Source organism: Carassius carassius, chromosome 33, assembly GCF_963082965.1.
Source record: "Carassius carassius chromosome 33, fCarCar2.1, whole genome shotgun sequence".
Lineage (NCBI taxonomy): Eukaryota > Metazoa > Chordata > Actinopteri > Cypriniformes > Cyprinidae > Carassius > Carassius carassius.
In genome coordinates this window covers 28,148,721-28,437,078 of record NC_081787.1, presented here as the reverse complement: position 1 = coordinate 28,437,078, position 288,358 = coordinate 28,148,721, and the positions used below count along the sequence as shown (strand labels likewise).

The window sequence follows — 288,358 nt, the reverse complement described above, 5'->3', positions numbered from 1 at the left end:
ATGGATGACACACCAGGGTTTACATTCATCATGCAAGCCATGCCAGAGTTCCCGGTCATCATGATTGTTGTGTTTTGAGACCACAAGGCTTTCCCTGGGCATTTGAGGCTGACTTCTATTTTGGCGGATCTACAGTTGACGTCAGCGAGAGCAGCTGGCGTACCAGGTCCATCAGCAGTGGAGGTTAAAGAGGTGGTTCCTCTGTCTGCAGTGCTTCCAGTCATGGCAGTGGCTATGTTGTGCATCTGGGTAGTACACTGTACTCTTACTCCAGAGCCAAGGCCAGTTCAAGAATTTGTTTCGGAGCCAAGGCCTGTTCAGGTTTCTGTTTCTGAGCCAAATCTAGTCTGAGAATCCATTCTGGAATAAAACTCAGTTTACTTCTCCAGTACGAAGCAAAGTCCATTCCAAGAATCTGTACATGCGTTAAGTCCAATTCAAGTCTCTGGTCCTGAACTTAGTCCAGTTCAAGAATCCATTCTGGAGCCAGGTCCAGTTCAAGTCTCTTGTCCTAAGCCAAGTCTACTTCAAGAATACATTTCCGAGCCTAGTTCAGTCCAAGACTTTGTTTCTGAACCAGGTCCGGTCGCTGAACCCAATCCAGACCGAGTTCCTCTCTGGCTGCCAATCCAGCCGGATTCACTGAAGCCACCATGTGCTCCACTAGCTCTGCCCAGACTGCCATCTGTTTTATCTGTGCCATTTTCTGGTCAAGCAGTTCCCTCAGCTTTATTTTTGGCCTCAATCTGGTGTCTGGCTGGGGGGGTGTTGGGACTATGTCACGCCCGGTTGCCTGCACTACTGTGAGGCTTTGAAGGGTGATCCTGTGTCTCTGCCTGTTCCGGTTATGGACTGTGTTTTCATTAGTGTCTACCTGGTTCAGTGGTGATCCATTTCTCCTGTGTTTTTATGTATATTAAGCCCTTGTCTGCTATTGTCAGTGTGAGTGGTTGATAAGTGTTACCTTCTGTGTTTCTGCTGATACTTTCTTGGTTCCTTCTTGTTTTGGGGATGTATATCTTTGTGGATTTTTCATTTAAAAGGATCTTAATTTTTCGACTCCTCCTTAGTTAACTTAATTAAAAGGCATATCTAGATAAAGCCTGAAAGACTTTTCACAATTTAAATTTAACAATTACATATTTATGACGCATGTATGTATATGTGTGTGTGTGTGTGTGTGTATGTGTATATATATATATCTATATCTATCTATCTCTCAATCTCTCTCTCTCAAGTCTTAAAAGTTTAATTTTAGTAGAAGAAGCACTTGGCTGTAAACATTCTATAGAAAAATATTACCGGACTTATTTTGACATGTTGCCGTTAATACCTTTTTTACAGGTCGGTGTATGTGATATGACGGTAGTTTTACTCTAATCAAATAGTCAATGCTCATGAAGTGACTCTCGGAGCAGTTCTGGAGATGTTCATGCGTTTCTGTCCTCAGTGAGACAACAGACACTGAAATCATTGTGAGCGTCAGGCAGCGTCTTTTTATTTTGCAAGCCTTCTTGCTGTTGGCTGAGTAGAAGCCAAATGTCAATTTCATTTGATCTAAGCAATGCAGTTGGATTAAAGATAATTTAATTACGTAAAAAGAGCATTAGACTATGTGGAAAAAGCTGCTGTGAGATAGACAGTGAATTATTTATTTACATAATTTATACACGTCAAATGCTTGTAAAGTCATGTAGCCTTCCTAAAAATCCTAAAAATTCAGCTTTGCCTCACAGAAATGAATGATAATTTAAAGTATAATAAATTTAAAAACAATCATTTTAAATTGTAATAATATATCACAATATTACTTTTTTTTCTGTATTTTTGATCAAATAAATGCAGGCTTTATGAGCAGAAGAAACTTCTTTCAAAAACATTAAAAATAGTAATGTTTCCAAACTTTTGGTCTGTACTGTATTTTTTCACAGGAGAGCAACACTACAAAAACATGGTCTTTTACAATATGATGCACTGTTGTACATTAAACTGCCCAACATTATATAATGTATGTAATGCATTAAAACTTCATAATCATCGGGAAGGAGGAGGCGGGAACCGGCGGACAATCAAATAAGACTTTAATAATCAAAATAAACACAAAACACAAACAATACCAAAACACAAACTAAAATCCAGGCATGGTCCTCTCTCGTCCGTCACTGTTGTCGCTCCTGTTTTATATCCTTCCATCTCCTCCGTGGGACTCGAGACTGGGGGTTCGATCAGGTGTCACTCATCACTCATTTGACCTGCGGGAACCTGGGGGTAGGACAGATGAGGTGAGAGAAAAGGAGATGGAAGGAGGAGCGACGGAGACGAGAGGGGAGAGAGGAGGAAAAAAAAAAATTTGTTCCGGTTCCCAGACGCACTGCCGCTCGGCCCTCCACCAGCTGGGTGATCTCCTCTGCGGTGCCTGGCGGTGGCACTGGACGGCCCTCGGTGGACAGCACGACACTCCTCCGCCGCCCGGTGGACGGCGATGGCTCCTCTGATTTTGGGCAGCCGGCAGGAGTCCCCCGTTCCCTGCTCCTCCGGATTCCTTCACAGAGGCAACAGGCTCCGGCCCCCTGGCGAACGGCGCCAATTCCTACGCTCCCTCACGGACGGCAGCCGCCCCTCCACATCACGGGCGGCCGGCAGCGAGCTCGCCCGTCCCCGGCAACTAACTCCAGCCCATCGCCTCGAGCGTCCATGGCGGCACACTTCCTCGCCTGCTCGATGGCACCGCGGATTCACCACAGCGGCGAGGGATCTTCAGCAGTGCGTCCCTCCTTCTCCCGGGCTTCGGCACCAATGTAATGCATTAAAACTTCATAATCATCGGGAAGAAGGAGGCGGGATCCGGCGGACAATCAAATAAGACTTTAATAATCAGAATAAACACAAAACAGCACGGCAGCCCCTCGCGGCCGACTGCTGCGCACAAACAAAACCAAAACACAAACACAAACTAAAATTCAGGCCTGGTCCTCTCTCGTCCGTCACTGTCGTTGCTCCTGTTTTATATCCTTCCATCTCCTCCTTGGGACTCGAGACCGGTGGGTCGAGGAGGTGTCATTCATTTCCAATCACTCCACTGGCCTCGCCCCGTTCCCTTGGCTCTCGGCCCACCCCACTCGTCACAATGTATTTTAAATGTAACAACCTTCAACATATACAGAAGTAAAATGCAAATTGCAAAGTAGTGCAGCAGTAATTTTAATGCCAGATCATCATATCATACCTTTAGTAAATTACTTTCATTAACTACAGTACTAATAGTGTATTGATGAAAAACTACATGCATTTAAAACCTTAAGTAAAAGTATTATCTTGCATACTGTAATGTACTTAAGTTATGAAGAGTAAAAATAAAGTAAATCAATATTTCTTCCACCAATTACTTTATAGCTCTACACAATTAGTCCTTTCATCATTACCTTAAATCAGACCAGAGCCCTGTACTGCAGGATAAATCTAAACCTCCCAGTGCTGAACAGTGGAAATATGACTCAAACACTCTGGAGACCAGGGCCTGCATTCACAAAACATTTTATCTTACCACTAAGAGTTCTCCTAAGTAGTAGTAAAAGTTATTAGCTAAGAGTTTTATCTTAAAACCTATTCACAAAGCTGCTTAGACAAACTTTTACTAAGGAATAGAGTGAAGTCTTAAGCTAAGAGTAAGGGTGGAGTTGACCTTGTTGCTATGGATGATGCCAGCATGCTAATATACTATGAACACAGTGATTGGCTTATACTCTCTGTCAGAGATTTAGGCTGCCTTCACGTGCTATCGGAAGTTGTGATTATGAGCTTGTCATATTCAAATGCTTTAATGTGTGACTTAATGTTGACTATCATGAACATTCACCACCTTACACATGCTGTTTGCTGACAGTTCTGGAATTTTGGTCACATCCATGCTTATTTCACTGCTTATAAAACATATAATATGCTTTGACTGATCATATCTAGCCTATAAATACACTACTTTAGCAACAAGAAAAAGGGATGTAGTTGTTGTGCAAACAGCATTGACAGCAGCAATGGTTTTCCCCTCTACCATGTTTAAAGATTATGATCCCCTCAACTTGGAAGCTCTGTTATCTAAATTATTTCCAAAATTTCCCAGTGGTAATTACGACTTGAGAGGTGTTCCAGTCTAATTTTTGATTAGGAAACTCATATTTATGATAATTCTGCTAGCATGTGAAGGCAGCATTATTCATATAAATATTGAAGAGCGCAATATTATGTTGCCACATTCAAATAAAGATTTTAAAATGCAGGCTATGTGTCACTAATTAAACAAGTATATGTTCAGCTAATTGCCAGCCTTTTACATGTGTGCTTCTCATAATTAGTGAATATGCATATAAACAGCTTTAGAGAGTAGAATAATCATGGCTGATAGCAAGCCATGCAAACATAAAAGAAAACCAAACTGGACGCAAAAAGAGCTGTTACTTCTTGCCCAACTGGTTAATGAAAACAAGGATATAATCAAAGGAAAAATTGAGGTTGGGAAAACCTCTAAAACCAAAGGTGATACCTTTTTAAAAGTTCATTATCGTCAAATATTTCTAAAATGTTTATATGCTGAGGCAAATTGCCAGCAATAGCCATTTTCGGATAGTTTGTGGCTTGGTCTTAGTGAATTAGGACTCCTCTTCACTACTCCTAATGTTTCACAGATTTAGGAGCTAGTTTTAGTGTTAAAATTTGTTTGTGAAGCACTCTTGGAGCAGAAATGTAGGAGTCCTACATTTATAAGATTTTCTTTGCCTCAAGATGTTTTGTGAATTCAGGCCCAAATGATGTCCCACTGGCAGAGGCTGTACCAGGCTCTCTATTGTGGCAGCCCGTCCAGGTCCAACAGCACCATCAGGGTCTCCCTGCTCAGCTGGATGAAATATATTTTTTTCCAATCTGTTTTATGTATTAATTAAATTCTTATGTTTTTCTGATGTTGAATTGAAATTATTTTGTAATTAGTTGTAAAAAAAAAAAAACACTTTCAGTGCTTTAGAAAAATTTCTGTCAATTTCCAGAACTACTACTTGTCTTTTATTTACAAGTTTCAATTTATAATACAAAAATAAAAGAATGCACAACAATTACTTTGCTTCATTTACAAATAACTTAAATCACAAATTTAATGTACATAATAACTTCATTTCATTTTTAAGTTTCCCAGCAGCCACATTTTCTCCAGAATTGTCCTAAAAGTAGAGAAAAGGGAAAAACTTAAGACAGGGCTGCAATCTTAATGTTAGAAAATATGACACAGCAGGATATGCATATAAAATACTCCAAAAATCATTTCTGGATCATCAAGTTTGCCTAAAACATTTGTGGACATATCTTGCATAACAGCACTACAATATAATAAAAATATAATAAAATAAAAATGCAAGTAAAAGGCTTATCTACTAAAGTATCTACTTGTCTTATTGTTGTAGGCTTTGTATGGGTGAGGGCTAATTGTTGTCTACACAAATGGTCCTAGTGGAAAATAACAAAAGGGCAAAAGCTTACCTCCAAAGTGACAGAGTTTTTGTCCCCAGTCAAGGAATTATCATATTCAGCCTTTAATTTAATAATTACAAGAACTTATGTCTCGATCAGACAACCTAACAAATTAATCTATGTAGTGCTAAAATTGTTAGTTTAACTTGACATTTTTAAGATCTCTGACTTTTCTCTGACTTTTAACATTTATTTTGCTAGCTATTTGAGTAAATGAAAACATAATACTTACATTTATAAGTGTATTTGTCGGCCGCCACAGAACCATCACCAACTACTTTGTTTGAATAAAAGTCCCAATCGCCTTTGGCCCACTGTGAATTCTGGGATAGGACAGGCTGCGAAGGATCCATCTTTTGTATCCTTCATTTTCTGGAGAAACAAAGGGTGCATTTGAAGTCGCGTTCAAATTATGGCAGTGTGCGTTGCGAAGCGGTGATGCAATCGGCCTTGGAATACAGCTTTTCGGAGAATGCATTGTGAATTGGAATGGTCATCGTCACGCCACCGTAATGCAATCGGCCTTCAAGTGAGGCCTTCGTAAGATGTAGCCCATGAATTGGGTAAAGGTAGAGGAGGTGCTTAATTAGTCAGGATGATGGGAAAAATGGTGCGAGGGTTATTAGTTCCTAGATAGGAGATTTTGGGAAATGGAGTCCAAGTGAAAAAGGTAATAGAGCCCTCTGATGGTGAGTGGGAAGAACAACAGGGACCAGATTTATGACAAGGGGGAGGTGGTTGGGGTTCAAAGGAACGGCTTCCAAACATTCCTAAACATTTGCTAAGTAGGGAGGCAGACCAGGGAGGGGGTTGGAGGTCCAGGTTCATGGAGTGGAAGAACTGGAGCTGGTGAAGCAGGAACCCAGGGTGGAGCCAGCAGAGAGGAAGACCTGAAGATCCCCATGGTGGAGAAGAAGACCTCCACAACAGTGTAGACCACTATGGCATAGCAGACAGGGCAAAAGACCACCAAGGTGGAGCAGATCAACAGAGCAGACAGGACCAAAGAGACGGGACCAAAGGGCCCCAGGGTGGAGCCCTGCAGACCATCACGGCTGATCAGGTGAAACTAAAACACACAGCACAGAGAGTTTGCATTGGCCTCATAGGCTGTATCAGGACAGGCAGACAGTTCAAAGATGACCTCTGTGGTTGCTACATAGCAGGCAGAGAGTTCTGAGACAGCATCTCCGGCCCTGACAGTGCAGGCTGAGGGTAAAGGACAGCCTCGTTGGCCCTAACAGGACTGGCAAGGTATTTAGGGATGGCATTCTTGGCTGTGATAGGGCAGACAGAGAGCTCAGAGATGACCTCCATGGCTGTGACAGGGCAAGCAAGGGATTCAGGAATGGCCTCTTTGGCTGTGACAAGACAGACAGAGAGTTGAACTCAGGGATTATCTCAAGGCTGGCAGAAACTTTCATAAACAACCTCTATGGTTGCACCGAAGCAGACAGGCAGTTCCAGAATTACCTCTGTGGTCGAGACAGAACAGTCAAGGAACTCACAGGCTGGCATCAGCACAGGACTGAGCTCTAAGGCTTGAGTGAGCTCTGAAGCTGATTCATGGACTGGAGCAGACTCATGGACTGGAATGGGCTCTGAAGTTGACTCATGGACTGTAGCAGACCCTGCTGCTTCAGGAGTGTGTATGTTTCGGACACACACAATGGCGACCACCATTATTAGAAGGGCTGTGGAAGGTAAAAGAACCTCTCAGTGGATCCGCCACACTGGACACCAGTCTTGACTGCCTGGGTACTGCCTTAAATGCTTCAAGTGCAATGTTCATGACAGCTGCCGTGGCATCCATGATGGGTGAGTCAGTGAGGCAGTCCAAGACCAATGCACCAGAAACAAGGATAAACGCTGAGAAATGTTAGCTAATGCAGAACAAGACTTAGCATTGAGCATGGTTGAAGGAGCTGCCTAAGTAGTCTGGGTGATGGGAAAAGTTGATGGAGCCCTCTGATGACGAGTGGGAAGAACAACAGGGACCAAATAGTTTCAAAATAAACTACCGGAGTACCTTTTAGAAATTTTCTGCCAGAACTTCTGATACATTTGGTTATCATTTTAATGACCAGTTACATCTAGATAAACAATATAAGGAGATTTAAATTGTTAATTGTCTTTCTATTAGGTCTGCTTGCTAGATCCTTTGGACCTCTTTATCCTCAGCAATCTTAATTTGAGTGCCTATGAAAAGTACTTCAATTATATTGGGGACATACAGTATGTGCAATATGTTTTACACCAGAAACAACAGAGGTGGGCAAAAAGGGGAGGCTTTTGTTTGTTAGATTGCAACTGATGTAACAGCATATTGAGCAGGTATGTTGCAGCATGGCCTGTTTGTTGCATGTGCCGGCTTTATCAGGTTTTGTAATTACATTTCTTCTCCGCAGGGTACCCCACCCTAACTAAAACCAGATGAGGTGTATCATGTCATACTTGGAGGAGAACGAATCGAACATGACAAAAGTGGGTGGGTATTTTATATTTCTGATACAAAGAAGCGGGAACACATTTCTAAAGAGATATTCTCATGAAACTAGGTCTGCAGCTGTTGAGCAGATTGAAAAAGCGTTATTTTGGTAATGGGGTAAGAGGCAGAGAGGAGTCCAAACTGCTTTAGGAGCCATTTAATGCTTTTATGGTATGTAGGAGGGAGTAGACACAACTGTACTGATACAGACAGCATAACTTGACAGAAGACGGCAAATTTCTTTTTTTTTTCTTTTTTTTTCTTTTTTTTTCATGAAAACAACACATTACATCACACGTTACACAACTTGTAACTCAACGCTTCAACATAATCCAACACTAACCATCACTATTACCATTGCTCCCAGTTAGGGTTACCATTTGGGCTTAGGGAGTTTATAGACCTAGGTCACCAAACAACTACCTAGCAACCACACCTAGCAACCACCGACTCTGTTTAAACATTTTAAGAATCAGAACATAAGTTAGAACACACTTCTGATGGCTTTATGGGCCTCATGAATTTGCTTCTGACCACAATTTCCACATTTTAACAGCCTGGCATACGGCCACATTTATTACATTTGCGTTTACTTCAAAGTTCATTTGAATTCCTGAGCCTGCAGTACTCACATTGGATCAGTCATGCATTAGAGTCATGTGCAATACTAAAACAGACCATAAACTTAAAGGCTTTCGTTATGTTATATATTTTTGGGTGTTTTCTGTTCAGCTTAAGCTTAATAATGTCTTTGATGGACATCAAGGCTGTAGTTTTAAGGCCAGCTGTATTTAAAGGACCACTGTGTGTTACAGTGTGTACTTTTGCCTTAACGTGTTTTCACTGTTAGCACTTCTTTCAGTTGTTTGGGAGACTCTCAGTGAATGTGTCCTTAAAGGATCAATTCACTCATACATTAAAATAGTCAAAACATCTACAGTAGATAGTAAAACATTATTAATTATGATTATGCTTCCATGGCACCTCTGCTGAAAGAAGAAAAAAAAACAGAAACACTTTATTTCGATAGTCCACTTTAGACATTCTAATGTCAGTAAGTAACTTTGCAACTAAGTCAACTAGCAGTTAGTAAAGTATTAGTACACTGTCTGCTTAATATCTTCTATCACTTTCTTTGCCAACTTATTCAACTAACCCTAAACCTACAGTCTACTCTGAGAGTTAGTAGACATGTAGTTGCAAATAATGAGATTTAGTTGAAATGTAGTTGACATATTTGACATGTAGTTACAAAGTTACTTATAGTTAGTAGAATGTCTAAAGTGGACTATCAAAATAAAGTGTAACAAGTGGAATGAAAGTGGAAAATAACTATGGAAGTAAAGCTCTGAAAATACAAGTGTCATAAAAGTTATTTTAAAGAAGTCCATAAGATTTGTATTCCATGCCTTTTGAACTCACAGAGGTTGTAAACCAGAATTAATGTTGTATTCACTGAATGTTGTCACTCATCCTCTAGCCTTAATCGACATTGGGAGTAGAAAAAGTGCATGTGCAAGAATATCCATCAAACAAAATATATATCAACCCAACTTTTGCAATTGTCCCAAGGCAACAGAACACCTGCTGAGTGTGCCATCTTGTTCTGAATGCTCACTGCTCACTGATGTTTCTCTTAAAGCTGTGTTCCAGAGAAGCCTCATCGTTGACCTACAGGCAGAATTGGTATGGAATTGGTATGTGTGGTCCCCTTAAAAGGACTCCCCACAACCATTATTAACAGCAATTATTATATGATGCAATCACACTTGTAGCAATATTTGTTAAATCAGGACCACTTCCGTCAAGTATATTTATGACAATTATAATTGCATACAGTTAGTGTTGGCGGTATGGTTATGTTCTGGGCAACACTCCACACGACTGCTTGGACAGAGTGGGGAGAGCAGCAAGACAAACCCCCCTGGGGTACAGAACAGAACCATTATAAGCATACAATTCACAATTACATGAGTTGTAAACAAAATGTGATAGAGACTGCTTCCAATGAAGAGACTGTAAAGAAAGAACAAAGTTAGATCGGATTACAGGTTCAGTTGGTGGAGTTGGGGTTGGAGGAGGGAGTTAATTGCAAGCAGCGATGTGATGGAAGAGACACTGAAGAATGGGAATTTAAATAGACCGCAGGTGATAGGTGTCAAGACTGGATTGGTACACGTCAGGAACAGCTGACTGTCAGCTGATGCAAGCGTGACTAACGTGGCCTGATTGAACTAACGCGATGCTCAATTTCTGTTTGTTGATTCAGGGTTAGCATCATCTAGGAAGGAGCTCAATTGAGCAGACGGAACTTTTTTAAAAAAAAATTGACATAAATGGAAGATTTGAATTATGCCTATAATTTGCCAGTTCACTGGGATCTAGTTTTGGTTTCTTAATAAAAGGCTTAATAACCACCAGCTGAAATGGTTTTGGGACGTGACCTAAACATAACGACGAGTTAATAATATTGAGAAGCCGTTCTTCGGCTACAGGTAAAAACTCTTTCAGTAATTTCGTGGGCACAGGATCTAAAAAACATGTTGTTGGTTTAGATGCAGTGATAAGTTTATTTAGCACTTCCTGTCCTATAGTTGTAAAGCACTGCAGTTTATCTTTGGGTGCGATGGATGAAACTGAAGTGTTAGACGCTGTAGAATCTACATTCGCTATTGTATTTCTAATGTTATCTATTTTATCAGTGAAGAAATTCATAAAGTCATTACTATTAAATGTTGATGGAATATTTGAATCAGGTATCGTATGGTTATTTGTTAATTTAGCCATTGTGCTAAATAAAAACCTTGGATTGTGTTGGTTATTTTCAATGAGTTTATGGATATGCTTGGCCCTAGCAGTTTTTAGAGCCTGACTATAGCTGGACATACTGTTTTTCCACGCAATTCTAAAAACTTCCAAGTAAGTTTTTCTCCATTTGCAATCAAGACTACGAGTTTCTTTCTTGAGAGAGTGAGTATTACTGTAATACCACGGCACAATACGATTTTCTCTAACCTTTTTCAATTTGATGGGGGCAACAGCTTCTAATGTATTAGAGAAAATAGTGCCCATGTTGCCAGTCATTTCGTCTAGTTCATCTGTATTTTTGGTTACAAATAGCAGTTGAGATAGATCAGGCAGGTTATTTGCTAATCTGTCTTTGGTAACTGGAACAATAGTTCTGCCCAGACGGTAACGCTGAGCCATACAGTTAATATCAGTGATACGCAGCATGCACGATACAAGGAAATGGTCTGTAACATCATCACTTTGAGGTACGATATCTATATCAGTAAGATCGATTCCATGCGATATAATTAAATCTAGTGTATGATTAGAACAATGAGTGGGCCCGAAGACTTTTTGCTTAACTCCAAAAGAGTTTATTAAGTCAGTGATCGCAAGTCCTATTGCATCATTTGTATTATCAACGTGAATATTAAAATCTCCCATGATTAGCGCTTTATCAACTGTAACTGTACTGTAAATATGCAAATTCTTTTAGGAATTCTGTATACGGCCCTGGTGGTCTATACACAGTAGCCAGAGCAAGAGACACAATAGATTTATTTTGCATATCTGACAGTGTAACATTAAGCAGAAGTATTTCGAATGAGTTAAACCTGTATCCTGTTTTCTGGGTAACATTGAGAATATCACTATATATTGTTGCAACACCTCCGCCACGACCAGTCTGACGGGGGTCATGCTTATAACAGTAGTTTGGTGGAGTAGCTCATTTAGACCAATATAATCATTTGGTTTGTTGGCCCTTTCAAGATTCTATGAAGAATAAATGAGGTCACATTCCAGTTAGAGCTTCCTGCTAATTATCTTATCTCTCCGTCTCTTCATGTTTCGCTACTCAAACTGGTCCACCCGGATGCTGACCCCAACCATGAGGAACCACCACCACTGCTCGACATTGATGGATCGCCAGCTAATAAGGACAATATCTACTATCTACAGGCCCCCCAACCACCAAAGCCTGTGGGCCCAGCTCGTCCAACTCCTCCTGTGAGATCTCTCTGGCCTATGCCACAACACCAGGGCCCAAACACTCCATCTGCTGTAGGTAAACCAAAAACAACTAATAACAGCTCTCAGTGATGTGGGTCGGATCCAGCTATAATAGCAGCAACATTCACAAATGTTTACAGAACAAGTGGGAACCTGTATGCCTGTAACTTTAATTCTGTTTCACCGCTTGATAGAAAGTCTAAGACCATCAAACTGAGAATGCTTTAAAGACACAAAGCACTGCGATCAAGTTAGCATTTTTAAACACTTGCTCACTTTTGAATATCTAGGGATTGTGTTGAAAGGTGCTCCATGCATTCTGTTTATCATTATTTACAGGCCTCCAAAATACTCTCCAGCCTTTGTTGAAGAGTTTACAGAACTGTTATCACTGACTTCTTTTGCTATTTTGCTATTGCAGGGGATTTTAATATTCACATAGATAATGCAGAAAACAAAACTACAAAATAAATGTTTTAAACACTTTTGACCTGATTCAGCATGTGCATAAACCTACACACAATAAGGGACAGACGCTAGATTAAATCATCATAAGTAAAGGGCTAAACATTTCATCCATTGTTATTAAGGACGTAGCACTATCTGATCACTTCTGTATTTTCTTTAATATATTGATCTCTGCTACCACTGAATCTAGATCTGTCTCTGTCAGAAGGAGATGCATTAACGAGAACACAGTGTGCTGTTTATGGAGGCTATATCTTTAACACCAAACATTTCTGCAGACTCTGTTGATCTTCTCCTTGATTCCTTTAACTCAGAAGTTAAGAATGCTATTAATGATATTGCTCCTGAAATAGTCAGTAAGAAGACTGGCAGAGAGAAATCAGCTTTGAGAAAATCAACAACAGTACAAGAGTGTGAAAATACAATGCAGAAAAGCTGAGTGGATGAAGCGGAAGACGAAACTTGAAATTCACTATAGCATCTATAAAGACAGCCTTCATGCTTTTAAGGTGAAACGATCCACAGCTAGACAGAGTTTCTTCTCAAACCTTATAAACAGTAACTTAAACAACAATTGCACTCTTTTTGCTACTGTTGAGAGACTGACAAACCCCCTAAGTCAAATTTACAGTGGAATGCTTTCCGACAGTAAAAGCAAATGAGTTTGCTTCCTTCTTTTCTGAGAAGATCAGTAATATCAGGAACGCGATTAGCACATCCTCAGGTTATGCTGAGGTCAGACAGATTCGGCCGCAATATTACAAAGAAGATACTATGTCTATTTTTGAAGCAATTGATAGAAAAATTTTGGAAGAAATAGTGCAGCACCTAAAATCATCAACCTGCTATCTTGACACACTTCCCACATCTTTTTTTCAAAAGTGTGCTAAAATGTTTAGAAGCAGATCTCTTATGGCGCATTTCCACCGAGTGGTACGGTACGGTACGGTACGGTACGGGTCGGTACGGGTCGGGTCTGTTAACCATGATTTGGCTAGCGTTTCCACCGCCAACAGTACCCTTACTTGATAGGCGTGGTGTATGACGGAAAGTAGCTTGACGTCATTCGATCGCGCGGGAAGAGGAAATGGCGCCTCGTGTGTTGTGTCTTTCCCCTTGCGGCACGCGCAAATGACGATTCTCAGTCAACCAATCAACGTTCTGCAGTGAGTCTAGCTCCACCCTTTAGTACCGTTCCACTGTGCTAGGTACCCCAACGGAAGGGTACCCAAAAAGTGGTACGGTACGGTTCGGCTTTTTGGTACCATTCTCAACTTTTGGCAGTGGAAACGCAAATAAAAGGGTACCGACCCGACCCGTACCGTACCACTCGGTGGAAACGCGCCATTAGAAGGGGCGAATGCCTCATTTCTTTCTAGGACTTTTCCAAACTCGCTGAAAACTGCAGTTGTTAAACCCCTTATGAAAAAGAGCAATCTTGATAACACCTTTTTGAACGATTATAGACCAATATCAACCCTTCATTTTATAGGCAAAATTATAGAAAATATAATTTTTAATCACCTGAACAAATACTTAAACTCAAAAGGATACCTGGACATTTTTCAATCTGGTTTCCGACCGCATCACAGCACAGAGACAACGCTCATTAAAATAATAAATTATATTCTCTTAAATTCTGACTCTGGCAAAATATCAGTGTTGGTATTACTAGATATCAGTGCTGCGTTTGACACAGTCGATCATAACATACTTCTACAGAGACTGGAAAACTGGGTCGGGCTTTCTGGGATGGTACTCAAATGGTTCAGGTCATACTTAGAAGGGAGAGGTTATTATGTGAGTATAGGAGAGCATAAGTCTAAGTGGACATCCAAGACATGCGGAGTCCCACAAGGCTCAATTCTTGCACCGCTCTTGTTTAGCCTGTATATGCTCCCACTAATTCAAATAATGACAAAGAACCAAATTGCCTATCACAGCTATGCTGATGATACCCAGATTTATCTAGCCTTGTCTCCGAATGACTACAGCCCCTTTAGCCGCATTTCCACTGATGGGCCAAAAGTGTTCTAGTGTGTGCCAGGGCCAGTCGCGTTTCCACTGTCACTTCCGGGGCTTGATCGTGCCTCGTCGGTGCTTCCTCAGGGCCAATGGTCAGGGTTTTTTGGCCCGACGAAAATCTTGCACCAAAGTGGGCCAGCTGGGGCTAGAGGAGTGGTTATGAACAAAGGCAGAGTTTCTCCGCATCTGGAGAGTGTCAGCACTGCGGATCAATTCATAAGCTAACAGCTATAACACCAGCATTAAAAACTTTAATAAGTTGCTCAATAAGCTCAAATAAGTTGAGCTTAAAACTCATTGTCAGTCAGCAGCAAGTGTTTGAAATAACTTGATCAGATGTGAATTATAATCATCATATAAGACAGAAATATATATAAGAGATGCAAAAGACTATACATGCTAAGCATTAATCTTACCATAGTAAACATGTTAAATGAGACCACTTGAAGAAATCATATGTCAGCTTCTTATTCCCTATCAGAATAGTGTATTTATTTAGTAACTGCCTTTACTAAGGAAAAATACAAAAACTCTTACACATATACAGATATGCATTCAGCCCCCCACCCCCATACCTCGCCTTCGCTGCTTTGTTCCGCCAGTCTGGCAAGCGGGTCTGTGACCAGCGCTGTAATAGCTGCAGGACCGGATGGCTGTTTGCCTGCGCTGGATTACCTCGACCCCCCCAATTTCCGTCCCAAGTTGCAAGTCGTGTGTTTATGGTGTATTGATTATGTGCTTTTGTGCTGAGGTGTTTTTCCGGGTTTTTTTCTGGGTGTTGGTTTTTTTCTCTTCTCTTTCCTAATGTTTTGCTGTTATCTCTTCCCCTGTCTACTGTATTTCGTTGCCTTGTGCCCACATGTGCAATGACCACAAAGTTGAATTTAATCTAATCTAATCTATTCTAACATATTTTATCTGTCATAAATCTCGTCCCAAGAGTTTAGCTCATTAGCTCATATGTCATAAAAATATAATAATGTTTTTTGTCCGGGAGCTTTTATAAAAATATAGAGATGATCATTCTTTCTAAATGTGATGTATATAGGCTACTGTGACTACAAATAAACAGAAACAGACTGTTTATTTCTGTGACTAATTTTCAGGCCTAATAAATTAATTAATTACAATCAATATATCACTTATTATAGTAAAACATAGATGCTTTTGGATTTAAATATTTAACAAAGCATGTAAACAAATGGCCGCTTTTATTGTGTTCGTTTTGTTAAACAAGGAAAAAACTGAAGTCATTGCATTTGGAAACAAAGTTGAAGTTCTCAAGGTGAATGCATTCCTTGACTCTAGGGTTCAAACAACTAAAAATCAATTAGGAATCTTGGTGTGATTCTTTAAACAGACCTTAGTTTCAGTAGTCATGCCAAAGCAGTAACTAAATCAGCATACTATCATCTTAAAAACATTGCATTGCACTTTTAAATCTAGACTCGAAACTCATCTGTTTAGCTGTGCATTTATTGTTTATTTAATGAATGAGCGATGTCCGAACTGATTGCACTGTATTTTATGAATTGCACTGTATGCTATGCAACCCGAATGATTGCACTGTCTTAAATTCATTTTAAATAATTTTGTAATAATTTTCAAAGTTTTTAAATTCCTTGTTTTTATTTTTGTGATAATTTCTTTTTATGATTATTTTACTTTATTTTATGTAAAGCACTTTGAATTACCATTGTGTACGAAATGTGCTATATAAATAAACTTGCCTTGCCTTGCAATCAACAATTTTGTGCATTAAACAATCAGAGGCAAATAATTTCTCACATGTATTTCACATCAGGTTTAAATATTCCATCTTAGAAATTTATTACACAGACAAGATTGGGGGAGGCAGTAAGTTTGATTTTATTTATTTATTTACAAAATAGCGATTTCAAATAATTACATTATGCAGTTTAAAATATTATGTACAAAAAAAAATCTATTACATATTAATAGCACTTCTAATAAGAAGACTCAAAACTGATTTTGATGTTTGCATGTTGTTAGCCTAACAATACAATATCCTGACAAAATATGCATAGCACACACAAATAGTGGATTAAATACTTTTATAGACACTTAAATTAATTCTTATAATCAGTTTCTTCCTACTTTGCTTGTCATCTTGGGTTCTTTCTTCACTGAGCTTGGCACAATTCTGTCTTAGAACTATGAGTGGATGATACTGTACTTGCAATTCTGCTTTAGCCTATAGATTGAAATGGGGGGGGGGAATCTAAAATCCAATTTTCTAAAGAAAATTGGGCCTCAGAGATACATCACAATCTAAAGTATTTGTTTTGAATCAAATGAAGACAGAGGCCCTCCAGAACTGGAGATGGCCATCCCTGGACTAGAGCAAATTACTACAGTAGACAGCTAAGAGCCTTTGGCACAAATTTGCGCCACAAAATAATTTGGCAACACAACAAGAAAGGAGGCATAATATATAGGGAGGAAAGCACACAAGTAACAGGTAAACAATTACCAAAATATAGACTGGATGAGACTAAACAAGGGAACGTGGTACAAGGAAACAAGGAGTCAGGGCAAGATAAGCACATGGATGACTCAATGAAAGACAAAGCCATGTGCTTTGAATGAAGTAATCTTAATAAGAGAATCCATGCAATCAGCAAAAAATGGACTTCCAGTGTCCAGCTGATTTACCATGATGGAATGTCCATATTTCTAGCATTGAGCAGCTTTTATTGTTTTTACTACTGGTCACAAAGACACCCCATACTGTGCATATTTATTAACTCATGTTTTTTCAGTTGCATTAATTTGCATAAATTCACACGTAACCAAATGGAATGATGTAAGTGACTCATTTGAAATGAATGGGAAGTAACTCTGCAAACTACATAAACAGCACTCCTAATGTGAAGACTCAATAGTTTGATGTTATCATGTTATTAAGCTAACAACACAATACAATCTCAGAAGGTTTTGTATAAGTTTGTTTGTTTCCCTTCACAAACCTAGCATGTAAATAGAGCCTTAGATATACCTGCAACCTTCCTCTCATTTTATTCAAAACAAAAGGGTCAAAAGATGATTTAGTTTCACCAGATGAACGTGTGCTACCAGGGAAGAATCAGCTTATGCAAAATACACATTTATCTCATTAGAGCAGCGCTCGGCATTTCACAACATTAAATTTAGAGTAATTGTGGCTCTTTCACTTAGTCACTTAAGGTTTATTACTGTAAGGGAACAAAGGCTGTTGGCTGATTCATAAACATGCCACATTTTGCCCTGTGTTTCACCCATTAACACTACAAAAAGCAGATTATGATTTTGCGGTACCATTCTGTTAAATAGTTTCATATTACGCACCAAACAGCCATAGCAATTGGGGGAAATTGTCTCAGCACTTTGGATCCTATTTGATGTCCCCCAAAACCAATCTGTTTTCATTCCTTGCTTTGATTTGTTGGTTTCTATGGCCACAATTCATTAGAAACACTTTTCTTGTCAAAGCATTTACTGGTCTATCAATGCGGACCAGACCCTGCCTGGGAATAAATCAGCTGTCGGAGCCGAGCTGATGGAAAGAGAGTGTTGCTGCAATTAAACACAGTTCGGATGGGCCCCCAACATATGCGGCGGCGACATCAAGCAACACGGGTTGGATGTACACCTCTGGAGATCAACTCATAGGATGGGGCACACAGGTCCACCCCTGTATCACTGCTTCAGAAGGCTGTCAACTTTGGCACATCACTGCGCGGGACCACTGTATTCTCCAAATTGCAGTCAAGCTTCAGAAATAAAGAGCCCCTGAGACCTATTTGCTACAGCAGGCGAACCTAGCTTCAGCAGTGCGTCACCCACAACACATTTACACTTTCATGGTTGCCTTTTTTTTCTTCTTTGAACCAACACTTTGACCTTTGGAGAATTTTCCCAATTGTTCCCTTCTTTGTGTTTCTTTTTTGCTTTGTCCCCTTTTTCCCTTCTATGATGATTGTCCCTTTCTTGTTTTGTTTTACTGTTTTGTTCTCTTGATTTCTATGGTGACTGCAAGCTTCCCAGGAATAATGAAAGCCTAGGGATTAAGTAGCGTGAATGGTGATAGACTTTTCATAAACAGATAGGAAACTCCTGGAAAAAATGGGATAGGTTCATATGATGGGCTTCACAGATGTGACATTAAGTCAGGAGAATCTTGGTCATTCAATGAAACTGGAGAAAATGATTGGGAAAAAAGCTTAATTCGGGGTAAGTCAGCATTTATTGTAGCATTCATTTCTGCCATTTTATGTCTGTCCCACATCATTGGATGATTTATGTAAACAATTAATGAACTGTTAGGTAGCTGCGTCCTGATCTACTGTACTAACTGGCTGTTGGTTTGTGCCCAGCAAGGAGTGATCTGTTAAATTCTTTGGTGATGTGCTTAACTTTAGGTTTCTTCAAGGATGGAATCTGTAATAAACAGTGTTAATCACTTTTTTGTCTATTAGTATCCAGGTCTTAAAACTTGTACAAGTAACTATGTTGCATCCAGAAGCATCATATTCATCAAAAAGAACATTTATTTTTCAGACTCCACTCAAGCCTTGGTCACGCAGTATTTCTGAATCCAACAAGAGGCATGTTTACGTCAAAGAAGGTGGAGAAAAAAAACTTACCTTAGGCCATACCTGTTCATTTTCCATTTTCGCTTTAAGTATTTCAGAGCATTATCTCACAGGTTATGTACTGAGGGTTCAATTAAAGGAGTCATATGATACAATTTCTTTCTTTAGTGTGTCATGTATAAGATCTGCAGAGATACAAAGCTCAAAGTCTCCCAAAAAAGGATTTATTCTGTCTAAAAGAGAGGGCTGATCCAGACCGGGCTAAAATGCCTTATTCAAACATGCCCCAACATGTCTACTTCACGATGTGGAAACATTTGCGTAATGCCGTCCAAATGTTCACGCAAAGAAAGAAGGCATGGTTTCAGTAACCGCAGTTAAGGCCCAGGTATTATTCAAACAAAGTTTTTTTTCGTTGTTCGTTTGGGGGCAAAAAGAAGTTTGAAAAGGCTGAGTGATGGTATACTGTTTACGAACATTCAGACACCCCCACTCTGCTGGAGGCAGGGTGTAGATTGATGTAAACATGACTCGCGACTGTTCTGTTTGGTTTGTATCTCGTATGTCCTAAACACACCAAACAGAACTGAACAGAGATGACAACACTGAATTCAATGAGGAACTGCCTTTAACTATCATTTTGCATTATTGACACACTGTTTTCCTAATGAATGTTGTTCAGTTGCTTTGATGCAATGTATTTTATTTAAAGTGCTATATAAATAAAGGTGACTTGACTTGACCAAATATGGTGTAACATTTATTTGAAACACATGTATTTGGTACTTGCTACCTTTTATCTTTACTCTTTCCTTTCATTCTTGTCATGACTTTGGAAAACTTGTCTCGGATGTTTCTCTACGTCACTTTTTGCATAACTCCGGGTCGTTGACACCAAGCTTTGTTGCTATTTCTTTCTAGGAATTAATGCTTTCTCTAAATCTTTAAAGTCTCCTCGCGAGCGATCTTACAGGTGCGGATATGTCTGTGCAGCTCAGCTATTCGACACTCCAGTGTATTCATGTTGCTAGTGACTAGGAGATGATATTCTCTCTTGACCTCCCTTGAATGAGAAACGAACCAGGAAAAAAAAAAACGCACGTCAAAGAAGGTGGAGTTTCAGAACACACCCACTGATTGTGTAACTGCCACAGACCAATAGAAACTCAAAGGTGTTTAGGAGCCGAAACAAACTCCCCCAGAAAGTTTACTTTGGTCAGCTGTTTCGAACTGCCAAAACGAACTTTGTTTTGGCCTGATTTTGTTCGAAATGACGTCATATCGTTTCTTTCTTCGATTTCGTTTGAAGTATATCGAGGCCTTTAGTGTTGAAGCTGCCATGTCAAGGAGATGCGTGTGTGTAACTAGATGAAAGCAAAACCACTTTATTTGGCCTTCCGAAAGAAGATGCGATGAGGAATCATTGGATAAGATTTAATAGAACAGCACATCCCAGATGTTCGAATTTGTGCAAAGCTTTTTATGGACAACAGTTTTGTGAACCTAGGAGAGTAGTTTACAAGGCTGACTGTGCAAAGGTTACTTAAAAAAAGGGGTCAATTCCGACTTTGCTATCACAAGCTGGTGCTTATTCTGAATCAGCCACTGTAAGTATGATAATAGTTTAAGTATTTACTATTTACTGTTCAAATGTAGAGTTTTGTGCCGTGTAGAGTATCGCGTTGTATGTGTGTGTGTGTGTGTGTGTGTGTGTGTGCGCGTGAGAGAGAGACAGAGTCATATCACAGTTCGGCCAATCACAATGCACTGGGTGAGCTGGCCAATCAGAGCAGACTGTGCTTGTCAGAAGGAGGGGCCTTGTAGAAAATGAAGCGTTTGAAAGAGGTGGAGCACAGAAGAACTACAATAATGTACAGTATTTGAAAAATAATGTGTTTTTTAACATTAAATCATGTCTGCATATTCTGTTACACCAAATACACCAAATAATGATCTTTAAATTAGCATCATATGACCCCTTTAACATAGCACTGTTGACACAGCTCATCCCAGACTAACTGAAAATATGTGCTTGTGGCGATGTTTCTGCAACACCAATATTTTATACCCTATTGCACGTTTCGTGGCAGTTTTAAGGTGAAACTTTAATATAACTTTAATATTTTAACTTCCTTGTAAGTTGTCTGGGTTTTACTGCCTCTAGTGTTAATTTCAACTGGAAACTGCTGTGATTCAAACATCTAGGTACAGTATTTTTGAGTCTTGCAGAAACATATGTAGTGGCACATATTTCCAGTGAGCCTGCATACACACAGCTACTGTCAAGAAACAATTAACTTTTGGATTTCTCACACCAGCCCTGCATTGCCAACACGCAGACAGAAAGTTGACTTAACCTAATGTGTGCTACTAGTACATTTGTGAAATCAGCAGGGCAGCTGGGTATTCATAAATATATGGCTCAAGGGTGGGAACAATGGGTCAGCATTAGCAGCCGTAGGCTTCTCTGCCACAGTATGCTGGAAGGCTGTGCTTGCTGTGGCTCTCAGCTAATAATGCACTGAACACAACTACACTCTCATGTGCTCCTTCACTGTGTCTGGAAAGATTTTCCATTTTTACACACAGTTCTTGCTTCTGTATATCCACTCAGTAATGTATACTGCAGGTGTGTGGGATGAGAAGGCATCGGTCCAGAGGAACTGAGTGATGTTATACTGATATACAACCTTTAATGACTGCTGCAGATTTGTGTATGATTAAAACACTTTAAAAGGGCTATATTCTACACCAGTGGTTGGAAGCCTTTTTGACATGAATTGTTACTCTTTGCACCACCTCTCTTAATGATGTGATGTTAAATGCCACCATCATTGTATTTTGTGCGTGGTGGAAGTTTAAAGGTCCTGTATGCTGGGTTGGAAATAATTTGAATTTCATTTATAAAAACTTGTCTCTCTTCAGATATCCTAGTTTTAGAACAGGGGCTTTCAAACCTGTCCCAGAGACCCCAGGGATGAGCACCAAGATAACATTATTACTAGGGGAATATCTTACAACTGTTTGTTTTATGAAGAGTCGCTGAGATGCTGGAGCATATCCCAAAAGGAAACAGCCCTGCGATGGTCTGGCCGTCCACTCAGGATAACACACAGCTCATTTCACTGGATTTCTGTGGGGTTTTGATCAGGGACTGCTGTCCATGGAAAACCTTCATTCTGTGGTCACTGAATCATGTTGTTGTTGATTTGAGGTGGGCTTTGGATCATTGTCATGCTGGAAGATCTATAGCCTAATTTAGGCTTTCTGACAAGGTCGGATTTATTCAGGTTTTAGGTTTTGATTCATTAGTACTTTAGTACTTTGATGGAGTTTATAATACCATGTATTCTAACTAGTTTTCTAGAGCAGTGGTTTTCAATTGCAGTCCTCGTGACCCACACCACTGCACATTTTGTATGTATCTCTTATCACTTTTTTTTTGTTCTAATCGACCGTAAGTGCTCTGTGAAGTGGAAATTCACATGATGTTCCCTATGATTACAGTTTGAAGGGAGTGTATATGTTCCATTCAAAGTGCATTAAAGTGTGCAAGACAAGCTGTTATTTATTTATAGAGGTATATTATGTCACATTTCACACTTATCTACTTACTTTCATCTGTGTCTGAGGAAGCTGCAGGCAGTGGCATAGCACAAATTAATGAATAATCCAAAGTGAAGTAATCTTAAAAGGGTTTCCTGTGCTCAGAGAGTAGAGAGTAGTGAACTCTAAGTAGGGACCCTGTCAATCGGAACACAGTTCATGCATTGATCGAGCTCCCGTCTAACTAGCTGGTTATGTGAATTAGGTTATAATGAGAGTATGACAACCAGAAAAAGAATGTTTTAATCTTCATTGGGATTTGGGTTGAATGCTTAGGGACATTTTGCTCCGTTTTGTTTGGGTTTAGGAAATGGAATAAAATAAATTCCATTGCCCATCCTCTCAGGAGAGCTGGAATCAGTGTTGCAATCAGGCATATCGTTCTGCCATTTTTATAGTAGTAAAATAGTGGACAGTATTGAAAACCATGCTTGGTCATAGTCTGGCTCAGAGTTCACATAAACCACATCAAATAAACAACAGTGACTAGGCAACTATGTAGTAGGAAAATGTAGATTGGCTTACTTTTTTTTTTTACAGTAGACCAACGTTTCTGCTTTATATTCAGCTCAGCTACCACGATTGCTAGATACCTTTGTCCATATTAGCAAAGCCACTATAAGGCAAGCCTGCAACCTTTATCCCAAAAAATGTAACGCTAATGGTAACACATCAGGTTTGCCAGTATGTGGGAAATGAGACCAGAGGCTTGTTTACGCTGAATAAACAGCTTTTTAGAGGAAACAGCTTATCATTTAAAGAGTAACTAAACCCTAAACCAACTTTTTTTAGTTAATGATCTATAAGAATGGGGCTTTATTAGTGCTGTTCATTGATTCGAGTAACTTTTTTGACATTTGAGTATAAAGTGTTTTAATTCTACAATATATGGTGTAAAAACGTGTGAGTGCTGCCCTCTTCAGGTTGAACGGTGGCTACTGCAGTTGATTTTTCCTATTGGATGTTGCGGTGGCAAGTGACCTAAGCGGTGGCAGGTGACGTAAGCGGTTTCCAGCTCACCACGCCCCTTGGTACGAGCTACCACGCCCTTGGCAGTATAAAACCATCAAAATCACTGTAGTGAGTCAGGAGCTGGAATTGCGAGTATTGGTAACGACCAGGATAGACTAATATAGCATCTATTATATAGTTATTTAGATCTTCAAGTTAGCGTAGATTTATCTGTATTTAGTACAGTGGTCAGGATGGTACGGAGGTGTGTTGCTGGTTGCGACAGCACTGCTGGACTGCATAGTTTTCCAGCAGACTTTAAAATTAAGCGCCAGTGGTTGCATGCATTTGGCCTGGAAGACTGCTAGTTCCCGCCTAGAGCTCGAGTGTGCAAACTGCGTTTTACACGGGATTGCTTCTCCAACGCAATGGAGGTGGAAATGGGCTTCTCCACACAGCTCGCGCTGAAAAGCGACGCGGTGCGGGAGGTAAGACCGCAGTTTGAGCCAGCGGCTCGAATTGATATGAACAGACACCTCGACACCCTCCACTTCAGGTAAAAGTGGGGGAGAAAAGTCCTCTACTTCAAATGATTGCTCTGTTGCAAAGCTACTTGCTTCCCTACAGTCACTCTCCATTTTAGCGTCTCTGACAGCAGCTGTCAATCAATCCTTCACTGCGAGTCTCAGGATCACGCCGCACTCGCTCAGCCCCGCCCTAGGTTCGTCCCCTCTATCTCCGCTGTGATCTGCCCACTTTTCAGCAATTTTCAAATATTGTCAGTGGGTGGAGTCAGCCTCTGAGCAGGGGTTTAGTTACACTTTAATGAATCGACAGCCTATCAGCTAATCTTCAATATGTTTTACACTAAACAATACTTTTGGATTGAACTTTTTACACCAAAAAAAATGCTGTTTTATAAGAGTAGTCACTGACATTGATACAGCTTATGGCACTTCTCATTCATTCCTATGGTGTACATAAACAGCGATTGAGTCTTGCACAACTCTGACTGAAATTAAGTGACGTCAAGGCTGTAATGTGATTGGTTATTTAGGCACACGTGATCCAAGTTGACAGTTACACTTTCTCCAACAGTAAGTAATAAAGACCCTCTCATCTCCCAATAGTAAGACCATCTCTGATATTAGGGTTTCCCAACATGTAACAAGTTACTTCTATGAGTATATTTTGTACTTTCTGCATGAGAGCGCCCTCTGGCTTCAATTTGAATGAAACACACACTGCAGGAGAGTGTTTAGCACTCCGTAATGTTCACATCCCCTAATTTTGGATACAAATAAAACGTCAGGTGATGGAAAGGCTAGAGGGTCTAATTGCATTTAAATCTATATTTATTAACACTTGCCTTTGAAAAACTTTATTTAAAACATTTTATTAAGAGTGCAGGGGGACACATCCCCCTCATATTCTACGCCCGAGGGCACACACTATCATTATATAGCAAACAAGAATCAAGAAACAGTACAATTTCTTTTTATAGGTCTGTATTGTATAACATGGTATATAAATAAAGGTGACTTGACCGAGTCAGGGATTAGAATGAGTTCTGTTTGCTTTTGACGAGATGTGACACTCACATCCAGTGAAGGGAAGTGTCAGCCGTTAAGCTGCTAAATGGCAGTGGCAGGGCCCTAGGGTGTGATAAAGTATAACTGTTTATTGATGTCTTGCTGTGGAGGTGGTCATTTGCAAATGTTTTTGCCCTTGTGACATCACAAATCCCACAATATCCAAACAAGCCATTTTTGGAGCTTGATTACATAGAGGCTTTGTTTACAACATTTTAGCAAGAAGTTTTAATGGCTCAAAGACCTCTTATGTGTGAAAAGATCAAGGCAAATTGGATTTTCATGTCATGACTACTTTAAGGTAGCTAGCATGCAGCTTTGATAATTTGCAAAATATGGCCTGTATTAACTGTCATAATAACTGTAATGGCCTGTATAACTGTACTAATATGGTCATTTGAGTATTTCTGATGTACATCAGACTGGTTCATTTACCTTAAACTGCCCTGAAGAGTCTCATCGTAACAGGTTTTTGAACCCAGAGGCCTGATGTTCTTGAGTTGAATCCTTCTCTTGCTTTGCCCAAGGCATTGTTAACACACTCTCTTAGTGACTTGAAGAATATTTTCCCAACCTCAGTTGTATCAGCTGTCAAACGAAAGCAAAAGAGATAAAACATTGAGAGAACACCTCCAAGTGGCTCACTGACAGACGATATTAGGCCTGACTTGGAAAGCTAAGGAGACAGTATAAACACTGAGTAAGCAAAGAAGCCAGAACATAACAAGCTGTATCCTAGTGGAAGCAGTAAACCGAGGCTGACACACACTCTCCCAGCATGCCTTTTATTTCTCTCTCCCTCAGAACATCCACTGTGATACAAATAACTCTTGGCTGGTGGCTTCTTGGTAAGAATAAAAAAAAGAAAAACACTTTTCTCTTTTTTTAATAGTTGTTAAAAGACATGTGCACTTAAACCTTATGAATGCATTTGGTGTAAAACATATCAGCAACATTGTAAGTGGACCTCAGGGAACATTATGATATGACAAAACATAACTTTGTGCTACGGGCATGAATGATACCTCAAACTGTGCAGAATGCATTACATTACTGATGAGCACTGAATCATGGAGCAAATTTGTGTTATTCAAGGCATGTTTCAAAAGTTTGAAGCATTTTTTCATTTGTATAAAAATGTCTAAATCATTCTTTCAAGGGAAGTACTGATAGCACGATTGCTACAAGAATAGCTCAGAAAAAAAAAACCTACATGCTTTAGCTATTCAGTATTTTCCAAATGATCAAAGAGTCTTGGAAATTGGTTGAATTTCAGTACTCATGCAAGACGAAAAAGACCGCTTTCATGTCAGACATGCATCACATAAATAAAATCACGTTTCTATGTCAACCAAACAATGGAGGCCCATATCTTTTTCAACCATCAGCCCGAATATTGGCTTATAAAATAGACCAAAGAATAATACAACTTTGTCCCACATATAAAAATAATCATTTAATAATGTCACAATGTAAAAATAATCTTGGATCTCATCAACTACAAGACACACAGTTACATAAACACACTAAGCATTCTTTTCAGATCAAGTCCACAGTACAAGTAAGGCTAATATTGATCTTTTTGCAAGCAAATGCCATTGAAATCTATTCCTGATGGCATTATTGGATCATATTTTGGAAAACCATTAGCATTAACAGGTGTTTCCAACACATGAATCCCTTGCCAAGAAAACCCAACTGATCATTGTTCAGGATCTGATTTGATTGTGCTGTTAAAATAGCAACATGTGCAGAAGATCGTAACATGGGGAGGGTGTGGAGCCTTTTGAAAAGGTTGAGTTCAGTGATCATAAAAGGTCTTCATCTAGCGGCTTTGCATGAAACCTGATAAGAGCAAAATGCCATATAAAAATTAGAGTGGAAATAGGGGAAATCCTGATGATGATGTAATTTATTTTTGTCAGAACTCTTGTTTTTCTAGACATCATTTGATCTTATGATTCTTTTACTTATGAGTTATTACTCATAGAGAACCTTGCGTCTTTCTTGCATCAGTTGATCTATGTGCAACTTCCCAATCGCAATGTTATCGAGGGATTTTACTGTTTCCTGGGAAATTGAAGACACTATAAAACAAGCTTGTAGACACGCTGACAATGGTTGAGGTAAAAGAAAGCAAATGGCTGTGGTCATCACATCCCTTTATGTGCTGGGTGGAGGACTGAAGGTCAGCTCAGGTGAGACAGTGACAACATAAGTTGGCAAAGAAACAAAAGGATGTACAAATGAGCTAAGTTCTCATATAAATGTCACAATAGAGCAAGAATAGAATGGAAGACATGATTAAATTTGACAATCTGTGCCCCTCGATAAACATCTTAGAGAATCTGATCACCATGCAGCTCTTTTCACACAGTTAGTAACCACATGCCAGAGTTTGCAGAATAGAGAATGAGATTTTAATGCTGAAATGGAAAGGAAGATTATTTGTTGACTTTGACTATCATATGACTATGGAAATACAGGAATATAGCACAAAGGATGTATGGACTTCTACTATGTGTGATCACTCTGTTTTTGTGTGGAAAAGAGTTGCATGATGATTCTTCAAAAGTTCTCCTTTTATTTTCCATGAAAAAAATTACAGATGTTCATTATTGGTTAAACAATGTTTCAAGTAATTTACATATTTAAATAAATTAACATACTTGCGATTATGGTTTATTCTCATCCTACAAAAAGCAAAGAACATTATTTTATAATAATAATAATAATTCATTACATTTATATAGCGCTTTTCTAGGCACTCAAAGCGCTTAACATAGTCTGGGGGTATCTCCTCATCCACCACCAGTGTGCAGCATCCACCTGGATGATGCGACGGCAGCCATAGTGCGCCAGAACGCCCACCACACACCACACACCACACACCAGCTTACTGGTGGAGAGGAGACAGAGTGATGAAGCCAATCAGCAGATATGGGGATTGTTAGGAGGCCATGATGGTCAGAGGCCAATGGGCAAATTTAGACAGGATGCCGAGGTCACACCTCTACTCTTTTCGAAAGACATCCTGGGATTTTTAATGACCACAGAGAGTCAGGACCTCGGTTTAACGTCTCATCCGAAGGACGGTGCTTGTTGACAGTATAGTGTCCCCATCACTACACTGGGGCGCTAGGACCCACACAGACCACAGGGTGAGCACCCCCTGCTGGCCTCACTAGCCAGCCTAGCCTAGTTTTCTCAGGAGGTCTCCCATCCAGGTACTGACCAGGCTCAGCCCTGCTTAGCTTCAGTGGGAAACCAGTCTTGGGCTCCAGGGTGATATGGCTGCCGATGTCAAGAAAAAAGTCAAGAAAAAAGCACTATGATCCCGAAATATTGCTGAAATGAAATGAAGGAAAATTAAAGGAAATTAAATGGGAATTTATAAGTTATGTGTCAGCTTTTTCAAATGAGTCTCTTAAAATTCCTTTATAGAAATATATATAAACAGAAATGAAATAACAGCAAGAGCATAAAGCTATACAAAACATGAATATCATAGCTCAAGTAATTTGTGTCATGGTTCTGCCTTCATGTCCTGGTTTTTCTCTAGTCTTGTGGCAGGATCATGACAGGCCCGTGTTTTGTGTACAAGCACATGGCCTTGTCTTTGGGCCATGTGCTTGTGCTGTCTCGTTTCCCTTGTTACCCTAGTTTTGTCATCATTGTTTCACCTGTTCCACCTGTTGTGTTCATTAGCAGCCTCCCTTTATAACCTCGTGTTTCTCTGTCCCTTTGTCGGTTCATTGCCAAATGTTGCCAAACGTTGTTTAATATTGTCAAACTTCGTCTAATATTGTCAAGTACTATCAAGCTTTGTCACAGTCCTTCGTTAATTAGATATTGCTGTGAGTATTTTGTCTAGAGTTCTGTTCTGCGTTTAATGTTAATTGTTTTGTTGTTTTAGTCATCGTCAAGTCTTAGTCAAGTCCTAGTCAAGGCTTTTGCCTTTTTGTCTTGTTTTGCCCCCTCGTGGGTTTTGTTTTCCTATTTTTGTACAATAAACTGTGTTGCTGTGACTACTGTCTGCATTTGGGTTCATCCTCCACCACCCTCATAACAGAATGAACCGACCAAAAAGGAACCCAGCAGACAGTATGTCCTCCCTGCTCCGGCGACAATCACAGATACGTGAACAATGCTGGTTGACGTCCCCCACCGACAGAGAGAGGGTCAACCTTCCAGTCCCGTCCCAGGGTGAGTGGATCCTGAAGAATTATGCCCAACTCTGGGATCGTTTCTCTCGGGAGAAGCCGCAGAGTCCCACCGTGTTGTCGCCACCAGCCAAGCTGCCCGTGATCCTGGAGGGTCGGGTCCTGGCTGGTGTTTCTCTAGGGGACCAGGCTCACTCCACTTCGTCCGAGGTCCCATCCACTCCTGTGGATCTTCGTGGCAAACGAGGAAGACGGACTTCGTGGGATTCTCTGCCGGAGTCATCCTCGGCTGAGTCCGCGCCGTCTGAGACTGCCCGTCCAACGCAAGTCACAGATCCCGCTGAGCTTCACCAACCGGCCACAAGTCCGGCTCTGTCTTCCACACCGCGACCTAAGAGGAAGAGGAGGAGAAAGGGAGCCTCTCGCCCTTCATCTCTGCCGGTCCCAGAGCCCGCTACTGCAAGCGCTGTCCTAAGCGCTGTCCCAGAGCCCGCTACTGCAAGTGCTCTCCCAGGTGCTGTCCCAGAGCCCGCTACTGTAAGCGCTGTCCCAGGTGCTGTCCCAGAGCCCGCTATCGTGAGTACCGCCGAGAGAGTCGCGGCCGATTCAGCTGCTGAAGCTGTCTTGCGGGCTGTTTCCGCGCATCAAGAGATGCCTGTCCTCGTCGCTGCTGACACTTTGGCGGAATACCTAAAGCGTCTTGTCCAGATTCTCGAGGCCCCTGGCAAGTCTGTCATGTCATGTACCGAGTCCACTGATTCTACGAGCGCCGTGAGCGCCATACCCCAGTCCGCTGCCGTGAGCGCCGAACCCCAGTCAGCTGCCGTGAGCGCCGAACCCCAGTCAGCTGCCGTGAGCGCCGAACCCCAGTCTGCTGCCGTGAGCGCCGAACCCCAGTCAGCTGCCGTGAGCGCCGAACCCCAGTCAGCTGCCGTGAGCGCCGAACCCCTGTCAGCTGCCGTGAGCGCCGAACCCCAGTCAGCTGCCGGGAGCGCCGTACCCCAGTCAGCTGCCGGGAGCGCCGTACCCCAGTCAGCTGCCGGGAGCGCAGTACCCCAGTCAGCTGCCGTGAGCGCCATACCCCAGTCAGCTGCGGACGGTGATCTCCCCGATTCAGAGATGGGGAGCGCTGATACTGAGCCGTCGTTGGGGGGCTCTATTCTTGCTTCTGCTCCAATATCAACCGCAGTATCCCCTGTCTTGTCTCCTGTTGTGTTGCCTCCTGTCTCCCCTGTCAAGCTGCCTACTGTTTCCCCCAAGTCATCCCCTCATGTGTCTCCAGCCAAGTTCCCCCGGAGTCCCAGTCCTCAGTCCTGTCCCGGAGACCCAAGACCCCCAGTCCTCCCATCCACCCTGGACTGCCCTCTAAGGACTTTGTGCTTCCCCCACCTCCTCTGCCTTGTTTATTGTTTTTGATTTTGCATCCTAACCCTGTGATGGTTTTTTCATGTTTGCCTTTAGTGTTATTTGTCATGTCTTGTTGGTTTGTGTCTTTTTCCCAGTCAGTCGTGTCCCGTGTTTGATGTTCCCTTGAGGAGCGTCTGGAAGCCGCTCCTTAAGGGAGGGGTTCTGTCATCATTCTGCCTTCATGTCCTGATTTTTTCTCTAGTCTTGTGGCAGGATCATGACAGGCCCGTGTTTTGTGTACAAGCACATGGCCTTGTCTTTGGGCCATGTGCTTGTGTTGTCTCGTTTCCTTGCCCCGCCCCCCCTTGTTACCCTAGTTTTGTCATCATTGATTTACCTGTTCCACCTGTTGTGTTCATTAGTAGCCTCCCTTTATAACCTCGTGTGTTTTTTCTGTCCCTTTGTCGGTTCATTGTCAAACATTGCCAACTGTTGTCAAATATTGTCTAACTTTGCGTGTCAAATTTGTGAGATCTGTCTGTGAGTAAGTGTATTGAAAGTCTTGTCTAAGTAGTAGTGTGATCCTGTTTTTGTTATAGTGTAGTTAGTCAAGTGTTCGTCTAGTTTATCTCTCGTCAGTCTTGCCCTTGTTTTGCCCCCTCGTGGGTTTTGTTTTCCTGTTTTTGTATAATAAACGGTGTTGCTGTGACTACTGTCTGCATTTGGGTTCATCTACCTCCCATCACCATAACAATTTGATCTTTGAGAGAGATGTTGATATCTCTTTTTTTGATAGCAGACACATAGTGTGAGACATTTTTGTTCTAAAATTCTAGAAAGAAACCTTCTGGGAGACTTAACAAAAATTAGATTCAAACTGCATTTGATCTCAATGCAGGATGCCACCAAGGAGAAACAATAGTCATTAAAGAAATGTTCTTTTCTTATTGGATCTGTTGTATGATTATGATATTCAGTTCCCTTTCAGTCGGTCACGTTCGACGTTACGAATGGGATCTCGCCCGAGAGCCCAATCACCTTCGAGTGGTTCAAAACGAGCCAATGGTACACAAAGTACCTTGGTCTACGGGATTTGCATCGCGAGCGGGTATATAAGGAGCAACGCGAGCAACTCGCATTCAAGCTTTCGCTTCAGAGCTGAGCACATCGCTTGCTGCTATCACCGGAGTGCTACAAGCCAGAGCTGGTGTTGGTGTGACGGCGCGATTCAGCGGTTCGTCTGGGTTTCCTGCGACAGCTCCCGCATTCCCCTGAGCACTTCAACACCTCTGAAAGAGAAAATATCTTTCACAAAAGAGATATGGGCCAATTTGCGTCTTTTTAAAGAAGTAATTTCGCCCGTGTGTTTTTGGGTGCGGTCGATACATCGCTCCTCGTGACGGTCACGATCGCTGTGTCACGTGTCTGGGCTTCCAGCACGCTGAGACTGCATTCATGAATGGCTCATGTTCTCATTGCGGGGACATGACCATCTCGGCATTGAGATCGAGACTCGATAACCTTAAAAGGAATAGAGTCCCCTCTGCCACACCCCGTTCTAGCTCTTCTTCTCGTAAGAGGGCTACTACGGCTGGTGGCCAGGGTGATCTGAGGGTTACTGTTTGGGCTTCCCCAACGAGCCAACCTTCCTCGGGCCACTCCCCCCTCACATACGCCGCAGCCGGTTGAGTTTCCGGATGAGTTTGCTGGACCCTCTCAGGCTCCTGACATCTCATTCGGGGCTCGCAAAGAGGACCGTATGTCGATCGCCGCATCACAAGGTGGGCTTGAGTCCTCGGGAGATGAGGGTTCGGCTGCGTTGCCTCCCTCGGGAGTGCCAGCGTTGTCTGAGTCCGATCCCGAGCTGACGGCCATGCTTTCCCGGGCAGCGGAGAGCATCAGGCTTGAGTGGAATTCTCCGCCCTGTCCCGAGCACTCAAGGCTGGATGATTGGTTCCTGGGGACTGCTTATGCGGATCGCCAGCACCCTACTCTGGTTCCTTTCTTCCCAGAAGTGCACCAGGAAGTAACCAGTTCATGGAAGGCACCTTTAACTGCCCAAAACCGTTCTGGTACTTCCTCCAACTTCACTGCCCTCGATGGCGGGGCGGCCAAGGGGTTTGCTGTGATTCCCCCGGTGGAGCGTTCTGTTGCGATGCAACTATGTCCACAGAGCGCCTCCGCTTGGCGTGGTGGTCCCAAGCTGCCCTACAAGGCCTGTAAGTTCTCATCCTCGCTTGTGGCCAAGGCTTACAGAGCTGCGGGCCAGGCCGCTTCTGCCCTGCATGCCATGGCCTCACTTCAGGTCTATCAGGCCAAGCTGCTCCGGCAGCTGCACGAGGGCAGTGCTGACCCAGGTGTTTTGCAGGAGGCGCACACTGCTACCGACCTCGCTCTCCGGGCGACGAAGGTCACTGCGCGCTCCTTGGGTCAGGTGATGTCCACTTTGGTGGTCCAGGAGCGCCACCTATGGCTGAACCTGGCAGACATGAGGGAGTCTGATCGGGCTCAGCTCCTCAACTCCCCGGTCTCCCAGGATGGCCTCTTCGGCGACGTGGTAGAGAGCTTTGCCCAGCAGTTCTCTGCCGCCCAGAAGCAGTCTGAGGCCATCAGACACATCCTGCCCCGGCGGCCCGCTGCTGCCTCCACCCTGCCACCGGCGCAGCCGCCTCAGCCTGCTCGTCGCCGAGGGCGCCCCCCTGCGGCCTCCTCCACTCCCATTTGGCCACAGCAGCAGCCTTCACCCTGGCAGGAGGGCAGCGCAACCTGTCTCTGCCCCTAAGCCTGCCAAACACCAGGCCAAGCGGCGTTCCTGAAATTGGCGAACCGGAGTTGGAGACGTCAGCTCGTCAGGAGATGGTAGCAGGACCACTCCTTCCCCCGGAGGAGGGCTGGGGGGGAATCCTTTGTTCTCGTTTTTATTTTGTTCCGCCACTGGCCCTGCGGCCGGTGGTACCCAAACCTTCACTAAAAGAGCTGTTTCCTCTAACTCCAGGTCCCAAGAGGCCACGAACGACTGTGGGCGCAGTGCTTCCTCGCTGCTCTCATTCTCCTCTCCCCCTGCCAGTTTCCATGCAAAGCCGGCTCGAGAATGGTTCGCCTTCTCATGCCCTCTTTGCTACTTGGAGTCAGATGAGTGCCCGCACTCCGACCCCGCTAAGGGATGCTATGCCTTCCATGCCGGAGCTGTTTGCTCCACCATGCCGCCGCCGCGATAGAGCCGGTCCCTCCAGCCGACATGAAGTCCGGCTTTTACAGCCCTTACTTCATAGTACCCAAGAAGACAGGTGGGTTACGGCCAATCCTGGACTTGCGTGCTTTGAACCGAGCTCTGCACAGACTCCCATTCAAGATGCTAACGCCCAAGCGCATTTTCGAATGCATTCGTCCGATGGATTGGTTTGCAGCGATCGACCTGAAGGACACGTACTTTCATGTCTCCATTCTTCCTCGACACAGACCATTTCTTCGTTTTGCTTTTGAGGGGCAGGCATATCAGTATAAGGTTCTCCCATTCGGGTTGGCCCTGTTTCCCCGCGACTTTACGAAGGTCACGGAGGGAGCCCTGGCTCCTCTCAGGGAACAAGGTGTCAGTATCTTCAACTACCTCGACGACTGGCTGATCCTAGCTCACTCTCGAGAGCTGTTGTGCGAGCACAGGGATCTGGTGCACAGACACCTCGCCCGACTGGGTCTTCAGGTCAACTGGGAAAAGAGCAAGCTCTCCCCTGTGCAGAGGATCTCTTTTCTCATTATGGAAATAGACTCGGTCGCCATGTTCGCGCGGCTTACGAACGAGCGCGCGCAGTCAATGCTGAATTGCCGGAGACAATTCAAGGGCAAGAGAGCGGTTCCACTAAAACTGTTTCAGAGGCTCCTGGGGCATATGGCGTCCGCAGCGGCAGTCTTACCACTCGGGTTACTCCATATGAGACCGCTTCAGCACTGGCTTCACGACCGAGTCCCGAGATGGGCATGGCAACAGGATACGCTCCGAGTGACCATCACTCCGGCCTGCCACCGAAACTTCACCCCGTGTTTGGACCCCTCGTTTCTACAGGCCGGCGTGCCCCTAGAACTGGTGTCCAGACATGTTGTCCTGTGCAAGTATGCGTTTCCCCCAGTGAGCCTTCTTGCAGGGAGGACGAGGAGCCGGTCATCATGGTTGCCCCTTTTTGGCCCGGCCGGACCTGGTTCCCCAAACTTGTACTCCTCACGACAGCCCCTCCCTGGCCAATTCCTCTGAGGAAGGACCATCTTTCTCAGAGAAGGGGCACCCTCTGGCACCCACGTCCCGATCTGTGGAACCTACATGTGTGGGTTCTGGATGGGTCACGGAAGGTTTAGGTACCTTGACACCACAGGTGGTAGCTACCATCACTTCAGCTAGAGCCATGTCCACCAGACACGCCTATGCTTTGAAGTGGAACCTCTTCATCACTTGGTGTTCTTCACGGCGTGAGGACCCCTGGAAATGTCCGATTGGGTCAGTGCTTTCCTTTCTTCAGGAGGGGTTGGAACGAAGGCTGTCTCCTTCCACCCTCAAGGTCTATGTGCCCGCCATTTCGGCTCACCATGACCCTGTTGAAGGTAAGTCTCTTGGGAGACACGATCTGATCATCAGGTTCCTGAGAGGAGCAAGGAGGCTCAATCCGCCTCGCCTTCAGCAAGTCCCCTCTTGGGACCTCGCAGTGGTTCTATCAGCACTGCAGAGAGCTCCCTTCGAACCCTTGCTCTCAGTAGAGCTAAAGTTTTTATCTTTGAAAACTGCGCTCCTGACGGCTTTGGCTTCAGTGAAGAGGGTCGGGGACCTGCAGGCATTTTCAGTTGACGAAGCGTGCCTGGAATTCGGGCTGGCTAACTCTCACGTTATCTTGAGACCCCGGCCTGGGTATGTGCCCAAAGTTCCCACCACTCCTTTTAGGGATCAGGTGGTGAACTTGCAAGCGCTGCCCCTGGAAGAGGCAGACCCAGCCCTGGCGCTGCTCTGTCCAGTACGTGCGCTCTGCACCTACGTGGACAGAACTCGGTGCCTTAGGACCTCAGACCAGCTCTTTGTCTGTTACGGAGGCCAGCAGAAGGGAAAGGCTGTCTCCAAGCAGAGGTTATCCCACTGGATAGTGGATGCTATTGTCCTGGCTTATCAGGCTCAAGACCTGCCATGCCCCCAAGGGGTGGGAGCTCACTCAACTAGGAGCGAAGCTTCCTCCTGGGCGCTGGCGTATGGCGCCTCGCTAACAGACTTCTGTAGAGCTGAGGGCTGGGCGACACCTAACACATTTGCAAGATTTTATAATCTCCGTGTAGAGCCCGTGTCCTCCCGGGTACTCGCCCCTTCGGGCCAGTAAGGACCTGCTCGGTGTCAATCCGCTTGCTGCGCTATTCCACTCCGCGGACTGGATGTGTGCGCTATTCCCCTCAGGTGAGTTCCTCAGTCAGAACCCTGGGTTCCTCCAGCACTGCTGATGTCCAACACTTGCGTACATGCCCTTTGGTCAGCCCTGTGTGGGACTAGGTGCCTCCATGTGTTGTGATTCCCCTTTTCTGGGTATTCCACGTGTGTATGTCCACAGTAAGTCTCTCCGCAGCATGTGTCTTTCCCTTGGCAAGCCCCTTGCCAGCTCTGTCGTTGAAACTTCCACCCTGCGGGCTGGGTACCTCAGAGTCCTTATGTATCACCACCTTGGTAGATACCTGCCTTCTGTAAGTCCTCCCACGGGCAGGCAGCCTGTTAGCATACGTCCAGCTGGAATATGCTGCCCAGTGTATTCTGTGTAAGCTATAGGCCTGTTTGGTACCACTCGAAGGTGATTGGGCTCTCGGGCGAGATCCCATTCGTAACGTCTCTGTTCCCTCCTTCAGGGAACGAGGGTTACATACGTAACCAAAATGTTCAGCTTTCTTCCAATAGTACCTGTGCAAAATAAAAGGTGACAATATTGCCAGAAATTAAGCGTCCCCAACTAAACAAGCCAAAGGTGACATTGGTAAAGATCCATTGCAGGGGATCGGTCTCTGATCTGAATACAGAATAGATCCATATGGCTATGGTGACCTCGAAATAAGAATGAAAGAGACTAATATTAGCATAGATGCCATTCTTCTAAAGATGAAGCAAGTAGATTGGGTGTTATGGGAAGTGTTCCCGGTTCCAGTTGACCTCATTAATGCAGCCTAAAAATCCTTTAACAGATTTTAATTTATTTATTTATTCTTTATTTGACAGGGACAATGGACAATAAAGTATTACCCCAGAATAAGCTACAGAGCTAAATTTCATTTGCTGTCCCTGGGCAGAAGTACACAAAATTATCATTAACATACAAATTAAACACGGTAGAATACAAGAAGTATAAAAACATATTCAAAAGTCATTACCTTGTATAATCAATGATCACAACCTGCCTTTAAAAATCTTTTCAAATGTAATTTAAACTGCACAAATTTTGTATACTGTCTAATATCAGTTGGTAAACTATTCCAATTGTTAACAGCTTTTACAGAAAAAGCTGATCATCCAAAACCAGTTTTTCTAAAATGCGCTTCACAGTCACCTCTTAACGAGGCTCTTGTCTGTCATTGCACAATGAAACAAACATCTTTAAAGGTGGAGGTGCAAGATCGTTCACAATTTTATACATTAAACTACAATCGTGAAATATTACAAAGAGATTATGTATATACAAAGAGATTATGTTTTTTAATATTAAGACAATGATGATGTCTGTCAGGTTTCTAATCAAACACTTTTATAGAACGTTTGTATAAACTATGTAAAGGTCTAAGAGTAGATTTTCCTGCTTGTGACCATGAAGTAATACAGTAAGAGAAATGAGAAAAGATTAAAGAGAGCAGAAAGATTCTTGCAGCTTCTGCTGAAAGTTGACTCCATATAAATGTAAAATTTCTAAGTTGGGGTGTAACTGTACATTGTAACTGTACACTGTAATATTTTTTTAACATGTTTTTTAAATGTTAAGTGAGTGTCTAAAATAACTCCAAGGTATTTAAAATCCAATACAGTTTGTAATCTTTCACCATTTACTAATATATCTGGTATAACCTCCTCCATCTTTCTAATCTTAAAATACATACAAGCAGTTTTCTGGACGTTTAACAATAAACAACACTGATTTAACCAGTCTGAGATTTTGGTCATAACAGCAGATAGTTTTTGTGATACTGTTCATTTGTTTTAGCATGTACATAAATCACAGTATCGTCTGCATACATTTGAATAAATGCATCAGAACAAACATCTGGAAGATCATTCAGGTACAAACTAAAAAGTAGAGGTCCTAGTATGGACCCCTGAGGTACCTGTTAAACAGTGTCTTGTTGAAGTTATACATGTTTTAATCCAGGTGCATTGTTTCCTTGATGTAAGATAAGACAATCCATTTCATTGTTTGCACAGAAAAATTAAAATGTGTTAATTTAGATAATAAAATAATATGGTTTAAAGTGTCAAATGCTTTTTGGAAATCGGGAAAAACACCGCACCCACAACCCCACCCTTATCTAACTTTAATCGCACTTGCTAAGTGAAATAACATACAGCAAGTTTCCGTAGAGTGCTGTTTGCGAAACCCAAATATGCAAATTGCATAGGGCACGATAAATTATTTTGTTTGTCTAAAAAATTTACAATTTGTTCAGTTACTACTTTTTCTGTTATTTTAGATACAGCTGACAAAATTGGGATTGGCCTATAATTTGATAAATTTAGTGGATCACCTGCTTTGAAGACTGGGGTAACTATCCCAGTTTTCCAGCAGTACGGAAAAATGTATTTCTTTATTGATAAGTTCACAAGAAGTGTGATGGGTACTAAAAAATGTTCACCGTTATTTTTTTTAAACTACAATTTAAACCATCTATATCTTTAGCGTATGAGTTTTTCAAGGTTTTTATAACATTCTGAATCTTATTCTCTGATACTTTTGTTAAATAAAAAGAAGTTTCAGCTGAGTTAACAGAGTTAGGTTCTCTATATCTGATACCAAATTTATCAGTCAATCTTTGAACTGAGTCAACAAAATGATTATTAAAAGTATCTATAATTTCATCTGGTTTATTAAGTATTTACTAAGTATTCTAACCTTCATGATTTAATTCTGGACATTTAGTTCATGATTTAGATTCTTTCTTTATCAATTGATTAATAGTTTGCCACACCTTTTTGCCATTTCCTTTAGCCTCATTTAAAATATTGATAAAATATTGTGCCTTAGCCTGCAGTAATGTCTTAACCACCTTATTTCTTAAGCTATTAAACATAAGTTGATCCTGTCGTAAACCAGATTTTATTGCTTTTTTTTATAACATTATCACGCCTTTTCATGAGCATCCGAAATCCATGGTAGGTTGTTCTTTCTATGCCTATTTCTAACAAATTTTGTATATTTGTTTTTTATATTTCTGATCTCTTCTATAAACTTTTTATGCCCTGTTTCCAAATCTTGAGTAGATAAAAGGGGTACCCAGTCAATCTGTCCAAGCTCTTCTTCGAACGCACTCATATCCTTTTTTGGTATTCTAAAAGAACAATTCTGTTCATTCTGTGTGGTTTCATGATAAACAAATATATTTTTATTTAACTTCCTAGATATGAGAGTTAAATTATGATCTGATAATCCAGTTAAAAAGTTAAAAGTCTTAGTACTTCTATCTGGTTTATTAGTAAAGATAAGATCTATTAAAGTTCGTGAAGAAGCTGTAATACGTGTGGGGCTCTTAATCATTTGTAATTATTCATAATATTTAGTTATCTTCTTAAATTTCTTTGCTCATTATAAAAATGCAATAGTGTATTATGTGTATGCCAGTTAAAGAGATGGGTCTTTATCTAGATTTAAACTGCAAGAGTGTTTCTGCCTCCTGAACAATGTTAGGTAGGTTATTCTAGAGTTTAGTCGCTAAATAGGAAAAGGATCTGCCGCCCGCAGTTGATTTTGATATTCTAGGTATTATCAAATGGCCAGAGTTTTGAGAATACAGCGGATGTAGAGGATTATAATGCAATATGAGTTAGCTCGAATGCTGAGGAGCTAAACCATTCAGGGCTTTATAAGTAATGAGCAAGATTTTAAAATGCATTCGTTGTTCAATAGGGGGTCAGTACAGAGTTGACAGAACAGGGCTAATATGGTCATACTTCCTGGTTCTAGTAAGAACTCTTGCTGATGCATTTTGGACTAGCTGTAGTTTGTTTATTAAGCGTGCAGAACAACCACTCAATAAAGCATTACAATATTCTAACCTTGAGGTCATAAATGCATGAATTAACGTTTCTACATCTGACATTGAGAGCATAGGTCGTAATTTAGAAATATCTAGTATCCCCCACAGTCTAATAGGGGATGAAGTGTTTGTGGAGGGTTCATGTAAAGCCCAGACCTGCAAAATCTATTGAGCGCTCACTAGGAAATAGCTCTCAACATCTGCTCTGTCTTTCATGCCTTATCTGCCATTCTAGCCAACAGACAGCGCCGCAGACATGATGCACCTCACGCTTCACTCAACACTGTTTCTAAACATGAACCTTCAGTCTGAATTTCTGTGATCCTGCACGCCAGTACGAATCTTAATCACCCTTGAGCAAAACTGCAGACTCATTGTGATGTTAATAGACATGTGGACCCATTCCAAACAATAACCACTTATGCAAAAACTCATCTTAGGTTGCTGAGATAGTATGTCAAGTACTTTGTTGTAGTCTGAATATACATCAGGTTGGAAATTACTGAATGAAGTTCAGCCTGTGTTAACAATATTTTAAAGCAACATATTTTTATTTAGAAATGACAACTTGCAAATGTGTAAAACAAACCTTCACAGGTTGAAGCCTAACATACAGAAAATCCTGGTTAGTCATGGCTAACTCTGTGGCACAGTGACTGTACCATGGTAAATGGGTTTGTTTATTATAATAATAATTTTTTGATTGCCAAGCAGTATAGCAGCTTGGTGCATTGCTATAGAATGTGCATCACAGATGTGATTCTCAATTCTCAATCTGAATTTAGAACTGTTCTTTTTATAATGTGTGATGTAGATGTACATTTTATAATGACAAAGAATTTGTCTTAACCTAATGACACAAGGTTAATGTGGAACATGATGCAAATGACCTAATTATGGCAATATGTCATGGGAAAGCAGAGCTCAAAGTCACCCTAGCATAGTGGCAATATTAGCAAATAATGCTCTTTACATTTTTTTTTTTTTTTTTTAACATGAGAAACATCCACATTAACTTGATGTGATCACTAAAATCACAATGTGAATTACTTCAAATGAGTGGCATTATAAAATATACAGTTTGCCTCAGATCATATGCAGCTTCTAAATGCAACAAACTCAAGGTCTGAGAAGTGAGGAAGTAAATTAATGACTAAACCTGGGAATGAAAACAAAGTCGTATATGCGATTCTGACCAGAACAGCGAGACAGAGAGCAGACATGAGCTTAAGGCATGGAAAGGTTACAGTTAATGGCTATAAAGCTCACATGATTGCTTTTTCTGTTCAGCTTGTTTTAATAAAAGTGACATCAGGCCACTCCAGAAAGGTTGACCTGAAAAAAATAACACCATGCAGGCTTTAAGACATGAGAAGTTAGTTTTTCCCACAGTGGAGTAGAGGTTTTCAAAAGAGTGATGATGTTCACATCCATAGATCTGGCCAGTGGTTTCTAACAAATCCTTTTGTGAAAAGAGAGAACAAAATTAACCATATTTATAAAGTCATTCAGGAGATACTGTTTCAGCTGGAAGAGTGCAACAGAAATCTTTCAAAGCTTGATAACGAAGATACTTCATGAGCTGAATGAAGTGGTTCAGCAAAAAGATAATCATATTGGACAAAGTGATTATGGATTCAGCAGATCTGGAGGTTGAAAGCAAGAACAAAATCTGCCTTTCAGGCTAGAAAAATTCAGAGCCATCTCATGGTGCATTATAATGCTGTTAGTCAAAGCCAGTATAATACACTATCCCTGAAAATATGTAGAAATCAAAGTTTATAGCAATGGTTAAGGTGAAGTGGCTAATTTCATTAGCACTATAGACGCTCCACTAAGTAGCTTTACAACATGTCAAGTGATAGTTCCATGTCAACTAGCCCCCATCAGAGTATTGTCACAGGTTGTGTTGCGAATCAAGGCAAAGGACACAGCAGGTAAAGTCCAAAACTATCTCAATTACTATCTACTCAGTTCAATAACGGACCTCAAACAGATAAACAAAGGAAAACACAACATAGTACAAGTGCATTTCAAAAAATTAGAATATCATGGAAAAGTTCTTAATTTTTTGTAATTTAATTCCGAAAGCAAACTTTCTTATTCTAGATTCATTGCACACGAATTGAAATATTTCAGTTTTTTTATTATTATTTTTTTTTATTCTGATGGTTATGACTTACAGCTTAGGAAAATTTAAAACTCAGTATTTCAAAACAATTTGAATATTTTCTCAAAGATCGATCCAAAAAATATTTACAAAACAGAAATGTTCAAGATCTCCAAAGCAGGTTTTATTATGCACTCAATACTTAGTTGGGGCTCCTTTTGCACTAATTACTGCTCCAATGCAGCGTGGCATGGAGACTATCAGCCTGTGGCACTGCTGAGGTGTTATTGAAGCCCAGGTTGCTTTGATAGCGGCCTTCATCTCCTCTGTATTTTCACAATACCCCATAGATTCTCTGTGAGGTTCAGGTCAGGTGAGCTGGCTGGCCAATCAAGCACTGTAATATCATGGTCAGAAAACCACTTTGAAGTGGTTTTGGCACTGTGGGCAGGTGCTAAAGTCCTTATGCAAAATGAAATCAGCATCTCCATAAAGCTCGTCAGCAGATGGAAGCATAAAGTGCTCCAAAATCTCCTGGTAGATGGCTGCATTGACTTTGGACTTGAAAAAACACAATGGACCAACACCAGCAGACATCACAGCTCCCCAAATCATCTCTGACTTCAGAAACTTCGCACTGGACTTAGGATTCTGTGCCTCTCCAGTCTTCCTCCAAACCTTGATTTCCAAATTAAAAGCCAAATTTACTTCAATATGAGGTAATGCACACTTTTTTCCTTCCAGTCAATTTTCTATTAATATATTTTGATACAGCACTCTGTGAACAGCCAGCCCTTTCAGCAGTGAGCTTCTGTAGCCTACCCTCCTTGTGGAGGGTCCTGATGATAGTCTTCTGGACAACGGTCAAGTCAGTAGTCTTTCCCCCAATTGTGGTTGAATGTTCTAAACTAGCCCAAGAGGAACCCAGTATTTATATTGAAAATTAAACTAATTAAGCTCAAAATGAAATATTCAATTAGTGAATTTGTCATTTTCAAAGCTTTAAGACGTAACCATCACCATTAAAACAAATAACTCTTGAAATATTTCAGTTTGTCTGTAATTAATGTAGAAAAAGAATGTCTGTTTTTTTTTATAAAAACTAAATACAAAAATGAAAGACCCTTTCCATGATGTTTTGAGATTCACTTGTATAATGGTGACCAAACTAAAAGTGACTGAATGGGCACACAGGAACAAAAACAAAAAGACGGTAAAACACAAACAACAAGGTGTCCATGAAAACTAAAAGGGTGATATACCTTTCATAAGGCACGTCCTCACGCTAGACACCAACCAGAGGAGTGGGAGGGTGGGCACCCTGGAGGATAGTTAGGTGCAGCAACACAGGACAGGAAGGCTCCAGGGTGGTGGTGGTCTTTCAGGAGGCCATGGAGGATGTGCCTTCATTGCCTTGTCCAGGTTTCCCTACTCAACCAAAAAAAGTCGCAGAGAGAGAGAGAGAGAAAAAAAGGGGTGGGTTGTACAATGGCCTATTAGCTATTTTTATTTGTCTTGTCAAAATACTAAGTTCGTTTGACATTTTTCTGTTAACACATTAGTAAAAGTGTCACAGAGAAAAATAAAATACGACATCTGTCTTAAAATTATAGGCTAAGCAAAATCTAAATAAAACAGAGTTGAACTTATTTCAAGGACAGTGCATTCACACTTTGCTGTTTGCTCTATCCTTATTCTGCTCCGTCACTCATCGACAACCTGCCTGTTCTGTCTGAGGGCCGTATATGTACAGCCTGCTCCGAGCATCATTATGCACAGGCTGTGCACAGATCCTGCAAATAAAATACATGATGCAGAGTCCAAGAAAGTCCAAGTGCAGTCTGTACCAGTGGTCAATAAGAATAAAGTGCAGATATGCTGTTCTGGATGGAAGTCGGGAATGGGATATTGTTAGACCACCCTCTCCCATTCAAGCTGGCAAGGACAAACATATATTCAGGAGACATAGGAAAGCTGGACAGAACCATCTGAGATTCAGGAGACTTAGGAGGGCTGGGCTCCCGGTTGAGCTCTGTGGCATGAGCAGGCTCCTGGTTGAGCTCTGAAGAGGTGGACACAGAGGAAGGGAGGCAGACTTTAGCGACAGTTGTTAATGCTGGGTCCGCCACTTTTATGCCCAGGTCAATGCTGTTCAAAACCTCCTTTCTGGCTCAGGGAAACACGGATGGGTAGGAGTGGGTGGAACTATTAGTGAGGGGTGAGCATGATTTCACCAAGTACAACATGTTCCTGGATCAACATCCTTGTTGATCCTGGAACAACATTCCAATCAACCAATCAGATTTGAGATATAACTCTTCAGGAAATATCAGTTTTATGCTTACAATCAGGATTAAGTGCTTCTACACCATTGTTAATCAGCTATCATTTCCCACTGATTTAAGGAAAGAAATATGGGTAGGATTAAGTTTAAGAGTAGGGATTGGGTATTTATAATGTTGATCCAGGATCATCAAAAGATGTTGATCCAGGAACATGTCTTATTTGGTAAAATCACAGCGACCATGGAAGAGGTATGTGGAGGTTGCTGGTTTATGGTGAGCGAGAGCACCCACATGCTTCCGGAAAGGAATCGAACGACAATCTTCATTAACTAAATCTACAGAGAAATAAAAGTTGTTAAATCCAGGACGTAATTAAAAAAAAAATTGAAATTGTTAACCATTATGATCGCTCCAGTTCACCAGATGGAAAACACTCAGAAACTCCTCCACATATAGCTCCAAAGGCCTTCCACCCTGCTGGATGTTAAATAGCTTGTCCTCAGGCCAGTTCATTTTACGTGGTTCGGTCATCTGTCAGGGATTGTGTTGGGAAGCAAGGCAAACGACACAACAGGTAAAGTCCAAAACTCTGTTTAATAACAGACCTCAAACTCAGACAGATAAACAAGGGAAAACAACACATACTATAACGGTGATGGAACCGAGAGTGACTGAAAGGGAGCAACTTAAATACATCGACAGATGAGGATCATTAACTGAACACAGGTGATGGAGGTAAACTAATCAAGCTAAACAAGACCAGGAACATAACCAAATAAGGGCACACAGGAACTAAAACAAAACAGAAGAAAATCAGAAACAAGGTGTCGATGAACCAATCAGGGAAGTCGTGGCCTAATGGTTAGAGAGTCGGACTCCCAATCGAAAGGTTGTGAGTTCGAGTCCCGGGCCGGCAGGAATTGTGGGTGGGGGGAGTGCATGTACAGTGCTCTCTCTACCTTCAATACCACGACTTAGGTGCCCTTGAGCAAGGCATCGAACCCCCAACTGCTCCCCGGGCGCCGCAGCATAAATGGCTGCCCACTGCTCCGGGTGTGTGCTCACAGTGTGTGTGTGTGTGTTCACTGCTCTGTGTGTGTGCATTTCGGATGGGTTAAATGCAGAGCACAAATTCTGAGTATGAGTCACCATACTTGGCTGAATGTCACTTCACATGAAGACTAAAAGGGTAACAAGTATTAGTAGACCATCTGCTTAATATCTACTACAACTTTATTTTGATGCTCCACCAACAGACATTCAACTGATTATAAGGAAGTTTGCAACTACAAGTCAACTTATTCTACTAACCATACACCTTATCCTAAACTAACAATCTGCTAATAATACAGCTTTAAAATAAGCATAAAAACACAACAAACAAACCTTCAAATAATATAATGCATTTTAACTTTGGTTATTGTTATAAATATAAATGTACATTACAAAAACCTTTATAATGGATTATAAACAAAATACTTTAAGAGTTACTTAAGTTACTTATAGTTATATAGAATGTGTAAAAAGCACTATTGAAATAAAGTGTAACCCTAATTTCTTCACCAAATTGAATTGTAATTGAATGACTGACTGTAATGACTGCACCTCCATCCGCTATCTTCAGTAAAACACCTGATCCCTCTTCAAATTCTCACCAATGGATGAATTATGAAACAAACTGAGAATTGTTTAAAGGTTCCAAAGTTCTCTATAAATTATTATACATTCTCGTCTAAAAATCAGGTATAGAGTCAGTCACTCATCACTACTAAGACATTTTACGTGCCGTCATTTGACGTGAGCAGTGAGATCAGAGCACAGCCGTCTGTTTCACACCACTCCAGACTACTGACAGATGTGTAGACAAGGTATGCACAAACACAACGCAGAGCGTCATGCACATGTGTGGGCTCGGGAACATTTTGAGAAATATTTTGGCTTAGGAAGTTCTAGACTTCTGACAGACCACAAACCACAAACTCCTGGTGTCACTCATCCATAGAGAAGACCTGGAGAATATTCCTATCAGATGTTAGATGCTGTTGATTAGGCTGATGTGATTTAGTGGAATGACACAGAACAGCGTTTTCTAACTCTGAATCCATTAATAACATGGATGCAGATTCAAAGAAAAACTCTTGCATCAACAGTCTACAGTTGAAGCAACCATGATAGCACTGGATCCATTAGAGAGGAGTGATGTTAGCTCAAGGTGAACAGTTCAGATGGACACCTGCTATGGGCATTCAAGGAAATTTCCCCCTGCAAATCTGCACCAGACCATTCGCAGATGATACAGCTGGGAAAAGTGAGCTCATTCGTGGATCTGCAGAAACACAGTTGTTTCCCAGAGCACTGAGGACAATCCAGCTCACACCAGTTAGTCACTCTTTATTCTTGTAAGTTTGTGATACACTTCAGAAAGAAGAAAATAAGAAAGAGAGCCATAGCATAAAAAAAAAATGTTATTTAGAGAACAGGGGTGGTGTGGTGGTGTGGCTCATGCTCGGTGCTGGAAACCAGAATGGATGCCCTTGATCTGTATTATAGTGTTCTTAACATCATTTCAGTGTACTAAATGACTAATTATTGTAGAGCATAGTATAGTTGTACAATAAGTAAAACTAAGAGTTTAATCTTCTCTGTGATGCACATGTATATTAAATATATGCTTTCATATAAATATTAAAGGGTCAATAAAAACAAATATGCATATGCATTGAAAACATACAAAAGAAATTGAAAATATGATAAAGAAATACATTTTATCTGTTTTTTTTTGTATTCATTTTGATTTCACATGATTTTAAAAAACATTTATACTATTTTCAACAAGTTGAAATTTAATCGGTACAATTTACAAAAAAAAAAAACATTTTTAGGGAGTCACAGCACTTGACATTTTATAACTTAAACTAGCCTTGACTCATTCATTACTTAAGGTCAAACTATCTCATATTAAAATACTGATTTTACATAGATTTTACATAGTATTAAAGTTACATTATATGTAAGGAGAATAAACATATTTATTATCACTTTATTTTAAGGACCAATTCTCACTATTAACTAGTTGCTTACTAGCATGCATATTACTAGCTTATTGGCTGTTTATTAGTACTTATAAAGCACATATTAATTCCTTATTCTGCATGAGCATATTTTATAACCCTTAATCCTACCCCATACCTAAACTTAACAACTACCTTACTAGTTATTAATAAGCAGCAAATTAGGAGTTTATTGAGGAAAAAGTGGTAGTTAATTAATTGTGAGAATTGGTCCTTAAGCTAAAGCGTGTGTCATTGATTCTAAACCAGGCTTTTATATATGAGAAAAAGAAAGAAAGGTTGATATAAATGACTGTACCAAGCACACTGTCAGAGCCACTTACAGCACAGTGCTCCTGGAGAGCAGCGCTTAGCTGAGAAGAGCTGCCATGCTTGGCTGATGGTCTGTGGTGACCGTCTGCAGTGCACTAAATCTGCTACTCTTTCAGTGGAGTCAGGAACATCATTAATAACATCAGTGTGAAACTCTCGAGCTGACAAGAGCACACTCCTACTAAAAATACATGTGTGGCCATGATAAACATTCCTCCTTTTCATCCATCAAGTCAGCCAGCTTTGACAAGCAAGAGTTAGAGCTGGCTGTCGGCGTTCTCGCAGGGGTGGCTGGCAGCTCCCATTGTGTACTTTGTAACGGAGGCCTATTAATTTATAGCACCTTTCTGAAACAGCTGTGAAGCCGCAGCTATGAGCTTGCAGGAGTGGATGATTTTCAGCACTTTTGGCAGAGCTGATGAACTTACGAAGGGTGAAGGGCATTAGAGAATCCTGCTTTGTGTTTATTTATGTGTCATGAGAGTCTTTGACAAATTGTTGCGTACCAAATATGCCAGCAAATCTCGACACTGAGGGTTTCCACGTACCCTGTATCGACCTGGAGTGAATTAAATAGGTGAACTTTACTTGGTCCCCATTCCAACATCTTCAAAACCTCAGGTCTGGGTTTCTCAGAACAGAATGAAATGGAATGAACAGATGGAAGAAGAAAAAAAAAAACTGGTAACAGGTGGAAAAATGACAACGGCTTCACAAAAAAAGGGTGGAGGGGGTTAGTTCAATTGAACATGACTCATATAATAGACAACAACATTTAAAAACTGCTGGTAAGGCCACATGAAAGCTTGCTTCTGGCATACTGATGAGCGCTCCTTACACACACGGAAAGAGATATTAATAGACAACAGACTGGAATATGCTGCATTCATGCAATAATAAACCAGACAAAAAGCAAATGGAATATTAATTATAGAATACATCATTGCTTGGCAAATTATGGAGAATTAACCTTTCATCATAGTTGATTAATGACTGCATGTTCTTGGGTTTAAAAATAGACTAACTCAACAGTCAACAGACATCATATGATGTTTCAACAGTCAACAACGGAAAGAAAGCATATTTTTTTGATGTGGAGATCTCTACATATTTCATTTTACACGCAATCTGACAAAATGAAATCGCAAATACGTAACACTAGCGCATGTTTGAACTTGTAATAACACTGGATAGTGCTGAAGAGAAATCAGTGCCTGCAGAAAGTCTCTACCACAATAGTAATAAAAATAAGAATGCAACTGCTTACATAGTGAACTATTTTCCAAATGCGATTGACAAACTTCATTACATGTTTATTTAGATCTCAGGTTTTATAAACTGGCAGTGGAGGAGGCTGACTATTTACCAAGAAACAGCTTTTCTGACTTTCTAAGCTTTCTTTTAAGATATATCATCAAGGTAAAAGCGAGAATAATACTCGCCGTAGCTCTGAGGATATTGTTGTGTTTGCTTTCTCCAGTTCTGAACACAGCAACAGTGCATTTTTAAGTTTCATTCAGAACACGTGTAATGCACATATAAACGAATCTCTGAATTGGACTGCAATTTCATATACTGTTCACAGAAGATTGACAAAAATTTGTGGTAACACTTTAGAATACTGTTTCTTACTTACTGCATAACTAATAAGGGATTATTGAAGAACTAACAGGTGATTATTCATTAACACTTTATTCACTACTGTTAACTACTAAGGAAGATATGTTAATTAATCAGTATGTAATACAATTTTATGATTGTGTTAAGTAACAGTCAATAACTAATGTATCTTTCATACCTCCTGAAGAACTACTATTAATTATCTACTAGTTAGGGTTCAAGAAAAAAATAATTCCTTATTAGTTATGCAGTAAGTAAGAAACAGTATTATAAAGTGTTACCCAAATTTGTAAATATACCTTGCGAGATCAGTGTGTGATTTTTGCATTTTGTGAGAACAGACTGCATTTAACGTGTGTCTGAGAAAATTCAGCGACATTCCTTGCAGATCCCTGGTTCATCTTATCTCTTATTGCATCTTCATCTGAATTTTATAAAAATCACCTCAAACATGGGAATGAAATTTTCTCCAGGATTCTGTAAATCACTTTGGCATTTAAACAAAGGCCATTCTCTGTTATTTCCAAATCATCCGTAGTGAGGGGAGGCCGTGGCTGATCATGTTACCCTCAGTTACTGGATGGACAGAGCCAAAAGAGAATCCTGTCTATCCTCGGCTGGGATAGTCCTTCATAATTGTGTAGTGTTTCATAGCAGGAGTGTGAGGGAGAACTCTTACGTAACTCATTGCCCTTGATGACCCCAGTGAAAATCATATGCCATTTATCATAGCAGGTGTCATTTACTATTTTGCCTGTTTGGTTTAGGTAAAATCTGATTCACTGGTCATCTTTAGTGCAGACTCACTGTGTTGAAAGTGACAATCTAGTTGGCGGTCATGAAGACTGGTGCATATTATTGATTATTCTATCATTTTACATGATGTTAAGGGGAAGGTAGACATTGACTATACAACCACAGTATCACTGTCTTATCCTTTTAAGTCCTGTCTGCTTTTGGGTCAAGTTAAGTCAATTAATCTGTATAGCGCTTTTCACATTACACACCGTTTCCAAATTAGCTATACAGAGTTTATGTTTCTTTTCTTCTTCTTCTTCACGTTATTCACAGTATTTACTGTGCGTGTGTGAAAATACACCAATGCTGGTCTTTCTTAAGGCTGTGAGTCATAATGTGAGTTATTGGCCTTTTAAACGAAAATGTAAAATAAGTTAATAAGTAAATGTAATGAATTCAATCTTCGCAATCATCGGGAAGAAGGAGGCGGGAACCGGCGGACAATCAAAATGAAAATTTGATAATTCAAAAATAAACACAAAACAGCGCACCAGCCCCTCACGGACGACTGGTGCGCTCAAATAAAAACCAAAACACAACTAAAAGCCCAGACCTGGTCCTCTCTCATCCTTCACTGTCATCGCTCCAGTTTTATATCCTTCCATCTCCTCCATGGGCCTCGAGACCGGCGGGTCGAACAGGTGTAGTTCATCTCCTTTCACTCCACCGGCCTCGCTCCCATGTCCCTCGGCCCCGCCCCACTCGTCACATACCCCCATCGCCCCTCGCAGGCCGGGGGGTACTCCTGAGACTGCGCTCTACTCCCCCCCTCCCTCCGGGGGGAACCGCTCATGGAGACCTGCGGGAACCTGGGGGTAGGACAGACGAGGCGAGAGAAAAGGAGATGGAAGGAGGAGCGACAGAGACGAGAGAGGAAAAAAAAAAATTCCGGTTCCCAGACGCACTGCTGCTCGGCCCTCCACCAGCTGGGTGATCTCCTCCGCGGTGCCTGGCGGTGGCACTGGACGGCCCTCGGCAGACGGCACGACACTCCTCCGCCGCCCGGTGGACGGCGACGGCTCCTCTGGTTTTGGGCAGCCGGCAGGTGTCCCCCGTTCCGGCGGATGACAGCAGGCTCCGGCCACCTGGCGAACGGCGCCGACTCCTCCGCTCCCTATCCTTCCATCTCCTCCGTGGGCCTCGTGACCGGCGGGTCGAACAGGTGTAGCTCATCTCCAATCACTCCACCGGCCTCGCTCCCACGTCCCTCGACCCCGCCCCACTCGTCACAGTAAATAAAAAAAATAAAATAAAAAACTGTGTGTGGGGGTCAGCCCACACACAGTGAGGTATTGAGGTTATATTGAGGTTGTATTTTACTGGGTTGCAAAAACTGCAGAAAGCTGAAATAAATGCAGGTATTTATTTCAGTAAATGCAGGTATCATTATTAAACGGAGCATGCAAATTGGTTAATATTATTATAGCAAACGTATTTGCTTAATTTTGAAGCTTCCTTTCCACTGCATACTAAACACTTAACATATGTATTAAATAGTGTGACAGTTTCCTGAATCTCTAATATCCTGTCTATAATGTACAGTATATTAAGTCATAGCACTGTGGCATTATCTTTTCATTATCTCTCATCTTTGAAAAACTACTTTCTAAAATGGCCTGCTGCTTATATACTCTCAGAAAGTCATGCAATTTTGTGGACATTCACACAACCACTAGTCATTACTCAGGTGGATATAATTACACAGAAAACTGAGAGGCCACACAACATTTGACCAAGTCATTTCAGGGTTTTCTCAACATTTCATCATTGTATCAACTACTAAACACATTCATTTTAATTATCACTATGTTGGGTTATTTAACCATGTATTACTATGTCTTTGGAAGGCTTTTGTCATTCAAACACATTAAACTGCACGCATTCAATTAACGCATTTGCATGTTCACGGTTGTCTGATATTGGTTAATGATCACATGACATGCAGGCAAATAAATATCATATTACATTTTCTAGAAAGTTTTATTTTGACTGATGTTATTTTAGATTTTCATTAAACTCACAAACCCCAGCTTGGGAAAACTTCAGTGGTGTAGTCTACATGATATGCAGATATATCCCTTCAAAGTCCTTTTAAGAAAAGCAATGTCACTCGGCGGCCATCTTTGAAGTGCAGCTCTTATCTCTTTAAATGGGGAAACATCAAATTCTCCATAAGGGTTCACTAAGCTTACAATTAAATTTCATATTTGAAAGCACCAAAGAAATCTGACAACAACTTGTCATAAATGTGGTCACTTTAGCTCAAATAGCATTATAAAAAACGTATTATTCAGGCTAAATCAGCCAGTGGGCATGTGCAGTTCTAAGAGCACGTCTCAGAACACTGACTGTTTCTGTAGCAACCGGGACTATTAACAGCAGCTGCAGTGATGCACTGACTTTACCGATTAGCAACTGGCTCTTTCATTCAGAAGGTGGAGCTTCCTGTAATTGAGAGGCCATATTGAACGTTGCATTATTTCCCATTCAAAACTATAACGACACCCAAGAGTGTCATGTCTTGGGTATTATATAGTCTTTGACGCCGTATACCCACTAGGAAAGGTCAATGATTTCTGTATACCCACTTAAAAAGTGCGAGTATATGTAACAACATTGTTTTGTTACAGAACTTTAACATGGTCCAATCGCGATCACCTCCCGTGATCAAGCTAGACGATCCGTAAGTGATAGCGGGGAGATTTCACTTACATTGCAGTATTGGAAATATTTCTGTTTTAAACCATGAAAGCTGATATTAAGCAGTGTGCAAACTTTGTGCAAGAGTTGCTGGTGAGCGTCTTAACCTCAGTCATTTATACAAAGTGAAAGTATAAAAAGTAAAAACTGACCTGACGGCGAATATTCTCTCAGAGATGACAAGAGACGAATCTACTTCAACATGCTGATAACAGCATAAAACTGTCCCGTACATAGTGAAAAAAAAAAAGAGAAATGTATTTTTGTTAATAATTGTATTACATTGTAAATAATTTTAATCATATGCCTATAATTCATTGTATAAATTAATGGACCTGTTTAAAATATTAAATAAATCATTTTAAATAAATAATTTTTACAAACATTTTCAATGAGGAGTAAGCTAATAGCATTACTTTTTTTGTTATCCTTACAGTGCATCAGTTATGTGGTGATGCCCTATGAAATTATTACAGGGCAAATTAATTGTAATCTAATAATAAAGGCCTGCGTGCCTGTCCGTTACGCCACTGCCCCCTCGGTGCGATCACAGGGGACCCTCAAGCATGAGGCCCAGTGCGACCAAACCAGTTACACTGCACCTCCCTAAGGACGTGTGATGAAGTTTCGTGAGGACAGAGAATAACCCTTTCGGAGCTGTGTCAGATCTGTCATCTGTCCTGAATATTCTTCACACTGGCCTCTGGCCATCAGACAGTCATTACCTAACCTGGTCACGATCAAATATAAAGGAAATGTATGCTTTTATTTTTAAATTTAACTGTTTGAAAACGAAAGTACATGAGGCCTTTTGTAGGAACGTGGAAGGCCTTTGGGAGGCCTTTGGGGAAGTCGTGGCCTAATGGTTAGAGAGTCAGACTCGCAATCAAAGGGTTGTGAGCTCGAGTCTCGGGCCAACAGGAATTGTGGGTGGGGGAAGTGCATGTACAGTGCTCTCTCCACCTTCAATACCACGACTTAGGTGCCCTTGAGCAAGGCACCGAACCCCCAACTGCTCCCCGGGCACCGCAGCATAAATGGCTGCCCACTGCTCCGGGTGTGTGTTCACGGTGTGTGTGTGTTCACTGCTGTGTGTGTGCACTTTGCATGGGTTAAAAGCAGAGCACGAATTCCGAGTATGGCTCACCATACTTGACTGAATGTCACTTTCACTTCACTTTCACTTGTAGAGGACTGCATTTGTCCTTTGGAGAGGGCATTTTCACTCAGTTAATGCAAGTTTAACATGGAGTCAGAGATGTTCGGATACATATGCAGAACTTTATTAACAGAGGGTCAAACAGGCAATGATCAGAGGACAGCGTCAGGTATGTAAGGGGATATCCAAAATCAGAACCAGTAACAAGACAGAAGCCCACCAGGGCGGAGCAGAAGACCACAACCGTGAAGTCAATGGCACAGGAGAGCGAGTTTGGTCAGGTAGGACTGAAACAGAGAACATAAACAGATTAATGGCAGCCGCCGTGATAAGGTGGTTATAGAGTTCCCAAACGGCCTCCGTGGCCGTGACAGGGCAGGCCGTGAGTTCATGGATGGCCTCTGTGGACCTGACAGGGCAGGCAATGAGTTCATAGACTGTTACTACTGACACCTCCAAATGTTCTGCAGCAGTTGCCGCCACCTCTGGAGGTTCTACAGCACTAACAGTCTCCTTGACAGCGACACAACAGGCTGAGAGAACATTGCTGGGTGCAACAGACAGGATGCGACGAAGCTCTGGATGATTAGCTGAGACGTGACGAGGCTTTAGAAGTTCAGCTGAGACGTGACGATGCTCTGGAAGTTCAGCTGAGACATGACGAGGCTCTGGATGATCTGTTGTGGTATGACGAAGCTCTGGAAGATCTGTTGAGACATGATGAAGTTCTGGAAGATCAGTTGGAACATGAAGCTCTGGAAGATTTGCTGAGACGTGTTGAATCTCTGGAAGATCTGCTGAGTCGTGACAAAGCTTTGGAAGATCTTTGGTGATTTGACTGGGCTCATAAAGATCAACTGTGACTTGATTTAGTTCACAAAGATTGGTGGCGACTTGACTTTGCTCACGAAGACCAACAGTGACTTGACTTTGTTCATGAAGATCAACAGTGACTTGACTTTGCTCACGAAGATCAATGGTAACTTGACTTTGCTCACGAAGATCAATGGTAACTTGACTTTGCTCACGAAGATCAACAGTGACTTGACTTTGTTCACGAAGATCAACGGTGACTTGACTTTGCTCACGAAGATCAACAGTGACTTGACTTTGCTCATGAAGATCAACCAGCACTTGACTTCTTGTGCAGCAGCACTGGGATAGTCGCCATCTTGTGCAGTGGTGCTGGGCTGGCAGCCATCTTGTGCAGTGGCTCTGGTACAGGGACCACAGAATGGAAAGGAGCTGGATACCTCGGAGTAGTGACCTCCTCAACTGTAAAGGGAGAGCCACAAAACTGCAAAACAAAGTCAATAAACTGTTCCAGGATCCAGCTAGGGTCTTCCTCTGGTAAATTTAAGCTAATATTAGCATGAACACTCCAGAAACAGTCCTTTACTTAATCCCCAGGCATAAGTTGGCTATACCGAAGGAATTCCTCCACATAAAGCTCAATGGGTTGGCTATTTTGAAAAATGGATCAGAGCACACTTACGGGGTTGAATGAACTTTTAGCTGGCTCCATACCTGGTCTGGTGCTCAATAAAGCTGCTGGAACATGAAGTCAAAGATGTTCGGATCCATATGCAGTACTTTATTAACAGAATGGTCAAACAGACAATGATCAGAGGACATTGTCAGGTATGTAAGGGGATATCCAAAATCAGAACCAGTAACAAGCAGAGGTCAGGGCAGGCAGCAGAGAATCACAGTCGGTATAAACAATCCAAGATCAGACACGGAAGGAGCAAACACAGGGAAACCGCTTGGAAATGCCAGACAGATCTAAACAAGACTTTGCAATCATTGAGTCCAAACACAGTATATATAGGGGAGTGGTAATGGAGAAAAATCTGGTAGTGATTAGCCCTAAGCAAGGGATTATGGGAAATGGAGTTGAGAATGTAAATGGACACAAAATGAGTCCTGAGTGGAGTGCCCTATACTGGAGTTCATGGGCACTCCAGCTGACGATTGTGACAGCAAGTCTATGTGAAATTTTGGGATGGGTATGTATGAGGCTGGGTGGGAAAATCAGAGTATACTCGCTACAAAAAACTAGACTACACCACTGGAAAACTTGATAATGTAATGAAAGGTTTGATTGACTGCAATATATTTTCTGACACTTTGTACTTTTATATCAATATGGTACAGGATTATCCTATTTAAATCAATGTGATAAATGAGTTATGTCGAAAGTACTCTAAAAGTAGTCTGATTATATTACCTAAAATGTATGTATAATGTAATGGATTATGTTACTAAATACAATTTTTGAAATCAGTAACTGACTGCAATTTGTAAGTAATCTACCCAGCACTGGCTATATATCCAGTATATATTCTGAAAAACACTGAGGTAATATTATAGTTTAAAACAACTTAAAGATAATCAAGTGTCAAATAGCATCTTTCTGTGATGTTCACCATCCACTGATTGACGTTGAGGAATGCAGTTTTTGCCTTGGCCTAGTAAATCTGAAGCTTATTAAGACTCTATTGTCAACGCATGCACCACCATCCTTGTTATCACAAGCATTTATGGTAAAATATCCTAATCTTTTTGTTAGCGGTCTTGAAACAGGCCAGTCAGTCCATCAGAGTCAAACAACAGGTGCCTTTGTCAAAATCTTAGGGCTAGAAAGAGGCAGCAGGGCTTAGAGTTTCACTCTTTGAAAGTGATACGGGCTGTACATCTCCCCCTCTGAATGTAGTGCTGAAGGACAGACCACCCAACTCTCAGCACTTAAAGCAGGAGTAGACGGCCTTTCACAATAAGTACTCCCTCACATCATGACCCCACTCTGAGGAAGTCATTCATTTGCACATGACATACTCCCCTCTTGAACTACAGAAACAAAAATACACAAATCCAACACAGAACAAATCATTGTAATTATTGTATAATTGTATCAACATGGGCATTTTAAATCTTAGTTTTATGGTTATTTGGGCAATAGTGTAGAATCTACCATCATCCATTGGCATGGAAGATGTTTTTGGTGAGCGTTTGCCGGGTTCGTCTGAGACATGCGCTTAGAGGGACTGTGGTGAGCTGAAGGGTGTGAGTCTATTGTCCCAGCCTGATTCTGCAGTTGGCCAAGATGCTCTCATTCCACTGGCTAGTAAAGTAAACTTCCATTGGTGACAAATGACTGTGGCATTTTCAATTCTGGCCCTTGAGGCTCCTAGGGGAACCTTTACAGCATTTAAAGTGAACCATGTACAGGGCAGAAACCCGTTATGTAGCTCCACCAAAAACACTGCATATTAGAAAGCTCCCATTTATCTCCAGCATTTTCCATATGTAATCAAGACACTGTGTGACAATTGTGTATAATGGAAACATTTGGATATGTGTTTGGATTGTCTGAACAAAATGGTGCAAAAAAAAATAAAAAAGAGCTTGAAGCTAAATTTTGGAGGGAATTTACTGGTCAAAATAAGAAAATAAGATAAGTATAATGTAATGTGCCTGTAATCTAAGTAGAAGAGAAAAACTTAACACTAAAACCATTAAGGAGACACATTTTCATTTTCTTTTAAAGACACAATACTTAATTGTAAGCTCTTTACTGAGAAGGTTTAAGAAAAAGTAAGTGTTTGTTTTGTTTTAATTTGTATTGATGAATTTGTTTTAGTGGTTAGGGGTGATCTAGTACACCAATATTTCTGATAATATAAAGTCTTTCAAAACTTAAAAGTATATCTAAAAATATGTTCCCTGAACAATTAAGTAGCATATCTCACTACCATTGCGGCTGAATGTTGCCGTTATAAAACATGCAAGGACAAATATTAGTTGCATGAAATTTCCTGTCAAATGAAATCTGGTATCTTAGAATATTATTACCGTATTTTTCGGACTATAAGTCGCACTCGAGTATAAGTCGCATCAGTCCAAAAATACATCATGATGAGGAAAAAAAAATATATACTGTAAGTTGCATTTATTTAGAACCAAGAACCAAGAGAAAACATTACCGTCTCTAGCCGCGAGAGGGCGCTCTATGTCTTCAGTGTAGACTACAGGAGAACTGAGCAGCATAGAGCGCCCTCTCACTGCTGGAGACGGTAATGTTTTCTCTTGGTTCATTTCTCTTGGTTCATGTCAAATTAATTTTGATAAATAAGTCGCACCTGACTATAAGTCGCAGGACCAGTCAAACTATGAAAAAAGTTTGACTTATAGTCCGGAAAATACGGTATTCATTACTGATATTATTTTATAAAACATAGTTCTTTAGTTGGGTGGACTAAGCATAGATGGTAGTTGAGGTGTAATTTACAGTGAATTTACACATCTTTCAGGATCTAGAGTTTGCTTATGGAACTCCCAATGTTGGCCACACAGAGTATCCAAATGTGACTTACCAGCCCCCAGATTGCTTTTGCTCTTACTCAGCCGATGCAGAGGTCTGAACCAGCGCTGCCCACCATCCAGCAAGGGGAAAACATCAAAAACTATCTTCGCCAGTTCGAGCATCTGGGCGGGTCTTGGAGGTGGCCTGAGGAGGAGTGGAGCTATCAGCTTGTTCCGTTGCTGATAGGACCAGATTTGGAGGCTTACCTAGCAATGGACGAGGAGCAACCAGGGGTTTATGCTGACTTGAAAGAGGAACTACTGTAGAAGTTTAACATCTCACCAGAAACCTTCTGTCAGCACTTCCAGGCAACCTTGGTTCCACCTGGGGAATCACTAACAGATTTACAATCAATACGTGTATAGGATTTATGAACACGAGAAAAAAAAGAATAATCACGGGCAGTCGGGTTAAGTAACCTCCATATATCCACAAGATTCATGGATTTTATCAAATTTTTAAAAACGCCTACAGATTGAATAGGAGGAGGAACTTGTGAGGAGTGATGATCGAGATGAGGATCCAAATAACAATTAAAGTCTCCAGCAATTATCAAATTGGTTAAGTTAGTATCTGGAATGAGCCTGAATAATTCCCTAAAAAAACAGGATCATCTATATTTGGCCCATACACATTAACACATGTAATCGGGAAATTATTAATGAATCCAGATACAATAATATATCTTCCTGCAGGGTCAGACACCACAGAGTGCAATCGAAAAGGAATTAAAAAAGTATGGCCACACCTCTAGCTTTAGAGGAAAAAGTGGCTTGATAAACTTGCGAAATCCAATTTGCCTTAAGCCGCATCTGTTCATTGGGTCTAATATGAGTTTCCTGAAGAAAAATAATGTCAGCCGACAATGACTTTAAATGTGCAAACACTTTCCCCCTCTTAATCGGGTGCCCCATTCCTCTTACATTCCAACTAACAAATGTAATATTCACTCCATCATTACTTTTATTATTAAGACCAATGTCAGTCATTCAATATCTTCAAAAACATAGCAAACACAAAATCAGTAGCACTAGCAACCACAGCAAGAATAAACATGATCTGGTGCAACAAAAAAAAACAAAGAAGAGCTCATGAACTCCCCACAGCTGCCCCATGAACCGAAGCAGCCAGTATTCCCCATCATCTCGGAGACAACAAGAGTGCAAGACTAACTAAGCTTACCTTAGCCAAAGAGCAGAAATAATGAAAAACACGCGAGTAGAAGAAGAAGAAAAAAAAATAAAAAAATAAAAAACTTCTGTTCACCACTGCACAAATAGTCAGTAATCTGAATCATGTAATAGCACCCGATGAGCTCGGTCAATCTTCACATTTTTGGGGAAGTTGTCTCGGCCGAAAAGTTCGGTAATCAAGTCAGAAATGAACACCGAATCATTCAGCTTAGCCCAGAGAGATTTGTTTTCCGCACACAAGTCTTCACACACTTTTTCCACCTCTCCGAGGTGTAAATCGGTACCGTTCAAAGCACATTCTACCTCCACCATTTTTTGTTTAACGCCTGCCTGTTCTGACTGCAGGTTAACCAGCGTAGCATCCAACGTATCCAAGCGAGCACTCAATGCTGTCATCTTGTCCTCTATCAGCTTCTTCAAACCATCCCCTTGGGCACCGATTGCAGCAAGTATTGCATTCACATTTCCCTGTGAGACAGAGTCACCTGGATTTGCGTCCTCCTTAGTTGCAACAATTTTTGAAGATTTTTTAGACGCCATTTTCCGACAGAACGAGTCAGCGAAATAACAAAAATCGTCCTTAGCGCACTTAAATCTCACTAAATACTCAAAACAACTGACTAAAGTTAACTCTTAATAAGTTATTATCGATTGTGAAGTGGATTAAGGGAACTTAAATTACAAAAATATAAAAAATGTATTGTCATCGTAGAGCTCAGAAAAATATGACTACTCCATGATCTGCGCATGTGCTGCCCCGTGAGGCCATCATCCTTGAACAGCTTCTCTGTGTGGTGCCATCATGGAGGTCCACATGTTTTAACCACCTGTAATGTACATGCTATTCCATATAACTCTGTGGGTGGGGATGCAAAAGATCATAGAGACCATATAGACAATGCACAAGGTCCAAAGTCAACAGTAGGCAAAGGATTGGTCTGCTTCTATTGCCAGCAGACAGGGCACAAAACACAAATGGGTCCTGTGCATAAAGCTAAACTGACTGGATTGTGATCAACTGAGAGAAGAGGACAATGTTACAAACTCTGCAGGGGAGAGCTGGTTTGCATGTGGTGTGACTGTTCATTGGACATTCATTGAAAGCTGTGTTAGACAATGGTAGCGTTCTCTCTCTCTCTCTCTCTCTCTCTCTCTCTCTCTCTCATATGTCAGCTATATTAATCCCACCATGTCCCACCATAAATTGAAGTAATCTGTGTGTACAAGATCACTCATACTTGCTGAATATTACAATGGTTGACAACCTATTTGTAGACATGAATTTCAGAACCTGTTTCTGACACTGTAAATATGTCATGCCCTGCTGTTACTTGAGCAAAAATCATGGCAGGTCTATAGGTAACGGCAGACTGGGAAAGTAGACTGTTGCAGGGTGGGATAAAGGGCTCTAGAAAGCCACACAGACAGCACATCATCAAGGCCATCAGCATGGACATTGTGGGGCCAATTTAAAGAAGAATAAGTATGGGACATCATTACATCCTTTGTTTCTTGCTTTGTTCCTCCAGAGGCCTGGGCAGACTGACCCAACACACCCTCCACCTGACTGACCTTACCAGGTACCTGAGAGGTTAGTGGACCCATTAAAGCAAGAGATAAGGACAATTAAGAAATTGGGAGTAATTGAGCTCTCCATGAGTGAGTGGAGCAGAGCATCTGAAACCAGAGAGGGTTCAAGAGGCAGGGTTGACAAAGAACATGGTAAAATGTGAATAGGCTTAGAAGGAAACCAGCTACCTCAGGTACCACCTGAGCAATGGCAAGCTACGACAACAAGCGGACAAAGTGGAGGCAATTTGGTAGAGCCTGAAACCCAAGATAAAGAAGGAGGTAAGGCCCATTCTGAGCCTTGTAGAATGGGTCAGAAGATTTGTTCCAAACTTTGCCTCCATTTTTGACAAACCTACTCAGTAAAGCAATGAAAAACCCAAATATGTGGACAGAGAACTGCAAAACTGCATTTAACACCTGAATGGAAAAGATGCATTCCAGCCCAGTCCTATACACAGTCTAGAAGCACCGGGAGCCCTTCAACCCCACAGCATGGCAGCTGGTTTGAGCTGGTGTAAACTGCTCCTTAGTTGGTCATGCGCTAGATTAAGCTTGCCATGTGCTGGTCCTAAGCAACTATCTTCTGCTAAGAACCAGCTTATAACCAAGTCAGCTTGGGACCAGCTTAAACCAGCTCATGACCATCTAAGGACCATCTTTAACCAGCTCAAATGAGCTACCATGCTTCAAAAAATACATAACCAATATATGCTAACAGGGTGGAAACCATTTAATTGGATTACATTTCTGCAATGCAGTGTGAGTCATCCGTTTATCATGTTTTACTATCATCTTTATCAAATTAATGGAATGAAGGTGGTCACCTATACATCTGCATGTTTTATCAACATTTAGATTACTGGGTGCTGTAGAATTTTGGGAAACCCATCTTTTAAAACTTGATTTTGTGTGAAAAGCGACTTGACATATAAGTGATTTACAAATGAGGAATATAACAAGTGATCAATTTTAAGGAGGCAATAACATGCAAAGTGTTATCAATACTGTACAACATTTCAAACATGTTTCATGGGCAAATACTTCAGTTTATGGACAAATTCTCACTATTAATTAGTTAATTAATAATATTAATTATTTAATTAATTAATAATATTAATTAATTATTAATTAGCAAGTTACTTGCATATTGCCTGTAAATTATTACTTATAAAGCACATATTAATGAATTATTCTGCATTTTAGATCTGTTAATCCTATCCATTTCCTAAACTTAACAATTTTGTTTCATACTTACAGTGTATAAACAGTTTTTCTTCATTTACCCTCAAAAAAGGGAAGTGAAATGTGACAACATGCCCCATAGGTGGGGTACATTGTAACATCTGAGGGGCACATTGTAACATGACCATATGAGTTAAAATGTTAAAATGTATCTAATTGAATTAAAAATATATACATGACAAACTAAATATTTTGGTAAGAAAATGCATATATGCATATATATTTATTTATTTATTTAAATAATGGTGTTTTTTAAGAATTATTATTTTAGACTCTTACAATGAACATATTGTGCTCATTGTACATTGTACTTGGGAGGACCCACACAAAGCTTTACATGTCTTTAAATAAATTTCTAAACATTAAACATTAAACTAAACAATTACTGTCAGTCTTTATTCACCTGTCTCTAGTTGTTTCTCATTAAAATTCATTAAAGTAAATAGTGTACATTGCATCGCTAATGTCATAAAATAGCACATTGTAACGCAGTGTTACAACGTGCCACATCTGTGCAACTGGAGTTAAAAAATGTTTAGTGTCTTCTGCTAGTTATCAAAGCATTAAAAAACGATCTGAACTGATAAATAACAGACTAAGATTAAAATAATAGCAGATTTGTCTCATTTTAAATGAATTTAAAAAACTGAGATGAAAAATGTACTTAAGCCAGAATTTTAATTTTACTATGGTAAAATAAATGTTCAGCGATATCTTCAAACGATTGCAAATTTTTCTATATAATGTTGATATGGTCACTAATAAATGCTGTAAATTTTGTTGCTAGCATGTGCGGAAATATGCAAACCACTTGTGTTACAACTAACCATGCGTCACTTTGTACCCCTCGCTCCCTTTCAGCAAATATTTGTTTTCCACCTGTATTTTAAGTTTTCTAAGCTTCACTGTCTATATTGTAGGCTATGTGTAATTCACTGATGAAGAGTGATGAGACATAGACCACAAATTAGGTGAAAACAGACATTTCCTTAATAGAGTACTTCTGAAACGACACGAGTGAATAAAATTGTTCATTAATCTCTGGCATGAAAAACAATAGCTTTTGTCATAGAAAGTCATATACATGAATTTTTTTTTTTTTAATCGCTCACCTCATATACTTTGTTTCTTACAGCAAAAACATCTGGCTGACAGGTTTCTCTCGCTTTTAAAACGTTTTTTGAAGAGACATTTTATTCAACTGAACAGGGAGAGGAAGGTAAACGATCTGCCAGAAAGGACTACAATCCATGATTACATCACAACTTTGAGACAGGGACAATGTTATATCTTCTGAAAAACTTCACCTGATTAACCTTATTATTGCAACTTTTCTCATGGTGAAATTATCGCATGGATGCAAGCTGCGACTGTTGGACATTATATGAGACTCGTGTGTAATAGACCTAAATATACTGCAGAGAATAAACTGAAAACAGATAACATAAAATGACTTCAAACTGAAACAGTGTTCTAAGTTTGTCTACATGCAAAATAATTCAACCAAAAGTTTTTAATTATATAGTAGACCTCGAGCTGAAAATGAAGACAAAATGTGTTGTGACATTTTGTGGTTTTGAAACATTGGTTGTTCATGTTCATAGTCGATGTGATGAACTACACCTGTGATTACCCTGCCATGCTCAGATTTTTATGTGGAAGCATGGGATTTATAAAGCACAGACTCCAGACATTTTAAAAAAGTGTCTATCCATTTGAAGTCCCTCACTAATATCCCTCCTCACAAAAACAAAGAAATCTATTGCACTTACAATATTTTTTTTCTCCTTATTTAACACAATGGAGTATTAGTTGTCAGTTTCTATTAAAAAGAACTACCAGCACAATGTGAACAGTGTTAAGACCACCTCCTTTCTGCTCACCATCCTAATATCTGGATATGCAAAAACATCAGATTCACAGTCTGAACAATACCTTAGATATACTTGTAGTGTTTAAGAGTAGTCCAAAAAGCTGTGAATATAGTCAACAATTGTACTTTGTTATTAACGTAACCTTGGTTCCCTGAGCTACAGGAACAAGTAATGTGTCTGCTAAGACGAATTGGTGGGTTTTTGTTAAATGTGAGCCAAAAGCATCACAATTAAAAGAACCAAAGACTTAAACTACTTCAGTCTGTGCGCATTGAATTTATTACGAGTATAATACACGAGTTTCACAATTTGAGTTAAATTACTGAAATATATTAACCGCTACATTCTACTTTATTGAGATGCACCTGTATATCGGGGCCTTAAGCCACTGCCTCGAAAGAGAATCTCAAGAATTGCCTGTGATTAATGCTGGGGTTTTACCAGCATTAAATCACTCAAGCCTGATCGTTCATCCCTGCGAGTTCGCCATTTCTACCTCTGAGTAACTGGAAGGAAAGAAAAACAAGAGCAGTGGAGGCGGTGCTCAGTTATGCACGCACAAATGCGACGCTGCCAGTGTTTTGCTTAGAACTACCTAGGAGGATAAATTTGCTCAAGTAATGAGGGACACTGATCATCACGTGTAACACACACTTGCAGATTAAGCATACATGATGCTGATTGATTGAATGATTGCTCAAGCCTGATTGCTCAACCCGCTTGTTCGCTGTTGCTTCCTCCGAGGTACCTGGGAGGAGAGAAACATGAGAATGGGGAGACGAACGAACAGGGGCAGACTGCTTTTGTGGTAACAGGAGCCTGTCTCTGTGAGTGCAGCCACAGTGACGCACAAATTTGAAGCTGCCAGTGGCAGCATCTGCTACAATATACTTAGGGAGAGTGAGTATGCAGGCTCTGTGTCGGCATGAGATCACTCAGACCCAGCTGCTTAGCTCCCAGGCTTCCCTGTTTTTTGAGTGAAGGCAGTCCATGATTGAAGAAGAGCGAGACACATGCTCTGACTGAGCATTCTGTCTCAGTGAGCGCACAGCTCACTGCCCTTCTGTGGCAGATCCGAGTGCAATGGGGAGAGAGAGCACGCCGGTACAGTGCTGGCATGAGATGGGTCAGACCCGGTTGCTTATTTCCTGACTCTGCTGTTTTCCTCTCTCAGTCAGCGAGCAGTCTCTGTGTGGGGGCTGCCCAGACAGGTGATGCATTCACTCCTCTTCTACATTGTGCAAGATTCCCTGCACGAGCCACACTCGCAGCGTGACAATTGCAACAACGCCACTAGAATCGCCGGATGGCAGCAGGGGAACAGGACGGGAACTGCTAAGGCAACAAGAGAGCAGATCAGCTGAGCAGGTAGATCTCAGTCCAGGTTTCAGGATCAGCGATGAGCGTAGAGTTGTCACTGAAGGAGAAGAAATCTGAGATTCCTGTGGTCAACGCCCGCTAATATAGCTAGATGCCCCGTCCATTCTGGTGGACTTTGGGCAGATTTTGTGCATCTCAGCTGCCGAACAATTGGTTTGTTTTTTATATAGTGCACGAACCAATGGCCGTGCATTTACACTGCGTGATGGAAAAAAGGCTTCAGTTCAGGAGAAAAATAGGCTTTGACAGGGTTCTTCAACTCTACACACCAATTGAACCAATCAAACATTTAACTGTCAGGCATAGTGATAGAAGAACGCTCTATCATCAGATAAACAGCACTCTCTAGTTGTCACCACAATACTTTCTACAAAAATGTAAACTTTAACTTGATTTTTACATTTTCATGAGAAAATATGATTGGTAGCATTGTAACCCTAAACACATCGTAGAACTATAGACACCATCTCATTATTTCATGGCATTTTGAGAGATGCCACCCTGGCCTATACGAAACTTGCCATCATGACGCTAAGCGTTTTGACTTTTCTTTTTCATTATTAGTATTATTCAGTTAAGGGCATTAATTTGAAGTCTGATTGCTTAAAAACTTAACAAAATAACTGAATGATCAGAATTAGATTAAAAAAAAATACAGGTGCTGGTCATATAATTAAAATACAATCCAAAATTTTTAATATTGAAGACACCTGGTGTCACACTCTAATCAGCTAATTAACTCAAAACACCTGCAAAGGCCTTTAAATGGTCTCTCAGTCTAGTTCTGTAGGCTACACAATCATGGGTAAGAATGCTGACCTGACAGTTGTCCAAAAAACCAAGACACAAAAGGTCATTGCAAAAGAGGCTGGCTGTTCACAGAGCTCTGTGTCCAAGTACATTAATAGAGAGGAGAAGGGAAGGAAAAGATGTGGTAGAAATAAGTGTACAAGCAATAGGGATAACCGCACCCTGGAGAGGATTGTGAAACAAAACCCATTCAAAAATGTGGGGGAGATTCACAAAGAGTGCACTGCAGCTGGAGTCAGTGCTTCAAGAACCATTACACACAGACGTATGCGAGATATGGGTTTCAGCTGTCGCATTCCTTGTGTCAAGCCACTCTTGAACAACAGACAGCATCAGAAGCGTCTAAAGACAAAAAGGACTGGACTGCTGCTGAGTGGTCCAAAGTTATGTTCTCTGATTAAAGTAAATTTTGCATTTCCTTTGGAAATCAGGGTCCCAGAGTCTGGAGGAAGAGAGGAGAGGCACACAAGCCACGTTGCTTGAGGTCCAGTGTAAAGTTTCCACAGTCAGTGATGGTTTGGGGTGCCATGTCATCTGCTGGTCTTGGTCCACTGTGTTTTCTGAGGTTCAAGGTCAACACAGCCTTATACCAGGAAGTTTAAGAGCACTTCATGATTCCTGCTGCTGACCAACTTTATGGAAATGCAGATTTCATTTTCCAACAGGATTTGGCACCTGCACACAGTGCCAAAGCTACTAGTACCTGGTTTAAGGACCATGGTATCCCTGTTCTTAATTGGCCAGCAAACTCCCCTGACCTTAACCCCATAGAAAATCTATGGGGTATTGTGAAAAGGAAGATGCGATATGCCAGACCCAACAATGCAGAAGAGCTGAAGGCCACTATCAGAGCAACCTGGGCTCTCATAACACCTGAGCAGTGCCACAGACTGATCGACTCCATGCCACGCCGCATTGCTGCAGTAATTCAGGCAAAAGGAGCCCCAACTAAGTACTGAGTGCTGTACATGCTCATACTTTTCATTTTCATACTTTTCAGTTGGCAAAGAATACTAAAAATCCTTTCTATATATATACATATATATATATATATATATATATATATATACATATATATATATATATATATATATATATATATATATATATGCATATATCCTACAGCTCCGTTGATGTAGATGGGTGTGTGTGCACGATTCCTAGTCCGCCTGAAGTCCACAATGATCTCCTTAGTCTTCTGGGTGTTTATTTCCAGGTTGTTGGTGCTGCACCTCATCCCTGTAGGCTGACTGATCGTCATCCTTGATCAGACCTACCACGTGGTATCATCTGCAAATTTGATTATGGTGTTGGAGCCAGAAACACAGTCATGGGTGAATAGGGAGTACAGGAGAGGGCTAAGTACACAGCCTTGGGGCACTCCAGTGTTCAGGGGGGTGATGGAGGAGGAGAGGTTATCTAACTTAACAGACTGAGATCTGTTAGTCAGAAAATCTAGAATCCAGTTGCAGATGGGTGTGCTGAATCCAAGATGGCTGAGCTTGGAGATCAGCTTGGAGAGGATTACCGTATTAAATGCAGAACTGAAATCTATGAACAGCAATCTCACATGTGTGTTCTGACTGTCCAGATGGGTGAGGGCAGAGTGAAGTGCCGTTGAGATGGCGTCCTCTGTTGACCTATTGTTGCAATAGGCAAATTGGAATGGGTCTAATGTAGCAGGGAGACAGGATTTTAAGTGGGATGCAACCAGTTTCTCAAAGCACTTGGCAATGATGGGGGTGAGTGCAACAGGACGGAAGTCGTTAGGGACAGAGGCAGTGGAGTGCTTTGGTACAGGCACGATGGTGGAGGTTTTGAAGCAAGTGGGGACTGTTGTTTGGGCCAGGGACAGATTGAAAAATGATTGAAAAACAAAAAAATGTCCGTGAAGACCTCAGCCAGCTGCTCCGCACAGGCTTTAAGCACACGACCAGGTATTCCGTCAGGGCCAGCTGCTTTCCGTCCATTCACTTTACGCAGAGTGGAGTAAACATCTGATGTGGAGAGTGTGAGAGGCAGTTCACTGGGTTGATGCTCAGCTTTGAGTGAGATCTCCTTATTATTTTGATCAAAACGAGCATAAAAGTGATTGAGCTCGTCTGGGAGGGAGGCAGAGCTGGAGGGGGGCACAGAGTTAGGTAGTTTGTAATCTGTGATAGATTGTATGCCTTGCCACATACGCTGGGGGTCTGAAGAATTGAAGTGTTCTTCAATCCTCTGTTTATGTTTGAGTTTGGCCTGGCAGATACCCTTCCTCAGGTTGGCTCTGGGTGAGCTGTAAGCCTCCCGGCCTCCAGACCTGAAGGCTGCATCTCTTGCTTTGAGCAGGAGGCGAACCTCTCTGTTCATCCAGGGCTTCTGATTGGGAAATTTTTTAATTTTTTTGTGTGTGGTCACTCTGCTCACACATCTGTTGATGTGCTCCAGGACAGAGTTGGTGTAATTGTCAATGTTGATCTGAGAGTTTGTGGTGGCCTGGGCAGCAAACTCACTCCAGTCTGTGTGCTGGAATTGATGTTGAAGAGTGGAGTCAGCGCCTTCCAGCCAGATTTTAACAGTCCTTATTGTAGGTTTCACACATTTAATAAGCGGGGTATACTTGGGGAGCAGGAACAAAGAGAGGTGGTCAGACTGACCCAGATGGGGGAGGGGTGTGACTTTGTAGGCAAAAGTCACATTAGTATAAACGTGGTCCAGTGTTTTATGTCCCCTTGCAGTGCAGGAGACATTTTGATGAAATTTAGGGAGAACAGATCTTAAGGTGCAGTGATTGAAGTCCCCAGCAACAATAAAGGCTCCATCCGGGTGCAGGGTTTGTAATTTGCTAATAGCAGCACAAAGTTCTTTCATAGCCACATTAGCATTAGCGTCCGGAGGTACATAAACTGCAGCAACAACAATGCAAGTAAACTGACGTGGTAGATAGAATGGCCTGCACTTGATAATCAGGAACTCCAGATCAGCAGAGCAGTAGGCATCAACAATGACAGAGTCTTTACACCATGATTTGTTAACATAAATGCATACTCCACCACCTTTGTTTTTACCAGAGGTTGCTGCTACTCTGTCAGCCCTGAAGAAAGAGCGTCCATCCATATACACCACGCTGTTTGGGACATCGTTGCAGAGCCATGTTTCAGTGAAAAACATAACATTACAGTCCATAAGCTATTTCTGTGTGAGGGTCCAGATCTTTAGTTCGTCCATCTTGTTCATCAGAGACCGTACATTGGCAAGGAAGATGCTGGGCAGAGCTGGTCGATGTGGGTTTAGCCTTAGCTTAGCACGCAGCCCTCCACGCTTTCCCCGTCTTTGTTTACGGTCTCGACGCCGACGCCAAGAACTTCCGGTCGGTAAGAGTTATCCGCTTGTCTGCGGTGATCTCAGTAGCTCCGGCGGGAGTTCGCTGAAGTCGAAAGGATGATCTAAAACTATGTTGGAACACCGTTTGTTGATGTCCAAAAGTGACTGTTTAGTATAGCTGTAGTTCGCATAGCTGAATCACGTGAACACGAATGAGATACCCAGGTAGAATAACACTAATTTCCGAAATCTGGTAAGATGCTGAGCCTCGCGATGTGATCGCGCCGCCATCTTAGTCTAGTTTTAGCAGAGAGCAATGAGATTTCTTTACAAAGGTAAATCAAGGAATTAGATTTACTTAATTATTCAATAAATCGATTGTTATTGCGAAAGTTAATGTTCTTGTTCATCACTGTGTCAGTGTTTTATTCGCAAAAACAACAAAGAGACGAAACGCCCTCTGTAGAGCAGTTTGTCCATTTAGGGCTACTGTACAATCATGGTAGCGACTTCCATGTAAGGGGACCCGCGGTGTATACACGGGTTTCTTGTATACAAACAATACCGGATGCGCGCGCATCCAGGAGGCAGAAAACCGCTATCTGTTATGCCGAGTTCAGTAAAAGAACATTGTAATTAACGTAGATTTCGCATTGTTTGTAATTTCTTGTTGACTCAATAATAAATTGCAATTTCAGAGTTGGATCTGTTTGTTTGTGTTTCAAATTAATATATTATTAATATAACATTATGTAAAACGTCCAACTGTAAAAAAAAAAAAAAACATGTTTCCCCCTAGGCACGTTGAACATCTGACACCCAGCACTGGCTCGGTTGGTACAATTGACAACGCAACAACTCCTTGGCATTTTGACTAGCGACAACACCACCACCTAAACCAGTTACTCCGGTACGAAGAGCGCGGGTCTTTTGCCTCTTGGTTGCGTGCGCAAGCAGTGATGACGTCGCCGAGAAATCCATGTATGTAGATAGAAATAGCTCAGTCCAAGATAATAAAAACATAAAAGTTCACTAAGAAAGATATTTATACACCTCTGAAAACATAGTTATATATATATTATATTGCATTTCTGTAAATAGTACCTTGTAAATAAACGAATAAACTTCAATATCAAGTGTTTTGTATTCACAAAGCACTGCAGCACAGAAATGTGCATTTAGCTCAGATAAGGAGCCAGCCAACATCCTGTTGAGGCATCTGCTTAGATCAACAAGAGATGAAGAAACAGCTGCCCAAGTCAGGTTGCAGGATGCTGCACATTGACCTTGGCTCAGTGTCAGTAATTGTGGAAATCTCTAAAAATAAAAGGCAACATGAAAAAACAGACTTGCATCACCCTGAACCACACTGAACAATCAAGTGGAATTAACTAATGTGTCTCTATTTGTCAAATGTTGACAGTTCATGTTTTTGGGGCAGCTTGTGAATTTTATTTATTTTTGTTCAAGTTCTGAGATAATTTGCACCATTTAGTGTTTGCGAGTCAAGCGTCAGGCAGGTTGAGCCCGTATAAGGTAGAATGAGAGCTCAGAACAAATGGTATCAACAACTATGTCAAGTTTACTTTGACTGAAGACAACTATACTGACAAACTTTTTTAAATATGCATTTCATATGCATGCTATAGCGACATCCGAAATGTCCAGAGAAGTACATGGATTTGCCTCATATTCTCATTCCCAGACGAATTCCCATTTTATTTACTTACTTCAATTAGTATGTTGTTTCAAATAATCAAAATAAGTATATATTAAGTTATTAATAGTATTAATTCTTAGGCATTGTAAGTCACTTTATGTTATTTGTATTTTTTTTTGCTCTAAAAAGGTGATGAATTTTGATATAGGTATTACTAATTACCAGGCCTACATGGAATCTGTGCTAATGTTCTACATATCAACTTTTGTTTTTAAATGTAATATTTTGTCAACTAAATTAAATAAAGCATGTCATTCTGTCTCTTTTTTTAATGCAAGATAGCTCTTTTAAGTGAAGTGATGTAAGGCCAAGTATGGTGACCCATACTCGGAATTTGTGGTCTGCCTTTAACCCATCCATGTGACACACACTGTCACTGTGCTGTGACACACACAGCAGTGAACACACACACACACACACACACACACACACACACAGAGAGAGAGAGCAGTTGACAGTCATGTGCTGTGCGGCTGGGGAGCAGATGGGGGATCGGTGCCTTGCTCAAGGGTCTCACCTCGTCGTGGTATTGAAGGTGGAGAGAGTGCTGGTTATTCACTCCTCCCACCTACAATCCCTGCAGGTTTCAAACCCGTTACCTTCGGGTTACAAGTCAGACTCTCTAACCATTAGGCTATGACTGCCCCCAAAAAGGCTGTCCTGGCAGTGGTGGGATTTGTTTCCATGAACAGTTCATAGTTATCATATCTGACAAAAATATGGTAAACAGCAGCTCAAATGTGCATGTAATGTGCTCTACAGTCGTGGCCAAAAGTTTTGAGAATTACATAAATATTGGAAATTGGAAAAAGTTGCTGCTTAAGTTTTTATAATAGCAATTTGCATATACTCCAGAATGTTATGAAGAGTGATCAGATGAATTGCATAGTCCTTCTTTGCCATGAAAATTAACTTAATCCCAAAAAAACCTTTCCACTGCATTTCATTGCTGTCATTAAAGGACCTGCTGAGATAATTTCAGTAATCGTCTTGTTAACTCAGGTGAGAATGTTGATGAGCACAAGGCTGGAGATCATTATGTCAGGCTGATTGGGTTAGAATGGCAGACTTGACATGTCAAAAGGAGGGTGATGCTTGAAATCATTGTTCTTCCATTGTTAACCATGGTGACCTGCAAAGAAACGCATGCAGCCATCATTGCGTTGCATAAAAAAGGCTTCATAGGCAAGGATATTGTGGCTACTAAGATTGCACCTAAATCAACAATTTATAGGATCATCAAGAACTTCAAGGAAAGAGGTTCAATTCTTGTACAGAAGGCTTCAGGGCATCCAAGAAAGTCCAGCAAGCGCCAGGATCGTCTCCTAAAGAGGATTCCTGACACCATTCATGTGTGGGGTTGCTTCTCATCCAAGGGAGTGGGCTCACTCACAATTCTGCCCAAAAACACAGGCATGAATAAAGAATGGTACCAAAACACCCTCCAACAGCAACTTCTTCCAACAATCCAACAACAGTTTGGTGAAGAACAATGCATTTTCCAGCTCGATGGAGCACCGTGCCATAAGGCAAAAGTGCTAACTAAGTGGCTCGGGGACCAGAATGTTGAAATTTTTGGGTCCATGTCCTGGAAACTCCCCAGATCTTAATCCCATTGAGAACTTGTGGTCAGAGGCGGGTGGACAAACAAAAACCCACTAATTCTGACAAACTCCAAGAAGTGATTATGAAAGAATGGGTTGCTATCAGTCAGGATTTGGCCCAGAAGTTGATTTAGAGCATGCCTTTCAGGAGAAAGCAGGCTGGATTCAGATGCGGGTAAACTCAAGGCTTTATTCACAAAGCGGAGACAGAGAAGATGAGTCACGTTTCACAGGTTTCACTCGCAGTGACAGGATGAACAGCAGATGAGTCACGTTTCACAGGTTTCACTCGCAGTGACAGGATGAACAGCAGATGAGTCACGTTTCACAGGTTTAACTCGCAGTGACAGGATGAACAGCAGGTGCTACTAGGAGCTCTGGGCTTGTAAGAACTAGGGCAGAGAAATCAGCTAAACACACTGGAGCCTGAGGACAAGACACGACAAGGTGAGTTCAAAGAGCTGCTAGATGATCGGAGCTATTGGTACGAATAACAACAGTCTGACAATAGACAGAGAAACACAGGGAATAATAAAGGGGAAAAATTAGAAGGACATAGAGAACAGGTGGCGAGCAATTAAGGTTAACAACGGGGAAACAAGGGAGGCGGGGAAAACACAAACAGGCAGACGCGGTGAGCTGTCAAACCATCCCAACACACACACCCACACCAAAAAGACAGGTGATTAGCCCCGAGACCCGACAGTACCCCCCCTCCCAGGAGCGTCACCTGGCGCTCTAGGAAGGGGCCTACCTCGATGCCGCCGGAAGTCCTCAATCAACGAGCAGTCCAGAATGTCCCGGGACGGCACCCAACACCTCTCCTCTGGACCATACCCCTCCCAGTCCACAAGATACTGAAACCCCCTGCCGCGGCGCCACTCATCGAGTTATCTCTTAACCGTATAGGTAGGAGATCCATCCAGAAGACGAGGGGGTGGGGGGGTGCTGTGACTGCAAGCAGGATTAAGGGGGGAAGAGAACACAGGCTTGACCCTGGAAACATGAAACACCGGGTGAACCCGACCAAGAGTAGGAGGGAGCTTGAGCCTGATCGCCACCGGACTAACCACCTTGGTGATGCGGAATGGCCCAATGAATCTGGGTGCCAGCTTACGAGAAGGCGCCCGGAGAGGCAGATCCTTGGTAGAGAGCCAAACCCGTTGACCACACACATAGGCAGGAGGAGAGGACCGGCGACGATTAGCTGCAGCCTTGGTTCTGCCAGAGGTTTGGACCAAAATCCTCCTGACTTTCTCCCAGGTGCGACGGCAGCGCTGGACAAAAGCCAGGGCGGATGGAACCGCTGCGTCGGGTTCCTGTGATGGGAACAGAGGTGGATTATAACCAACAGCACACTCAAAAGGGGACATACCTGACGCGGCCGCAGGAAGGGTGTTATGAGCGTATTCTGCCCAGGAGAGCTGTTGTCACCAGGAACTCGGATTGTTGGATGCTAGACAGCGGAGCATTCTTCCTAGATCCTGGTTGGCCCGCTCACACTGCCCATTGGTCTGAGGATGAAAACCAGAAGACAGACTTGCAGAGACCCCAATCTGTCTACAAAATTCCCTCCAGAACCGGGAGACGAACTGGGGACCCCTATCTGAAACCACATCTACCGGTAACCCGTGGAGACGGAAGACGTGATCCACCACCAGTTGGGCGGTCTCCCGGGCGGAGGGCAGCTTGGGCAGGGGAATAAAATGAACCGCTTTGGAAAAGCGATCCACCACCGTGAGAACTACTGTGTTTCCCTTCGACGAAGGAAGCCCAGAGACGAAATCAAGGGCAATGTGTGACCAAGGACGGGAAGGGATAGGGAGAGGATGCAGTAGACCATCAGGAGGGCGATTGACAGGCTTACTCTGGGCACACGTGGGGCAGGCCAACACAAACTGTCTAACATCTGCGGCCATAGTAGGCCACCAAAAACGCTGTCGGATGGCAGACAACGTTCTCCGAATACCTGGATGGCAGACTAACCTGGATGAGTGACCCCACTCAAGGACCTCAGAGCGCAGCGCAGCCGGCACCGGCAACCTGCCCGCCGGGCACTCTCCCGGCACCTGCACCCCTCGACCGGCCTCCTCAACTCGCTGCTCGATACCCCACGAAAGAGCCCCGACAACCACCCCCTCAGGAAGGATGGCCTCGGCCGCAAACTCCCCCCCGGAGCACCGAACAGGCAAGAGAGGGCATCGGGCTTGGTGTTCTTAGATCCCGGCCGGTACGAGAAGGTGAAGTTGAATCTGGCAAAGAAGAGCGCCCAGCGGGCCTGATGCGAGCTCAGCCTCTTGGCCGAACGGATGTATTCTAGGTTCTTGTGATCCGTCCAGACCAAGAAGGGCTGCGCTGACCCCTCCAACCAATGACGCCACTCACCCAAGGCCAATCGTACCGCCAGCAGCTCTCTGTTGCCGATGTCATAGTTACGTTCTGCAGGGCTGAGACGACGAGAGAAGAATGCACAAGGATGAACCTTCCCATCATGGAGGGAACGCTGAGATAGAACTGCGCCAACCCCAACGTCCGAAGCATCAACCTCGACAATGAACTGGGCCTCCGGATCTGGAACCATCAGAACAGGTGCAGAGACAAAACGGGACTTCAAAATGTCAAAGGCTACCTGCGCTTCCCGGTTCCACCTGAAGGACACCTTAGTGGAGGTTAAGGCTGTCAGCGGTGCAGCGATCTGACCAAAATTCCGGATGTATCGCCGGTAGAAGTTGGCAAAACCCAGGAAACGCTGCAGAGCCTTCCGGGAGTCAGGGACTGGCCACTGGGCAACAGCTTCAATCTTAGCGGGATCAGGCTTGATCCCCTCCGTAGAAATAATGTGGCCAAGGAACGTAACTGACTCAGCGTGGAATTCGCACTTCTCCGCCTTGACAAACAACTGGTTCTCTAGTAACCGCTGGAGAACCCGTCTGACATGCTGGGTGTGTAATTGGAGAAAAGAGGAGAAAATCAAAATATCATCCAAATACACAAAGACAAATTGATTAATCATGTCACCCAACATGCTGTTGACGAGTCCCTGGAAAACGGCTGGAGCATTGGTAAGACTAAACGGAAGAACCAAGTACTCGTAGTGTCCCGAAGGGGTGTTAAATGCCGTCTTCCACTCATCCCCCTCCCGAATGCGCACCAAATGATAGGTGTTGGGCAGGTCTAACTTGGTGAAGTCCCGAGCTCCCTGCAATAATTCAAAAGCAGAAGACATTAAAGGTAGGGGGTACCTGTTCTTGATAGTAATGTCATTCAAACCTCTGTAATCAATACAGGGGCGCAGGGAGCCGTCCTTCTTCTGAACAAAGAAAAACCCTGCACCAGCGGGAGAGGAGGAATGGCGGATGAGCCCAGCCTGAAGTGACTCACATATGTACTTGTCCATGGCCTCTCTTTCAGGACCTGAAAGGGAATATAAACGACCCTTAGGCAGAGAAGAGCCCGGGAGGAGATCAATGGCACAGTCGTAGGGGCGATGCGGAGGTAGCGAGGTGGCCCGGGCCTTACTGAAGACCGCCCGAAGATCACGGTACTCCGCTGGAACACCAGTCAGGTCAGAGGGATCCTCCTGAGGAACACAAGACACAGAGACAGGACGAAAAACAGCACCCAAACATGACACGTGACAAGCCTGACTCCAGGCTAAAACAGAATTACCGACCCAATCAATGTGGGGATTGTGCTTGTGCAACCATGGGTGTCCCAGAACTAAAGGAGCCTTAGGGGAATCAATAATAAAAAGTTCAATCTGCTCATGATGGCTGCCAGCAATCTGAAGATCTATCTTGAGAGTGACGTGGGTGATTGTGGTAAGGGGGACGGCCAGCTAATGACCATGCTGATACGGGACTAACCAAAGGAAGAAGCGGTATTCTCCAACGTTGAGCAGAGGCAGCATCAAGGAAGTTCCCCTCAGCCCCTGAGTCCACAAGGGCGAGTCCAGTGTGTGAATGACTCTGGAAGGAGAGTTGGAACGGCAGCTGAGTGCGTGTTGCAGGAGAGCTTGAGCTGAGAACCGTGCTCACCAGGACTCTCCGCCTCACTGGTGGACCCTGGCCCTTTAACGGGCACTGAAGGGCGAAGTGGCCTCCCTTGCCGCAGTATAGACACGCCCCCGACGACAGACGCTCCTGCTTCTGCCGTGGTGTAAGCTGTAGACGACGCAACTGCATGGGCTCCTCCTCCGAGGGCTGTCGGCTGGCTGAACTGGCTGAAGAGGACTCTAGGTGGCGCCACGGGGCGGGTGTTTGCCGTTGTTTGCGGCGCCGGCTGAGACGACCCTCAATACGGAGCGCGAGATTAATGAGTTGATCCAATTCCCGCGGGAGCTCTATGGCCGCGAGTTCATCAGAAATGGCGAAATCCAACCCTTCAAGAAAACGAACGCGCAGCGCGCTCTCATTCCAGCCGCATGCCGCAGCTAAAGTCTGGAACTGGATGGCATAATCAGTGACGGAGCTCCTCCCCTGAGACAGTCTTGATAACTGGGCCGCCGCCTCGTCCCCCTGAGCAGAGCGATCAAACAATTTGGCCATCTCTTGACTGAAATCCGCGAAGGTGGCACAACAGGAATCTCCATACGGCGATTCCCCATTCGCGGGCACGGCCCGAGAGGAGTGTAAGGACGTAAGCCACCTTGGTCTCTTCATTTGCGTAACGCCGGGGCTGCAGAGAAAACACCAGCGAGCATTGGGAGAGAAACGCTTGACAGGCGTTAGGATCGCCATCGTAGACCGGCGGGTTGTTGGCATGGGGCTCGGACTCGTGTGACATACCGGTGTGAGGAACGGGCCCCCGACTCGTTGCCTCTCGCTGAAGATCGTCCACCCGTGTGAGGAGTTCGGAGACTCGGGCACTGAGAACGTCCACATCCAGCGCGGTGGTGTTGAGCTGGGTGGCATGCTGCCCGATCAACACTCCCTGTTGAACAAGAGCCGAGCGAAGCGGATCAGATCCCGCTGAATCCATAATCTGGTCAGACTGTTCTGTCAGGAGAAAGCAGGCTGGATTCAGATGCGGGTAAACTCAAGGCTTTATTCACAAAGTGGAGACAGAGAAGATGAGTCACGTTTCACAGGTTTCACTCGCAGTGACAGGATGAACAGCAGATGAGTCACGTTTCACAGGTTTCACTCGCAGTGACAGGATGAACAGCAGGTGCTACTAGGAGCTCTGGGCTTGTAAGAACTAGGGCAGAGAAATCAGCTAAACACACTGGAGCCTGAGGACAAGACACGACAAGGTGAGTTCAAAGAGCTGCTAGATGATCGGAGCTATTGGTACGAATAACAACAGTCTGACAATAGACAGAGAAACACAGGGAATAATAAAGGGGAAAAATTAGAAGGACATAGAGAACAGGTGGCGAGCAATTAAGGTTAACAACGGGGAAACAAGGGAGGCGGGGAAAACACAAACAGGCAGAAGCGGTGAGCTGTCAAACCATCCCAACACACACACCCACACCAAAAAGACAGGTGATTAGCCCCGAGACCCGACACATGCCCAGTCGAATTGCAGAGGTCCTGAAAAAGAAGGGCCAACACTGCAAATACTGACTCTTTGCATAAATGTCATGTAATTGTCGATAAAAGCCTTTGAAACGTATGAAGTGCTTGTAATTATATTTCAGTACATCACAGAAACAACTAAAACAAAGATCAAAAAGCAGTTTAGCAGCAAACTTTTTGAAAACTAATATTTATGTCATTCTCAAAACTTTTGGCCACGACTGTATATATGAGCAAACTTTGAAAATGTCATAGTGGTAGGGGAATGAACTATTGGAATGGTAGAAACTTTCAATGGTTTCTCAAATTTAATTTATAAAATGATTATGATTTATGATTTTTTGAAGATGAATGAAAGTCTGATGGGATTGGAACAACATGAGAATAAATGATGACAGAATTTTCATTTTTGAGTAAACACTCAAAGTTTACTCATAAAAAGTTTAGTCTGTTTGTCTCACCAAGTGTGAAGATTATTGAAAGATTCTCATTTTGTGTTCCACAGAAAAAGTGGTAGCGTATAGGTTTGGAACCAAATGAGACTAAATGAAGGATCTGTCTGAGCCAAGTACTAATTAGTGGATAACACTGACAGTTTGATGTAATATTTGACCGTTTTAAAACAGAAAAATATTCCATGCATTGATGCAAGAGCCTGAATAAGGCAAACAGATACTGAGAGAGAGAGAGAGAGAGAGAGAGAGAGAGAGAGAGAGAGAGAGAGAGAGAGAGAAACAGAGGGCGTGACCAGCTGGATTACCATGTAAATAGTTGTGAAGATAGGTAGAGTCTGGATCTGTGCCAGGACTCTACAAAGGGTTCCTAACATCTGTTTGACAGCACATTTATGCTCTGTGTTTGAGCAAGAAAAACACTCTTGCTCGGAATGAGTCGACTGCACATGAGCATGCATAGAGATGGCCGTTTCAAAATTAAGCAGCTCTGGAGTAACACAGTCACACACTGGCTGCATTATATTAACGGACACTTTTGGTGTTTCCAGGAATGCTGTGGAGGAAAACTTTGTAGATGATCCAGCTGATTGTTTCTCACAACTGTGAATTTATCTTGTTGTAGCAGTCATTCCATGAATATCAAACATTCCGTGATGCAAGGTGTTTGTACGTCATGGAAAATGCAGACCTCACAATTTATCTGCCCCATGACGACCTGATTGAAATACATCTTGATCACGAAGTCATCAGTCTAGGAGTCTGATGATCACTTAAATCTGTCATTCAGAGGAAAATCAACTACACTGTCTGGCTTAATGGAGGTTCATTTGCTTAAATTTGTCTTGACATTAAAAGAAAATGGGGCATACCATGAGTTAGGAACAGAAAAATTAACACACAAACTCAAATTGCCAAGTGGCCATAGCATTTAAAAAGGCTCAAATGGATAAAGGAGCAAGAGTGGTAACAGTGTTCATGGGGCAGTAATATGGGGGTGGTGATTTTTTCCCCCAGCTCTGTACCTGGAGCATATGAAACTAATTTGTACAACAAATGTTGGTTTTAGATGGCATTCCTTACCCACTGATAGCTCCTCAAGGCCTGGAGAGCCCCATTCGTTAGAGCATAAGGCAAAGCAAACAAATTAATTAACACTATCTTTACTAGGGATGGCCAAGACAAGCAGACTCTGAAACACAATACCATTACCTAAATTCACATGCATCTGTCCATATCTTCTCTCAGCTCCGGCTCTATGTGCCTCTCGCACTTGACTGAAGTTTGAGGACCACCTGCATGTAAGAAGAGACCCAGCCTGTTATGTCTCAGTGATGGGAGAAAAAAAAACACAGAATCCAGCTCTGCAAACAGCTCGCTGCATGGATCATTTTTCTGCGCCGCACTAGACACAAGGGTAAAATAAGAACAGATGATATCATACATGGGAACAGAGGTGTTTTGCATTGCCTGATTTAAATGCTTTACAAAGTGCCCGATGCAGCGTCACCAGCCCTGAGTTGGAGTCAAGACGCCTCAAAAAGACAGAACCAGACCAACAGCGGAGCCCTTAAAGCCCAGGCCAACACTAGAACTAATCTCCAGGTCCAGGCACCCAGAACAAGACCTGATAAAAACCCAAACTCCAGACCCAAACCAATCCTGGACCTGCCAAGACCCAGACCAAACCCCATACTTACAAATGATGAAATCCCTTTATAGTACTATACTTTATTAATTAATTAAACCTGTTGGATTGCTGTTATGGATCCTTACAAACAAATTCAAAGCCCTAAATACAGGTAAAGTCGTGGCCATTTCTAAAAGGTGTTGAATTCGTTCTGACATACCTGAAGAGAGAAGCAACTGATTTCTATTTAACAGACTGTACAAGTAAAAGTTTAACACAAGATGGTGTTTTTATTAACAAGAGCATCGCGGTACAAACTTTAAGAGTGAGAGCAAGAATATGTGGAATTGAAAATATCTGAAATTCCAAATAAACAGGTAGGATACTGACCCTAATGCATGGCCCAAATTTGATTAACTTGCAAGATTTTATTCTGTGTGAAGAGTGAGAGAGGCACTGGAGCATGAGGTATGATCTTGAGGTCGTTATCTTCACTATATGTCCCCGGAGCATATGGGAACATTTTCTACACTCACTCATAAATCAACCATGTCAACTAAAATATAGCTGACCAGCAACAGATGTCCTTATAGATAAAGAAAAAGAAAGAAGAAAAAATCTCATCTAAATTTCACTAGTGCTGAGAATGTAACCTGCTTAGTGCCATTGCTTTATTGTAAAAGCAGCAAACGTTTCAGTCACATGTGACAGCCATGATACAAAGTTGTTTATGAGTACCTGTATCTATATGACTTCACCTGACCACTGATGCTGCAAGAAAGTAATGTACCTATTTTGGACTCATTGTGAAGCAATGACCAAGCCAGATACAAGAACAACATTGACCTTTATCTATTCAGATATTAAACACAGAACACATATGTGACAAGTCATACCTTTATGAGTGTGTTGGACACATCAGAGATGTGTCTCATAGATGCAACCCTGCTCTTGATTTGTGAGGTGCACATGGTTTGCTGGACCTCTCTGACAGCACTCAGCATGCATCATTTCCTACAGAAGAACTCATATGAAGTTTGTGGTCATCTGGTGTATATCTCATTCCTATTTCATGCAACACATACATTTAACATTTTATGAAATTCCATCTGCCATACATTCCCTGTACAGATCAGCTTTCATAAAATACATGATCGACCTTTTGTATTTCGTTGCTCCTTTATTTTCTGCAGTAGATATCCAGCAGCTGGTCTGGAGAGGAGGAGGAAACACCTGCTTACACAGGGGAGGAGGAGAAAGAACTGGATGGAAACCTCAGACTGAGGCTGTGTCTCAATCCCTTCAGAGCTCCCTACCTAGACATGCATCACTCAACATGCAGCAACTTCAAAATCCAGTGAGGTGGCTAATTAGACAGCGATTTTAGACACGTGCTGTTTTTGATGACTCAGAATATCATCCTAAAACTAAAAAATAATGCACAAATGTGATGCCTAAAACGAGCTTTAGATAGGCATTTCATATGCACATTTCAAAGACCCCCAAATGATCAACATGATCAAAACTTTGCCGAGAAACCTTCTGTCCACCTTCAGCTCATGCTTCATGTCCTTTTTGCTGCCAAATCTTTACTGATTTTTATAAAGTAAATGCAAGAATAACTTTTATGTTGTTAGAATATATATATATATATATATATATATATATATATATATATATATATATATATATATATATATATATATATATAGAGAGAGAGAGAGAGAGAGAGAGAGAGAGAGAGAGAGAAAGAGAGAACTCGTTAAGATGTATCAAATATGATCATCAGGCTTTTAAGGAACATTTATTTCAACTCAATCATCATTGTATTGCACTGCATTTTGTGTAAAATATAACATTAAGCATTTAACTCTCTTTCCAAGACGTTATTGGGAGATATAAATGGACAACTGACATTTAAGTAATTTTACGTGTGTAGTCTGCTATAATTGTTATAAAGATCTCATTAATTTACGTTCCAAATGAACAGAATTTAATCTTACTTTTTGTCCATATAAATACAGTATCAGCAACAAATTGCATATAATTTTGGGCCACTGAATAAAACTTCTCTCTTTGATCCACATCCTAACAGTACACTATACTAGCCAGAAGACCCTGATGTTTCATGGCTTTACAGGGTTATTGTCAGATAAAATGCTGCGAACTCATAAAGTGCCAAGTTGTGCATGCCTGTAACGTTTAATTATGTCGACTGTTTTCAGTATTAAGACGCCCCAAACTGTTGCAGCCACCTGCCATCCCCCAAAAATGTCACACAAACCAATGTAGGCATCTCATTGTTACAGGTTACTGCACGCAACCGATACGCAAGATGATGGCTAGGCACGCAGTTCACTACATTACAAGTTACCGCAGGCGCACGTGACACCCAAACCCGCTAAACGGCCAGAAGTGCAGTGTAGGGAGAAGTGTAGAGAGGCTCCTCCGAGTTTGAGACGCAGCCCGAAGGTCCTCTAGAGCCTCGCAGCGGTGCGCGGTGAGAGACAGCATTAACACACGGTCAGGAGAACTTTGCGCACGGCGTGGCTTTGGTGTTTTGTCAGTGATTGCCGCTTGAGTGTTATTTTACGCACACGCAGACTTCAGACTCACTTGTGCACCGAGCGACAGACAGAACAGACACAGACACAGACAGCAGAATCAAGTCTGAAAGCTGGAGCAGAAGCTCTGCATTGACATGCTGAAGGTGAAGCAGCAGGGATGTCATCCAGGCGTGGCTCGGGGAGGATATGAATGTCTATATAAATGACTCGTTCAGTCTGATCACGGATGAAAAGAGCGTCTCTCTCCTCTCCGCTCCCTGAACACGCAAAGTTTGCTCGCCATGGCAGAGGTGGCTGGATTCCTCGGGAGCATCGATCTGGATTTGCAGGCGTTTCCAGCATTAGGGAATGTGCCTCTGACGGATGGTTTGAATGAGAGATTGGGTCTGATTGAGGGCAGACTGCAGCGCGGGTCGCTCACGGATTTTGGCCACCTGAAGGGCATCCTGCGCAGGAGACAGCTCTACTGCCGCACCGGCTTCCAGCTGGAGATATTTCCCAACGGGACGGTGCACGGAACCAGACAGGACCACAGCAGATTCGGTAAGAGCTCTGGCCACGCTTTCATTCGTTCGTCAGTGCAGCCATCCTTCATCCAGCAGTTTTGGGCATCTTTGGCGCGTTAGCGCATCTGATCATTCTGAGAAACTACTGACTTTTGTTTTTTTTTCTGAAAAGGAGATTTTTAGAGAAAATAATTTAAACGTGATGTCAGACACGTTGTCTTAATGTATTTACAAACTGCATTGCGCCATCACATTAACGCCAAGGGTAGGGAAGTTTTAAATCAACGTAAGGACTCAAGGTCAGGACACTTCAAGGTGTTTACTGGACAAACATAATGCTGATATTGACACGTTTACTTATCTAAATGGGGACATTGCATGGCCTTATATTGTTTATACTATATATATATACTAGCTATAAATACTAACCTACCTAAAAGTATACATTTACTTTATTCTCATACCGGTTTTTTTTTTTCAAATGAGGTTTAGCTCATTTCTGTACAAATCTGTTCCAAAAATACAAAGTGTATATGCACACAAATATATAAAATGCATCTGTCTACAGCGTCCAAAATGCAGATTCAACTAGTGCAGCATCAGCCAATCAATCAGTTTGCGTGATTGATTGTGAGTCAGTATGCATGGGATTTGCTGATTAGTTTTGATCACTTGGAAAACTCCAGACAAATCTGAAATACGCAACTGACTGCTTCTTCACTATAAAGTAATTTGCCAGATCCAGTTGTCATGAGTTCTGTTTATTTTAGAATTGCATGCACAAGACATAACTTGTATGCATAACTTGGACAGAATTGAAGGGTGTAAATTTAAGCTTCGCTTTCAAGTGAGGCAGATATTGATTTAGGGGATGCAAGAAGCAGGAACATTCTTAAAAATGTTAAATATGCTTCTGGGGTCAAGCCTCCCATGTCTTATGGAATCTACACATCATATACAGTCGTTTTTGCATTTCATAAAATAATTGACTGTAAAGAAATATAGCACAATAACCCTTTTAACACAAATCATTAAAAGATGAGAAAGAAAAAGTTAGATTTGCAATGGGGTTAAGAGTGATTTAGGCATCCAGATACTGTATATCAATGCACCCATCAGCCAAGAGCAGCATATCTCTGAGTCTTACTCTCGGCGAACTCCAGCGCAGGGTCAAGGGACGCAGGTGCTTCTCTGCAGTGGAAAACAAGCTCACAGCATGAGGCTGTTTTTCTCTGAAAACATGTTCAAAGAACCCCGGCCGATGCAGGCACAGACACTACTAATTACAGCACTAATAAATCAGTCAAGGAGTGCTTGGTATTACAATGATAAACAAATGATAGCAGAGCCCAGACATGAGGATTTTTTTTTTGCATTGCTCTGATCCGTAATCATTGTGCAGGTGCAGCTCTCACTTGGAAAACAGGAATCGCTCTAAATTAAAGCATGACCACAGTGCAATCCAGTGGTAATGCTTGTTTTTAGGCCGAGACGAGCTGCTTTATTGGATTGGGTGGTCTGCGGTCATGTTTCTGGCATCCTTCTGGCAAATGCGAGCCGTTTGTCAGTAATGTTTCAAGCTGGTAATGTCTTTGATTAAACGCATATGAAATGTGCTTCTGCTTAACCCAGCTTCAGAGAGTTTTCCGTATCGTTGTTTGCCATCCAAATCACAACATACTCGGTCCAGGTGGTAGTTAAAGGCCACAAAGGTGTAGTTTTTTGCTTTAGTCTTTAATCAAGAGCGAGGGTGCAGCTGGTTTGGGGTCAAGATTGGGCTCATATCCTGAAAATTGACATGAATGCACAGTGATAGACACCTTAACAGAATATAGATTTGTATTTAAAAAAATGCATTTTACACACAAACACACAAAAAAGTAGAAACAAGGCTTAACCAAACATTTAAGAGATTATTGACTTGTTTTGCACACGCAGTCTTATAATAATAGTTGTAGTAACAAGAGCTTGATTTCCTGTCCTTTTAGGTTATATTTATAGGTCCCAGCACATTTTTAAAAGCTAGTCTGCTGAAAGCTTACTTGTAAGGGCACGGGTGAGAAAATTCTTTCCAATGCTAAACTCACAATGTAACAGAATACAGGTATGATGGCCACTTACAGAGATTTTCATTTTAAGAAGTGACCTGGGTTATGAGTAAGTTTAAACTTGATTGGTTAAAAACAAAAACAAACCAGCCAAAGGTGGTCTGGAAGCTGGCAGTCTGGTGCAATCTGATGGGTAAAGGCCCAGGGGGTTTGGGATATTTGCTCGTCCGACTGGAAAACCAGTTCAGATGAACATTGCAGCTATTTCAATCGGATCTACATCCAGTGAACCACCTTAGGCTTAAGTTGTTTCTTTCAGCTGGGAAGGAAAGCTTGACTATACAGCATTGTTGATGTACAGCTACGCTGCACAAGGTGTCTGGTCATTGTCTGACAAGTGCTGTTGTGTGGCAGGTATTCTGGAGTTTATCAGTCTGGCTGTCGGGCTGGTGAGCATACGAGGCGTGGATGCTGGTCTTTATCTGGGGATGAATGAGAAAGGTGAACTCTATGGGTCGGTAAGTCAAACCCCTGTGGTGCTCACACACACTCCAAACAACATCCACCCACAGAAGGTTCTGCTCTATGAAGTGTTCCAATGGGAATACAGTCAAGAGCTGGAATGAGGCGCAAACTATTACCCACCCACCCGCTCATAGTCTGCTCCCCATATGATGTAGATTTACAAAAAAAAGAAAGCACTTAACCAGACGAAACAAGCAGTGTTTCCACTGCTACGAGCACTGACCTCTGATCAGCGAGGTCTGATCACCTCTCAGACAGAACGCTCAATCTCAGAGAAGTAAAACTGCCTCTTCATTTCGCTCTATACTTAAAATATTTACATATTTTCCAAGGACACATGAAGCATGTAACGTATACACACCCACATATTGTGGATATACGAGCTGAGTGCTCTTGGTTTCTTGCATATCTGTGTGCTGCACAAGGACCATGCTTTTCTCTGCTGGAGTGCTAATTGTAATGGAGACCAGGAGATAAAAGCATGTAGCGTGATTTTAATTTTTGTATGCTAGCATAGAGAACCATATATAGGAAAATGTCCCTGGCCTCCCCCTCTGCAGACTTTGCCATGTTGCAGGAGAAACAAGCTATCAGATTTCCAGAGACAATAAGCGGGGGCCCCAGTAAGTTTCTGTGGATCCTGAGTTAAAACAAACCTATTTAAAGCAAGAAGCGATGACTTCGAATGCAATGCGATAATATCCTATTAAATCAGACTGTAAATGCAGGTCAGCACTGATCAAGGAAACAAGGTCACCATTAATGGGGGTTAGCGTTAATACATTCTGTAAATTAATTATGTTCATGGAGCAGTATTTATTCCAATAGGCACACTACCTAATTGAAAGGGAATAGAAAGCATCAGTAATCTCACCGCTCCTGGAGAGGTATTCCAGTTGTTTTAAATTAATCTGTTTTCTGAAACTTTTAGTTGAAAATCTTATTCTGTTTGCTTGGCCAACTGTTTAAACAATTTAACTTTTAAAGCTGACTTTATCTTAAACACTAATTTTAAATGCATCATCTTGACACCAAGACTTGAACCTGGCCCATTGCATGACTGTTCTTTGGCAGCAAACATGATGTAGCCCCAGTGTCTTCTATTGTTCTCAGCAGTGTAGTCAGCCAGCGAATCTTCACCTGCTTAACCCGAAGTCATCGCTCATGAGGTTCTGTCAGTGGTGTAGTAGTAGCAGCCCACACAGACTCGCTCAAGCTGCCGTGTTTGTGCGAGAGAGCCTGTTGCATCATACAAAGAGGTTAACAGTTTTGAAGAATGATTTTGGGTGTAAACTGCAAAGCTTGCCCGTAATGACTTTTCCCTTCTCTGGTGCAGCGAGCACCTGCTGTCTGGCCTCAAGATAGTTTCCACTCCACACATTTTGCGATGGTGACGAGGGTAAACTGTGCACTGTGAGAAAGAAGCAGTACCACGTCTTCACACCCTCATGCTTTCCAGCGCATCTGGAGGTCTGGAAATGGGAGGCGCATGTTAGTTCTTAAACATGTGGTCAAATGCACTTAAAGTGCACTCTTGATGGACAGAGGGAAGATTACTAGCTAGAGATCACACTGTAGGTTTTTTTTGGTTGGGACGTTTCAGGAAGTAGCAGTTTCCCACTTTGATTCACATCTTGTCTTTGACAGTTTGTGTAGATCAGGGTGGCCAAATCCTGGTCCTGAAGGGTTTATACTAAACTTGAATAAGCACACCTGTCTGTGCGTTTCTGGCAATCTTGAAAACCTTGATTAGCTGGTTTATGTGCGTTTAATTGGGGTTAAAGCTAAACTGTGTAGGCAGGTGGCCCTCCAGGAGCAGGACTCGACACCCCTAGTTTACAAGAAGTTTATTTATCATGGTAGGACACAAGATCTTTCCAATAACTTTAATTTAACTGACCATTATATTGTAGTGCATATAATCAACCATGTTTTTGTCTCTTTCTGGCTGCCTTGCAGAAGAAGCTGACAGCAGAGTGTGTTTTCCGTGAGCAATTCGAGGAGAACTGGTACAACACGTATGCATCCACACTTTACAAACACGCGGACACTGGAAGATACTATTACGTGGCTCTGAACAAGGATGGCTCGCCTCGAGAAGGCGGCAGGACTAAAAAGCATCAGAAGTTGACTCACTTCCTGCCCAGACCTGTAGAGATCGAGAAAATACCCGAAGCTTACAGAGACTTGTTTCAGCATAGGTGACCAGAGCATCCGTCAGAGTTGCTGTGTTGGAGAGACGCAGTGGAGGAGCTGGATGGGGAAGACGGACACTAAAGAACATTAAGAAATACAAGACCCTACTTCTCTTGCCTCACAGCTGTTTATATTTGGGTTCTGGTCCAAAATGAGGAGGCCCTCTCCAATGGTGATTGAGATAAACAGTACGTGTGTGTCCTGGATGGCTCCGTTTCCTTTCCTTAATGGGTTTTAAACCACAGAGAAGAGGGAACATTCCTGCATCCAAAGCTGGTGCCAAAAGATGTCTTGAGGAAGAGGTGTTGACCTCAGGGCCACATGACGTGTGTCATGCAATCACCCTTTCTTCAGAAACTTTTTGTAAAGTGGAGCACATTTTGGGTATGTTCTCGCTGGAAAAGAATAGGGTCTAAAACCTAAATTTATTGAGTAACTTGTCACGTGAGCATAGGTGGTAGTAAAACTGCCTTTGACCATTGAGATAAACTCAACATGCCCAGTCTGGTGACCCCGGGGGCAAACTTTCGTTGAAAGGTAATGATGCAGGACTTACCAAGAAGATGGACACGGGGAGTATTCCCCGATTCTCCTGTAGGACAAATGCAAAGCAAGGGTTCTTCAAATTAAATATACCTGTAAGGGCACTTAAAAGGAGAAAGAAGAACAATGACCAGCTTCTACCGAATCAATACCAATTTTGAATAGAAAAAGTACAAATTGGTGAGAAAATAATAAGGCTTTAGAATGATAAATTCTGTGTAAGGGCTTACACAGATGATCTTCTGTATGATTTCGGTCTACTACCTTTGAAGGTTCAGGAGAGTTAAAACCTTACAAATTTGGTAGAGCAAATCAGCAGTAGCAAAACGATCAGTAGAAATGAATCACTTTCAAGCAGGGGAAATTAATGATGCTTGTTGAAGGGTTCGGTAAAGGCTTTGGTCATTTGACTAGGAGTGACATTTAATGTCCAGGTTGTCAGGAACATTATTAAAATGTAAGTGAAAGACATGTAAATATGGGCAGACCTATTTATAAGATGTACTATATATTTATTTTCTACATATAAAGAATAATTACAAATCTCTATATAAATATATTTATTTATTTCAAAGGCTCTATTTTGTAATGAACTTGAAGTTATTGGAATTGTAGATTCTACTGAGATTATCCAGAAGGGCTAAACCATTTGACCTGAATGACTGACAATAAAATTGTCTTGCTATTGTTTATTGTTGGTGACCATATTTGCAAGGATTCTCTTTCCCAATTAAAATCTGAGAAACACTGAGCTGATTGAGTTTGACTGCACACACAACTTTTCAGGCATTGTCATGGATTGAATGGTCGTCTTTGCTAAACAACACAGAAACACAAAATGCTGGAGGCTGTGCGAGCACTAGCTATTTGAGTCAATAATATATGTCAGTCGCAAACCATTGTACTTCTATCTATAAGCTACTGTATTTTCAAGTAGGGTTCAATTCAAATCTAGTGTGGCATCTAGTGAGGCAGAGCAAGTTAATACGTGTTAAGTGATTACAAAATCAAACATTTTCTTCTTTGGCATAGCTGGGTCAAAGAACGGAGAATGAATTTTGACTTCATGTTGTCTTCACAGTAGAACACATTTTATACTTCTTTCAGAAAATCTTCAGTAAGGGGTCAATCCATCTATTAAATGTTGTTTATCAGAGTAAATTCCAGAAACATCACAGCAGCATTCACAGAATAATCCAGCTCTCCAGAGATGTGGATGTTAGCTGATGATGTAAAAAGACAGCCCTTGGCTCGGGGAACCTGTGAGAAAGTTCTCCCCAAGCAGTCTGTAGAGGCATAAATCAACGCCCTACAGAAAGTGAAACAATATGAGAGGACATGTAACACTTGTGGGTGTCAAACCTGTTGAAAAGTCTGCAGCACAGCAACATTAATTACCCCTACAACAGTGATAACATGCGTAGAGCTATTATTAATGAGGTTTTTTGTGAATCTGATGCATTGTAAATCACATCAACACAAAACTCCCTTGGCGATTGAATGGAGATTTGGACCAGCACTGATGTTGCCCTGAATGGACTCTATAGGGTTTCAGTCAACTTGCATCATCAGAAGTGAACAGAACAATCCAGATTTACAAACATTCACAGCCCCACCCACCACCGATGCCTGACAACATGCTTGGCTCGTCCCTGCTCAAATGATCATTAGTTAGCTTTGCAGCCAGCACGCTCCTACACTTTCAGATACGAAGTGTATAGTGCATGTTCATGTGAACGGAAGCAGGTTTGAACATCGGAGGATAGATGGGGCAACAGCTGCCCGGTGCTGCAAAGCTAGAGTGCTAATCTGGACATACCAAGGATGGGATCAACATTTCAACATCTGCAATTGTAGTAATGTTTCACTTTTGGCAGCTTTCTGCAAGCTGTGAATGCAAGCCCCCCTCGGGAGGGAGACGTGGGCTTGAGGGGGCGAGTGGAAAAGAGGGGGAGAAAAACCCTGGCAGCTAAAGAAATGAAAATAATAGCAAGCAGTAGAAACGACATGGCAGATGAAAGACTGAAGGGGAAGAATGGGGTGTATGGGAGGACGCAGATCTTCTGAGCGGTCTAGAGAAAACGCATCTGAAATTTGGTATTGTCATCATAGATTTCATATATACGCCCTCATTCCTTTATTCATTTAAATTTACTAAAAAAAAAAAAGAGTAAATGTTTAAGTAGTCACTAGAACTCCTACACCACAACTTCCCAGTATCAACTTAAATCAGGGGGACAAGTTTCTCTTGTCTTCTGGTGACCTCATCTGACGGTCTACTGCACTGCTGCATCATGGGAAGGGAGTGGCCCATTTTATCATGCATAAGAAACAACTAGCCAGTATGAATCTGTCCCAAAAGTACTAGTAAAACCAATGTCTAGAGTTCAAGGTTGCCAACATATAGTTCTGTACTGTAGGTTCTGGGGAGTACTCAAACAATTACTCGTAAGAAAATGAGTTCCCATATAGCATTCATACTTGAAATATCACCCAAGACCCCCATTTATTTAAGAACCCAGTTGCTACTATTAGCAATGTCTTCACAGGACAGCCCAGGGGAATTCTAGACAATTCGCAAAATTGATGAAGCATTTTTGAGCATTTAGGACATGGATTTGTACATATCATATTTGCCAGTAGTTCTGCAGAAATTGCACAACTGAAATTGCCCAAAAAACAAACAAACAAAATCTGCATGTAACCCATCCTTTTGGTCTCTTTATTTAAATGTGATATTAAATACAAAGTAGCAGATCATATTAATGGCAGAAGTTGTCGGTGTATATGCCAACATTAGAACCTTTCCAGGAAGGAAGAATATCTCGACATTTCTGAATGACACCCTGTGGATATCAAAGGTCTTCTGTTTGCCAATGAAAAACATCTAGTTTAGCATCCGAAGTGGAGATGTGCCCATGAAGAGAATACAGGCTGAGCACTAACCCGATAAGGAAAGTGTGGGCATTATTATATCATCAGAACCGGTTTGATGTTCCGTTAAACCACACAAACATGTATCCAACATCCGCCACACGCCAACTCGGGTGTGATCCCAATGCAAGTGGGGAAAAGAAACAGAAAAAAACAATAAACAGAAAACTAAATTATGAACAGTACTCACAACAATATGCTAGGCAACACTACAACAAGAAGACTGATGTTACAAAAGTCCGGAGGAATTCGGCAAGCAGTTTTAACACAGACATTCCATAGCATGATTAGCAACAACGAGTTTAAATACCTAAAAGTAGATTAGAAAAAGGGCTTTTAAAACTTTAGAAGAGATCTAGCTGCTTGATATAAGGCCATTTGACGTTACATTTAAGGTGTCCGCTGCAGTCTCTCTGGAGCACAGTACCAATGACAATCCACTACTAGAAAGATATTAGCGCAGATAGTATTTACGGGGGCTCTAGAACAGAAACGCTATGGTCCCTCCTCAATCACGCTGTTTTAATTGCAATATAATTATTTATATATGCACAGCCCTTATTTAAGGGGAAAGATACCTGCAATGCCTAAAAGCATTTGGGGAGAATATCTTCTTCAATCTTAAATACGTGAGAGAGGAAAAAAAGAACTTGAACAACATTAAGGCTATATACACAAAAATGACAAACTGCACTGCCAAAAACCCCTTTAACACAGTCCCAGGGTGCCCTGTCGTTACCGATGAGCTCAAGTAGGTGTCGCTGTATCAGTCCTGCTGTGTGTACACCGAGGGGCGGAGGCATCTACAGGCCCTTAGACGGGCCCGGGTTCTTGCCCAGCTGTGAGGAGGGGAGGCCCTGGAGGGCCCCGAGCTGCTGGTACAACCCCAGCAGATCCATCTGATTCATGGGGGCCGCGAGACCGTTCTGCATGGCCAGCTGGTTGAGCAGCATACCCTGCCTCGCTATGGCCATCTGCTGCTCCTGCACCTTACGGTTGGCGAGCACCTTTTGCACGTACATCATCAGCTGGAAAGGAAAGGGAGATCGGATGTTATTCGTCCGTTATGTGGCTTCAAAAAAGTGCACTGTTCAACTGCTCTCCAACAGAACCGGTGCTTTTGAGCTGAACCGTGACAAAGCACAACGTTCTTCGATTACATTTGAGGACATATCTTGACATCCAATATCTTTATGAAATCACAAGCCTAAAATCACATTTGGATGAAGTCACAAATTAATGAAATAATAACCATAAAACATGATAGTCATCATAAATTAGACGTTGGATTTTGCTGAGGATTTAAAAACCCAATACAAAGATTATACTGACATTACTAGTATTTTGGATTTAATACTGTTTTTTAAATGCCAGATGCAGCTTATTGTATTATTGTAAAATATGCACACTTACAACCATCTACTACAACATATTACAATATAAACACCATGTCATAATTCATCAGCATTAGATAATAAGCAATCGTTTGGCATACATGCAGTTTCCATTGATTGTGAACTGCTCTGAGTATGCAGAATGTGAAACAGTGCTGCATTTTTCCATTGAAACTTGAACAGCCTTTTCAAGTTTAATAACAACATTAGGTCTTATTGCAACAGTTTTTTAGTCTCTTAAAAGGATAATAAAGACTTGTTATACCATTCAAGATATTAAGCCTCAAATCTGATCAATCTGAGTTTTAGACATTTTAGGACTTTTTAAGAACCTGCTGGGAGTCATTCATTCAAACATCACATTTAACTATTTTTGACAAATGGAAAATAAAAGGGGTGCAACAGGGTCCCAGATGTAAACATCCCTATTTAGTTTAAAAAGTTACAGGTAGAAGGTAAGACGTCACAGAAATGGTGAGAGAGCAAACGTACAGTTTGTTGCTTGCCGAGGACATCACGGTAAGCAGCCTCTCTGTGTTTGATTTCCATCTCGCAGCTGGCCTGCCTCCCAAGAGCCATGGAGTGAACCTGGGCCTCGGGTAAACTCGGATTCTCCTTCCACTGCCAAAAACAACACACCTGTTACATCCTGTAGACCTCAACAAACAAACACTTACACGATCATCACACACACACACACAAACACTTTTAGCAGTTTAGGCAGAATTTAGTCAAACATCTCACGCTCAATACTGATGACACAGCAAACTATAGGCAAAAGTGTAGGCTTTGCCCCTAAAACCTCACTCCATGAGACTAGGATATAGTGGCTTGTAGTCATGCAGCTGTTGCAAGTCATTGTAAAGTCAACATAGCCCATCTGCAAGTCTATAATATTCTGGTCTCCAAATATGACTCATGCTCATCCTTCAGTGTAGGTCTAAAGACTTTTTGGTCATTTTATCACCCATCCACAGTTTCATGCATGTCTGTAGCACAAAGCCATGCATCAGATGTTTGAGTGAGGTAAGTAATGTTTGAGTCAAACTGCAACTGCAGAGCAAATTTTGGTTATTGGTTACGGCGGTTCATTAAAGGGTTAGTTCACCCAATAATCAAAATTATGTCATTAATAACTCACCCTCATGTTGTTCCAAACCCGTCAGACCTCCGTTCATCTTCTGAACACAGTTTAAGATATTTTAGATTAAGTCAGAGAGCTCTCAGTCCCTCCATTGAAGCTGTGTGTACGGTATACTGTCCATGTCCAGAAAGGTAAGAAAAACATCATCAAAGTAGTCCATGTGACATCAGAGGCTCAGTTAGAATATTTTGAAGCATCGAAAATACATTTTGGTCCAAAAATAGCAAAAACTACGACTTTATTCATCATTGTCTTCTCTTCCGGTCTGCTGTGAGAGAGTTCAAAACACTGCAGTTTGTGATATCCGGTTCGTGAACGAATCTTTCGATGTAACCGGATCTTCTTGAACCAGTTCACCAAATCGAACTGAATCGTTTGAAATGGTTTGCGTCTCCAATACGCATTAATCCACAAATGACTTAAGCTGTTAACTTGTTTAATGTGTCTGACACTCCCTCTGAGTTAAAACAAACCAATATCCCGGAGTAATTCATTTACTCAAACAGTACACTGACTGAACTGCTGTGAAGAGAGAACTGAAGATGAACACCGAGCCGAGCCAGATAACGAACGAACAATTGACTCATCGGTTTTCGGATCACCAGTAGTTCTTTCGGACAGTTTGATTCAATAAACCGGTTGAAGAAAACGGTTCACTGGTTCTTTTGCCCTCGACGTAATGGCGTCATTGGCGATGATTGCCCTTGATTCAAGCCTTCAGTTTACCCGCGCTCATAACATTAGCACAGAATCAGTTCAGAATCAATCACCAAAAGAATCAGTTCGGTTCAGACGCTCTGTGTGTCGGTCAGCTTCACACTGAATCACACATGCGCAGTATCATCAGCTCCTCGGTTCTCGAATCGGACGCGTCTGACAGAAACGGTTCTTCTTCACTGAAGTGTTTTGAAATTTCACAACAGACACGGAAGAGAAGACAATGCTGAATAAAGTCATAGTTTTTGCTATTTTTGGACCAAAATGTATTTTTAATGCTTCAATTCTAACTGACCCTCTGATGTCACATGGACTACTTTGATGATGTTTTTCTTACCTTTCTGGACATGGACAGTAGACCGTACACACAGCTTCAATGGAGGGACTGAGAGCTCTCGGACTAAATCTAAAATATCTTAAACTGTGTTCAGAAGATGAATAGAGGTCTCACGGGTTTGGAACGACATGAGGGTGAGTTATTAATTACATAATTTTGATTATTGGGTGAACTAACCCTTTAAAGCACTGATATACTTCAAAATCTAAAAAACAAACTTCTGGTGATGTCATTTTGAACAAAATCAGGCCAAAACCAAGTTCAGTTGGAGTTTCCGGAAGTGTTCGCTCCAGCCGTTGAATCTTTTCTTTTAACCATTGGTCCATGGCAAATACGTAACAGGTAGATATGGCCTTCTTTGACTGGGAAAACATCTGCGTTTCATTTCTTCTGCTCAGTCCGGCGAGGTCAGAAATGAACACACTGGAGAACTGCTTCATAGCATTAACTAAAGCTGTAACTCTAACTGAAAGCAACACAGACACTTTTTTTCTAATGTTTAATACTGTAAAACTGCTTGCTTTATAGCAACCTGTTGCATAAACATGACATGACCTGACTGGAGTGCTGAACTGCAAAGCTGTGCAAACACATATCTATGATGAGATGCTTTTTTAAACTGCTGTTGATTACAGCGAGGAAAGCACACAACACATATGCATGCATGCATCTCAACCTGGTGGTTTCCGGATGTTCACGAACAGTAAACTGGCATTTCAAACTTTTTTACCCCATGCGAAGAACTAAAAAAAACTGTGCTTTAAGTATATCAGGGCCTTTATGCACATCCTTTCCAACGAAAGCCTCACTGTAGGGAATCTCCCATCACCCACCACTTGTGCCACGATGTCCTCCAGTTGTTCCCTGTGCACTGACTTCAGTGCGTTAGTGGCTTCTATCACTTTCTGCCTGCCCTGGTTAATCAAATCCTTGAACACGGAGAGAAAGAATAAAGTGTGAGAAGAAACACTGAAAATGCTAGACAAGATGATTTGATATTTTCACAGAAATAACTAGCATTCGTAAACAGCAGCTGGCAGAGCACAAGCCAAATGTCGGTGCTTGAGAACGCATGTTCACGCAATTAGCTGCCGACTGAAAGAATGTGAAAAGAGCATGTGGAGCTCATTACTTACCTCCAACTGTTGGTTGCTCATGGAGGCCAAGGCAGCCACGTTGAAAGGGAAGTAAGAGTTTGGTCCTGCTCCCACGCCCATTTGAGAATATGACGGCTGGTTGATACGCATGGACAGACCCTAAAACAATAGACGAGCGGGTCCATCAGTCGAAAAGAAACAGAGAATCTTCATTTTATGAGATGAGGTCACAGAGAAAAATCACAATTGTAAATAATCTTCAAATCAGGTTTGGTCTGACAGATGACTCAGTCTTCCATCACACTAGCACTTGCTGAAGGGTAATCAAAGCATTGCTTTTTCTTAATTTTCCACTCCATTTGCGACTTTGACATGATTTGTCTGCGAACTGGCAAAGACGCAAGCCGACCGATAATTCCCAGCCAACAGATCGCTGGAGGATCCAAAAAATCCTGATGTGCACCCATGTGAACCTCTGTTAGGGTCCTGCCCAAGCTGTGTTTGTCTTCCGGCTCTAAACAGAACTGAAGGTCAGCAGGACGGCTGTGTTTGTGTGTAAATCAGCTACCGAGGCAGATGCAGCCAGTCCTCTAATTGGTGCACGCAGCTCGTAAACACACTCCACAGCTGAGTGTCCGGTGTTCAGACCTGGAACGAGCAGGTGTGCGGCAGAGATGCCGGCGTGGATCACAGCTGTGCCGCAATCTATACAGACGCTCATTTAATCTGGTTTCAAAATGTGATGCTCACAGTATGACAGCTTTCAACTAACTCAGAACTCGATAGGGTTCTCTAATCACTGCAAGTGACTGCCTAAAATCCACTTTAAGGGTTCTGGCAGAGTTAATGATTTTAAGGCAAATCACATTATACAAATCCCTGCATACACAAATGACTGTAGCGAGATGATCAAAAGCAGGTGAATTCTTTTCGTTGCATATAAAAGCTATGGCCAAGCGATTCGCTGATGAAATTACTTTGATTTAAGCATAATATTTAAAACGTCTTGCCAAAAAATAACATGAAATTTAGGAGGTGGATTACATGTGGTGCAGAATCTGTGCCAATGTGGTATGAATTACACACACGCACACAATCCAAAGACAGTCTGCACTGTCTCAATGATCCCAGCAGGTATAACAAACTCCAGCCTACAAATACAGCTCCTGCATTGGGCACTAAAGTTATAGTGATATTTTCCATGCTCCATGTAGTGCAATACGAGCAATGTTCACTTCGGTCATTTTTACTGCTGGAGTATTCAAGGAAAGGAGTCTGTGCTTTCTATAATTGTAGGTCTATTTGCAGATGAACATTCTTTGCAATTTCATTGCTTCTCACTTTTTTCCAGCAAAAGTTGAAAGTTTAAGTAATTTAACCCCATTATAGATGGATTCATTTTTGAAGAAGCATTTAGGGGACTACAGAATTGTTTCGAATGAATCAGTGTAGATATTGTTGCAATTGCCAAAGGAATAATTAGTGGATCTGAACGGAGAGAATTAATAATAATATAATTCAACTGCAGAGTCAGAGTCATTTCTTCTCCCAAAAAAACTCCACTAATGAGGCCCGAGGATGAGGAGTCTCTAATATCAAGTCAATGAAGATTGGTGTGCTTCAGTGGGTCTAAGAGGAACAACTACCGCCCAAAGAACCCTCTTCAAGCAAACCCACTGGATTTATGCAGCCCTGAATAAAGCTTTCTGTTTCAAGGAGTTTAATGTAAGTGCATATGCACACAGTAAGACCTCTCTCATGTCGTTTCTAAAAGTGTGGGTTAATGTCTTGTGATGCTTTTACACTACATTATTATTTGTGAGGTGTGGTCCATCGCTGAAGAAATGATCATCAAATCAGTAATGAAAGATTAAAAAAAAACATGCACCTGAAGTATGGATGAAATCTAAGATTATATTTACAAACTGATATAATGGTATTACACAATATATATATATTTTATCATTACATGTATGTAATAGTAAAGGGCTTGTGTGGCTACACACCTTCTTTTCGGCCTCGTATTCAGCCCAGGCTGCTTTACGATCTTCCTCACTCAGTGCCTCTTCCTCCTTGTGGTCCAGCAAAGAGTCGTGCTCGTGGTAGCCAACGATATGATCTTTGTAACTGTGAAGGAGTTCTGCCAGGAAAGGATCCTGAGATGGGAGAAAGTGCCAGAGAAAGATGGGTCAGCATCCCACATGAACACACACACACACAGATCTAATCCTCTAATAATCACCATTACCAGCATAATTATTGAGCTCTGGATTAGTTCAACTACTAATCTTGAATACAAAGGAGTCATATCATACATTTTATCATTTCATTTAATGTTTTCTTAATGCATGTAATAGACCCTCACTCATCCAGCATTGTTTATTTATGTTAAAACTGGATTTCCCATTGAAAATGTCAGACTTCTCTCTGGTGACGTATAGGGCTGAAACGATTAGTCGACATTATCGGCAATAAAAAATTGTCTACAAATATTTTTGTTGTCGAGTAGTCGTTTGATTTCATTTGACCTAATTTAGAGCCTGCAATAATGCGATTTGACCAGTGTGGTACAAGACTGTAGTTCAGCCCTCCTCGATGCAATTCAAGAGAAGAAGAGACACAGCGATCAGCGCTGCTTCAGAGAAGCGCACCCGAGCGGAATCGAATGGCATTTGGGTATGAAAATATATGATGCACGCTTTCCTCTCAATAACGACATGAACAACAACAAAATCACAGCAGTGTGAAAGCAGCAGTTAAAAGTGCATCTTATTACACCAATGTGGATGTTTGCACGAGCTCAGTAAAGCATTCACGTCTATAGTATTTTATGCAATACCTTAAATCAAGAGGCTTTACAGTATTAAACATTATTATTAAATATCTGATTAAAGTGATAGTTTGGTTTGCAGAGATCAAAGCTTAATCTAGCTCAGGACTGTTTTGATTATCATAACCCAGTAAGGTATTTTAAGAGAGATTACTCTTCCAGTCAAAAGTTTTTGAATGGTAATGTTAAGATTTTTAAGGTTTTTTTTTTTTTTTTTTTTTTTTTAAAGACGTCTCTTCTGCTCACCAAGCCTGCATTTATTTGATCCAAAATACAGCAAAAGCAGTAATATTGTGCAATATTTTTAGGATTTAAAATAACTGCTTTCTATTTGAATATACTTTAAAATGTAATTTATTCTTGTGATCAAAGCTGCATTTTCTCCAGTTGAATCTAATCTAAAGAAACATTTATTATTATTATTATTATTATTAACAATATTTAAAACAGTTGAGTACATTTTTTTTCAGGATTCGTTGAATATAAAGATCCAGAGATCAGAATTTATATGAAATAAAAAGCTTTTGTAACATTATACGCAATACCATTCAAAAGCTTGGAGTCAATATCATTTTAGTTTTTTTTATTGGGGTGGGTGTGTGTGTGTGGGGGGGGGGGGGGGGTGTTATTGTAGAAATTAATACTTCTATTTAGCAAGGATGCTTTAAATTGACAAAGACATTTATAATGTTACAAAAGATTATTATTTCAGATAAATGCTGATCTACTGAATTTTCTATTCATCAAAGAAACCTGAAAAAAATATATTTAGCTGTTTTCAACATAATAATAATAATAACAATAAAAATAAATGTTTTTTGGAATATTAGTATATTAGAATGATTTCTGAAGGATCATGTGACTGGAGTAATGATGCTAAAAATCCAGCATTGAAATCACAGGAATAAATTACATTTTAAAGTGTATTCAAATAAAAAAGTTGTTTTAAATAGTAAAAAAAATTTAAAAAATGTCACTGTTTTTGCTGTACTTTGGATCAAATATATGCAGGCTTGATGAGCAGAAGATACTTCTTTAAAAACAATGTTATGACTGGTAGTGTATCTTGTGAATGAAATAGTTTATCCAAAAATAAAACATCTAATCACTTACCTTTATTTTTTTTCTTATCCGTATTATACACTTATGAAAGGAGATGTTAGGCAGAATGAGCTGTCATTCAGTTAATTTCCATATAGTAATTAAACGGTAAATAAGAAGGTTTCTCTGTCATCTCATTTTGTGTGTCAAATATATTTATTTGTATAAATTAATTGTATAATAATTGTAATTACATAATATTATTTCCCAAAGCTGAAGTGATTAGACTATCTTATTTGTTATGTATATAACAGTTATTAATTAATTGCAAGAGCTGAATAATCAAAATCAAATTCTATCGTTAGATTAATCGATTATCAAAATAATAGTTTGTTGCAGCCCTAGCGACAGATGTAGGACTTCTCCAATCATTTAGCCTGATTAATCTTGTCCCTGAAAGCTGGGCATCTGTTACACTTGAATGTACAACACAACAGAGATGAAAAGATGTCTCGCTACCTCCATTTCACTGTGACTTTAAAAGAATTTAACTACCTCAGATGGCCTAAGACTCTGAGCAACTAATACAAGTCACGTGGATGTATTCATGCACTGGATGTCAAAGTTAGACAGGTTCAGAATGTGTTGTTTCTGCAATTTAGTTTCAAGAAATGGTGTTTCTGGAATAGGGTCTAGTTTTAGAGCTCTAAAAGTTAGAGTGCGTTTTCATGATACAAGCTCTTATCTCATAATGAATAAATAAAACCGTCAATTAGCAGTTAGGTTGTGATGCAAAGCTAAAAATAAAAAAAAGAAAGAGTCCAAGTGTTCACAAGAGGACATATTTAAAATAACTTTCATGCAACTCTAGTATCCATGACTACACTGTTATTGAAAACAACACCTGAGCGGAGCACGATTCACATCCAGGCCTCGTACAAACATGGTTTAAAATTACTCTACAGCGATTGTTTGCTTTTCTTTGTCTTGCCTGCAACTTTACATTAAAAAGGTCAAGATCTAGAAATATCTGCTGGATCCCAACCATATGAACATAAATGAGTGAGTTATGTCATCACCCGATTTAGCAGCAGCAACAACAAACAAAATGAAGCAAAAACAAAATTAATCATAATCATCATAATGTTCAAAAAGAAAAGCCTCACGATTCTAAATGTAGGACTTCTGACTAAACTGCTACAGACAAGGTTTAGATAAACGGAATCTGATGTACAAAGTAAGCAGACCTCAATCGTCCTCCAAAGAGCCTCTCATGATTAACCAGATATTGGTTTATTTCAAGAAATAAAGATAACGGCAGTAAGACAGGTACCAAAAACAGAGCCATGCCTTCTGCATTACAGCAGAATGTAATGGAGAACGCAGCTACAGATCCGTTCACATGAAGGCTTTTCAGTAAGTGGCTCTGAAAGCTGGAAAATAAAAACACGTGGCGAAAGCAAGCACAATCATGCCAGGCCTGGCCTATACCCTCCACAATCCCGACTGGATGAGTGATGGTAATTTCTGGCTAAGTGGCTAAATTAAAACATGGCTGGATGCTGCCATGTGAGGAACCCCTTCTGCATCACAACCGTGAAGAAGACTGCATGGAATAGATGATGTCTTGTTAAAAGCGTGCAGAAGACGAGGGGGAACTGAAGTGTGAGCTGCATGTCTGGAGCAAAAGACAACTCCATGATGAAGAGGTTGTTTGAGCACATTTCAAACACTCACCATCATGAGAGGGCCGACCTGAGCTTATATGAACATTGGCCAATTTTGAGCTGGGTAAATGGGTCACAGAGCCGCTGGGTCAAATGACAGTGAAGCCGTCCAGGGGAGCAGGGAATGCTGGGATTCCTGATTAATCTCCAGGCTGGAGCTCTGCGGGTGGTCTCGTCTGTCTCAGTAACCTGCCCTACATGTGCATCTCGACCGAGGGCACTAATGACGGTAACAAGAACTCCGGCATTGTCATACTGTGAGCTAACCCCACGCATAATGACGGGATTAGGAAAAGGATATCGTTTTACTTCATGCATGGATATGGAATAGGCTGGGTGGGGGAATGGGGGAATCAGCAGACTGCAGATTCTTTTTCTTTCTTTTCTCAGGGAAATGGGGAGTGGGGATCCCACAGGAAGTCAAACGTTGGGGGGAAGCACTTTGCTTTTGATCAAAGCATGGAGGTGCATGAGCCAGACTGCTGCAAGGATAAATACTGCCCCAGGTGGGGAACAGTCTATCTGACCATGTCTGAAGACCACGCTCTTTCTCATCTACAAATATCACAACCGTAGAAATCGTTTCCTTGTGAGTCTTTCCAGTTTTTTAAAAAAGATTGTAGACCTTTATAGACATCTCTGTAACGCTTAAGTAAAAAAATTACACTGAGCAATGTTAGAAGGTGCACCAATCATTGAAATCAGACATTCCTAGTGCACATCAATATTACTGTCAGAATTAGTCGTTTTTAGGCAGTTTACAGAATTGTTCAAGAAAACTGACCTTTTGTAGTGCCACTTAAAACAATGATGAGAATGCAACATGAACCACTCAAATGGTGCACAATAAGGCAATAAGACTTTCTGTACAGGTAATCTTTTATGTCCAGACATAGTTTTTTTGGACAAATTTTTTTTGCCTGAACAGTGGGACTCTTAAAACATTATTTACTGCTCAATCTCTCTCTGCAAGAAATTTTTAAACCACCTTGAATAGCTATCAGGTAAAAACGGACAACAGTAAGCATTCTTCTTGTATGTTTTCCTAAATTAAAATGCTGAGACAGTGACACACATCATTGCTGGTGAAACAACATTCAAATAAACTGTACAAGCTCTGCTCAACTACATACATTCAGAAATTGGCAAACAAAGCCAATTTATTGAGACACAGTCCCAGGTGAACTTTGCTGGTGTGAAAAATGCAATCCGTTTCAAAAGGTACAAGGTCTTTTTTTCTTGCCATTTGTCGTCCTTCTAAATCGATTTCAGCACAACAGCCTCTTAAGGTTTCTGATCACCCCACCTCATATTAAATGCAATCCATGTTCACAAATTACTTTATTTCACTTATTACCATGGCCATAAACATCTGCCGTGTCCTCTTTAGAAGACAGGGTGTGAGGAGTGGGAAAATGGAAGCGTGACAGACCGCATCCATAAAAAGAAGCAAAAAAAGATACAGGAGCTTCAGAAAAGTGTGGAAGGATTTGTGTTTTCTTCAGATGTCTAAAAAGGGGCATATTGGTGAACAAAAATCGTATCTACCACTTTAAAATGAAGAGCCTAATGCTTGCCTCGGATTTCACAAGACATTATGTTTGACATGCAGGTGCATAAACTAAAGAAACCATGGGGTCCGGGGCAAGAGACTCAAGGAATGTGAAGGAATGAGATATTTGTAATACCTAACCTTAGCCAGGCAAAACGTGCTCTACAGCTGCACGCAAATTATACACATAACCTCAGTGCCCTGATATAAACAGTCTGTGTCTGCACAGCTCTTGATGTCTGGCACAGGGCTGGATGTCAGGTGTCCATCAGGCCTGCCTCAACTTTCATTCCATCTTTTCTACCATTTACTAAAAGGAATACGTCAGGGTGAGAACTTCTACAACCCACTGCAGTTCACACCTTCAGAGCTTTCAATCAAGCTAGGGCAAATATCTAAAAATGGAGGGTTGAAGGTACCCACTCATTTAAGGAACATCTGGGGGACTTATTAAGACCGGCTCTTGCACCTAATTATCCCCTTAAGTCGGTTCCTTTGCTCAGCGAGACCCAGTTGGCGGGGGAGCCTCAGCGAAAGCAAATTACCACTTTCCCACCGATGGACCACAGTCAGGAAGTGTACAGACCGATCCAACCGTGTCACTCAAGTCTACCCACGGGTCTCAGCTCTATAATGGGCCTCCAAAGAGCCCCAGGCAAGGCCAGACCCCAAGCTGGGTGGCTCTCGTGTCTGGGCCACACCACTCTTCTTTGTCATTAGAGTGGAAGTCCGCTAGCTTCCTTTGTCTCCAATTAGTTTCTCTGAAAAGCACAAGAACACCCTAAAAGGGTTTTGGAATAATGACTGTTCATCAGGTCAGGGGAGGTTTACAGTGTTCCTTTGAAAACTTCAGAGACGAAGTAGTGAATCAGCGTAACAGATGGCCTTCATGATGGCATGATGTTTGGGTGCGCTGCAGCGGCACACAGGTTCAGAAGCAGGATGTGTGCTTCAGACTGAGAGGGGGCAGGGAAGTCTTCCCAGAAACACTAGGGAAAGAATCAGGGGGCTGGTGGGAGTAGCTGCTATCGCCAGATCAGAGTAAGTTTGCAGTGTACTATTACAAAGTAAATCCCTTATACCCAATATCTCGAAGGCTTTTAAGGAGATGTTAACTTAACTATCAGGTTTTATTAGGATTTTAATATGTAGAATATTTAAACAAATGAACAAGATCACATTAACAGTGCAGACTTTGCACAAATGGAGTAAAAACAGGACTTAACCTCCAGTAAATGTCTTGTCCACCTCAGGCAAGTAAACATTATAGGTGGGGTTTCATTTTATATTATCTGATAAGGTTTGATTGATTTTTTTTCAATCCTTTTACCTGAATTTAGGACAAAGTCTGAATACAGATTCAAACCAATTAAATATATTAAACTCCTAGATTAATTTATAAAAATAGAAAAACAACAACAACATGTAAGGATCATACATCCCCTTTCAAAAACTTTTGTAATGGAGTTGAACAGTGGAGTTGAGTTTTACAAATGTGTTAACATTATTGTGAGAAGATGTCTATTCCTAAGTGTCAATTTCATTATTATTATTTTTTTTAACTGAAATTAGTTTTGTTATTTCCCTACAACAAAGTGAACATTGTAGGGGGAGTACATCAATTTAAGGCATTGTAGACTAGCTATTTAAATTATGTTAGCGAATAGTTCAAAACATCCAAGTTCTCTGTTCAAAGAACATAAGATTTGTGCTTAAAAAAAAAAGTGCAAGTGTCATTCTTTTGGCTTATAAAAAAAAAAGATTGATGCAGACACATTATGCAAGGTAAGGAAAGAGCGATAGGCAGAGGTCTGCCAGGTTTAGACATTTCCTGCGTTCCATAAACTTGGCGAGGGTTTTGTGAGAAACAGAGATATGACTACAGGCTTTGAGGGATGACTGACTCATCTTCAGACGATTACAGGCAGCAGATTCCATCCATTCTGGTGCACATATGGCCAAATGTGGTCATCTGCCGAACACAAAGGGAGGGCTCCAACTACAACAATTAAAAGCTTGATAAAGAACAACAAGCTTCTCAAACATCAACTCTAAAGTGAGCAGCTTGTGATAAAACATTGAGGACTTCAGCAGAAGGATGTGGGGGGCTGTGTCTTGCCCAGTATAAACCTTCTGTGGAACACAAGACATATATCTGCACAGCTGTGTGGTTTGGACACATTTGTTGGATGTGTACTGGATGCCTCCAATTAAAGGATCCCAGCATCATTGGCTCTGCAGTAAACAAGGGTCACAGAGTGCAGCTGTGTGCTGTTGTGAAAGACTGGATGTACAATCGAAGGCCGATGTGGTCCTGTAAAATCTTCAGGGGTTCTCTCTCATGTGACCTTGCACCTGTGCTTAGATAGGACAGAACTATTAAGATGAGAGCTGAGCACTGTTCCTCCAATCTTCATCCCTCTAGGAAGACTGAAAGCTTTGGAAACCAGGCGCATGAGTAAATAACAGCGTCTCAATCCTTGTGAACATCAAAAGGTAATGTGCACAGGATACAGACCAGGAGCATTCAACTTCAGCAGTGCAGGTACGATTCTGCAGTGAGGCAGATTTAGATTTTTACAAATCAGTGATTTGTAAACAAGCTCGGGTGCACTATATACCCAAGTTTTAATGCGAGTATACTGTAGGTAATCTGCAAGTAATCTATACACTTTACAGCAAAGCCACACAGCACCAATGCTTATATTGTGGCAAAATGTAAACTGTAGTTTCATGGTTTATATATATATAATTTTCATCTTCATACTTTTCAAAAGGATTACTAAAAATCCTTTCTTTGTATTGGTCTTAAGTAATATTCACATTCTCTGAGATACTGAATTTGGGATTTTCCTTAGTTGTCAGTTATAATCATCAAAATCAAAATAAATAAACATTTGAAATATATCAGTCTGTGTGTAATGAATGAATATAATATACAAGTTTCACTTTTTGAATGGAATTAGTGAAATAAATAAACTTTTTGGTGATATTCTAATTATATGACCAGCACCTGTATACAAGTACACCCATGTAGGCCATTATATACTTTATAGTGAGTCAAAACTGCTTGTAGCCCTAGTCTGCATAATATGCGAGGCATGAGGATTTTAACATCTAGTCAATATTAACTAGGCTAACCGTGATAGACTGTGTTGATGGTGATTACCAGTGTTAAGCCCCAACACCGGGCACGTCACTTGCCCACTGAACCCAACCGTAGTTTACTTTTTTTTTTTTTTTACAGTATTAAAAATCAATTAGTTCAGTAAAAGAACAGACACTACAATTAAAAATTGAACACGTCTGCTCAATGCAGTGTGCCGAACGAGATCCTCACAGATCAGATTTCATTTCTCCAGTGAGTCCAGCTGACTGACAAGAGCGAGGTGAGACAGACAAGACGATGGCGGATGATTTAGTTTAGAAACAAAATGCAAAAGCGCCTGTTTGGCAATATTTTGGATTTCGAAAAGCCTGTTTACTTTTGCCATTTATGGGCGATTTTGGAAGTTTTTGTAAACATTCGTTTGTTGTTTAATTGGTTTCCACACTGTTTGCAGATTTGTACTTTATTTAAACTTTGTGTCATTTATTTATTTTATTTGACATCAAGGTATATGCCATGCCTCCAAGCTTTCTTACTCATTTTGCTAAAACTTTCAACATCTCTTATTTATTTGGTTATATACTACACTTACACTTAGCAAGTACACTTAGCCCATTTCCAGTTTTGTATACCCATGTAAACTTTATGCAAGTTATTTGTTATTTTATATTAGTCATCGCCTGCCCTATAGCATGGTGGATTTTTATTTGTTTTGTTAATAAATGTTCTATGTTTTATAAATAGGCTAAAGTGAGTTTGCCGCTGTATTTTGTTGTTGTATTCAAGCAATTGACACTGAATTGCTGCTAATTCAAAAGTGAAAGTAATGCGCATGGTGCTTTTAAGCTATTCAAAAGCGAGGAAGAGAGGGAAAATTCAAACGAACTAAAAACGAACTATTGCTTTACGCTGAATTGCCGCTATTTGAAAGTGAAAGCATAATGTGCACGCCTCTTTTACAAGCAATTTAGAAGCGAAAGAAAGTGAGGAAAAGAGGGAATGGCCGCCTCCGCTGTGATACCGCGGTCACATGACGATTAACCGGTGGGAAAATTTGCTTTGAAATGATGCATATTGTGAAAAGAGCTATACACAGATTTGACAAATTGATACAGAACACCAATATGTTTTCTGGTGTTTTCACCTTGGGCAGCATGGGAGTGGCCCGCTTGCTCTTCTTCTCAGAGGGATCGTCCAGCTGGTCGGGCTCAAACGCGTAGAGCTCCGTCAGTTCGTTCATGGTAAAGTGACGTTCAATCTGCTGCTGGTCCACAACTCTGAAGGACAGCGACTGTTTGGTGACTTGCCGGTCATAGATCTTCTCCTCCATGGTTCCCTATAGAAAAGAAACATGTCCAAAAACATTCCAGATCTGATCTGCCCCGTCTGTGAATAAACGTGCATACTTACTGTCAGAACTACATTTCTCACCTGAGCCAAAAACCTGTAGACAAACACAGTCCTGACTTGGCCAAAGCGATAGACTCTGAATATGCTCTGAATGTCGTAGGATGGGTTCCATGAGGCGTCGAAAATGATGACCCTGTTTGCAGCTACCAAGTTGATCCCAAGAGAGCCAGCTCTGGTTGAGATGAGGAACAATCGACCCCTGTGGAGAACAAGAGCACAAGTGCTTGACAATCATGGAGAAACGGTTCTTGGGTTTGCTACACAAAAGGGAAAAACATCTTTACCGAACATTACTGGTGTCATTGAACTCCTCTGCCCATTTCTTCCTGGTCAGGGCGTTAGTTGAACCATCTAGACGATAGTAGTCAATGTTTCTGAACCACTTGCCCTCACCTTGAGGAAAGAATAACAGCATAGCCAGTCAACAAATAAGTTCTAGCAAAGGTTTTACGCTGCTGTCATCCCTGGTAGTGTTTGCTGTATATGGAGAGCCTAGGGGAAAGTATGTACCCTACATATGTGGCAAAGACCAAAGAACTCGTGTACAGCAATTAATATCGTGGCCTCCCACACTCGTGTTCATAACTAACATTTTACATGTTTCCAATTATTCCTCTGTGATCTTTTCATTACAAATAGCAAAGCCTTAAGCAAACATTTATTTTGAGAAATAAAAAAGGCCTAATCATTTTCAAAATGAAAGTTAAAACAGCTGTGAGGGTTTAATTGGGTCTGTGACCTTATTCCAGAGGCTTTATGTTTACATGCACATATTTGTGTGTTTCTGCAGGCACTAAACCCAGATCCGTGTCAGATGTGTGCACAAATATCAGATGTAACCACAGTTTGCACTCACTGGATCAGTGCTCGCTTATTTACTGATATCAATATTCAATTTACAGCAAATATAATTCAAATAAAAACTGCAGGACTGGCTATAAACACAGCAAAACACACAAACATGTGCCACTGTACAAACCATATGAAGTCAAGATGTGGAGCAAGACATTACATTTTGAAAGTTTTTCCACATTTTCTTTTCTTTGGAAGTATGGACCGACTCATCGCACAAGAACAATAAGAACCGGAGTAACTAGTCTGAGATTTGATTTCATGCTGACATATAATTTAAAATAATGCACTGCACAAAATAATGAATACAATATCCTGTCATTGTTTGTAAGAGATTAATTACGAAAAGCATGCAGACGTTAAGTGGCAGAAATGTCTAGCACAGAAAATCCAAAAGATTACAAAGCACCGTGATTAAGGCTCAGGGAAAGCATTACCTTTGTACGGAGAAAGCTTGCCTTCCTCTTTGGCTCTGCCTGCCAACTCCAGGAAATCTTCAATGAGGTCCAGAGAAATGAGAGACTGGCTGAACACCAACCTGAGCACACAGGACACGTGACCGTATGACACGGAGGACCATCAATTCTGAGCCTGAACTGTTTGCTAGTCTGACAAAACTCAACTCACACTTTTTCTTCCAATTCTTCAGCCATGCGGAGGATCTCAAAAAGAAGCACCATTTTCCCAGAATGCTCCAGCACCTCAGAATCGGTCTCAGTCACAAACTCTTTGTACCAGTCTGGGGAAGGGCTTCCAGGACCGGAGTTTGGCGCCCGAACTGAGGAAAACATCACAGATACACACTGTTGAGGCCATATGTGAAGACTTGCACTGTAGGTATCAGATAAAAGTCGTTTCATTCAGTGTTTGCTCTAGGATTTTTTTCCAGCTGTGGTGGCAGGACTGTGTGCCATTTAACTAAAAAACAATGGCTACGATCAACTGTTTGGTTACCAACATTCTTCAAAATATCTTCTTTCATGCAGGTTTGGAACAGCTTGAGTGGGAGTCAATGATAACCCTTTTAGGCACTGTTTAACTCCAATCTGTACAGATGATTTTGTCAGTAATCTCGGTCATACCCTCCTCCACAGGCTCTGCTCTGTTGCGCCCCTCAGGGTTTCCTCCACGAGAACTGGTGTTCCACTCCTTAATCACTTCCAGGTCATCGCTGTCGGACTTGTCTGAGCTCTGCTCTTTCCCTTTGCCTCGTTTCTTCTTTCTGTACGGGGAAACAGATCGGTCATTATACAGGCAGCAAACAGGACGCCTACCAAGAAAAAGTGCGTCTCATCTCAAACCTTTTGGGCTTCTCGTCTTCAGAGGTCAAACTCATGGAGGACTCCTCTGTCTCTGAGGCTATGAACTCCTCCATACTGTCCTCGTCGAAGTATCCCTGTTAGCATGGAGGGGGGAGAAGCAGTAAAGAAGCTGCGACTGTAATCATTTAAAGGGCTAATTAAACCAAAAATGTGTTCAAACTCAAACTCATGTCATTTGAAACCTATGTGGCTATTGTGGATATTTTTAATGAAACCTCCATTGAAAGTCCAGGTAACCAAAATGTAGAACATCCAAAAAGCTTTGTAAAAATGATTTGAGCGTTTATTGCATGCATTGCAAAGTGCTTAATATGATAAACCGATTTAATTTAGACTTGTGTTTACCAAATGCGAAGTGCTCCATGTATGCGTGATTAAATGTAGGCTTTCATTTGAAATCATATTGGTGTTTCTTTTCATGTGGATTTGTTTAGGATGAATCTCTCACCATTTTGGATCTTTAAACTTTTGGTTACTGGACTTTGAATGGAGGGCCAGAAATCTGTGAGATTTCATTTTAAATATCTCCTTTTGTATTTCAAAGAAAGTCTTCTGCACTATCTTTGGACGGCGAGTAGATGACAGGACCTTCATGTTGGGTGAACTGTCCCTTTAAATGATCTAATGGATTGTCTGGTTTTCTAGGCCTTAATTTAATAAACCTGGGATAGATAATGTGAACTTGAGAATGTACAAAAGTGCTTCTTTGGCAACTAAAGAACATCATTTGGCTCCCTAGTCTTTTCTGGGGGGGTCTGGCGTCCTGTATGTGCACAGAAAGCGATGACTCCAGGCAAAGTTTCCCCTCAAGTAAATTCCCCCGGGGTTGTGTTTTCAGAGAAGTCTGCCGTGTGCTGTCTTGATTCCCTCACCTTGTTTTCTTTACTGATATAGTCCAGCTGGAGGCACCACGGATGGGTCCAGATTCTGCTGAGCATCTGGAAATCCTGGAAGAGTTTGGTCCCGGCGCGGCCTCGTCCACTTTCCAAGGCAGAACCGACACCTGTTCAGAGGGAGACGTTTAGCGCCTGACGCTGGCACGGTTTCTATCCCAGCGTGCCAGAGCACAGCGCACCACAGCGCCCCAAATCCTGAATTGAGATTAGCCCAGAGGATTAAGTGAGCAGGTAAACAAGCTCTCAGCACTGTGAGAGGCTCACACTGCCCCCTTTCACACTGATACTTAGAGACGCACAGCAACAAAATCTTCCACATAAAAAACAAAACAAAACAAAACATGCCTTTACAAGAAAGGCTTTGCTACAAACTGCTTAAAACTGCTGTGTGCCATTTCTGCAATTCACCAAGCGGATTTGCCAAACAAATGACTGGCTATGTTTAAAAAGAAACACTAGCATACTCAACATAGCACGGTGCCTGAACCTGAACCATTAGTGACTAATATTGGAGTATTTGAAGCAATCATATCCCTTTTAAACATCAAATGTTATTAATAATCTAACCACTTTCATTTCTCTACAGGGCCAGGGTACAGTCATCGCTGCATGCAAAACTGCGATAGAATTAGTATAGAATTGCAGCACAGCTGGGATACTGCTTGAACAAAGAATAAAAATAAACCGTTTAAAACACTAAAAGCCAGTTCACCTAAATGCAGCATGAAATTGGATCAGGGTTTGGGTAAAGCAGGCCACCGGGACAAAAGCAGAAGTATTAAGGTAAAGACAGTGTCTGGTTGGTGGTCTCTGGGGGTCTGCACCCACAGTCACAACAGCAGCGCAGCAGCATAGCAGCGAGCTCGGAGGAAATCCGGCCTAAAGAGCCTCTGGCTGGGAAATTCTCCCAAAGCTCTTCGTTAGAGAAGGACGTGGGAATTGGTTGAGATCGCCCCACGGCCTGGTGCCAGCTGCAGAGCTGCTTCAGAACAATCACAGCCCGAGCTAGAACACCACTAAACCACTTAACTGAAAAAAATCAGAGCTGGGAGGCTTGGTTTCGACTCAGGAGACTCAAATCTCCAAACTCCTATTTCAAGATTTAAGCTGACAGACTGTATGATTTACATTTGACAATTAAAACTCAACATGACAAAGCATTTAATAACTTGATAATGCTATTTATTCATGAGTTAAAATGAACATTCAGTACAAACCTGATGTAAAGTGAGATGGATTTTATCAAAACTTGTAAAACTGTGCTGAGATACTATTTTTATTTTTTGTACTGGTCACTCGGGCTGTCAGTTCAGCATTGGGACTATTTGCACTGATGAGCCCAGAGATGTTCATTATGAGAATGTTGTGAGATGTGAAATAAACAGAAGTGTGTAGTGTGTTGTAGAGCTGTACCTGTGAAGTGATCCAGATAGTATCGGTAAAGCTTGCACTGAATGGGTGATAACCGTACCGCTAACACGTACTCGTGCTTCGGAGGCAAGAATTTTGTAAGGGCAGTGTAGTCCCTTCTCTGTGGAAAACACACCATTTTACAAGACTGTTAATCACAAACAAGCACTGAATATTTCACTCATCTATGGATATGTTTTACGCAAAAATCACATGACTTGACAAATAAATCTACAATATTCAAACTTCGGTTGGCTGTGGTGTTTCGGCTTACTTGGACGCATCCAGCCAGCATCTCGTAGAGGATGTGTGCGCGCTTCTTCATGACTCGGACATCAACGAGCGTGGAGTCTGCACACTGGCCGTTCTGGATGGGGTTGATGAAGCGGTTTCTGAACTCCTTCACTGATCCCAGCAGATTCTCCTTGATGAAGTTCACCATACAGTGATCTGAGGGGACAAAATGACACCTTCACTTCAAGAAATGAATCCTGTCATCATTCTAGTCTTACCACATTAAGAATGATTTGTTTTCCATCTCAATGGCACAACCATGAACTGCCATAGACCACCTGAAGCAGAATGGTCATTTAATACTCCAGATTGGATTGAAATCTAGTTGCAATTAAATTTCTGGGAGTCAAGAATCACTGAATGTTTAGAGCCAGTTGGAGGTAGTTTTTCCCCCAAAGCAATAATTAAAGTCTTTAATAACTAGTACTCTACCTGAATGATTGATTTTTTATTTATTGGTTGAAAATTCAAGTTGCTGGCTTTAAAAACACTTAACTAATGAATGACCATATTGGTGACTCACACTCGATCAGGTTGTTCTGCAGAGGCGTTCCTGTCAGCACCACTCTCCGACGAGTCTGGATGGAGTTCATGGCTTTGGAGACAGCAGACGCTTCGTTCTTCAGCACGTGACCCTCATCACAGATGACAAAATCTGGACCTGTGCAACAAAACATTATCCATTCAGATCATTTCCACCATCTGAATGTGTGCAGGGCTGACATAAAGCGCTCCCACAGTTTCTGACTAGCATTGCACGATATACCGGTAATAAAAAAGGTATCGCGATACCTTGCTTTCAAAATCGGTATGATTCCTCATTTTACTAGAGAAGAATTTCCTTCAGGACTTCTGAAAGATTTCTTTTTAAGAGTTATTGCTCTTCAACGGTCAAATGCGTACACAATTATGTTAAAATGCCCATCTTGGCTAATGACTCAAGTGACCGTAAACAGCTGAGAAAGAGAACGCAAGTGTATCGATACATTTGATTCGTGCAGCTCTTAAAGTGACAGCAGTCTAATATTCACACAATATGCTAGAAATGTTAAACAAAGACAATAAACCTACAACAATTTATGGTTTATCTGCGTTCTTCACACCATCTTGGGAACTTTCATCATAATAAAGAAAATGTATAATGCAATGCTAATCGACAACCTTTATTGCAGTAAGATTATATTTTGTACCTCGTTAGTAACAATAAGCCATATCAGAAAAATGAAGTTATTTCAAAACACTCGACTGATGTTTTGGAGTAAAATCATGTTATAATGTTCTCGACAAAGTTCGGAGCGTGTTGTTAAATTACATGCACGTTATAAGCAACTCAAACTCACAGCTCTTGCAGAGATGAGCAGCATTTACTACTGGGGCTCTGCACATATTTATTTCATTCAAAATCACAGCCTTTGTGATTCAATAATCACATTTAGCCAAACTGCGATTTGTGACTTCTCCATGATAATTTTGAGCGGAAGTGCTGTGCTAATGCAGTAACTTGACCTGGATCAACTAGAGTTTTCTGAAAGGTTTCCTTCAGCTTCTTGCTCTTGATGTTTCGCCCTTGCGTGAGGTTGCGGTACATCTCGTAGCCTATGATCATGACGCCGCCATCCTCCTGCCAGCGCTGTAAAGCGTACGCTCTCTCCTGAGGTCTCTTCACTGTGGCCAGCTCCTGCACCTGAAACACAAGGGAAAAGACACCGACCTACAGTGAGATTAAATGTCAACTGGAAAGGAATGTGCTCCAGTAACTGTTCACTGAGGCCGTGCTTCTCAGCTGGTTTCTATTTACTGGACAAGAGCCAAAATATGTATCAAGAGGAAAATACCAACACTTGGATTTGTTAAACAGGTTTATTTAATTTCAAAATGTGCACATGACACACCATTAAATACTGAGAATATCCAATCACAACAGTTTGCTTCCATATACATATCTTAAATGGTGCACCAACAAAAACTCCTTTAAAACTATTTCCCCATTTTAATTTTCTCAACTACACACATTACATACAATACGGCCGCTTCAAAATAAATGTGTCTTTATTAGGTTTCAAATGGACCCTGGTGAATAATTAATGATGGGAAGATCTTCGAGATACAACACCAAATCTTTACCTCTAAACTCTCCTCATCTCCCAGGCCCTCTTGCCACTTCTCAAACTCGTTGAGCCAGTTGAGCACCGTGTTGAGAGGACACACCACCAGAGCTGTGCTGAAGTTCAGCTTCTCACACAGCAGCAAAGTGTGGAGAAACGTCACCACCTGCAGGACCACCGGAGAACAGCAGAGTCAAACACCATCCGTCTCCTCCTACACATACTATCATCATCATCATCATCATCCTCCTTTATTCCAGTTACCTGGAGGGTTTTTCCCAGCCCCATGCAGTGGGCCAGAATACAGCCGGAGCCAGAAGACTTCTCCACCTTCTTTACGGACTCACAGCAGCAGTCCCACATGAACTGCACTCCTGCACACAGACAAAAACACACAAAACCATCCCTTAGCGTCTGTGTTCTTCCATGTATCCTCCATTTAGAAAAGAACATTGCTATGATGACCAAAAAAATGCATTCATTGTTATTTCATGCTAATTCACAGTGCATTAACTAATGATAACAAGCACAACTTTTGATTTGAATGACGCATTAGTAAATGTTGGAATTAACATTAACTAAGATTGAGAAATGCTGTAGAAGGATTGTTCTTGCTTTAATCACTTTAACTAAAGTAGTTAAGTCACATTAACTAATGGACAATTATTCTAGTGTTACCACATTTTGAGATCTCATTTTTTTTGGCCCATGGTGCCTTAGTTACATCAGCAAGAAAAGCAGTTTTAAAAGATATTTTATGTTGAATGAAACTGGTCTCATTTTGATTTGATGATCACTTTAAACATTGATTTACTTCAGGCAACCCTTTTCATTGACATTCTATGAGCCACAAATACTGAACTGTTACTCAATCCAAAGCATAAAAAAAAAAATCATTTATGTATTTTTTTCCTGGTACTGAAAAAAAAAAAAAAGCCAGCCATATAAGGACTGGCGACTGCTGGCTCACCGTCCACCTGATGGGGTTTGAGTTTGGTCACCAGGTTCCTGTGAACCTGCACTATTGGTTCCTTGGTCTCCTCGTCCTCATCCAGCACCAGCTTCGTGGTGATGGGACATGTGACCTGCGCTGACTCCTTCACCACGATGGTCTGAAACCAAAGAGTACCAGCTTTGAGTTTTCTCTGCAAAACGACAACAATGACTCTGCAGAACAGTTTGAGCCCTTAACATCTGCATCTTGTGTTTGCACCTCTCGTAGTTTCTCCCTCAGCCGCTCTCTCTCAGCGATGCGCTTCCTCCTCTCCTCTTCCTCCTTCAGAGCATCACGGGTCTCCGTCCTCAGGCTGTCGTCTTTAATGATCTTGCGGATCTTCTTGCGGTTTTTGGGTGTTCCTTTCTCATCCCCTTCATCTTCTCCATCCTCTTCCCCTCCACTCTGCAGAACAGAAAAACCAAACGCTCTTCACATCAACGGTTCTTGTGTTGTTTTGCTGAAACAGATCAGTACAGTACCTTGCCACTGGACGAGGAGTCTTGGATCTTAATGCGGCGCCGTTTCTTCTTCTCTTTCTGGTAACTTCTCTCACCGTCCTTGCCAGCTTTATTGGACGACCTGCAAGAGTTACCACAACATGTTCCATAAGATCTGATTCCCATCAAGGAGGATTTCATTCATTGCTAAAAAAATCTGGGAACACGATTTGTCGATAGCTATACCAACAAAGGGATGGTTTTCTAAAAGCATTTAAAACTAATGGATGCATATTCTTTCTGATTAAATCTGTAAGTATGCACTGAACTGTAATTTCAAAGTTAATAAACTCGATGCTATCCGTACCGTGTTTTGCGTTTACTGCTCTTTTCTTCATCGCCGTCTTCACTCACGGCCTCACTGAGCGCTGATGCATCACTGGAGCCCGAGCTCGACTGCTCAAAGTTAGAGTCTGCCGAATCATCGCTGTCCACTACACAAACACAAACAGACATCAACACTTCAGCTCATTCAGTGCAATCACATGTGTGGCTTTTCTTTAGACTTCACACCAACCTTTCCGCCTGCCTCTCTTTTTGGTTTCTTTCTTCTTTTTGACTGTGGTCTCGTCTTCAGAGTCTCCCTCGCTTAGAGTCAACTTCTTCCTCAACAAACGGTGCCTGCGTCCACCTTTCTTCACGTCAACATCTGAGCCAGAGTCTGAGGTTTCATCCTCTTGCTCTGCAGGAAACATCAATGCATCATTCATGACAAGAACACGAATGCATTCAACTGGATTAAATCTGAACTTAGAGAACTGAGTTTTAAGGATATCAATATAACTTTTGTACAATATAGTGATTTTTTTATATAAACATTAATATCGATATACAGTAGTTTGACACAAGAGCAACTGAAAAATAGCAGAGGACACAGAATGAGCTGTTGCAGGGAAAGTGCATAATCTAGTCTGTCCTAAACATGAGACACGCTTATATTCATGTGCCGTTTTCCTCAGTGCATAACTTACATTTCACAGGTATATTCTCCATCTGTAAATGTTAAGCACGTCAAGGAGATGAGCCATCTGCACGCGAATCTCTGCTAAACTTCAGTGAACAAGCGCCACAGCGCTCATGCACGCCAAACAGACGGCACGCCAATAATTCTGACTAAAATAAAATTTTGCTAAAATATTTATAGTTAATAAATAAATTAACTTATTTATTTATATAAATTAACAATAAAATGTCTCCTTTAGAAGTAAAAGCATTTTTATGATAGCACTGTCTATTGACAATTGAGGTAATCAAAATAGCCTAATATAATTAGTGCTTTTCGTTTTTAATTTAGTGAATTTCATTGTCTTTAGATCATAATGTCACAATATTATAATGTAATGTGATTTTTACCCTTTTAAACCTTACATTTAGCATAGTCTACATGTTTACATTCAGTTTATTTGATTTTCATAGACTTTATATACTGTTGTCAAAAGACCCGGTACTTCGGTACCAAGTCGGTACTAAAAAATTTAATGTGACTGTACCATGTTTCTTTAAGTACCGGTAGTACCGAGGTCCCGTTCAAACCCGGTTCAGCGCTATGATTTCCGTGAAGCAGAAAACGAGGACGGAATCTCAAAATCCAGTCATGAAAATGAAACTTACATTTTAATATGGACAGTCATGGAATTTGTCAAAGTTAGCATAAATTAATCAAATCAAATCTCCATATGGACCAGTATCTGTAAATGTTAAGCCGCAAATGTTGTTTGAAATATGAATCCATGATCTGCGCGTCTCTGTGTGAATTAATGAATGGCAGAGACGTGCGGGTTTGTTTACTACATAGACTGAAGCGCATGACGCTTGCATTAATTTCAGCATCTGAGCTTCAGAGTTCTCTCTCCATCAAGCGATCTGAACTGTTCAGTTCATCTCAATGGACGCACAGCGCACCTGTATTTGATGCTCTGTAAACTCTGTGTGAAGGAGCACGACTCACCGTCGCTTTACTGATAGCGCTGTTTCTCACACATGCAGAGAGAGAGAGAGAGCGAGAGTCTTACCACGCTGAATCGACACGCTATATGTAAACTATTCTTTGTTGTCTTCTCCTGTCAAAATAATGGAGTTCATTTAGAATTATTCATATTCATTTTCAAACAAGCAGAAGACATACCGGTTTCTCCGGTAGTGGGCGGAGCTAATGCGCAAATGGCAATTTCATTGGCTGGCGCTGATTTAGTACCGTCCCTGTTTTGATTTCAGCAAATCAGTTTGACCAAACGCAGACAACGTGATTAATATTCATGAACCCAGCAGCTCATCAATTAATAGTGCATTGTATATACATTAGTATGATAGTAGAATTAATAGTAGTATTATCTTTTAATAATAATTAATATGATCTATTACTATTTTTTTACAGAAACCCTCAATGACCAAAAATATCTTAAGCATCACCACCAGTCTTAAGTTCAGTTAAAATGACAAATATGCATTCATTAGGCCTAAAAGTAAATTTTTACATAAAGGCATTGTGCTAGAAATATTACTATTATTTAGTAAAATGTATGTGATTCTGCTACTAATGTTGAAAAAATTTATAAAACTTTATTTTTTAAAGAAATAAATCACAATATTTCTTCCATGTTTTAATTTTAATAGCAAATCCCCTTTATTTACCAAAAATAAAATGTTTAAATTTCATAAATTAAAAGACAAATTAAATTTGGGTGAAACTTGTTTACTGTTTTTCATAATTATATTACTTGTAGAAGAACTTTTAAACACAATTGTAAATAAGTATAAAGAATGGCATTGGTTTTGTTTGTTTTTTAATTAGCATATTTTTGTGTTTTGCTCTGGTACCGAAATTGTTACCGAGAACCGTGGATTTTCACTGGTATCGGTACCGAATACTGAAATTTTGGTACCGTGACAACACTAACTTTATATATATAGACCTTGTTTTGTTGGACAACATTGGGCAGAATGTGAAAGAAGAAGAAGAAAAAAGATTTTTTTCTTTAATCCAAATAGAAAAAAGTAGAAATACAGAGATATATACAATATAATAGCAATTCAGCGAGAAATATAAAAGCAAAGATCTGGCTATATCGCCCAGCCCTATCTGAACGAACGCTCACCACTTTCGTCTTGCTTCTTAGCACCGTCTTTTCCTTTCTTTGGTGAATCCCCATCCTCTTTGTCTGCGTTTTCATCATCAGATGAACTGTCAGCTCCAGAGGAATAGTTGGCTTTGATCTGCGCCAGAAGCATCCTCTTGGCGATTCTTTTAGAAGAGACAGAAATAAAATTTGTCCAGACGTCCAGAATAATACATCTTGTTACTTAAACTTGTGACTGTCCCGTTCTGAGACATTTTCATGAAGGTAACTACTTTGATTATCAGAATCAGAAACACTGAGGCAGTGGGAAGCTGAGCTTGAGAGGATTTATGGGTTTTATCAGGTTCCGCAGTTAGAGGATTCAATGGAGTGACAATGTTTAGCTTTTCTATATTTTTGTAAAACCCATAGACAGGGGACATCTTGTGATTAAACAGATATAAAAACAATTCACAGCATATAACTTGTAAAGTCACACCTGTTCTCTGGATCATCGTCATCATCCATCACCTGAGAGGAGGATTCAGCCTTCAATTCAATTTCATCACCTTCATAAACAAGAAGAAAAATAATAACACCACTTATAAACAAGGTTCATACAGAAACTTTCAAGGACTTTTCAAGCACAACTTCTTTGATTTTCAAGGACTAAAATCGGAGATCTCACTTATCAAACAATATTGCTATTATCTTTCAAATTCTATCCTAATAAACTAATAAAACAAAATGGTACAAATACAGCACAAGTGCAGCACAAAAGCATGCTAAGACTGTGGCAACCTTAAAGGAACACTACACTATTTTTGAAAATAGGCTAATTTTCCAACTTCCCAAGAGTTAAACAGTTGACTTTTACCGTTTTCGAATCCTTTCAGCCAATCTCTTGGTCTCGCGGTAGCACTTTTAGCTTAGCTTAGCATAGATCATTGAATCTGATTAGACCGTTAGCATCTCGCTCAAAAATGACCAGAGTTTCTAAAGCCTCTTTGTGCACCTTCTTGCACTTTAACTGACAAATGCATACAAAGGTATATCAAAATGCCCATCTTGGCAAGTACCTTTGCAGCATTAACAATGATTCATTTATATTCATTTTTACAGTGGAGTACAGATGCACCGGTCGACTGGACATTTTGTTTTATTTCAGACTATCTCGGTTCCAGATTTTCACACAAACTACAAACAAGCATTATCCAAAATGCCATTTGTGTGGAAATATTACAAAGTGTGTAAATGACCTTTAAACAAGAGAAGCTTAAGACTAAAAAAAAGAGAGGAGAAAATACTGTAGCAGGCAGAGCAAGATCACAGTTCATGATGTGTAAAATATTTGAAGAAAATCTTGAATATTGAATTGGTGGTTTATAGGAGTTTATCTCTCAGAGTAAGAAAAGTTAACATGGCTTTTTCTTTTAATCTTGTCTCTGTATAATGCATTTGAATTAGTGTTAACGTAGCACTGCTTTGTTTAAAGCAGTAATCATGGAAGCGCTGTATCGCTGCCGTTCTATGAGCGCCATCTGCTGTCAGAGAGTGAATCTGTGTCTCATCCATCCTTGTCCTAAAGCATCATTTTTTTTTTTCATTTTTATCCGTTATTTAGATTCAGTTGTGCTTTGCTTGTAATTTGTTCTCATTTACGCACTGTTCGCTTGTCTTTAATAATGTTTAAACTTTAGGTTATATTTGTTAGGCTTGAAGCTTTTGCTGTGCTATCAAACTCAGAATTGTAATTGGTTTGAAATCAATGAGCAAAATGCAGCTAATTCTCTCTGCCATACAATGTAGATTAATTAATAAACCATTTTGTCAACTGACCTGATGACTGATGGAAACCATCAATACTAGCCATCACAGACTCGAGTATTGGTTTAATCTTCTGCTGATCACTGTCTTCATCTGAGTTAGCAGCCTGCTCCTCCTCCTCCTCCTGCTCTTCATCACTAGATGATAACTCTTCCTTGGTTTTAGGCTTTTCTCTCTGTGACCTTCGTTTCCTCTCGGATGACCTTGTCGGGGCTTTCTTGCCCTCTTTACTGGATTCATTCTCTTCCTTTTTGACACCTTTGGATCTTTTTTTCCCACTATCAAGCTTGGACAGGTTTTTGATCTGTTTCTCAAGATCAGAGTTGTGGTTTGAGGAATCCGATTCTCTGCCTTTCTTTTTTTTGGTGCTCCTTTTCTTTGCGGTAGATGACTTTTCAGAATCTGAGGAGACCATTTCGAGTTTACGCTTTGGCTTGGCTTTAGCTTTCTCTGCAGATCGAGAAGCTAAATTCTTCTTCTTGGTACCTTTGCCAGAAGCACTTTCGGGTTCACTCTCATCCGAGCTGGCCTTCAAGGCAGCCTTCTGCAGGACCTCAGGGACTTCATCCGAGTCTGAATCACACGGCTCCTTCACTGCAGTGCTGATCTCTTCTTTAGCCGTTGACGACCTCGGTTTGCGTTTGCTCTTCACCTCTGGTGACTTACGCAGCGGTGTGGTCTTCATCCTGGGGGAGCGTCGGCTATCTTGACCCTTCTTTGGCAACGTTTCACAATTCATGTCTTCTGAAGGCGACTGTTCTTTGCTCTCATCTCGTTTTATGGTGATTTTAAGAGGAACAGGTGTTAGTTTGACAACGAGTTTTCTACCCAGTTTTGTAAGGCTGTTATTGGAAACCACAACTTCAGCCTTGGACGTTGATTTCCCATCACTGGACTCATTTGAGCTGCCATTGTCACGGTTTTCTTTCTTCACTGCAAGACTCTCGACCATCTCAAAGAGCTCTTCTGGGACAGATGTTGGAACAGACACGATGTCTTTATCAAGAGACGCTTCACCTGCTGGCACTGAGTTTTCCTCAAAGTCAGGGTTATCTGCCATTTCTTGCTCTTGAGCTTCACTTTCTTCAGTCCGGTCCTGAGGTTCTTCTGGAGAGAGTGGAAGGCTCTCCTTCATTTCAACATCAGCTGAGTTACTCTCCTGCTGGTTTTCGTTCTCTTCTACCACAGGATTCTGGTTCTTGGTGGCGCAATCCAATCCATCTTCTCTGACAGGAGCAGGGTCAGCTTGGACAGCCGTATGATCTCCAGTTTGACTGTGTGCTGGTCTTTGCTCCTCTCCGTTTTGAAACTTGAGGCCTTTCGATTCAAATTCTTCTTCAAGTGATTCCTCCAGAGCCATGTGGGCCTTTTTCAGATCAGCCAAAACTGATTTGAAGGCCTTTAAGTGTCTATTACTTACAGAACTAACGTCGCTGCCTTTTGACGTTTGCTGGAGGAATTGCACAAAAGTACGATTCAAACCATTTGTGGTCTCGATTAGTTTTTTGGTCTTCTTGACCAGCTCTTTCGGAACCATCAAGGTCTTAGAGGAAAAGGATAACGATCCCGCTCCGTCCGAGGCGTAATCCTGTCCATTTACAGCAGTTTTTTCTCGCTTGCTGTGCTTGTGTTTACGATCTTCACGCTTTGTTTTGTCATTGTCTCCCCTGGGCTTTCTGTGCGACGATTCCAGACTGAGCAAAACCTTCTCGCAGGTTTTAACAATGTCTTGCAGCGGCTCTGGGCGGCACACATAGCAGTGCCATTTGCTTTCTTCATTCATTATCTCAGACAGCTCTTTTCGTCCAAGGTTCCTCAAAATGCATTTTTTGCAGAAGGCATTGCTGCAGTAGTCACAGCACATCAGATTACCGCCCTCTGCACACCACCTAAAAGAGAAAAAACATGCCGTCATTGAGTTAAAATGGAATTGTGTTGTCTAAGGAAAAGAACACCAGGAATTTCAAGTTAATAGATAACATATTACACAGTACATAATAAAACTATTTCACATAATTTTACTCTTTTTTACAAAAAGAGCAAAAATACAAAAAGTAAAAGACACTATAAAGTCAGAAAATATTTGCAATACTGGGGAAAAATACAATGACAACTGTGTGATTATCAGTATAAACTATGCATGGATGCTTTGGTGACCAAATGATTGTTCACTTTGTATTTGTATTAGGGCTGGACGATTATGGCTAAATTCAAAACCTTGATTAATTGACCATTTTACCTTGATTACGATTAATGAACGAATAATTAAATGTAAAATAGCACTGTAAAAATTAAACATACAGTCAAACCAAAATTTATTCAGACACCTTCAACATTTCTCACATTATCAGTTTATTTACTATAGTTTAGAAAATGGTTATAAAAAATGACAAGAACTCAGAGTTAAACTGTCAGAACAAATTCATCTTGATAATTTCAGATAACTTTGATTGTAATCCATTACATATCTTTCTATCAAACAAAACTTCATACAAAACAACAGTCAATACTTTGTTTACCAATTACCAAGCAATGATTAATTGTGTTAAGTCTGTGGTGTGAAAAGGTTGCATTAGCAATTCCTGAATGAGAGCTCAGTTCAGTGTTGCTGTCTGTGAGACGCGGCTCTCTCTCTGCGTGCGCAGTGAGCACAGCACGAGTAACCAGCTGCTCAGTTCAGCTTTTCCGCGTCTTGTGTTTGAATGCTTTAAAGTCTTTTGAATGGTTAAATTGGCAAGTGGCAAGGCTTAATAACACGTGAAAATGATACGCTTTCATGACGACACGCAGCAGCGTTCTGTCAACTGTCCTGAGCGTCTTCTTAGACTGGCCTCGGCCAGACGGTTGAGATCGACTATTAAAGGGGATATTTTCTCCTATTTAAAGCACGATCATAGCTCACTATCAGCAGTTATTTTATCTATGTTCTTAACATTTCTTATAGATTATTGCTCGGTGTAAGAGATAAATAAAGATCAGATAAAGATTGAAGGTAAACAGTACCAGTACGAGTGATTCGTGTGTGAATTAGTCATCTCTATATTATTGTGAAGCTGGGTTGTAAATAGCCTAGTTCCTTCAAAAGTAGAAAAATATGCTCTAATAAGTTTTGAGATTCTAAGATACTTTAGTAATAATCACAGGACAGCGCTGACAACTGTGTTCCTCTGTGCACGCGATCGTCACATCTACTGTTCATATGAGTGTTCGTGCCACAATGCAGCTGCGCGAACATGGGAGCTCGATATAATACACATCCGATCGTCTAATCGCTTGAACGTCCAAACCATAAAACAAATACAACTGACAAAGTTTAGTGAAGACTCAAGGCTCACCGTTCGCGCGCCGTCACTATGTGTTGAACCGCCGTTCACCTCCGTGTTTTGCTTTTAAGCCACTGACTGGACGGGACAGAGTCATGTGGCTACACACGCGGTAGTATGTTTTTTAGGGGGAAGTATTAACAGGATTAAAAAACCGAAATAACCGACATGGGAAAAATTAAGTCGGTTAGAGGTTCTGAATTTCGATTTCGATTACTTTTCGATTAATCGTCCAGCCCTAATTTGTATGGTTTTTAAAAGCCACATAATTTGATTGATTTTCCCTAGCTGGTATCGTCACAGCTGTAGTGTTATAAATAAATGGTCTGCGCCAACCTGCATTGCTCATCCATTCCATCTTCATCCTTGCTGATATCATCGCTCATATAATATTTGAAACATGACTGTAAGAAAAAGGCATGCATGTTAATGTCAGAGATACAAGCACGTAATTGGCTGTAACAAGTTAATCTGGTTTCTACCTTGCAGATAAGAACATGCAGTGCGGGATGTTGAAAGATGGCATCCTTCTGAAAATGATTGACTTGCTGTCCACATGCTGTGCAATTAAAAATCTCTTGGAGCTGCTCGTCTGTGAGGGATTAAAATATAAATGAAGATAATAAAACAATCATACTGCAATGCTGAGACTCTTTAATATTTGAGCCATTTCAGCCTCATCACTTGAGGCACACAGATTCTCTCACGAGCACTCGACTAACAGAGCTGGGTAGATTACTTACAAATCAATGACTAAAATTATACTTCGTAATCAATTACATTGAACATTTCAGGTAATATAATCAGACTAATTTTGATCTAACTGGTTTAACACACGGATTTAAATAGCATAATCTTATACAATTATTGACAGAAAAAATGAAGAGAAAGAAAATCTATTCCATTCCATGTTATTAACAACATGAAGTGCATTAACCCTTTAAAGTGCATTGTAACAGCACAGTTGTCCTTTTTATCGCGATCAAATTACTGTAATTTTGTGCTGTTTGTTCTTCTAGCCTTCTTTGAATAGTTTGTAATGGCAATTATATCCACTGGTCGGCAATGCTGCAAAAATATATTGATGCCAAAACAACAGTATTTATTTGTATTGTAACTGTATGTTATTTGTCTTTTACCATATCCAGGTGTGTGTGTGTTCATAGTGTGTGTTCACAGTGTGTGTGTGTGTGTGTGTGTGTGTGTGTGTGTGCACTTTGAATGGGTTAAATGCAGAGTACCAATTCTGATTATTGGTCACCATTCTTGGCTGTATGTCACATCACTTTCACTTTCCTTTATTATTTGTAATGTCAATGAATCGTTTTTTTATACTTATTGCTTTTATTTTCATCATTTATTTTGTGTTTTAATTTATTTCCATTTTATTGGATTCCTATTATAATGACACCGAATGCTACACTTTTTACAATTGATTTACTGTATGTGTTATAATAAGAATAAGAACATGCATATTACCAATCTAGTGTCTGTAATGTTTTTATACAAAAAAAACCCTAAAATTCAGTTGCACAAATTTAAAAAAAAAATTCTCCCCGAGAATTACCCTAAAGGTACAAGTCAGCTTCTGAGAAGAAAAAAAAAAAGAAAAGAAAAACTGAAAAGTTGCTCAGTGTGAAGCCAGGAGCACAATTTCAGCAATAATAATGATTTGCCAATGTATTTCTTAGTGTGGCTGTTAAAGGGTTAAACTATATTACGTCAAAGTTTCCCAAACTGGGGATCATGAAGGACATGCAGGGGTAATTTAATTAATTAAATCCTAAAAATTATACATTAAAATGCATCTTTTTAAATATTTCCAGAGGAACAGTGGGAAGAGATCCTTCGTTGTGTGTGCTCAGTGTTCATATCAGTTCAGCTCTTAAAAACCATTAATAAATCAAATCTCTTGATACGCCCAAATACAAGTCTGAATTTGTAGCCTTTTTCACACTTTCGGCAAAACATTTAACTGGAAATCAGCTGTTCCTTCTACTCATTCGTTATGGATTAAAGACATTTTCCATTTCATTAAACTAAAAAAAAATAATAATAATAAAAAAAAGACACATTTAATGGATCTTCTGACCATTTCTGTAAAATTTGGGGACCCTTCCTAGATTATGTAGGAAATATAAAGACCCTCAATCACTGAAGTACACATCTGCTTCCCTCCCCGAGTGAATAGACTATTGTTCGATTTGTCAAGTGAACCCTTTTATTATCTAGCGATATACACGGAGGTCATCCAAGTAAATGTTTTGCAGTTGTATGCAGTGTTTTGTCAATATGGAAAAATGGAAATAAAGTGAGAGGGGGAAAAAAGGGGCATGGGATCCTTTACAGCACAGGGGCTTACTCACCGGGACGTTTCCGAGTGCCCTCCTCTTTGACTTTACTTCCTCTGCTACGAAACTCTGGACCGTGGAACTCATCTTTAGCTTCGTTAGCGGCCGGTTCTGGTTTGACCACCACTGTGCCTGTGAATCGTGAAGCCAGGAGATTCAGTCGCCTCTACACCGACACGCTTGATCACTTTAAAACATCCTCACGCAGGACTAACCTTGAGGCAGCTTGCTGATATCCAGAGTGCTCTGCATGCCGTCTTCACCTGCACTCTCGTTCACACAGTCAGATTCAGCCACCGCAGTGTGCTTGGTCACAAATGAAGGTTTCCTTTCATTAACAATAGAGGGGGAAAGGAGATTTCAATAACCATGATCAAAATTTCCTCTTCCCACCCAAACACTTTCAAACTCTAAATTCCGAAGATTCCATTCCAACGGCAACCAACACTCCAAAGAACCGTTTACAATACTACAGCATCATCTCAACAGATTTAAAAGAGTAATGCATACATAACTACGAGCAAGCACAGCAGCTGATAGAGATAACACCAACATGTCTAACAGTACACATCAGTGCAATGAAGTCTCATGCTGTGTTGCTTTCTAATTCAGGAAGTCCGAATTTCCCACTTCCTTTCTGGAAACACGTGCAATAGCAAAAACACTTAAGACTTAAGTGGAAATCCAAAACCTGTAAGATTAAGACAATGCCTAAGGAGATGCACACGCAATACAATTATGAAACATTCATAAAGCAATCGAACGCATAATGCAGAATCAAGGCAATGTTCATATTATTCACTGAACAAGAGACAAAAACGCCAACCCGACTCACCTCTTTGAGCGTGAAGATGAGGGTTTGGTCATTTCTGAGGAGCAACCAGGCTGAAGAAATGAAAAAAAAAAAAACATTTCATTTCATTTTCAGTGGTAACCATATATCACCAACTCAACCTGCAACATTAGTCTTATAGTAGTTTTGCATAAAAGGGCCTAAATTGAGCACAGTGTCCACAGAAACAAATTTAGCAGAAAAAATAAATAAAATAACACTGGTCCACCTACCTGAATATTTTAACCCAAATATAGAAATGATAATTATCGGTGTGATAAGGTCTCAGGTAATGGAATATAATGGATGTGCTGCGTATCACTTTATAATCTCCTTGTCTTTTATAAACTTCCTGAAGAAGCTTTTGAGCATCAGTGCAACAAACTGAAAATCAAAGCATGAATGTGAGTCGTTTTATTCATGCACTAAATCATTCTCGCACTATGACAGAGAACCATGGCAAAAGCTGCTTTTTATTTTCCCAGTAATGCATGTTGCTAAAAGGCAAGCTTTATAGTCATCCTTTAACAAATCTGCCCAGATCCTAATTGTGGTGCTCTGTATGTGCATTTATGTATTTGAAGTGAGACTTTGCAAAAACTGAACTCTGAAGTGCACATTCAAGTACAGAGGCACAGAAGAATGACTGGAAGCTGTAGCTGGATAGGAGACAGTGTTAAAGTAAACTGTTATGAGATAAAAAGCAAAACCAGACTCTGTAAACAAACCTCATTCATTCTCTCATCAGGGCTGTTTGAGTCACTGGCTGCCATTTTACCTGCAATATGAGAAAGTGGACAAATTTACAATTAAGAAAACATCGTATTTATATACAGAGGGAATTATTTAGCCTTATTTATGTGTTGGGCTGACAGTAGGGATCCTCACCATTGGAAATGTCTGGAGAATCGATGCTTTCTTCGTCTGGAGAATGACCCACAAACTCATGAAGTTTAGTCACTAATGTATTCAACTTAACGTTACGAGACCTGAAAGAAAGAAGAAAAAGAAAAAAACACACAACTTAAGGTTTAAACAGAAACGAGAGATGTCAACAACAAAACTGAGCACAAATAACGCTGTTATTGTGACTGTAAAACAGAACTTAACATGGAAATTTAGTTTAAGAAGCTTTCAAAACATGTATTATTACCCAAAAAAGTACATAAGAGTGGAGGCTAATAACAAAGCTATTGCGGCAGACACTATGAGACGCTTTACTATGGTAAAATCTAGAAAGATACGTCCTTATACAATACAAGACAATACCTTCAACAGCTTTATAAACAAAGTCGAGAGGACTGTGCAGGAAAGTACAGAAAACAAGTACGATCCACATATGAAAGGTAAGTTCAGACGAAAGCCGTTATAAGTGTGAGGAGACTTTGAGGTACTTTTTCGTTCACGCGCCGGGCGGCTGTTGATTGACAGGTGGCGTCATCACGGAGCCCGTCTCCTATTAGCGCGCGAAGCACGCAGCAGACGGAAGACACGCACTGATAACAGCTAATATAAACAAACCGATCGGCTCGTGCCTTCCGCTGAGAGCAGGGAAGCGCCACCAAACGAGGCACACAAATTAAACTAGAGGAGGGGAAAGACCTAGCGGGTCGCTCTACAGATTACTGTTTGGCTACTAGTTTGACACAGACCGTTATCCACTGATTCAGTGCTTAGGCTGATGTTAGAGGAAAACACCAGAGAGAGACGAATTCTAGGCTGAACATGAAGTACTAAACATCTGGCGGAGAAAGGCCTAACGTTAGTTGTAGCATTTGAGCAGCGCATCTACAGCTGCTGGAGACACACGATAGGGTGAATAACGCAAATAACGCACTTCATTTGGACACCAATCCCCTTAAAATATGTTCATGACGCCCCCTAACTATTTGCAGCACTAAAGCATAGAAGTGAAGTGCACAGACGCATGCATGCATCAAGTTACCCGGCTACATCCCTTTACACCCACCTTAAGATCTCCGTGCTCATCTCACGCGCGGATCTTTGAGACGTCACTGGTTTGGCACCGCGAGGAAAGCTGTGTTTTCATTCGATCAGGTCAATTTCTTTTTAAAGCGGGTAATGAAAGTAAGTACTGGTTTATGCCGATCAGGGCAGACAAAGCGAGAGCGCCATCTTGCCGGATGACCGGAGACGCGCTAAAATGGCGCGCGCGAGAGTCGGTGCATCTGCGCGCGCGCTCTGATTGCACTGTACGCGAACGCACGCGCACATGCACGGCGCGGGCGCGCAGTTCACTTGAAACACCAGTCTGCGTACTCACTGAATGCATTTAAAAAAAAAAAACAGAAAGATCATAAATAATGCGCAGGAGAATGCATGCATGTATTTAAATGCAAAGAAAGTGTAGCGTAGAAGGAGAAATTAGGGCATGGGGTTTACCATGAATTCCGGACCCATGCTGCTTGTACCGGCGCGTGCTACTGTAAATGTGCAAAATCACGCCATACATTTTATTTATTATAATGTTGTCTTTCAATGTGCGTAGCACCAACGTCTTTGCATTCTGTTATCCAAGCATTACGACGCAGGCTTGGCACTTCAGACACACTTGTGGTTCAAGCTAATACAGACTGCACGCATGTGGAGAGGAGGATGCACGCTGCCCCACTCTCAGTAGTGCACATACCTGCTGATGTCGGTGGTCATTTCGCCCCCTTTTTAAACCTGCAGCCTCCTTTAAAATATGATTAATTTTTTTAGACGTAGGCTAAAATTGCATGATGATATTAATCAATGCTAGGATCCATGTTGTTGCTACGGTGGAGCTCCATGCAGCTGATTGGCTGGCTCGTTTTAAAAGTGTTAACCAGGAAGAGAAACCCCCTTTTTTTAGAAAATGTATTGTACGTTTTATATCTTTAAAAATTGCATTTGAATTTCTTGATCACTAAACTTTGAGAAAAATCCGTGATCATTTTGCTAACTTCAATCAATATGAATAAAAAAAAAAAAACAAGAACAAAGCACATCAAGAGGAAATCGGGTAGAAAGAAATTATTTTATTCCAAAGCAAATAACAAAAACAATGACATTAATTTACAACTTAGGGAGAAAAGAGAGCTGCATGATCACTGGAAGTTTAAACGAAAGCTCTTCTCTTGTTCCTTACTGCGACTGTCACACAGCTTTGAGACCTCCTCCACTCGCCTGTGGAGAAACACTGCACACACAAGATATATGTGTCAAGAATACAAGCTAACATTTCATCAAGCGTTTAATGCACTGGCAGTGTGTCAAAAGATGTTAAAAACAAAAGGATACCGACCAGAGTTTTGTTCCACCCACTGCAGGGAGTCCATATGTGCATTGAGGATTTTGCAGATCTGCTGAAGCTGAAAAACAACACCAGTCCTTCTTACTCCAGATCACACAATGATTCATAAAGAGCGTTTCTGTCTGGACCATCGGGCGTATTTTGCATACCGGGTCAGCGGTGTCAGCAGGACCGCTGGACGTGTTCAGGTGTTCAATGATCTCTTTCAGATCTTGGGACATTCTCTTGAGCTGCGCGTCCACATTTTCTGCCAACTTGTACCTGGATAAACAAGCTCATTCAGATACTCAATGACGTCAGAGTATAGGAGGGAAATATGAGCTCCTTAAATGGCTGATTGTGTCCCGTCTTACGTTCTCTCGCGCTCTTCATCTGCGTTCTGCATGTAAATGGTTCCGCTTTGCTCTTTCACAGACTCCTCTAATGGACAGAGAAGATCCTCCAGCTCTTTCTGCTGGGACAGGATGAAGTCCAGTTCCTGATCCAGCCTGTGTTACAATCACCAAAACACCAGAAACACAAAGTTTACACCAGACATGTTAACAGACAGTGTGCAAGCATGCTCTGTAATATCTTAGACGGTTTAGTTCATGCTGAAGTTACTTGATTGTGACTGCTCATTGGTCAATCAATGAAGTCTAAATAACCTTGTATAAATGAGCACTAAACTTTAACCGAAGGAACCAACATTTCCTGCTGTGCCAGTTTCTCTTATATCACTCTTAATTCGAGTTGCACAATAATGCTTAAAAGGTTAATCACTGTTTTGTGAAGTAAGAAAAAAAATCATGATAGGCATTTTATTTTTTCCCCAGTTTGACATAAGCACAAACCAAGAGAATGTGAACACGCACAGATAGTCACAGTAAAGAGTGCATGAGACAGAAAACAGATTGGCTGTATTACACTATTATATACTACGCAGAACCTCTCAGTAGAGTCTTACATGTTTATAGCACTGGTTGTGAGGGTGTGTGCACATGGGTGCCAGGTTGGAAAGATTAAGTAAACCACTGGCCAAAAAAGGTTTGGGGGATTTCAACTCTTGAAATCTGGCAACTGCAATCATGTTAAAGCTTGTGGAGGCTTGCTACCAATTAAAGAAAGCACAGATGCCACATTAAAACCAGCAGGCAAATAACAGATTACCTTCGTTGGTCCAGTTTCACTTTTTCCATATCTTTATGTAAAGCAGTTATCTAAAAGAAGGACAACAAAGATAACTTGTCAGTGGAAATCTGTTGCAGCATGGCTTTATGCAGTAAAACTAGATTCAGGTTTATAGATGGGTAAGTTAACTATGGGTGTCCTAAGGTGGTTTTGTGATTGAGAAAGCAATCCTAACCAAGCTATTGTATAATCATAATACACAATGGGTAATGTGTTATATAGAGAGCAGCAGTGTGTTTCTGTGGGAGAACACAGAATCACAGTTGAAATCCAAAAAGCACCTCTTGTACTTGCTCTTCTCTGAAACAGGTGCAATGCAAGAATACTGCGCCGACAAAACCAGTCTCAAGTCACTGGGGTATATTTGTAGCAATAGCCAAAATCATTAGAACATCAAGTAAAGATTATGTTCCGTTAATATATTTTGTGCATTTCCCACTGTAAATATACCAAAACTAAATTTTTGATCATTGCTAAGAACTCCATTTAGACAACTTTAAAGATGATTTTCTCAATAATTTGATTTTATAGCATCCTCAGATTCCAGATTTTCAAATAGTTGTATCTTAGACAAATATTGTCCTCCTAACAAACCATACATCAATGGAAAGATGATTTATTCAGCTTTTATATGATGCATAAATCACAATTGTGAAAAATTGACCCTTATGACTGGTTTTGTGCTCCAGGGTCACAGGGTTTCGGTAACTCTTCCAGTGCAAAGATGGTGTATGTGGCAGCAATACTTCTACTTCTCCACCTTCTCTCCGTTCTCCACCAGCATGTGGTCCCAGGCGTTGACCTGAGTGGCCTGCTGAAGAAAGTGTCGCTCTTGGTCTTCTAGTTCTGAGCTCCACTTGTTAATCAAAGCCTCCAGCTGAGCGTATGACATCACTGGAGCAGTGCTGATGGAACACAACAAGAATTTGGATGTGCAACTCAACAGTAGAAAAACAAAACACTCACAAACCTGCCAACAGCTTTGTACCTGGTTGTGAGGATGGTGGAGGAGGTGGATGTGATGGTGGATGATGCAGTAGATGCTGCGGTCTTCAGTCCCAGAGAAAAGCCAGTAGAAGCTCCAGTGCTAGCAGAGGCAACTGAAGACGCCAACACACACTCTCAAATAACACAAGTAACTGATAGGAAATTTACACACTGGCCTCAATTATGCGTTCAGCGTGTATTAATGAGCCAAGCCAGTGTGTGGGAATAAGAAAGGGCACCTGTGCTCATAGCAGGAGCGGCTCCTAGAGGTTTCAGAGACAGGCTTGTGTGAGCGCTGGATGCTGAGCTCATCACAGGAGCCACCGAGGCCATCGACGAGCCCACTGACCGAGGACAGAAAAGAGCAGACGTCACCAGGATTCCTCTACAACAATTCAGTCCAATGCACTTCCTTCACTGTGTAATCAGTGAAGATTCAAAAACAGAGAACAGAAAGCAAGCAAGCACTCAAATAAGTACATTTCCACGAGCTAAAACTTAATGGCTTGTCAACTGTGTTTGTTCATCACAGATAGGGTTTTAAATAAAATTGGTGCAAAGATAGATTAGGAATATTTCGTATTATTGTGGTGTTAACTTGCATTAGATATGGTGTGACGGTATGTTGTTATAAAAGGCTCTTTTATATAGAGGTAACAAAAGCGGTGTGCTTGCTTTATTTTTTGGCTTGGTGTGAGCCAACTGTAAAAACAATTCTCACATTCGTAGTAGAAAATATGAGACATGCTGCAATAGGAGACCAAGACTACACTAACTTATAGTTAACTTATAGTAGTTAATATTAACTGACTTACATTTCAGACACGTTATTGACCGTTTTTTCTCCATTTCGCTAAAGAAAATAGCTCTAAGCAAAGCCACAGCAGAACAGTTGCGCATCTCCGAGCAACACAACAGTGCTTCGTTACTCAATGATTCAGTGCTTCTGAACCAATCGAGTGAGTCAATGATTCAGTGCTTCTGAACCAATCGAGTGAGTCAATGATTCAGTGCTTCTGAACCAATCGAGTGAGTCAATGATTCAGTGCTTCTGAACCAATCGAGTGAGTCAATGATTCAGTGCTTCTGAACCAATCGAGTGAGTCAATGATTCAGTGCTTCTGAACCAATCGAGTGAGTCAATGATTCAGTGCTTCTGAACCAATCGAGTGAGTCAATGATTCAGTGCTTCTGAACCAATCGAGTGAGTCAATGATTCAGTGCCGTTCATAAAGACGCTGAATGAATCAGCCGTTAAAACGAATCAAATGAATCAGTGACTCACTCATTAAAACAGCACTCTAAAAAATGATTCCGCCTTTTAGTTTTTTCAATGTAATTTTGTAAGTTGATACAACTTTTAGTTTCTGAAATTGTTAATTCAACTTAACATGTTAAGTTTTAACTGTCTCAACTAGTCTGTAAGTTGACTTAACCAGAGTATGTGTCGCCTCAACTTAAAAACATATGCTGAACCATTAAGTTATAAGTTCTCATTATTTATCGCGAGATCACGTGAAGCGCGAAACAGGTCTCGTTCATCGCCAATGCGTGCTGGAGAGTTTATCGGCAGATTGATTTAATTCTTCCATCATCATCAAATCTGGTAAGTAAATATTCGTTCATTTTTGTGTAATGACTTGTAAAATTACATATATTAAGTAGTCATCCATGAATTGTTTACATTATCAACGTTTCTTGATCACATTGGACCGTTGCTAATCCAGTTTGGCCAGTTATGTAGCCTAGCTTGATAGTCAGCAAACTAAAGCTAAAAATCTATAAAACTAGCCAACTATTACTTCTTTTTTTTTTATTTATTTAATGTAGGCTACATTATTTCATTAATTTGCCAAAAGGCGGTGGTGGCTAACGTTAGAATAATTTCATATGGAGGATATTTCGATCCTCCCATATTTAAAATATCATTTATTTCAATAGACAAAGTAATTTTGAAATATCTGCACCGAATTCAGTTTTTTTTTTTTTTTGTGAGAGAGAGAGAGAGAGAGAGAGAGAGAGAGAGAGAGAGAGAGAGACTGAAATTCGTGGCGTGAAAAAAAATGCGCTTTCATGTTCACTCTCGTGTTCAAGTTATTTGCGCCAAAATCAGCGAGTTTAATCACCATACAGGCAAAGCAGCGTCGACGCGTGAGTACGTACGATAACAACGAGCTGACAGATATAATGTAATATAATGTAAAACTGTGTGAGTGGTGCGGCAGGATTATCAGAATCCTCCGGTGTTCGAGTTGGATGCTCCATAACTGAAAAGTTGTTGTACAGCTGTCTAGTTTTTCTACCTACATGTCGAAGTCGTTTAAGACTGTGATCACTCAGTTATGTTTAGTTTATTGTGGGAGATTGTAACTATAGCAAATCGATTTTCTCAAAAACTATTGTGAAATGCTGAATATTCAAGCTGTGTCTATACAAATCGCCAAATTATACTGTGCTCTAAAAGCTTGTGACGTTACTCTATTATGAAAGCTTCTGCGTGTGTAGCAGAAGAGTAGTCAAGCTTTGGGCTGTACATCATAACTGCATCTTTAATGGACAGCTCTGTTGCTTAGATAGGTCCATCTTGTCACCGTTTAAACTGGCCTGTCAACCATCTTATTACAGTTAACATGATCTAAATTGTAGTTTCTCACCAATTCTCTTGATATGCGTTTATTAAAATGTCTCTGACCCTGAAATAAGGTTATGGTCATATTGTCCACCCCTACTTTTTAGGATGGATAGTAAAGTATAGTACCAAAGACAGTAAAGTTTAGCAAACAGTTAAAGTAACAGTAATACAACATTTTCTCGACTAGCCTATACAATATATTCAAAAATGAATTGCATGCCATTTAGCAACACCAGTTATCCAGCTTTTATTTATAAATTCTAATGTAGATCTAGCTTACTGCAAGTGTCTTAGACAGCCACCAACCTAACACACTGAGTAACTTTAAAAATCGAACATTTCGCACACTCAAATGTAGTTTAGTATGATTGTTTAGAGGAAATAAAACAGCTTTGTGTTACCTTACAATTTTGATTTGACAAATACATGTGAATAAATATCAAGAAATTAAGGGAGAAACTATTACTCTTGTCCTGATCTTGATTGTGTAATCTGTTTATTAAATGTTGGTTGACTTCATTTTTCTTTTCTTCATAGAATTACTTCAGGCAGTTCTGCAAGCAGTGTGGGGCATTTGCCCTTGACCAATGAAGTGGAGCTGCAAGTTCTGCTGTTTCACGACAACCAATCAACTCATTGTCATAAGGCACTACAAGCTTAAGCACTGCCATCACGCAAGTAACTATCCGCTTCCCTGCATCTATAAAGACTGTGTGTGTTCATTTAGAACTGAGTTTGCTCTAAGAAAACATTTGGCCAGGGACCATAAACAATCTGTCCGGCTTGCTGCTGCAGCCTTTACGTTGAACTGTGATCTTTGTGCTTTCTCAGAGACCTGTGGCATTACTCAATATTTCACACACTTAAAGACTCATCTCCAGAACAGAGAGAGTGTGAAATGTCCTTTTCAAAACTGCAGCTTTCAGTCTAGAGTATATAGTACATTTCATGCTCATAAGAGTAAAAAACATCAGCAGTGTGGAGTAAAACATTTTCGTACAGACATTTATCAAGCTTGCACTCCAGATCTTCCAGACTCAGACTCTGAAAACACTGCCTTTGAAGAAGATTCGACAAATTTTGATGATCCGGACCTCCCAGCATCTTCGTTATCTTTACCGTGTGAAGAAAATGTGCAAGATTTACTACATCGAAAACTAGCATCATTCTTTCTTCGGTTGCAAACAGTTCTTCATGTTTCCAAAGCAGCAACCCAGGAAATTGTAAATGAACTTGCCAGCATTTTTGCAGTTTCAGAAGAGTTTGCACCAAAAATAATTGAAGATGTTTTGAGCAAGCACAACTGTGCATTAAGTGATACAGTTATCAGTGCCATAAAAGAGATAATTGTGAAAGCAAATCCATTCAGTTCTCTGACAAAGAGTGGCCCTTTAAGCACAGAATACAAACGGACAATTTTTTACAAGGAACACTTTAAAGTGATTCAGCCTGTTGAATATGTTCTAGATGCGTCAACTTCAAGAAAGTGTGTTTATATTCCTATTTTGCAAACATTGTCAGTTCTTTTAAACCGTAATGATGTTCTAGATAAACTTTTGCAGACAGAAGACAGGGAATATTTTCCAGAGTGGGCCCAGTTTAAGTCATACAGAGACAGCCTATATTGTAAAGAGAATCAGCTGCTTTCTTCAGAAGATCTAAGTATAGCTTTGGGATTGTATATAGATGATTTTGAAGTATGTAATCCATTAGGAACATCCAGAAAGAAACATAAGATCTGTGCAGTTTATTGGGTGCTTTCAAATTTACCAATTCGGTATAGGTCATCTGTCCAGTCAATATACCTGGCATGCCTTTCCTACAGCAGTGATGTGAAAAAATATGGCTACAGTGCGATTCTTGAGCCATTGCTAAAAGACATCGAAGTTCTAGAAAATCAAGGAATATATGTTCAAAAACTGGGAGAAAATATTAGAGGTACTGTACTGTATGTGTCTGCGGACAATTTGGGTGCGCACTCACTTGGTGGCTTTCAGGAAAACTTCAATGTGGATAAATTTTGTAGATTTTGTTTGGCCAGCCGCTCAGAAATTAACATTCATAAAGTAAGCGATGGTTTGTTTCCACTCAGAACAACTGAAGCTCATGAAAACATCCTTCTGGAATTAAAGGGGACAAATTTGGTTTCTGTGGACGGTGTAAAAAGAGACTGTGTACTTAATAGACTTTCTCATTTTCACACAATACAAGGATTCCCCCCAGATTTCATGCATGATGTACTGGAAGGGGTAGTACCAAAGGAACTGAGTTTATGCCTTAAATCTTTCATTTCCAAACATTATTTTACTTTTGATGATCTTAACTCAATTATTCAGTCCTTTCCTTTTAAATATTCAGATAAAATTAACAGACCTCAACAAATTCCAAAATCTTTTGCAACGAAACGCACTATAGGGGGTAACTGTCATGAAAACTGGACTTTATTGCGATTCTTGCCATTGATGATTGGTGACAAAGTACCAGAGAATGACAAAACATGGCAAATTGTTTTGGAACTAAAAGACATTGTTGAACTTCTGACATGTGGACATTTTTCAGAAGAGACATTGCACTACTTGGAGTTTAAAATCTCATCTCATAGGTGCTTGTTAAAAGAAGTCTTTCCTGACTTCAGTCTTTTGCCGAAACATCATTTTCTCGAACATTACCCTGAACTTATTCGTAGATTTGGACCACTAGTAGATTTCTGGACCATTCGCTTTGAAGCCAAGCACAGCTGTTTTAAAAGAGTGATTCATGATGTTCGGAATTTTAAAAATATCTTACTCACTCTTGCGACAAAGCATCAGCTTACATTAGCTTATTGTCTAGACCTACCCAGTCTTTTTAAACCTGACTTGGAAGTTGGGCATGTTGCTTTTGTTTCTGTGGAGACTCTGGAGCACTCTATGAAGCAGGCTATAGAGGACAAATTTGCAAATATCACCACGGTATCTCTTGCAAGTCATGCATCTCTCCATGGGACCAAGTATGCAGAAGGAACGTTCTTGTCTGTGGGACACACAAGTGGACTGCCTGACTTCGCCAAGTTGGTTAAGATTTTGATAGTGTCCAACAGAGTGTCATTCATCATTGAACCTTACATTGCATGGTTCATTGAGCACTTAAGGTGTTATGAACTAGAAAAAAGACTTGATCCTGAACTAAAGGTCGTGGAACCACATGAATTGAATGGACACCACCCCTTCTACCCATACATGCGAGCAGGCAAATTGATGGTGGTGCCAAAGACCAACCTTTATTAGGGTAAAGTATGGCTGTACATGCCTTTTATATTGAATAATTTGGTTTGATAGGAGTTAGGGCTGTCCAATATATTGAATTTATATTATATGGCCAAATACAGAGAAATTCATGTCAAAATTGTGATAGCAGCCTAATAGACCTGCTTCTTTCTGTTTGCCTAAAGGGTTAGTTCATCCAAAAATGAAAATAGCCATAATATGACTTCAGATGTAGAAATTTTGAATGTAGCGAATACATTACTGCTTCCACTTATGTAGGCTTAACCGGTTTATGCTTGTTAGCACTTCTACTAAGTACAAATTATTTATGTACTACTTTATTAACACTGTATGGTGCCTTTTCTCCAAATTACTTCTTTGCAGGTCTTAAAGGTTCCACTCCAACTTCAGAATGCTTCTTCGAGTGATCATCTCTGAACGGGACATTCAAAAAATTACACTTGACACTGTCCCTGACACAGTCCATGGTCTCAAAGAGGTGCTGAGAAGCAAACTGCAGCTAAGAGACAGTTTTGATCTTCAGTATGAGGATAATGATTTTCACGATTTTTGCAACCTTACTTCTGTAACTGATCTGCCCAAGGACAAAGCGACGCTGAAAATCCTGTTCAGTCCCTCTGATACATTTTCAGACTCAAGTTTGGATACTCCAGTATTGCCTGTATCACATTCTCCATCAACATCGACCCAAGTCAGCAGCTGTGTCTCAGAGATAAAACAGAGTCGTTCACATCCATGGCCTGCTGTCTTTACTATCCCCACCTTCTCATATGATGTTGAGCTGAGACTAAAGCATGGTAATGAGGCTTACAGTACAGATGGAACTCTTCTGACAATGTCTCGAGACATGCAGACAGAAATACTGGATAAACTTGCTGAAGCAGTGTTTGCTTACAAAGCTTACCCAGACAAAGAGGAAATCAAAAGTGTGGCTATTGCACTTGTTGAAAAACACCCTTGTCTGAAAGAAAGGGGATCTGCAGCTGGGTTTTATGGTTGGAAATTAAGTTTGACATGGAAGATGGGAAATTACAGGTCAAAGCTAAGAGATGCAGGTTGTAAAGAACTCAAAGTGAATTCTGCAAAGAGAGGCCTAGCAGGACTCCAAGGACAGCGAAACAAAGTGAAGAAGCCAAAAAGGTCTGAGACAAACTTTCTCCCAGATCACCCTTCAGGAAAAGACCAGAAAACACTGGAACACGAAAAGGAACTGATGTGCCAGGAGATGAAAAAGAAGAGTCCAGACATGAGTTTTGTGAATGCAGCCATGAGCAGCACATATTCTCTCCGGAGACAGGAGATAGTTGAAAATGAGCCTCCAGTATCTGAAATGAAAAAGAGGTGGCCGGCTATTTTTTGTGAAAGACAGGTAAAGTCCCACGCTGCTGAAAATGGTGTTTAGATGAACATGTAGATACTTTTTTGCAGTGTTGTTTAACATGTTGCTGTTATGTTTGTGTCATTTAATGTTATTACTTTAGATCAGTGCAGAATTCAACAGGCTAATGTCGCTGGACTTGAGCAAGTCTTTTTATGAGGGTCTTGACCAGCATCTACCAAAACTGCTGTGCCTGTACCGTTCAAAGCGCTGTGCTGAGATTGCAGAAATGAAGACCATAATGGACAGCCTAGATAAAAATGTAAGTACATATATTTCTACTGTACTTTTTTCATAAACATTATGAGCATTTCCTTTATTGCAATTTCTCTTGTCCTGCATAGCTTTTACTATGTACTATTAGTGCTGCAAAATATTGAAGAAAAAGGTGATATGTCATTTGTTAATGCAGAAGTATTTAAAATCAATTAAAATGACTTCTTCTTGACCTTCTAGTCAATTTTATCCCTTAAAATAGTTTTATCTTTGATAATCAAAATGACATATTTAAAAGTTTTTTTCCCCCGGTGAAATCAATTTCTTCAGGCCTTAAAATATTTTAGCTTGATTGTAACTTTTTATACCCTTGCTTCATTTAGTGTACAGATCTATGAATATGCAAAATGCCTCCATTTATTCACAGTGTATAGTATTTGACCTAATTATCTCAGTTTAAAGGGTTAGTTCATCCAAAAATGTAAATTCTGTCATTAATTACTCACCCTCATGTCGTTCCAAACCCCAAGACCTTCATTCTTCTTCGGAACACAAATTAAGATGTTTGTGATGAAATCCATGACCATTCTGACCCTGCATAGACAGCAATGTAATTACCACGTTCAAGGCTCAGAAAGGTAGTAAGGGCATCTATAAAATAGTCTGTGTGGCATCAGTGGTTCAACCTAAGCTTAATGAAACTACGAGCAGATGAATGCACACGCATGCGTCGTGGCACTCGTGACCACACGTCAAGGACTGGCATGGAAGAGCAAAAATTGTTGAATAAAGTGTTTGTTTGTTTTTTTTGCATAAAAAGTGTTATTGTAGCTTCAAAGCATTATGCTTGAACCACTAGTGTCACATGGACTAATTTAACAATGTCCTTTCTAACTTTCTGGGCCTTGAACATAGTAGTTCTCTTGCTGTCTATGCAGGGTCAGAAAGTTATTGGATTTCAACAAAAATATCTTAATTTGTGTTCCGAAGATGAAAGAAAAAAACTAAAGTAAAAAGTGAAACCGGCTTCAATGCAACAGTAAATAAACTTCTAATAACAGTATCAGTAAACACTTTTTTTTTTTTCTTTGGGGGAAGGCATCAAATCAACGAAAGAGGGTTGCAGTACTGCTGGGGCTGCCATGGTTCATGCGTGAGAATCCATCACAATTCATAAAGATCTGTGAGGTATGTGGAAAGTAAGGAGGCAGTTGAGTAGTTGAAGTTAATGTATTATTTCTAACTATGTGGATGGAGTATGTATAAGATTAAATATAGCAGAGGCTAGGGTATAGGGCAATGTAATATCAGCAATAGCACTCTTCAGACTGTAATTGTTTCCCTTGGGGACATCTTAAAAATGAATTTGCATGGACATGGATGCAAATACCCTTGTATTTGGATGATGATTTATTCACAGTGAAGGAGCAAGTTCTGGAAAAAAAAAACAATAACAAAAAAAAAAAAAAAAAATCACATACTAGCCCTTGTTGAAATGTTGAAATTTCCTTACATCCCCATGAAAAACAATTACTGTCCAAATAAAGTTAATGATTGAGAGATATTCTCAAAGTGATTTATATGGGTATTCGAGCACCACTTGTCATGAAAGACATGTTGGTAGCACTTTACAATAATACTCATGTTGTGTTTAAGTCTTTGAGCTTCAGTGTTGTATGTGTGAAAGCACATTTTGAAGTTTGTCATTTAATACAGCACACAGATTCCGAAGAAGATATGATCCGGGGCATGACTCTTGGAATCATCGCAGTGGTGGAAGATGTGACAGACCCCATTCCATGCAACTCTAATGATGTGGCCCTTGTAATCGAGGAAGCAGTTGTTCTGCGAGGACTTGGTGACATACCAAATGCGTATGTAAACATGATGGGATTGCTTTATGCTCTCAACATAAATTACCCAAAAAACCTCAGATACACTTTTGAGGTGATTCAGAGGCTGCTGATGAACATTGGAGCTGATACCTGCAGTGCAAGAGTGCACTCTCTTAAAAATACATTGTTGAATTAAAGATGTTGTTGAGGTAAGGTGTTGTGTATTTCTACCAAAGGCCTGTGTTTGTTGTGTATTTTAGTGTTTGTTTGTTTTTTTCAAGTTTTTTTACAAGTTCTCTGCATCAATGGCCTGACATCCATTTTCAACAAGATTTCATGTGTTTTAAAAGATATTTCACAGTTAAAGGGGTATTATTAATGTGAAAAATCTTAGTGTTAGTTTACCCAAAATGAAAATTCTTTTGTTAGATACTCAACCTCAACTAAATGACAACCTCAACAACTCCAAACCTAAAAGACCTTTGTTTGTCTTTGAAACAAAAATGAAGATATTTTTAATGAAATCTGTGAGCTTTCTGTCCCTCCTTTGACAGCCTAGGGAACTAGCACTTTCAAGGTCCAGAAAGGAAGTAAAAAGACATTCTTAAAAGTAATCAAAGTGACTTCAGTGGTTTATATATTTGTTTAAATGCATGATTACGGTGTCTGCTTTCACATCCACACAAGAAGCATGTGCTGACATGCTCTTGTAAACATGCGATGGAGAAAACTATTTAATAAATAAAATGGTATGAAACCCTTGCAATGATTAAAAAAAACTGAGGTTAAACCACTGAAATCACTTGGATTACTTTAAAGATGAATTTTCTGGACCTTGAAAGTGCTAGTTGTGTAGGCTGTCACAGGAGGGACAGAAAGCTCACAGATTTTATTAAAAATATCTTCATTTGTCTTCCAACAAAGGCAAGTCTTAACAGGTATTGGATGGCATGAGGGTGAGCAATTAACAATGGTATTAACATTTTTATGTGAACTGACACTTTGTTTTTTGTTTTTTCACATGAATACACTTTCCATGCATTTCTTTTTTAAATGTTCACCTTTTAGCTTTATGAAATTGTAATATCATTGTAATTGACCGATTAATTATTGTTTTTATTTTTAAATGAAATGTTTTTCTGTAATTATTTCTGTAATTTGTATATTCTATATAGTTTTTAGTTTGCATTTACAAATATTCCGAATTGTTTTGCATGTCTACTAAGAGAAGTTTTACCTATTAGCTGTATTTTACAGTTAAAAAGTTGTAACAAAGAAAAAATTCATGGTAATCCTTTGAATATGTTAAATGAGTTTGCCCTTAACATATATTGATTTGTAAGGGACAATAAAATCGTTTGTATGGAAAAATCTGTTATTTATTTGGTTGAATGTGCTATTGCAAGTTGAGAAAATATGCCAAATTGAGTTCAATGAACAAGTTTTAGTACAGATAACTTGAAAATGTAAGTTGTCATATTTCAACTAAACTTTACAAGTCCAGGTTACTTGAAATAAGTTGTTGGGTCAACTATTTTAACTATGTCAACTAAACTTTTTAAGTTGAAAATACTCAGTATATTAAGTAAATAAAACTTAACTGAGTCAAAGCAAAAAGATAACTAAAAAATTTAAGTTGAGTGAACAAATTTTTTTTTACAGTGAGTGACTTGACGCCACCGCCTGGTGGTATGATTTCATATTTAAAAGTCTTATTGCATTTTTCCAACATTTCATATTTACGTGTTAAAAAAAGATGAACAATCTTATAACATTGTTTATGCATTGGCAGTTTTACTTTAAATGCATTAACAGAGCCTCTTATTTTCAAGTAAATACATCTAAATGGCACTTTTGATGCAGCTTCTGTGTTTCCTCTGCAGTTTGTTGACACTGTTGTCATTTGAATGGTAAGAACCATACAGTATTTTATTATTCTAACTGAATGTATTGATAAAATAATAAACAATAAACAATTACATGTATAGCCTTTTAATAAGGTTAGGAAAATATTGTCCTCCATAAAGTTAAAAAGTGTCCTAGAAATAAATTTAAGGCAAATATCACAAATACGCGGATTAAAGTAAGGCCTGATACAGCACCGATTAGACAGCCTTTGGCTTTAGATCAGGACTTCTTATTCAGCCATTGTTTAGTTACTTATGTGTTTGGGTCATTGTCTTGTTACATCACTAAAGCATGAACTCGTGAACTGAACTCCTGATATTCTCCTGTAAATGTCTGGATACACATTGTTCCTTCAATGATTGCACGTGGATTGTTAGGGATTGTTTTCAAAGGATTGTAGTTGATCCGTGATCCCCACAGTTTGGTGTGCATGTGGTTCAAGGGGGGTTTCCTTTCATGAATCATCATGAAGTTACTTATAGATCTGTGTCCATCTGTGGCTCACAGTTCAAAAGAATGACTTGCATTTTATGAATCACTAAGGACCACGGTTTCAGCTAAAAATCTTCTTTACTGATCTACTGGATGGCCTGAGGATGAGTAAATTAACAGCAAATCATCATTTTTGGGTTTCTTTAAGTGTTTTACTGATAGTGGACACATTAGCAAAGACTTCAGCAGTCTTAAGAGTTTCCTGGACGATTTTCTTTTTTTCCCCTGCTGTTGTTGGGTTGCTCCTGACCTCTCTTTCAGTATTGTCCGTTGAGTTCTTAGAGTGATCTTTTCTTGACAAGTCCAGATTTGTAAGAAGTAACGATGCTCTGATGTTAAAGCTGTGCGTCCCACACTTCCAATCACTTAATTCACTCCTATTGGCTTTTGGAGAAGCCGTAACAGAATTGCACTTACCTTTCCCACCCGCCCTGTCAATGACCAATCATAGTCTTCAATAAAAAATTGATTTGTATAAATTATCTTAGATTGTTTTTGTCTATAACTGTGACTCAGATAGAAATCCGACCACATTTTTCAAGTAATCAATGCAGAAATCCAGATGTTTTCAACTAAACCTATTCTTGCCACCGTGTATATATATATAAACAGCCTGCAAATACATAAATGCAGACGTGCTGTTAAACCAGGTTTGCTGGTGGATGGCTTGGTTTGAGAGGTGGACTGAACTGGACTCACATGTGAATCCTGTGGCTGGTGTTGAGGCTATAGGAGCAGCAAACAGAGAGGACACTGGAGCCGTCAGGGACTGACTCTGAGCTGCGGTGGACAAACAACAACAAAAGATGGATTATATATATCTATACTTCTCTATTGACACATTATAACAGCCACACAACAGATTACAGACCTGAAGTTTTAATCCCAAAGTTAACTGCAGCTGCTGGGGCTGTGGAGGCAGCAGTCGAAGCTCCAAGACTCAGACCTAGAAATCAGCAGCAACACATATCAACATATTTACACAAGAAAAGTGTATTTATATATTTCTTCTTAGAGGACCAGTTTGACACAATGTGATAAAGTGATACAGTGTGTAAAACAAACCCCAAGTAGAGGGACAAAATGAATTTTCAAGACCCTGTGAAACCGTTTTCAGTCTCTGTGCTGTTATGTTGTCCTTTTCCTTTTTGCTTAACTTTTATTTTGAAGTCCAAATCAAACTTAACGAACTAATGTGTCCACACTGTAGGTTGTTAATTTATCTGTGTGTATCTTCTGAGCTACTTTCTCCTCCTTGTTTTACCTTTTGACTGTGACAGGTGCATTATCATTTCAGAGAGCAGGAGATGATGGAAAAAGTTTAAGAAAAGTGATCTCTAATGTCGAATTCTATGTGAAGATGTGAGTCCCTCTGTATTACCTGTGGACTGAGCCCCTAGCGAGAGCACCGGGGTGGGCTGTGCTGGGGCCGCTGAAGATGCTTGAACTTTGGGCGTCCCAAAGCCGAATCCCCCCAAAGGCTGCTGGGCTGCAGTAGTGTGTGTGGTGAGACCCCCGAAACCGAAGCCCGTCCCAGCAGTCGAAGCCCCCAGAGTCACACTTGTGCTCGCAGGCTGAGACGCTGCAGGTGTGCTGAGTTTTGGAAGGGAGGCACTGGACGCAAAGACATGAACAGACTCTTTAAACTTTACAGACATGTAAACTGTTTCGTGCTGTTTCAGTGTCAACTTTCAGTTAGACAATGGGTATCTACAACTCTGGATAGCCAGCCATATTAACAGCTGTGACTCACTGAACACTTGGGATGCACCGGTTGACCAGCCATAAATCAGAACCGGACGGTTTTTGCTTAAAACACGCGATCGGCAATCAGCCAGTTTTTGTTCTTTTTCCGGCCGATTTTTCCGGAAGTGCTCTCGTGTGCACAGACTTCATTGTAATCGTTCGCTATGTCATTTGTGTGGAGGAGTATTTCGAAATCTGTGCACAGGACACGGGCAACTGTTCAGCACTGGAAATGCAGAGCTTCATGTCTGAGGCACAGATAGCAGGAAGCGAACAGCCGTTGGTGTACTGGCGCACAAATAAGAGTCCCTTTCCTGCGCGAGCGTATACTGTAGCGGTCCGCAGCCTGAACACGAGTAGACCGTGAAGAGATGTTCAGCTCAACTTCTCACGTGTTGGATGAGAAACGAAACGGACTAAACTGTGACAAAACTGAAATGTTTTTTTTTATGTAAATTAGAACGTGCACACACGTTTGAAAAGCCAGATGTAAACATCAGTTCTGCATTAGGATGATTATTTTTATTTTACCTTAAAATTATATAGACTTAATTTGATTTAAAAATCACCTGCTGTAGCACACTGAGAAAAAGTGTTTCATTCATCCAATTAAAACATTTTTAGGGTAATTATTCACATCTATATTTTTTAATAAGTTATTTATTTTTCATTGGCTCAAGTAAAAAAATATAGATGTGAATCATTACCCTTAATTTTTTTTTTTTTACCGGTAATTGGATGAATGAAACACTTTGCATCTTTCATTATTTGAATTTAACATTTTGGAATAATGTATTTATATAGCATACTTTTATTTAGTCTCACTGGTAAAGACCAGGTTTTTTTTTATTTAAAACCAAATTTAAAAACTAAAACAAATCCTGAATGCTGATTAAGAAACCTCTTATTGAATGTGTGTTGATTGTGTTGTTTGGACTGTAGAACTATGCAGCTATTGCCTTTAATTTCTCATGGTTACAGTTAATTTTTTCATTTAAGGCCAGTTCTATGTAGTTTCAACCCAATTCAAAAACAAAACCTACTGAACACCCATTCACTTCTATGATTAAAGGGCCTTACACAGTCCAGACAGAGCATTGGACAGATAGACAGGCATATAATACATCTTTAGGCTCTAGAAAGAGCCTGTTCACTTTGAAATCAATCAGGAACACAGCAAATGTCCGAAAGCACAAATTAAACTTGCCCCAAAAATGAAAATGACCCCATGAATTACTCACCCTCAAGTCATCTTAGGTGTATATGACTTTCTTCTTTCAGATTAATCCAAATCGAGTTATATTAAAAATGTCCTGGCTCTTCCAAGCTTTATAACTGCAGTTAATGGGTGTTGATCGAGGGGTGATTTTCATTTTTGGGTGAACTAAACTATCCCTTTAATTTCTTATTGGTCAACCAGCTTACAACACTGCTTAAACACTGTAAATAGTCAGCATCAATTATATACAGTGCAACACTGTGGTCTTTAGTGGCGCTGTATTCAAAAGTATTCTTTGTTGTCTTTTGATGATTAAAAAAAAAAAAGTCTTATGATTAGAAGCCATGAACCAAACCAACCAACTCTGACGTGAATCACACCAATTAAAAACTTCAGCTTGAGGTATTTCAAAATCACACAAGAGATATGCACATTTTTACTATTCCTATTTAGTTTAGTGATCGACCGATGTTGATTGTTTTTATAACCGATACGATACCAATTATTTGCATGTTTATGTGCCCGATAACCGATATGCAGAACCGATATTTATTAACTTTTTATTAACTGAGTGAAAAAAAAAACATACTTCACTTTGGTTTTTCCTCCTTTCAGTCATCTTTTTTTAAGTGTTGAAAATTTGTCTTTCATGTTAAATTTAATCCTTCTATTACAAAAAACATTTTATTTACAAAAAGCATCAACAGAAACAACACTAATATTAACAATAATCAAAATAAATGTAGAATGTCTAATGTTTTCAAATGGAGAAAATAAATGAAGGACAGGAGTCCCATTATAGTAGGTTTATAAGCTGTTTAATAGCTACAGAGTCAGTAATAGTTAATTGGATAATGTTAATTCACTGAATAATATTCTCTGGAATATTGGAATATAACAAACAAAACATCGTATTCTATTTAACTTGAATGCTATATCAAAATTATTAATAATGTTTTGTCCTTCTAGATTATGAAATGCCTGCTGACAGCGGTTTATCAATGCAGTTACGCAGAGCTACACTCAAACTGTGATCGCTCGCGGCGATAATAAATAATTTCCATAGAGTTGTATTTATTTAGATGTTTATTAACAAAATATTGGTTATATAGTAAATGTTAATACAATTTAGGGTGTTTTAAACAAGTGAATCTTACACGCGGTGGCTGTGAACAGCGACATGAAAGCAGCTTCACGAGAGCGCTTCAATTCAGCGCTTTTATTTCCAACATGCTCTCATTCATGGCTGCATATTAATTCAGGAAAAGTTGCATCTTTATTGTGACAATACTTGATGAATTATTTAACATGACTCCGTGAGTTGGTCTCTATTTCTTAGAGCCATGCTGCATAAACTACATATTAGGCATTTATGTAACGCATCTAATTTGTGCATAACTGGCTGTTATGTTAAATAAAGTTTACTAACTACAGCAAATCAAGTCCCTGCGTGCCGTCTCCCCTCAAATGTGCTGCAATGGCGATCCCGCGTGCAATTCTCAAAACACCCACAAGATGGCGACGTTTATAGCTGAATCCGATATTACAAAACCGATATCAGATTACGATTAAATGCTTAAATATCTGGGAAAATATCGGTAAATCGATATATCGTTCAATCTCAATTATTTTTTTTTTTTTCATTGCAAATTAAGTAGTTTAAGAAAGTCTGGCCTACAGTGCTTCATGGGAGTGGGTGGAGCTAAAGAGTTATTTTGGCATGATTTGCATGGTTAGATTTCGTTGCAGAATCATGTGTAATGTAGCTTTTCAACAAGGATTTTGCTGTTGAATATGATTATTTTTAAAAATTATAATAATATCATCTGATTGCTTTAACAAAAGTACATGGATTAACAACCTCCAAGCTCACAGTAGGTTTACATGTTATCATTAGAAATCAATTCCCCTGTGGAGAAAATGAATGAGGTTTTTACTTACGAAGCACGGCTGTTGCATTCTATTCCTTGAAAGAACTGTTTATTATTGTTTTATTAAGGCCGACATTATAAACATAATTGAAAAAAAAATTAAATCTCACCCAAAAGAGAAGCCTCCACTTGAGCTGGTGCTCTGCATCTGGGCTCCGAAGCCCAATCCTCCTTGTGTGCTCCCGTTACTCTGCGTCAGTCCTGCGGTCTGAGACGAGGGGTTTCCTGAGCTCTGAGTCTGGGCTTGGGTCCCTAAAGAGAAGCCCCCTCCTGCAGGAGCACTGAAGCCCGTGGGGCCCGCAGCTGGAGTCTGAGGGGCCCCAAAACTGAACCCTCCGGTGCCCGTCTGACCGAAGTTAAACGCCATAGTGCTGCAAACAATGAGTGAAACAAGAGTGAGACCTGATGTGCCAGGCTTGTAGAAACAACCATCATAGAGAATGGTGGTTAAACAACACTGTGTGCTGACTGAGCAGCTGAGGGTGCACAAACACATGTTTATGTCATACAGAAAGATGAATGTGAAATGTATCATCTAGGTAGCCTGGTGTTTCTTTTTTTGCGACTATAATGTCCAAAAATGTCTTCTAGATCCCGTAGGCTTTGAGAATATGATTGATCGCACTGTGTTTGTAGGCAGACTATGTTTTTATTTTCCAATTAGTCTCTTTTACATATTCAGTCATAGAAGCATGTTGAAATCAAGTGATGGCAAAAGCAGAAGAGCAGCTCGTGTGAGTCTTATAAATGAACATTTGGTGTTATCGGTTCATTAAAATGGATTATTATAATATAGTACCGTTACAACTTCAGTGCAGACACAGCCAGCTGACAGCTTCTCACAATAATGCGCTCCTCTGCACACTTACATCGCTCATGTTAGTGCTATAAAACTAAGACGGGCAAACTAAATGATATAAACTGAAATTAAAGACTTCGTTGCTGTAAAACATACATAAACATAATAAACTTACACAGAGTACTCCACAGCAGCTCCTGCGCAGTGTGCGTCACATGCGCTGCTCCTGTGAGGACCCCTGCGTCTTCTGTCTAGAACAATGCCTAAGCAAAATTACAGTTCTTACACGACATCAAAATACAGTTAAACCGCCGCATCAAATAATCAATCAATTAATCGATATTTTATTTATTTGTTATGTTGTTGATTTAATTATAATTACTTTAACAACAAAGGCCTAAAAGTATGTAAAATGTTTTGAAGATCTTTCTTGTGCCGCACGTGTGCAGTCAGTGTTCTCTTCAAGGTCCCTGTTATTTGGTCCTGTACTCATACTATTGACTTCAACAGTTCTGGAAGACCAATCATAAATCATACTCAGTCTCCTGTCTGCAGGAGAAGGTCCTCCAAACAGGAAACTCTGTCTAATCAGGCATTAAAAACTCAAACTCTGTCTGGAAGACAAACAGCCTGTGTAATAAAATTAATTCATTAAAGCACTGACATCTTTACAAAACAAGCTCAAACATGCAGAAGAAATTAGCAAAGTGTAAAAAATACAGTTCAACGCATCAAGGTGAAAATATTGAGAAAAGAGTCAAATACCCGGAATCACAAAGGGTTTATTGTGCAGATTAATGTAGTGAGTGTTTCAAGAACAATTAGCGTACCACTTAATTATAAGCACCCATTCTCACTATTAAGTAGTTGTTTTCTTAGAAGTATATTATAGCAGATTGGCTGTTTTTCAGTATTTATAAAGCACAATGCCTTAATCTGCATGAGCGTATTTATTATACCCTAATCCACCTCATACCTGACCTTAACAATTACCACAAAGAACTTAACATTTGGACCTTAAAATAAAGTGTGACCCAAAATTACATTAGTGGTTAACAGTTTGTGAGAATATACATCAAGAGCAGAAACTGTGCTCATCAAACTTTGAGTATTGTTCCTTGATATAAGATATGAACAGTGTATAGTCAGAGTATATTTGAGTATTAACAGTGTTGTTGTCTGGCCCATGATTTAACACATATATAATTCAGTGCTATAGTAAGTTTGAGGTAAAAATAGCTTTTACAGACTGTGTATGTGTGTGTGTGCGATCTGGATTTTCATGTGACCTACAACAATTCCCCCAACATAACTGTCCTTCGATATCCTGCTCTGGAGCCGGTCATAAGCAGATGTATTTGCCTCTGTGACATCACAAGTCCCACAAAATCAAAATGGACCTTTTTTGGAGCTTGATTATGCTTTGTTTATAACGAAGAGGACATTATAAGCCATGGACCTTGCGGGATGTTTTAACAGTACAAAGACCTCTACAGGTGCTTCTCAATAAATTAGAATGTTGAGGAAAAGTTCATTTATTTCAGTAATTCAACTCAAATTGTGAAACTCGTGTATTAATTAAATTAAATTAAGTTTAAGTCTTTGGTTCTTCTATTTGTGATGATTTTGGCTCACATTTAACAAAAACCCACCAATTCACTACCTCAACAAATTAGAATATGATTACATGCCAATCAGCTAATCAACTCAAAACACCTGCAAAGGTTTCCTGAGCCTTCAAAATGGTCTCTGACAAACATTGACACCCTTCACAAGGAGTGTAAGTCAAAATAATTAATTGCCAAAGAAACTGGCTGTTCGCAGAGTGCTGTTGTAATGATTAAACCTTCATATTCATCCGGAAGAAGGAGGCGGGAACCGGCGGACAATCAAATGACATTTTAATAATACAAAAATAAACACAAAACAGCGCACCAGCCCCTCACGGACGACTGGTGCGCTCAAATGAAAACCAAAACACACTGGTCCTCTCTCGTCCTTCACTGTCGTCGCTCCAGTTTTATATCCTTCCATCTCCTACGTGGGACTCGAGACCGGCAGTGGGCCGCAGGTGCCACTGATTTGCCCAATCATTGCCGGCCTCCCTCCTTGTTCCCACGTCCCTCGGCCCCGCCCCACTCGCCACATACCCCCATCGCCTCTCGCAGGCCGGGGGGTACCCACGAGACTGCGCTCTAACCCCCCAACCACCCCCCCCCCTCCGGGGGGGACCGCTCACGGGGACCTGCGGGAACCTGGGGGTAGGACAGACGAGGTGAGAGAAAAGGAGATGGAAGGAGGAGCGACAGAGACGAGAGAGGGGAGAGAAAAAAAAAAAAAATTCTGGCACTGGACGGCCCTCGGCGGACGGCACGACACTCCTCCGCCGCACGGTGGACGGCGACGGCTCCTCCGGTTTTGGGCAGCCGGCAGGAGTCCCCCGTTCCCTGCTCCTCCCCGTTCCGGCGGATGACAGCAGGCTCCAGCCACCTGGCGAACGGCGCCGACTCCTCCGCTCCCTCACGGACGGCAGCCGTCTCTCCACATCGTGGGCGGCCGGTAGCGAGCTCGCCCGTCCCCGGCAACTCGCTCCAGCCCACCGCCTCGAGCGTCCATGGCGGCACACTTCCTCGCCTGCTCGATGGCACCGCGGATTCACCACAGCGGCGAGGGATCTTCAGCAGCGCTTCCCTCCTTCTCCCGGGCTTCGGCACCACTGTAATGAGTTAAACCTTCATATTCATCCGGAAGAAGGAGGCGGGAACCGGCGGCCAATCAAAATGAAACTTTAATTACAAAATAAACACAAAACAGCGCACCAGCCCCTCACGGACAACTGGTGCGCTCAAATAAAAACTAAAACACAACTAAAAGCCCAGGCCTGGTCCTCTCTCGTCCTTCACTGTCGTCGCTCCAGTTTTATATCCTTCCATCTCCTACGTGGGACTCGAGACCGGCGGTGGGCCGCAGGTGCCACTGATTTGCCCAATCATTGCCGGCCTCCCTCCTTGTTCCCACGTCCCTCGGCCCCGCCCCACTCGCCACAGCTGTATCCAAGCATGTTAACAGAAAGTTGAGTGGAACGAAAAAGTGTGGAAGAAAAAGATGCACAACCCATCGAGAGAACCGCAGCTTTATGAGAATAATCAAGCAAAATCGATTCAAGAATTTGAATGAACTTCACAAGGAATGGACTGAGACTGAGATCAAGGCATCCAGAGCCACCACAAACAGACGTGTCAAGGAATTTGCTGAACCACAGACAACGTCAGAGGCGTCTTACCTGGACTAAGGAGAAGAAGAACTGGATTGTTGCCCAGTGGTCCAAAGTCCTCTTTTCAGATGAGAGCAAGTTTTGTATTTCATTTGGAAACCAAGGTCCTAGAGTCTAGAGGAAGGGTGGAGAAGCTCATAACCCAAGTTGCTTGAAGTCCAGTGTTAAGTTTCCACAGTCTGTGATGATTTGGGGTACAATGTCATCTGCTGGTGTTGGTCCATTGTGTTTTTTGAAAACCAAAGTCACTGCACCCGTTTACCAAGACATTTTGGAGCACTTCATGCTTCCTTCTGCTTTTTGACCAGCTTTTTGAAGATTCTGATTTCGTTTTCCAGCAGGATTTGGCACCTGCCCACGCTGCCAAAAGCACCAAAAGTTGGTTAAATGACCATGGTGTTGGTGTGCTTGACTGGCCAGCAAACTCACCAGACCTGAACCCCAGAGAGAATCTAAGGGCTATTGTCAAGAGGAAGATGAGAAACAAGAGACCAAACAATGCAGATGAGCTGAAGGCCACTATCAAAGAAACCTGGGCTTCCAGACCACCTCAGCAGTGCCACAAACTGATCACCTCCATGTCACGCCGAATTGAGGCAGTAATTAAAGAAAATTAAATTAATGAAATTAACATACTTTGTGACAGTTAAGGCCAACAATTCACTATTTTTTTATTTTATTTTTATTATTGGTTTTATGAAGTATTCTAATTTGTTGAGATAGTAAATTGGTGGGTTTTTGTTAAATGTGAGCCAAAATCATCACAATTAAAAGAACCAAAGACTTAGTGTGTGCAATGAATTTATTTAATACACGAGTTTCACAATTTGAGTTGAATTATTGAAATAAATTAACTTTCCCTCAAAATTTTTATTTATTGAGAAGCATCTGTAGACTGTATATTTCAAAAGAGGTTTTAAGAAAATTTCGATAAATTTAACAAACAATGTTCAGGCAGAAAATTACCAGTAGTCTAACTTTTCAATTATTTTAACCAATTACATAAGTTGATTTTTACAGGTTGAGTAACCATAATTTCACTGAATAAAAAGAGCAATGCATTGGTGGACTCACCTAGGCAGACTCATATGTCTTTACACAAAGGCTGATGCTTCAGTAAATAGACTGCAAGTAATCATTGAAATGAAAAACATTTGAACTCACTTTTTATTTAGCAATACAAGGGCTAAAACAACCAACAGAAACTAGCGTGAGACACTACTGCCTTACAAACACAATAATAATAATAAAAATCAGGTCAATATGATTTTCTTTTTATGTGGTGCTAGAAATTCAGCATCACAGCTAACATAATATAATCATGAAGAGCCCCCCGTAATAAGCATTAGCAAGTAAATTGCATGACATCGCTGTTCATGTGATCTCAACATGGCAGTAATAATAAAGGATAATTGGTACCTTTCCACAATAAAACATTTGTATAAGTCTAGAATTTTTTTGTTTGTTTCTTGAAAACTGATAAGTGCTGTTCATTTTTTATGCGGGAAACTGTTAGCAAAACTTTTAGCAAAACACACAAAATGCAAAAAAAAAGTACACCTTTAAATGGGGTAGGCAAAAGCTTGTTAAGTTTTATAAGAGTTCTGTTCCATGGCATTTATGAAACAGTTCCACATACAATTGTATGTTCTTTCTAGTGTTCATATATTATCGCTATTGAATAATTTTTAAGACCACTGTACTAGGGTGACCATATAAGCCATTTTCCCAGGACGGAAAATGGCTTGTATGGTCACCCTAACTGTACTGTATAAGGTTCTGTCTTAAAAGCAAGTGCTCAGAGCTGGATGTTGACCTCACTGTGTGTACCGTCGCCGTCAACAGTGCTTTCATTGCCATCCGAGAGGAAGCCGCTGCCAGAGTGCCGTGTCCTACACTCCAGTGCTGTAAGCCTCTGCTTCAGGCGCAGCTGAGTCGCTGTGTACTCGGCCAGTAACCGAGCAAACCGAGTCTGTAGTATTTCAAGAGAACCTTCCAGCCTCTCCACTTTCTCCTCAACCCGTTCTTCTTCCATGCCACCTGCGTCCAACTCCTCCAGCAGACCCTCCTTCAGAAGGATCTGTCTTCCCCTCTCTTCCAGAGCCTTCTTAGCATCCGGATACTCCATTACAGCCTCCATCAGGTCATCCTTTGACAGACAGAAGAGGTCAGAGTAGCCAATGCTACGGATGTTGGCGGTGCGTCGGTTGCCCATTTTGCTGCCTTTGATGTTGAGGATGCTAATCTCGCCAAAGCAGCTGCCGGCCGTCAAGTGTGCAAACTGCGTCACCCCATCATCGGCCACAACAGCAAGGCGACCCTCTTTGATGATGTACATCTCTTTTCCTATGTCCCCCTTTCGGCAGATGTAGTCCCCGGGACTGAAGATCTGTGGCCGCAGCTTGAGCACCAGTTCCACCAAAAGCCCAGCTTCACAGTCCTGGAAGATTCGGACCTTCTTCAGTGTATCCAGATGCACGTTGATAGCGATCTCAACTCGCAGTTTGTTGGGCAGATTCTTTAGGACATCCTGCTCATCAACTGCTTTCTTGTTGGTCCACAGGTAGTCGAACCATTTGATGACTCTGGCTTCCAGCTCTTTGCTGACCTTTCTGAACTGCATGTAGTGTTTGATGGCATCGATGTGAGCCTGGAACTCGGCCCGTGTGGCATTCATGTTTGATATCATGGCTCCTATATTACCAACAATGGTGGCGAAAATGAGAATGCCAACAAGGAAATCAAAAACAACAAAAAGATACTCTTCATCCCGCACCGGAGCCGGCATTTCCCCAATGGTGGTCAGTGTGAGGGTTGACCAGTAGAGGCAGTAGACGTATCCTCGAGTGAGTGTCCCAAACTCAGGGTCAGAGATGTTTGGGTAGACCCACTGGTCGGATCCGAACCCCAGAGACTTGGAGATGGCAAAGTAGATGCAAGCGTTCCAGTGAATGATGACTAGGATATAGAGCACCAAGTTGCAAATGCGAAACATGTTGGGGTAGTTTGTGCGGGTCTCAGTGCGGTCGAAGAACTCAAAGAGACGTGAGAAGCGCATCAGTCGATTGAAACGCAGCTCTGGCACGTGAATGCCAATGGCGATGTAGGCTAGATCCGTAGGTAGCATGGATAGCAGGTCCAGCTTGAATTGCATTGTGTGAAAATAGCTTTCTCTTAACTTGGTAAGGTCCTTCACTAGAAGACCCTGCTCAAGAAAACCTATAGTGAAGATATACATTGTCAGTTCTTTATATACACCAAAGCACCTATTGAATTAATAAAGCAAAGTGTCACAGCAGCTCTTCCAAAAAGGGCTGGAAGAATCTGACCTGTTCTCAGTCTCACACAGGTGTCCAGTATATAAATGACATCAGAGAGATAATCCAAAACCAGCCACAGAATGAAGTTCCTGGTTTGAAGCTCATCAAAGCAGGCCCTGTGTTTGGGATATGAATAATAAACACCATCAGCTTCAGTCAGGACTAACCCTTTCACATATGAAACAAAAACACTTATTTACATGAATCATCATCAAAATGAGAGCCTAGATCACACACACACACACACACACACACACACACACACACACACACACACACACACACACACACACTTGCCCTTGAGGTTTAATTATAGCTCTTGGATGTGATGGAAGAACAGCTGCTACAAATACCTTCCTCACAGGCCCTACACGCAGCATTCAGAATCCAAAATGAGTAGGTTTATTATATTCAGGTTATTTACTGTATGATTTGCTGACTAGTTTTACATTGGAATCACTGGATTCATTTAAGAATCTTAGCTCAGAGATGCTTTTGATCTTCAGTATTTCAGCTCTAAACTCTGCTAGTGTGTAGATAAATGGACATGTCTTTTGTCTTACCTAGCCACCACAAAGCACCAGTTGTACAATACAGCTGTGGCAATAACAAACAGCCAGCGGTAGTACAGGTTATCGGCGGATGCCAATATGAAAACATCAGACTTTTTCCTGGTAAACAAATGCATTTCGACATTTTTATGTGGTTTCATGTATGTCTAACAAGGCCATGGAGATTTTATACAGGTGTTCAGAAGTAATGGTGTGAAAGCACAAACTCACTTGGTTTTGGGACTGTTGGATCCATCTTGAGCATCGGGTCTGATACTTATCCGACTGGGAGCAATTTGGAGTTCGGGTCCTCTGAAGCGCTCTAAGAAAGAGTCGGGCCTTTCCTCCTCTTCCTGCAAGCTTTTATGGGCCCATTCTCTAAGAGTGACCACCATACTCACCAACCTTGGAAACAAAGGGAACTAATGAATCAGTGTCCATCTTGAGCAATCAAGCTCTTCTCTATATGACAAGAATTGTATTTCTGGAGTTAACCTTTCCACCCAGTCTTAAAACAAATAAACAGAACCAGAGACTTGGTGCTTGACACTTGTGGGTAAGTTCTCATGAGTTCCTCCATCAACATTGATACATGGGCAGCTCTTCAGACATTTCTGAGCAAATAATCTCCCAACGTTGTACTAAATAGCTTTTTTGAAGATCCCTGACTTCAGATATGGTGAACTTTAAAAGGTACTGCACTATCCCAAATATAAGTGATCTAACCTTTGGTTATAAGGGTGTCCTGTATTGTTCAGAAATTGCTTGATTGACTTGGTTCTAAAACTCTTGTACTTGACATATAGCATTAGTTATCTCGTGTCGCATTGATTGTCTTTGTTCAACATTAAGCTGATGATAATAATGACTGATCAAGGAGAAAGAGGAATTGAATTAAACTACAAATGAGCTGATGACTGGAGTCAGGCGTGTTTGATTAGGGAGACATACAAAATGTGCAGCATATGATAGCATAGCAAAACAATAGAAAAGCAGAATAAAAAATCCTGTTCTATGTGAACGAATCATACTTCTCTGCAGTGTGTAAAATGAAATAATAGATTTGAAATGCATCTACAGTATATTTGTACCTTGTTTGAGAGTCTTGTTGTAGTGGTACATTATATTTAAAGGGATACTCACCCCAAAATTAAATTTACCCCCATGTCTTTCCAAACCCGTAAAAGCTTTGTTCATCTTCGGAACACAATTTAAGAAGAGACAAATTGTTGAATAAAGTCGTTATTTTTGTTTTATTCACGTACAAAAAAGTATTCTTGTTTTTTTTTTTTTTATTCAATTTTGAAAGTAACAATGACAATTTACATCAAACATAAGACAAACATACATAAAAAAAAAAAAAAAAAAAAAAAAAGTATTCTTGTTGCTTCATAACGTTACGGTTGAACCACTGATGGCAGATGGACGATTCTGACGACGGCTTTCATACTTTTATGGACCTTGACAATGTAATTTATTTGGTAGTCTATGTGACAGTCATAAGCCTCCCAGTTTTCATCCAAAATATCTTAAATTGTGTTCAGGAGACAAACAAAGTTTTTATTGGTTTGGGGGAAAGAGATTAATGACAACATTTTAATTTTGAGGTGGAGTATCCCTTCAACAATGAAATGCAAGTAGTGATGAATCTTTTCTTCTATGTTGTGACCTGAGTGCAACAGACTTGTTGATTGTTTGTCGTTGTTGATTGGATGTTGAGATGTGGGCATGGCAGATAACATTTTAATCAAATATTACGAGGCCAAAACTTCTTTCAAAAGTTCAAAAACTGAAACACATGCACTGATGATTTTTTCCACAATAAGCTATATCACATTTACACATTTAGAAAATAGAAAGGGTGAATTTACATTATATATTTTATGATAAATGATATTGACTTCATATATTATGTGCAGTTTAACTATAATATACCAGAGAAATTGCGTTTTCCAATTGTAAAACTCACCAATTTGGGATTGAAATTCCAAAGCAGGCCATATGTGAATAAATCCAAATGACCTGAAGAAACTGTGCCCCGCTCACCTTGACAGCGCCCCTCTGCCACGGAAGGAGTTCTGTGAGTTCAGTCCACGTGCTTCGAGGGAGGCCACTCGCTGTAACTCGGAGGATGTGTCATCACATATGGACTGACCACTGCATTGGCCAGAGTCAAACAGGCATAAACACAGACTGACAGACCGTATCTGAAGGGAACTGCTGAGCTCTAAAACAGTATCTCACCGGCTGAGAGTGCTATCAGCATGCTCGGACTCATCCTCAACAGACGTCTTCACAGAGAGCCTGTGAGCTGATAAATCCATGCTCTCCACCAACACTTGGCCTGTCATGCTGGAAAAGAGTTTGTTGTGGAAGAAGACCTGTCTCTGTCCAAGCTCTATAAAACACTGCTGCATGAGAGTTTTCATGTATGTGACGTTCATATATATTTAACAGGGCTTTCACTTGATTTCAAATGTTTTCAAATTAATTGCATATGGTGAACAGTTAATAAAATAAAGAGTGTGAAGTAAACTTATTCATCTCAAAAGTAAAGCTCTTTATTTTTATTTATTTTTATAATAATTATATAAACACTTTAATCAATAAATGTGCTCAGCTTATACAGACACCTAGCTGTTTTTGACCATTGTTTATTATTTTAGCCTGCAAAATATATATATATATATTTGACCCGTATTTCTGTTCAAATTAAAATAGTAATACTTACAATGCAAAAATACTAGTGAACAAATTGAAACGTCACTGAAGACAATATGTTGGAAAATAACAGTTCGAAAATAATAATAAAGATAAATATCAAAATATACTGCAATGCAAAAGTAGGCTACTACACTATTTTTGTAGAAACTGTGATATAATAATAATAATAATTCATAAGTAGGCAGTAACTAGGAAAAGATCCAGTAATGTCCATGCTCAAATGGCAGCATTTCCTGAGAATGGGCCGGGCTGCAAATGAATTGAAAACGATTAAAACTGTAAAGCTGTGCACAGGCTCTGAAGCATTTAAAAAACACTGTGATCTGAAGATGACCAGAAGTGACCTCAGAATCCAGATCATTAGGGCTGTATTTGAAGCACTGAATATTTACCGATTTGACAGGGACTGTCCCATTCATTCTTACTGTAACTTTGAATATGCACATGTAAGATTTCTTAAGATAGTATAACAGTGCAGTGATGCTTAAGGAATAGAAGCGCTGTGTTGATTCACTCACCTGCTTGTATTTTTGAGCTGTTTCAGGTTCAAGTGGTGCTGTATTAATTCTTCATGAGTTTGAAGAACGCGCTTCTGAACTCTTCAAACTCAACTCTGATGTCAGTGCAGTGATGTTTTCCCGGTTTGCGTGATGGATTTGTGTGTTCATCTGATGTGAAGCGCTTTGGTGTGACTGAAATGAGGCAGGAGGGGGACGAGAGACACATTAGCATACAGCACTTCAGACATCACACACCTCCTCACATCAGCTTCAGCTTCAGTCTCAGTGGTGTGATTGAAAGCTCCTCCTGTGGTTTCTTGTTATTCCAGCAGATGCTCGTGTGTTTGAAGTGCTCTGATTGCAGTGCTGTGTTTCTGATGCACTTGATCACACACACAAGGACTGCTCGCTGCTGTATCCTCAACCATGTCCTCAGCGGTAAATATAACTGTTTTTACTGCTGCTGTCTGATTGAAATGAGGACAGAAATACTGGCGCAAATCAAATATGCATGTATATAATAGTATGTCTAAAGGCCCATCTTATGCCTTTCAAATTGAATGACTGTACATTATGAAATGTTTTTATTGAAAACTACTTATAATGTGTGAAATGACACAAAGTTAATTTTGAATAATTTAAAGGCAGTGGTGTGGTGTTTTTGGGGTCAGAGGTCACCCAGTATTGATAGTCAAACCTGATATAGGCATAGAGGAGGATCTACACCAGCCTACCAGATTTATTATTATCTTTTTAGATATATATATATATATTTTAATTCTCTTGTTCGCCAAATCTGCATTTTTATCAAAAACCCATTGAAACCAGTCATTTTGAAATATTATTACAATTAAAAATAAGTGTTTTCTATAGTAATGTATTTTAAAATGTAATTTATTCTTCTAAAATCAAAGCTGTATTTTCAGCATCAGTCCTCAAGCGTTCAGTGTCACATGATCTTCAGAAATCATTCTAATATCATTCTAATCTTTTTTTGTGAAAACTGATATACTGCCATTCAACATTTTGAGTGAAAAAAATAATAGGGGGTGGTGTTAGCGCAGTGGAAAAGACACATGCCTTTGGTGTGAGAGACCCGGGTTCGAATCCACTGTGTGACACCAATGTGTCCCTGAGCAAGACACTTAACCCCTAGTTGCTCCAGAGGCGTGCGACCTCTGACATATATAGCTATTGTAAGTTGCTTTGGATAAAAGCGTCAGATAAATGTAAATGTACTAATAAAAAGCCAATATGCATGCTAAAAAGCAACTACTCGGTAGTGAATAGTGTTCCCTAATCTACAGCTTTACCTGTTTTTACTGTGCTTTGATAAGCCTTAGAGATTTCTTTAAAAAATATTAAAACATCTTCATTATTCTCAGTGTTGGGTGTAACACATTTCAAGTAACGAGAGTTACATAATCAGATTACTTTTTCAAGTAACTAGTAAAGTAACGCATTACTTTTTTAATTTGCAAGAGAATCTCTGAGTTACTTTTTCGAATAAGTGACACAAGTTTCTTTTCTTTCCAATTTATTGATTGACATCTCTCCTGTTGAGAGAAATATGTTACTGTAGTTAAAAAATAAATATGAATATGCATTAGTTCACCTCACAAAAAAAAAAACTTGAGCATTGAGTATTCCTCAAAATCTACTCAGAATATGATGCAAACCTACAATAATTAAATGTTAAACAACACAAATATCTCTTATTTATTTAATCAGATTTTGTAAACCAATGTCTTTGATTCTGACCTTGGAGGATCCAGTTCAACCATACTAATAAGCACAAATTGACAACATTTGTGTTTCTTTTTTTTATTGCTGAAGTGTGTTGAAATTTCTTCTTCTGCATTCTACTGTATGGATGTAAATCTACTTTCCCTTTAGCCTGAAGTGTATTAATTTCACTTTTGGTGTGAAAAGGCTTTTATATTTGCCAAATATTTTATTTTAAAAACTAATAAGCAAGCCCTTTTAAGATTTAAAAAGATTAAAAAAGTAATGCAAAAGTAACGTAACGCTTTACTTTCCAATAAAAGTAACTAAGTAACATAATTAGTTACTTTTTTATGGTGAGTCACTGTGATGTGATTGTGATGCATTAATTTTAAAAGTAACTTTCCCCAACACCGATAATTCCACACTGACTGGTAGTACATTTTGGAGCTAGAATGTTAGCTTAGTCATTTCCAAAATAAACCACAGACCTAGCAGTCTTTTATTAGCCTTTTTAACCAGAATAAGTCTATTCACAGGTGAAAGTTTATGCCTTTCAATGAGGCTTTGACCCCAAAAACCAGTCTTTCACTTATTTAGCCATTACTGAAAAACTGTGGATTTAATCACCTTCAACATTCAAGAGATGAATGGATAGTGTTTTTGCACCATGACTTTACTGTTTATTTGAGCAGCACAATTCATCCAACACAAAACACTGTTCATGGCAAAAGAAAAAGAAAAAAAGACGAGGTGCTAAAGCTGAAATATAATTGCATTTTCTGCTTTATTTGTATGATGTTTTTCAGTTACAGACATTTGGATTGAGCTGCTTCGGTCCATAGATATCATGCTGCCGTATGATCAGCCACTTCCAGTTTCATTCCCGGCAACATGGTCACTTATCATCAACCAACGGTAACAGGTTTGACACTGACCTTCCTGCGTCTACGTTTATTTGTCATCTTCATATTAAACAAACAGCATGGATTGGTTAATGCATAAAGCTTTAAAGCCATTTTCTGAGTGTATTGGTTTTAATAAAAAATATAGATCATGCATAGTTCATTCCGTCTGGATGTCTCTTGTAGGTAAAAAGAATATGCATATACATAAGACAAATAGCAGAGATTTGACTATGGAATGAGTTAAAGTGTCTCACTGAAACCTTTCTGGTTCTAATTCTGTAACATATGAAACATAAGGGGAATAAGCGGTCCAATTCAATGATTCAAACACAATCATGTTCTGCAGAGAGGCAATACTGCATCTAGTAAGGCCGGTCGTGACTTTAAATGTCCAAAGCTGTCAATGACTACATAGATCCTTTATCAATTATGTAAATAAGAGTATTGCAAAGCTGAGTCTGACATGGGTTGGATCCAGCGAAGATATGCTTTAGTCATCTTGAAATTCACTGAAGATTTAATTTGGTATTAATTTGTCCCTTTTGCAGATGGAATTCTAATTGTTTTGGTCCCCCTCAATAAACTTCAAGCCCATTTAAACACTGCAGTCCTGCCAAACTTAAACATGATTCTTTAACATCTGTTGGCATTTTTTAAAATTGTGGTTGTAATAAATTTACTGAACCAGAAGCCTTTCAACCAGCAAAATGGCTTGTGGGTAGGACATCAGTGCTTGATTGTCCACAGGGTCCCGTTTTACGCCCTCTTCATCCCTCTGCCCATTAGACACGCAAACACGGTCATCACCATCTTGGGTTTGACCTCCACTAGATCATCAGGCAGGGCATACACACGAGCGCCAATCTTCCTGGCCATGGACACAGCATACCTGCAAGAGAGACAGAAATAACCTCACTGTACTGGGAAATATCACACAGACTCCATAACCAAAAACAAATGCTTCTTTCTTCAACAGTTCGATTTTGTGTGCGCTACAGACAGCTGTATTCTTCTGATTACACACACTCTCTCTCTCTCTCTCACACACACACACACACACACACCCACTCACACGCACGCTAACACTCACTCTCACATACTCACTCACACATACTCACTCACACGCTAAAACTCACTCTCACATACTCACTCACACATAATCACTGACACTCACTCGCTAACACTCACTCACTCTCACACACTCACTCACACGCTAACACTCACTCTCACAAACTCACTCACACATACTCACTCACACGCTAACACTCACTCTCACACTCTCACATACTCACTCACACATACTCACTAACACTCACTCGCTAACACTCACTCACTCGCTAACACTCACTCTCACATACTCACTCACACATACTCACTAACACATACTCACTAACACTCACTCGCTAACACTCACTCGCTAACACTCACTCGCTAACACTCACTCACTCACTCGCTAACACTCACTCTCAAATACTCACTCACACATACTCGCTAACACTCACTCGCTAACACTCACTCACTCACTCGCTAACACTCACTCTCAAATACTCACTCACTCCCTCGCTAACACTCACTCTCAAATACTCACTCACACATACTCGCTAACACTCACTCGCTAACACTCACTCACTCACTCACTCGCTAACACTCACACACACATACTCACTAACACTCACTAACACACACACACACTCACTAACACTCACTCGCTAATAATCACTCACTCGCTAACACTCACTCTCGCATACTCACTCACTCGCTAACACTCACTCTTACATACTCACACATACTCGCTAACACTCACTCGCTAACACTCACTCGCTAACACTCACTCACACATACTCGCTAACACTCACTCGCTAACACTCACTCGTTAACACTCACTCGCTAACACTCACTCGCTAACACTCACTCGCTAACACTCACTCACTCACTCACTCGCTAACACTCACTCTCACATACTCGCTAACACTCACTCGCTAACACTCACTCTCACATACTCGCTGACACTCACTCTCACATACTCGCTGACACTCACTCGCTCACTCGCTGACACTCACTCACACATTCTCGCTGACACTCACTCACACATTCTCGCTGACACTCACTCGCTCACATACTCACTCTCACATACTCACTCGCACATACTCACTCTCACATACTCACTCTCACATACTCACTCTCACATACTCACTCTCACATACTCACTCTCACATACTCACTCTCACATACTCACTCTCACATACTCGCTAACACTCACATACTCACTCTCACATACTCGCTAACACTCACATACTCACTCTCACATACTCGCTAACACTCAATCGCTAACACTCAATCGCTAACACTCAATCGCTAACACTCAATCGCTAACACTCAATCGCTAACACTCAATCGCTAACACTCACTCACTCGCTAACACTCACTCACTCGCTAACACTCACTCACACATACTCACTCACACATACTCACACTCACTCGCTAACACTCACTTGCTAACACTCACTCGCTAACACTCACTCGCTCACTCGCTGACACTCGCTGACACTCACTCACACATTCTCGCTAACACTCACTCTCACATACTCACTCTCACATACTCACTCTCACATACTCACTCTCACATACTCACTCTCACATACTCACTCTCACATACTCACTCTCACATACTCACTCTCACATACTCACTCTCACATACTCACTCTCACATACTCACTCTCACATACTCGCTAACACTCACATACTCGCTAACACTCACATACTCGCTAACACTCACATACTCGCTAACACTCACTCACTCACTCACTCACTCGCTAACACTCACTCTCACATACTCACTAACACTCACTCGCTAACACTCACTCACTCACTCGCTAACACTCACTCTCACATACTCACTAACACTCACTCGCTAACACTCACTCACTCACTCACTCACTCACTCACTCGCTAACACTCACTCTCACATACTCACTCACACATACTCACTAACACTCACTCGCTAACACTCACTCACTCACTCATTCGCTAACACTTACTCTCACATACTCACTCACACATATTCACTAACACTCACTCACTCACTAACACACACACACACACACTAACACCCACTCACTTGCTAACACTCACACACACATACTCACTCACACATACTCACTAACACTCACTCGCTAACACTCACTCACACGCTAACACTCACTCGCTAACACTCACTCACACATACTCACTAACACTCACTCGCTAACACTCACTCACTCACTCACTCACTCGCTAACACTCACTCTCACATACTCACTCACACATATTCACTAACACTCACTCGCTAACACTCACTCACTCACTCACTCACTCACTCACTCACTCACACACACACACTAACACTCACTCACTAACACACACACACACACTAACACTCACTAATACTCACTCACTTGCTAACACACACACACATACTCACTCACACATACTCACTAACACTCACTCGCTAACACTCACTCACTCGCTAACACTCACTCTCACATACTCACACATAATCACTAAGACTCACTCGCTAACACTCACTCATACTCACTAACACTCACTCGCTAACACTCACTCACTCACTCACTCGCTAACACTCACTCTCACATACTCACACATACTCACTAACACTCACTCGCTAACACTCACTCTCACATACTCACTCACACATACTCACTAACACTCACTCACTCACTCGCTAACACTCACTCTCACATACTCACTCCCACATACTCACTAACACTCACTCACACTCACTCTCACATACTCACTCACACATACTCGCTAACACTCACTCACTCACTCGCTCGCTAACACTCACTCTCACATACTCACTCACACTCACTCACTCACTCACTAACTCTCACATACTCACACATACTCGCTAACACTCACTCGCTAACACTCACTCGCTAACACTCACTCGCTAACACTCACATACTCACTCACACATACTCACTAACATGCATGCATATATTTTGGGTTTCACACACAGTGGCTATCTAATGAGCACTCGTACTTTGCGTTGTCCAGTTTGTCTTTGTCGCTAAGGCTTCCTCTCTTCACGAGGTCGTAGTGGACGCAGCCAGGCTGGATGGCATCAATCAGGTCCAGCACCGCCAAACTGGAGCTGATCTCTTTGTCCTGCAGTCCAAAACATTACACTTACTTCTGATATTCAACCAACACATGCAGCTACATGAATACAGGGCTGCTGTATGAACCATGCACATATACGCTAGCAGATAAACATAGGCTTGTGCACCTTGAAACTGGAGATTTTGGTTGATTTTCCTGCTCCCGACAAAGTCTTGTTAACCCAGTTGACGATGATTTCATCATTGACCTTCTGCCCGTCGCCCAGGCCCTCGAGTACATTCAGAGTGTATCTGGAGGAGAACACAGCACAATCAGTTCACTAGCACATAAACTATTCAAGCTATACATTTACATGCACGCTCTAAATTTATCATTAAAATTCTATGTATGTCTGTGTTTAAAGGAGCATTGCGTAGGTTCTGAAATTTCTAACCGTTACTGACACCAGTGGCCGTTAGAGGAACTGCAGCCAATCTCATGCTCATTCTCAGTGTGCACGCTTTTTTTTTTTTATATAACTTAAAAGGAGTGTCCGTGGGTGTCTGAATTGTGCTGGAGGCTGGTCGCTTCTTTCCATCCGCAGAGTCAATTTGAAAACTCTATTGCCACTGCTTACTATAATGGCTGGCGTGCCGTACGGTTGTAAGCCCAAGTAGACGAGAACGCGCATGACGTCACATTTTGTGAATTTTCACGCCAATTCGGGCCCGACTCCTCCACACACAATTGAGCCTACAGGCTGATAGACACAACCGTGGTGGACAGTCGAGGTGTCATTCTTTTTTTTGCATCATGGTTAGCTCATACATGTACAAATGAAAACTCTATCTTAAAGATTTTTTTTTAAGTAAAAACCTCCACATAGCTCTTTTAATTTCATCTTATATGATGCATCTGTGTCAACTATGTGTCTGTTATTAGTTTGAGTTGCACCTCCTCATGAGCTGCCACACGAGGGCGAGAGTGAGCGTTGGGTTCCCATCATTCAAGTCTTGCCCCCCGATGCCCACCAGCGAGAAATTGGCTTTGGTCTTCCCCAGTTCCACAGCGTAGTTACAGTTCTCCAGCTGAACACACACACACACACACACAGAGGATGTAGCAGCACTTTATCAAATCAGAAAACAGGCCGAGTGTTCTCTGTCGGTCAATCAATCTGCATGTGTTTGAGAAAAGGGTGATGACTGTAGAATGAATACCTTCTTCATGTTGGCCCCTAGTTTAGGATATGGAGGCTTGTTGACTTTGTTGTTCCAGTCGACAGGGACCTTGATCTTCTCATAAAGTTGCAGGATGACTAGAGCATCTTGAAGGTCACTGAAAAGACAGAAACACATGTGTTTCATTCACATAATGTTACACTTTTAGAGTGCATTTCATTCCCCTATAATCTTGATTTCGCTTTCCTGACACAAGTTGAGATGTGAAGGTAAGAGTGCGTGGGATTTACCCGTATAAGTGATTGACATGAGGATTAACACCCAGAGAATTCATCCAGTTTCTGAAAGTCCTCTCCTCTCTGGTCTCTCCTGCAGAAACCGAGCGAAGCAGGGGTTAATCACAGGAATTACTAACACACAGAATCGTTCATTTCATTTAACCTCATGTTAACACATTAGCTCATCTCAATTAATGCATTCACGACCATTACCTAACATTGGTTACAGTATTTATGAATCTTTGTTAACATTGGTTAACGAAAACACAGCTGTTAATGTCAGCTCAAAACCTTTAACTAATAACAGATACAGCTTTGATTGTAATATTAACTAAGATTAATAAATGCTAAAGAAGTGTTTGTCGTTGTTAGTTCATGTTAACTAATATAGTTATTACTGACATTAACCATATACATATTAATATACTCCTCGACAACAGATAATTGAAATCAAATGTGATGCTTTTTTAGTTGAGTTTGTTTAGTAAGAGTTGACATAGTTGATCAATTTAAACTCAATCTAACATTTTTAGTTATAAGTTATAATCCGATTATAATTATAATAAATTATACTTAGGCTAGAATTAATAATACGTTATTGAGATTGTAGAAATAAACGAAATATAGATACTGTTGACCTTATAATTTTTTATAATTATTTTCAACACAAGACTCAAGTCAAAAAGTCGAAAACCGAAAAAACCGAAAACCAGGGTGCACTAAATATATGCGTGAGATTATAGTATGCATTGTCTTAGTGGATAAAATGTGATTTTTTTTTTAAAGAAAACTGTTAGAAAAAAAGAATGTATAATTATCATCAATGGAAAAGAAATGCTCCCTAAATTACAGAATGACTCGAATGCTAGCTATAAACCCAGGGTTAGGTCCTGACGGCTTGTTTTTTTGTGTTTGTGCCACAAGAGGGCGCAACCTTCACCAAAAGGGTGTAAACTGTTCGGGCCGCAGGAAATGAGGCAACCAGGCCCTCCCTTTAAATCTCAGTCTGCTGACGCTCTTCACCAGTTTCCATTAAAAGTTAAATCCTGAATGTCTCTTCTGTGATGCCATCCGGTATATTTTTAGAAGTAAGTGTGTGGAAGAAATGCCACCCATTTTCATGAGTCATTACGTGGCACATGTAATTAGCAAATGCTCAAATGGCGAGATGAGACAGGAAAGAACAACAATCATGGGCAGAACACCCACCCTCCAGAAGTCCCCAGTTGATGTCCTGATTCTCGGGTTTGGTCAGCGCTGGGTACTTGTTGAAGAGGTTGGCCACAAAGGCCAAGTTGAGTTTGGGGTTTCCAGACACGACGTCAGTAGACGTGACAAACTGTCTGCAGCCCAGCCTGTCTGCCTGCACCAGCATACACTCGGCTCTCTTCAGGTCATCTTTCTCCTGCAGAACACACACCAGCACAGATACAAATCTCTGCATTCAGCTGCTGACAAATTAACTCATCTCCCCCTCTCTACTTCAATGGCTCCGATTTGCTTAAGCCACAGATGCAAAACATTCGTCTTTTCTTTCCCATGGGTCAGTGAGAAAATTAAATCTAATGCAAACACTGAAGTACGTGAACATTACTTGAGCCAGATTCATTTGTCACCTGCATGAACTTCATCTTCAGGTAAATGTGTAATAGTGCAGAACTCCAATCAAAACGATGTCACGTACATTAAGGCTTCACGCCAAACTATAGCGAGTTACTCAAATCAAGCAACGATAAGACAAGCAATGAGCAGCTGCTTTATATGCTGTAATGCACTTATTATTTGTATTTTTTGGGGGACTTTAAACATTTTGAAAGGATGGGTTAAATGAAAAAAAAGGGTTTATATATTTTTCTCTCTCGCTTTTTTATGCTTTATACAATTTGAAAGGATAGATTGATTAAAAAACACACACACACACACACACACATATATATATATATATATATATACAATTATTCAGCAAAGACTCATTAATCAAAAGTAACAGTAAAGATTTTCACAGCTACAAAAAAGAAATTCAAATAAATGCTGTTCTTTTAAACGTTCTATTAATCAAAGAATCCTGAAAACGACCTCACAGTGTTTTCAATCAGTATATTAGAGTGATTTCTGAAGGATCACTTGTCATATATTCAAATAGAAAACAGGGCTTTTAAATTGTACAAATATTTCATAACATTTCTTTTTCTCTCTGTATTTTCCATAAAATAAATGCAGCCTGTGTGAGCAGAAGAGACTTTTTATAAATAAATCTTACCAACCCCAAACTTTTGAAACTTTTTTCTTTCTTGACTGCACAAGTAGAGTTCACCAGTTTGTCACCGAATGCAAGACATGGATGTTCAAGCATTGAAGGGAACCATTATTTGTGGTGTGACTGCACACACTGACACAACACGACGGCTGATGTGGATGATGAAATGACTACAGCGTTACAGCAGCTGCCTCATTCAGCACACAGTCAATAACAGCTGCGTGTGGGGTTACATACACTCACACTCACACTCCATCACCAGACCTCTGTCTGTTCAGACGCTGCTGGGAAATGGGCAATGTTGTTATTGTCCCAAACCAGTGAATGACTTGAATCATGGCGTTCTGGGGGTGGACTGAGGCATCCGCAGTGTTGTGACTGCCACGGGCCACAGACTGGATCACAGTGTGCAATAAACAGAGGCTTTTTGCTTCCGACTGGAATTCACTATCGTTTGAGAAAACACATCCTGCTTAGAAACCACAGATTTTTATTTCATCATTGATCAATCCCAGGTTTGCCTACACTTTCACCCTCTCAAGACCCCCAGAGACACACTTGTGTTTGAACTGCTGATGCTGGACAGTTGCTTTTCAAAAAGCTCCTGGTCAGAGCTTTCAGGAAGTCCCCAGACGGTCTCCTCAGACATCTCCGTCCTAACTCACAATGAGCTGCTACAGTGACTGAAGCTGGGATCTTCTGATACAAACCTCCCTCCTCTACTGAGTAGACTGATCTTATGATCTTACTGAAGATGATCTTATGTTTGCGCTCTCACATTGTTTTGGGCTGGTTTATGACACAGAAACACAGAGAATGATGTGCATTTTAAAAGTGTGTCATTTGAACTCACGCTGAAGCCTGACATGTCAATGTCAATACGATTTTCACCCTCCTTCTGACCTTTCGGTGCGATCTGGTTGAGCAGGTGGAAGTAAGCCCTCGAGTCCTGCAAGAGAAAACAATCTTTCAATGAACGTAGTGTAAAGCTGCCAGGATTGTATTTATGAGCTGAAAGGAGCTGTAATGAAATTACTCATATTTAAGTTTTTTATTGTGAATATTGCTGGTGCAACTTAGTTTCTTGTGTACAGTTGTTGAAGAATAAACAATAAAAGCTTGCCAAAAACACTATGAGGCAACAGGCTTGTGCAACTACAGTTCTATAATGTGACATTGTCAATTATATTTAGATGAGGCACAGTCCAGAGATATTTCATATACAATCATGCATGAATTCCTAAGAACATGAATGCGGTAGATGTGATCGAATAAAACCAAACAGCAACAAAAATGCATACTGTAACTGATCTAGCAGTACATTTGGAAAAGTACCTTTACACAGTTTGAAAAATCTGTTAACTGCAGCATAGAGGAAGATAGAGACAGATGTTAGTTAAATCATTCAGTAGAGATCAGATTCATGAACGAGTCACTTAACTTTCATTAGACACTAAATGACCCCTCGCATGTTTTTACAAAAATTCATGACATGCCAGAGCATTTGTAAGTCAAAGTAACTGCCCTTTCACTCTTGAAACAGAAAATAGAGTTAGCTGTTATGTAAATTCTAATTTGGATAAGTTCGGCAACATGTCTCCATTCATTTAAGGCTGAGAATTATTTCACCTAAAGGAAAGATAAAGCAAATCTGTCATCTAACACTTAGTTCAAGAGATTTATGATATGCAAAACGTCTATGTAAAACTGTCCATTTTACATTCACACGCTTTATGCTATAAAAAAAAAAAAAGAAATTCAGGTACGTAATTTAATATTTGTATATACTGTATTAGTACAGTACATCTCATTTAAAGTCATTCTCAAGCCTTCAAAAAGCTAGATCTACATGCACACATTTTTTGAGCATGGGACAATCTCTCTTTCACAATGCTAGGGTGTTGATATGCTGATGTTGTGGTGTTCTGAGGTCAGAAGAGCCCACACACTCCCAAGGTCCTATAATATTGTGGGCTCTATACAGAACTCAGAATATGAATGGAAAAGTAAAAGCATGCTTCTTCTCAACAAGCCCCACTTCTCTGCACATTTGCTGGCTGTGTCTGAAAGCTTGATGGCTCGCTGTCTTATCAGGCAATGACTTTGCAGGCAGCATTTGTGCATGAAGGTAGCAACCTCATTAAACTGAATTCGGACAGGTGCCTGAGGACGTGTAACAGTTTAATGATCTAAAACAAATAAGAGAGCGCTTGGGTGATAACTAAGCAAATATTTAATTACTGCAATACTAATTTCTCACTAGAAATGACATCAAAAGTGGATAAAGTCAAATAAATAAATATATGACTATAATCTAAAAATACATAGTATGATTATTAAGGCCAAGTCAAGACATTTTAATCTTTCATTTAAAGTGAACATGGCATTAACACACTGATGTGCACATAATTTAAAAAGTATAATATTTGAAAATCATTTTTTGAAAGTTTTTATGAACTGAGTTATTCTGAAATACATCACATTGAGAAACTAGAATCTAGTTTCATGTTGTCTGTATAAAAGATGCCTGACAACTGGTTTCTTCTTTGTTGTCAGGAGTGAAATGTGAGACGGTGTACATGTGATGCAAAAGAAACATTATGAACTTTAACATCCATTGCATGACAATAATACATCTCTACAGACCGATAAGATGCTTAAATGAGCAGGAAGTCATTTTTATATAAACTATCGTGATAAGAGAATAAAAGCCCTCATGTGAGAATGGTACTATGCATTTAAAACTTTACCATGGGATCTCACACCAACAGATTTAATATCTTACAACTAAATAAATATAAAAGATATGCTGGACTACTAGCACAATTCTCATGCTCAATATCCTCATGAAAACATTAGTAGACACAGAGATCTGATACTTTATTAGCATGCAGACACAAAAGCAGATTGCAGTAAATAAACACATTACGAGTTACGACTGACCTTAATATCATGGCTGAAGTTGTTGATCTTGCTCCAGCCGGCATTCTCCAGGTGAAAGTTAGCCCAGCGAAGCAACAGTTCCTCTGGAGACAGTTTCATCAGATCCTCGAGTGTCTCTCCATCCCTCAACAGTGCCGCCAGAGCTGAAAAAAAGACCATGTTTATCAGTTAACCAGAATGTTGCGAAGCCACAGATTCTAATGTGTATTAGCTTTTGCAACAGTGTTACATATATGATTTTGCATTTGCCAAGCACTGATAATTTCACAGTTTCTGTTGTGTTTCAGAAAGTCAATTCACTTAAATTAAAATTGTCCAGGCTCTATCCATTACCTCAAAGGGCACCACAACTCAATTGTTATGTCAATTATCTCTGTCGGAGGTTCATCTAATGTTTTCTGTAGTTTCCCACCACATTCAAGTAGGCGAAGGTAAACCCACTACTTGAAAAACTCTACACTAACAGAAAATTACACACCAGCTTCAGTTTTTTTGGTTCATATGAACACCTTTATTTTTCAACCAGGTCTTCTTTCCTTTCACAGATCAAACAAACAACTGGAGTACCTCAGGGTTCGGTGTTGGTCCCTTTCCTTTCTTCATTTACTCAATATTGCTGGTACCTACCATCCAGAGACATGGATTTTCCTGCTACTGCTACACTAAGGACATGTAGATCTGCTAAGTACTTGCATGGATCTCAGCTTGGCCTGGATGAAGGAACACCCCCTAGCTATTCACTAATCACTTTTTAGCAAGGCCCATCAATAATAACACCATTTAAGACTAGATTACTGCTATGTCCTTCTAGCTATGTCCCTGCTCACACACACAAACCTCTGCAAAAGATCCTGAACACAGCCACATGTTTATGGGTATTTAACCCAATGAGAATACAGAAGACAATGCATTTGTCTCAATTTTACTGGTTGATGGTTGTTGCCTGCAGTTCAAGGCACTGATGCTTATATACAGAACCATCACTGGATCTATAAATGCCAAGCCAAGGCAAATATTTTATTTGTTTATAATTTGTCATCCAAGTGCTGCTTTGTGACTAATCATTCCTGCCAGTCTGTCAGATGAAAACCAAATTTACACAATAATATAAATGTTTATTGATTGCTAGACAACTCTCTCTGTTAAGGTACAGGGCCGTTTGGACAGGCCTAAGCTCCCATAGGATGAATTTGGGAGAAAACAAACTGTTCAGTCCAGTAATGAGGTCAGACATAAGAGCAAGTCTGCCACAACGGTCAATTCAGTCAGTTGGGTTATCGTTTAACTTCTTTAAATGAGAGCTTTATCTGTTTGTCTGGATTCCTGGATGTTGTCATCAGCCGTGACAATGCAAGCACTATTTGGACAATATGTGCAACCGTATTTGTGTGACACATACCCTCGTTTCTGCTCAGCTCAATGTCAGCAAACAGACCAATTTTGATGATCTGCCACAGCAGGCCCAAAACCAGATGAGGTTTGCCTTCTCGAAGGTCCAGAGCCCCAATGTTAACCACATGACAGCCAATGGCAGAGGCTGAGTTAAGAGCCAGGTTAAGATTCTCCTGCAAGACAGAAGCAATGATCTCTGTTAGCCTCAAATCTCTCTCTAACACACATGTGATTCGAAACCAAAGGATTAAAACCATGCAAAGTCATATTTCAAAGAATAATCTCAGAACAGAGAGGGAGCCAAAACAGAACCAAACCTGTATTGTGAATGGTGTTAGTTTTTTCTTATTGATGGTTCTCTCATCGATAGTATCAGGTACTGACAGGTTGATCATTTTACTAAAAGGAAACAAAGCCACATGCATTTAGGGCGGTTCTTAATACAAAATTAAATCACAGATAAGATGTTAAGGAGTGAGTTTTACTTACCACAGCACAACACCATCACCTACAGCCTTGAAGAGATCATCTGTATTGGGATTCATGGGCAACACATGTTTACAGTCAGGGTCCTGTTCCAGCGCTGTGTTGATCCAGTTCACGAAAGCAAACCTCTCCTCCTCTGGACAAAGGCACAGAAAACAAGATCGAATGAATACCTTTAATATAGATACTCATATGGAAATCCATATTTGGTCTTTTAGATCTTTACCTTGGCCAGTGGGAAGTGCAGTGCATATGTAATTCTATCAAAAGGAAGCAGTGGTAGGTTTGATCCACTGAAAGCGAGGTGTTTTTACCTGAGAAGGAGTGCTGTGTGCCTGCACTGGAGAGCTCAGACGTGCCACCGATGGCCAAGATCCCCTCCTTCCTGTTGATGGCCTTCCGGAAGCTCTTTGCGATGTCACTGCTCTTTAGCTCTTGAAAGATCTGTGCAGAGACAAGGGACCATAATATTAATGAGTCACGCTGAAATTCTCAGACACATGAAACGGTAACTGTAAAGCACCCAGAGAGGTAACTATCAGCTAACTATTAACATAGTCTAAAACTATGTTGCTTAATAAAACAACAAAACTAATAAATAAATAAAAATACACTTTATTTCGATAGTCCACTTCAGACATTTGACTCACTACTGTATAAGTAGCTACTACCAACTACTGTACTATGTACTACTGCACATGCCAACTAACTTAAACTAGAATATTAGTGGACTGTTAGGTTAGGATTAGTAGAACATGTTGACTTGCAGTTGCAAAGATACTTATACAGAAGAAAATATGCATGACTATTTGAAAAATGCACAAACATACATGTGGTCAGCCATGCACAGGGTATTTGAAACTAAACAGATGCAGATATTTTCTGACATGTGGCCAGTGTGTGTAATTAAAGCATGCCTGTCTGTGCCATGTGGAAGATCTGGTGAACGGAGGCCACTAGCAGCTGCGAATAACCTCCTCGCAGCAGTGCAAACAAACACAGGACTGTTCAACAGGACTCAATGAAACGGTTTTAATATTATAAATCGACAAGTACTGACTGCACAAGCGTCTCACTGATCATAGACCAGAATCTATAGATATGGCTCGGGTCTCTCCTTTAAATGCACATTACAGGTTTAATGTTTGGAATAATTATGATAGTTTTATCTTTTTGAAAAAAAGTCTCTTATGCTCACCAAGACTGAAAGCATTCTAATATGCTGATTTGCTGCATAAGAAACATTGCTACGTAGTATCAATGTTAAAAACAGTTTTTGCTGCCTCATATTTTTGTGGAAACTGTGATACACTGCCATTCAAAAGTCTGGTCAGACTTAAAGGGTAAGTTCACCCAGATAGCAAATGTAATTAATAACTCACCCTCATGTTGTTCCAAACCCGTGAGACCTCCGTTCATCTTCTGAACACAGTTTAAGATATTTTAGATTTAGTCCGAGAGCTCTCAGTCCCTCCATTGAAGCTGTGTGTACGGTATACTGTCCATGTCCAGAAAGGTAAGAAAAACATCATCAAAGTAGTCCATGTGACATCAGAGGCTCAGTTAGAATTTGTTGAAGCATTAAAAATACATTTTGGTCCAAAAATAGCAAAAACTACAACTTTATTCAGCATTGTCTTCTCTTCTGTGTCTGTTGTGTGAGAGAGTTCAAAACAAAGCAGTCTGGATATCCGGTTCACGAACGAATCATTCAGTTCACCAAATCGAACTGAATCGTTTGAAATGGTTTGCGTCTCCAATACGCATTAATCCACAAATGACTTAAGCTGTTAACTTGTTTAATGTGGCTGACAATCGTTCTGAGTTAAAACAAACCAATATCCCGGAGTAATTCATTTACTCAAACAGTAAACTGACTGAACTGCTGTGAAGAGAGAACTGAAGATGAACACCGAGGTGAGCCAGATAATGACTCGTTCACGAGTGAAGAACCGTTTCTGTCAGACGGGTCCAATTCGAGAACCGAGGAGCTGATGATACTGTGCATGTGTGATTCAGCGTGAAGCTGACCGACACACAGAGCGTCTGAACCGAACTGATTCTTTTGGTGATTGATTCTGAACTGATTCTGTGCTAATGTTATGAGCGCCGGTAAACCGAAGGCTTGAATCAAGGGAAATCATCGCCAATGACGCCATTACGTCAAGTGCAAAAGAACCGGTGAACCGTTTTCTTCAACCGGTTTATTGAATCGAACTGTGCAAAAGAACTACTGTTGATCTGAAAACCGGTTCTTGACTCGTGAACGAGTCAGTTTACTGTTTGAGTACATGCATTACTCCGGGATATTGGTTTGTTTGAACTCAGAGGGAGTGTCAGCCACATTAAAAAAGTTAACAGCTTAAGTCATTTGTGGATTAATGCGTATGCGAACCGTTTAAAATGATTCAGTTCGATTTGGTGAACTGAATGATTCACTCGTGAACCGGATATCCAGACTGCTTTGTTTTGAACTCTCTCACACAACAGACACAGAAGAGAAGACAATGCTGAATAAAGTTGTAGTTTTTGCTATTTTTGGACCAAAATGTATTTTCGATGCTTCAACAAATTCTAACTGACCCTCTGATGTCACATGGACTACTTTGAAGATGTTTTTCTGACCTTTCTGGACATGGACAGTAGACCGTACACACAGCTTCAATGGAGGGACTGAGAGCTCTCGGACTAAATCTAAAATATCTTAAACTGTGTCCTGAAGATGAACGGAGGTTTTACAGGTTTGAAACAATATCTGGGTGAACTAACCCTTTAAAATGCTGCAAAATATTTCTATTTCAAATAAATGCCATTCTTTTGAACTTTCTATTCATCAGATAATTCTGAAATAAAAATTTACCACAGTTTCAAGAAAATCATTAGGCAGAATATTAAAATCATAATCATAAATGTTCCCAACTTTTAACCAGTAGTGTTAGTTTTTGGACATTTTTTGGCCTATTGTATCATCTGATCATCTAGAAAATCTGCAGCACAGCTCTACTCAACTAACCCACACAGTTTGAGGCATCATGATAATGTTTAATGCTAATTATTTGTATTCCATCATTCTTTTAGTAACGCCAATTAATAAAAATGATGCAATGGTGAAATGCCATCTGGATTCAGCACTGAAACTCTAATCTCAATGTAAAGTGTATTGTCCATTTACGCTGAAAGCTGCTGCTGATTAAGCAAATCAGGGATTAAAGCTGTAAATGGCGTCTTCTGAACAATATGTTGGGTTTCAAATTCAGGTTCAACTAAACAGCCTTACATAGCATTCTTACTAACTCACTAATTCTGACTAATTCATTAGTCATGCAGAAACATTTTTACTTTATCCATTCAACTGTTTTCTAAAAGATGTCCCATGCATGCACAGCACAATATCTCAACAGTGTATGTGATCGTGTCATTGTTTTTTTTTTTTTTTTCTTACAACAATAACATTTCATTTTCAAATTGTAAATCTATAGACAGAATAAAGCGTTAAATCATTGGGCTACATTTTATTATCCAAAAGCATTACAAGGAAGGTTATTTTTGTGTTGTAGCAAGTCTTTAGCATAGTTTGGATGTGTATGTAGAACGGTTTGCAGACACTTACAGACACAAACTCATCGAAGCTGATCTTATTGTCCTTGTTTTTGTCCCCCTCTTCCATCAGTTTCTGGATGATCTCTCGGACTTTGTACCCAGGCAGGGGCAGATTGGCCTCTTTTAACAGGTCGTGGAGTTCATGGTCACAGATAAAGCCATTGCCGTTCACATCTATGGAGAAAAATGAAAATGAATGGTTTAGTGTCAACATCTTGCATTTTTCCGACAAGCAAAAAACATTTTGGTTGCAGTTGGGTTATGTTGCAGTTCAACAGCTTAAAAAAAAGTTAAGAAACCTCAACTACAAAAAAAATGGAAATGCAGTTTAAATAGTTTGAGGAATGAAAAAGATCAGCGACAAACTCTGAGAAAATGAAGAAAAACTTCATTTTACTGCTTATGTGCATGCAAAATAAAACATTTTGGAAATGTGAAAACATCTCTTGGGCACGTTTTAAGCAGCTTAAAAACGCAACATTTTAATACAAAAACCCACTCATCTATACACTTGAAAGAAACATTGCAATAACAATGAAAATGTTTATATTTATAGAATTATGCGTAACAGTTCAGGCTAAACACATTTTACTGAGCTTCAACTTCAAGTAATGTATTCTGGTATGATCCACAAAAGAGACACAGCACGGCCTTAGACCCTGGCCAGAACAACGTCTCTCGCCATTTGCCAAATATGTGGAAGTAGAGAGAATCAGGCCTGTTTTGCTAAAAGCTGGCTACAGTAGGTAGGCCACTGTATTTGAATCAGAGCTGTTGTGTTATAGGATCTCTCTAATAAATGCTATCTGCAATACTAAAACAGACGAAACAACATTAAAATAACCATCAGGAACTGTCAGCCACTGGGGTTTTTCTAGGTTGTGCATTATAACACTGGCAACAGTTCAGGCCTCCATTTTCTGCCCAGTCTGCTGGAGAAATCAGATAAATGGGAAAATGTAGTCTGAAGCACATTCCTTTTAAGGACCATGAAAAACATCCAAATTCCACAAACTGCATATACTCTAACTCTATACTCTTGAATGCATTGCTTATTGTAAATCTACTGACATACTATATTCATTTTCTACTGATGCAACACTCAGGGAGTCGCTGATATACGATGTTCCAGGCATTTCAAAACCACTTTGACAAAATCCACTTCTGAAGTACCTTTAAGAGCTCATGTGAGGAATATATATATATATATATATATATATATATATATATATATATATATATATATATATATATATATATATATATATATATATATATATATATATATATATATATATATAATAAAACTCTGCTATGAGCATCAGCCATCATTAAGCAGATAGCTGCTCACAGTCATTTTTATTTTTGAGCTTTGGTGGAATGGACTTTCAATAGATGGACTGAAATCTCAAGGTTTCATTAAAAATATCTTCACTGATATTTTTAAGATCAATGGAAATGAAGGGAAGTAAATGATGATATATTTTAATTTTTGGATAACTAACACTTGGCTAACTTGGTAACTGACAAATTTTGCAGCTGACAATCTCATAGTTCAAAATATGGCAAATACTGAATAAATAAATAAATAAGTAGATTAATGTGCTACTCAAAGTGAATCTATAGCATCACAATATAGTGTGTAAATATACACTAAATACACTATAGTTGCAGTAAACAGTTTCTGGTTTGGAGTCCATGAAGACAGTTCAAGCGCCAGGCAACAAGTGATGCCAAAATCTTCATGAGGTCAAATGAAAAACCCAGATGTCTCTCTGAGCAACAACTTCGCAGACTGTTATGGGACAAGACTCACAAGCATTTAGGAAAACTGATAACAACATTACAAAACAATCACATCACAAAAAAAAAAACAAGTCTAGAGTTTCCCAATCAATGCCGTTTTAAACCAGAATCTAAATGCCATTTGAAGAGCTTGCTAATCCAAATTTTTGGCATTGCACAGTGATGTAGGGTTTTTTTTATCTATGCAAACAAAAAAAAGACAAATCAGTAGAAATCACAAGATACGTGAAGGATAAAAAAAGACACCTTTAAGGGTGGAACGCCAAGTAGTGATAAGAGTAGACAAAACTGGTCGGACAGGAAGAACACTCACCGACTTTCCCGAAGGCCTCCCGCAACTCTTCCAGCTCGTCTTTGGATATCTTTCCAGCCATCTCCCAAAGAACAACCTGAAACTTTCAGTTGAATAAAGTATGTCCTTCTGTGGAAAGAAGGACAAAAACATTGTCTGAACCTCCAAACTGTAGTAAATGAACATTGGCAACGGTCTTCTGAAAGAGAAACCTGGAAGAGGGAATGTACATGCATGATAAGACATCATAAGACATGCAAATGACATATACACGTCTATCAAGCATGCAACAGAGTAGATTATATTTTGGCAAGATGCATGTTCCAGAGGGTGTGTCAAGGCAGGTCCTTTTGAATGCAACCATAACGCAAGTAACGCAGTGACGTGGTTGTTTCCCATGACAAAGATTGAAACGCAACTACATCTATTTAAAGCCCTATTCATTGTGTCGCATATCCAGTTATTGCACAGTGAAAAATGTAAAAGAGAAGCTAAAATAGATCAACTAAAAGGAAGAGACAAATCCACAGCCAAAAGACAAAGTCTGGATGCGTTTCTTTGGAAGATCAATGTGTTATTTTATCACAGATTTATGATAGATACATAAAAATCTGAATATCAGATGTGTTCCAACCTGAACTGTCCAACAGTCAGCCTGCTTTTGTTTAATTGTGAAATTCAACTTAAAAACTTAACTCTTAAAAAACAAAGGCTCCAAAAAAGGTTTGTGCAACAGTGTCATAGAAGAGCAAGTTTTGGTTCCCCAAAGAACCTTTCAGTAACCAATTCTTAAAAGAACCATTTTTCTTTTTTTTTTTAAGATTATAGCATAAACCTTATTACCCAAACACACAATAAACAGTAATACACTATACGTTAAAACAAAGTAAATATTTATCCAGGATATCACAATAAATAATGCAGTCCATTTAATTGCAATATTATGGCACTAGCATAACAACTCAGTGAGAGGCAGTGAACATTACGGTAACATACCGTTTGAATCAAGGACACAACAAAATTAAAATTGTTGAGCAGAGTCCAGCCATAGCAACTGAAAAGAGAACAGATGCAGCATACAAACTGCTGTACAAACTGGCCAGACATCTACTCTCACATGCAGCAATGCAGCACTAGAAGCTGCCCATGATGCATCATCCTGTACCTTACCTATCTATCTTGATGAATCAGGACACACCCATAGTGCATGTCAACATCTCTATTCCCATAGCTGTCACTTCAGCTTGTGTTTTTTCCAACTCTTTGTTATGCCATTAGTGGTGCAAACCGTCCTACCACGCCCCAGTGGGACAGTATTAAGTTATAGACTTCTACAAATGTTCAAAAATAAGGCGACTCCAAAGTTACATAACAGCTTAACTGCTCATTATGTAAATAACCCTTAAAGAGAGCACCTTAAAGACAGGTTGTTGGCTGATTTTGTCTCAAGGTCTACATTTGATGTCATCCTTCAACTATTCAGCAGACCAACATGGATACTTTGCTGGAATTTTTTTGAAAAAGAAAAAAACAAACGGGCCAATTCTCCACCCTTGTGGCATCTCTTTCCCTGAGACAGCAATGTGCTTTACATACCATCAAGGAATCATCAGTTCAAATCTTCCACAATTCAATTGCTTCAAATATAGCTGCATTTTAATTTGACTGAGACTTGTTTACTTCCTAAATGGGTGAAGAGTTGTGTGAACTGATGAGACTGAGTCTTTCACAAATCTAAGAAACCAGAGAATCCGGTCTAGTCACAAGTTTTCAGTGTCTCTAAGGACTGCCAGCACTGCATGAATGATTTAAGTCAAAAGCATTATGCAGTTACAAAGCAAAACTGCCACCAAAATGCTTTCTCTGGGTTCAGATTCAAAAACATAAAACTGACCATGTGCTCTAACACACAAAATGGATTTACTAGTCTGACAAGATGCAAAAAACACTTTAAAATCTCACTTAAAACTACTGCCCCCAGTTTACCCCCGAGCTGAGTCCTTCACTCCAAACTGCAAACAGATGCAACAAATCTGAAAAAGAGAGAGCTTTAACAGATGCTGTGCAGTTAGCAGAGAGACAGAAACAGGCTTTCCCCAGTGTATAACGTTAATAAGAGAATGGGGGATACAGAGGGAGAAGAGAAGAAGCAAAAAAAGAGAACTATAAAGACAAACCGTCCCGACGTGAGCTGAGAATGGAGCTGTAGGCACCAGCGGTCGCAGCAGTAGAGGCAGTACTCGCTCCACACCCTTCAAGGCTAATCTGAAACACCAGCATTCCTGCTGCCTCACAAAGACCTACGGCAGCAAGTCATAACACTTCCTGACAGGCTATGGGAGTAGCGGTCGGCGTGTCCGCCGGAGAGGGAGGAGGGAAGGAGAGGGGGAGGGGAAAGCGTGCATGCTTTTCTTTTTTCTTTATTACTAATGCTTCCATCCCAGATGTACTCAATAACGCAGTGAAGTTGTGCGAGAGAAAAGGGGCGGGGAAAAGTTAAATGCATCTCTTAAATCCACAGACTGTTACTCGTCTTAAAACATCCTGCTGCTTTAAAAAGTCTCTACTGGAGAGGAAAAAAAAACAGTGGACAGACATATGCTGAATCACTCAAAACTCCACTGAATCACTTGCAAACCCATGCTGAACATGTGATATCTTTACATGTTCAAGCAAAAAGAAAGTTAAAAAAAAGAGTGTGCTTTTATACAATTAAAAAATACATAGTGTGATGGCAAAAACTGCTGCCATTAAGCTTCGAAAAGAAATAAAACTCTAAAAATCTATCAATGTTAAACTGATTTCAAGGGCGTTCGAGTCTCTATGTAACAAAGACTCTTTCATTTGCTAAAGAAACGAGCCGCATGAGAAATAACAGAACATTCCTAGAGACAGACCTTAAATGAGGGCATGATGACCTCAAAACACACCCTTACTGCTTCAATTCAGCATTAAATTAATCAAATTTGGCATCTGCATCATAATCTTATTTCTCAACCTCAAGCTCAAGTTGTTGGCAAACTGCAAATGTGTTGCAAATGGCATACTGCTATGCATTTGCTAGGGCCAAAGTTAAAATATTCCGTCTTCACGTATTTTGTCCACTAGATTTTTTTTTTTTGCCAATTTCTCATAATCTTAAGTCTTTATGAACAGCAATTGCACAACTTTCGTGATCTGGTTTTTTGGGAGTTTGCATGACGACACAAATATAAGCTCATTAACGTATGACCAATGACATTTAGATCTCAATGTTTATGGAGCAGAAATGTGACCACACCCCAATGAACAACAGTGTGAACTATGTTGTGTTACAAATACAATGAGGTTAGGTCATTTACATATAGAGATCTATACAACATAGACTCATGTGAAAAACGTGCCACAACCCACATTTTTGCAACACTCCAAAAACTTACCTATATTCATACATTCAATTCACTGCAGTTTCCAACAGAAATGAACACTAGTGGCAGTGGCAAAACACAGTAAGACAACTTTTATTCCTTTTCAAACAAATTATGAGTACAGGAGCAGATTATCAATTAATCAAAACTTACCTTATTACTTTTACAATTACTTTTACAAAAGTGCAACGTCATACATTTTTACTTTTGCTTTACCTAACCAGCTCCATATGCATGGTTTTTCTGAAGTAAACTTGCTTGGTAGCCCACCTGGTATAGAGCGGAGGCCCCACAACAAAAGTCACGATAAAAGAGCTCAAACACTTGTAGAAGCAAGCCAAGATGGCATCATTGTTTCTGCTCAAGTATTTTTATGTCACTTTTGCTTTTGAACAAATCACTCATCAGTTTGGTTTATAGTCAGGTTTAGTGTGAGTGGCAAGTAAATAGTGTTAACATTTTATCACAACTCACTTACAACATTCATTGTAATAAAATATGTTTGCAATGTCATTTAGTAACACTGGCTGCACACAAATCCTGGAAAAACATTATTCAAAAATAAAAGGTTCACATTGCATACATTACAAACACAACTGAAAGGCTCCTTTCATTAGATCTAAATGTGCTACCAACAGACCACAGAGGAATTCTATGAGATTTTGACATTCCTGAAGATCAGGTTACAGCAGAACACAACACGACACATCACCTGTTATACAAGTTGGATCTTGAAGATCAGGAACGTTGAGTTTTTAGGAGGCAGTAAATCCACTCCTCTGTGAACCAATGGAGATCACAGATAGGGTGACTCTTCAAACTCCACCATTGCAAAACGACTAATCAGAGATCTCTGTTGTTCATAAGATAACTAAAACCTGGCATCCTGCTGCCTGAGGAAAACTCATGTGGGGTGTGAAGGAGCAGGACAAAGCCACACAGTGAAGACAGGTGTTCACTTACAGATCCTTTTGTAAACTCAACCTGAACTGCACACGGGACATTTACTGAGGCGAGAGAGATATGATTTTATATTCTGTATGTAAACTGAGGAATAACAGCCTGGCTGGCTGAATAGAGACAAGGCTCGACTGTAAAGAACATATCCAGGTCATATTTCAACCCAAAAGAAAGAGAGAAAAGCTGCAAAGCATTTATTAAAGTAAATTTGGTAAGCATAAAACAATCATATTTGACTTAATAGTATTAAAGGAATTATTCAATATTATAAAATTGGTATCTAATTGAATGTATTTATTAGTATTTTTATTTTATTTTGTTTAATCACAAAAATAGCCCCCTCCATCTACTCTCTACCCAATGGGTGAACTTTGTTTGACTTATGCAGATTTAAATAAATAAACACTGTATAATAGTATTTTCAAAAAAATACTGTAATGATTATAGAAAACATAGAATAAAAAAATAAAACAAAAGTCAGAACAAAAAATAAGAATCACCGGAGAATAATGAGAAGTACTAATTATGACGAATAAAAATGTCAATGCATTACAGTAAAAATAAGTCAACTTACGAGGGAAATGTTGAACATTTTAACATTTAAATTAAATGTTCACGTAAATATGACCTGGACTTTTTCCATAAAGCAGCGATATATAAGCAACTTAAACTGAAACAGGACATTTTCTCAAATGCAGTAAAAGTGGAAGAACCTGAATGGCACAGTAAATCTGACACCACAAGCAAACACGTTCACGTTTCAATCTTTCAACCAGACCATTTCAGAATATCAGCCTTTAAGTGATGAAATGGACCAACAGAGGGATGGAAGTTCACCGTTTCTGAACTTTAGGAAGAACATTGATAACCTAGGGATATGTGCAGTGTATTTATGGCAGAGTCGGACAGTAAATTAGAGGAAGGAATAACTGTAGATTGTTGATAAGACCCCTTCCCACCATTCAGTCCAAAAAGACCTTAAACAATGAAGAAAGGAACATGAGGTCCAGCCAAGACAAGAGCAACGATATTCGCAACGCTCAGACTCCCAGAAGTGGCTGTTTGTTTGAGGTGAATGCAGGTTTGTGCAGTCAGACCAGGAGAAGTGTTTAGTCTACAGCCTCCACTGGTTTATCATAGATTATAAAGCATGAATAAACCAAAGAAGTACTGCGAAACCACACAAAAAGATTTTGTCGTCATGTCGTTCCAAACCGTCTTCTACGGAACACAAAAGGAGATGTTTGGCAGAATGTTTGCGCTGCTCTATTCCATTCATTAAAAGTGATTGGAGATCACATCTTTCAGGTTAATAAAAAATGACAAAAAGCATCATAAAAGTGATCTTTCTCCTTTGAAGTCTAGCTGTAAGTAAACAGCAGAATCTGCTAAAAGTATTCAATCAGGGTTTACTTTAAAAACATCTCACTCTAACTCAACAGATTCCTGAAAGAAAACACAAATGACTCAGGCAAAGTCTTCACTCCACACCGTGTTTTATTTGCTTCCTACAGCCAGCTGTACAAACACAGTCATTCTGAAACTGAGGGCCGAGCAGGAGATTACAGTTAAACTAAGTTGGTCTCCAGTTCTCATTTCAGACTAAACTTTCAGACCGTGCAACATTCTTCAAGCTGTTTGTTTTTTAATCCATTTTTTTTCTGCTTGAACTACCAAAATGTGCATCGTACCTTGAAAGTGTACTGATAACACCATAATAATACAGCTAGCGCAATCTAGTCCTGTCTATCAAACAAGGCCAACAGATGAGCACAAGCTCACACACACACACAGAAAAAACACCATCATAACACATGACACTAATATGGTGATAAACATTTACCTATACACAGAAAATTAAACACCAAACAGCCTAATGTACATCACTTAAAACATACACATGACCGTATTTTACAGTAAAATTACATAATGAGATGTTAAAGCACTTTACAATTTTCATGGCATATAGTAAGGTAACTTACAGTAAACCAATGAAATCAAACCAACAGGTTTTTACTTTAGCATTTTTTCATTTTTCATCTTAAGGGTTTTCCCCATCATTTTGGTAAAACATTATAATACCATTCATATTTTTACTTTTTTATAATTTAAAGAAGAAACCAATCCAATGTATAGTTGACAACTGAGTCTTAATACTATGGAAAAGCACTAAAAGTTTTTCAGTTAGAGTGTTTTCAGCTAATTTTCATATAAAAATATGGCATGCAGTAGCATTAAACAATTGTATAAACATCAATGTAAATTGTGATAATCGTAACTAATAATCGCAATAACAATTTCAAGGGAATAATCGACAATTATGATGATTTTTGGGATAATCGTGCAGCCCTAAGTTTACTCATAATCACTTTAACCCTAAAACACAACATAAAGCAATGCGTAATTACAAAAATACACCCGTGAAAAAGCAATAAAGAACTTATTTATATTAACGCAGCACATTGAGCCCTTATTTTTACAGTGCTGTTGGATGTCTAGGCCAAAAGATCGGAGGCAGAACTGGGGTGGAACCATCTACACTTCCCAAAAAGTCAAAACACAGAGCCCAACAGCCGAAAATGAGTTTTTTCGCCATAATTCAAAACGATTAGTTATAGTTGCAGTAGAAGAGACAGTGAGACACAACTGGCCTGTGGAATATTAGTCAGGGAATCAGCTTCGAGCCACTGCGGTCTGTGGCGTCAGTAGAAACTACATATAAAAGCCTCCACATCTGTGGTGGGGTCAATACAGCACAAACTATTTCCTGTAACTATCCTGAGAGTTGCCATTATGTAGACGATAATCGCTCAAAATAATCACGTTTCATCCAGTGTAATTTAGTCAAATGCTTGGAGGTCATGAGCAAACCGCCTCCCACAGACATTGTCGAGGCATTTTGTCCTGACATCACTTTAACCTCAGCCTTGACAATGGCATCCAAACCACACGCTCGTCCACGATGAAAGGCCGGGAACTGCTCTGACCGATAACACGATCTTGAACGCAGGCTGCAAGTAACACTTACAGCTAAAGAACGAAGGCCTTGGAGAATGTGAGAGGAGGAATCGGACCACAGCATGAACGGTATTTCAAGGACAGAGCCAGACATCGCTGACTTAGTTATGATCAGGAATGCAGACAGATTCACCTTCCTGAAATGATCTTTTGGAAAAGCAATGTAAGATATAATTTCTCTAGCCCAGAAATGGAGGTGGGGAATGGCCTCAGTTTAAGGAATCACATCAAGGGCTTTGCACCACTACAACTCACACTACACTGGCTGAAACATGCCATACTGTTCACTTCCAGTGCATATCACATGTGTGTTTACTTCACACGGACTGGAGGTGCGTATTAACATAGTCATGTACATTAATATTACAAATTAAACTCCTGTGATGGTGCATTTGAGTCATGCAAGAAAGATCAAATGCATTGATGAGTTGATCACACATGAACGCTGCCACAGTCATAATTAATTACAAGTGGAAAACTCTGAACCCAAGTCTCTGAGTCTGAAATTTGGATTTGACTGCAATTTGGTGAAATGAATTGAATGTGTTGCTGTTGCATGTGCAAAAAAACAACAGTGCTATTGAGATAAAAGAAAGAAAAACACTCCTGATGTGAATCTTGCTATATTTGTTTTGAAGAAAAGCCACAGTGCAACCTTTCTCCTTCAAAAAATCCTAAAAATGATTTCCCATTTGGTAAACAGGAACCACCTAGAATGCATGAATGCAGCATAATATGCATAATCAGTATGGATGCTCTATGCATAGTGCTTACAGAATGCACATTTTCTGCACAAACAAACATGCAGTGCATGCTAGAAATGTGCATGGAATACATTAACCCATAATGCAATGCATTATGACAGCTAAAATAAACTACAGTTTGAACATCTATTCATTTTTCAACTGGACTGCCACAATTGTGAAAGTTTTAAACAAAATGCACACTGCAGAGCACATGTATAGACCTACTGCTTACTGAGATGCCAACAGCAATTAAAGATGAACATACGCTCTTCAAGTGATGCCACCTCTACATTTTCCTTCAAAATTGCAGTGGTTCAATCAAATAAGTCATTAAATAAATATTAAGACTGTATTTGATTTTAGAGATTCCATGCATTATGTACACTGTACTACATACTAACTAGGAGGAGTAGTATGCGAATAAGGATACACACTTTAAAGGTTTCTCAGGCTGTTGATGATACTTTCATAAAGCAAAATGCCGCTAAAACAGGTACAAGTTTGAGCTGTGACGCGATAATTCATCTCGAGTGGAACTGTCAGTAAAAGCAAAGAAACACGTCACTCATCCTCTATCCTCCATTCATCACAGCACATCCATATTCATAATTATAATCAATCAGACATGCTTCCGACAGCAAATCAGCACTCATGTCACATGACCACCCGTATCTATAAGAACTAAACAAATGAATAAAACACTAACCGCTCGTTCAGAAAGAAAGAAAACAAAGCTGTTTTCTAGCGGGATATCGAAGTGTAACGCTTCCCAAAGAAGCGGCTTCCAATCACGCGCGCGATTAATGCTAGATACATGAAATAGAAATTAATATAAACTAAAAACCGAGTGCCTCAATGTTTGTAGAAAGAAAAACAACACAGTCTGAAAAACCAAAAGTCTTCGAAGAAGTTTAATAAGGTCAGTAACTTACTGTGTGTGTGTTGCCCTGCTGGAGTCTCACCCTCCCTCGCGCAGAAACACTGAACCGAGCTCGCGCACTGGCCGTGTCTCAACACACTGTCTGCTGCCTACCGAGACAGCCACCTAACGACACACACTTTACAGCAGTCTCAGACATACTGACAGGCCGGTATGACCGGGCTTTATTTTAACTGCAGTAAACAGAGGAGGGTAAACACCAGCCGCAAACAAACAAACAAACAATAAATGAAATTATACCTGAAACACCAGCTGAACAGTGAAAATATTTTTTACTAACTGCGTCACATAAAATCTATATAATTATCACACTAAAATTATATATATAAATGATGCAGAGAAACTAAAACCATCAAATAATAACAATAAAACAATAATAATTTAACATAAACTAATTTAAATAAACTTATTTTATTTCATCTAGTAACCTAGACAACATTTCCAACTTTAGTTCAGTTTAAGCTGAAGCACTAAAATAACTAAAACTAAATAAATGAAACAACAATTATACATCTCATAATTTTCTTCAAAATACACAATATAGCACGTAGTATATGTATAAAACAATATGGTATACAGTTATACATGATACTTTTTATTGATGGAAATAATTTATTCGTTTCTCATTCATTCATTTATAGCTTTGACATTGTTATGATCATTATTTAAAATAATAATAATAATAATAATCAAATAAAAGGACTATTTGACAGCAGTCTTTGCTCTTGCCTTCATGCTGTGTTATGAGTCACAGCCGTCTGTTTTTAGGTCACAGCGGTTTTCTGGATCATAATTACAGACTCATACTCCAGAATAGGAGGAAATACCAAGGTGAGGAGCAAAAGTTATTATTAACAGCATAACTGTCCTGCTGTAAGAAGAGCTGCTGTGTTTCCTTCCAGGCGCTCAGGGATATACTTTAGACTTGTTTGATGCACTAAAGGTCTACTATGTTCTTTAGACGCTCAGGTTTAATGAGTACACTTACCATCAACAAATCTAAACTCTATCAGAAACCACATTCCACAAAAATAAATGCAACAGCAGTCAGACATTTTTTTTTCCTATTAGACATATTTAAACAAAGAGAAATCCATGAGATAGGCTTGGCTTCAGCACGCATGACTTAACAGGGCAAGCAGTTTGGACATGCTCTAGATCTATTGTGTAAAACGGTCTATTTTAGAGACAATATTGCTATCGTATATTTCAAGTCTTTCTTCATTATGCAGGGTGTGTCTTTATGGAAATGCATGACTTGCTATCATAAAACTGTTGCTCTGAAAAACAACATAATTAGACATTGAGAAAACATCGAGCTGTTGAGCGTAAGAAGAGCATATAAAAAGTTTAAGGGTTATAGTAATAAAGTCTGTTGTTTTGACTCAGCAAACACACGTACATACCTAGACAGTGCAGGCGAGGAAGAGTAATGTAAAACTGAGTGAGTAATAGTCACACTGCACTGGAAAGATTCTCATACCATGATTATTCAGACCACCACAACATTCAAACCTCACCAGCAACATTTGTACATCTTAGAAAGAAAAGTGCTTGTACTGGACGGTTGCTCACTGACTAAAAGACTCCTTCATCATCCATCAAGCAAAAAAGTCCAATCACTTCGACACACAAACTGAAGTAACAAGTTGAGTTATATACTAATGGTTACATGGCATCGAATGTTAAAACAATATTGCATTGAAATCATCCACAGTGTACACTTGCTTTGTCAGCTGTAGCTGTTTTCCAGTAATGAGTGACAGAGAATAGCAGATGCAGACATCAAGAGGAAGAACAGATTGAGACACCTGTCCTGTGAGTAGACACTAAATAACCTTTCCTTTACAGAGACTTTCCAGTGCAGTCACATACAATAATAGATGAATTAAAAATGACTCAACTAAATATTTAATAAAACATGTTTGATTTTGCCTATTTGCAGTGTCCCAAATGTGCAATTTTTTCTAATTTTCTATCTAAAAACAGTAATAAATAAATAAATAAATAAAAATGCACACACATTAGCAAAATCTTGCAAGCAAAAAAACAAAAACAAACCCAAAAGAACTTCCTCTATCAGCTCAGTAAAGATGTATAAATGACAGCGCACACAGAAATCACTTCCAAACACAACATTGCAGTGAGTTTGTGTGAGCTCCAGCGTGAACTTGAGTATAATCTGTGTGGGGACCTCCTTATTGAGTGGATTTTTATTGGAATGACTGGAAAATGCAGATCATTTACAACCTGCAGAGTCGTTTGTAACAGTAATCTTTTTTAATGACCAGTGTAAATGTAAATTCAAATAGGCTTGGTTTTGGTAGAGTAGATGTGCAGCGGACGTGACTGTGGAGTGGGTTCTGCTTAACCAATAAATAAATAAATATAAAAGTACAGAGAAAACATTTTGCTGCAGGGGAGCAAAGCACGTAGACTTGCATTGCTGAAGCCCAAGAGTGTATGATAGCAAAACACGCTGCCAAGACAAAAGATAACCCCATAGCAGATCTAGACAGGTGGAGCTGGGGAGGAGGAGGGCTCTGTAGTGTTGAGGAATGTTGTCACCATAATCATTTCTATAACAATTGGTATTTAATTGTTTTTATAGAACATGATATTTGTACCTGGTAAGGTTTTCAGTATTTCTGCTGTTGTAAATGGGTTGACAAGGTTTGGATATGACATAATAACTTATATATACATTAAAATACACAATGATATAAACAGCTTTGGGAAACAGTTGTAAAAATCACCCTAAAGATGAAAAAAAAAATCCTGTACCATTACATAAAATGTCTTTTTTTCAAAATATAGTTTAAAGCATATAATCAAGTCAAGTCAGCTTTATTTATACTTCATTGGCATTACCAACAAATAGTGCAATACATGATTAGTGACACCGTTTTTGATAGTTTAAGCTCTCGAGCACATCATGAACTTCAAATGAAACTGTAAAGAGTTCAACAGCTTGCAGCCAAACTCACAATCCACAAATGACAGCAAGTTTCCACACAGTCCTCCCATTTTTAGAGATTTATTAGACAAAGTAGCATTATTTAAATATGGCTCCCATATCTGCTTTATATCTAATGCCTTTTTGGAAAGGATTTTGTTTGTTTATTCATTACAATAGTTTATTTTTTTGTGGTTTATTCTGTACATACAAACATGCATACATGAAATTAGACTGACTCTAAAATACAAAGTGTTTGTCTGGTCTGCTCTGTGCCAGAAGTTTGGGGTCATTCAGAGCATATACAGCAGTTCTGGAGCAAGGGTGAAGAGCTGACACGCACAATAGAGGCATGGTGATATCAGATGACAGAACTCAAGCACTTTATAACGACTACCACCATTCCAGTTGTTTCGATGGTATTTGTGTGCACAGGTTGTATCTGTATTGTGTCAACAACTAGGCCTATATTGCACAAGGAATAAAGTTCTACAGAATAAAAGCTTCTCAAATTAGTATTTTTGTGGAGTTGTGGAATATATGCTTGACTTACTGTGAGTACATAATGCTAAATGTATTAATTTCTCACCAGTCTCATTAAGATGAAGACTTTCTGTCCTGAATACAAACATTATGAGTAGATCTGTCCTCAGGCATTCATTACAGCTCTCTCTTTTTCAGATATGACATCTAATCAAGTAGTGCTTGGGATGTCTATTAAAGTTCACTTTCACAAAAACTCCACGTTAATTGTCTGCTTTATATTGATGCTCCTTAACAGGTATTCCTCTGACTTGGTAATTTGCAAGTATGTCAATTTACTAACATTAAACCTTACCCGAGCAAGCTACTAATATCTTACGAGAGTTAGTCAGGGTGTTGTTCCTCATTCAGTCCAATCTCACAATCTCGCTGTGCATGCAGTGTTAAAACGAAGCTGGATCCTGATGGGCTGGTTTGGTGATGTGGTCTTCTCAGAGACTCATAAACTGTGGCAAGCTGTGATGTTCTTTGACCCACCCAGTTAAGCTGTGGGCACATGGCATGGTTTTACAACAATAATATGTGCAGAGGGACGTCTGTAGACACCAAGACAGAGCCGGGGAGGCGAGGGTGTGACTCCGCGCTTCATTCAAACTGAGCTGGACCTGTTTTTACCTTTAATTCATGTCTTTTCATTCCCAGTGGCCTCCGCCCTCGTTAGACAGGTGTCCTGAAGGGGGAGTGTTCACAACGAGACCTGATTTTCAGGATATCAAATGCCTTCAAGTACGCTGGAGTATGCTATTTGCTGTGTTTCACTTGAGCGGTTTGTGTGGGTTACTCAGTGTACAGTGGGACTGAGGAATTCTCAGCTAGCGGTTTGACTCGACGGTTTTGTACACAAACCTGCTGAAAGCATTTGCACAGTTTTTTCCTTGCTCACAAATGTGCTGGCACGGTTCGCTGCCTTCCCAACAAGCACCAAACAACACTTTTCATTCGTGGCTAAAGGAAAGACTGGAAGAGATTATGTCATACAGGAAGAGCTCTCCGAAAATGTTACCTTAAAAAGAGGTTTGCTGCACATCTCAACAATGCAGGAAAGAATGTGAACGACGGCCCAAACCCCGAGGGATACACCGGGGAGACTTTCTAGATTACATCTCTCTCTCTATAGGTGTATTCTTCTTGATTTCCAGAAACATTCTCAGAAATATACTTAAAATTAAAATTGAATTAAATTGATGTCGTCTTTAAGATTACGTTGATTGTAAGAAAATATATTTGACCTGTTAGGTTTCCCTCTCTCTATAAAGTAAAAACTTCCCTAAAATGTTATTTATGCATAAAAAAGGCAAGAAATTATCAATGGGGTTTTAAAATAGTTACACTTAATTTCAGTACTCCAATTTAGACATTATATTAACTTTAAGTAACTTTGCAGCTGTTTTCTTGTAATCTTGACTTCTTTTGCTCTCCACATAACAACATTTGAAGAGTTCAGATGCAAAAGCCTCTAAACGCTGTCAGAAATTTTCTTCTTGTTATTAATCAGTCTTCTGTGTTTAGGTTCAGTAGTTTTACTGTAATGGCAATGCACAGGTGAAAAACAAGTGAAAGAACTGAACATAAATACACGAGCCTGACAAAAATGCTCATTTTAGAAGAACGGCTTTTGCATCTGAACACTTCGTTATTCTTGTGATCTCAACCTAACATAAAGCTTTCTCTGTAAAGAAGAAAAATCACAGTCATATATTTCATAATTTCCTGCTGTATAGATGGAGGTGTCCAGGTACTCAGGGTCTCTTTATTGTCTTAGATACAGAAAATGAAGATCTGAGTGTCAGATGCTAATGTAGAGGTCAATCACGGCCAGACAGCGATTCGCTTGAGGATTGCACGAAGCTTTTGCTGCTTCCAGAAAAACAACAGCATGCTGTTATGTCATGCACACAGAAATACAATTTAGAAGCAAAATTAAATAAAACTAATGCATGCATGGGCTTCCGTAGAATGCATCTATATTTTGGTGTGTAAACATCACATAGCAGTGGTTATTTGTGTGGCGTGTGGAGAGTCCGGGCAGCGTCCCTGTGAGGAACAATGTGTGCCTTCATCTCGGGAAACACTACTGAGAGCACTCAAGGTTGTCCTTATATGGAGTTAAACACAACGTCTGGCCTGATTGGCTCCTTAACATCTGAACCAGAACATGCAGATGTTCAGCTCCAAATTACATGAGAGCACCTGTTAAGACTTGAAAATCACAGAGGACAACACAACGAGAAAGGATTGTTTTAGTTGTGCAATCCCAGTCATTTACTTACATTGATAGACGAGAGAAAAACTGGGAAAGATTGGGGATGTCTTTGAATGCAAGCAAAAGAACTATACAGATTTTAATGATTACTGACCCCCAAGTCCATCTCTTTGTGTTAATGGGTGGTATGGCTTATGCTAATTATATTTCAGAGTTTAGCATCCTATTATCACCATCTGTTTTCTCTTTATGATGTTATGACGGTGGTTAAACCTAAGCTAACTTGCTTGAATATACTTTAGCAACTATGGACGATGAAAACAAAACATCAAAGGAAAAATCAGAGAGGTCTGCTATTTCACGTGTTAATCAATATGGAGGTGTTCAGAGAGACAGCACGGCCCTCTGCTGGACAGACAATGAAAATACCATTCAAAAATGATTACATAACATGCATTTTTTTGCAAATCCATAGAGACTTGCAAAAACGTTGTAGAATCACATGAGATGATCTGAAGTATTATACATGCTTAATTCTGTGCATGCAATCAATTTCTCAGATCTCCGAAGTAAATGCGGTTATTTTGCATGTAAAAGAATTTCACATATAAATCAGGTAAAAAGTGTCCTACTACACTACATTGAGTACACATGCAAGATTTTTTTTTTTTTTCTGCTATTGGTTGGTCAAACTGGTATCCCCACTCCAAACTCCCACCACTGATTGTTTTATGCATGTATGGGTTTAATTTTTATTATTTATAACTTTGATACCCTTTGCATCATGGGATCCAGTTTTCCACCAGGTCTCAGAGATTGTGCACAAGAGAAGATGATCTAGGAATACTGCAAAGTTAGCAGGTAGCATAATGCAGTGTTCCTAACATAGCCATGAACCGATAATTACTGAGTGCACCTGATATTATTGTAGTGTATCAGTGTTTGAAGGGGTGTAACTGCGTGCCACAAAGCTGAACTGGAAGAGCAATCAAAAGAAATACAACACAACAAGCAATCAAGGCACTTTTATTGGCAGAAATCATCACCTGAGGCAGGAAACAGCAAATCCTCCACCTTTGGACACTTTGATTCACCCTGAGCTTTCTTTCCATCACACACTGAACTACCTCAGAAGCGACACCCACACAGATTTGACTTTGGACACTCGATATCCACATTTATGAGGTAGAATTGAAAACACCTTGCTTGCTTTTGTGCGTCTTCCAAATCTACTCATATAAACCAAACCAAATTCAATATAAAACTGTACATCTGATTAGCTAAAAAAGCAATTAGCAAGCAAAGCCACAGAGTGTATCTGCTTGGGTTTATCCTCTGTGTAACCCACACCACGTTTCCTGACACTAGACCACTCAGAGAGAGGACAAACTTTCATTAAGAACTTTTCAAAGCTGATCTGTAATATAGAAAAAGAAAGCAAAAAGGCACACACAGGCTCAAGCACAACTTTACCAAATCAAGCTCTCATGTTAAACATTAAGGCACTTTGTGCATTAATATTTGCCACCGTTCCTCCGAGGGCCTTCATTTAACCGAGCAGGAAGCTGCACAAAGAGAAAAGGCATTTACGTCAGTAAATAAATTCAATGCAAAAAATAAAGTCATCATTTGTATGAATAAATTCATACTAAACTATTTCTATAGACTATAATTCAAACATCTGCACGCAGTAAGATTTTCTTGTTTTTAAAAGTGGTCTCTTCTCAGCAAGGCTGCATTTATTAGAACAAGAATACAGTAAAAACTGTAAAAATGATATAAAAACAATTTTAAACTGTAATTTTTTCCTGATTTCAAAGTTGTATTTTCAGAATCATTTCTCCAGTCTTCAGAGTCGCATGATCCTTCAGAAATCATTTTTTAAAAGTTTTTGCTGCTGCAAAATTTTTTTTTTTTTGAGACAGGATTATTAGAAAGTTCAATGAACTGTGTTTATTTGAAAAAAAAATCTTTTCTAACATCTTAAATGGCTTTAGTGTCACTTTTGATCATCGCTGTTGAATAAAATAATGATAAAAATAAAAGTTAATTAATTTTTTTTTTTTTTTTACGAGCTTTTGCATGGTAATGATTATGAATAATGACATTTATTTACGTTTCTGCACCATGTCTGTCTAAAATAAATTAATTTATTTATTTAAAGTTATATAATTTGTCATTTTGCATTAAATAAAATATATAGATACCAGTATTTTTCGGACTATAAGTCGCACCTGAGTATAAGTCCACAAATACGTCATGATGAGAAAAAAAAAAACCTTAAATCGCACTGGACTATAAGTCGCATTTGTTTAGAACCAAGAGAAAACATTACCGTCTCCAGCTGCGAGAGGGCGCTCTATGTCTTCAGTGTAGACTACAGGAGAACTGAGCAGCATAGAGCGCCCTCTCACTGCTGGAGACGGTAATGTGAACTCTTGGTTCATGTCTCTTGGTTCATGTCAAGTTAATTTTGATAAATAAGTCGCACCTGACTATAAGTCGCAGGACCAGCCAAACTATGAAAAAAGCGCGACTTATAGTCCAGAGCGCTTTCAGACTTGGATATTTCTAACGATCTCACCTGTAAGGATATCCGTGATATTTGGCCCTAAAGATGGAGAGCAGCCAGCTGAAGAACAGCACCACCAGCCCGATTCCTGCTACACACATGACTGCAGAGAAACAAACAACACTTAAACCTGCTCTGAACATCAAGCCTTCATGATCTACAGAGAAAGCACATTCCACTGCTTACTCTTCCTCTTCCCAATGTCCAGGTCAGAGGTCGCAGCCTCATGGAGCAGCACCATCCCTAAAGTCACCGCAGCATCTGAAGCAGAGCTCAGGAAGATGTGTGATAACTACACAGAAAACCACAGCCAAACAGAACACATGCATGGGTTGAATTCAGCCGGCTTTAAAAGAATCACATGTTTGGATGTTAGAAGCTAACACTGAGTAAGAACAGATCAGATGCATAAAACAAGAACTGTGTCCATCTTCATTTCAGGCTGCAAAGCAACAACGTGATTATTTTAAAGGCGGCTGATTCTTTTCTACACTCCACTACGGTTCAAAAGTGTGTTCAGTGTGTAACAGAGCAGTGAAGGATACTGAACAGAAGAACGATGTGAGTCTCTGCCACAAACTGAGCCTGACTGCTGCCGTGGATGTAACTCTGCAATGAAAGAGATGCATTACACTTCTCAATACATCAGCACAGCAGAGAAACTGGGGGTGTCATGTCAAGCCATTTCATGGGGTCTTTAAAGTACAAAACCAAACGAAAGAAATACACAAAGGTAAGGGTTTTACTAACCACTTGGCCAGTGTTTGGGTTCTTGTGAGCGTACGGAGGTCCTCGGATGTGGTTCCACATTTGACCAGATGTCATGATCAAAACAAAGCACTAGATCGAGAGAGAGACAGAGAGAGGTAGAGACAGAGAGAGGTAGAGAGAGAGAGACGCGCTCATGTTAACTACATGATCTGAAGAAATGAGAAATGCTCGCCTGTTCATAACTCACCATTCAGTCTCTAATGTTTTCACAACAGTTGTTCATGCACTGCTATGCAGCCGCTAACGTGTTTGGTGTTAAACAGACAGTAGATATAAATAAAGAACACACAAACACTCTAGATATTGCCTGGATCTCTATTGTATTCGGTCATTTTCATCCGGCAGACAATTCCATTTCCATTCTATTATTCATTTAATTCAAATCAATTCCATCACGCCACACGTTTGCATCATGCCATGCCAGATTCTGTGGCTATTTTCACAATGAGTTATTAAACCTTAAAGTAGAAACTAAATGATATAGGTTTGACTTTATTTTGATGATCCCTTTGACAAGTTGACCTGTACTTGCAGACAGTCTCCTGCAGGTGCTACATTACTTATCGCCAACGGAACGTTCAAAATAAAGAGTTACAGACCAACATTCTAAAGCTACATTTGAATTCCCTTGATTAAAAACCTTTACAAGTTTATCAATAGAAGACCGTTATAAAACACAGGTGCCCACCAGAGCAGAGAAAGCCCAGACGTTCTTGTTGAACAGGAACTCCAGGTTGTTGCGGCGCACGTAAGCCAGACTGCCGATGAAGGCCAGCAGCAGACCCAGCATCAGCGGCCCGGCGTAGTTCGGAGGCCTGATGACTCGGATCTGAAGGATACACACAGACAGACAGCATGTTAAAGCCTGATGGGAGCCTTCAGCTCAGATTCTCAATGCGTCTGCACTGGTCTCACATGCACATCTGTCCGGTCGGCCACCCATCGAGCCAGCTGTTCAGCCGCAAAGCCTCGGACCTGCAGCTCGTACGTGTCGGCTCGCTTCGGTTTACCTTTGGCCGGGAAGTTGATGAACGTCGGAGCCGAGTTCATGTTGAGCTGTCACAGAATGACCATACAATGATGAATGATGGAAATGATGATGATGTTTCATGCTTCTTAACATCAACATCAACATCAACCAAAATGCAATGCAATTTATTTTTATTGATGTAATAACAGCTTTACTTTTAACACTGACCTCATCCAGTCCTTGAGATTGATAGGTTAGTGTTAATCTCCAGGCATCACATTCACATATATATATAAGATAAGGTCAAGTCCTGACACATTATGGAAGCAAATGCTAGTTTTATGTTCTGTTCTCTTTAAAACCACAATATATGAGGCGGAGTACAAACGTTAAACATATTCAGGATGGTTACCATCTGAAAAACATCTGAGCCTTCATCAAAATCCACCATGGCGAAGAAGATCCTGTTAGTAAACGCATTCGAATAGCGCCAAGAGTTGGCAAGGATCTGGTACTCTTCATCCGCCTGTCTGGAAACAAAAGTAAAACAGAAAAATATTTTATATAAAGCAAATAACGTGAGTGCAAAGGTTTCAGTGTCAAGCGTGTCATTTCTAACAAATGGAAATGCAAAAATAACGACTTTTACTAAATAAATAGTGTTCAATATTTCTAATGACTTCAACTTCATGGTCAGGGCTAAATGTTGTGTTTTTGATTTCCAAGTTTCATTCTGTGTCAGATTTTTAATAGCTTCACTAACAATGAGGACACGGTGTGTGTGTGTACTGTGTTCTGACGGTGTGTGTGTGTGTACTGTGTTCTGACGGTGTGTGTGTGTGTACTGTGTTCTGACGGTGTGTGTGTGTGTACTGTGTTCTGACGGTGTGTGTGTGTGTAGTGTGTTCTGACAGTGTGTGTGTGTGTGTACTGTGTTCTGACGGTGTGTGTGTGTGTGTGTACTGTGTTCTGACGGTGTGTGTGTGTGTGTGTACTGTGTTCTGACGGTGTGTGTGTGTGTGTGTACTGTGTTCTGACGGTGTGTTTGTGTGTGTGTGTGTGTGTGTACTGTGTTCTGACGGTGTGTGTGTGTGTACTGTGTTCTGACGGTGTGTGTGTGTGTGTGTGTGTGTGTACTGTGTTCTGACGGTGTGTGTGTGTGTGTGTACTGTGTTCTGACGGTGTGTGTGTGTGTGTGTGTACTGTGTTCTGACGGTGTGTGTGTGTGTACTGTGTTCTGACGGTGTGTGTGTGTGTTTGTGTGTGTGTACTGTGTTCTGACGGTGTGTGTGTTTGTGTGGGTGTACTGTGTTCTGACGGTGTGTGTGTGTACTGTGTGCTGACAGTGTTTGTGTGTGTGTGTGTGTACTGTGTTCTGACGGTGTGTGTGTGTGTGTGTGTACTGTGTTCTGACGGTGTGTGTGTGTGTGTGTGTGTACTGTGTTCTGACGGTGTGTGTGTTTGTGTACTGTGTTCTGACAGTGTGTGTGTGTGTGTGTGTACTGTGTTCTGACGGTGTGTGTGTGTGTGTGTGTGTACTGTGTTCTGACGGTGTGTGTGTGTGTTTGTGTGTGTGTACTGTGTTCTGACGGTGTGTGTGTTTGTGTGTGTGTACTGTGTTCTGACGGTGTGTGTGTACTGTGTTCTGACGGTGTGTGTGTGTGTGTGTGTGTGTACTGTGTTCTGACGGTGTGTGTGTGTACTGTGTGCTGACAGTGTTTGTGTGTGTGTGTGTGTACTGTGTTCTGACGGTGTGTGTGTGTGTGTGTGTGTGTACTGTGTTCTGACGGTGTGTGTGTGTGTGTACTGTGTTCTGACAGTGTGTGTGTGTGTGTGTGTGTACTGTGTTCTGACGGTGTGTGTGTGTGTGTGTGTGTACTGTGTTCTGACGGTGTGTGTGTGTGTGTGTACTGTGTTCTGACGGTGTGTGTGTGTACTGTGTTCTGACGGTGTGTGTGTGTACTGTGTTCTGATGGTGTGTGTGTGTGTGTACTGTGTTCTGACGGTGTGTGTGTCCACTAGATCCGATTACTTTTCTTCTCTTTTAGAAGAAAACAAACATAACCCCAGGTATTTATTCAATACAGTGGCTAAATTAACGAAAAATAAAGCCTCAACAAGTGTTGACATTTCCCAACACCACAGCAGTAATGAGTTTATGAACTACTTTACTTCTAAAATCGATACTATTAGAGATAAAATTGTAACCATTCAGCCGTCAGCTACAGTATCACATCAGACAGTGCACTATAGATCCCCTGAGGAACAGTTCCACTCATTCTCTACTATAGGAGAGGAAGAATTGTATAAACTTGTTAAATCATCTAAACCAACAACATGTATGTTAGACCCTATACCATCTAAGCTCCTAAAAGAGGTGCTTCCAGAAGTCATAGATCCTCTTCTGACTATTATTAATTCCTCATTGTCATTAGGACATGTCCCCAAAACCTTCAAACTGGCTGTTATTAAGCCTCTCATCAAAAAACCACAACTTGACCCCAAAGAACTAGTTAATTATAGACCAATCTCGAATCTCCCTTTTCTGTCCAAGATACTAGAAAAGGTGGTATCCTCACAATTATATTCCTTCTTAGAGAAAAATGGTATATGTGAGGATTTCCAGTCAGGATTTAGACCGTATCATAGTACTGAGACTGCTCTTCTTAGAGTTAGGAGCACCAGGACAAGACCACAGGAAACAGATGATTCTTCTGCACAATCTGACTTTGCTGCAGCCTGGAATTGAACTACTGGTTTCGTCTGGTCAGAGGAGAACTGGCCCCCCAACTGAGCCTGGTTTCTCCCGAGGTTTTTTTCTCCATTCTGTCACCGATGGAGTTTCGGTTCCTTGCCGCTGTCGCCTCTGGCTTGCTTAGTTGGGGACACTTCATCTACAGCGATATCGTTGACTTGATTGCAAATAAATGCACAGACACTATTTAACTGAACAGAGATGACATCACTGAATTCAATGATGAACTGCCTTTAACTATCATTTTTTCATTATTGACACTGTTTTCCTAATGAATGTTGTTCAGTTGCTTTGACGGAATGTATTTTGTTTAAAGCGCTATATAAATAAAGGTGACATTGACATTGTGTGTGTGTGTGTGTACTGTGTTCTGACGGTGTGTGTGTGTGTGTGTACTGTGTTCTGATGGTGTGTGTGTGTGTGTGTGTGTGTTTACTGTGTTCTGAAGGTGTGTGTGTGTGTGTGTGTACTGTGTTCTGATGGTGTGTGTGTGTGTGTGTACTGTGTTCTGATGGTGTGTGTGTGTACTGTGTTCTGACGGTGTGTGTGTGTGTGTGTGTGTGTGTGTACTGTGTTCTGACGGTGTATGTGTGTGTGTGTGTGTGTGTGTGTACTGTGTTCTGACGGTGTGTGTGTGTGTGTGTGTGTGTGTTTACTGTGTTCTGAAGGTGTGTGTACTGTGTTCTGACGGTGTGTGTGTGTGTGTGTACTGTGTTCTGATGGTGTGTGTGTGTGTGTGTGTGTGTGTGTGTGTGTACTGTGTTCTGACGGTGTGTGTGTATGTGTACTGTGTTCTGACAGTGTTTGTGTGTACTGTGTTCTGATGGTGTGTGTGTGTGTGTGTGTACTGTGTTCTGACGGTGTGTGTGTGTACTGTGTTCTGACGGTGTGTGTGTGTACTGTGTTCTGATGGTGTGTGTGTGTGTGTACTGTGTTCTGACGGTGTGTGTGTGTGTGTACTGTGTTCTGACAGTGTTTGTGTGTGTGTGTACTGTGTTCTGACGGTGTGTGTGTATGTGTACTGTGTTCTGACAGTGTTTGTGTGTGTGTGTACTGTGTTCTGACGGTGTGTGTGTGTGTGTACTGTGTTCTGACGGTGTGTGTGTTTGTGTACTGTGTTCTGACGGTGTGTGTGTGTGTGTACTGTGTTCTGACGGTGTGTGTGTGTGTGTGTGTACTGTGTTCTGACGGTGTGTGTGTGTGTGTGTACTGTGTTCTGACGGTGTGTGTGTGTGTGTGTACTGTGTTCTGACGGTGTGTGTGTGTGTGTACTGTGTTCTGACGGTGTTTGTGTTTGTGTACTGTGTTCTGACGGTGTGTGTGTGTGTACTGTGTTCTGACGGTGTGTGTGTGTGTGTACTGTGTTCTGACGGTGTGTGTGTGTGTGTACTGTGTTCTGACGGTGTGTGTGTGTGTGTGTGTGTGTACTGTGTTCTGACGGTGTGTGTGTGTGTGTGTGTTTACTGTGTTCTGAAGGTGTGTGTGTGTGTACTGTGTTCTGACGGTGTGTGTGTGTACTGTGTTCTGATGGTGTGTGTGTGTGTGTGTGTGTGTGTACTGTGTTCTGACGGTGTGTGTGTATGTGTACTGTGTTCTGACAGTGTTTGTGTGTGTGTGTGTGTACTGTGTTCTGATGGTGTGTGTGTGTGTGTGTGTTTACTGTGTTCTGAAGGTGTGTGTGTGTGTGTGTGTGTGTGTGTACTGTGTTCTGACAGTGTGTGTGTGTGTGTGTGTGTACTGTGTTCTGACGGTGTGTGTGTGTGTGTACTGTGTTCTGACAGTGTTTGTGTGTGTGTGTGTGTACTGTGTTCTGGCGGTGTGTGTGTGTGTGTGTGTACTGTGTTCTGACAGTGTTTGTGTGTGTACTGTGTTCTGACAGTGTTTGTGTGTGTGTGTACTGTGTTCTGACGGTGTGTGTGTTTGTGTACTGTGTTCTGACGGTGTGTGTGTTTGTGTACTGTGTTCTGACGGTGTGTGTGTGTGTGTGTACTGTGTTCTGACGGTGTGTGTGTGTGTACTGTGTTCTGACGGTGTGTGTGTGTGTACTGTGTTCTGACGGTGTGTGTGTGTGTGTGTGTGTGTGTACTGTGTTCTGACGGTGTGTGTGTGTGTGTACTGTGTTCTGACGGTGTTTGTGTTTGTGTACTGTGTTCTGACGGTGTGTGTGTGTGTGTGTACTGTGTTCTGACGGTGTGTGTGTGTGTGTGTACTGTGTTCTGACAGTGTTTGTGTGTGTGTGTGTACTGTGTTCTGACGGTGTGTGTGTGTGTACTGTGTTCTGACGGTGTGTGTGTGTGTGTGTACTGTGTTCTGACGGTGTGTGTGTTTGTGTACTGTGTTCTGACGGTGTGTGTGTGTTTGTGTACTGTGTTCTGACGGTGTGTGTGTTTGTGTACTGTGTTCTGACGGTGTGTGTGTTTGTGTACTGTGTTCTGACGGTGTGTGTGTTTGTGTACTGTGTTCTGACGGTGTGTGTGTTTGTGTACTGTGTTCTGACGGTGTGTGTGTTTGTGTACTGTGTTCTGACGGTGTGTGTGTGTGTGTGTGTACTGTGTTCTGACGGTGTGTGTGTGTGTGTTTGTGTACTGTGTTCTGACGGTGTGTGTGTGTGTGTTTGTGTACTGTGTTCTGACGGTGTGTGTGTTTGTGTACTGTGTTCTGGCGGTGTGTGTGTGTGTGTTTGTGTACTGTGTTCTGACAGTGTGTGTGTGTACTGTGTTCTGACGGTGTGTGTGTGTGTGTTTGTGTACTGTGTTCTGACGGTGTGTGTGTGTGTGTGTGTTTGTGTACTGTGTTCTGACGGTGTGTGTGTGTGTGTGTACTGTGTTCTGACGGTGTGTATGTGTGTGTGTGTACTGTGTTCTGACGGTGTGTGTGTGTGTGTGTGTGTTTGTGTGTACTGTGTTCTGACGGTGTGTGTGTGTGTGTACTGTGTTCTGACGGTGTGTGTGTGTGTGTTTGTGTGTACTGTGTTCTGACGGTGTGTGTGTGTGTGTTTGTGTGTACTGTGTTCTGACGGTGTGTGTGTTTGTGTACTGTATTCTGACGGTGTGTGTGTGTACTGTGTTCTGACGGTGTGTATGTGTGTGTGTACTGTGTTCTGACGGTGTGTGTGTGTGTTTGTGTACTGTGTTCTGACGGTGTGTGTGTGTGTGTGTGTACTGTGTTCTGACGGTGTGTGTGTTTGTGTACTGTGTTCTGACGGTGTGTGTGTTTGTGTACTGTGTTCTGACGGTGTGTGTGTTTGTGTACTGTGTTCTGACGGTGTGTGTGTTTGTGTACTGTGTTCTGACTGTGTGTGTGTGTGTGTGTACTGTGTTCTGACGGTGTGTGTGTTCTCAGGTCTCTCACTTGCAGACTGCACACTGTCTCTGTGGCTGCAGCGCTGTGAACATGATGATAACGGAGTAGTTTCTTGGAGGGGCTCGGATCAGCTTCCTAAACTTCTCTCCGTTTAGCCGGATCACGGCACGCTTACTGGTCCACTCCATCATCTGACTGACCTTCTCTGACAGCAGGGTCTGCACACACACGCACACACACGCACACACACACACACACACACACACACACATCAACCATTCATTCACATCACACTTTTAACAATATGCAATCAGCAAATTCATCACCGGTCACCAGTCTTTATGCAGTAACCTCACGGTTATGTCCTATATTATATGCATACTAGAATGAACCACACATAGTAGTAATGACAAGTCAGCTGCACAGCAGGAAGCTTAGCACAATTTGCATACAAGGCCACACACATAAAACACAGAGTAAAATAGAGATCAATAATTCATTTCAAGTGATTTATAGATGGACCACAGTATTATAAAGTGCAAAAAAAAAAATTAACGTGTCATTTAATCCCTCGGGGCTGTGAGACAGAGCGAGTCTATTGAGAGCCATGAGATCATTTGAATAACCAATGAGCTCAATGTATGAGGAATAAAAACCATTTAATAAAAAAAACTATTCAAACTCACTGACCTCCTTCTTTTTCTGTCCATCTGACGGCGTGCCCTGTAAACTAACAGCGAGGAAAACAACTATTAAAAGTTTATAAAACATTTCTAAAGCTGCCACTGCGCTCACGACAGTCCTAGGAACTCCTGGCCTCTTCCTATTGGTGGAGCTCGGCGATGCGGAAGTGTCCGGGGAAGGATTGTAAAATAAAAGTCTCAAGCGACAAGCACAAAACTTTCAAAATAAAAGCCACTGAAGTATTTTTTTTTTTTTATCAAAAGCCGATCTTCATTCATGGTTACTTAAAAAATTTACGTGCATTCCCGAAATACAGAACATAGAAAACAATAAATATAGTAATAAATAAATATTTGTAGGCAAACATTAATGCCTTGAATTTTATGCGAGCAGCTACTGGAAGCCAGTGCAAATTGATAAACAGAGGTGTGACGTGTATTCTTTTTGGCTCATTAAAAATGAATCTTGCTGCTGCGTTCTGAATTACAAAGTTTTGATAGAACTAGCTGGAAGACCTGCGAAGAGGGCATTGCAATAGTCCAGCCTGGACAGAACAAGAGCTTGAACAAGGAGTTGTGCTGCATGTTTCGAAAGAAAGGGCTTGATCTTCTTGATGTTGAATAAAGCAAATCTGCAGGATCGGACAGTTTTAGCAATGTGGTCTGAGAAAGTAAGCTGATCATCAATCATAACTCCAAGGCTTCTAGCTGTTTTTGAAGGAGTTATGGTTGATGTGCCTAACTTGATGGTGAAATTGTGATGAAACGATGGGTTTGCTGGAATCACAAGCAGTTCTGTCTTGGCAAGGTTGAGTTGAAGGTGATGGTCCATCATCCAGGAAGAAATGTCTGTTAGACAGGCTGAGATGCGAATAGCTACCGTCGGATCATCAGGATGGAATGAGAGGTAGAGTTGAGTGTCATCAGCATAGCAGTGGTATGAAAAGCCATGTTTCTGAATGACAGAACCTAATGATGCCATGTAGACAGAAAAGAGAAGTGGTCCAAGAACTGAGCCCTGAGGCACCCCAGTAGTTAGATATATATTTGCAAACTCTGTCTCTCTCTTTCTAAAGCTGATTATTAATTGTGAACTTGCTGTTGCTAGTAAAGTGTTTACAATAATGTGTCTTCTATTTTCTCCCGGGTGCCCAGCACGATACACCAACATGTTTAATGTTTTATTGAATATTATGAATACTTTACATACAGTAAAAGCTTGCGGATACAACTGTACAATCAAAAGACACCATTTAAAAATGAAAACAAAGAAAGCAGAATCACGCACGCTTAGGGATGTCTTTATCTCGTCATTTTTCGGCTTCAATTGTTTAAAAATGAAATGAAACGAAGATGTTAAATTACCTAAAAATGAAATGAAATGGACCCTATGCAACATCCCGAGATGCACTGACGCATCTGCGCGCTCAACACCCGGTGCGTGCGTGCGTGCGCGCTCCCGCTGCTGTGAACGAGCGAGCTAGTGAGGAGGAAGATGGCGGCGCTGATCCTCCCGTCTGACTGGATCAAAAACTGGGACAAATCCGGCAAAAATGAGTTGTGAGTAAGAGTTTAGGAATCCGATGGGAAGTGTGGATGAACATAAAGTCATATTTGTGCGGTATCGCAGCGGGTGATTATCGAAATCACAAATCATCTTCTCCTCATTGTGAATGTCCACAGCTAGTGCGCGTTCCAGACCCATGACATAAAGTTCATCTAAATAACCAATGAACTGAGGCCTAAGTATACCACTAACCAAATAAAGGATATAAAGTATTTCGTTTCTGTACGTAGATATGAAAAGCACTATATCGAGCACTTCGGTAACAATAATTTCCATGAATGTAACGTCAGTGTGCTAACAGTTAACGTTAGCTGGGTTAGCATTAGCATTTGCATTCTTATCAGTGTATGTTAAATGTATCCTGAGCGGACCTGGAGTATATATTATGGGATGTTAGGAGGGTGTGTGTACTGTAAGTTGTAGATAACTGCACTAAAGAGTTCAATTTCACTTTTATAAGCACCCCGGTAGATATGGTTGTCTCTCGAAACATAGCTATCTGACATGTCTATATAGCATTTATGAAGGGCACAGTAAAAAAAAACCCTACTGAGCTGACACCGAGCTAGCTGTCTACTTAGGTGGCATCGTAGTAATCCTAGCGTCGTGACGCCTTTGTAGACTGCTTGTGATGCCAATGCATCCTAAACCTAAAGATCTCCTCATCTAGACAGCGATGTTAGGCGTCTTGTTAAAAAATTTCAGCATTCTTAAAATCCAGTGAGGGTTTGTCAATGCATCTGACATAATCTTTTTTTGTTGTTGCTTATGCATTTATTCTTAACTGACGTTCTCTTTCTAGCTCTTCACTTCTCTGTCTTCTCTGTTTCTAGTTTCCAGTTCTTCCAGGACCTTGCGGGGAAACCCAGCAGTGATGAGTTTAAGGGTGAGCTCATTTCCTAATTCTTAGACTCAGGACGTGTGACGGTGGTTGTGTATATCATTGTTATTTGTGTAAGTAATGCACATTGCACAGATTATGCTTCAAAGGATAAGTTCACTTCCAGAATAAAGATTTCCTGGGCATTTACTCACCTCCGTGTCATCTTCATGTCTTCAGTCGCAAAGAGAGTAAGGTTTTTGAGGAAAACATTCCATGATTTTTTCTCCATATAATGGACTTCAATGGGCACAGACGGATTTAAGGTTAAAAATGCAGCTTCAGTGCAGTTTCAAAGAGCTCTACATGATCCCAGGAATAAGAAAAACGAAAACGATTGGTCATTTTCTAAATGGAGAAAAAACCTGGAATGTTTTCCTCTAAAATCTCTTTGTGAATGAAGACCGAAAGACATGAAGATCTGGGATGACATGGAGGAGAGTCTAAAGATCAGGAGAAATTTATTCTGGAAGGGAACTTATCCTTTAAACGTAAATCAAACTTTAAAAGTGCGTAAAAATGTTAAAACTATGAGGTCTTTAAAAAATGGCAGAGAGAGAGAAATTTCGTAAGTAAACCAAGTTTATGTTTCCTGACAAAGGTAGGTGTTTTTTCATAAATCTGCTCTGTGTTTTGAGAGGGCCAGGGGGACACGAGTCAATAAAGACTAAGACAGTTTGAGAGGTTTTAATGAAAATATAATAGTTATAAACCTGATACAATTTAGCCATATGATATAAAATAGCCACAGAAGCTGGCATGGCGTTAAACGCAGACAAACAAGCAAACAAACGTATTGCATTTGTGGATAATAGTAGTTTGGTTGTCAAATGGCTGTTATGGTGAACATAGTAGATAAATTACCATTTTGCACAAAAAAAAATGTTTTGCCTTGACTCCATAATATCAAGAAATATTTAATTTGGTTTATAATTTACAATAACAGCTGGACATGCTACAGCTATGATGTAACTCTATGCAGGGCTACAGACAAAAGATTAAAAAAACAACAACAAAAATAACATTCATTTACTTAATAATTAAAAAAATAGGATCCATTGGCTACTATAACAAACACAAGTTGCCACCAAACTACCAAATAAGAATAAAGATGTTTACACCGAGGAAGGAGACGTGTCTGACAGGACGATGGAGGATGATTTGCAGATCTTGAGCACCAATGACAAACCTCTAATCTTGTCAGATGTGTGGGAAGTACTGCCGCTCTCAAAAGTAAATGTTAAATGATGGCCACAGTCTATAAACAGTCGCCTTTACATACCCAACAATATAATTGCGAGTAAAAAAAGTATTTAATTTTTTTTTGTCCTCCCATCGTAGTCTTATTAATCCCTTTAGGGGTTCCGTAGTACACTTCATTTCCTTCCCGTCGATTTTAAAGTGAAAATAAGTAGATCTTCAGATTTAGCTCGCTGTGGCCAGCTGTCTCCTGCAGTAGAGATGTCAAGCTCAGCCTGATATGGAGGTACAAGAAGAGGTTAGACTGGATTCAAGCACCACACCGTCAGCACCGGTGCACACAGGGCAGGAGTTCGATGAGATGTCCGGGCTGCGTCCGACTCCATATTTGAAGCTACTCCAGTGATGTCTGGAGCTCAAGAAAATGTGTCTGCAAATAAATCCCTTCACTCTGGCAGTGAGACCCTGTCTGAGGACACTGGGTCATCTTCAGTTGCTGCATCACTGGAAGGAACCATTAAAAGCGACGCTTGCCCACATCGAACTGGATCCTTCTCAGGCTACAGTACCTCGTGCACAGAGCACATACTCTACCATGCCTCAGTGCCAAGACTTCACATCCGCATTACAAAACTCATCAAAGGCAGCACTCATTGTGTCTCCCGATGAGGCACTTTGTGTAAATGTGCGCTGTCCCAATGTTAAGTGCAGATGCACTCATGAACTGTTGCCCCGTGCATACAGTTCTACAGCAAGCCTTTTTCAGTTCCTTGGTGCACATGCTTGTAGCTTTACATTGTTGTCTGAGTCAAGCTACATCTGATCCATTAGAGACGGAACTAAATGAACCCTCTTTACAAGCCATGTGTGTTTTTGCCAGTCACTGTGGCATTGCTTTAGGCTCTAAGGCTTAATCTTACTTGCCAGAGGTGTGTTGAAACCGTTTGTGACATGCCTTTGTGTCTTGTCAAATCCTCCTACTTTGGGGTAATTTCAGAGGATGTCAAAAATGCATTTATTTTCTTCGGCTTTTAATAATGTGTTGTAAATTCTATGCATTTTGGTATGTTTTATTATTATTATTGTTCATGTACAGCAATTTGGTGCCCATAGTGGTTTTTAAAAGTGCTTTAGTAATAAAGTTGCGTTGGGAATAGTTTGCGATCCATGCCAGACAGAGGCACTTGCGGATGATTTTCAGGTGTTTCACAGATTTAGTCGACCATCAAGTTCACTCCGGGGGTTTCTTCTCCACTTATTTACTGGACATCAAGAAGAACAGCGGGTGTACAACAAAGAAAATGGTTCACATGTTAACTTCATAAACAGTCACTGGGAAATTAATGCAAGTCTTATATCTCCTTATCGATTCTAACTGATGCTACTCGGACAATAATAAGAGTTATTGTTGCAATTTTAACACAACCAATTGCAACCATGTAGATAACATTGGTGACAGTTTTAGGCGACTGAATTCACAACGACAGAGTTTACAACCAGTTACAAAAAAAGTTTAGAAGCGTATGGATAACAAACAAAAGAATGCAAGCACTGGCCTCATAGAGAAAGTGACCGTTCTGTCAACTGCCCAGAACACACTCACACTGGCCATGGGTCATCCTTTTCGGTTAGCCCTAGTGGTTTTCTTGACAGAAGCTGTTTAATATTGTGCAGGTGTTATTAGCATGCCTGTAGGAACTGAAATCTGTTATTGAGTGTGCAGTGTGTGTGTGTTTTGTGTTGTAGATCTGCAGACAGCCCTGTATGAGCTCTGCTGGCATGTTATCCAGGGCAGTCTGAAGGTGGATGTGGCTGCCAGTCTCCTGACTGATGTAATGGTGAGTGCTGACCCCGTCTCATAACATTTAACCCAAAATGGTTTATTGACTGAAGTTTCATAGACGTTCAGTTGTTATCCTTTCAAATTTTATGCCATATTGTAGGGCTGAAACGATTCCTCGAGTAACTCGATTACAAAAAATGATCGAGGCAAATTCCTCTGCCTCGAAGCCTCCTTTAATTTATTTTAAATCTCACGTCAGGTTCTTTCGCAATGATTTTTTTAATGTGACACAACGCGTTTACGTCACCCACAGAGCGGAAGGAGACACAGGCGCTGCGTCTGAAATCACATACTGCAAGGAGTCAGCAGTGTTTTGATTTGAGTGCGCGGGCAAACGTGAAGAGAACGTAGTGGCGTGTGTCCATTGCAAGATAGAGCTGGAATACCACAACTAGGGCCCTGTGATTTCCGCGATGCAGAAAACGCGGAGGGAATCGCGGAATCCAGTCATAAAAACAGAATTTACAGTTTAACGCGGAATGGCACGGAATTTGCTAAATTTTGAATGAATTAATCAAAAATAGGTCAGTGCACTTACATCAAATCACGATATGGACTAATATCTGTAAATATTAAGCCGGAACAGTTTATTTAAATATGAATCCTGCATGTTCTGCGTGTCTGTGTTAATGAATGGAGCAGAAGCGTGTCTCCCTTTATCACACACACGGAAGCGCCCGTGACGCTCCGGTGATTTCAGCGTCTGCTGTCTCACTAAATAAGGACGTGAACACATGAACAACATCTCCAGCACTGCTCTGACAGTCATTTTATCCTACCCGTCAGATTTTCAATATCGCGTCAATATAATTACCATATTTTCCGGATTATAAGTTGCACTTTTTTTTCATAGTTTGGCTGGTCCTGCGACTTATAGTCAGGTGCGACTTATTTATCAAAATTTATTTGACATGAACCGAGAGAAATGAACCAAGAGAAAACATTACCATCTACAGCAGTGAGAGGGCGCTCTATGCTGCTCAGTTCTCCTGTAGTCTACACTGAAAACATGAGAATATGCGCAAATCCACTTCATTTTCAGCGTTTATTTGTGCATCTTCTCAGTTAACAATGGCTCTGTGTAGTAACAGCTGCTCTATGTGAAATCACACACCTGAGGGAATTTACCGCTGATTAGAGAAGCGGCTTTACTGACGAGATGCGCATTAACGATCGGCCGATCGTGATCGGAGCAGCCCTATAAATTTCTACACCACTTGTGCAGTCACAAATCTACAGAGGTCAAATGTATGCTTTTTGTATAACATGCGTGACATTTTTTGGATGACGTTAAACTGTTTTTAGAATTGTACATGGGCTAAGCTAAATAAATCATTATTTCTGAGAACCTGTATACACATTTAACTGTAAACAATGAAATGACAAAACAAAAAGCTATACAAAGCTATTATGTGACTTTTTGACATTTTAGCTATTGAGATACATGGGATGCTTTAATGGTACATTTTCTGGGCTCATGTGACATTTTGAAACTTGAAAGTCTCCCCTATTTGTTGTAGCAAATAGAAATCTGTGTTACTGTATGATCCACATTAGATCATGAAGTCACAAGGGTCTGGAGTAGGGATATGGCGGTATCAAATTTTCATGTTGCGATTAATTATTAATGCTTTTATCACGGTATTCAGTATTATCACGACATTGAAACTTAGTTTTAAAAGTGGTCATAATACAGTATAATGGGTTTAATAACTTTCTTCTTATAACAAAAATGACTATGCAATACAGAAAAATATATAAAGTTAAGTTTTACACCGAATAAAGTGCAAAAGAACTATGAAGTTCAATAGGTATCACTTTACAATAAGACCTCATTATTTAACCTTAATTAATGCATTAACATTCACGATGAGCTATAGCTACATTTGCTACAGAAGTTATTAATCTTTGTTTAAAAAAAGTTCCTATTAGCTCATTAAATAACAGTTTCAACTTTAGATTTTAATGTTATTAAATATTGGAATAACTAAGATTAATGAATGTTCAGAAGAATTTTTCATATGCAGTTTAACTAATGAATTAACTTATGAAGATCTAATGTAAAGTGTGATTGAACAATAAAGAATCAAAACACTTTCAAACAATATCTAGGGCATGTTGTAGTCCAGATTAAAATGTAAAAAAAGGTTGAAAATAAATAGCCTTTTAAGTCAAATATTGAAGTATTTGGGACTGTGATGAACATCATAGCAAATCCACAAATCCAAACAGCTATTTAAATACATTTTAGAAAGTAGCAGCTGCTTTATTTATGCGTTTTCCAAGGTAAAGGCTGTATTTTCTGCAGTTTAGCGCCATCTGCTGTCAGAGAGTGAACGTGCTTTCATTCAGTGCGTATCTCAGGTGTTCCTCATGTGCTTCTCATGCGTGCTTGTTCACATCAGAGCGTACAGCTCTTTCTAGCAGCATACAGCGGTGTTGTGCATTTTGACCAGTTGATGGGAAAAGTATTATTAAAATGCATTCCAAATTCTGAATAATCTGTAATGTATAATTCACGGTATTTCGAAGAGCCCACGATAACAATATCGTGCATATTCATTATCATGATAAATTTTATTAGCGAATACCAGCACGTGTCTAGTTTGGAGTGACATTGTGAAATACATGACAGGAGTTTTTGGGGAACTATCGCTTCTCAGCTGGACACAGAAGAGGACATTTACTCAAATTTCAACCACTCTTTGTAGATAAAAGCGATTTTTCTGGTTACAGGGAAAAATGACACTTTGCTGCATGTCAGAAATCCTCCGACCACAATGACCTTGACCTAGACACAGATTTGTATTAGTGATGTTTCATCATACTGATCAGAACAAACTCCAGTCTAAAGGTTTAAACCAAATGTGAAACAGTGCTGTGTCCTCCGTCCCACTAAAGTGATGTAGAGCAGTGGTTCCCAAACTTTTCCATTCCACGACCCACCTAGACAAGTGTAATATATTTCACGACCCACCAAAATATTAAAAAAAAAAAAAAAACAACGAGTGAAATTACTTTAAACCTAATCTTACTTAAAATTTTTATGACAGAAATTAAGTATTTAAGAAAAATAACCATTTTATTTTAGAGTACAACTGAAAATTTCACTACAAATTTACAAGTTTTAATTTTTGTTTACTGGCGTTAAAATATGTAGTGTCCATAAAAACGTGAAGCAGGCTCACTCCAGTGAAGTGTGATCTGCGCTGCTGTGTTTTGTTGCATTCATGATCCTTCCGTGTGTGTCGGCGAGAACGGAGCACAATCCAACACTTTTTTAGAAAAGCATAAGAAGCAAAGCAGAACTATCTAAAACAGTTTGGAGATTAAAATAATTGTGAAATAGGTAAAAAAAGACCGATTGAACCTTTTAATGACATTGCTCTGAGACCTTCAAAACACGCAACGCACACGGACTTAATTGCAATTTGAAAATCACACTAAGGATATTGCAGTTCATTATTAATGTTGGTGGGCTATATCGTTGTGATGAGTGGGTTCCCAGTTCCCGCCTCCTTCTTCCTGTGATTGTGAAGATTTTAATGTTTTACACTGGTGCCGAAGCCAGGGAGGAAGGAGGGGCGCGCTGCCGAAGATCCTTCGCCGCTGGGGTGAATCCGCAGTGCCATCGAGCAGGGCGAAGGAGTCTGCCGCCGAGGGTGCTCGATGTGGTGGGCTGGAGTGAGTTGCCGGGGGGGGGGGGGGGGGGGGGCGAACTCACTCCAGCCCACCGCCTCGATGACTCCTTCGTGGAAAGAGGTGGGAACCGGCGGACAATCAAACAAAGTTTTAATAACCAAATAAACACAAAACAGCGCGACAGCCCCTCTCGGATGACTGCCGTGCACAAATAAAAAACAAACACAAAATAAAACCCAGGCCTGGTCCTCTCTCGTCCTTCACTGTCATCGCTCCTCTTTTGTATCTTTCCGATCTCCTCCGTGGTTCTTGAGACCGGTGAGTGTTGCTCATTTCCCAATCACTCCACCGGCCTAGCTCTGTTCCCATGGCACTAGGCCCCGCCCCACTCGTCACATTCGTGCAGCCCTAGACTGAACTGTGTTAGTGTCTGTGTGTCATTGAAACGCAAAATTAGCTGCAGCCAAGTGACTTTGTGCGACCCACCTTGTTCCATTCCGTGACCCACGAGTGGGTCGCGACCCACAGTTTGAAAACCCCTGATGTAGAGAGTAAAGAAGGATGGCAGGCTTTCATCGATCCCATCGAACACGTTTTCTGGATGTCGACTCCTTTGGTTTTAGTTTTTTGCGTTTTAGTCTGAACTTTCATGAGTGGCTTTGAATGCCTAGCACCTGACACACAAATGGAAGTCCTCTGAAGTGAAAAAACAAACATCCCAGCACCCTCCCAAACTCTGTCCTGCTGAGATGTGAAGCTTGCTGTGTATCTCAATTAGGTTTTCTTTAAACTTTTAAATCAGACGTTACGCCTGTTCTTTCACAGCTGTAGCGGTGTTTGATCTGTGGAGCGTGGACACAGATAGCTTTGTGACCTCTCATCTCATCCAGCCAGATGAAACTATCTTCTAAACCCAGCTGAAGTGTAGCAGTGATAGATCTGCTGGCCTACATCGTGTGCTGTGAACTGGAAACATTTGAATCTTAAGCAAGTGCGTTTGTCTTTCAGGAGCTGCGGGACGATATGCCTTCTGTTTTAGCTGATGTTTTCTGTATATTAGGTAAGTCTGGCCATATGTTTCTACATGCTAATGCTAACCGAACAGTTAATTTGCCCTGGTGAAGAAGAGCCAGGGTGTGTTTGTATGAAAGACACTTTTGTTACTTGCACGAGTGAACATGTTTATTAAACTGCCGTCGTGTGTCCGTGTAGATCGCCGTTCTGACGGACGTTTGCATTATTCAGCTTCTTCTAATGAAGCTCCCATCAAACTCCCTGCTGTTGGTTTGTCAGGCCCAGTGTGATTGATTCAGATGTTCATTTAATGTTACATGATTGTTTCTGATAAATGCTTTGCTCTGAAGAGCCTGTGCGCACCGGTTAAACCGATAATCATGATTTTGTATTTTTCAAAAAAAGATGTATACATATAAATCAACATACTCTTTACATTTATGAATGTTTTTATTAAAAGCTAAACCAGTAAAGTTCCTAATTAACTGCAATTCCAAATTATGGATTTGTTTTTAGTTTGAATTTAGTTGTATAGAATGTTTTTGGCCATTTAAATAATCTTTACGATGATAATTGTACAATAATGATTTTTCTGGCCTGTTGTAAAAAGTGCTAGTGTAACAACGTGCTCAATATATCGATGCCAAATAATTCATTTGAATGCTTAGTGATTCTGATTATTATAACACCAATTGTCCACAGTAATTTTAGACTGATACAGCTCCATCTACACCTCCATCTCTTCTTTGCATTTATTTTTAAGTGCAGTTTTATGATTATGTATTTCTGTCTTGAATATTTCTATTGTTATACTATAAAACTGTTATAATAATATAAAAGTGCCATTGGACCTAAGGAGACACAGACAGCTAGACAGAGTTTCAGCTAAGAAAATAATTGAACTAATAAACTAATTTTCTTTTATGCCCTTACAGATTTTAGGCCCTTATTGTATAGATAGAAGTTAGAAATGTCAGTGTCATAAATACTAGACATTTAACATGGCAGTTGTTTATAGTTTAATAAAATATCTTTTGCAAACAAAATCTACGTAATTCAATTAGTGAGTTTCGGAAATGACATTTAATCTAAAACCTTTATGCATTTGCATGCTATTCTAAAGTTGAAGTCAATGCATCAGATCCTCAGTGACATCTGTGTAAAATTGAGTATGGCGTCAACCCTATTGAAGATCGATTGGATTCATTTCTTATCACAAAGCTTATTTAACAGACTCAAAAAAAACAAACAAAAAAAAAAAAAACTGTCAATGAAAATAGCAGTAGATGTACATAACACATCAAGAATGAATTTACTGGTCATGTAGATCTTCCTTTTATAACTCCCACGATGTGCATGTGTTGTTGTTGATTTTGCAGACATTGAGACGGGCTGTTTGGAGGAGAAACACAAGCGAGATCATTTTACCCAGCTGGTTGGAGCCTGTTTGGTGAGTGGAGTTGTCTTCATGACCACTGTGTGGCAGTGGTGCACTTTGAGACCCGTCGCCCATCTCTCCAGCACTACAGCACACACTGCGCTTCATGAAATGCCTTATTTATGCATGCATACATAAATGGGTGGCCCATCCCCTGACTCTGAAGATTAGCTGCATAAGAGTATTGAATTCTGTCCTCTAGTGAAAAATGAAATCGTAGTCACAAAGGGCTGCTCTCCCCCTCTGAACGAAGCGCCAGTGCTGTGCTGGAATGAAACGAAACGCATGCACAGCGGCTGAGCTAGGCCTCAAACCGGAGCACGTTTCACCTCTTGGTTGTGTCAGGACACGACGTGTATGTGATGCAGTCGAGGTGACTCATCAAGACCTGCACTGCTCCTGCTCTCCTCTTCTCATTTAATCCACTGTACGGCTGATTAGTATGCAAATGTGGGCTTGTTATGCAGTGTTATTAGTGTCTTATGTAAGTGTGGCTGAAGGCCGCTGAGGTTGGATGTGGGCAGTGCTACGCTGATGGATGCTGAGATATTATTCTGCTGGTCTCATCCTCCTGATAGAGCTTCCACAGCTGTGTTGGTGAAGAGTGTCTAATTAAAGGCATTGTTGTCTGTGGTTTTCAGATCTGTGTTCCTGACGGTATGCTGAAGGAGAGATTAGATCCAGAAACGCTGGAGTCTCTGGGACTGATCAAACAGGCTCAGCAGTTCAACCAGAAGATTGTCAAAATCAAGACTAAACTATTGTAAGTCACGCTTCCTGCTGGTCTCACCACCTTAAATAGGGTTGAATATATCTTTCTTGTAAATACAGGTCTTGAAAACTAAATTGTTTCCGAACTAGACAGAATTCGTTCTTTAACTAGTGTGTGGCTTGCCTGTACAATCAGTAAGAGCATCGCAGTCTAAAAAAACTGAATGTGCTGCCTATCAAGGTCGTGGTTTTAGGCATCAAAGCACCTTGTGCAGCCTACCGAGACACTATTGCATCCTCAGTCCTCTCAATCCAGTGAGAGAGTATTGCTTCATGTCTACATGAGAGGTTTGCTAGCTTTAGAGAGAAGGCCATGTAGACTGTAGAGTGCCATGTAATCGATCCATTTTTCCAGAATTATTTCAACATTTTTTAAATAAATGTTCAATAGTGCGATTCCTGGTGGAAAAACTCCAATAATTACAATAATAACTATTAATAATCAATACAATTCTTTCTATTTTTTTTTATAGTTATAAAAAAGATGCAAATAACAAACAGTAAAAAACAAGTCAACACTGTTTAGTGTATTAATTAGGTGTAAACCGATTCTTATTAAAGCCACTGAAGTTATTCAGCTAGGAGCAATAAGTCTTTTTGTGTTTGGGTCACATTATTGACCGACTGCAGCAGGTTTATCGTGTTATACCTAATGCACGGATCCAAAGTGATATGATTTCTTTCCCAACTGTTTATGTTCACTTATGACATAACCGACCAGGTTTACGCTAAGAACACTTGACAAGACTGATATCTTGTGGTAAATGTGTATTTGACTGTTGAAGCGCGCGCGGTGCGCTGCGAAACTGAGCTGAATGCTTTCTGAGAGGCTCTTTCTGAAAAATATCAATATTCGATAGCATTTAAAAAAAAAAAAAGGTTAAGGTTAATTTGATCAATATCTAATTTATTTTCACCTCTGAAAAAAGTATTTTCTTATCAACTGAAACACTCTGAGATCCCTCAGGGAAGATGATAATCTTGTTGTTGTTCTTATTTCTGAAATGTAATAATCTGTCCACATAAATGTTGTGAATGTGAATTATTCTGAAGCAAGCAGTGCAGCGGACCACATACTTCAATAAATGACAAACAAATCGATATTTAAAATCAGTATCTGACAACACCATAACCTATAGATGCTGCAGTTTCAGAAAACTTTGGTATTTTGAATGGCTTGCATTAAAGCAAGTTGAATTGAAGTGCAGAGTTTGACCTAGGGCTGGGCGATATATATAAAAAAATGATATCTCGATATTGTCAAAATTTTTACGATATTCGATATATATCTCTATGTTTGCATTTGCATTTAAATAATACAAAATAAAACATGATTTGCTTTTGCCCATTAAAACAAAAAACAAAAAAAACTAGATTAAACAGCTAATTTAAGCAGTTAAAAAATCTAGACTAAGAGATCACTTACTGCTTTTTATTAAATGAATACATGTAGGCATATATGTAACTGAAGCAGTGCAAATTAAGTAACAGTTACAGAAAGTGCATTCTGTCAACTTTTTAGTGCATGCAATTCACAATTTAAACTATGCAACTGGGATAAGTATTTTATTTTAATTTTTTAACAAGTTTTTAAGCTAAGAACACAAGTCTGTCAACTGTCTGTGGTTTTAAGAGAAGCTCTGTGGCATGAAACTATGTTCCTACTGACACTAAAAACCCTCTTAGATGGGGAGCTAGTTGCTGAAGCACATAGCTATTTCTTATATATAAATATATATAAATGAATACCAAAGACTTTTGCATTCTCTCTGTCTATATTATGGAAACTGGTAAACATATCAGTGAAATTCCCCAATAGTAATTCCAAATGGCCATAGCCTATGTTTCTCTATTCAAACATCAGCGGTCGAGTAAGTGCATTTATTTTGCGATCACAAACGCAAACAATACAGTTGAGATCTCACGACAGAACACAGACCGGCTGAACGACGCTTTCATTAGATCGCTCAATTCCAGCTAGTGTTTTCAGATTATCGTCAGCGGCTCTTCCGCAATGAGTGAGCACATGCGCATGGTTGCCAGATTGCTTAAAATAAGCAACCACCGGGAAGAAAATGTATCCTTGTAACAGTGGAGCTCTGATTCGGAGATTTAAACTCTTGTTATCTGGCAACCGCTATCATTACAGCTCTCGTAGTAGAGGGGCGTAGAGCAGTCAGCAGTTACAGGTTCCTTTTTTGGACGTTCTGCGCATTCTTTTGGGAAAGTATGCTTGAATTTGAAATATTCGATATTCCCGATATATTCAAATTGTACATCGTCGTCAAAATTATTCCGATATTATCGCTAATATTCGATATATCGCCCAGCCCTAGTTTGACCTCTGAACTGCTTGGTGTGGTGAGTTCAGATGACAGTGGGTGTAACACACACCTTGAGTTCATGTGACACGGGTCACTGTTTCTGCGCGTCAGCGTGTTATTGTGAATCTATGAAATGTCCACAGCCTCATTTTGCTGTAAATGAAAGGCATGGCGCTGAACTCCCTTGATGATGATTAATTACACGCTGTAGTGTAGGTCTCTCTTAATGAGTTTTATCAAGATTGCATCGTAGCACAGATCTTTACGTGCCATCCAACAGTCCTTGTTCTCATGGATTTGATCTTGTCTTCTAAAATGCTGAGGGTTTGCGTTATCCTCACACTCCTGTCTGTGACCAGCAGACCTCAGCTCTCATCAACTTCATTATTTTCAGATTCGTGTGTTTTTTTTTTTTCTGGTGTAACTTTCCGTCTTTCACTCTGTAGTTACAAACAGCAGAAGTTCAACTTGTTGCGCGAGGAGAATGAAGGTTACGCTAAGCTGATCACGGAGCTTGGGCAGGATCTGTCCGGGAATCTCACCAGCCACCTCGTCCTCGAGAACATCAAGTCATTGATAGGTACAGTATGTGCTCGTAAGCTGAAATCCTGAAACACTGCTGCACAGGTCCAGATGTGAAGTGATGATTACGGTGCCTCTTAACCAGAGGGCCTCGGCTATATATGTATGTGAACTTATTTCATATATTACTTATAATGAAATGTATAGTTATTTAAATATACAGTACAGACCAAAAGTGTGGACGCACCTTCTCATTCAAAGAGTTTTCTTTATTTTCATGACTATGAAAATTGTAGATTCACACTGAAGGCATCAAAACTATGAAGTAACACATGTGGAATTATATATGGAATTATATACATGACAAAAAAGTGTGAAACAACTGAAAATATGTCATATTGTAGGTTCTTCAAAGTAGCCACCTTTTGATTTGATTACTGCTTTGCACACTCTTGGCATTCTCTTGATGAGCTTCAAGAGGTAGTCACCTGAAATGGTCTTCCAACAGTCTTGAAGGAGTTCCCTGAGAGATGCTTAGCACTTGTTGGCCCTTTTGCCTTCTGTCTGCGGTCCAGCTCACCCCTAAACCATCTCGATTGGGTTCAGGTCCGGTGACTGTGGAGGACAGGTCATCTGGCGCAGCACCCCATCACTCTCCTTCTTGGTCAAATAGCTCTTGATGCCTTCAGTGTGACTCTGCGATTTTCATAGTCATGAAAATAAAGAAAACTCTTTGAATGTGAAGGTGTGTCCAAACGTTTGGTCTATACTGTATATAATAATCTAACTTAAAGGGGCAGTAGACCCTATAATGAAAGTTCCGCCTTTTAATTCAGTTCAAATTTATTTGTATATTGCTTTTCACAATACACATTGTTTCAAAGAAGCTTTACAGTAAATGCATGTGTCTACATTACAAAGCAGAAGTGAATGTGTCCAAGTAATGTTCATTTCACTAATGAACAGTTCAAGGTAATAGAATCATACAGTTAGCTAACATGAATTAATTTTAAGCTGAAGCTCATTAAAGTGAATATTATTAGGATGATCAATAATGATTACTCTCCCTCATGTTGTTCAAACCTGTATGAAGTTCCTTCTGCTGAACACATATTTTGAAGAAAGCTGAAAGCCAAACAGTTGCTGGTAGCCATTGACTTCCATGGTATTTTTCTTCCATACTGTGGAAGTCAATGGGGACCAGCAGCTGTAAACTCGTAAAGCTTTGCAACAACTATGCCTTTAACTGAAATGCTAAAAAAACATCCAATCGAGTTCAAACTGAAATCCAGTTTAATTGTTCCCCTTTCTTTTTCTTTGTACTTTTTACTTGAAATGTACATAAATTGCTTTTGTGTGACTCTGCAATGGAGCCGTTCATATTTTCTGTGCAGTGTTTAGCCTGTATGTTTGTTCTTTTAATGTCTGTCGTGTCTGTTTTCCAATCAAAAGTCCGTGCCATACATTGCAAAGAATATATTTGTTTTTATTTTTGAATACTTTTTTGGTAAATACATTTTTTTGTTTTTTTCTTAATTTATAATAAAGCAGCGTGTAGTTATTAAATGAATAAACGACAATGGGGGAGTCGTGGCCTAATGGTTAGAGAGTCGGACTCCCAATCGAAAGGTTGTGAGTTCGAGTCCCGGGCCGGCAGGAATTGTGGGTGGGGGGAGTGCATGTACAGTTCTCTCTCCACCTTCAATACCACGACTTAGGTGCCCTTGAGCAAGGCATCGAACCCCCAACTGCTCCCCGGGCGCCGCAGCATAAATGGCTGCCCACTGCTCCGGGTGTGTGCTCACAGTGTGTGTGTGTGTGTTCACTGCTCTGTGTGTGTTCACTTCGGATGGGTTAAATGCAGAGCACAAATTCTGAGTATGGGTCACCATACTTGGCTGAATGTCACTTCACTTCTTCACTTCTTCACTTCAATAATTCTAAACTGATATAAATAACAGTATGAGTATTGGATTGGTTGTTAATGGATGCAGTATCGGTGATATCTAGCCATCCTTAATAAAAACTAAATTAATCGTATACAGTACACATGGTGGAGCAGCAGGGCAAATGATGACCCTCTCACACTTTCCCCGGGTCACTGGACCGTCTCTGTTCAGCTCTGATAATGACTGGCACAGCGGCCCAAACAAACTTTTATGATCACGTGTGCTGACTGTCATCGAGATCATGAGCTGATGCCGCCCGTGTTCTGTCCTCAGGATGTTTCAATCTGGACCCAAACCGTGTGCTGGACATCATCTTAGAGGTGTACGAGTGTCGCTGGGAACAGGATGAGTTCTTCATCCCTCTAATCAAGTCCTACATGTGCGAGCACCAGACCCTCTGCCACATGCTGGGCTTCAAGTTCAAGTTCCACCAGGTACAGTCCATCATACAGCTGTGTTTGTAAGTAACCAATGTGAAGTCTTGATTGTAAAATGTTCCTTTAGGACACATATTCCAAAACTGATGGATCTGCATACAATTCAAAAGACGATGAATAAGGGTTCCCTACAGTCCTTTGAATTTATTACAGAGATGAGATCAATTAGGGTTGATCTTATGCCTTTGTGCAGGAGTCACATGTCAACGGATAGTGTCGAGTGTGATTTTCAGACTTTTTGTTTTCTTCGAATGATTGAAAGTAGGAGGAATCCACTGTGATCCAAATACTTAATAGGAATGGGAAATGTTGTGAACATTATATTGTGCATCTGGGCTTGTTTGCCCTGCTCTTGGATGAGATCCATGCCTGTAATCATGTTCATCTGGTGTTTTCACAGGAGCCTAACGGAGAAACGCCATCATCTCTGTACCACATCGCTGCAGCTCTTCTTCAACACAATCTCATCGCTCTTGAAGACCTCTACGTTCATGTAAGTGGAAGAGTCATGACGGTTGGAGTAGTGTCACAACCCTCTACATTGCGAGTAAATCACTCACATAAGTGACTAAATCTTCACTCTGGGTGACTGAATAATGTCGATCGTTAGTTCAGTTAATAAATTCTTAGATTTTACTCCCCATTGTGTGAGTTGGAGGGTAAGTATAACTTTAGCACAGATATATTTTCACCTGAGTGCTTCAGAGTTTTGCTCTCCAAGCGATCTGTACTGTTTAATTCACCACGCTGAATCGACACGCTACAATATACGATACTTTGAGTTCATTTAAAATTCTTCAGCTTATAAGAATAAAAAGGTGTGTGTGTGTTTATATATTGAGAGAGAGAGAGAGAGAGAGAGAGAATATTAGGGATGCACAAATTCGATAATGGCTTTAAATGTAAATATCAGCATCGGCCCGATATGAAAAATTATGCCGATATGTCTTGCCAATAAGAGGAATGCGTTAACTCTAGGGTAAATGTGCTCAGGGTGTGCTAGTGATTAATCCCGTCAGCAGTGTGGCTCTTTCTTGAAGCAAAGTTTTGTCTGAATGATGATTGACCGTTTTGGATCACAAAAACAACTTCATAATTTAATTATAACAAATAAGTTATGGTTAAAAATGTATAAAATTACAAGTATTTTGCTAATGATTTCTGCCCAGGAGAGACTTGGTGTTACTTCCAAACAAAAGGAAATATATCGGTATCGATATCGGGTAAAATTAGTTGAAAAATATCGGTATATCGGATATTGGCAAAAATCGAATATGGTGTATCCATGTGTGCATGTGTAAAATAGTCTCTTTCTGGTGAGTAAACTAATAAAAATTTCTGTTAGGATCAATTGTTTTAATCAGCAGGCCTGTCTGTATGCATTACTGCAGTAGCTGATAAGAACTTGTAAATGAGTCAATTTTCAGAAGAAATCTGTACAATTTTTTTTTTCTTTAAGCATAAACTAACTTAAGTTCTAAACGCTCACTATACCATTCCTTAAAACAAAGTGTAAACACAACTTGAGAGTGTAGTTATCTCTCTTGACTAGCAGGAGTTTTCTCCAGAGTGCAGAACAGCAATGGCAGTGATAACTGCATTAAATGCAGGTCTTTATAGAACTTAGCCATAAAAAACACTCTTGGCTGAATACGTTTGGTAGATTTAAAGGGATATTTCGCTCTAAACTGAAAATATGCAGGCCATCCAAGATTTAGGTGACTGTTTTTCTTCTGTAGAACGTTAAAGATGATGTTTAGCTGAAACTGTGCTCCTCAGGGATTGAAACGATGCAAATCAGTCGCTCAAGAGTCAGAAAAACATGTACAGGCATCACAAAATTAATACTCGTGGCTCATGAACGTATATTGAGATCTTATGAAAGGACTTTTTATTTCACACGCTTTTTCATTCTGGGAGAAACAGCTTGTTCATATTGTGCAATATAGCAGCATCTTCAGTTGTATCAGATTACTTCCTTATGAACAGAATAAGCAGTAAATATCATCCTTTTAAGTTGTTAAAATGTATTTCTGCTTATTAGAATTACAAGTGTTCTTTGACTTCCTTTACACATGGTGTTAAATGTGTTATTGTGGAGGAATATTTGCAGTTGAAGTGGGACCTACATGCATCTGGAGCGTCAGACTCCTACTCGAGCAGCTCAGAGCATAATGCCAGCTTAATGCAGAGAATGCAGTCACAAATCTGCAACAGAAATGCACAATATGTGGTTTAATACTCGGGTTAAATGTGCTTGTGAGGATCTAAAGTAAGCTACACATGACAAGTGTTATGAGTCCTGGACAAAATTGAGCTTGTTCCATCGATGGAAATGGTGAAACTTAAAAGTAGTGTTTATTTCGTTATGAAAACTAACAAAAAGTATTATAAAGACAAGACGACACTGACATCATTAAACACTAGTTGTGGATGTATCAACATGCAATATGGTTGATGGAAAAAGAAAAAAAAAAATTCTGTTTGGAAGAGGAGTAAAAACATAGTTTGCAGTTGCCAGATGTCAAGAGTTTAAATCTCCCATCAGTTTTTTTGTTTGTTTTATTATTTTTTTTTGCCCTTTGTTTTACTTTATTTTTGCAACCTGGAAACCATAAGCATGTGCTGAGGTTTACTGCTCTCCGTTGAGATTTTGCTGAATGAAAATGTAATACAGCCAGTGTGTGTTCGTTCGCATGGTGGTTTGCTGCATATATCTGCCATCAGTCAGTAACGAATAATTGGTCTCACTTATATTGTTTGCAATTGAGGTCTCTGAATAAATGCACTTATGCAACTTCTGTGCAGCAGTACGAAGTCATATTGTTGTTGTTGAAAAAGACAGACATGGATATACTGATAGGAATTGATATTAGGAATGGGAACAGGAAGAGCAGACGATTGAGTAACTGCTGTGTCTTTACCCAGCTCCTCCCACTGGATTCCAGCATCGTGGAAGAGCACAAGAGAGAGATCCTGGAGGCCAAGCAGATCGCCCGCAAGCTCACCATGGTGCTCGTCCCCTCTGAGAAGACCGAGGACAAGGAGAAAGAAAAGGAGAAGGAAGAGGAAAAGAATGAGAAGGTAACTTATTTCCAGAAAAGCAGCGTGTCAATGTGCATCACAAGTGGCACCAGACAGAAATGTGAAAAATAAGTTCACCCACAATTAATCAAGCATCACTTTTTGGCTTTGCTTGTCTGACAGGCCTCAGTTGTAAGCGTTTTTATGTAAATGCATTTCTTATTTGTTCCGATACGCTGAAGGAGAAGTCAAAAGCTGGCTGTAGTAATCGTCAGCAGGCCGTACACGTTTTTTGGGTCTTTGTAATTATTATAAATAACTTTTAGTAACTTAAGCTAAAGTTGGTTTACTAAAATTACTAAAGCTAATTTTATTTTAGTTAGTTGCAAGGCAGCATTTCTATTTTTCATGGCATTGCAGAAGAGTTTCATGATGTAATGGTCTAAATGCTTGTCGATGTCAGCGTTACATGAAAGGCTTCAGCTGGGCTGATGCTTGATTACAGCAGCGCATGTACAGACAGACACTCAGCATGCACTCAGGGACAGCCTCAGATTCACTACATTCACTTCCAGATGCAGAGATGAGCTGCACTTTAGTCAAGTTAATGGTTTAAATGATATTATCCCTGTATACTGACAGAATATGCACAGGGCTTTAAAATGCCAAGCAATAATCGCAGTTAACACTAATTACCTTCTGCTAATTAAAAACTTTGGTTCGTTATTTAGAAGTGTATTTATAGTTATGCACATAAGACTTCAAAACTCTTCATCTTTCATTGTACAGTCTAAATATGAATATGTGAGGTTGGATGACATTTAGTTGTCACACCGAAGGTTTTTTAAATCCGCTTGGCCTGGGATATCCGAAGTACTACATTCAGTACCAAGCTGATTAAAAATACATACAAATGGTAGCATTCTGTTAAGCAATCTTTCAGTGTAGATGTCTTGTCAATTGTCAATTATTATTAACAGAAACTCAAAACAGCAGAACTGCAGAATTTTTTTTTTTTTTGCGCAACGAATAATTGTGCCTTGTTTGAATAGCCACATAGGGATCTATTGTTTCTATTAAAAAGTCTCATCTTTTCAAACATTTGTGCTGATTTTAGTGTGAAAAGACTTTAAGACTACAGATTATAGCTATTACATAAAGGAGTGTTCAGTAGCATACTGGCTTTTGCTGTGGAATTGAATTATAGCAAATCAATTTGAAATAGCTCATTTATCCTTAAGTATATATTAATTGCCTTTGAAATTAGAGGATCATCCTTGTATCTTATTTAATGTAACTGTTTGTCATTTCAAGCATGTTAAATTGAAGTGAAATCAGAGCAATTTACATGGAAACCTGCAGTGATGCCACTTAAGCAAAATTTTAAAAGAAAGTAGATAAGTGGAGAACAAGACTTTCAAAGCAGGTGTATATTAAAGGCAAAGAGTACGTATGTGCAGTTTCGTGTGTCTCATGCTTCGACAGAGTGCATTTACTGTGCCTCCAGGGTGAATGAAAGCACTGAGCATAATGTAGAATAACAGATGAATAAAAAAAGTTCACAAATTAATCAAAAGTTATTAGTTGCAGCCTGTTTTTAAAATTTTCCCCACTTCTGACTGGTTATGTGAAAATCCTTGTTTTGGAGCCATTGATGGGGCTTTTCATTAGTGTGACTTGTAAGCTGTATGAACCAGCACAGATGGTCTGTCTGTGTGTGTCATCGGTCTCTGAAGATAAGAGTTCCCTCAGACTCCTCACCAGAAGAGCGTGTAATGATGTCGTATGTGGAGGTGTGTCCTCCGCTCATCTAATCCGTCTCTCCTCTCACGTCAGCCTCCTGATAACCAGAAGCTGGGGCTGCTGGAGGCGCTGCTGAGGATCGGTGACTGGCAGCACGCTCAGAGCATCATGGATCAGATGCCAGCTTTCTACGCCACCTCCCACAAGGCCATCGCCGTCGCACTGTGCCAGCTGCTGCACCTGATCGTGGAGCCGCTCTACCGCAGGTACAGCATTCAGACGTGCGCTCTGTCCAGCGTTTGGTGTTGGTTTATGTACATTCACGGTCCTCCACTCAGTCAGCGAATCAGAGCAGTGCACACCTGACTCTCAGTGGTCCAGAATCAGTGGGCGGGGCTAAACGGACAGCTGATCTTCTGTGGAGGCGGGGTTTAGTCACACTATTACATCATAGTGTGGCACATTCTACAACCTGTCGTTTATGCAGATTGGCTTCAATATAAGCTGATTTTAGACTAAATAGAAAGTGTTGAGTTCTGAAACTTATGGGATGTTTTCATAGTACAGTGACCTCTTATGTCAAAAGATCACAGGAATTTTCATTTCTCAGTTCATGACCCCTTTAAGTTTAGTTATGTGTAGGACTAAAGGATCTAAAATATGGTCATGCAGAATAAGTGCTTTTTAAGTACTAATAAATGACCAGTATGCTGGTAATATATACATGTAAATAAGCAACTAGTTGTGCGGCGTAGCGTTCTATGAAGGGGTTACCAAAGAAACCGCTATATTTGCTACGTTCCATAAGCACCAGCTACTGGCAGAGAATGATTTGGCTTTTTCAATCAGCCCATCTACTGTTTTTGTTCAGACAAATGCGAAAGTTTAACCTGTATTTTTATGCAGAGTTGTAAATGGAAACCGGTGCTTTTACAAGAAGCTTATTATGCATTCTAAAAATCTTATATAAAATATAGATAGAGAGCTATATATAGATAGATATACAGATATCATATTTAAAATTAATAAGCATTTGTACATTTGACTTATCCCTTTTCCTAAAGCTCTGTTTGAACTGTAAATGTGTTTAAATTATGGTTTGTACAGTCATTTTACAATTTAATGTCACCATAGGCATTTCCCTTACACACTCATGATGATAATTTTATTAGTACAGTTCTTAAAAAAGCCTTGTATTTAATTGCGTTTCTCTGGACTGGTATATTCATTCCACATTATACTCTGAATTCATTTTTGACTGGATTCCACATTGTTGAAGTCTGTTATATGTACTTAAGGATTGTAAGATGTGAATCTGACAATGTTTTCATGTTAATTACTTGGCGAGCAATTCATTTTTTATATTCCCAGATGTTTTGTTGCAGTTAATGGTATTCCTAAAAATAACATAATTGGTTATTCTTTAGCAAAAACACCCTCAATCGTTGCTTTTGTTTTCTGAAAGTGTGATTTACTGTGTGGGTGCTTGAAAGCTCCACATCAGAGTTAATGTCTTCATATTTCCGACCCTTTATCTCTAGTGTCTGTTGCTTGGAAACAGTAGGAGAAAGATTCAAGATTTTCTAACTTTTTGGGTTCTCATTCCCCAATAGTATAAAATCATGAAATTAGTTTTTACAGGTCCAGAGTTTCTGTTGAAAACATCAGTGAGGGACATATACACACACATTGTGTGAGCTGTACTGTAGATCCAGTGCTGGGACAGAAAGCACAAGTGAAACTCTCTGAACATCCTCTATTTTTAGGGCTGCAGTCCCCAAAGGTGCCAAAGGCAGTTTGATGACGCCTCTGCGGAGCAAACAGGCACCGCGGCCAGCCGAAAGGTTTGACGATCTCTCCAGGGACGTCTTCACCATGCTGTGCTACCTGGGCCCTCACCTGTCTCACGACCCCATCCTGTTTGCCAAGATTGTGCGACTGGGCAAGAGTTTCATGAAAGAGGTGAAGACCGAGGCATTTAAACATATTTATAGAGAGAGTGTCTCATGTATACTCCATCTTGCCATAGCACAGCTAATGTATTCAGTCATTACAACATCTTATCCATCCAAATATCTCCGCTGTGCTCTGGCTGGATGGTGGTTGTATGTGTTGTTGGCTCACGTGAAGGTAGAAGTGATTCAGCACTTCTAACGACTCTGTAGATTCTGCTATGAAAGCATGTCTCCTGTGTTATTACAGTATTGTCCTTGTGTTTTTTGGTTGCCAGAGAATGTAATGGTGTATCCCAGAGGTTGATGAGGTTTATATCAGGGCTGTATTGCTCTTCGGCTTTCTTTAATGTAACCTGAGTGAGTTCTGTAGTCTCACTCTACGGCTGGTTAGCCTCTATTGATCAGTCTCTCTTTCTCTCTCTCTCTCTCTCTCTCTCTCTCTCTCTCTCTCTCTCTCTCTCTCTCTCTCTCTCTCTCTCTCTCTCTCTCTCTCTCTCACAGTACCAAAGTGAAAGCAGGCAAGACACAAAGGACAAAATGGTGAGTCATGGCGAATCTTGAGTGGGAGTGTAGAGTTGAATGAAGAACAGCACAAGTTTCTGGCTTTTTTTTTTTGATAAATATGCTGACTGTAAAGTGTATTTGACATTTTTAACTCACCCAATTGAAACCCTTAATGGATCCATCCAATCAAGGGATGTAACGGTATGAAAATGTCTTATCACGATTATAGTGACCAAAATTATCAGTATCATCACGGTATTGTGAAAATTAGGGATGCACGATCATGATTTTTCATGGCCGATTCCGATACTGATTTTTTACAAGCAAACTGGCCGATACCAATTTCCGTTTTTTTTTTAAAATCTTTTAAGCAACAAACAAGAAAGAAGGGAAGTATGCATAAACAAGATGTTTATTTGGTATTTAGTAGACCAAACTGGCTTTTGGCTATTGAAAACAATAACTGTATCCATCTGAAATTAATGGCAGTAACTGCACAGTAAGTAGCCTACATTCAATACAAACACAGATGGTACAGACATCAGCATTTAGCTTTTGTTTTTGAATTGGGTTGAAACTACAGAGAACTGGCCCTAAATGAAAAGATTAACTGTAACCATGTGAAATTAAAGGCAATAACTGCATAGTTCTACAATCCAAACAACACGATCAACACACATTCAATAAGAGGTTTCTTAATCAGCATTCAGGATTTGTTTTAGTTTTTAAATTTGATTTTAAATAAAATAAAAACTGGTCTTTACCAGTAAGACTAAATAAAAGTATGCTATATAAATACATTATTCCAAAATGTTAAAATCAAATAATGTTGGTGCAAATAAAACAAAGATGCAAAGTGTTTCATTCATCCAAAAAAAAAAAAAAAAAATTTGGTTAATGAGCTATATTTTTTTTTTTACTTGAGCCAATGAAAAATAAATAACTTATTATCTCAAGTAAAAAAATATAGATGTGAATAATTACCCTAAAAATGTTTTAATTGGATGAATGAAACACTTTTTTCCAGTGTGCTACAGCAGGTGATTTTTAAATCAAATTAAGTCGATGTAATTTTAAGGTAAAATAAAAATAATCATCCTAATGCAGAACTGACGTTTACTTCTGGCTTTTCAAACGTGTGTGCACGTTCTAATTTACATAAAAAAAAACATTTCAGTTTTGTCACAGTTTAGTCCGTTTCGTTTCTCATCCAACACGTGAGAAGTTGATCTGAACATCTCTTCACGGTCTACTCGTGTTCAAGCTGCGGACCGCTACAGTATACGCTCGCGCAGGAAAGGGACTCTTATTTGTGCGCCAGTACACCAACGGCTGTTCGCTTCCTGCTATCTGTGCCTCAGACATGAAGCTCTGCATTTCCAGTGCTGAACAGTTGCCCGTGTCCTGTGCACAGATTTCGAAATACTCCTCCACACAAATGACATAGCGAACGATTACAATGAAGTCTGTGCACACGAGAGCACTTCCGGAAAAATCGGCCGGAAAAAGAACAAAAACTGGCCGATTGCTGATCGCGTGTTTTAAGCAAAAACCGGCCGGTTCCGATTTATGGCTGGTCAACCGGTGCATCCCAAGTGAAAATGTGCTGGAGATGTTAAAGTACTGACACTTCAAGTTTTATATTTAAAAATCAACAAATTAAATGACTTTGTTTGCAGAATCACTAAAACAATAACATTACCAACGATGTCCGGATTTTAAATGACAACTGGACAGTTTAATAACGTGGAGATATTTAATGTAAATGTCCAAATAAAACTTGGAAAACGTTTTATATAAGGCAAACCTCACATTTCAGCCTTTAAAGAAAGAAAGGATACAAGTCAAAATGATAATTAATAAATTATGTATTTTATCTGCTCCATTAAATAATTCTAGATAACTGAATTGTTTAAATGTGTAGAATCCAAACAAGCTTGTATTTTATGAACCTGTCAAAATTTACAGCAGGTCATGCAAATTCAGTCCGTTTTTGGCAAGACAGAAACTGGACACAGACTGAATGTAAATGTAAGTCTCTGTAAATCCAGCAGGTGGCGCTTATGAAAAAGCTGAGTTACAGCTGTATCCCGTAACCTCTGTGGACAAAACAGCAGTGCGGTTAAGAACACTCCCTTTAGGTTCTCAATCCCAGTCCTCGCACCCACTGCTCTGCACATTTTGTATGTCTCTGTTAACGCACCTGATTCAGATAATCAGCTCGTTAGAAGAGAGCTCCGTGCATGAACTGTGTTCCCATTGACATGCTCCCTACACAGTGTTCATTGCTTGAGCAGGGGAAATCTGTTGAAGTTTACTTCACCTCGGATCATTCATTCACAGACTTGTGCTGCACAACGTCTTCACACGCAGACAAGTGTGGCATCATATACCTCTGTAAATTAATACTATTTAAATTCTTGCACACTTCAGTGCACTTTGAATGGAACATATAAGTTCACTTCGAACTGGAATCATAACAGAATATCTTGTGATGTCCACTTCGTAGAGCACTTACGTTTAAATAGAAGCGTCTGAAGCCATAAGAGCGCAAGTAGGCCTGTCACGATAACAAATTGTGCTGGACAATACATTTTCCAAGAAATTATCGCGATAAACGATAATATTGTCATTCTAAAACCAGTTTCAACTAATATAATAACGTAGGTACACCTTTTCAAAGATCAAACTTTTATTTTGTTTTATGGCAGATTCCGAGCAAGAAATACCAACATGTTGACTTTGTGTGGCTTAAAATGTATTAATTTTGTATGTTATTGTAAAGCTTATCAATATCAAGCAATACATTTCTCCAAACAAATCATCCAAGTAACCAAAATCTATTAACAACTCGTCAAAAGTTCTAAAACACAAATAGCCTTAACTGGTAAAAAGCTGATACCATAAGGGTTCGACAACCCCCAATATATCATGTGTAAATGTGCAATACTTTACACCAGATCAAAACAACAGCAGCTATGACAACTGTTTTCCGAAGCTGGCACAAGCCATCATTGCAGTCTCCAAGAAAGAAATCACCACCACCCATCTGGCAATCAGCATGCACCTGCCATTACTCCAAAGCTAATGCCATCCCATTCATAAAGAACACGTAGGCTAGAAACCACCGTACTCACCCTGCCAAACAGGACTACCATAAATGCTATAGTGTTTGTAGCCATTACATTATATAATGTTTATATGCCTGTTAGGGATGCTCATATTGATCGTTTAACCGTTAACCAAAAGTAAACATTTTGACCAATGAAGAGGCCGTTCACATATCACGTCTTTTTTTGTGCTCAAGTTCGTTATTTCAAATGCGGTATGTGTGCTCATAATGGAAGCGATGTGCTTGTTTTTTCCAGGCACATCTGCACCGCATCTAGTTAAAAACATCTCAGCTGTTCAGAGTGACGCAAACGCACAAGGTCATGTGACGAGAACCAACTCACAAAGCTTCCTTCGGGGTGAAATTTGTTTTTGAAAAATGGGGTGCTCCCAAACACTGCAGAGTTTTTTACTTTTCTTCGTAAATAAATATTGTAGCAGAGTTACAGCAAGGGTTTTATCGGTGGTGGAAATCCATTACTGTAATTGTTGTAACAGATATCGCAGCTGATGGATGCTTAGCAACAACAGACGCACGCCTCTGGTTAAAATAAAGCAGTAGTGCAAGAACAATGCAGTATCACTTGCGAAGCAAACATCCACAAGCAAATGAAAGGCGCTTCCCAAAGCTGGCCACTCTAGCGAGACGTTATCTCTTTAGTCCCAGGACATCTGTGCCATCAGAGAGGGTGTTTTCTGCTGCGGGCTGTCCACAGGCTGCGCTCCAGACTCACCCCACATCATGACATGTTAAATGTATAAAAAAAAAATTGGAAAAAAAAAAAATTATCGAGCTAATTGTTTTTTTTATGGTGCGATTAATTGATTTATCGACTATCGCGACAGAATTGAGAACCACTGAGTTAGTTATTACATGGAGGAAAGATGAAAACAAAATGCCATCGTTTCTGAAGACAGTCAGAACCTTCAGAGGTACATTCATATAATTAATTAATTCATATATTCATGTGTATAATTCCCTCAGCACTCTTTTCCGCCCTGTTTTCACTCCACACGAAACTACTCTGTGTGCAGTGCACATGTGAGACTGTTACTGAAAACTGTGCTTTATGCTGGACAGTATTTTAATTGTACTCTAATACGGTTCTAATGATGACTAAAAGATGAAACGGTAAAACTAACCGTGGGGAATTGTATCATGATTTATCGTCAAACCGGTAATCGTTACATGCCTAATCCAAACAAATGATCTGTTAACCATTTAACACTAACATTGAACAGCTACTAATGTTATTCAGAGTAATTGTATTTGATTACTGGATGTTCCTGTAAGGGCCATACAAGTGATTTATTGAGAGAGTTAAAGCTTTTTCATCATTTGAGAGACTGTATCTCCAGATCCGGCCCTTGATTGTGTGTTGTGTCCCGCAGTGCAGCTGTGTGTGAAGTGATGGATGTGTCTGTGTCTCTGCAGGACTCTCTGCTGAGCTGTTTTCTCAGTATTGCTGATCAGGTGCTGTTACCGTCTCTCTCGCTCATGGAGTGCAACGCCTGCATGTCTGAAGAGATCTGGGGCTTCTTTAAACTCTTCCCCTACCAGCACAGGTACAGTCAGCTCTTAACTGATCTCTTAACCTACAGGTCTTCTGCTCCGCTCAGTCGTATATGAGCAAAACCAAATGAAGTGGATCATATGTAGCTCCGGCCCTTTTCAGCACTGCAGTCCTGTCTTCTGGTTTGTGTTTCCACAGCGTGAATGTAAGCTCTTATGGATTTATGAATGAGCAGCTTATTTTAAAATGTTCCCGGTCTACTGACGTGTCAGACATCTGCTCTAAACATTACAACGCTCATGATGACTTTCGTTAACTCTACAATAAGTAAATCCATTCATAAGCTAATTGCTCATCAACTGGGTTAAAACAGCAGTTCAAACACCGCTTGTTTCTCTGGAGCAGATGTCCATTGTGATTGGGTGTGTAACTGTTTTATCATGGGAGTCGTTGTATCAAATGATAGTTGTGTGTGATCATATAGCAGCTGAAGAATATGAGGCTGTTTTTACTGCTGCTGTATACATTGCATGTCTATTGATGATATTCATGATATTCCCCCGTACACCGATCTAAACACTGTCAGAGTGCCCTGATGAACATGACACACTTTCATCACCTCACACGCGGATCTCTGTGTTGTGTGATTAGGTATCGTCTCTATGGACAGTGGAAGAATGAGACGTATGGCCATCATCCACTCCTGGTGAAGATCAAGGCTCAGACGGTAGACCGAGCCAAATACATCATGAAGTAAGTTTAAGAGTCTAGAGCAGCTTCAGCAAGCTTCTCTGGCCTGTAGTCAAGTCAAGTCCTTTATTTGTATAGTGCTTTATACACAGGGGTGCACATAAGTGGTCCACAGGTCTGCATGCACGACCAAAATAACAAATGCGTAATATAAATATGTTCTGACAGCGCATTTGCATACTGACATGGTTGACAGCTGTTAATACACCATTACCTTTTTAGATCACAAACTGTACTATATAAGTTTTATTTTCAACCTGAGAGCATAAATCTAGGCTATGCCATGGCGTCAACCCTGCCAAAATAAAAGCCTGCTGAGTTTAAGTTTGAATATGATAAACGCTTTTGTTTATTTATTTTTAGATGCTTTTTTCCAAAGCGACTTAAAATTGGGGAATACATAAAGTGATTCTTCTTAAAGAGGCAAATAAACAAAGTAGTAGTAAATATTAGCATTTTATTTTTAAGTTTATTTACTATAAAATAAATGCATTTGTATTTAATACTAGGACTGCTTTTTATTTTTAATAATATTATTTAAATAACTATTATTTAGTTTATTTACTATTATTTAATAAAAAAAAAATTAAATAAATAAAATGTAATATTATAACTATTATTAATTAATTTTTTATAGTTGCATTTAATGGGTCACGCTATATGCAGTGTGAGGACCAAACCAAATCTCCAGGTTCTCTTATGAGAACCAGGCTGAAAAAATTGTGCACCCCTGCTGATACAGGACTGATTGATCGTGTCAAACAGGAAAATAGTTAGTCAATAATGCTAGAAGTGAGAAGTTGTCCAACTGTTTAGTGGATTGTGGTTAAATCTGAATTCAGTCTTCATCATTTGACTCTTGATTCACCAGTGTGAAAAAGGCTTTCTCAGTCATAGTGTGTGTTTGTGCAGAGTTTACTATGTTTATACTGTCCATCTTCTGTTTCATATATATATATATATATATATATATATATATATATATTACACACACACACACACACACACACACACACAACATGGCACATAATTATGTGTAAAGATTGATTGATTGTACATTATATTGCTGCTCTTTGTGAAGCGTCCTTGAGCTTGGGAAAGGTGTTATGCAAATTAAACTATTACCGTATTTTCCGGACTATGTCACACTTTTTTTCATAGTTTGGCTGGTCCTGCAACTTATAGTCAGGTGCGACTTATTTATCAAAATTAACTTGACATGAACCGAGAGAAATGAACCAGGAGAAAACATTACCGTCTCCAGCAGTGAGAGGGCGCTCTATGCTGCTCAGTTCTCCTGTAGTCTACACTGAAGACATAGAGCGCCTTCTCACGGCTGGAGACGGTAATGTTTTCTCTTGGTGCTTGGTTCTAAATAAATGCGACTTATAGTCCAGTGCGACTAATATATGTTTTTTTTCCTCATCATGACGTATTTTTTTGACTGATGCGACTTATACTCAGGTGCGACTTATAGTCCGAAAAATACGGTAGTATTATTAAAAACAGGCGAGTAAAAAGCAAAGCTCGATTTTTATTAAGTCACCTATAAAAAAATAAAAGACTTTTATAGAAAGGATGCGATAAATTGATTACATTTACAATGTTGTGAAAGCAAATAAATACTAATATCTTCATACGGATGCTGCTCTTGAGAAATCCTGAAAGTCCTGACAAAATGTTTGACATAATCAATGGAAAATGTTGTCAACACTGGTAATCAAATCTGAGCAGCTAATCGTCATGTTTGAATGTAATTTGTAATATTTTACACTAAAACGGTTTAGTCTGTATTTGCTGAAATAAACCCATGAGAGTAGTGTACTGTAGTGTAGGTGGTGTTCTTTTTATTTCCTCTCTATTGAAATGTTTTCTGAAGAGTTGAAGTATTTTAAAGATACGAATCTGAAATAGTTTTTTATGCATTTTCTTAATTACATTATTTCTTATGTCCTAATGCTTAGATAGAAGTGGTCTCTTACTCACACATGCTGTTCTAAATCTAAATTCCATTCTTTCTTTGGAACACAATAGAAGAATCTGTTTGCCACTCATTCTCACACTGCATGGAGACCCTGACTCGAAAAAGCCCCATAAAATAGTCCATGATAACTCATGAGCTGACTCGAATAGCATCCAGTTCTCCTCGTTCTAAAGGAGAAAGTAAGTCATGCAGGGTTGGAGTGAACTATTTGGCTTTTTATTCATAGGTTAATGTTACCTAGATAACTTCTAGATCCTCACTGCTGAGGAGCTTGCTGAAATCCCTGTTTCTATGGAAACAACTCTGATTGGTGGGTCTCCTCGTGGAATTATGGGTAGTGTAGTTTAACTTCTTCAGATGAGGATGGTTTTAATATGCATTTCACATAAGGTCAAAAATGAACGATTTCTGTTTTATAGAGCAAGCTCTAGTTTTTATAATTGCAGACAGACTTATCGTGAATTCTGAGGTCGTTCTGTTGTGTTTTTACCTTTTTAAGTCCCTGTCCGGACTTCAACCATTAACCGTAGACCCTGCGTAGATTTAGGATGTTACATCACCTGAACAGTGCAGCTTTAAAGACCGTTTATTAAGTTTGTTTGACCTCCGTGTGTTGAGTTCAGTGCATCGAGATGAGCTCTTTGAAAGGGAATCGCAGAATTGCTGCATCAGAGTCTTTGCTTTCTTTTCTAGTGTGTTGAATAAATGATGATATTTGGACAGATCATTGGATGGAGAGGGAGAGAGCGGAGAATGAGCTGAGGCTGAACACCTCAGAAGTGTTCAGGGAGAGCGAGGGAAGCTCAAGGTCGCCCTCGTATGTGTCAGACTGCTCTCAAACATTTAGTCTCCCTCTCTCTGGATGGCGTTCGGTTTTTCAAGTGATGAATTAAAAGAAACTCATGATCAGACTAAGGTTAAACTTTGCAAGTGACAGATGCGTCCACCATTTCTTTCTGCATTTCTTTGAATATAAGTATAATTGGATTTCATCCAACATGCTTGTTTACTTTATGGTTTGCTTTCATTTTTCCTGGTTTGCTATTAATCGATGTGATAGCCTTAGAAGTCTGAAAGAGGAACTAGTGTGAAGGAAATAAGAGTTTGTGGAGCTCTGTGAGGATTCAGCCTTGAATATTGAAAGCCTGCTACAAAACAAGATCTGTTTGGTCAGATTTCACAAACAAAGCTGTGCCGTATTTATCCTAAACATGTTTTTACAAAGTGCAAAGCATCTAATATTAATACATTCAAAGTTTAATTATAAATGAGTTTTAAATGCACAATATGTCATTTTTTTTTGCCACTAGAGGACGTATATAAAACAAAGACGTTTGATGATGCTCTGACAGTGGAATCGTGGGAGTTGTGGTCTTCATCCACACAGCAGATGCAATCCAGTTTTAGCTCGAAGCTGTTTTTAGTCTAACCAGTTTGCTGCATGCGTTCAGTGGCGTTCGGTGACTGTGTGTGTGTTGTGAGCTGTAGAGAGGTGCAGGTGATGTTCGACTGCAGTGCTGCGGAGGAGGAGGAGGAGGATCTGTGAGCACCGAGGCAGAAACACGGAGGAGTAGTGCTTCATTCAGTATGACTGGAGGAGGTGAAGAGACTTCTGAGAGCTCAGTGCACTGCACTCAGGGCTTTCTCTCTCTTGCCGAGCATCTTTGCTGTCTGGTTGTTACTGATGACATCACATACAGGGGACATTTTTGATGTCCTGTCTGTTTAATCCCTGAAGACAGAACTGACTTTCAGATCCTTTTCATTCATTTAAACGTTGCATATATGTGCGTGCAGCATTATTCCACAAGTGCCCTTCAGAGTGAACACAAAGCAGCCGTGAGTGTTGCGTATCTAACACATTATCTAATTGCATTCCAGACAGCATTAGTCTTGTCTTTGTAGAGCATTTGGAAGAGAAAGCTGTGATATACTGGAGAAATCGCAACTGTAACATTGAGCAAATGAAGCCTGTGGTTGTCCTTGTAATTTGCTTCAACATTTCCAAACTTAATGTAATATTAGATTCTTGTTCAAAGGTTTTTTTTGTGTGTAATTGGCAAAAACTATAATACGGATGTCTCTAGCATATGAAAGCTCTCAATCAGTTCTGAGCTTAGATTTTACACCATATTAAGAATCGTTGAAGAGAGAATATATATATATTTTTTTTTTCTTGACTTATTAGATTGCCAAAAGTGTGTTATGTAGAAATGGTAGACACATACTAGTGAGGCGTCTGATGTCCTGTGGTTGATCTGAGCTTTATTAGACTTCTGGGTATCAGAAGATTACAGCATTAGAGCTTGTTAATTATGCTCTGAAGGTTAAGCTAACCAATTAGGCCACCTGATGTGACCTAGGGAATGATCAGGAGCACACACAGGGCTCCCTTATTAATAGGGCTGTTGCGATAACCGCAATATTGTAATACCGCGCTACTGACAAGCAAAACACAGAGGAAAGAGAGCAACCGCAGTGTTCAGTTTTTTTTATTTATTTTTATTTTTTATTAGGCCGTGGCCGTCTTGTTTTTTTTTCAATTTGTCACTGTGCATTTAATGTTAAATAAATTAATGATACAATATCGTTACGACTGTCATTTTCTCGCGAGCCGTTGTAGCTTTATGGTGCTTCGTTTGTTTTGAATAGGCCGGCCGAAACGATGGGAGGCGCTCGATCTCGTCCCAAAACCTTATGTCACGTCGCCAGTTTGGGAACATTTTGGCTTTCAACCCAATGAAAAGGGCGAGCCAGCGAATATAGATGAGCCGATATGCAAAATGTGCTGCAAAAAGGTTCCTGTGACGCGGCAATACATCTAATTTGAGGTCATCAGGACATTCTAAAACGCTTAACGTGAAAAACGCTTAACGTGGTTTAATGTACCAATACAGTGATATTAACAGACCAAACTCACTAAACATCATATTAATGAAGTATATTATCTACAAAAAATTACATGATCCCTGAATATGAATTCAACGCGATTAATAACACGTTAAGCCTTTTCCTCTCATAGAAAACCATCATAAGGCTTAACGTGTTATTAAACGACTTGCATTCATATTCAGGGCTCATCTGTTTTTTTTTTTTTTTTTTTGTACATCGTATACTGCTTTATTAGTATAATGTTTAGTGAGTTTGGTCTGTTAATATCACTGTCTTAGTGCATTAAGCCATGTTAAGTGTTTTTCGCGGTAAGCGTTTCAGAGTGTCCACTGTCATCCAGCGCAGCTGCCCCCTCAAGCATCAGGTCGCGGAGCAACATCAAAAAGAACAGCTGAGACCGGCCGACAGTTAGGAGTAGCTGAAGCCTTTGCGAAATCTTTAAAATACAGGCATACCTGCTGAAGTCACGGACAACCTCTGCGTCAGTGCCCATACCCAAGAGAGTGTGAGCAGATAACGAGGAGTGCATTGACACCAATGCGAATCCACTGTCCTGGTGGGCCAGTGGTGGCGCGATAATCCGTCTAGATTTCCAGTGCTTTCCAAAGTCGCGCGCAAATACATGTAATACATGTTAGAACTCTTTGATTTCTTAAAAAAAAATGTATTGGAAAACGCATGTTCTTGTTGCTGTTTGGCATTTAACAATAAACAAAAATTTTAAAACGTGTCTCTCTGTCAGTTAAAAAAGCAAAAAAATATGCTACATAACTCAACGATAGAGCTTTGTATGCAGCAAAATCAGGATAAATTAGGTATGTAAAAAAAAAAAAAAATGGCGGTAATACCACATATCGCGCTATTGAGCAACCCATAATAAACGCAGGGGAAATTTCTTACAAAACAACGCAGGTAACGCTTTAGCATATCATTACAAACTGACATCATGGCGCAAGTTGTGAATGAACGCGACCGGCTTCCCGGACAGCGCCGTTTAGGGCTTAAATCAAACTTCATTCACGCACACATAAGAAACACGCTTGCATATATACTAAGTACTAGTCACACATACATGTATATGAACTATCCACGCACATAAAGACGTGAGCACAGCACACACACAAATATAAGACGTGAGCACACACACAAACTAGACGGCGCCTCATAAGCGTTAGGCAATAATAAACAATAACCGAATTCATGATGATCTCAGTCATTTGTTTTGTGCAAAGTACGTTAGCAGCCATTCCCCATACCTCGAAGCTAATACTCCCGCCAGAGTTGTGCCTGGACGCGTTCATTGAACGATAGTGTGTCTGACTCTTTTGTTCGATCTTTTTTCCGAGTCATTTCGTTCATTTAAGGGGCTTTAAATGTTACTATTAACTGGCAAATTCCCCGAACACATCAACCTACGCAATCTTGATCATATTCTGAATTAAGAAATCTTTATAATGCAGTCAAAAGTCCGTTTTTGCAGTCCGTTTACAGGGAACATAATTACTTCACCAAGTCTTTCGTTTATTTGTCTAGTGACAGATGCAATAGCATACAATAGCCGCATTAGCAGTTATGCTGTTTGTTACACACAGTAGAGCAATAAAAACACAGTCTTACCGTTTCAATTGCCAGCAATTTTGTTGGAATGGAGCTTTTCCAGAGATTTGATGCCAACTTCGCCTGATATTGCCCCAAATTTGTGAAGGATTTCGGCGTACAATGTTTAGCACAAACACGTAACGATAAACCAGTGGAAGGGTTGAAGGAACCGCGTCATTAAAAATTAATTTAATCCACTGGTCTCTGATAGCTAGGTCCATTCTTGGTAGAGAAAACACATTTACATGTTGATTCTGGCAGTCAACCACAGAGCAACTCTTTCTCGACTGAATATGAGGGGGAGAGGGGAAGGGCGAGCTTCCTGCTGCGGTGTCCATATATGGTTTATCCTGCCTCGTCTTGACGTCAAGACGAGGAAGAAATCAAAATCTCGTATTTGAGTGCGCGTGCTCGTGGGCTATTTTACAAACCCTGAGGTAAACAAACGCTTTACTTTTAAATATCGGCTTCCCGGCCAGTGTATAATCGTTAGGCAATCATAACATACATTGATTCTCGTGGAAAAGTGAAAATTGTGGGTCATGACTCCTTTAAGACCAATGACACCGTCATGGCTCCCCAGTTGGCTGCTCCTGTCGACTCAAACTGGAATGAAATCTTCACAATGCCAGCACTGGCTCTGTGCCCTCCCCCAGTGTTTGTGTGAGGGTGTTTTTTCCCCCAGCTGCTTTATTAATTGACTTTTTAATTGGCTCTTTTGTGCCACACTTCAGACAATGCAGCTCTGCTAGTCTGTTGGAAAACACAGTGTTATAAGAACAGCCCGAAAGGCAGTGCGCTTCACGTGACAGTCCATCATGCGCCTGCTGGCATGTGTGATAAGAAATCAGTACAGAGGCGTGAAGACTCATAAAACACGAGCGAGACGGGACACGGACAGCCGTCTGCCGCCTGTCATGGTTTGACTCTTGCATAAATTCACAACACTGGGAGGCCATGTTAACAAGTAGTTAACAATTAGTTTTTTTTTATTATTGGATATTTAATATTTAAACCATTTCAACTGTTTCCAGCAAAAATAACTGTGACATTTTAATATGGCTGATATCTAGAGAACAGTTTTGTCATTGTAATGCCCAGTGATAAAAAAAAAAAAAAGGAATGAAATCGTAATTGAACAATTTTTTTCTGTAAGCGATTAACAGCACTAGTTCTAACACAACAAGGCTGTGAATGTTGAGTTTACCTGCTGGTGTGAGCTGGCCTGTAGACAGGTCTTGTCAAACTAGGCAAATTAAAAAACAAGAAACTTAGATTTCAAAGCTTCATGCAGCATCCATTACTAATAATGCCTTGAAGTTACAAATAAATGTGTGTTTTAGAGCGGGGATCTCCAGCCCTGCTCCTGGAGGCCTACTGACCATCCTGCAGACTTCAGGTCCAGTCCTGCCCCAGCAGCACATCTGCCTGTAATCATCCAGTAACCCTTGGATCAGCTGGTCCAGGTGTGTTTGCTTGGGACTGGGGCTGAAATCTCCAGGAGTGGGGTTGGTGACCCCTGCTGTAGTGATATAGCTTTTACCTATGCTCAGCCAAATGTCTGCTGATTAGTAATTAGATCCATTTAACAGGCCTGTTTTAGTCCCTGGTGAGTGTACGTGTTAATAATTATCCCTTTTTGGTATATCTGTGCCACTTTTTCTTGTTTTTACCTTCTCTCTGGCTGTTTTTCCCCCCAGACGACTGACTAAGGAGAACGTGAAGCCCTCAGGAAGGCAGATTGGAAAGTTAAGCCACAGTAACCCCACCATTCTCTTTGATTATGTGAGTATTTTATTGCTTGTGACGGCTTTAATGGTCTGCTAGGCTAATGACATGCTTTTACAGGGCTACTTTATAATCTGCAGTGTGCCATCAATTTTCATTGCTCCCAAGATTAAAAAGCTCAGACCAGTGGCCTAATGCCCAACATCAGACCGAGAGCATGATCAGGAAGTTAAATGTAGGCTGTGTTAGTCAGCAGGCTAGCTGTAATCACATTAGTCTCCATCGAATGTAAGGAACTCATGCCTTCACGTGTTCCAGAAAGTTTTCATCGGGATGCTGCTTTCTGCTGGGTTTGTTCTGAAGAAGTGAAGCGGAGTCTTGTTCTGTTGTGCACGCCTTCAGATTTGCAAGTGGCTGACTTCGGCATTAGCATTTCTGAAAAAATATTCTGAAGATTCAGTGGTGAAATAAAAGACTGAAATGAGCTCTGATTCAGTTGCTGAGGACTGCGCGTCTCTTAAGCATTTCCTCATTTTATGAGCGCCGAGAGAGTACCTCTGAACAAACACTCACCACAGTTCAACATGAAATCAATATCAAAAGCGTTTCCTAGAATCAATGTCCCTGAGCTAATTGGGCAGTGTATTATACTACATGACCAGTGAAATATAATTAGTAGTGTTTGCAAAGACAAGTTTAGCGATTTGACTAATATTGACCAATATTGATCGCTGCAGTGATTATCTATTTTTGTAGACAAAAAAATAAATTATTTTGGCTTTTGGATTATTGCAAAATCCAATCTAAATCTAGTCATCAGATGTAAAAAGTTAAATTTCAGCTATAAATGAACGCACCACCATTTAAAATCTAACTTTGGAAAGTTTGAGTTGAGGTCTCTGCTAGTGCTGCAACGACGTGACGATGTCATCGATTATGTCGACTACAAAAATACGTCGACGTGCGTGAAATGCGTCGACGCATCACACTGTTTACATCTCGCTTAATGGCATACTGGGAATGGAGAAAGTTGCATTCTATCACAAAAACAGAGACCACTGTTATCAAAAGTATGGGAATACTTTAAACAGAGGCCAAATAAAATGGCCCTTTGTACCCTTTTTAAAACCGATATGGTGTACCACGGCAGTACAACTGCGATGCACGAGCACCTCAGAGGAAAACATCCTGGCGCTCTCCGGTGTTACGGTTTAACTGGTTACCGTGTGATCTGTGACCAACTTCCTGGTTCAGGTCTCTGCTGCAGATGTGATGGAACGACCGCAGCAGATTTGCTGATTCTAAAAGTACAAACTGATGTGATATTATTAAGTGTCTAATAAACGCAGACTTGCTCATTGCATGATTCTGATATTCTTGTAAAGATTACAAGTTATTGGTATGGTCACCCGTAGCGGCTGAAGTAAGGATAAATGGATTTGCAGCACTAAAACTCGTTTGCAGTAGCTCTGCTACTAAATTTATTTCAAAATGGCAATCCATATACAGGGCTCCAAACTGTGACTAAAACGGTCGCATTTGCGACCATAAATATTAAAATGCGAGTGAAGTTTTTTTGCTGAGGTCGCCACTGGCGACTAGGCCTATGTATTTACATGCTATCTCTTAAAAAATTGCATGTAATGCCTTTTTTCCTGATTGTTTTGCATTCACATCTTTTGTTACGTTCGCGCATTGAGAGAAAGAGTTTTAAACAGTCCTCATCTGCCGCGCAGCAGCACTGGCACACACCTGAAAAACGCGCGCGAGAGAGAGAAATGGAGACTTGAAGAGAAAGTGCAGAAAAACAGCGTCTATTTCGTTCATAACTTGAACAAACTACAACAGGTAAAGCTGTCATCTGTGTGGATATTGGCAATATCGTTAACTGTTTTCGTTTATAATTATAAGGCTTCTTCTTAACAAGATCTTAGTCTGTGTTCTGTTAATGCATGAACTTCATTATTTGAAGTGCACTTGCCGTCCAGTAATCGCAAAAAGCTTTGTGCTTTGTTACTTTTTAATTTACAAAGTTTCAGCTTTAAAATTATTCCAAATTCATAACAAAATTCAAACAATAAATACAGTTTTGGTGCTTAATGTCAACCTATAGACTTTCAAACATCAAAATGTCATGAATTAATATGTATTTGTGTACAAAATGACATATAAACATATTTTCCTATTATATTTTGCCTGGAAACGCTTCCAACACGCGCACGTGTCGCGTGAAAAATAGGCGTCGGTTCTATTTCTAGCAGCGTTTTCCGCGAGGCTCAAGCCGCACCTGAGACGCGCGTCTCACGCAGGCAGTCTGCAAGCTCTAACCTGTTAACATGGGAGCCGAATTAAAAACGGACACGCCACGCGGCTGAGACGCTTGCGCGGCTGCGCCACGCATCCAGTGTGTGCAATCGCGAGTAGTGCCTCAGTTCAAGCAGCACGTGAACCTATCATACCTTGCTCTTTACTACTAGAGTACATAATGAACATGAATTAACATCAAAAGGTAGGCTATTTTATAAGAGATTCTACAGTACAACACAGTTCAAACTGCGGAAAACGTATAAAGCTTGTAAACATTGCAACATAATATTAACCTCAGTAACCTTTCGGTGTCCACAAGCTCATCAGTCAGCTAGAAAAATATCTATAAAGAGGAGCATTTTGCTATATTTATGAGCTATTGAATTTTAATATTTTTACTTAACCTTTTGTCTACATGATTGAACTCCTCCTATAAAATTCAATTTGACTAATTAAGAAAAACAGACTGAAAGTGTGAAAGACATGCACTCTTAAAAATAAAGGAGCTTAAAAGGTTCTTCACAGAACAATTTTGGTTCCACAAAGAACCATTCAGTCAAAGGCTCTTTAAAGAACAATCTCTTTCTGACCTTTTCATAATCTGTTATTGTCTTCAAATGTTAAAGGTTCTTTATTAAACCATTTAGACAGGAAAAAAGGTTATTCTATGATATCATGAAGCACCTTTATTTTTAAGAGAGTATGACAACATTTACAGGATGCATTGAGGAGGACCCCAAACTATACTCAGGGGCCAAGTGATGCTTATGGTCCATGATATTGGTACAGATTTTGTGTAATAAACAACACATGACTGTATATTTCAAGTTGGAAAAGACATTTAGCTCCCACTTTAAGTGAACCTTCATTCCCAGGTCATCTACAAGATGGATTAAAATGCTGATAAAGTCAAGAAAAGATGAGACATAAACACGTCAGTATGATTAAAAAGTTAAAATGTAAAATAAATAATTTAAATAAAACACATAAAACATGTTTATTCTTTGGCACCTAAGAAAATCATTTGGCACCTAAGTTTTTTTCTTATAGGAGCCAAGGGCTCCTTACTCGATTTTTTTGTTTGGAGCCCTGATATACACCTATGATCAGCTGTTCCTTTATCTTAGCTGAGCTTTCAATGTTGTTACGGGAAAGGATGAAGCTGAATGGTTAGTTTTTGTCACATGACCCACGGCATTCTGAAAAGTTGAGATGTTTTTAACTAACTGTTTTTAACTAATGTGGTGCGGGCGCGCCTGTTTTCACATGCACGTCGCGACCGCGTCGCTTCCATTATGAGCGCCTACATTGGAAATAACGAAATTGAGCGCGCAAAAGACGCGATATGTGAATGGCCCCTTAAAAGACAGCGCCCCCCGAGACAACAGTCACAGACCAACGAGCTACCCCGAATCAGCTCCAGATCTCTGGAAACCATGCTAAACCATAGCAGAACCCTGACTACATCTTATGGTTTGTGATGCTAAAGAACATTTCATGACGTCTCAGAAAACTGTAAATTTGTGGCTACTGTGATTTAATTATAAGCGCTATCGTAAACTCTTATTTACCATAGTAAAATAATCTTCTTTGCCTCTTTATTTTTGTATACTGTAAAAACTTCAACCACATTGGTTGAAAATGAATAAAGGTTGAAATATTATATTAGTTGTACAACGCGGCGCCCAAGCCTTATTAGGCATGGTCACTTTAAGAGACAATGAATGCATCCAATATAATACACATACAATTTTTTTCTCAACTGTTTACTTTAACTTAAGACATAACTGACAGTTTAAGTACAAGAGCAAAAACAGACAAATTCGGTGTTCAAGTGTTTTGAGATGCCTCTCTCTGCGTGAGCCAGAACACCGCGGTGCTGAAGTGGGCTCTTAAACATCCTTTTCCGTTTGTTTAAACTGCGATTTGTTTTTGTTCGTTGAGGTGCAGGAGGAGCTTAAAGGAAAACTTCTCAAACGAGAGGTCGGTTAAGTGTTGCTGTCTGTGAGACGCGGCTCTCTCTCTGTGTGCGCACCGAGCACAGCACGAGTAACCAGCTGCTCAGTTCAGCTTTTCCGCATCTTGTGTTTGAATGCTTTAAAGTCTTTTGAATGGTTACATTTGGCAAGTGGCAAGGCTTAATAACACGTGAAAATGATACGCTTTCATGACGACACGCAGCAGCGTTCTGTCAACTGTCCTGAGCGTCTTCTTAGACTGGCCTCGGCCAGACGGTTGAGATCGACTATTAAAGGGGATATTTTCTCCTATTTAAAGCACGATCATAGCTCACTATCAGCAGTTATTTTATCTATGTTCATAACATTTCTTACATATTATTGCTCGGTGTAAGAGATAAATAAAGATCAGATAAAGATTAAAGGTAAACAGTACCAGTACGAGTGATTGCATTTGTGAATTAGTCATCTCTATATTATTGTGAAGCTGGGGGTTGTAAATAGCCTAGTTCCTTCAAAAGTAGAAAAATATGATACAAGTTTTGAGATTCTAAGATACTTTAGTGAAAAATCACAGGACAGCACTGACAACTGCGTTCCTCTCTGCGCGCGATCTTCACAGCTATGAGTTTTCGTGCCACAATGCAGCTGCGCGAACATGGTAGCTCGATATACACATCCGATCGTCTAATCGCTTGAACGTCCAAACCATAAAACAAATACAACTGACAAAGTTTAGTGAAGACTCAAGGCTCACCGTTCGCGCGCCGGAACTATGTGTTGAACCGGCGTTCACCTCCGTGTTTTGCTTTTATGCCACTGACTGGTAGAATCATGTGGCTACACACGCTTTTAAGGGGGAAGTATTAACAGGAAATAACCGACATGGGAAAATTACGTCGGTTAGAGGTTCTAAATTTCAGTTTCAATTACTTTTCGATTAATCGTCCAGCCCTAGATCTTACTGCTTTTTTAATGTGCAAAAACTTTGGACAAAATTTGATTCGGTGTGCAATGATCTTTAGAGTAGTTTGCAGTAGGGCTGCATGATATTGGGAAAAAATGATATTGAGATATTACATTTTTCTGTGATGTATATTGCGATATGAAATCTAATTAAATTTTTTCTTACAAACAAAAATGGGGTGAGCACACTTACATTCTCATTTTAAATGATTTAAACATCGACACCATCGTGTCAATTGATTAATATGCGCGAGGTAGAGAGAGCAAGACAGCGCTTGTGTTGTTTGAAGACAGTGAGCGTGCGGCCTGGGCGCGCTCTCTCTCTCTCTCTCTCTCTCTCTCTCTCTCTCTCTCTCGCGCTCTCTTTTGCTCGCTCTCTCTCTCGTGCTCGCGCGCTCTCTCTCTTCCCTTGTTAAACTGACAGGACCTAAAAAAAGACATGCAAATGATAAAACTTTCACTCCATGATGGTTAAGCTGTGCAATTAATCCGCGAATCACATTCGTCAAGGGCCAGGGAGCAGCTGGCCCGTACAGTTACGTAACGTACAGTGACGGATCAACTACGGCAGCCTACATCGCACATCCTGCGATGTGACTATCGTTGATTGTTACATCGCGATATCGATGCTTAAACGACACATCATGCAGCCCTAGTTTGCAGGAGTGTGACTATAAACATAATGACTAGTTTGCCTGTTCACTGTAATGTTTAATGTCCCTGACAACTTCTGTAGTCCCATTAGGCATTTGTTAGCAACCAGCTTTTTCAAGAAAATTCAAAGAAAGAAAGAAAAATCTTAAAGGGGGCATTACTGATGTAGCTTGTGTTTTAGAATAAGATATAAAATATCTTGTGTTTTCAGACATTTAACCAAAAAGCCACTGACTTCAGGAAGACAGAACCAGAAGTGCTAAAATACTAATTTAATTATTTTGGCCTACATAGATGTATTTCTAATAACCATTATTTAGAACTGATTTGTATTGCATGTATTACTTTGGTTTTGGTTTTATTTATGATTAAGGAAAAATGCTTAAATATTGGAAATGTTTGGTAAAACTGATTATTGATTGATTGAGCTCTGTTCCTCATTCTTGAGGGCAGTGATTTTAACAAATCCTTAAACCCAAGAAATCTGTGTGACAATGATTACATTGCCAAAAGCACCGCATGAGTTTTAGCAGCAAAAATCAGTTTTCTCCTCAGAGGAATAAAACTAAAGATGTATGTAGGAGGAGAGAGTTAATGAATGTAATGCTGCTGTCCTTTCTTTCAGATCCTGTCTCAGATCCAGTGGTATGATAACCTCATAACTCCAGTGGTGGACTCTCTCAAATACCTCACCTCCCTCAACTATGATGTGCTGGCCTGTATCCTTTCAGACGGCTGTTATAATTACACTCCCACTGTTTAATAATCTTCCCCCTCCGCTAATAACAGCTCTCCCAGGAACTTGCTGATCTCCTCGAAAGTCCCATAATGTGTGCGTGATTAAAATAGCATGTAATCGCTCACCTGGACTTCATCATCACTGAAGCTGACAGCTGTGTGTGTTTAAAATGAGGGTGAAAAGCATTTCTTTTGAACATGCCAAAACAATGTCTGCCCGTATGAGTAATAGTCTGAGCAGTGTCTGGTGCTTAAAGCGGGAGTGTTATCTTTAAAGAGCGAGACGTGGTGAGTTTGAGCCCTTGACCGTGTGGGCAGATTGCATTATTGAAGCTTTAGCCAACCCAGAGAAAGAGAAGATGAAGCACGATGACACCACCATTTCATCATGGCTGCAGAGTGAGTGCCACGTTTCCTCCCTTCCTCTAAAACGCAGAATAAATTGAACTTTCTTAATGGACGGTTAATGTCACTTCTTGAAATGGTTTGACCCTGCTGCTGGAGAGTGTCCGGAAGCCAGTTTGGAGCACAAATGCGTGACATTCTTGACTTGCCCTCACAGATATTAATGCTCTTTCCTATGATATTATCATCACACCTTTCCCTAGGTCTCGCTAGTCTTTGTGGAGCGGTTTTCAGGAAGTATCCCATCGAGTTAGCTGGTCTTCTGCAGTATGTGACCAACCAGCTGAAAGCAGGCAAGAGGTACGCTCGCATGTTTGCTGTTCTTGAGTGTCTCCTGCTCTTTAAAGTGTCACTGTGGTGTTTTTAGCCCACGCTTCATTAAAACTGGTCATGTCACTATAAAAAATAGACATTACGAACTCTTATTACGAAGCACAGAAACAGGTGTGATGATCCAGGTAAAGACACGCAGTATCTGGCATATATAAACTGTTGAACAGGGTCCTTTTAATACATTCAGCTAATGTTTTGTCTTGTGGACTGACTATATATATATATATATACACACACACACACCGACCGTATTTTTCGGACTATAAGTCGCACCTGAGTATAAGTCGCATCAGTCCAAAAATACGTGATGAGGAAAAAAACATTTATAAGTCGCACTGGACTATAAGTCGCATTTATTTAGAACAAAGAGAAAACATTACCGTTTACAGCCGCGAGAGAGCAGCATAGAGCGCCCTCTCACTGCTGGAGACGGTAATGTTTTCTCTTAGTTCATTTCTCTTGGTTCATTTCTCATGGTTCATGTCAAATTAATTTTGATAAATAAGTCGCACCTGACTAGAAGTCGCAGGACCAGCCAAACTATGAAAAAAAGTGCGACTTATAGTCCGGAAAATACAGTATATATATATATATATATATATATATATATATATATATATATATATATATATATATATATATATATATTCAAACTTTTGTTGAGTGGAATGGATTACCCGGGATTTTGTTAATGTAAACATTTTTGCAGATTTTGTAAACTGTATGTACGGTAAACATATAACTCCCGCTATACATTTCTTTTGTAAATTTTTCTTATTTTTCTGAAAAAAAAAGAAAACTTTTGCCGCAAGTGTGATTGCATCATATAATAATTGCTGTTAATAGTGTTCATCATCTGTTTGATTACATCTTTAATTGACTTTTTTCGTACATTTATGTCATATGCACATAAACTGACAGTCACCACCGATAAGCTACTACTAAATATTGTAGAAACTTGCTGTTTTTCAAAACATAGCGTATATCCTGAAAGTTCAAGAAGACATTTTATACTTTTTGCAATTTAATGAATGTTAAGACAATATTTAACCCCTTCATTCCAAGTGTTCAGTATCTAAACAGATTATTTTATTTTCTTGATGAATGGTGAGTTTATTCAATGTTAGGACTTTTTATATACAGGACATTTTATACAGCAGGGTTAAAATATGCTGTTTGCAACACTGGTTCACTCTATTCCAGATGCCCAATATATTTAATCTGCAGCAATTAACAGTTAAAATCATGCATTTCTTTGGAATGAAGTGGTTTATCGCAGTGCTTGTCTGAGATTTCCCTGCACGGCTTCATGTGAGGCTGTTCTGCATATGTGTAAACAGCAGTGTTAATAAGGTGTGGGTTATCTTTCAACACTCCAGAGAGATGTGTGTAGGCAGGCAGTTAAAGCCCTCACTGACAGACCAGAGAATAGACTAGCACTTGCTCTGAAATCTGGACTGAGCTTCATACATGTGAAAGGGCCTTATGCATGATAGATAATGGATTTGACTGACGATGATGTTTACAGTAAGGGGTGATTTCTCATTAAAGCCCATTAGCCCATGTTTTATTTTATTCAAGGTGTCTATGGCTTTCTTCTTTCAGACGGATCCAATCGGAGTTATATAAAAAAAATATCTTTTTTTAAGCTTTTTAATGGGATTCAGTGGGTGTTGCAGTGCATCATCAGTCCAAAAGAAGTGAAATAAAGTGCATCCATCCATAATAAAATAAAGTGCCTCGCACGGCTCCAGCGGGTGAACAAAGTCCTCCTGTAATGAGCGATTCAAAACCTAATAATCACTTTAAAGTAGCTTGTGCCAACAGTTGTACACAGAAAGATTAAAGTGATTACACTTTAAATATGCTTATTTTTGTTAGAAAAATGCATTGATTCGCTACAGGATGCCTTTGTTCATTCCCCAGAGACGTGTGAGGCACTTTTTATTATGAATGGATGCGCTTTAACTTCTTTTGGACTGATGCACTGCAACACCCACTGAGTGCCATGAAACAGCTTGAGAGATCAAAGACAATTTTTTATATAACTCTGATTGGAATCGTCCGAAAGAAGACAGCCATTTACACCTTGGGTGCCTTTAAGGCGAGTAATTCATGGGCTAATCTTAATTTTTGGTAGAACTAACCTTAAAGTAGCTGATTTTTCTCTGAATATAAAAACAGTCAATCTGAAATGCTCTAGTTTGCAATTAGCATAGCAAAGTAGTCTTAATTTTGGCTGATAATTTGATTCACACTTGTTGGCTTGCAACCAAAAAATGGGTTGCAGGTTTGAAAGGGTACACTAATATCCTTGTGCATTACCGACAAAAAATGAAAATGGGGATCCAGTGCGTTCAAACTGGAGCTGGATCCGCCAGTCCATATTTGAGGATGTTCTATAGGAATCACAGCTCTTTATTTGGTTTCCTTTATCCAGTGTGATTAAGCAAGAGCAGCTTTGGTTTTTATCAAGACTTTAATCATTCACATGTTTTATGGTGTGCCAGTTTTGACCTGCTGATCCTGAAGGAGGTGGTGCAGAAGATGGCAGGAATTGAGATCACCGATGAAATGACTGTGGAGCAGCTGGAGGCCATGACGGGTGGAGAACAGCTCAAAGCGGAGGTACAACACACATGAAGTCATAGTCATGCTTATGAATGTATGGATGCTATTGCTCAATATTAGGGCTGCAGCAATGTTTCAGGTGTCGAATGCTAGAAGTGTGCTCGTGTGGAAATCAAGGCTCCTGTTATGCAGTATAGCTAGAGTTCATGTTATCCTGTTAGTCTGCAAACCAGCACTACTCAGCAGGTCAAACACACCAAGTGTATGCATTGCAGATGGAGTAATGCTTAACAGTGCTTCCTTGAAAACACTGAGGCAATTAAAGCGAGACCACATGGGACAGTAAATGTTCAGAATGAATCAATTCAGGAGTTACTTCACTTAGTTCAGTCTGCGCAGCTTCTGTATTGACCTGCTTGATCATATTTAATTCCTATTGTTTGTGTGTGTAGGGTGGCTACTTTGGACAGATCAGGAACACTAAGAAGTCGTCTCAGCGTCTGAAGGACGCTCTTCTGGACCATGAGCTGGCGTTACCGCTGTGTCTCCTGATGGCCCAGCAGAGGAACGGGGTGGTCTTCTCTGAGGGGGGAGAGAAGCATCTCAAACTCGTGGGGAAGCTTTATGATCAGGTATAATCATCTCTTGGTCTTGAAACCATGAGGACTCAGATTCATGCGGCCCTCAACTCTGTCACTGTAGTTTCTAAAAAGAATATAAGTGCTAGTTAAATGTGACAAGCAGCAGAGCTCGTGCAGTGGCGCTGAAAATACATTTCTTAAAAACGGTTTCGTTCAAGTTTGATGCTGGTTTACCTTTCAGACGAGATAAAATGGTGCCATGATATAGATAGACAGTCAGACTTTAGGGCTCCTGGAGGGGAATGTTCAGGAAGAAAATCAGATTTTAATGAGGTAAAGGCTGCCAATTAGGAAAAATCCATGTGTTAATGACTGAAACATCATGCAATAGAAGTTCTTCAACATTGCGTAACTCTTCATCAGTGTCTGTCTCACATCGATGGCACTTGTCAGCTCTGTCAGCCAACTATTAAAGTAATAGTGCAAAGTGTCATTTACCCAAACCGGCATGATTTTTCTTTCCTTTGTGGAGCGCGAGTAATTTACCAGAATGAAAGGACAAAAACACCATTAAAGCACTTCATATGTCTCATGTACGATAGTCCAAATCCTCTTTAGTCATACTAATAGCTTTTTGTGGGCAACGGAAAAAAAAAGTAATCAAATATTTTACACTGTTTTGTATGGAAGCCTGTTTCCACCAAAGAAGAAGAAATAATTTAAAAAAGGATAAAATTCAGAACTTATTTTCTTACATTAATATCTTACATTTCAGAGGTACCCCCCCCCCCCCACTTTTACTTGTAATTATGAGCTCATCTTTTAACACACACCTAATTTAATGGATGAAAATGATCTGCCTGTGCTGCAAAATGCATATTCTCTATCAAGAATTGTTTTGGTACATTCCATTTAGTATTCCTTGTAATGTCAATCGCAAAAAGGATGTTTCTTTAAAAAAAAAATATATATATATATATACACACGTTGTGATCCAGACAGAGTCTTTGATCCTCAATATGAGCCAGGAATTACATTTTTGTCTTTTCCTTGCAAAAAGCTATGATTTTGGCTTTGAACAACTGAGAATGTACCACACAAATGATATGATGGGCTCGACAGCCTGCAGGGAAAAGAGCTGCGTGGTGAGTTTTTTGGTGAAACTGACTTTTTAATGAAGTGACTGAAGTCACTGTTCCCCAAAGCAAAGCAAACTGAATGATGGTTGCTGGTGTCACAGTTTGGAAGTGAAAGTGGCCTGCATCAGCCATGGGAGCTGTACAGAACTTCAGTGTTTTTCACCCGCCCACATACACTGGCAGTTTGCTTTTCATGTTCAGCAGCTGCGCAGCTCAATTACTCACTGGGTAATCCAATTGACTGCCCCCCCCCATGTTCTCTAGACATGTCACAATTCACAGCAGATGGTGCTAAAAACGAACATCATCAGCTCCATTCTGTGTGGGTCTACGAAATGATGCCGCCGGTCGATCCTTTTCTTTATTTCAACTTTTTTCTCTCAATGTCTCAAATTAGAGCCTTTAGCAAATAATTCCCTCTCGCGATACCTAATTGTCTAAATAATTGCTCGTGGTGTGAATGAGAAACACGTTTTTCCTGACATCAGTGGGGAAGCTTTTAATTATTAATTTTGACAGTTTTTTTTTGTTTTTTTCCCTCACTGCAGGAAGTTGTGCGCTGCTCATTACAATCAGCAGAATGTGTGGGGCTCCTGTGCCCGGCTATCACCGCCTCTGATGCACACAGACATTGATTGACTCATCTCAGACTAAATATGCATTCAGCATGATTGCATGATTCATGCGTAAGCACCCTGAAAAATATTAGAGCAACTTTTGTATAAATTTGCTTTATTGCCATTTAATGTCCCAAGTTTTTTATATTTTGTTAGTGATGCTTGCTTGGACAAGTGTCACTTTTATTGCTCAGAATGTAGATTTGTGATTTATTTATTTGTCATTTAGGGTGTTCTCACAGATAACCAAGCTCATTTTATTCCACATTATTGGAGTTCATCTTAATGAGGTGCTGTAGGTCTGATTAAATACAAACTGTGGAACTGTCCAGTTTTGGTGAGGTTAGATAGCAATTTGACCCAACAGACTAAGTAACAGAGCTGTATCAGAATTCATAAAGGGAAATGTTGCATAAAAAGCAGCAGTGTCTGATTCTGTGGGTGAGCACGTTAGTATATCACGGTTGAAAAACAAAACCAATTGAGTGCTTTGAAATGTCATTGATCTCCTCCGAAATGCTGTCCTGTCTTGCAGGGAAGCTAGTGTGCAACGCTAGCTTAATTCATTTTGATGGATGGCGCCATGAGCGCGATCCTGAACATAAACAGGTGCTTTACTTGCATGTGACTTGCATAAATGCATTTTGCAGCTATTTACGCCCCCGTTTCTAAACAAAGCAAATGATCTGCAGGTCTGAAAATGGACTTGGACAGGAAGTGGCTGACGGCATGTAAAAAAAAAAAAAGTGAACCTTAGTTTAGGGCTGGGTGTAAATAATGACTTGATGAATCCTGATATTGATTCTTGAAAGCCCAAGATCAATAACACTTTATTTCCTGAACTACTTTTCAGTGTAAGCACACTCCTGCTGCTGAATCTTCAGGTTGCATGCAATAACATAAAGCACAACGAGTTACGAACCGAATCCGAAACATACAGCTGAAGCACAGGGACACGTCCTTTCAGGTCTCTCTAACTTGGTCTGGTAGTAAAGCAGCTGTCCGGGAACATTTGTGGAGTTGACCCGGTGGTCAGGCCGTACCTCCCTCCCCTCCACCAGCCTCCTCTGGAATCTCTCCCCAGTGTCTCGCTCCCACTAAATTGCTTTTCTGTGCATCCCATCGATTCCAATGGAGAGCCCGTGATGGATGGCTTTAATAAAGCAAGCCGCAGTTCCCCAAATAAATGAGCGACCTGAGGATTTATTAAGAACATCTGCATTTGGCTGGGACAAGAGCGTGGAGAGACGTGTTTAATGATGAATGCCTCTCTTTCTGCTTCCTCCCCAAAGTGTCACGACACTCTTGTACAGTTTGGTGGCTTCTTGGCATCTAACCTCAGCACAGAAGACTACATCAAAAGGGTGCCATCAGTGGATGTCCTCTGCAACCAGTTACACACACCACACGATGCCGCCTTCTTCCTCTCTCGGCCCATGTATGCCCATCAGATTCTGGTGAGTGCTCACAACAAACTTCGTAAACCAATTTGTCCAAAACAATATTTGAAAGCCGTTTGGTGTTTCTCATGTCAAGAGTGTGATTAGTGCAAAGAATGCTGTAATGCTGCAATACAGTTCTTGCATTACAGTAAACTGGGATTTATTTGTTGTATTTGGCAGTATTATAACCTCTATATGATGCTGCCTGCCCAATGAATATTTCATAGAGAGCTCATTTTGTGTTTCCCCTCAACGCTAGAGCCCTTCTTCCAGGGCGGTGTAGAGTTAATCCCATATCTCTTCACCTCTAACCAGATTTACCGCCCCCTAATTCCACGTCCATACACTCATCTTCAGGCTGTTTGTTGTGCTTGAGTGAGTTGTAAAGCTTGCCTGCTGTCTCTGTGTTCCCATCAGTCCAAGTACGATGAATTGAAGAAGGCAGAGAAGGGCAACAGGCAGCAGCAGAAGGTCCATAAGTACATCGCAGCCTGCGAGCAGATCATGGCCCCAGTGCATGAGGCTGTCGTGTCTCTTCACTTGCCCAAAGTGTGGGATGACCTTCGACCTCAGTTCTACGCCACCTTCTGGTCCCTCACCATGTACGACCTGGCGGTGCCGCACAACGCCTACGACCGCGAGGTCAACAAGCTGAAGATGCAGATCAAGGCCATCGATGAAAACACGGAGATGGTGAGACGCTTGAAAGTGAAAATTCAGCCTAAAAGATGTGCCACTGTCTGTATTGTTGTCAGAAATGAATCAAGCAGCCATATTTACTGGAGAAGAGAATCAGTTACTGTGCTCCAATCAGAAGTATTAAAATGATGTAAAAGTGGAAGCAGCTATTACTTATCAATTACTTGTTCAGTTGCACATTTCACACATATTAGAATCAACTGCTGAAACTTTGTGATTCTAGTGACAGCCTGTATTTGCAGGAATAATGAAGACAATAAACAGCATATGCTGTCAGTGTACTGTATGCAGTCACTTTGACCTCATGATCTGTCCACAGTAAATGTAGTTGCGCCTCATAATAATGGTTTTAAAGCCTCTCTTCTTCAACAGTGCAGGCAAGCCATGTATCAGAGGGTTTGTGAACTGTTCTGCTCCATACACCGCTCAGGGTTTCCTGCAGGATTGTGTTGCAGCAGCAGGGCATGAACTTTACAAATTGGCATTTTCAACAGAAGTACACACGGAAGTAACGGTTCTTGGGTCCTGTTGAGTCATTAACTTTTGGTTCAGCGAGTCCATTAACTCAACGAGTGCAGCTCTGAACAATGAGAACTTTGAACCTGTCCTGCAAAAAAAGAAAACCCTATATATAGACTCTTGTTGTTCATGAAATGCTTTGCTCCATTGCAGCCTCTGAACAAAAAGAAGAAAGAGAAGGAGCGCTGCACAGCGCTGCAGGACAAGCTGCAGGAAGAAGAGAAGAAGCAGCTGGAGCATGTGCAGAGAGTCCTGCACCGTCTCAAACTGGAGAAAGACAACTGGCTGCTCGCCAGTGAGTCCTCCGATCACTCTCTCACAGTCTCTCCAGTGCTCAAAGGCTCTACGCGTCTCACTCACCCTTGTATTCCCTCTCTTCACAGAATCGACTAAGAATGAAACCATCACTAAGTTCCTGCAGCTCTGTATCTTCCCCCGCTGCGTCTTCTCAGCCATTGATGCCGTTTACTGCGCTCGCTTCGTGGAGCTGGTGCACCAGCAGAAGACGCCCAACTTCTGCACCCTGCTCTGCTACGACCGAGTGAGTTCACTGCAGTACAAGTGTCTTTTAAAACAATAAAAAAGCCCAAATCCCAGGTTCCCAAGTGTATCTATCATAAACGCGATATGAAACCGGTCTAGTCTTAAATTCCTCAACAGCATAACATGACAGTTTGTTGAATTAGTTTGTCTCGTTGTACAGAAAGTTCTAATTATGTGCTTATCTACCAAAAAAAAATAAAACTGTTTAGCGGTGTCACATTCATAGCTGGCACACTGTGAAAAATAAATAAATGACCTGTTGTGTGATTTAGATGCCTTCTACAGCATGATAGGAAGACAAAACTTCATTTTCTCAGTTTTTACACTTTTGGTCTTAAGTGTCAATTTTTCGAGATGCTGAATAAATAAGGTTTCCACTGATGTATGGTTTGTAAGAAACTATTTGAAAATCTGGAATCTGAGGGTGCAAGAAAATCTAAATATTGAGAAAATTTAAATTTGTCTAAATGAAGTACTTAGCAATGCATATTAGTAATCCAAAATTAAGTTTTAATATATTTACAGTAGGAAATTTACATAATATCTCCATGGAACATGATCTTTACTAAATATCCTAATGATTTTTGGCATAAAATTTTTTTTTTTATAATTTTGACCCAAGCAATGTTTTTTGGCTATTCCTATAAAACACACCCCCGCGACTTAAGACTGGTTTGTGCTCCAGGGTCACATTTGACTACATTCATTAATATCAACTATTCAACCCTGTTACCCAAGTTATTGACCAAAATAATCAAACATAAAACCAAGACATTTAGTTTGTCCTCCTTTTGTTAAATAAGAGCTAGAATGTGACTATGTAGGAGTTTCAACCCCTCTCTGCTAATCTCTTGCCGGAGAGTGCTATCGCAGGGCTGTTAATGGCGTTGTTTGCTCTGTGTTTATGCACCAGTGGCTACAGTCAAAGAGCTACACGCTTATCTGGGATTCTGTGTTGCTCTCTTGTGCTTTTATCTGAATGTTTGAAGTATTTCCATTATGTTGGGTAGAGAACAGTGGGCTCTGTTTAATGGCAGCACTACTCGTCCTCTCTCCACGCTCATCTAGGTGTTCTCTGATATCATCTACACGGTGGCGAGCTGCACAGAGAACGAGTCGCGCCGCTACGGCCGCTTCCTGTGCTGCATGCTGGAGACGGTGACGCGATGGCACAGCGACAGGGCCGTCTATGAGAAGGTATGGTGTGCTTGCACCACTGACGATCAGTTTAGGCTCTTGTTTAATTATCCTGTCAGTGCTGTCTCAAGCGTGTCCTAGTCACCATTAAATTGCTATCTGTGAAAACGAGTTGGCAGTGTGTCCCTTCCCTGCAGGATCCGAGTGTTTAAATGTTCGTCAGGAGCAAACTGATCTTTAAAGTTCAATCATCTTCCGTTTTCACATAGAATAGACTTATTACAAACCCAGATAAAATGATTTCTGTCTGTATATTTTGCGGTTTTGGGTTAAACATGCTTTTCAGAAGCCTGGTGTGATCTGCTCGTCTGTTTCTGGTTCCCTCACTAGGAATGTGGCAATTATCCTGGGTTCCTGACTATCTTCCGAGCCAGTGGTTTCGACGGAGGGAACAAAGCCGATCAGCTGGACTATGAGAATTTCCGGCATGTTGTCCACAAATGGCATTACAAGTTGACTAAAGTTAGTATTCTACTCCACACACAACAAAAATGTTTATCGTGTTGTAGAGCTGAGTGATTCAAAACTTTTCAACCCTCTTGAAAATATTGATGATGACTGTAGTTTATAGTAAGCACGAATGATTGACTATACAATTTTGGTCTCTTGAGAAATTACGTAATTTATTAAATTAATCACAAATTAATTGCACGTCAGTTTTGAACTTACAAAGTAGCAGCCTTTGAAAGAAATATTTTGATTCAACTTTGCATAAATAATGCAGTCATTCTTTCAACCAATTTGTTCAAATGGCTGCTTCATTCACAAACAAACCAGTTGAATCATTGGCTTACTCGAATCATTAAAAACTCGTAAAAAATAATCACAGCTGTGTTGCCCCGAGATGCATAATCTTTGTGCTTTGGGTTTTTTTGGAACTATTTTCATTTGTAAAACAGACATGCACTGTTTTATCTAAAATTGAAGGCAGTAATAGCTTGTGACTTGATTTGATTCAAATGCTTTGTATAAATGTGACTTTTTGTTAACACCTCGTGTACAGTAAATCCTGCTCTTCTCCCCTCAGGCTTCGGTTCACTGTCTGGAGACGGGCGAGTACACCCACATCCGTAACATCCTGATCGTGCTCACCAAGATCCTGCCCTGGTACCCCAAGGTGCTGAACCTGGGCCAGGCTCTGGAGTGCCGCGTTCACAAGATCTGCCAGGAGGAGAAAGAGAAGAGGCCCGATCTCTATGCGTTAGCCATGGGGTAACTGAGCCGAGAGCCGGCTGGCCTCAGCATTTCAAGTGCTTTCACCACACGGGTTCAGAGGGTCACTTTCAGGAGTCTAGCTGGTGGTAGTGCAGTTTTAACACATTTTAATTGAGCTCGCTTTTTTGTGGCTACAGAATGTGTGTAGGCATTATTTATAGACCGATGAACCGAGAACTATATGTAGAAAGGTTATGAAACGTGGCCCACAGTTTGTCTCCGTCATTCAGCTTGGTTCAAAATATTTTACTCCATTAGCAACTTTTTAGGTCAGTTAAATTACTAGATTATCTGTCTGATTTCCGACTAGATCTCTCTTTAATAGATGAATTTTTGCAGTTTGGTTTACTTAATCTTTCCATTGTGCCAACCCAACCCACTCTGAAAAGCAATTTTTGCAGATATAATCCGCTCAAATGAAAATGTAATTTTGCATGGACTAAATCTGCAAGAAACCATGCATGTTGATGTTCTATAAAAAAAAAAATATAAAAATTCTATAGAAATTAAAATGACTAATTATGAATTTGTTTTTTAGCAAAATAATTGTGATTAATATATAACCATTGTCCTGCAGCCCTTTGTGATGCATATCTTTTTCGTAGTGCTGCATAAATCCAGTTACTGTGTCTTACTTAAAGTGCTTTACCTAAATGTACCGCTAGGGGTGCTGTGACCAAACAAATCCACTGCCCCTCACAATGTGCATGTGCAGGATAGGCTTAAAACATTACTGGATCATTGCAGAAATAAATCAGTAATAAGGGAAGTCCCCCTCCGCCAACCATCAGCAGGGAGTTTCTGGGCGTCTCTGTTGGCAGAGGTTAGCCACATTAAGGCAGATTTATTCGTTGCTCTTTTCTGCCGCTTTCAGCATGCTCTCCGCAGTGGGATTGATTAAATGTGTCAGACTGGTGCGGTTGGAGACGGTCAGGAGTGGCTGGTCACTTCAGGCGCACGTGAAGGGGTGAGGTTTGTGGTTAGGTCATTGAGGAGGAAACTCAGACATAATTCAGTGCAGTCATTCAGGGAAGGTTTGGCCTCTAATGAACACAGTCCATTCAGCTCTGGTTGTGTCAAGATAAGGCCATGTTATCAGTAGAGCTTGTTAGAAGGTAACAACATCTTACTGCTTACCTTATGGACCAGAAATCACACTGAGGACACTACTGTTCCAATAGTTTTGTATTTTTTTATGAATACTTTTAGTAAGGACACTTTCATTTGATCAAGTGTGACCATAAAGATTACATAAAAATCCAATCCAATCTTTTGTAATAATTCAGAGTACTATTTTGTCATTTTTAATCGAATAAAGCAGCCCTGCTGAGCAAAAAATCTAAAACAAAAAATAACTTACTGACCCCAAACTTTTGTAAATGAGATGTTGTTTAGTTTGAGGAGCTCACATGGTTTTCGAGAGAATTTCACGGGCTTGTAAAATGATTAGACATCTATTCATAATGAGGAACTGATTTCTTTTTAAACTGGCATCTTCATTGCACAATTGGTAATAACTCTTGACGTGTAATTGTTGCGTTCATGCCACCAGTGGGATTTCTCAGCACACCTCGGCTTATTGGGCAGACGAGGGCCCTGTTCTTGGAATCAACAAGAAATGAAACCGGGGGGAAACCAGACCTCGCGTTCAGCTTCTCAAAGATATGCCAATCTAGTTACGTTAATATAGTCATAAAGCCTTTCCTCTGCGAACACAGCCCCCCTTGAGGATTTCTTTTTGAATCCATCCGTTTTTGAGTTGATTTTAAGCATTACACACTTCGCATTACCATCTGCCGTGATTTTAACCGTGTGTGTGACTTGCAGCTACTCTGGCCAATTGAAAGGCAGGAAAGTGCACATGGTGCCAGAAAATGAGTTCCACCTAAAGGAGCAGCCAGTGCGCAGCGCCACGCCTGGCACTCTGCAGAACGGACCGGGCAACACGGGCAAGCCTGCGGTCACTGCCAACACCAGCGCTGGAAAAGCCGAGGAGGGCACCGCCGAGGACTCAGGTGACTCTATTTGAATAATCTTCCTGCTTTCGTCTACGAAGCTTCAGAAATTGATTGGATAGCATCTGGACTTGTTTGTTCATTTATTGAGAACGTCTTGATACTCATTTAAAATGAAACACATTGCCATGGTGTACAACACTCTCGGTGGGAATTGCCACCCTGAGGGAGCTTATTGCAATTACTGTGTGAATTGGGGTAAAACTGTGAAAGATATTAGATCAAGAAAGCCTCGCATTGACCCATTTACACAAACAAGTAGACCGCGAGGATTGATCACATCGGCAGTGCAGGTCATGTGACTCCTGCCTCTTCAGGATGCTTTCGGTACATCACACGACTCCAGCTGCTACTATAGTGTAGTCTTGAGTCCTGATTTTCAGCTACTTGATTGCATCATGAATATCACTGACTGTATGAAGCGTCACAGATCCAACAGAGATGAGTGTCATCGTGACCAAGCATATCCTTGCAGAACTCGGAGATGAAGTTATGAAGAAAAAACTAAAGTGGGTTATAAAAAATGAGTCTCACTACCGTAAAAAAATAAAAATAGTTAGCAAAAATAATCAAAGGAACAATATTGTGAGATATTACGAGTTAAGATAACCGTTTTCGGTGTGAATCTTTTGTAAACTGTAATTTATTCTTGTGCTCGTTACTACAGTCTCATGATCTTCAGAAATCATTTTAATATGCTGCTTTGCTGCTCAAGAAAAATTTCTGATTATCAATGTTGGAAACCATGGTGCTGCCCAATATTTCTGTGGTAATTGGAATACATTATTGACAGGATTATTTGCTGAATGGAAAGAACAGCATTTTATAGAAGTCTTGTAACTTTATAAATGTCTTTACTGACACTTTTGGTCAGTTAAAATGTAAAAAAAACATACTGGCTCAAAGCGTCTGAATGGTAGTGTATATCCACTTTTAGGAAAGGCCTGAGTTAAGGAACGCCTGGAATTGCTGGAAACAGCGTGACAACCTTTTAGAAGACAATTTTGTGGAAAACGCTGTGCTTGGGGAAAAAACTCAAGTAACGCACCTCTGTCGTGAAACATGGTTAAGTTTCATTCCAGCAGGTGTAAGTAGCCCTGCTTGCTCCAAGATAACTGTGAAGAGGTTAAATCCCCATCATTACTTACTGTCTGCCGCCCGTTAGCAGCTGTGATATTAATTGTTCTGAGCATAATTTACAAGGGAGCGGTTTATAAAGTGAACACAACAAAGTGCTCTTTAAAATCTAAAATCTTGTATTTTGGGGTAAAATCATTAGCAATTGCGAATAAACAAATATTTTAGCTTGTCATTTTTTCATACGCCGCTGTAAAAATGACCATTGTGCCGCCTCTTTTCTCCCCCCTCCCCTCCTTAAATCTCAAAGGACATTTTCAAGTGTTTTTAAATAATTCACTTTCTGTGAAGTCCAATCTGTGTTTCCTTCACTCTTAATGAGCTTTCAATGGCACATGAAGGATTCTTGCAATCTCCCAGCATGCTTAATAGCTGAACATGTTTAAATCAAGAGAAAATGCCATAACTCCTTCACTGTGGCACCAAACAGAGGAGCTTTGGCATTATTCTGCTCTATCAGGACGTTCTTTCATGCCACAGTTTGTCTCGTTTGGTAGGTATGGACACAATAATTGTGTGACGTCCATGTCGGCTTGGTCTATTTACAGATAAATCCAAGGACAAATCTCAGGCGGCTCAGAAAGCTGCCAGCAAAAACAGCACCGCAGCCAATAAAGTGAACAGCAGCAATGGAAGCAGCACGCCGAACAGGTACTGCACCCGCGCACGCCCAGAATGATGTACTGCTCTCATCTCTTATATAATCTCATTAAAAGTTGAAGCCCCAGGGTGAGAAAGTTTAGCAGGGGCTTATTATTTCAAACTACTCGCCAAATAAATCAATCCTTTATCAAAGTCTCCCTTCCTTATGAACTGTGTAATCAAATTGAACAGTGTTCCAGGCAAGAATCCTCTTACAATTCTATTAAACTGAGCAATTGCGAGAGAAATGTCTTGAAAGGAACCATCTCTGAAAGCCATGGCTGTTACAACACACAGTTGCACGATGGCCCGTCAAATTGGCTGTGTAAAACATCGTTTCGAAAGAAATCCTTCAATGGGAGACCGGCGAAGAAAGGTCCCATTAGTTTCCATTCAGGAATTGTGTGAATGGAATGAGATTGTACTGGATTTCTGAGTGTTTTAATGTGGTTTGGTGGGGTCAGGGAAAGTGGCGTAGTCAGGAATATGTAATGAGATGAGAGGACAGAGGGGTCACGATGTGCTCTGTTTTAATAATGAATGACTCAGTCAGGAGAAAACAGCCATAGCTCAGGGGCTTTGAGAAAACACTTTTTTTGTCCAAAAGATCAAATTCGCTTTGGGTTCCCCTTTTGCAAAGTATATCTTGAAGTGTCTATGATGTGTATCTTTAAAGTATACACATTTTATTCTTCCTGTTCTAAAGCTACTAGCTACTTTTCACTCCATTATTTTAACAGTAGATAAGAGTTTATCTAACATAACTCCTCTACCCAAAAATAGACTCGACTTCAAGCTTTTGTTGCTTTAAAAAGTCAGCGGAGAGCAATCTGTACTATTCGTCAGGTTTTATAAGATCTTAAGTGGTGTTATATTACATCTCCAGTTTATCAGTTATTCTAGATTTCTGAATAAAGGCCATTTGATTTGTTCTTTGTAATGGTTTCAAAGCCAAACATATATATGTGTGTGTGTAAGCAAGAAACATTTCAGCTGATCCCTAATCTCTTCACAGCACTAAAGGAAGCAAAGAGAAAGAAGATAAAGAGAAGACCACAAAGGAGAAAAAGGAGAAGAAAGAAAAGAACCCAGCTAGCACTCCAGAGGCCAAAGCAGGAGGGAAGGACAAACAGAAGGAGGAGAAGCCCACTGACAGCAAGGAGAAGACCCCCAAGGCTGACAAGGACAAGAGGAAGGATGACAAGAAGGAAGAGAAGAGCAAGATCGATGGGAAATCCGCCGAAAAAGAGTGGTCCAAGGAACGCGACGTGTCCAACGACAGCAAGACTAAGGAAGGCAGCAAAGTGGAGAAGAGCGCTGGGACGGGAAGCATGAAGTCCCTCGTGCCCAGGTCCGAAGGAGTCGAGTCTGAACGGGGTGAGACACTGTACACTTAAATATGCTTCACTACACTTCTTTGACTTTGTTTGGGCTTTATATGAGGAGTTAATTTGCAAAAACCGATCACTCCATTTTTATTAGATTTTTTTTTTTAGAAATCACTTTTTTTATTGCACATTCCAAGTAATATCAATCAAACTGCAGGTGGGTTGTTTTAAGTAATAATAACTAACTTAAAATAAAGATTCAGGTAATTTACAAAATTAAAGTTCATTGAAAGAATATTATTTTTTTTACATATTAAACGTTTGTTTTCTAGCAAAAGCAGATAACTCCACATTTCATGTTTTAGAGTTTAACTTTGTAATCTCCTCAGATGACAATGGAGATGTCTGACGAACGTTGTTGTTGTGATCATAAAGAGTATGTCCCTCACCAGTGTAACGCCATGCTTTTGCAAGACTCCGAAAACGTTTCAGCTTTTATTTTCCTTTTCAGCCAAGTTCGTCGAAATTATCCACCCTCGTTCATCTTTTAGTTAGCTTTGACGAAACTCCTCTCAGCTAGTAGTCTTTTCAAAGTGAAATAAGCCTTGTCACCTAAAATGGACTTGCCTTGGAATGCTTGTCGGCTCCTGCAGTTAAACATGAACTCACGATGCCTTGAAAGTGGACAAAACTAGCAGTCTCCTCGCTAGTGAGAAATGTCTTGTGTAGCCTTTAAGTTGCTACACTATAGAGGCTAACTGATAAAAGCGTCAGGGCAGCGCTGACGACAACTTTTTGTGCAAACTGCGTGAACGTTATTACAGTAAACTGTGAAGTGATGTGGAACTGTAATGCGGTCAAGAGAGCTGCCTGGAACTACGCTCATTGTGCGTTTCCCAGAAAGAAAAAAAAATGAACACCTCCCTCAGAATGTTCGTCAGCCAATAAGATTCAAGCATTCAACGACCTTGTAGTATTTTTATTTATTTTTATTTTTTTTTAAAACACCACAGTTTTTCCCTTTTTCACTATGTTCTTCCCTCAACTTAGACGGGTTGATAAATTCATCCCTGTTTAGTGAAAAAAACGGTGGCGTTTTCCTGTAAAGCTGCGTTTATCGGTTTTTGCTAATTTTCTCTTTATTTTAAGAAGAGATCTTAAAGGATTTTGGATTTTGTTCACCCTAAAATTTGAATTCTCTTTTGGACACTCACCCGAGTGTCTGCCTATATTGTTTAAATTGCATGCTGCAGATAAAAAAATCTAAAGGAAAAAAGCATTTTTTGAAGCTGAACCTGGTATTTTTTCTCTCAGCAGAGCAAAAAAGACGAAAGCTTGACGCACACTCGTCACCGTCGCACTCCTCTGCAGTTAAGGTTAGTATGGCCTGAGGAGAGCTGTGCACTTCTTTCCTCTTGTCCCCACCTGTCGGAGATCGTGTGTTTCCCGCTGGAGTTTGAGAGGAGGCCTCTGGAGCCCGGCCGTTGTAGGAGAGCAGTGGGGGGAATTTGGCATCTAATGGACTATTTTTTTGGAGAAGTATTTTTCAATAGATGTCAGATTTTTAAGATAAATTCCCAAGGACTTGCCAAAATATTAAATTCTAGCACATGCTTAATTTTTTTCTCACTTTTTCACACTAAGAGAATCTACTCGAGTGCCTCACAAGTTTTGTTCCTTGTCGTACACCGCACTTTTTGTAAGATTGTAAATATACGTATTTATTTTTGTAAAGCGCCCTCCCTTTTTTTTTTTTTGAATCATAGCATATTACTTGCGGAGTAAGCAAAACATAAGAGAAATAAGAATCAAGTCTTTTTTTTTTTTCTAAACTAAACCTCGAGATGAGAATGTTTCCGCTGGAGGAAATCCTGAATCACGTCGGTGACTCCCGGAGGAGCTGGAATGTTTCCCCGATCTGGGATCCCAGACAGGAATGTGCTCCTCTTCACTGCCACTGCTTGCTTTTTTGTCCACCCTGTTTTATTTTCCACACCCGATTCGTGGAAGGGTTTTCAACGAGACATCCGTGCAACCAGCAGACGGTTCCTTCAACATCCAGAGAAAGCCGCATCACCAGCAACTACGACAAAGAGAAAGGCAACCAGGAAAAAAAAGTGTGGGCATGGCCTTCCCAGAGGGATCTGTCCATCCGTGACCAGGAATCTTGTTGCAATTGTCTATGAGTGAGACCTCATGCCAAAGTGTACATGACCTCCTTCTATTCCCTTAATTTATATATCCTAGCTGAGTTTAGCTTGTTTTGTTATCTTCATCAACTCCCATAGTTAGTTCACAGAATGTATGCTCTATTTTAGACCAAAGATACGAGTTGAGACGTTTACCTGTGATGCTCAGTGCAGTGACGTTCTCCAAACACATGCAGGTTGAGCGAGTCCAGCGCAGACTAGCGTTAGGCTCCAATAGTCCGGTCTCTGCGTCTCTAACCATGTGAAAGTTCTAGTCTTTGAAGGTCTTTGGGGATGTGTTGATTGACGGCCAGCCTCCCCCAGCCTTTCTCCTGCTGTGTGCCATCCTCTCCAGCTCATCTGTCATCTCCATTCATTCCTACAGGACAATCTCAACGACTTCAAGGACTCCGCTTCAAAGGTTTGGATCTTTTTCAATCCTTAACTCTGATTGTGTCTTCAGACCTAGTGAACTGTCTACCCAGACCATTCAGGCAATATTGGTTCAAAACTTCCAGACAATGTTCAAAAAGATTGTCCATGGTGGCAGAATTTGTCCAAAATGTACTTTGGTGGCCAAACATGCAGTATAGTTAGACAGCGTGTTTTAAACACTTTTGTGATACCCACAAATACTGTCGTTTGTTTCAACACCCCTGTGGGACCTTATGATTTCCATAATGCAGAAAATGCGTAAGGAATTGTGCAATCCATAACTCTCTGAATTTGGCCAAATCTGGATGAATAAATCAAAAGTGACATGAAGGCCTTTTATTTGATAAAACACAAATGCAACCCCCCCCCCCATATAAGTTTGGTTTAACCTAAAACATATTACTATTGAACAGTATTTTTTTTTGATCATTTGTTTGCATTAAATTTAACCCTAGGTTCTAGATCAAACTACTTTCATTGGATACTGTTTTTGTTAATGTTTTTAACAGATTAAATAGTTTTACGAATTCAGTTGATTACAGATCATTTGTGATTATTACAAATAAATGTCATTTAACAATTAAGATGTAAAATGCACAATTTGGGAAAAAAAAGAAACTTTGTTGTTGTCAAAGTTCCGAAACCTGCCTGTGATGCACAGGAATGCTGTCTATGAAGGCAGTAGGGCTGTCAAAAGTATTAGAATTTAGAATATTCATCTAATTTAAAATAACATTCGAATGCAAAACCGTTGCTCGACACACAGTACCACTTCTGTTTCATCAGAAGGTTTTGTTCCCCGTCCCACTACATCATGTTTTTAAATGTGAAAAATGTATTCTGTGTGACTGGCTTTCCGCCTTCTGGAGTTAACTATGCATGCATACATGATGCGGTTTTGTTTATAGTTGTTTAAGCAACTTAATAATAATATAATATAATATAAATATTATTTTAAATGTTTTTTTTTCACGAATGTTTTCTTATGCTTTGAATAAACGTGCATTAGTAATATTTTGCTCGATGCACCCTCTTGTGGCCTCAGGAGAGAAACCAAAAGCTTTTCTTCGCCCTACTGAAAGTATGCATTTTAAATTTGAATATAATTCGAATTTTTGATAATATTTAAGTACAAAATTCGAATGTAGTTTTTCAGCCATTTTGACCGCCCTAGTAGGCAGCATTCCTGCGGACGGATGCCCAGAGATGCTGTGTGGGATGGCAGCTCACTAGCCTCTGAGACATTGTCGATATCGTCTTCCTGCAGAAACTGTCCTCACACTGTTTGTCATGAATGCGTTTGTGGATTGCAGCACGTTTTGCGCCACATGCCAGGTTTGGAGTGTTTCTAGTGGTATATCGTCTTTAAAAAGTGCCTTTTCCCTTCGGAAGATGGCGGAATATGGCTGAATCATGCATAGCGCTCTTCTGCTCGCACATCCCTCTCCTCCTCTGCCAAGACATTTTATATTCTGCTAATGTCATTTCAGCCCAACAATATCCTCCATTCTTCCCGTGGCTACGCTCTCCTGGGCTCCTCTCTCAGTCCTCGCTGTCTGATTGGACTCCGGTCCTCTATTCTACCACTCCGGTCTCTTTTGAACAGCTCCTGTCAGCCGCAGGGAGATAAGTGTTTAGCAGTTTGGTCACTGAAGGATGTTTGGAAATATGCTGATGGCAACACCTGAAAAAAAAAGCAGTACAGCTGAATTTTGAGCAGCCTGTTATTTTATTCTCTCTCTCTCTCTCTCTTTGAAGGTCTGCTGTCAAAGTATTCCCGCACATTAACTGCAGGATCATCCAGATATGAAGGACCCTCAGTATAGATGTATTTAGCATGAGACACAAGAGCTGTTGTTTTCCTGAACCAGCAGGGTCGGGCTGTTTCTTGTAGGATATTGTGTCAGCTGTGTGTGTTTTCTTTTAATTCAGTTGTCCGTTTGGATTCTGGTGTTAAAGTGGTTTTGTACATGGGATTAATTCTGCAGTCGTTCACTCTCTGGAGTTTGTGTTATTAATCTGATGTTGTAATACTCTTTCCAAACAGAGGTGGTGTGTGATGTTGTCTTTAACACATGGCAGGACCATGTAGGCTTGACACGAGACATTTAGTTGCAGCAATACCAGACGTGTATCATAGACTTCATACCCATTTCAGTTCTTTTAAACACAATACTTGGTCATTTATTGACTGAAGTAATTGTAATCGGTCAGTATAATATTAAAGACCAAAACCAATAAGCCGAGTCAAGTAGTCTTTCAGAAATTGAAAATAAAGCACTTTTATTTATTGGTTCACAAAACCAATGCATTCACAAATCAGACTGAATCTGTAAGATCGGACGTTTCTTTCAGGGGTCAGAAATCAGTACAGTGTCAGATCTTGAAGGAGGATTGGGGGTCTTCAGATAGACTCGTTTATTCCCCCCCCAGTATCTCTTGCTCTGTTGGATCTCAGTCTGGTTTGGTTCCTCTCCTTCTCATTTATCTTTGGATCAGTGGGAGAGTCTGAAATGGCAGTTTTCCAAACAACACAACCACATTCTGCTGTTAGATTGCAAACAAGAATCATATTTACTGTGTGTGTGCTTTTATGCACATGGACACATGGGGTTTTTTATTGTCATTTTTTTAATCACTTCATTGTAGTTACTTTATTCTGTATGTGTCGTTTCCAGCTGGATCATGAATATGAGGCAAATGATCAAACGACTTAAAAATAAAAAGATAAATAAATAAAAAAACCGCACCGCAGCAAACCGTTAATGTAGCTGAACATGATGTGGGACGTTGAGTTTCTGTGTCCTGGCAGCTTGTGTCGTGTTAAAGATAAAATTAGACTATATATATCTGGTTCCACCTGAAAATACATCTTCATTAATATATAAATATATATACATCTTGCCGTCGCTGCTTTCTTTGAAAAACAGTTGTCTGGTTTACATTTTATCTTATCCCTTGAAGCATTTTTTGGCTTGGCACTCACTGCTGGGTACAGCTTCAAGTAAAGATTATTTTGAAAACCAGCTAATCTTAACATTTGTTAATTATATTTATAATAAACTCTGACTCTGTGGCCACTGAATACCTGGGAATATTAGCATGACACATCAATAAGTTGGTGTAAAACCAAACGGTGGACTGATCCTCCTTGCTGCCTAAAATCGCCCTGTTGTAACACTTTTCACGTGGAGGTTTGGCGGTTGTTTTTAGGTGTGTTGAATGCCTGATGCAAGGCATGTGAAAGGGCTGCATATGTGAGTTCAGCTTTTAATAGAGTGCTTGGACTTCCAGTGGGTGTGTCTGATAGCACGGTGAGGTGTGAAGACTCATGGGAAGGCGATTGCATCTCTAATGGGGCATGCTAATGCAGTGGCAGCGGTCCGCTGTGCATGCTGTAGCTCTCATCCTGTGAGGCGTTAACCCTCTCTCATCTCTCCATCCAACCCTCAGCACCATCCTAACCACAGCACAGTCCTGCCCAAGAGCAAAGAGAAGGACGACGAGAAGAAAGAGTCTGACAAATCCAGGGACCGTTCCAATGAGAGGGAGAAGAAAGAAGAGCGGAAGGACCGGAAACGAGTAAGTGGCTCCGTCCCTGACGCAGTTAAAGGATCCGGGCACTTGGTGAGGTTCATAAAGCACACAGTTTCTCAGTTACAACATGGTCGTCTTTGAGTAAAGGGCAGTGATTAAAGGAGCGTGATGTTGATTTGCGCCGTTTCTTCCTCTAGGACTACTCAAACAGTGACCGCGAGATGAGCCAGGAATCCAAGCGCCGTAAAGATGAGAATGGAATGAGTGAGTCGATTACACCTATCTTTTAAATTAGTTTTGCCCTCTGCCGAACGTTCTCTTTCTCTGCGGCAGAGGCAATCAGAAAGCCCTCCTCTCGTGTTGTCCGACTCACATGACTGCGCTCGCTCTCTTCACACAGGCTCCTCCAAACACAGCAAGAGCGCCAGCCCCTCCGAATCACCACACTCCAACGACAAGGACAGCAGCAAGCGCTCCAAGTCCACCAGCAAGGACAAGAGCGAACTGGCCAAACCGGAGAAGACCTCTGGAGGCAAAAAGGTTTGTGAGTCTGTGTTAAGATGTCAAACAAAGCCCCTAAAAGTGTTCAACTCGACTCACCCTTCGTGTTTGTGCTGCACACTTTTTGGGTTTGTGATTTAAAACCTAAAGTATGAAAACAACAAAAAAAGTATATATATAATGAAATCTCAATGAGTGACTGACCAATGTCTAGAGAGCAGAATATCGTAGTCCGTGTTAAGGGGCGGTCACACTAGACACTAGACTCTATATAAATACACACTAAGCTATAAAAAATGATAAAACGTGTCCTCATTCAAATGTGCCATCTGTTCCTGTTTCCATTGACACTGCGAACCATACAGCTTCTTTTTTTAATTGTATCTTTTAAAGATGTATTCTATAAAATAGGACCCTAGGCTACGGCTAAAATGAGCGCTTCCTTAATTTTTTAATTTCTGCACAGAGGTCACTCAGTGACAAATCAGTCTAACTCGAGAACGGTAACTGGAGCTAGAGTTTGGGAACACAAAATGCACCAGCCTTCATAAACCTGTAGTGAGAAGGGATTATGGACCTCCCTGATGTTTTATTGAAAATTAAGAAAACAAGACGGCCACAAATATTAGTATTGTCATATTTAGTTGAAATGTAAAATAAAATTAGTGTTATTAATATTTTGTATTCTTATGAAAATTTGTAATATCTTAGAGTGAAATAACAGTAGTTTTTTTTCTTGTTTTAATTGAATGTGCATGTAGTTATATAGTTTTGATCATTAGATTATTTTGACGTGGTTGTTCTTATGGAATTAGAATGCCATTGCTGTAACAAATCTAATGATCACGTCACATAAAATTGACTTCAAAATCTAAAATCTAATAACATGGCTTGTGAGTATCTCAGGTTTCATGCTACATTTGATTAAAATCCTTTGTTTGAAACGAAGCAAATGTTTTGTTTTTAATTAAGGAGACTTTTACAGTTTGAAGTATTGTTTTCATGAGGAGACGAACCCTGTGCCTGAAACCAAGCTTTAGAAATGATCAGCTGCAGAGAAGCCCTTATTAACTCCATCCAAGCTCAACTAAAACACCCAGAGTGAAATGAAACCCCTTCCTGCACGCTCACTGATGCTCTCGTGTTTCCTCTGCTACAGGAGTCCAGGCATGACAAAGAGAAACCTGAAAAGAAGAGAGACAGCACTGGCGCTAAAGAAGAGAAGAAACAATATCCTTTGATGCCTTAAACACCAACGGCAGCGTGTAGAGATGAAAAGAAGTCATGCTTTTTCTATAGAAATCCGCTTTACACAAACTCAGCTCACTGCTGTTTTTTTTTTCCTTAACATTCATTACCCATAAATCATCAGAAAAGCACAGATAATCTATGCTGACACTGGAGGTGAGGAAGTGCTTTAAGAGCGTTTTCATACTCATTTCTTAAGAGTGGAGTTATGGGTTATGGGAGTTGATTGATTTGCGATGTGCTTTTGGATAATGCAGAAGTTTCCTGAGTGGCATTGGCTGCAGTGTTCCTGCAGGACTCATCAGCTCGGCGTCAGCATCTTAATTCCTTCTATCACCGTCTGGAAAGAGGACTCACTTTGCCTGCATCCAAACTTCTGTTGTTTTGCCTGGAAATGTCGTCGCTCGTATTTTAATCTGCCATTTTTATTGTGATATTTTCAGTACTACACTGAAAGTTTGTTTCCTTTAATATTTAGCACAATGTGCTCCTTGCATCACAAACAGATTCAGGTTGAATTGGTGTTGCTCTCAAATGCTTGCGTTTTTATGACCTTGCTTATTACTTTATTTTCTGTTTTCTTTTTTCTTCTCTTTTTTTTTTTTTTAAGTAAAAAAGAAAGCTCTGGTTTCCTGAATGCTACTTTTCCTTTTTTTTTTAATTCACATGTGATATTTAGACTAGGTGTTTGAAGCCGTACAAATGCTCTTTGTATATTATGTACACAAAAATAAAATGGTTCCATGTAATAAGACATTTTCTGTTACTTTCATTTCAAATGTACGCCTCCGGATTTCCTTTGTGTGTTCAATCATGTTTTTAAATGATTTGTATGAAGAATGGCAATGGATTTCTCCGTAAATAAGTGAACTAAAAAAGGAAACAATTCATGACTTTCCAAATGACTTCATGGAGTTTTTATCTGGCAGAATCTACAGTGTATGCTTTTTCTAAATAAAATAGTTTTATTAGTGTATCGCATGTCTCTTGTTTTTTTTTTTATTGGATGCTTTGGGATTTTGCAGAATTATTACAAATAACTGCATTTATTGCACCGATTTGCTGAAGCTCCCGAACACTTGACGAGGTAAGGGCATCTTTGATATCAGTGCTTCTCTGAGCTCTTCATGAGGACCTCGTGAAGTACTTCAAATGCACAAGATGAATTTATCAGTTCAAAAACACAGCAAACATGAAATATTTGAACAAATCTCTGAATGCCGTTGCATTAGTTACAAAATATAAATGTACTTTAAAGTAAATTACAATTTATATATATATTTTACTCACTGATATTATTGAATGACATGCTGACATTTTAAGTGTGGTGTGTGTGCCTTGAAATCTGAGAATATTTTATAGAGATCAGGTCAATTTTTCAATTTCAATATCTATATTATGTAATACATTTTACGAATACACTCAATTAAAGGCATAGTTCACCCAAAAATGAACATTTGGGTATCCAAGATGTAGGTGACTTTTTTTTTTTCTTCAGTAGAACACAAACAGATTTTGAACTCAAACCGTTGCAGTCTGTCAGTCTTATAATGGAAGTGGATGGGAATCACGGCTTTGAGAGTAAAAAAAAAGAAACCTCTGATTCACCGCATTTTTTTACCTCTGATTCACCGCAATGTCCGAACTGTCCTGTGTGCGTTCTCAACAGCCACATGTGAGATGTCTTTTCTTCTTCTTGCTTTAGGTGCATCACAGACTTAGAAGTGCTTTAACAGCACCTATCTCTCAAATGGACCATTGACACTATCTACAATCTCAATTAGGAGTGTCAATGGTCCATTTGAGCGATAGGTGGCGCTCAGGACAGTTCGGACATTGTGGTGAGTCAGAGGTATAAAAAAATATAAATAGGGTACACTTGCTGCCCTTTTAATCACTACACAAAAACTAGATGCTGAAATGAATTGATTTTTCACATTTATTTTGCTTGTGTACTAAAATCTCATAAATTAATAATAGCCATAAGTAGTTTATATTTTCCACAATTAGCTCATAAACATAAGGTGCATTTTTGTTTACCCATATGGTGTACTAAACACCCATTCTTAATAATCTAAAGCTGGCTAACTATTGTAAATGTAATAAATTACAGTTTTAAAAATTACATTTTAAAAACTGGTTTAATTGCTTTAATTCTGATTTATTTAAAATAGGAACAAATATTTAACACTAGAAAAAATATAGCAAACAGTAGAAACCTAACAGAATAATAATACACTCCTGTATATTCTATAACCCTAATACTAAACACTCCAAACTTTCTGCATTTACATTTTCAATCATTCTGTATGATTTATAAGCTTGTTTTATCATGGGGACCCAAAAAATATTCCTATACAGTTAGAATTTACTGATATTACTATACTTGTGAGGACATTTGGTAATGTTGGTAATACCAATACACAAACACACAGCCTCTGAATATGCATTTTATTTTCTATGATTGTTGGTTATTATATACAAGGCGACCTAAAAGGTGTATCAACTGTACCCACTTTACCACCTTGTATATTTCCCAAAATGCTATGTAATCCTTTTAACATGTGACTATATTATATTATCATAACAGTGTACAACTAAACAGCATGTGACATACACTGTTTCTCAACCGTACCGCACTGACATGCTCGCACATTTCTCAAGACTATGAAAAGAACTTGCATTTCACAATGTCATAAAATGTCTACTTTTAGAGCACAGTGTAATGTTTGCAATGGTATATGTTAAGTTTAACAAGCATACAAGATTAATAAGCTATTCATTGTGGAAGGGACGTGGTGAAAAGAAAATCTCACCTTGGAAAAAAAATAAAAAACTTTTGTAGATATCTTCAGAGTGGAAAGGCACACACATTTCAAATTTCCCTCAGTAAAAGATACGATTGTTTGGAGAAAAAAAAATCAAGGCTCAGAGTTCTTGTATACGCAAGTTATTTACGGTGTTTCAACTGTACATGTCTCAAATGTACTCTACTGTTCAGTTTCTTGCACAGACCGATCGTTTCGTATCTGTACACATCTGTGTACCGTCACGAGCCGCAGGGTTTAATTTGGTTTTGTTTGGGTATTTTTTTTTTGACTCAAAGCCGTGATTCCCATCCCGCCTCCATTAAAAGACTGACAGACTGCAACGGTTTGAGTTCAAAATCTCTCATTGTGTTCTACTGAAGAAACAAATTAAAGCCTTTGGATTTAAAAGGGTTCGAACTCTTAGCTGTCTGTCTCTCTATCTGTCTGTCAATCTATTTGTCTGTCTGTCTGTCTCTCTATCTGTCTGTCTATTTGTCTGTCCATCTGTCTGTCTCTCTATCTGTCTGTCTATCTATTTGTCTGTCCGTCTCTTTGTCTGTCTATTTGGCTGTCTATCTATTGGTCTGTCTGTCTGTCTCTCTCTGTCTGTCTGTCTCTATCTTTTTGTCTGTCCATCTGTCTGTCTGTCTTTCTGTCTCTATCTATTTGTCTGTCTGTCTGTCTCTATTTGTCTGTCTGTCTCTATTTGTCTGTCTATCTTTATTTTTCTGTCTGTCTCTATCTATTTGTCTGTCTGTCTGTCTCTATTTGTCCGTCCGTCTGTCTGTCTCTATCTATTTGTCTGTCTGTCTGTCTCAATCTATTTGTCTGTCTGTATGTCCGTCCTTCTGTCTGTCTGTCTCTATCAATTTGTCTGTCTGTCTGTCTGTCTGTCTCTATCTATTTGTCCGTCTGTCTGTCTGTCTGTCTCTATTTGTCCATCTGTCTGTCTGTCTCTATCTATTTATCTGTCTGTCTGTCCGTTTGTCTGTCTGTCTCTATCTATTTGTCCGTCTGTCTGTCTGTCTGTCTCTATTTGTCTGTCTGTCTGTCTGTCTGTCTGTCTCTATCTATTTGTCTGTCTGTCCATCTGTCTGTCTGTCTCTATCTATTTGTCTGTCTGTCTGTCCGTCTGTCTGTCTCTATCTATTTGTCTGTCTGTCTCTATCTATTTGTCTGTCTGTCTGTCTCTATCTATTTGTCTGTCTGTCTGTCCATCTGTCTATCTGTCTGTCTGTCTCTATCTATTTGTCTGTCTGTCTGTCTGTCTGTCTGTCTGTCTCTATCTATTTGTCTGTCTCTCCGTCTGCCTGTCTCTATTTGTCTCTCTGTTGTCTGTCTGTCTGTCTGTCTGTCTATCTATTTGTCTGTCTGTCTGTCTGTCTATCTATTTGTCTGTCTGTCCGTCTGTCTGTCTGTCTCTATCTATTTGTCTGTCTTTCTCTATCTATTTGTCTGTCTGTCTGTCTGTCTGTCTCTATCTATTTGTCTGTCTGTCCGTCTGCCTGTCTCTATTTGTCTGTCTGTTGTCTGTCTGTCTGTCTATCTATTTGTCTGTTTGTCCGTCTGTCTGTCTGCCTCTATCTATTTGTCTGTCTTGTCTGTCTGTCTCTATTTGTCTGTCTGTCCGTCTGTCTGTCTGCCTCTATCTATTTGTCTGTCTTGTCTGCCTGTCTCTATTTGTCTGTCTGTTGTCTGTCTGTCTGTCTGTCTGTCTATCTATTTGTCTGTCTGTCCGTCTGTCTGTCTGCCTCTATCTATTTGTCTGTCTTGTCTGCCTGTCTCTATTTGTCTGTCTGTTGTCTGTCTGTCTGTCTGTCTGTCTATCTATTTGTCTGTCTGTCCGTCTGTCTGTCTGCCTCTATCTATTTGTCTGTCTTGTCTGTCTGTCTCTATTTGTCTGTCTGTCCGTCTGTCTGTCTGTCTCTATCTATTTGTCTGTCTGTCTTTCCGTCCGTCTGTCTGTCTGTCTCTATCTATTTGTCTGTCTGTCTGTCCGTCTGTCTGTCTGTCTCTATTTGTCTGTCTGTCTCTATCTATTTGTCTGCCTGTACGTCTGTCTGTCTCTATCTTTTTGTCTGTCTGTCTGTCTCTATTTGTCCGTCTGTCTGTCTCTATCTATTTGTCTGTCTGTATGTCTGTCCTTCTGTCTGTCTGTCTCTATCAATTTGTCTGTCTGTCTGTCTATCTATTTGTCTGTCTGTCTGTCTGTCTCTATTTGTCTGTCTGTCTGTCTGTCTGTCTGTCTCTATCTATTTGTCTGCCTGTCCATCTGTCTGTCTCTATCAAATTCAAATGAGCTTTATTGGCATGACTTGCACAGTATTGCCAAAGCATTGTACATTACATGAATAAGGAATAAATTATATAATACATAAAACAAAAACAGATTTGTAAAATAATTAAGTAAATGTATACTTTCTCTTTTTTTCCCCTTCAAACAAGAAACAAGAAAACTATTAAAGACAAAATAATAATAATAATGATAATAACTTTGCACAACAGTACATGTAAGAAATGCTCTTGTTCAGTTTTGTCCACTGGCTGGCAGTCTTAGTTTGTGACGGGCTGATACATATCTTGCTGCTGTTGTGATCATTTTGGAATTCTCCCCTAAAATGTGATTTAATTTTTCTGTATTTGGTAAGGCCATACAATTTGGTTTAATTTGTTGGAATTTGGGGAAATATGCAGCTCTTATGTTGTGATAGTAATCACAGTGTAGTAGGAAATGTTCCTCTGTCTCCAGCTCTCTCTGAGAACACCGTGAACACAGTCTCTGCTCTCTCGGCTGCCATCTCTGTCTGTGTCGTCCTCTCTCTACAGCCAGACAGTGATCACTCAGTCTGTATTTTGTAAGTGTTTTTCTTAATTTGGGATCTTTTACACAGCTCAAGTATTCTGCTGGTTTGTAGTCTCTTTTCAGGTCTAAATACAGCTCCATTTTCTTCTGTAATTTAGTGGCATCTTTCCAATAGGTGATGTAATGTTGTTTTTGTAACTGTGTTATTTGGTTGGGCCGGATTGTGCTGTGCTGGTTTGGGTTTAGTTTGAGCACCAGCTGTAGAAGTGCGCTCTTCTGCAGGTTCTGCTCCTGACACTGCAGGGCTTCAGCCTGATATGAGCTCGCATCACTGGATTTCAGGTGCTGCTGGAATTTCACAGCTCTCTTCTGAAAACTAATTAATAATGGGTACCGCCCTAATTCAGCTCTGCATGATTTGTTTGGGGTCGCTCTGTTAACTTTTAAGGTGCTTTTACAAATTTGGGTATGCATAATTTAAATTTCTTCTTTTCCCATTTGGAGAAATCTTGGGTTTTTAGAGGTCCCCATATTTCGCTGCCATAAAGTGCAATTGGTTCGATTATTGATTTAATAATTTTTAGCCAGGTTTGAATTGGAATTTCATGTCGAATTGTATTTTTGACCATGTAGAAGACTCTAAGTGCCTTTGTTTTCAGTTCATTCACAGCCAGATTGAAGTTCCCCGTTGAGCTGATTTTTAGTCCCAGATAGGTGTATTCATGGGTGTGTTGGAGGACCTGGTTTCCTGCTCTGAAAGTGTATTTATTTTCCCTACACCTGGGTCTTTTTTGAAAAATCATTATTTTGGTTTTTGCGAGATTGATTTTAAGAGCCCATGTTTGACTGAATGTGTCTATGATGTCGAGGAGCTGCTGTAGTCCTCTTTTGTTTTTGACAGAATAACTAAATCATCTGCAAAGAGGAGACATTTGACTTCTGATTTCGTCAGGGTTGGGCCGGGTGCAGGGGAATTATTTAATTCTTTGGCTAATTCATTTATATAAATGTTAAACAGAGTGGGGCTCAAAGGGCAACCTTGTCTAACTCCTCAATGTTGAGAGAAAAATTCTGTTCGTTTATTTCCTATTTTTACAGCACATGTATTGTTTTTATACATGGTGCTGATTAAATCAAATGTTTTCCCTCCAATCCCATTTTCTAGAAGTTTTAGAAAGAGTCCTTCGTGCCAGATCGAATCAAAAGCTTTTACAAAGTCGATAAAGCAAGCAAAAATTTTGGTTTTGTGTTGGTGTACATGTTTATCAATGATAGTGTGGAGGGTGTAGATGTGGTCCGATGTTCTGTGTTTGGGCAGAAATCCAATTTGACTTTTTTTCAAGATTTTGTGGGTTTTGAGAAAGTTTTGCAATCTTTTGTTAATAATGGAACAGAATTTTTTCCCCAGGTTGCTATTGACACATATGTAATTGCTTGGCTCAAACTTGTCTCCTTGTTTAATGATGGGAGTAATTAGGCCTTGGTTCCAGGTGTCTGGAAAATATCCTACACTCAAAACAATATTAAATAATTTGATTATTGCAGTTTTGAATTTCTCGTTGGTGTATTTGATCATCTCGTTTAATATTCCGTAGATGCCACATGTCTTGTTGGGTTTTAGCACATGTAGTCTATCTGTAAGCTCATTTATTGTGATTGGGAAATCCAGGGGATTCTGGTTGTCTTTAATCTTTTCTTTCAGGAATTCTAATTTGGTTTTTATTTCATTTCGAGCAGGATTTGTTTCAGTTATTTTGTACAGATTTTCAAAGTGTGTCCTCCATATGTTCCCATTTTGAATGGCCAGTTCTTCTTTCTGTGGTCTATAGAGCGTGTTCCAGTTGGTCCAGAAGTTACTGGTATTTATTGATTCCTCCATTGTTTGAAATAATTGTTCTGTATGTTCTTCCTTTTTCGCTTTTAGAGTTTGTTTGTACAGTCTAAGGGCTTCGTGATACTGAAGACGGAGTTCTTGGTTGTCAGGATCTCTGTGTTTTTTATTTGAAAGATTTCTTACTGTCGTTCTAATTCTTTTACACTCCTCGTCAAACCACTTCTCATTGGTGTTTTTTGGTTTTCTTTATAATGATTTTTTCAAATTGCACATGGATGCTGATTGGTGGAATATATCTGTAATGTCCTTTAGTGCCAGATTTATGCCTACTTTATTTTGTGGATATGTGTTCATTATAAATTTGTCCAATAATAATTTGATAGTTTGACATTATATTGCATTTTGATAATTTTCTGTGCTGTTATTTGTCCACTTGTAGGGTGGTTGCAGCTTCAGTAAATGAGAGGGCTGTCTGTGTGATTCATTGCTATGAGTTTGTCTTAAATAGAGTGTAATTTGACAGTGGTCTGACAGAGGTGTTTGAGGACTGACTGTGAATGCTCTGAGATGCACTGGGTCGATGTCTGTGATGAAGTAATCTACAGTACTGTTACCAAGAAAAGAATTAAATGTGTAACAACCGAAAGAGTCTCCTCGTATGCGACCGTTCACTATATACAGGCCCAGTGACCGACAGCACTGTAGAAGGCTTTTCCCACTTTTGTTTGTGAAGTTGTCATAATTTCTTCTGAGGTGATATGAGGGCAGAGAGTGGCAGGTGTTCGTGATATATTTGTCTCCCTGTGTGTTGACAAAGTCTGGTTCATTTCCAGTTCTGGCATTTAAGTCTCCACATATTAAAACATTTCCTTTAGTCTGGAAGTGGCAGATCTCGTCTTGCAGAATAGAAAAGGTTTCTTCATTGTAATAAGGAGATTCAGCCGGGGGTAAGTATGTGGCACACAAGAATATGTGACGGTCTGTGGACACAATATCTTTTTTGATTTTTAGACAAATGTATGATTTTCCGATTTTTATAGCTGATTGAGTCTGTGAGTTGTGTTCTGTACCATATCAGCATCTCCCCCGAGTCTCTGCCCTGTGTCACCCCTCTTAGTTTGGTGGATGGTAAAATGATTTCTCTAAACCCAGTTGGGCAGCCAGTGGACAAATCTCTTACATTCCATGTTTCTTGTAATATTGTAATGTCAGAATTCAGAATTTCTTTTTTGAAATCTGACAGTTGGCTCTTAAAACCAACAATGGAGGACCTAAGTCCTTGAATATTCCAACATGAGATTTTTAAGGAATATGAACACATTAATCATTTTTGTTATTTCAAAAACAAGACAAACATCAGTATGCTGAATCAACAGATCAAGAAGAATATTTTAAATATTATGATAAATATCTAAGAATATATTTGAATGTATAAATAATAAATGTCTTATATAAATATACAATATATATACATATAGATACATATATACATACATACATATATATTCATACATATATATATATATATATATATATATATATATATATATATATACATATACATTTTTTTTCAAATACATTAAATAATGAGATCTCTAAGAGGTTCTTTTTAAAAATAAATATATAAATAACACACACACACATGTAGGCTACATTAAAAATACATGTGTTATAGATGCATATGTAAACGCATACATTTCTCATCCTTTTTTTTTCTCACTAAGTCACTAACCCATGAGGTGAGAGCACAGCAGAGTCAGCATGTGCTGGATGTTTGTGAGGTCTCTGGACTGAGATGAGTCTGGGTTGATCAGTGATCTGCTGACTGCTTGGGCGTAGCTCTGTCTGTCTGGATGCTGCTCCTGCTGATGTTCATGTGAATGATGGGCTGAAGGAGCTGCAGGTCTGGTGATGTGGTGTGAGTCTGTCGTGGGGTTCCTCCGGTGGAGGGGGCGCTGAATGGAAGGGTGTCTCTGTAGCGGCTCTGTGGGGTGTCCATGAGGTCACTGTGGTGTGCTGGAGCTGCGGTTCAGTGCCATGTCCTTTAGGGTCTTGCCAAAGATCGGAACTGCTCTTCTGTGCAGATGGACATGGTCATACAGGCTGTTGAGATTGAGGGTGGGGTGTTGAGCCAGGTAAACATTGGGCTTTAGGGCACAGTCTCTAGACACTCTGGCGTTTATATGCCTGATGGTGTCTGGGTGGAAATCAGAGCGCAGCAGCAGGGTGGAGAGGATGATTCTGGAGTTGGGGAAGTTGGAGGATGCTTTCTCTACTGCATTAATGAGAGCTGTAGCTACTCTCTCTTGTTGGATTCTCAGGTCGTTAGTGCTGGTGTGGATGATGATGTGGCTGGGGGAACCCAGCTGCTCTTCACACAAGAGCTCCAGGGCCTTCTCTGTGTTTGGGCACCAGATTTTTTTGACGTTTCTTCTCGGGAACAGTTTCTTTTCATCAACAAATCTGCCATTGGAGTCCATCAGGAGTACGATCTGGGGCTGTGTTTGACTGTAGGAGTCGGGTGGAGGAGGGCTGCTGGGGTTGATGGCTGTGGTTGTTGGAAGAGGAGTTTGCTCTAAACTTTGTCCTTCTTCTCTTGTCTGTGTCAGTTGCTCCTTCAGAGCTAGCAGTTGTTTTCTATTTTCACTTGTTTTCCTTCTGTCTTCTCTTAGCTCTCTCATTTTTTCTCTTATTATAGACAGTTGTTTGTTGTACTCCTCTTTCTGTTTTTTCAGTTCCTGAATTTCTTCCCTTAGCATTGTTATTTCTTTCCTGTAGTCCTCATCTTTCTGTGTTGGATCAGTCTGCTGCACTGCTCCATGCATCTCCTCTCTCAGCTGCACCAGCTCCATTTCCCTGAACTTCTCCTTCATGTCGCTGATGATACTGTGTAGAAGGGAGATCTCTTCACTCTCATCCCTGGATTGCTCATTTGTAGCTTGATGGGTGGAGATGGAGGTGTCTTCTGCCTGTTTTAGTGTATTAGGGCAGTTCTTGTTCAGCTGAGCTTTTCCTTTAATTTGGAGGATTTCCTTTTCAAATTTTTTCAGATTGCCCTTAATCATTACAGTCCCGTTTTTGTATAGGTTGGCTGTAATTATGATGTCAGATTCTGAATCGTCCTCTTCTTTGACCTGTAGTTTCCATCCGTTACTGATGCCCTTCCTGATGACTGTGGGGTAATGCTGTCTAATCGCTGAGTGCCAGGCTTCTGGGTCTTCTGTGTGGAATATGATGTTACTGACCTCTCCGTTCTTATATAAATCCGAGTAAAGTGTTTCTGGTCTGTCCTTGAGGAGCTTTTCTTTGTTTTTTCTTTAAGATCTCATTTGTAGCTTTGTATGGGTAAGTTATGGGGATTGATTCTGTCATTGCTCAAATATTC

General features: G+C 40.2%; 7 protein-coding genes across 12 annotated transcripts; 2 read left to right on the top strand and 5 right to left on the bottom strand.

Annotated features, from left to right (window-relative positions):
* Positions 1 to 83,394: 83,394 nt before the first annotated feature.
* Positions 83,395 to 89,857, top strand: LOC132114050 (fibroblast growth factor 16). The gene is made up of 3 exons (XM_059522179.1): positions 83,395 to 83,848; positions 86,274 to 86,377; positions 88,344 to 89,857. Exons 1-3 carry the CDS (start codon positions 83,587 to 83,589, stop codon positions 88,587 to 88,589), a joined length of 612 nt encoding a protein of 203 aa, XP_059378162.1. The 5' UTR covers positions 83,395 to 83,586; the 3' UTR covers positions 88,590 to 89,857.
* A 1,961-nt stretch (positions 89,858 to 91,818) lies between these two features.
* LOC132114049 (transcriptional regulator ATRX-like) lies at positions 91,819 to 129,166 on the bottom strand. Its single transcript, XM_059522177.1, has 34 exons — positions 129,066 to 129,166; positions 128,906 to 128,955; positions 128,181 to 128,230; positions 127,561 to 127,673; positions 127,361 to 127,477; positions 125,477 to 125,586; positions 125,331 to 125,398; positions 121,684 to 123,560; positions 120,344 to 120,413; positions 119,884 to 120,029; positions 117,306 to 117,470; positions 117,096 to 117,222; positions 116,771 to 116,870; positions 116,508 to 116,693; positions 116,265 to 116,406; positions 115,559 to 115,668; positions 115,314 to 115,460; positions 114,696 to 114,873; positions 113,713 to 113,850; positions 113,170 to 113,345; positions 112,899 to 113,016; positions 111,462 to 111,592; positions 110,569 to 110,663; positions 110,350 to 110,489; positions 109,895 to 110,045; positions 109,705 to 109,805; positions 108,700 to 108,808; positions 108,437 to 108,614; positions 108,150 to 108,341; positions 98,753 to 98,902; positions 96,786 to 96,905; positions 96,483 to 96,578; positions 93,944 to 94,072; positions 91,819 to 93,085 (listed from the first exon to the last, which is right to left on the bottom strand). The coding sequence occupies exons 2-34, from the start codon at positions 128,948 to 128,950 to the stop codon at positions 92,861 to 92,863; spliced, it is 6,000 nt and encodes a 1,999-aa protein (XP_059378160.1). The 5' UTR covers positions 128,951 to 128,955; positions 129,066 to 129,166; the 3' UTR covers positions 91,819 to 92,860.
* Positions 129,167 to 131,185: 2,019 nt separating this feature from the next.
* Positions 131,186 to 151,572, bottom strand: LOC132114048 (nuclear pore glycoprotein p62-like). Of its 2 annotated transcripts, XM_059522176.1 has the most exons (14): positions 151,230 to 151,572; positions 151,055 to 151,112; positions 150,366 to 150,626; positions 146,741 to 146,973; positions 146,231 to 146,305; positions 146,059 to 146,139; positions 133,872 to 133,976; positions 133,634 to 133,745; positions 133,406 to 133,550; positions 132,625 to 132,674; positions 131,829 to 131,963; positions 131,625 to 131,736; positions 131,467 to 131,533; positions 131,186 to 131,361 (listed from the first exon to the last, which is right to left on the bottom strand). In XM_059522176.1, the coding sequence occupies exons 3-14, from the start codon at positions 150,620 to 150,622 to the stop codon at positions 131,270 to 131,272; spliced, it is 1,464 nt and encodes a 487-aa protein (XP_059378159.1). In that variant the 5' UTR covers positions 150,623 to 150,626; positions 151,055 to 151,112; positions 151,230 to 151,572; the 3' UTR covers positions 131,186 to 131,269. The 2 variants fall into 2 exon arrangements, with proteins under 2 accessions (XP_059378159.1, XP_059378158.1); XM_059522175.1 differs by lacking the exons at positions 146,059 to 146,139; positions 146,231 to 146,305 and having other exon boundaries at positions 131,186 to 131,533; positions 151,230 to 151,566.
* Positions 151,573 to 156,069: 4,497 nt separating this feature from the next.
* cnga2a (cyclic nucleotide gated channel subunit alpha 2a) lies at positions 156,070 to 161,571 on the bottom strand. 2 transcript variants are annotated; one of them, XM_059522460.1, is made up of 7 exons: positions 161,442 to 161,571; positions 160,444 to 160,551; positions 160,246 to 160,356; positions 158,431 to 158,604; positions 158,212 to 158,319; positions 157,658 to 157,764; positions 156,070 to 157,547 (listed from the first exon to the last, which is right to left on the bottom strand). In XM_059522460.1, exons 2-7 carry the CDS (start codon positions 160,548 to 160,550, stop codon positions 156,127 to 156,129), a joined length of 2,028 nt encoding a protein of 675 aa, XP_059378443.1. In that variant the 5' UTR covers position 160,551; positions 161,442 to 161,571; the 3' UTR covers positions 156,070 to 156,126. The 2 variants fall into 2 exon arrangements, with proteins under 2 accessions (XP_059378443.1, XP_059378444.1); XM_059522461.1 differs by lacking the exon at positions 161,442 to 161,571 and having other exon boundaries at positions 160,444 to 160,600.
* A 2,345-nt stretch (positions 161,572 to 163,916) lies between these two features.
* LOC132114047 (plastin-3) lies at positions 163,917 to 184,727 on the bottom strand. Its single transcript, XM_059522174.1, has 16 exons — positions 184,570 to 184,727; positions 182,414 to 182,521; positions 180,305 to 180,468; positions 177,009 to 177,138; positions 176,698 to 176,830; positions 176,526 to 176,607; positions 176,216 to 176,381; positions 174,817 to 174,959; positions 172,727 to 172,822; positions 170,826 to 171,021; positions 169,629 to 169,707; positions 169,378 to 169,495; positions 169,112 to 169,245; positions 168,345 to 168,468; positions 168,099 to 168,223; positions 163,917 to 164,945 (listed from the first exon to the last, which is right to left on the bottom strand). Exons 2-16 carry the CDS (start codon positions 182,472 to 182,474, stop codon positions 164,813 to 164,815), a joined length of 1,884 nt encoding a protein of 627 aa, XP_059378157.1. The 5' UTR covers positions 182,475 to 182,521; positions 184,570 to 184,727; the 3' UTR covers positions 163,917 to 164,812.
* Positions 184,728 to 198,175: 13,448 nt separating this feature from the next.
* magt1 (magnesium transporter 1) lies at positions 198,176 to 208,387 on the bottom strand. The gene is made up of 10 exons (XM_059522173.1): positions 208,227 to 208,387; positions 207,585 to 207,754; positions 201,891 to 202,008; positions 201,424 to 201,564; positions 201,197 to 201,337; positions 200,488 to 200,577; positions 200,283 to 200,346; positions 199,924 to 199,998; positions 199,750 to 199,840; positions 198,176 to 198,730 (listed from the first exon to the last, which is right to left on the bottom strand). The coding sequence occupies exons 1-10, from the start codon at positions 208,305 to 208,307 to the stop codon at positions 198,715 to 198,717; spliced, it is 987 nt and encodes a 328-aa protein (XP_059378156.1). The 5' UTR covers positions 208,308 to 208,387; the 3' UTR covers positions 198,176 to 198,714.
* Positions 208,388 to 209,629: 1,242 nt separating this feature from the next.
* thoc2 (THO complex 2) lies at positions 209,630 to 278,507 on the top strand. Of its 4 annotated transcripts, none has more exons than XM_059522169.1 (39): positions 209,630 to 209,779; positions 210,620 to 210,672; positions 213,613 to 213,704; positions 218,360 to 218,411; positions 219,745 to 219,815; positions 220,445 to 220,566; positions 223,345 to 223,478; positions 225,643 to 225,803; positions 226,207 to 226,299; positions 228,735 to 228,890; positions 230,667 to 230,839; positions 232,340 to 232,535; positions 233,030 to 233,068; positions 237,579 to 237,709; positions 238,309 to 238,410; positions 246,583 to 246,667; positions 253,121 to 253,214; positions 253,552 to 253,632; positions 253,842 to 253,938; positions 256,482 to 256,599; positions 256,995 to 257,174; positions 260,172 to 260,336; positions 260,739 to 261,014; positions 261,693 to 261,834; positions 261,923 to 262,080; positions 263,151 to 263,279; positions 263,610 to 263,741; positions 264,307 to 264,491; positions 266,322 to 266,509; positions 268,195 to 268,297; positions 269,304 to 269,665; positions 270,934 to 270,992; positions 272,191 to 272,226; positions 275,694 to 275,822; positions 275,975 to 276,041; positions 276,178 to 276,317; positions 277,438 to 277,508; positions 277,637 to 277,682; positions 277,784 to 278,507. In XM_059522169.1, exons 1-38 carry the CDS (start codon positions 209,715 to 209,717, stop codon positions 277,662 to 277,664), a joined length of 4,665 nt encoding a protein of 1,554 aa, XP_059378152.1. In that variant the 5' UTR covers positions 209,630 to 209,714; the 3' UTR covers positions 277,665 to 277,682; positions 277,784 to 278,507. The 4 variants fall into 4 exon arrangements, with proteins under 4 accessions (XP_059378152.1, XP_059378151.1, XP_059378149.1 ...); XM_059522168.1 differs by having other exon boundaries at positions 270,931 to 270,992; XM_059522166.1 differs by having other exon boundaries at positions 270,931 to 270,992; positions 275,694 to 275,867.
* The last annotated feature ends 9,851 nt before the right edge of the window (positions 278,508 to 288,358 follow it).

Bases quoted from the DNA above. Each gene is read 5' to 3' on its own strand.
- LOC132114050 (XM_059522179.1), top strand. From the start codon at position 83,587: ATGGCAGAGGTGGCTGGATTCCTCGGGAGCATCGATCTGGATTTGCAG. The intron at 83,849-86,273 runs GTAAGAGCTCTG...GTTGTGTGGCAG, and splicing joins ACAGGACCACAGCAGATTCG to GTATTCTGGAGTTTATCAGT. The intron at 86,378-88,343 runs GTAAGTCAAACC...GCTGCCTTGCAG, and splicing joins AAGGTGAACTCTATGGGTCG to AAGAAGCTGACAGCAGAGTG.
- LOC132114049 (XM_059522177.1), bottom strand. From the start codon at position 128,950: ATGGCAGCCAGTGACTCAAACAGCCCTGATGAGAGAATGAATGAG. The intron at 108,809-109,704 runs GTAATGCTTTCC...TCTTTCCTCAAG, and splicing joins CAAGCTTTCTCCGTACAAAG to GTGAGGGCAAGTGGTTCAGA. The intron at 96,579-96,785 runs GTAAGTAATGAG...TCCGTGTTCAAG, and splicing joins TGAGCAACCAACAGTTGGAG to GATTTGATTAACCAGGGCAG.
- LOC132114048 (XM_059522176.1), bottom strand. From the start codon at position 150,622: ATGGCGTTTAACTTCGGTCAGACGGGCACCGGAGGGTTCAGTTTTGGG. The intron at 146,306-146,740 runs GTAATACAGAGG...GCTGATTTCTAG, and splicing joins GCTAGGGGCTCAGTCCACAG to GTCTGAGTCTTGGAGCTTCG. The intron at 131,737-131,828 runs GTAAGACGGGAC...TTGTTTATCCAG, and splicing joins GATGAAGAGCGCGAGAGAAC to GTACAAGTTGGCAGAAAATG.
- cnga2a (XM_059522460.1), bottom strand. From the start codon at position 160,550: ATGACAGGCCAAGTGTTGGTGGAGAGCATGGATTTATCAGCTCACAGG. The intron at 158,605-160,245 runs GTGAGCGGGGCA...TTTGTTTCCAAG, and splicing joins GGCAGAGGGGCGCTGTCAAG to GTTGGTGAGTATGGTGGTCA. The intron at 158,320-158,430 runs GTGAGTTTGTGC...TTTGTTTACCAG, and splicing joins TCCAACAGTCCCAAAACCAA to GAAAAAGTCTGATGTTTTCA.
- LOC132114047 (XM_059522174.1), bottom strand. From the start codon at position 182,474: ATGGCTGGAAAGATATCCAAAGACGAGCTGGAAGAGTTGCGGGAGGCC. The intron at 176,382-176,525 runs GTTTGGTTCTGT...TCTGTCTTGCAG, and splicing joins TAACACCATTCACAATACAG to GAGAATCTTAACCTGGCTCT. The intron at 171,022-172,726 runs GTGAGTTCAAAT...TGTGTTCTGCAG, and splicing joins TTGACATGTCAGGCTTCAGC to GAGAAAGATGACCTGAAGAG.
- magt1 (XM_059522173.1), bottom strand. From the start codon at position 208,307: ATGTTTTATAAACTTTTAATAGTTGTTTTCCTCGCTGTTAGTTTACAG. The intron at 200,347-200,487 runs GTTAGTAAAACC...CTTTCATTGCAG, and splicing joins ACCCAAACACTGGCCAAGTG to AGTTACATCCACGGCAGCAG. The intron at 199,841-199,923 runs GTAAGCAGTGGA...GTTTCTCTGCAG, and splicing joins GGACATTGGGAAGAGGAAGA to TCATGTGTGTAGCAGGAATC.
- thoc2 (XM_059522166.1), top strand. From the start codon at position 209,715: ATGGCGGCGCTGATCCTCCCGTCTGACTGGATCAAAAACTGGGACAAA. The intron at 209,780-210,619 runs GTGAGTAAGAGT...CTCTGTTTCTAG, and splicing joins AAATCCGGCAAAAATGAGTT to TTTCCAGTTCTTCCAGGACC. The intron at 226,300-228,734 runs GTAAGTGGAAGA...GTCTTTACCCAG, and splicing joins TTGAAGACCTCTACGTTCAT to CTCCTCCCACTGGATTCCAG.